This window comes from Myotis daubentonii, chromosome 12 (assembly GCF_963259705.1).
Source record: "Myotis daubentonii chromosome 12, mMyoDau2.1, whole genome shotgun sequence".
NCBI classification, from domain to species: Eukaryota; Metazoa; Chordata; class Mammalia; order Chiroptera; family Vespertilionidae; genus Myotis; species Myotis daubentonii.
Window position 1 is genome coordinate 7,282,166 of NC_081851.1, and position 288,358 is coordinate 7,570,523.

General features: G+C 49.0%; 1 protein-coding gene and 1 pseudogene across 50 annotated transcripts; one reads left to right on the forward strand and one right to left on the reverse strand.

The window, feature by feature from the left end:
- Positions 1 to 14,241: 14,241 nt before the first annotated feature.
- MAP4K4 (mitogen-activated protein kinase kinase kinase kinase 4) lies at positions 14,242 to 212,650 on the reverse strand. Of its 50 annotated transcripts, XM_059658920.1 has the most exons (33): positions 212,379 to 212,650; positions 212,066 to 212,131; positions 122,010 to 122,066; positions 83,107 to 83,232; positions 81,766 to 81,876; positions 76,848 to 76,938; positions 75,293 to 75,423; positions 73,054 to 73,108; positions 71,635 to 71,713; positions 68,058 to 68,233; positions 66,764 to 66,836; positions 65,226 to 65,436; positions 52,795 to 52,956; positions 49,874 to 49,960; positions 49,103 to 49,213; positions 48,058 to 48,219; positions 45,412 to 45,645; positions 44,444 to 44,550; positions 43,184 to 43,332; positions 42,437 to 42,534; positions 41,917 to 41,925; positions 38,869 to 39,044; positions 38,306 to 38,426; positions 37,205 to 37,396; positions 35,161 to 35,278; positions 34,725 to 34,895; positions 29,369 to 29,512; positions 25,565 to 25,699; positions 23,501 to 23,601; positions 20,046 to 20,195; positions 18,940 to 19,099; positions 18,094 to 18,233; positions 14,242 to 16,479 (listed from the first exon to the last, which is right to left on the reverse strand). In XM_059658920.1, exons 1-33 carry the CDS (start codon positions 212,433 to 212,435, stop codon positions 16,396 to 16,398), a joined length of 4,044 nt encoding a protein of 1,347 aa, XP_059514903.1. In that variant the 5' UTR covers positions 212,436 to 212,650; the 3' UTR covers positions 14,242 to 16,395. The 50 variants fall into 50 exon arrangements, with proteins under 50 accessions (XP_059514903.1, XP_059514863.1, XP_059514862.1 ...); XM_059658880.1 differs by lacking the exon at positions 41,917 to 41,925 and having other exon boundaries at positions 38,306 to 38,429; XM_059658879.1 differs by lacking the exon at positions 41,917 to 41,925 and having other exon boundaries at positions 43,184 to 43,335.
- A 26,882-nt stretch (positions 212,651 to 239,532) lies between these two features.
- LOC132213741 (Krueppel-like factor 17) lies at positions 239,533 to 240,668 on the forward strand (annotated as a pseudogene).
- The last annotated feature ends 47,690 nt before the right edge of the window (positions 240,669 to 288,358 follow it).

Genomic DNA, 288,358 nt, shown 5'->3' on the forward strand with positions numbered 1-288,358 from the left:
AAACATCAATTCAGCTGACTCCTGCACACTCCCTACTGGGGATGTGCCTGCAACCAAGGTACATGCCCTTGACCAGAATCGAACCTGGGACCCTTCAGTCCTCAGACCAACACTCTATCCACTGAGCCAAACTGGTTAGGGCTACCATATGCCTTTTGATTGGTGCATTTAGTCCATTTACATTTAGGGTTATTACTGATAGGTACTTATTTATTGCCATTACATTTCTGTATGGCTAGGTTTCTCTCTCTGTTTCTTCTTCTCATTACAGCAATCCCTTTAGCATTTCTTGTAATGCTGGCTTGATGTCTTCCTTTAGCCTTTTTTTTTTTTCCTTTTTGTCTGTGAAGTTCTTTATTTGACTGTCTATTTTGTTTTTTGTGGTTTTTTTTAAAATATATTTTATTGATTTTCCACAGAGAAGAAGGGAGAGGGATAGAGAGTTAGAAACATCGATGAAAGAGATCGATCAGCTGCCTCCTGCACGCCCCCCACTGGGGATGTGCCCGCAACCAGGGTACATGCCCTTGACCGGAATCGAACCCGGGACCCTTGAGTCCGCAGGCCGACGCTCTATCCACTGAGCCAAACCGGTTTGGCTTGACCATCTATTTTGAATGATAGCCTTGCTGGATATAGTAATCTTGGTCTCAGATCCTTGTTTTCCATTACCTTGAGAACTTCATGCCAATGCCTTCTGGCCTGTAGCATTTCTGATGAGAAATCAGGTGTCAGCCTTATGGGAACTCCTTTGTAGGTAACAGTTTGCTTTTCTCTTGCTGCATTTAAGATTCTCTCTTTGTCTTTAATTTTTGGCATTTTAATTATGATGTGCTGGGTTTGGGCCTGTTTGGGTTCTTCTTGTTTGGGTTTCTCTGTGCCTCCTGAACTTGTGTGACTTTTTCCTTTACCAGGTTAGGGAAGTTTTCTGTCATTATTTCTTCAAAAACCTTCTCTATTCCTTTCTCCCTTTCTGCCTCTTCTGGTACACCTGCTATTCTAATATTGTTGCTATTCTAATATTGTTACATTTCACATTGTCCCACTACTCCCTTAAGCTGTCCTCCTGTTTTTGTTTTTTTATTGTTTTTCTTTTTGATTTTCTGATTGAGTGATATTTTCAACTCTGTCTTCTAATTCACTGATTCAATCCTCAGCTTCCCCTAATCTGCTCTGCATTCCATCCAATGTGTTCTTTATTTGTGCTATGTCATTCTTTATCTCAGACTGTTCTTTTTTCATAGTTCCTATATCTTTTTTCATGCTGTTGAGCATCTTTACCATCAATACTCTGAACTCTGTTTCAGATAAATGTCTTATCTCTGCTTCATTTATCTCTTCTTCTGGATAATTCTCTAGTTGTCCATGTTGGGGTTGTTTCTTTGTTTCCTCATTTTGGTTGTTTGGGTTTGTGACTTTGTTCTAGGTAGATCCTCTACACCTCTCAATCTCTAGTGCAGGACAGTGTTAAAGGCTGTTTCTAATTAGATCAGGTAAAGACTCAAAGCCTCCAGATACTGTCTCTGCCTACAGACTGATAGGATTCCAACTTGAATTGCCCCCAGGCAATTGTCCTCAGGTGTGGTGAGAATTTTTTTCAACAGAGTGGGGAATTTGCTACTGCCTGGAAACTAATTGTTATTTTTAGTCTCTTAAGTGGCCTCAGGGCAAGGTGTTTTCCAATAGGGTGTGTCGACTGTCTTCCCCCCAGGCAAGGCAGATGGGTATGTGGGAAAGATGTCCTCTGCTGCATGAGGGAATGACTCAGGCCCAGAAGCAGGGTGTCTGCCTTCTGAGCTCTATCCCCCGAGTCCCCATTCCTGGCTTCTGCCCACACAGCTCCAGTCTATTTCACCCTCCCTCTGCTGAAGCACAAGGTGGATGGCTCCACAGGGAATTTTGTACCTTGGCCCTTTAAGAGGGTGCATGAATTTTCAGCTGTTACTCTCTGGCAGACAGCACCCCACTGCTTTTCACAGACAAATGTTATGTGGGTACCCTCCTCAGTTTTGGCCCAGCTTGGGGATTTGATCCCAGAGTTCTCAGTGGAAACCCCCCACAGCTGACATATCTCTCTGGGACTCAGTTGCTGTCTGTGGGCGCCTGGTCAGCCCTTTCCCACCTCCATCCCTCCTAACAGGCTCTATGCAGTTTCCACTTTCAGTCCTCAGATGTCAGGGTTGTCTCCTGCGAGTTTTCTGTTGATTATTCAGGACGTTCTTCTGTATTTTAGTTGTGATACCAGTTTGTTTCTGGGAGCATGTCCATATAGCATCCACTTACACTGCGGCCATTTTTAATCTCTCTAGAAATTTAGAATGTTTTCGAATGTCTTATTTGTATTGTTTCTTCCTAATATATAGAAATACAATTAATTTTTGCATTTTTTCTTATATTCTTCTGCTTTGCTGAATTTGATTAGCTGTAATACTTTTTGGGGGATCCTTTAGGATTTTCTACATATAAGATTATATCAGAGATAATTTTATGTCTTTCCAATTTTCATTCCCTTTATTTCTATTTCTTGCTTAATTGCTCTGGCTAGAACTTCCAGTACAATGTTGAATAGACCAATAATACAATTATACTTCTTATGAGACTAATAAAGGCAAAAAAAATCACAGCAAAAGTATGCGTGAATAGAATGAGAAAGTCAGATTATCACAGATACAGGGACAGGTAAAACTGGTGGAAAAAAACTACTACTTACAATCCCATAGCAACATACATGGAAACAGATGTGTTTCTTGCAAAATATAAAATTACCAAGATTAAACCAAGAAATGGAAACCTTGAGTAAGTCAATGGCCATTGATGATTCTGAAGAGGCAACTAAAAACATACAACTGACAGGGTCCCTGGGACCAAATGGCTTTACCTGCGCCCCAGTTCTCAGTTATTTTTAATGTCATTTAATCTACTCAAAACCATAGAATGTGGCGATATTCTCAAATTTATTTTACAAAGCTAGTGTCACTTCTATTTAAATTTCATGACAATAATAACAATGATAAAAAGGAAAGGGTAGACCAACGATTGTTATAAATATAAATGGAAATATTTTTATATTAATATTTAAGTATTTCCAAATTATTGGTAAAGGCAGGTGCTAGCACAACTGCCTATTACCTGGGGGAAAAGAAAGCTGACTCCCTACCTCGCATAGATACAAAAATAAACTCCTAAAGTATTATAACTTAAATATAAAAAATAAAACGACACAAATGCAAAAGATTATCAAAGAAATTTTATTTACATCCTCGGGCCTTAAGAGACCTCGCTAAGCAAGAACACCTTCGAGCTAAGTTGGCAGCTGCAGCCTAATGAAATATGACAGACTAAGACCCTGCAATCCAGCCAGGCGCCCACTGACCCCTGCTTGTGGCTGCGCTCCAGGGTCAGCAGCATTCTGCGCCTGTGGCAGGGGTTGTCTTCTCTCTCCTCCACCTGGACTCGCTGGAAGGGCATGGGCTCGCCCACAGCCTCACTGGGTTCATTGCCTCCACAGTGAGGGGGCTGTCTTTCCGGGACCCTTTCCTACGCTAGTTTGGGGGCTGCCTCTAAATCAAGAGATCACATTTATTTCTCAAACACCAGATGGCACAAATCAATAGCTAACTTTGTGAGTGACAGTTCAGAAGTAGGACATTTTTTATAAGGATAATGGGCATAAACTAGCAAGATGGAATTTACCAAGTCCTGTATTTAAGATAAACAGGCAAACGCCCAAAAACTCACTTTTGTACCCATGTTGAGAGTTACAAAGTGTCAATGCATTAACCCAAGAGTCTCTATGACATTTATCAAATGCAAATTGAAAACAAGAAATAAAGTGCATTCATGCAAATAAGTTGCATATGGATAATCCAAAAATAGGGCCATGCCGTCAGGCATTCGAAGGACAAGTCTTTTCTCCACTGTGTGTGCAGGATGGGAAGGCAAGCCTGGAGGCCGCTGGGGCCTGGGGTGTGGGCTGGCCAGCTGCAGACAGGCGCGTCCTTCCCCAGAGGCAGGGCAGGGCTGACGACCGGCCACACACTGTTCAGACGGAAGGAAGAGACTCGGGCCATCTGCTTCCTCGCCTCACATCAGCGAGCTTGGGGCTCCTGGGCTGGCAGGCCGGAGGGGAGCCGTGTGCAGCGCCAGCAGCAGCACAGATTTCACAGGAGCCTGTGTCTGTCGGAGCATGAAGGAGGCAGAAATCCCGCTTGGCATTGGCTGGAACGTGAGGACAGGTGCTGGGTCTGTCACGTTTCCTGCCACCCCCATGCTGCTCCCGGGCCTCTCCCCTGCTACTGGGGTCTCTCCCTGCTCTCCAGGCCTCTCCCCTGCTGCCTGGCCTCTCCCCTGCTCTCCAGGCCTCTCCCCTGCTGCTCCCGGGCCTCTCCCCTGCTGCCTGGCTTCTCCCTGCTCTCAAGGCCTCTCCCCTGCTCTGGGCCTCTCCCTGCTGCCTGGGCCTCGGGGGAACAGAGCAGTTGCCTCCTCTTGTAGCTCTTGCTCAAAAGTGAAGACATTTTTCTCAGAAAGTTCCAGCAAACCCGCCCAGAAGTCTTCTTGTCAGAGTCAGCCACACACCCATCCCGATTGCCTACCTGCAGGTGGCGGGCACCCTCACCCTGTCAAGCCGGGGCAGAAGTGGTGGGTGGTATGGGGGCATGGACCTGAGCCCTACCAGCTCTGCTCAGAAGGACAAAGGGCCTCGGACCCTTTCCACCGGGGCATTTTAAAGGTGCTTCCTTCACGTTAAAAGACAGAAATATAAATCTGCACACTTACAAAAAACCACCGGTTATTTACGTTTCTTTTGGATTTATTTAGTTCTTTATAATTCAGAGTGACAAATTTTAACTATTTTTTAGTGTGTCTGACCAAATGGTGGCAAATGTTGATTAAAACAAAAAGCAAAAAATATTGAGTATTCCAAATTCATAAGTGCTTAAAACGGCAGTAAGAGTATTGTTAAATATTTTTGTGTAATTCAGCTGTATTGGTTTTGTAGTATTTCACCATAAATCACTTAACTAATATCCTAGTCTAGTTCCCCCCAACCTCCATTCCCCACGATTTAATGTCCTGGGAGAAGTGGTTTAAATATCCTATCTAATAAAAGAGAAACATGATAATTGGCGTACGACCGCTACCCTTCCCATTGGCTAATCAGCAAGATATGCAAATTAACTGCCAGCCAAGATGGCGGCCAGCAGCCAGGCAGCTTGAAACTAACATGAGGCTTGCTTGCTTCAGTGACGGAGGACTCCAACGTTCCCCGCCTGCCTTGCCGGCCTCTGAGCCTGCAGTTTAAGAAACATTGTAACAAATATTGCCAAAACCGGTTTGGCTCAGTGGATGGAGCGTCGGCCTGCGGACTGAAAGGTCCCAGGTTCGATTCCGGTCAAGGGCATGTACCTGGGTTGAGGGCACATTTGGGGATGTGCAGGAAGCAGCTGATCGATGTTTCTCTTTCATCGATGTTTCTAACTCTCTATCTCTCTCCCTTTCTCTCTGTAAAAAATCAATAAAATATATATTTTTTTTATAAAAAAGAAACATTGTAACAAATATAGAAGCTAAACAAACCCCAGAAACCAGCTTTCAGCGAGCTGGGATCTCAGAGCTGGAGTTGATACAGAGTTTCGATTATAGAAATGAAACAAACCAGATACCTGCTTTCAGGAGCAGAAGCCTAAGAGCTGGAGCCTCAGAGCTGGAGCCTCAGAGCTAAAGCTGGCCCAGAATTTTAAAAAAAAGAAAAAAAGGAGTGGTTGGGAGCTTCCATCACCCGCCAGCCTGAAAACAGCCCTCAGTCCCTCCCCCAGACTGGCCAAGCACCCCAGTGGGGACCTCCACCCTGAAGGGTGTGTGACCAGCTGCAAACAGCCGTCATCCCCTCACCCAGGCTGGCCAGGCACCCCAGTGGGGACCCCCACCCTGATCCAGGACACCCTTCAGGGCAAACCAGCCAGCCCCCACCCATGCACCAGGCCTCTATCCTATATAGTAAAAGGGTAATATGCCTCCCAGCACCAGGATCAGCGCCCAAACCCCCTGATCGCCCTGCGGCTCTGTGTGTGACAGGGGGTGGGGCCACAACCTCCCTATGGGCCCTGCTCTGTTTGTGACAGGGGAAGGCGCCCCAGCCCCCTGATCAGCCCTGCTCTGTGCCTGATAGGGGGGAGCTCCCCAACCCCCTGATCGCCCTGTGGCTCTGTGACAGGCTTCGGTGCCCCAACTCCCTGATTGGCCCTGCTCTGTGTGTGACAGGGGGCGGTGCCCCAACTCCCCTGATCGACCCTGCTCTGTGCATGACAGGGTACAGAGCCCCAACCCCCCTGATGGTCCCTGCTCTGTGCATGACAGGGGGTAGCGCCACAACCTCCCCATCGACCCTGCCTTGAGTGTGACAGGGGGCGGTGCCCCAACCCCCCAATCAGCCCTACCCTGAGCGTGACTAAGGGTGGTATCGCAACCTCCCAATCCGCCCTGCTCTGTGCATGACAGGGCCGGCGCCCCAACTCCCCAATCGGCCCTGCTCTAAGCCTGACCAGGGGCTGCACCTAGGGACTAGGCCTGCCCTCTGCCACCCGGGAGCAGGCCTAAGCCAGCAGGTCGTTATCTCCCGAGGGGTCCCAGACTGCGAGAGGGCACAGGCCGGGCTGAGGGACACCCCCCCCCCCGCCCCCCGAGTGCACAAATTTTTGTGCACCGGGCCTCTAGTTGTTTAATAACATGCTATCTAGCCTCTAGGTGTTTCAATGTTCTGGGTGTTTTTACTGAAATTGATTTCTAATATCATTCCACTGTGATCTGAGAAGATGTTTGATATGATTTCAATCTTCTTGAACTTGTAGAGACTTGTTTTGTATCCTAACATGTGGTCTATCTTTGAGAATGACCCATGTGCACTTGAGAAGAATGTATATTCTGTAGCTTTGGGGTGAAATGTGCTATAAATATCAATGAAATCCTCCTGATCCAGTGTGTCCTTTAGAGCCACTGTTTCCTTGTTAAGTTTTTGTCTGGAAGATCTATCCAGTGAAGTCAGCAGGGTGTTAAAGTCCCCTACTATGACTGTATTATTGTCGATCTCTCCCTTAAAGTCCTCTAGAAATTTTTTAAAATATATTTAGGTGCTCCTATATTGGATACATATATGTTTACCAGGCTTATATCCTCTTGTTGGATCGATCCCTTTAGTATTACATAGTGACCTTTGTTGTCTCTTGTGATGGTCTTCATTTTGAAGTCTATTTTGTCAAATATGAGTAATGCTACTCTAGCTTTTTTTTTCTTTTTCTTCTTTTCCATCCCTTTACCTTCATCCTGTGTGTGTCCTTTGTTCTGAGGTGGGTCTCTTGTAGACAGCATATAGTTGGGTCATGTTTCTGTATCCATTCAGCTACTGTATGCCTTTTTATTGTAGCATTTAATCCATTTATATTTAAGGTTATTATTGATAGGTATTTATTGGCATTTTAATTCTGTATGGCTAGGATTCTCTATTTCTTCTTCTCATTACAGCAGTCCCTTTAGCATTTCTTGTAATGCTGGCTTGGTGGTGACAAACTCCTTTAGCCTTTTTTTTTCCCTGGGAAGCTCTTTATTTCACCATCTATTTTGAATGATGGCCTTGCTGGTTATAGTAATCTTGGTCTCAGATCCTTGCTTTCCAGTACCTTGAGACTTCATACCATTCCCTCTGGCCTGTAGAGTTTCTAATGAGAAATCAGGTGTCAGCCTTATGGGAACTCTTTTGTAGGTAACAGTTTGCTTTTCTCTTGCTGCTTTTAAAATCCTCTTTAATTTTGGCATTTTAATTATGATGTGTGGGCATGGCCTATTTGGATTCTTCTTGCTTGGGGTTCTCTGTGCCTCCTGAACTTGTGTGACTTTTTCCTTTACCAGGTTAGGGAAGTTTTCTGCAATTATTTCTTCAAACATGCTCTCTATTCCTTTCTGCCTCTTCTGGCTCACCTGCTATTTGAATGTTTTTACATTTCACATTGTTCCACAGCTCCCTTAACCTGCCCTCCTGTTTTTTGTCTTGTTTTTCTTGGTTCTCTGATTGATTTTTTTCAACTCTGTCTTCTAATTCACTGATTTGATCCTCAGCTTCCCCTAATCTGCTGTGTATTCCTTCCAATGTGTTATTTGTGCTATCTCATTCTTTGTTTTCATAGTTACTATATCTTTTCTCATGCTGTTGAGCATCTGTACCATCATTATTCTGAACTCTGTATCAGATAAATTTCTTATCTCCATTTCAATGATCTCTTCTAGAGAATTCTCTTGTTCTTTCATTTGTGGGTTGTTTCTTTGTCTCCTCGTTTTGAATGCCTGTTTGGGTTTGTGACTATGTATTAGGTAGATCTGCTATGTCTCTCAATCTCTAGTGCAGGACAGTGTCAAACACTGTGTTTGACTAGATCAGGCAAAGATTTAAAGCCTCCAGAGACCTCCTTTGTCTATGCAGTGGTTCTCAACCTTGGCTGCACATTAGAATCACCTGGGAATCTCTTTAAAATCCTGACAAGGCCCAGAAATCAGGATTTTAAAAAGATTCCCAGGTGATTCTAATGTGCAGCCAAGGTTGAGAACCACTGGTCTATAGACTCATAGAATTTTGTCTTGAATTGCCCTCAGGCAAACACCCTCAGGTGTTGCAAGAGTTTTTTTTTCAACAGGGTGGGGCAATTGCTTCTGCCTGGAGGCTAATTGTTATTCTCAGTCTCTTAATGGGCCTGAGCAACTTCTCACGGTGGGGCAAGGTGCTTTCCCCCCAGGCAAGGTTGCCTGTATAGCAAATGTCTGTGTGAGAAACATGACCTCTGCAGAGTGATGGAATGACTCAGCACAGGAAACCTGCGTGTCTTACTTCTGAGCTTTAACCCCAGAGCCCTCAACCCTGGCTTCTGCTCCCACAGCTTTCGTCCACTCTGCCCACCCTCTGCCGGAGCCCAAGGTGAGTGGCTGCACAGGGAATTTTGTGCATTGGCCCTTTAAGAGGGTGCCTGCAGTTCCAGCCCTGTCTCCCTGGCAGACAGCAGCCCTGCTGCTTTTCACAGCCAGGTGTTATGTGGGCACCTTCTCAGGTCTATAGTTCTCTGCTGGGGCCCGGCTTGTGGATAGAGCCCAGAGTTCTCAGTGGCAACCCCCCACAGCTGAGATATCCCTCCCAAACTTCAGCTGCTGTCTGTCAGAGCCTGGCCAGCCCTTTCTCACCTCTGCTCCTCCTGCCAGTCTCTACTTAGTCTCCCCTTTTGGTTCTTGGGTATCAGGGTTCTCTCCAGCATGTCTTCAGTTGATTATTCAGGTAGTTTTCCTGAATTTTGGTTGTAATTCCAGTTTGGTCTTGGGAGCATGTCCGTGCAGCATCCACTTACTCTGCTGCCATTTCTAATCTCCACATAAAACTATTGAACACTTTTTTTGAAGTAGACACTTCATGTTCACTTTCATGTAGATTTAAAAAAACTCTGCTCTGATAGCTGAACTTGATTATGTGCCGTTGGGGGAATGTCTAGGACAGTGGTTCTCAACCTATGGGTCGCGACCCCTTTGGCGGTCGAACGACCCTTTCACAGGGGTCGCTTAAGACCATCCTGCATATCAGATATTTACATTACGATTCATAACAGTAGCAACATTACAGTTATGAAGTAGCAACAAAAATAATTTTATGGTTGGGTCACAACATGAGGAACTTATTTAAAGGGCCAGAAGGTTGAGAACCACTGGTAGGAGTTTGGTCCTGAGTGGTAAGCCCAGGATGAAGCCTCTCCAGTTACACCCAGTTTCACCAAACTGATGGCTTCAACGTGAACAGCATGGCAGACAGCGCACGTTCTCCAGAGGCGCAGAGCACGCCGGGCACAGATCCACACGGGGCTGCAATTCTGCATGGGCGAAGGCCTGGCTCAGACACCTTGCTCCTCTGCACCCGTGACCATGTGGAGGGTGTCCCGAGGCCCGGACGACAGTGCCGTGAGAGCAGCAGGCAGCACTGCCGTGTCGTCTCTCGGTTTCTTCCTCACGGGCCCTTCTTTTTATCCTCACCCAAGTGTGTTGATTGACTTTAGAATGAGAGGGAGAAACATCTGTGTGAGAGAAACACCGATAGGCTTGCCTCCTGGGTACGCTCCAACTGGGGCTCGAACCCGCACACTAGGTATGTGCCGACTGGGAACTGAACCTTCCACCTTTTTGGGAAAGTGGGGTGGGGGCTGCACAGGACAACCCTCCAACCAGCTGTGCCGCTGGCCAGGGCTGGGCCCATTTTTATGGCTCACATATGGCAGGACCCATGTCCGGACATGAAGGTGGAATGGGTTTTCTTGACAACCGCGAGACATCTGACTTCTCAGCAGGCCAGGCTCTTGTTGCTCCTGCACGGGACCCGCCGTGTCCTGACTGGACCCTGTTCCTCGGCAGTGGACGGGCGTCCATCTAACCCTGACCTCCCTCAAGAGCAGCTGCTGCAAAGCCTCCGTGTGGCTTCTGGGGCCCGACGGGCCTGGGCAGTGACCCCTTCCTCGTGGCCTGGAGAGGAAGGAAACCAGGGCAGGAGACGTGCAGTGTGAAGCCCTAAACCCACACCAACACCTTTTCCCTGCTTTCCATACTGGCACCCCCTGCTCACAGCTGGAAACTGGGGTGCAGGGGCTGGGAATGTGCACTCCGCTCCTTCCTCCGACCGAGAGCCACCTCGCCTGGTCTGAGCAGCAAGCCTTGCCCTTCCTGGGGGGGTGGGGGGGATCTGCAGGTCCTGAACTAGGGCTGGGGAGTCCACCGGGAAGCCAGTCTCGCTCCCAGGGAAGGGGAAGCAAGTCCCCATCTCTGCCACTCCCCGCCCTGGCTGCCACGGAGTCAATTGCTGCCTAAAGACCTATTTGCTCAAAAACCAGTCCCGTTTAGATTCCAAAGCCATTTTGTACATGGGCTCAACAATGTTCACCAGCCTTGCACACAGGGTATCCCCCAAGTGTGTATACACCTTAACAGCTGATGACTCACTTTATTTTCACTCCTTTTCACGTTTAACTGATCTGAAATAATGGGTGAAGCCAGACTAAATTTTGAACAAAGAAAATGTGTCCTAAGGTGCCACTGGACTTTTTTTATGGGGATTCATGAAAGATAAAGTTTACGGTACTAAACCAGCAACAGTAGATGAATTGACGGCACACAAATACCCACCAAACAATTCTTGATGTTTGTGTTTCCATTGCTTCACGTTAGGAGCAGTGCCTGAACCAGAACAGTCATCAGTTTGCAAACAGGCTCCGACAAAAAAATCATTCATTTCTGCAGATTATTTTAAAATTTGAAAATGAACTGTGTCATTAAGCATTGACTCGATCATCTTTCAAGTTGTGCGCAGTGCGGGCACCTGCGTGTCCAGTCGCAGCGCCTCAGAGCCGGACCGGCCCCACTGGGCTGCCCACACCACCTCCTGCTGTGGCGACCCAGCCTTCATTCCGGAGACACTGCCCCTGCAGGCGCCCGCTGTCCCCGGGGACCATCTGGCACCTTGCCCAGCAGCCCCTCCTTCACTTGATCTCCCCCCAAATACACTGACGGGGACAAGTGCGAACAGCGTCTTCCCTCCCACAGACGGAGGCGTGTGTAACAGCCTGACCAGTGCTGTGCACGCAAACACAAGGTAGCTGCTATCTTCATCGTGTTGAAAACCCCAGACTAGGTCAATTCGTTGAACCCTTAGTTTACATAATTCTAATTCTTTTGTTACCTTTTCTTTGAACCAGTCTTTATGGGAATTCGTTTGAGGTCTTCCCAGGTGGGTCCCCACCTGTGCTGAGCTGCAGTGGGTCTAGACCAGGGGTCCTCAAACTGTTTTAAACAGGGGCCAGTTCACTGTCCCTCAGACCGTTGGAGGGCCGGACTATAGTTTAAAGAAAAAAACTTTGAACAAATTCCTATGGACACTGCACATATCTTATTTTGAAGTAAAAAAACAAAACGGGAACAAGTACAATATTTGTCTTTGCATGTGGCCCGCGGGCCGTAGTTTGAGGACCCCTGCTCTAGACCCTGGGGGCCCAGCCGAGCATAGTCCTGCAGGCAGCCCCGCTGCGCCCTCGCCTGCCTGCTCCCAAGAGCTCCCTGGCAGCCACCTGTGGCTTCAGCTCAGAGGCGCGATCTGTCCCCCGCACGTGCAGAGCTCTGCCCTGAAATCTAGGAGGCCCTGAGCACTTTCAAGGCCCCCCCACCCCCGCCAGGTGGCTCCCAGCATCTCCTCAGAGGATCCAGCACCTCAGGACCCCTCAGTACTGTGGGCGCTCAACTTGGTATATGGACCGAAAAGAAACCATGTTCCCAGAAGTGCACCGGCACCCACACTTGCTCAACCAGGCTCCCTCCCAGAGGTGAGACGCCAGGTGGCCTTCCAGGAGGCAGCGCTGAGGAAACACCCTCGATGCAGGTACCATCCACAGGTGCCCACAGGACCAGTCTTCCGAAACGTGGCCGCGGCAAGCACTGACTTGCCCAGGATAAAACAACCTGGCTCAGCAGGCCCTGCTCTCATGGGGTGAGCGCACTTCAGTGAGAGGGACCCAGGCCTCCAACGGCAGGGAGAACGCTCAGTCCCCAACTTCCTGGGCACCAGAGGCTTGCTCTCGCTGGGCACGGGAGCTTCCGGAACAGTCCCCAGTTCAAAACTGGACCCCCACCCCTGACCTGGAATGAGCCTGTGTTTAGCATCCACCTCTGGGAAAAAGGGGAACCACTGAGTTGCTAAGCTCAGATTGGAACACCTCTCAGCAGGACGCTGGCTCTGGGACTGCTCATTCTCCAAAGGTCAACTCCGTGGCTTTCATTTGAGGCTGGGACCTGGCTGCCAGCGCGTGGCTGGTCCCGAGGCTGAAGGAGGGTGGCAGGGACCGAGGCTAGGACCAAGGATGGCCACACACAGCACCGGCGAACCGTCACAAACCACACGCCAGTCACCAAGGACGCAGGGAGACTCCATTCACAGGAGATGCCAGAGGCAGGCCCCTTCTGCGAGATGAGTGGCTGCTTATATACTAGGACGGGAAGTGGGGGAGGCGGGGGTAAAGGCCAGTGGGATGACTTCTTGGGATAATAAACAACGACTCAGGGCCACTAAACTACTTTAAACGGACGAATTGTATGGTCTGCAAATTAGATCTCAATAGAGCTGTTAAAAGAATTTAGTATCATTTATCGCAAAAACAGTTGTTGAATATTGGTTTCTGAGGTTTGTAGTTATGTCCGACTTCCAGGCAAGTTTAAAGAGTGGAGGTGCTTGTCCAAACTTGACGCAGGTCCCTCCAGAGCTTCTATCGGGCACGCTCAGCATTTTATGACTTAGACCAAACCAGGAGTGAGGATTTTATAAGCTGGACCAGCACATTCAAATTTCCTGTACTGAGCAACCAGGAGGCAGACTTGGAATCAAGGGCCTTCACGAAAGGGCGCAGTGACGGGCCCCGGTCTGTGGGGACAGTGGCCTGAGGCAGCAGAGACAGCAATGTCGCCCCGCGCGCTGGGGTAGGTCCTGGGTCGCCTTTGTCCGCCACTTCCTGCAGGCAGCTCTCAGCCAACACAGGAGGGGGCACAGCAGAAACGGTGCCCCACAACCAGCATGCACCGGGGTTATCCCCAACCACCACTGGCTGCAACACACACAGCAGAAAAAGAAAACCCATACTCATGCGGCCTGGTTACAGTTTTATTTTCAGCTCAGAGAAATAACATTTCTGGGATGAAGTGCAAAGGAGCTGGTTTATTAACATTAATTGGTAACAGCGCGCCACCTCTCTAACCCCAAGGCTTGGGCAGAATGCGGAAGGCAAGGGCAGGGCCCAGACCCGTCCGGGGTCACTGCTGCTGACCCAGGGCACCGCCGGCACCGCCGCGACCTGACGCCCAGGAGCGTGTTAGACCCATCGCTATGGCTGCGCCACCTGAGGAAGGGCTGCTGTCACTGCCCTCGCTGGTGCAGACAACATGCTCTTCTACTTCCTGGCCCCACGCAGACTTGCAAAACAGACGGCTTTCCCGAAGGACCAGCCTCCCTCCTTTTTGTCTCCAAAAACATGGTGCTTGAGAGCTCACGACCAATTTTCTTCCGGATCTTGAACAAATGTTTGCGACTTTCCCAGCCCATGCTGGGGACCCTGGGCAGCCCGCTGTGCAAGGGGCGGTGCGGGAAGGAAACATTCTGAAAGAACAGAATACATCTGAAACTCATGCCACAAATAGGTGTCATTTTTACTTTATTTAATAGAAAAAATGGGGGGAACAACAGTAATTTTCATAATTCACAGAAGTTAGCACGGAAGAGAAGGCTGCGCCTGGCCCCACCGTGCAGCTGTGCGGCTGGCGAATCCGCTGTGGTCAGTCAGGCGCGTTACCGTTTAGCACACTGATAACTGGCAAAATTAGGGATTATGAATCACCAAAAGTGAACTACAACTAGGGCAGAAACCTAAATAACTCATTAAAAAAGTCAATTAAAAATAATCGATAAATATGTGATGCACGTTAGTGTAGCAAACCCCTTTTTGTAAACATTCTCTCCAACACAACACGTGCCCGAGAACGAAGGGGACACTGCCGCACACGGGACGCTGACCTCGCAGGCTGACCGCCGGCACCACCCTCCGGTCCCGCACTTCACGGGAGCATCATAATACTGCTTTCTTTTGTCATTTTGCCACCTTGGCACTTCTGTGAATAACCCTTTAAAGGAACAAAATCATCCCTTCTCTAGAAGAATGCAATTTTAACAGCTCACAATCTTTTATGGAGAAACCCAATTGGGCACCTGCTTCAAGCTGTAGCAACAGTCTGGCTGACAAGGCCCAGGCAGTGACAGTCGGCCCCGGAGGGCACACACCAACCCACCTGCAGGGACAAGTGGCCAGCTGAGTTCGGTACCTGAAGCCCAGCAAGGAATTCAATTCTGTTCAACTCAAACCCGAGAGTGCCGGTGGGTTAGCTCCGCAGCCTACGAAATGCCTGCGGTGCGGGCGGCCCCAGGCGGCCCCACGGCAGCACCACGGGGGCAGGACTACGGCTGAGCGTGGCTCTTCTCCGATGACATCCTCAGAGGAACAGTGACAGGGAGCCAGGAACAAAAGATTAACCAAGACATTATCACAAATGCCACGAACATGTTCATGAAGTAAAGTTGGTTTAAAAGACAGAGAACAACAGGATGAGAGAACAGGAGGAGCCAGGACCTGCCATTACGCCCGGAACCCAGGACTGTACGTCTCATGCACAAGCAGGATTACTACGTTCTTGAACCAGTGTCAGCACATTGCGTTTCAGAAAGGCTAACCCCCACCTGGAGGCTCCTGCAGCACCGGAGTCGGTGTGCCTGTCGCAGACGACGCCTGTCTGCCACCCGCCCGCCTGCACGGGGTGGGGGCGCTGGTCTTGGGACAGCCGCGGCGCCGCTGATACCTGTGCCCACATACAGTCAGACTTTACCCTGATAGTTCTGGTATTAAGATTAAATTAAGCATTCATGTTTTCCTCCAAAAACACAGAAACTAAACCACCTCTTAATGCATTAAAAACAATGAGGTAGGAAAAAAAAATAAACATGTGGTTGAAAACATTTTTTTCCTCTGCAAGTGCAGGCTGTGGTAAAACCTGTCGCACATCTAGGTTTAAACAGAAATTAGCCCTCGAGCGGAGGCAGTGCTGATACTGTCACACAGCGAAGTTCTGGCCACGACACGATGCACACATTTCCTTTTTCTTTTTAAGAACCATCTGCACATGATTTAGGCAAAACCTGGCACACAGAAAAATGACTGAGCTCTCGGTGAAACAAACAAAATATGCAAAGAAACAAAATGGGACCCCTTCACCCCCTACCCGCCTCCCAGACCCCCCACAAAAGTTATCTAGTAACTGTCTTTCACATTTTATAAATATTAACTTCTTAAACCTGCCCTTCTTCGTCCACATATTGTCACATTACAAAAAGAAAGGTCAATTAAATACACTGTTAATGTTACTCTAGCAAATCTGCTCTCGCTTCTGCAGCTGCTCACTGAGACCCCACTGGCCACCCGGCCCGCCTGGCGCCGCCGCCCGCAGACCCGCAGTCACTCCAAGGGATTCTGGCCGGAGGAAAGGTGTTTGCTTGCCGGTCTGATGCTCGACCCCAAACACTATAGCACCTGATGGTAGAGTCTGAACAGCACCAGCTGCATTGCAGCCTGATTTATTTTTTAAAGAAAAAAAATTTAAAAAAGATTGGGGACAAACTGGTAGGGAGAGCAGGAAGGAGGAGGAGAGCCGGGGGTCTGCGCACGTCCTGCTGCTGGGCACGCGGCGCTCCGGCTGAGCTTCCAAGCCCTCGGGTCTGAAGGCGGCGGCGGTCGGGCCACGGCTCTACCAGCTCAGGAGGGAGGTCCTGCCCAGCGTCATGAAGTACACCTGGCTGCTGCCGCCCGACCGCACAGAAGCAAAGAACACCTGTGGGAGAGAGGGGTGGTCAGCAGCAGACCCCGTGGGGCTCCAGGCCGCAGGGCACCGCCCGCCGCCCGCCCACGTGAGGGGCGGACCCCAGGGCTCCTGCTACAGGAAGCCGGAAGGACGCCAATGCTTCATTTACCAGGAGTGGCCATCTGCAGCCAATGTGTATTAAACTAGGAAGGGGGTCAGGCAAACAACTCCTTGTACGCAGACATACTGTGAGAACGTTGAAGGAAAAAAGGGTGTTCCTGAAACTGGGCTCTTTCGTCCACCTCCACTGCGCACGCGTCTAAGCACACCTGTGCTTGGAAAGCGCCATGACGTCACCCATTTCTGAGTTGCCAGGAAACAGCACAGGGTGCGGCTCCCACGGAGAACACTAGCCCGGGTGGGATTCATGGGTCGTGGGCGTCTCAAGGCCCCAGGGAGAGCTCCCTGTGTGGCTGGAGTCCCTCAGTGAGGAGGAGAAGCACATGCTAACCTGGCTGAGAGCCGTGGGCCCGGACACGGAAGGAAACCTAGGAACGCAGGCAGTCCATCTCCTTTCGGAGACCTGCCTGTTGTCACGGAAGATAACGGCCTTGTTGCCGAAACACCCTGGTCCCGGAAGCGCCTGCCTTTCTTGACCCCCAGCTGCCTGGCCTGTAACCACTATACCCTGCCCACTGCCCATGCCTGTAACACCTGCTTTCCCATGTGACCTCTGTCCTTCCACCCGATATAAGTGGCTGCTATGGGAAGGAGTAGAGCAGATTTTCCTGGATGCCCCGGTGCTGGCATTATTGGAATAAACGCTCACATTTGATTGAAAAAAGAGAAAGCTCAATGGACAATGTGGGAGGACTCCTCAGCAACCTGTTTTTCTCTTTTAAAAAATTAAGCTAAAATGTACTAGTTATTTCATGACTCTATAGTTACTTACTTTTGTACCTTTTATAAACTTTGAGGATATGCCATCATGAGTGATAAAACTGTTTAACGGAAGTTCAAAGAAGCTCAAACTTACAGCCACATTAAACACACGCGGGAAATACAAGCACAAAGCTGCAGATCCCGGGAGGGCCTGAGGCAGTGTGGGTTCTCCAGGTAAACATTTGGGAGATGGCCTTTCAGGTTGCAGGCAAAGGGGGGAAGGGGGGTGCGAGGGCCGCTGAGGGCCGACAGCTTCTGTCCCATCCAAACTCCCCCTTCCCTGAGGAGCCAGCCACAGGCTGTCGCTGGGACGCCCTTCGCCCATCAGTGTGAAGACGCACTCCTCAGGCTGAGGACTGGCTGCCGCGGGTGCCGGGTGCTTTCCGGAGGGAACAGCAGAGAAGGCTGGGCCTGGGGAGATCCGCCCGCCTTGCTGTCCTTCCCAAGGCAGGCCGGTGGGCCCACGCCCTGGCCATGTCTGCCCGTTCCAAAGCTGGTCAGGGGAGAAAGCAGGATGTGGCCCGCCGTGGAAAGGAAGGCTCGGTGCCCTGGGGCTCGTGGGGGAGAGGCTTGTAAACGTGGCTGCACATCCACTCCGGAAAAGCTGCTGCATGCAGTGGGAATCTATCAGAACCCTAGGGAAAGCTGCGAACCCCACAAGACAACAGCCACTGCGGCAGGACACAGCGAGAACGCGGGTACCTTGTCGTTGCGCTCACACAGGAATTTCAGTCTCTGGGCCCTTTTGTGCATGAACACGCCGTCCAGGTGGCCCGTCTCCACAGACCGGATCTCTATGGCCTTCTCGCCCCAGCCCATCGTCTGATTGGATCGGATATAAGCTTTGGGGCGGCAGACACATATTGTTCAAGATAAGAAACAGCCTTTAAAAGGTGCTGCTTATGTAATAAATGCACACGCACACGCACGCACACGCACACACACGCGCGCACACACACACACACACACACACACGCCCTAAATGACTAGCATTTAAGAGCTTTGCTTTCAGGACCTCTGCCTTTGCCAGCTTCCGGCCTATCCTGAGAGCCTGTCACTTGAATCAGTGGTTGAATCTATTTGTTCCCATGTCTTGAGGCTTGAGGACCACTGAGGTGTTGGCCTAAGGCTGCATTTCCATGCACCCGCCCGAGGGAGGCAGGACGAAGGCCTCCACTGCAGCAAAGCCCAGCAGCCTGAGGCTGAAAGCCAGGAGAACGCCAGCCCCTGCCCCTGCCTGGGCGTGAACGTTCCAGAACAGAGGCTGTGCTCCTGGCGCGACTGGGCCACGGGCGACAAGTCCCACTTCCCCTGAATGGCCTAGGATTAAATGAAGGACTGTCAACAACAAGAGTTTAAAATGTGTTAAATAATTATTTAGATTTTGTTCTATAATAGTCCCCTGGTCTACAGTCTAACTCCCCACTGTGCACACCAACCACTCTGCTGACAAACACATGCAATTTCCAAGAAAAGCTCTCCTCCCATGGCCGGTCACTGCCTCCCCGAGCACCACCCCCCAGCGCCACGCCCCCCAGCGCCACGCACCGACGGAGGTGGGCATCTCGCCCCACTGCAGCACCACGTCCTTGGTGATGCGGCCGTACGTGTTGACGTAGACGCCCTCGTCCTCGTAGCACACCAGCAGCTCCATGCCGTCCGTGTTGGGCAGGATGATGATGGCGTGGGGCTTGATGCTGCACTGGATCTGCGGGGACACGGGCAGAGGCTCTGGCCGCGGCCGTCCCGGCGGAAGGGCTGGAGGCTGTCTCCGAGGAGCACGGGCGCACCCTCCCGGCGGCAAACCCGCCCCTGGGTCACACGTGGGACCCTGCCACCTCCAGCCCAGTCCACCTTTCTCAGGCCCTGTGCGCCAGGGCCGGGGTCCTCAAACAACAGCGGCCAGTTCGCCGTCCCTCAGACCGCTGGAGGGCCCGACCATAGTTTAAAAAAACTGAACAAATCCCTATGCACACTGCACATATCTTATTTTGAAATAAAAAAAAACACACAAAAAAACGGGAACAAATACAATATTTGTATTTGCATGTGGCCGTAGTTTGAGGACCCCTGCCCTAGAGTTCCGGGACACATGAGGACTGTGGGCGCCATTTAAGAAAGGATCCCCACAGCACTTCCCCCCAGGGGTCTTCTGACCACCAGCGACTGCCCGCCCCCGCCCGCTGCTCGTCCCAGCCGGGCTGAGGGTCCCCGCAGGGCCGAGGGTCCCCGCAGGGCTGAGGGTCCCCGCAGGGCCGAGGGTCCCCGCAGGGCCGAGGGTCACAGCAGGGCCGAGGGTCCCCGCAGGGCCGAGGGTCCCCGCAGGGCTGAGGGTCCCCGCAGGGCCGAGGGTCCCCGCAGGGCCGAGGGTCCCCGCAGGGCCGAGGGTCCCCGCAGGGCCGAGGGTCACAGCAGGGCCGAGGGTCCCCGCAGGGCCGAGGGTCGCAGCAGGGCCGAGGGTCCCCGCAGGGCCGGGGGTCCCAGCAGGGCTGCAGAGCCGGGCAGGGCCCGCGTGCCCCGAGCGCCCGCTGTGGCCCGCACGCCACCTAAATACTCACCCCCCGCCAGGGAAGGAGTCCCTGCCGCGAGCGCCCTAAGCAGAGTAGAGTCAGGGTGGAGCCAAGCAGCCACCCCCAGAGGGGGCTCTTCCTTACGTGTGTCGGCAGGTAAATGTCATAGACGGATCCCGAATCCACGTCCACGGCATGGAAGCCGGCGCACGACCCGTAGATCACCTTCAGCCTCTGGCCCTCCTCCACCGTGAGGTCCACCAGCAGCGGCCGGTGCGCCAGGTCCGCGAACGACTGCAGCACAAACAGGCGGGGGGAGCCGTGAGGCCCGGCGGGCCGCCAGCACGCCCTGCGGTGCCGGGCCGCCTGCCAGGCCACAGCCACACACGCTTCCACAAAGCCTGTCATTCAGCACGCAAACCTAGAAAACACATCTTCCGGAAGCCACGCCCCAACTTCTCCCTCCCCAGGCCCAGAGTTCTCACTCCCTGTCCCTGTCCGTCCGCAGGCTCTGCAGCCCCTCCTGCTCCAGCGGGGCAGGGCAGAGAGCCCTGCGGGCACCGCGGCTTTGCCAGGACTGCGACTTTCCCCTCTAACCAACACATGGGCCCGGAGGCCTAGCTCTGCAATGAGAGCAGCACCTACAGCTCCCAAGACAGGTTTAAATAAGATACTCAAAGCAACTAGTACAGTGCCTGTAACACAGAGAATGTATTAAGAACCGATCTCAGATCATTGTAATTTCATAACCAATTACTTTCATTCAATAATATGTATATTTATTTATTTATTTATTTATTAAATATATTTTTATAAATTTCAGAGAGGGAGGGAGAGAGACAGAGAGAGAGAAAGAAAGAGAGAGAAATATCAATGATGAAAGAGAATCATTGATCTGCTGCCTCCCGCATGCCCCCTACTGGGGAGTGAGCCCACAACCTGGGCATGTGCCCTTAACAGGAATCAAACCTGGGACCTTTCAGTCTGCAGGCCGACGCTCTATCCACTGAGCCAAACCAGTTAGGGCTGTAGATTTATTTTTTAAGCAATATGATAACCCCATTTAGCCAGCTCTCCTGGGAATCAAGCAATAAGTAATCTAAATATGTCAATTTCCCTAGTAATTAAAGGTGATTTACCCTGAATAAAATCTATCAAAACTATTTTTTTTAAATAAATAGAGTCATTTTGGATGAAAAATTCTTAAATTCTCACCCTACACTAAACAGCCACAGAGGCTATGCTTAAGGTTTTGTGTCTAATATTAGAAATAATATTATTAACACATTGTGTACCAGTAGTTTTATTGCTAGCTTCACCCAGTGGCCAGATAAGTTTCTATTGAAGGAGTACAAAAAACGTTTTACATAAATGTTAAAGGCACGCTTTAAAATTAAATACCCATTGCATTTTGAAGTTATTTATTATAAGTCCTTACAAGGTAATATCTTTTTAAAGTATACTTCATAAAACACTGTATAATGTGAAGCGAGAATTCTCGTGATCCGTCCGCAATGTGTTAAGTTAGGTATTTACAATATCTAATGTCACAGACAGTACTATTATTTTAATTAAAAATTTCATAAACTTATATCTAGTGCAAACTCTAAAGTTATTTTTAAAATATCAAAAATACCCATATAAAATAAAAATACTTTTCTACAATTTTTTCATTAAACAAAAATGGTATATTACACATTTAAGCTACTTTTCTATTTAGGGTGTAATACTATACTATTCATTCCTGGTGTCATTAAGAATTTCTGTAACTTAATTTTATTTTTTAAATTCTTGTTAATACTCACACAAGCATATTTTTCCCATTGATTTTTTTAGAGAGAGTGGAAGGGAGGGGAGAGAGACACACAGAGAGAAATACATGGATTGGCTGCCTCCCACACACACCACCATTGGGGCTGGGGATCAAGCCTACAACTGAGGTATGTGCCCTTGACCAGAAATGAACCTGGGACCCTTCAATTCTTGGGCTGATGCTCTAACCACTGAGGCCCCAGCTAGGGCTGTAACAATTTTTAAGCAGTACGCTGTTGAATAAATACACCTTACAGCTGCTATTGTTGGGTACTGTCCTGTTATCTACATGAGACACATCCCTGAGGACAGTGGAAGGTCAGTGGAGGCGGTGTCCCTCTGCCGCCTCCTGCTGCCACACTGGCACGCGACCAGGTCTGCACGGCGCCCGCTCTCCACCCCACACTGGGGCCTGGAGAGCAGAGCGAGGCTTGACGTTAGAGACGGCCGCTCTCGTGGGAAGTTAGACACTATCAGTGACAGCTTTTACACCATCGGTGACAGCTTTTACACCATCGGTGACAGCTTTCACACCATCGGTGACAGCTTTCACACCATCAGTGACAGCTTTTACACCATCAGTGACAGCTTTTACACCATCAGTGATAGCTTTTATACCATCAGTGACAGCTTTTATACTATCAGTGACAGCTTTACACCATTAGTGACAGCTTTACACCATTAGTGACAGCTTTTATACTATCAGTGACAGCTTTTACACCATCAGTGACAGCTTTACACCATTAGTGACAGCTTTTATACTATCAGTGACAGCTTTTACACCATCAGTGACAGCTTTTATACTATCAGTGACAGCTTTTACACCATCAGTGACAGCTTTTACACCATTAGTGACAGCTTTTATACCATCAGTGACAGCTTTTACACCATCAGTGACAGCTTTTACACCATCAGTGACAGCTTTTACACCATCAGTGACAGCTTTTATACTATCAGTGACAGTTTTACACCATTAGTAACAGCTTTACACCATTAGTGACAGCTTTTATACTATCAGTGACAGCTTTTACACCATCAGTGACAGCTTTTATACTATCAGTGACAGCTTTACACCATTAGTGACAGCTTTACACCATTAGTGACAGCTTTTATACTATCAGTGACAGCTTTTACACCATCAGTGACAGCTTTACACCATTAGTGACAGCTTTTATACTATCAGTGACAGCTTTTACACCATCAGTGACAGCTTTTATACTATCAGTGACAGCTTTTACACCATCAGTGACAGCTTTTACACCATTAGTGACAGCTTTTATACCATCAGTGACAGCTTTTACACCATCAGTGACAGCTTTTACACCATCAGTGACAGCTTTTACACCATTAGTGACAGCTTTTATACTATCAGTGACAGTTTTACACCATTAGTGACAGCTTTACACCATTAGTGACAGCTTTTATACTATCAGTGACAGCTTTTACACTATTAGTGACAGCTTTTATACTATCAGTGACAGCTTTTACACCATCAGTGACAGCTTTTACACCATTAGTGACAGCTTTTATACTATCAGTAACAGCTTTTACACTATCAGTAACAGCTTTACACCATTAGTGACAGCTTTTACACTATTAGTGACAGCTTTCACACCATCAGTGACAGCTTTTACACCATCAGTGACAGCTTTTACACCATCAGTGACAGCTTTTACACTATTAGTGACAGCTTTTACACCATCAGTGTTAACTGTTCCCGGTTTTTAAACTTGTTGGTTGCAGCGTGCATGACTAATGTTACTTTTAAGTGCACTCGATGTTGTTACCTTAAAGGCCATAAACTTGTGGTATGGCTTGGGTGCCCATGCATACACTTCCACTGAACTCTTCAAAGCAATTACGAGAAATTTGATTCTTTCATATTTTACTGAAAAAAAAACAAATGAGAACACAAGTCAGTATCAACATGGAACTCTAAATTCTTTGGGCTGTCTTCTGCAAACTTTATAACGATGACTTCTTTTGGGTCATCCAAACCGACAGGAGGAAAATGCTGAGTGAGATCAAGCCTCAGTTTCCTTTACAAGTTCTTTTGTGCGTGATTCAGGCTGTTCAATTCGCTGGTTACTACCACTGAGTACCCTCACTTGCTCCTAATCTTATATTGCAAGTATTTAATTATCCGGGGCAATGCCAGGCGTACCCCCCGAAGTCAAGGGCTCAGTAGCACTTGGAAAGGACAGTGATGAGACTAATCCATCAAGAATCCCTCAATCACAGCACGAGGCCGAGGCACAGGAGTCTGTACCAAAACACCCCCTGGCGGAGGCTGGATTCTCTGTTTGTGTATGAAACCAAGTACCATTCCCAACCACGCCAGCCCTAGAGAGGCATTGATTGCTAGGATCCCACCTAAAGTTCTGTACATAAGAGCGGTAGTAAAGACAACGTCTCTTCAATGATCTACACACAGAAACAGAGGTACGTGTACACACACACATATCGAATGCCCCCGTAACCGCTGTTTTGACCTTGCAGGGGTGACTCTGCTGAAACAAACCCCCGAGAGCCCTGAGCACAGGCATGCACTGGTCTGGGCAGACCCCAGTCCCTTTGTCAATGGTCTCTTCCTTTGCACATGAGAGTCAGGCTTGCCAACCTGATGCCTCTCCCTGTTCAATGCCATCTTGCCACCATTCAAATAAGTGACGCCTCACGCAACCTTACCTCCAGAAAACGCTTGCGATACCGTGGGAATAAGCCACAAGAGGGCTCTGCTTGTTCTGATGAAAACCCATTCCCTCCACACGGCCGCCTCTAGTGCCCCCTGCAGGATAGTCTATCATAAACAGTTCAGCTCTTGGGAGCTGTTTCATTAAGTTTAGACTTGGATGAGTTTAGTTACACCTCAACAAACAAAAATGTTTCACATAAACACAACCCAGAAAATCCCAATCCCAAGGTCTATGCCCAGAGACACCAGCACTGTCTGGTATCACTCAGAATCGTTCGAATGCTGGCGAGTGCTGTGACCATCACTGGCCAGGAACTGCGACTGCGGACAGCTCACGTAAGCAAGAAGACAATGCCAGCCACGGTGGCATCCTGGCAGCAGAGAACGGCCAGTAGCACGCGCTTCATAAACACGGAACCAAAGGAAGCACACAAGCAGAAGCCAATGCTTGCAGGCCCCTTATGCTGACAATAAGGCTGACAGACACTGGATCTTCTCAAGCTCCCCTTTCGAATGAGGTATGATAGTAGATCCTCTCTCCCATAAAACTTCAATTTGACTCAGCACCATGATTTCCCCTCTATTTCCAACATCCATACTGGTATTTTGATTTTTTTATACACAAAGAAAACGGTTTTTTTGTTTTGTTTTTGTGAGGTGTTACTGCATAGAACCACAGCATGCATGCCAAAAAGAAAAAACCGAGTTGCCAGGAGACACCGACTGGCCAGATTCATTTCCTAGTTAAGAGCGCAGGAGCTTGCACAGTGGACTTAATTCAAAATGCCAAGCACGGCCGTTGTCAAACTCGAGCAGGTCCCACCAGATGCCCAGGACCCGGAGTCCTTGGCCCTCAGTCCTCCAAGTCGACTGACTTCCCTGGAGTTCATGTGAACACATCTCACAGGGCAGAGTGTGGCCTGTCAAAGAGGAAGGGCGAGCCCCTCCCTCGGACGTGCTGCGTCGCAGGGGGCAGTGTGCCTGCTCAGAGGTGCCCCTGCGTCCGCCGAGTCTCCAGGAGGGAAGGTGCCTTACCGTCACAGTAATGAGCTGCGTCTCAAGAACAAGTTACAACGAGGGCTTTATGAACACGTGGGCTCTAAGTGAAGCGCCAATGAAACGCTGGAAAACAAGCCCACGGCCCGCTGGGACTCACCCACTTTATAGTGCACACAGCCTTCCAAATCGCCCACGGTGGTCCATCCCTGCTTCTTCTCCACTTCTGGATCATTGTGAAGGATTTTATTCCTCAACCAGGACAAATAGTAGACACGCAACTTGTCCTTTTTGCCTAGCGAAACAAATAAAAAAGTAGATATCTTCAGCAATAACAACAGTAACCAAAAGAAACTTCCATAAACAATAAATACTGTCTCCCTAAAGGAGTCATGTTGCAGTAGTTTTACTAGAAATTCAATTCAGGGTCTTCAGGGGGACTCTGCAACCCAAGAATTATCACCAGGTATCGCCTGAGTTAAAAGGAAGATTTTAAAAAGAACTCATACTTATGTAGACGAACAGTGTCAATAAACCACAAAGTAGTACAAACACTTTCACAACAAATAATCAACAGAGCTAGTAAGATGCTTTCATGTATATCATGTTATCTGATTCTCAAAACCCTCCAGCATAGCTATTACTTCCCATTAGGCAGCACAGGGTTCAATAAATCACCAACGGGGACTTCATCCACAGAAGGCTACCTACAAATTGGAGATGTGTGCCACAGCATCCAGAATTTGTAAAGAACTCTTGTAAATCAACTGGAAGACATAACCCAATGGAAAGACTGGGCAGGGCAGAAGTCATCTAATAGATACATACAGAGGTACTGCTCTCAAAAGTCAATAGTGAATGCACATTAGACATAACGAGGCACAAAGGCATACACCTATCCGTGTCTAGAACTAAAACGAGCAATAATACTGAAAGCAGGAGATATGTGGAAAACTAAAAACTTCAGTAACTAGTGTAGAAATTTGTTAGAACCACTTTGATAAGCTCGGCGTTATCTATGAAAGTAGGATAAACATTGCTATGATCCAGTCATTTCTCTCCTCATATACATGTGTGTATATGAGCTCCCACATACATGAACACTGTTTGTAACAGCCCCACAGAGGAAGCAACTCAAGTGTCTATCAACAGCAGAATGAGTGTGACATGGTCACCCACAGGAACAGAGAGGAACAAACACCGCTATAAACCACACACACACAGAAGCATTTGACAAAACCCAGCACCATCTCATGATAAAAATCCAGGCAAGCCCTGGCCGGGTGGCTCAGCTGGTTGGAATGTCGCCCATGGACCGAGAGGTCACTGGCTGGATTCCCTGTCAGGGCAGATGCCTGGGTTGCGGGCTCAATCCCAGGTGGGGGTGTGCAGGAGGCAACTGATTGCTGTTTCTCTCTCTCCCCCTCACTCTCCAAAATCAATAAAAAATGTGTTTTTTTAAAGTCAACTTCTTTCCTATATATTTGCAAAAGCTGTTGGAAATTTGAAACTAAACAGTCTGAAAGGCTACATGCTGTGATTCCAACTGTCACCTTCTGAAAAAGGCAAGGGCGAGACAGTAAGAAAGATCAGCTGTTGCAGGGGCGTGGGCAGAGGGGCGAGCAGGTGGAGCCAGGAGCTTTTCAGGGCAGTGAGAATAGTCTGTATGACACTGTTATGGTGGGTAATTATGCACTGTCGGAACCCAGAATGCACAACACAAGAGTGCACCCCAATATAAACTATGGACTTAAAGTGGCCAGACACAGAATACTACTTATGGCTTTACCATTAATATGACTTCAGTTCAATGAAGGCAACATCAATCGAAGGTGTTAAAATCAGGAGCATGTTTCCGTCTGTGACTGACAGGCTGCACGAGGGAGGGTCTGGGTGTGGCTGCTCTCTCGCCAGCGCGGGCTGTGTGGGTTCTAACTGACATCACTGAGCTGTAGGCTCAGCATCTGTGCACTTTCTGTCCTATGTCTTATACTTTTTAAATTTTGAAGAATTTGGGAGAATATTGAATATGATGAAACAAAGACCACATAGTTTTATGTAAAGTGTTTTATCCCCATATTGTGAGATATATTTATAGAAAAGAGAAGAAAATACAAAATGTTAACAACAGTTATGCCAAAGACAGGAGTAACATCTATGCTTTCTAAGTGTTCCTGTTTTTGAAGCTTCTACAGTTGACATGTATTACTTTTATGATTGTGAAAACCATTAAAAGCTGCTAATAAAGAATATGGAAAATTAGACCAAAAAATTATCATTGGCACCAGCTGATCATCGCCCTCCATGAACCGTCTGGCACAGAGCAGAGTGAAGTCTCAGCCTCTTCTACGCGCAGATTTGCGTACCTCCCGTTTCAGAACCCACTCCCCACCAGCACTCAAGTTCTTAATGACTGTTTTCTCACTTAAGTGGGATGGTGACATTTCTGCATTTCAACAAACACCTTTACTTACAACCAAAAGCCTATTTGAAAACTAAAATAACTGCAAGAAATCTGTTACATATAAACAAACACAACAAGATTGAGTTAGCAGATAACTAAATCAAAACTAAGACCTATTGAAAGTCATAATTTTGCCCTAGCTGGTTTGGCTCAGTGGATAGAGCATCGGCCTGCAGACTGAAGGGTCCCAGCTTCAATTCTGGTCAAGGGCACGTGCCAGGTTTGCAGGCTCGATCCCCAGTGGGGGGTGTGCAGGAGGCAGCCGATCAATGGTTCTCTCTCATCATTAATATTGAAATCAATAAAAATATATTTAAAAAAAAGAAAGTCATAATTTTGCATCCTCTTTGATCCCTGCACCAATACAAGTTATTAGGAAATTACAATCTATGAAACATGAGTATGCATGCTCACAGATAAGCTACAAAGACATTTGTGAAACACGCATACATGAGGGGAAAAGGGTGGACGGAAAGACGTACAACAGAAGGCGAGTGAATGTTAGCACAGCTACGCAGAGAAGCACTGGGTCTGTAAGGCCCGGGATCATGGAGAACGTTCAATGATGGGAAGAGCAGGCTACAAGGTTTGGACACAGGAATGGAGGGCACACAAGACAGTGGTTCCCGTGGGAGGCGGGAGGCAGAGGGCATGCTAATTGCATGGACAAGAGTGTGTTTTAACTTCTACTAAAACCAGCTAGTCAGGATATGGGTATCCTATTTTCTTATTTTTATCCTCTGGATGTTTTGAAACATTGCATAACCATTTTTACATAGATTTCCCCCCGTAAGTTATATTTTGAGTGTGTCTATGCTGAAAAGACTGGAAGTTAAAAACCGAAAGGTTAATACACCTTATCTTTGGATGATTTTAGGTTTTACTTCTACTTGCTTTTCTGCAGTAGTTTGTCACTTTCAGTAATGAACATTTACTACATAATTTATACTAAAAAAGGTGCTCTTTCTGAAAAGAAACTTATGGTGTTAACTGATGGAAGAAAAACACGTTGCTTTTACTATTGTGGCAGGAGCAGTGCCTCTGCATGAAGAGTAGCCCGGGTGGAAGCGGCACAGACCTACGCCAAGGAGCCGCAGGGCAGTGTGGGTTGTGGGGGCGTCCATGCCCGGGGATGCCGTGCTTCCCAATGCTGCTCCTCAGAGGAATGGGGGTAGGGTGCACCCGGGGGTAGGGTGCACCTGGGGTTAGAGTGCACCAGGGTTAGGATGCACCAGGTGTTAGAGTGCACCTGGGGTTAGGGAGCACCCAAGGTTAGGGTGCACCCGGGGTTAGAGTGCACCCGGTGTTAGGGTGCACCCGGGGTTAGGGTGCACCCGGGGTTAGGGTGCACCTGGGGTGAGGGTGTGCGAGTCACACCTGATCTGGCTGTATCTCATTTCATGCAGCCGTTACTTCAGAAGATGAGGTAGCTAAAGGTCAGTGCTAGGAGGTGCTGTTTGAAACAGTGCTACAACCCTGCTTTCCTGAGCAAGTACTTACCAGATATTGTCACCAAAACATTTAAGCCTTCGAGGACATCCATTTGCTGAAATCGTCTCCGGTTGATCAGAGGGTATACCTTCCCTTGGCCACTTCTGTCCAGCAGCATCAGGCCACTTTCTGTTCCCACTAACAAATTCACTCCTGTTTCAAGGACACAGATAGGCCTGGGTTACACTGTGCTGGCAGGCAGGCTGGGGGCACGGAGAGGGCGCCACCCGGCTGGCAGAGTGGTTTCCTCACTCACCCACAGAAAGGAATGCTTGGCAGTCACAGGTGAGGAGTCAGTGATGGGGAGTATTTACTCAGATAGAGAAAAGGCTGTGAGGGGAAAGTGAGCGAGCCGCACCGGCTCTCCTCCACATCCGCCAGCTCTCCTCGCCCAGCTCCCCAGACTGCCTGCGCTCACTTCTCCTTGGTATTAGAGGCACTCGCCACACTCAGACACTGAGCCAGCCTTCGCCTCACTTCCTGAGCGCACATTTCCTTCTCTATTTCCATTGAGAGGGCCGCACGCACACAGCCCTTCAGTCGTCTGGCTTCGGTCATCAGGCTGAGGTTCTCTTCCACAGCGGTCACCAACCGGTGGTCCGTGAGGTCCGAAAGGCTGGCGACCGCTGCTCTCACTGACACTCCCCATCATCACCAAGAAAGAAAGAAGCTGCACTTGCCCTCCGCCCCTGCTTCTCAGCCCCCACCCCCACCTGCTGTAGCCAGTCCCCCTCATTTCCACACACCCCTTGTTGTGTGGCCGCTGGAGCAGCACCCGTGAACCACTAACTCCTAACTCCATCTCCTCCTTCCCTGTTTTCCCCAAGACGATGCCTGGGGGTGCAGCACCCTGCCCTTCCCCGTGACTGTGCACCCAACTCCTCCCTCCCAAGTCCTCTTCGAGCCAGACTGTACTTCAACGGCCTCCACCACAGCCTCGGCGAGCAGTCACACCTGCCCCTGAGCCACTGCCTCCCCAAGTGCACTTTCTTCCTGGGTCTGAACGAACTTTGAACACGGAGCAGAGGTCACCGATAGTCCCAGGAGCCTGGGCACACACGTCTGCACTAATTCCCTAAACTGGGAAATACAATCACTGAGACCTGAAATCAGGTATCTGCGCCTTCAGGAAGTCTTTGCTCAGGAAGTATTTCCAGGTGGATGAAATGATACAGAGCAAAGTATGTATTTCTTGAACCCCATGGTTCACATTTTGTTACACACACACATAGGCTCCCGACTCCCAGAAATCTTCACATGAGCAATACTCCCTCCCGGCTCCCTGCCTGCTCACCCTCCCAGCAGGCTCCCGGCTCCCTGTCTGCTCATCCTCCCAGCAGGCTCCCGGCTCCCTGTCTGCTCACCCTCCCGGCAGGCTCCCGGCTCCCTGTCTGCTCACCCTCCCGGCAGGCTCCCGGCTCCCTGTCTGCTCACTCTCCCGGCAGGCTCCCGGCTCCCTGTCTGCTCACTCTCCCGGCAGGCTCCCGGCTCCCTGTCTGCTCATCCTCCCGGCAGGCTCCCGGCTCCCTGTCTGCTCACCCTCCCGGCAGGCTCCCGGCTCCCTGTCTGCTCACCCTCCCGGCAGGCTCCCGGCTCCCTGTCTGCTCACTCTCCCGGCAGGCTCCCGGCTCCCTGTCTGCTCACTCTCCCGGCAGGCTCCCGGCTCCCTGTCTGCTCACCCTCCCGGCAGGCTCCCGGCTCCCTGTCTGCTCATCCTCCCGGCAGGCTCCCGGCTCCCTGTCTGCTCACTCTCCCGGCAGGCTCCCGGCTCCCTGTCTGCTCACCCTCCCGGCAGGCTCCCGGCTCCCTGTCTGCTCACCCTCCCGGCAGGCTCCCGGCTCCCTGTCTGCTCACCCTCCCGGCAGGCTCCCGGCTCCCTGTCTGCTCACTCTCCCGGCAGGCTCCCGGCTCCCTGTCTGCTCACCCTCCCGGCAGGCTCCCGGCTCTCTGTCTGCTCACCCTCCCGGCAGGCTCCCGGCTCCCTGTCTGCTCACCCTCCCGGCAGGCTCCCGGCTCCCTGTCTGCTCACCCTCCCGGCAGGCTCCCGGCTCCCTGTCTGCTCACCCTCCCGGCAGGCTCCCGGCTCCCTGTCTGCTCACCCTCCCGGCAGGCTCCCGGCTCCCTGCTCACCCTCCCGACAGGCTCCCGGCTCTCTGTCTGCTCACCCTCCCAGCAGGCTCCCAGCGACTCAGTGCTGGAAGAACTGCTGTCCACCTAGCACAGGTTACCACAGGAGACTGGACGGCCTGCTCCGCTCCCCGGAGCCTGCTTTGCCGAGAATCAAAGTGAAGCTCATTTGGACGTTGTTCTCAGTGTTTCCCTTCCCACCTAAATGAGGTGATTCTAAGCAGCTTTAAAAATATTTGCAGCAGAAAAAACAAAACATTAACCGACAGAACTGCCGTCGGACAGGTCCGTTCCAAAGGTTTCACTTCATTTCACAATATTCCAGCATTTTCCTGGTCAACCTTCAATATCAAGTACCTAAAAGCATCTACATCAGCGGTTCTCAACCTGTGGGTCGTGACCCCTTTGGCGGTCGAACGACCCTTTCACAGGGGTCGCCTAAAACCATCCTGCATATCAGATATTTACATGACGATTCATAACAGTAGCAACATGACAGTTATGAAGTAGCAACGAAAATAATTTTATGGTTGAGTCACAACATGAGGAACTGTATTTAAAGGGCCAGAAGGTTGAGAACCACTGATCTACGTCCAAGATCTGGTAATAACCACCCAAAACATGAGCCTTGTGAAAGCTATCATTTGTGGTTTCCAAAAATAGTGTTCAAATAGCAATCACAATTTTACAGTAAGAAAAAATAATGAAATAAAAGATAACGCTGAAACATCTTTTCACACACACAGAACTGCAGCTGGGTTGGCCCTCGCACCCCACCTTCCAGGTCACCAGCACACACTTCCCAGCACTGCGCCAAGTGTCGAGAGCCAGCGCCAAAGGGACACGCCAGTCACTGGGAGACCACCCCTGGGAGACGAGGGGCCTAGGAGACAGTGAGCTCACATGCTGCAATGATTTCCCATAAATACAGTTTAAACCTCTGGCTGCTGGGTGAAATTAAACGTTTGCTAACTGTTCAGAGGCGCGCGGTGCTAGGAACTGTGAGCGCAGTCAGAGGAACCTGGCGTAGGCTACTGGGAGAGTGGCTAAGAGCTGCACAACACGTGATTTAAATTCCTTTAAATTCCATGGTAAGTGCAATAACATACAGTTAGCTGCAGATAATCTATATACAGAAAAGGCTAATATGCAAAGTGTCTTCTTAGGAGTTGGACTGGGAGATCAGGAGTTCGACTGCTCGCTATGACATGTGCTGACCACCAGGAGGTGGCAGAGAACGAAGGAAGGCCCAGGCTGGAAGCCTGCAGCCAGGGAAGAGAGGCCCCAGCTGGCAGCCGGAAGGCCCCAATTGGCCCTGATCACCAGCCAGGCCTAGGGACCCTACCTGTGTGCAAATTTCATGCATTGGGCCTCTAGTTCATTCTGAATGTAAGGATGGAAACAATCATGTTAAAAAAATGTGTTAAAATAATCTTGACTGTGAAGGGGAAGACTGCCTTATAAAAAAACATAATAAATATGCGGCAATTTATCCTCCAGCCCTTTCCCTGAAGGTACAAAAAAGCAAAGGCATCCAACAATGGTCAGCAGGACAGAAATGCTGTGATTTCTGCTGCAGAGAAACATTCCGAGTCCACCTCTCACAGGTGCTTGGGCTCTTCGGCCCGCGTCTCTACGAGGCCGACTTGAACTTCACAGTCACAGGAGCCATCACTGCAGGTTAAGGAAGCCCTCCCTGCTGACCCAGCCACTGAGCAACTCGAACACACCGGCTCGCAGGCCCGTTTCCACTCTAAGGCACGGCCCAGTCTTTTCTTTTCACTCAGCGATAAAGGAAAGTCCCACTTCACTTTTAAAAACATTGGCTCAAGTCACTCCTATTTTTCTCAGAGGTATCGAAGAAGTTAGTTAGGAAAAATAAGGATTTCAGTTAAAAAAAAAAATAAGTTAACGGCACACAGAATGGGGCCCAGCACTTGGCAGGACATTAGAGGAATATAAAGTCAGTGTAGAAGCATTATAGATAAAAACAATGTCAATTTCTAAAAATTAACATATTTAACACTTTTGCACTGGAAGTAACATAATCCTTTTTGATGACGTGAACGCCCCGATGGCCTGTGCTAGGAGCAGAGGTGATGGCCCAGCCCCGGAGTGGCCTCGGCTCAGGGCCGTGGGTGCCGACGCCCTCGGCTGCAGTCACCTGAGCCCCATTACCCCGAGTGGCTTGTTTCCTTTACCTGGCAGCTACTAAAGAAACGTTCTTATGATCATTAGGGGCTTTAAAACACTCAGTAGTGACAAGGACCAAAGTCCAGAGAAAGCAGGTGTGTCTGCAACAGGCGGAGGATAAGCCCTCCAGACCCCGGAGGAGGCTGAGCAGCGTGTGAGGGAGGAGCCGGGTGGGAGGAAGGTTATCAAATGCAGGGCCCTCTTCACAGACGGGACGAGGGGCTCCTTGCGGGTCAGAAGTGAATGTGGGGGCTTCATGGCAGCCTTAATTGCTAGGGGCAGGGTGAGGAGAGCGGACCAGCCCCTGTGGAGAGCGCAGACGACACGCCAGGAACCCGCACGAGGAGAATGTGCTGGACCCCACCATGAGTGAACCGTGTCCCAGGGACGTACTCGCAGTGTCCAGGGAGTAAGAAACTTTCCCGAGTAGAAGCAGGGTCCCTGTCACAGACAGCAGAGCTGACGTTCAAGGGAGGAGAACACACACAGAGGAGCTGGGAGCAGAGCAGTGAGGAAGGGCAGAGCGACGGCAGAGAGGGCGGTACAGAGTGTGGGGGAGAGTCTGTGCACGGCCCCTCCCCAAGGCCGGTCTGCATGCGGTCACCTACACTGCAGGGGTCAGGGAAGGCGGCCCCACAGCCAGCGGCCCTGCCAGTGGCACCTACTTCTAAAGCGTCAGGTCCACAGCACAGACAGCAAGGAAAACAAGCTTAAGTGAAACACCTAAAGAAAAGAATTCGACAAATTTCTCCATTTTCCCCACAAATATGAACCAAACCCAGCATCTTCCTGTCTTTCACTTTGCTTCTTTCCATGAAGAAATGGAGATGAGCCGTTCTTCCCAATATCTGGTGGCTGGACAGCCGGCCTCGAGCCCAGCACCGCCCGCTGCCCGGAAGCCGCAGGGATGGGACCACAGGCACCTGCCGTCTCGTCCTGAGCAGCTCTTCAAAAAATCCCCAAACGACACCACTGCCCTTCCCTAAAAGACCAGGCTCCATTCAGAACCACAATGCAAGGGCCAGCATGGCAGGAGGCTACCTACCCCACAAGGCAGCACACAGGATCTCAGAGTTAAACCTCTTCTTGTATTTGCGGATCTCTGGGGTGTCGCTCTGTGGCCTAGTGTTGGTGGGATTCACATTGACCACTGAGCCCTTCCGGGTAGGATCTTGCCTTATGGCTTCCGGCCTCATTCCATCACAGGAAAATCCCACTGCAACACAGTACACTGGGAATTATTTTCTGCACATGCCAATGCTGTGCCTGCCCCCGCCCCCTCGCCGAGGAAACATTCGTGGCCATAACTGAGCCTTTGTCCGGGAACAGAAGTTTGTCGGAAATGAATAGGGAAAAAGGAAATCAACTACGCAGCTCACTGCAAATAAGGCAATGCAAGCGGAGGGGTGTGCCCGCGGCACCCGAGCAACGCAAAGGGCCACGTCCTGTGTCAGGTGCTTGCTTGCTGCTACTTTACTCACCCACAGAAGTCACTGTTGTCCCACTAGATGGAGAGATCTGCAGTAATCGGGGGTCTATAAAAGGTGTAAAGGAGGAGGAGGATTTGTGTTTCTGGAGTGTGCTACTAGCGGACTGAGTCTGCAATGCAAATTTCAATTTTATTAATACAATGAAAAAGGCAAACATTAAAACATTAAAACATTCCAACCCACTCCGAAGCTGCACTGTTCCCACAGCCAGGCCTGCTCCTCCTGCATCACCCTCCGCAGTCGCCTGAGGGGCCTGGGTGCACGCACACACTGCAGAGCACGTGTGGGCCCTCCCAGGAGCACTGCTCACAGGCCAGGAACGCTGCACGCTGCGCATCACATCTACACTTCAAGCTCCTAGTAGTTTAAAACAAATAATAACGAAACCTCCTAAAGGAGGTTTGAAATGTCTTGATCTCAATTCAATTTCTGAATTTACTTTCCTGTCCAAAAAAGTCCAATTAATCTATGTTGGAATCCTGGCAAATCTTAACTTTATGTTACTTATTGTAAAGTGAGCCTCTTGCCAGAAAGCAAGGGGAGCGCCGGCGGCCCCATCAGAGGGTCACCATCAGACCGGCACACGGCTCCGAGGGAGCGCGCCACGGCGGGGAAGCCGCCTCCCTCGCTCTTTCAGGAGCACTAGTGTTTTGGTTAATAATGTAACTTCAGAGAAAAAACACAAGGAAAGTGAAACAAATTGTTAAGTGAAAATGTAATGACAATTAAAAACAAAACAAACAGAAATATAAACTTGCCAGTTTAGTGGGTTAAGGGGTGTAGTAAATACTGTGCAGCAGAGCAAAACGGAGCAAACTGAAATGAGTATAAGGAGGACGTGTGCAGGCGGAGGAGACAGAACCGTCTGCTCCAGGGCTGGCGTCCGTCCCACCTCCCTCCACGGGCAGCTCATCGCCTGTCCAGAAGCCAACCCCCCTCGGCTCTCAGCTGGCACAGCTGCCCCCGCGGGCTGCCTGCTCTTGTCCCACGACCAGCGGCGAACCCAGCCGATGCCCAGTCTGGGGCCGAGCCTGCTTTGGAAGCAGTCGACTTGCCCCTGCTCCCCTGGAGGGGGGCGGGGGGGAGGGGGGGAGTCATTCTGATTCTCTCTAACAAGGGAACCAAAACAGAAGCAGGTAGGCGGGCCAGCAGTTACAGGTTCACAGCGACAAGACTGGCAGAAGCGACCTGCCACCTCTGACCTCCTTCAAGTCTTAGACAAATGCATTTAAATCAAACCTCCCAAGAAATCAAATCAGGTTTAGCTCAGTAACAGGTGCTCGCGGTGCACTCCATCACGGCAGGGGGAGGGGCGCGGCCTGTCCCGAAGAGCGAAGCTCACCCAGCACCCGACTGAGCGCCACAGCCAAGCCCCGAGGCCCACTCCAGGCTTCCCATGAAAAGCACACTCAGACCTTCCTGCTTAAAACCCTACATGTTTAGGTTTCCCCAAAAAACACTTGACCTCTTCTTAAACTCTGAGTGATGGTAATGTCAAAGGGAAGAAATCCTTTAACAGGGCTGGTGGAAACACATAAACGATGCCACCCCACAGGAAGCCAGCCAGCCTGTCTGCAGGACAGGGGGGTTAAGGGGTGTAGCGTCTGGACCCCTCAGGTGGCAAGCTTGCCCAGGTGAGGCCAAGTCTGCTTTCCCAGCTGCTTCTGCTTTATTTATTGGATAAAAATAAAGAAGATCCCACAAATGACTAAGAGTTTCATGTCAAATACATAATGGATCGGAGAACACAGCAATCACTTTATTTAGACTTTTGGAAAGTAAACTGAACACAGAAAGCCATGCAACTACACTGACCTTGAGACCAGGGAAGTGAGCTGCAGGTGTGGGGGAGACTGATCCAGTTATGGGATTTGTATGCAGATCTGAACCATGTTACTTGGGGGTGGGAGGAGAGGAGGTGACAGAAGAAAGCGGGTGGGGAAGGCAGGGGAGGGACGCGGGAGTTCTGCGCTGCACACTCCCTACCAGGCAGCAGGTCTAACCTAGGAGAGCAGCCAGCGTGGGCAAGACCTACCTCATTAGCAGTGAGCTTGTCCTGGGGTGTCTGTGGGGACATGGTGGGTGTCGGCTGGCTGGAAGATGGGGAGGAGGAGGTGGAGGAAGTGGAGGAGGAATGGCTTTGCTGTAAGAGATCTGGCAAGAGGTGAATGCGCCCGGCAAAGCCATTGCTCTCATGATGGCTGGCTCGCTTTTGGTCAACTGTACTCTGTAGAAAAAACAGGCACACTTGTCTCGCTCAGGCGCCGCTGGAGCTGCCTACGCCCCTGACAACTGCCTCCGCTCAGGTCTGTGTGACTCCTGACGGCTCCTCTCCACGGAGGCGGGGGGCGGCTGCTGGCGCCCACGCAGGGCCAGCAGCACGGAGGCACCCGCGCGGGCGGCACCGAGCGGCGCCCATCTGCTCTGCCTGCCGCTCTCGCTGCCGTCACCGAAACCACAAGCAGCGGTTTTACTTTTTAAACTTTCTGTCTAAAGCTCTAGAAAGTGCCTGTCGCTTCTCTGAATCCTGGTCTTTTCCACGTTCTTCTCCCTTTCCACCCGAATGCACTGCCACAGCATGAGACACACTCAGGGAAAAGTCAATGTGTTGGGCGGGCGCCTGTTCTATTTACAGGAGAAGCAGACACCTGTCCTCGCAGCTCAGCTAAGCAATGGACACACAGCTGTAGGGGGGTCACCCAACTGAGCGCGTCTGGGCAGGAACATTAATGGTCGGCGGGAAGGAAGCGAGCATTTTGGGACACACAAGAGCGACCTCTGCCCGCCGCTGCACGGGCCCTCCTGCCTGGCTCGGCTCACAGCTCTCTGCAGGGCCCCTGCGCAGCCCTGGCTTGCAGCCTCCTGAAGGCCGCCTGTGGCTTTCCTTCTCTAGACAGACAGGCTCCGCCTGGCGCTGAGGCTGCTGGGGGCGTGCAGAGGCAGCGATGCAGGGGTGCCACCAGCCCCGCTCCTGGCGTGCAGCTCACACCTGCCGCCCTGGCCCAGACACTCCGCCCTCAGGTCTTGTTAACATGAGAACAGATGATGATGTAGAAACAGCATGAGGAGTGGATGAGCAAGTGGGTTAATGACTCAGGAGAAGCTCAGCCTGACAAGTGTGTGGAGACATGGGTACCTGGCGGACAATCAGCGTGCCCTCCTTGGACGGGGTCATGGCTGGCTCGCTCTCCACATCGTCATGGACAATCATGGTTCTCACGGATTCTGTTTCCCCATTGCTCAAATTCAGAGACGACCTACTGAGAAACATCCAGAGGTGAAGGACCATGAATTACCATCAGTTGAGGATATTCTGTCTACACTTCTCACCTCCTCAAGGTCATTAGAAGATCAGGCTACACATAGACCATTTCCTTAAGGAAAACAAATACTTAGCACTTTCCCTTCAACAAACAAATTCATGCTGGCACAGTTTGTTTTTGAGCAAAAAGATCAGAATGAATGCTTATGGTTAAAGTAGTTAAAGCAATCAGAAATTTCCCTTTTATCGGACTTTCAAATTAAAAAGAAAAAAAGGAACTACACAGGGGGAACTGGGGAGAGGCACTGGCACGCACGCACACTGGCGGCCGACCGCGCTATACGCTCGCGGTCTCAAGACAGGTCAGGGAACCACCTGTCCCCAGGGCAGACAGACTCGGTGGGGGCTCTGCCGTCTACAATACACCCAGGACTGACGCTGCTCTGGTGTCCTCTGGTCCGGACATGGGTTCCCCGGGCCCTTCTTGCTCTGGATCATCGTCTTCCTCATCCGTCGTCCCCGACTCCTCACTGGACGAGGAGTAGTCTGTCACCTTGTGCGGTGGCCGCACGTCCTCCACTGCTCGCAGCTCTTTGGCCAGTGCAGTCAAGTCCTAATGCGGGGACAGAAAAGAGTGAGCCAGGCGCGGCGAGAGGAGAGAGCAGCAAGGAATGAGACATTCTTCACTTTCTCCATTAGTAAAAGCCACAACCTCAGTTTTGGAAAACTGTGTGGTCGAGCATTTACCAGTATATGAAGGTGAGGTCTCTGACAAAAAAGACCCAACAGTCAAACAGTCCAAATCTCACACCAAAAAACCCACAAGAACCTGCTTATGATAAGCTGATGGCATTTTTTTCACTATACAATAAAATTCTAGAATCTAGATAAAAAATGTATGTAGACAGATCCTTGGAACTTGTTATAAAGATACCTGCCTATGTAACAGAGTCTTCTTTAAAAAATATTATTTTTATTGCCGAAGCCGGTTTGGCTCAGTGGATGGAGCGTCGGCCCGCAGACTGAAAGGTCCCGGGTTCAATTCCGGTCAAGGGCATGTGCCTGGGTTGCAGGCACATCCCCAGTGGGAGATGTGCAGGAGGCAGCTGATCGATGTTTCTGGCTCTCTGTCTCTCTCCCTTCCTCTCTAAAAAATCAATAAAACATATTTAAAAATATATATATATATTTTTAGTGATTTCAGAGTGGAAGGGAAGAGGGAGAGAGAGAAACATCAATGACAAGAATTATTGATCAGTTGCCTCCTGCATGCCCCACACTGGGGATCGAGCCCACAACCCAGGCATATGCCCTGACCAGGAATCGAACCAGGACCTCCTGGATCACAGTGGAAGCTCAATTACTGAGCCATGCCGACCAGGCACAAAGTCTTCTTTCATGGAGACTATCCATCTGTCCCTACCTTACCCCAAATCTTCAAATTATCACCTTGCAATGGTGCCAGCGAATATGAACATCAGAGAAAAGAAATCACAGGAAAGTTTCCCTCTTCTACTCTACACTGAGATATTTAAGACTCAATCAATTATCTATCTATCTATCTATCTATCTATCTATCTATCTATCTATCCTATCTAATGACAGAGAAACATGGTAATTAACTGTAACTTCGCTACCCTTCCCATTGGCTAATCAGGGCGATATGCAAATTAGCTGCCAACCAAGATGGCGGCCAGCAGCCAGGCCGCTGAAGCGAACAGGAAGCTTGCTTGCTCCAGTGAAGGAGGAAGCCAACGTTCCCCGCCTGCTGCTGCTGGGCTCTGAGTTTGCACTCTAAGCAACTATGTTGCAATTATAGAAGCTAAACAAACTTCAGAAACCTGCTTTCAGCCGTCAGAGCAGGAGCTGCAACAGAGTTTCAATTATAGAAGCCAAACAACGCCAGATACCTGCTTTCAGCAGCCAAGGTCTGAGCTGGAGCCGAGCCTCATAGCTAAAGCCGGCTCTCGGCTCCAGTGACAGCCATAGAAGGTAAATAAATCCCAGAATAAAGAAAACAAGGAGAGGCTGGGAGCTTCAGTCACCCACCAGCCTGAAAATGGCCCTCAGCCCCTCACCCAGACTGGCCAGGCACCCCAGTGGGGACCCCTACCCTGAAGGGGGTGTGACCAGCTGCAAACAGCCATCATCCTCTCATCCAGGCTGGCCAGGCACCCAAGTGGGACCCCCACCCTGATCCGGGACACCCTTCAGGGCAAACCAGCCAGCCCCCACCCATGCACCAGGCCTCTATTCTATATAGTAAAAGGGTAATATGCAAACTGACCCTAACAGCAGAAGGACTGGGAATGACTGGTCACTATGACACACACTGACCACCAGGGGGCAGACTCTCAATGCAGGAGCTGCCCTCTGGTGGTCAGTGCGCTCTCACATGGGAGGAGCTCTGCTCAGCCACAAGCCAGGCTGATGGCTCCCAGTACAGCGGTGGTGGTGGGAGCCTCACCTGCCTCCTCAGCAGCGGTAAGGATGTCCGACTGCAGCTTAGGCCTGCTCCCCGCTGGCAAGTGAACATCCCCCGAGGGCTGCCGGGCTGCCAGAGGGATGTCTCATTGCCACCTTAGGCCCAATCCCCTGGGGAGCGGGCCTAAGCCAGCAGGTGGTCATCCCCTGAGGGGTCCCAGACTGCGAGAGGGCACAGGCTGGGCTGAGTGACCCCCTCCCACCCCCCCCCCGGAGTGCACAAATTTTTGTGCACCGGGCCTCTAGTCTATCTATAAAAGCCTAAGCGACCTGCCAACCGGTAGCTCTGATACGCACTGACCACCAGGGGGCCGGTGCTCAGCACAGGAGCTGCCGAGCTGTAGTGACTTGGCAGCTGCAGTTCTTGGGTGATGCACTTGGAACCAGAGAGGAAGGAGCCTGATTCCGTGGTATGTCACCCGAGAACCGCCCTCTCGCAACCTGGGACCCCTTGGGGGATGTCAGAGAGCAGGTTTCGGCTGAGGGACCCCACCTGTGCACGAATCCGTGCACTGGGCCTCTAGTCCAAATATAATTCCCAAGTGTGACTATTATTCTTAGTCCACTTGTCATACAGAAGTCTAAAGTTTATCTTTCTACTTGGGAATTTTACTTTAAAACAATGACATTTTACAAAGCAGGCCTTGCAGCCTTCCCCCCAGCAGTTCCACCAGAGTTTTCTTCTCCCCAGTGAGGAGGAGGTTTCCTTTCTTTGAGCCTGAGCCTCTGAAATCACAGTGACCAAGTATGAACCTTGAGCCTTGCTAACCATTGCATGAATACAGTTGTGGCTTTTTAAAAAGTTTTTTTTAAGCTATACTTAATAACAAAAAATGCATGCAGCAAATTTTGTGTGTTAAAAAGATGAAGCAAAAGATTAGGGCTTTATCAATCTAGAAAAGAACAAAAGACAAACTGAGGAAGGAAAAGCAATGCAGATGGAGGACAAGCTGCACGTGAAAGGCAGTTAGAATGGCTCCGGCATTTCCAGAGTTGCTTACCACTTCACTCTGCGTCCGGCAGCATGCCGTCGGCGGGGCAGGAGCACAGCACCGGGAGCACGGAGAGAGGAAGACGGAGCACAGACTCATCAAGCAGGAAATCACAGTTCCAACAGATGCACAAGTCCGCAAAGTGTGCAGAGACAGGGTCGGTTAGTGCGGCAGGGGTTACAGGAGGAGCATGGGAAAGTCACAGCTGCTACTCTAGGTACCAAAAGGCGAAACTTAAATAGCAGGTGATGTTAAATGGTGATGGGAAAGATTCTAAAGCCAGTATTACAACACCCAGCTCATCTAGAATGCATAGAGGCTAATGCAAAGCAAAGAGATAAAGGCTTGCTTTCTTCTGCATTTTCCTTAGTGACTAAGTTGGGAGGGGCATAAACGTGTCTGCAGGCTGTGGCCTTCATTCTGATCCCTCACTTCTGTGAGGGGCACAGAAAGGCGTGCCCCCAAAGACATGCTCGCAGCAGGAAGATCTCCCCACGCCCGGAGGAGCACGGGGCTGCGCACGCCTTACCGCAGGTTTCAGAGGTCTGAACACTTCTCTTTTGTCTTCAGGTTTTTTCGCTGCATTTTCAAGGCGCTGAGACGGAGAGCCTTCAGATTTGGATGATGCTGTGAAATTCAAAAGAGACAAGAAAGGCCGATACATATAAGCATCTAGATGGTGCTACAAGGCAGACTGGGGCATTAGCCTTTGCTTCTCCCCCTCACCCCTGCCCACTGCTCTCAGCCTCTGTGCAGGGTCTCCGCACGCCGGTCTGCACTCCTGGGCTTCTGACTCCTACCCAGACTCCATCGTCACCACACTCTACTTAACACGTCCTCACAGAACCTTGCCATGTCAATAACATAACCTATTGTTATGAGTAGGTTTAAATAGCCAATGTTAATGCCGATACTGATGGAGTCTGTAGTAAAAGAAGTAGGTTCAAATCTCAGCTCAGACATTTAGCTAATCAATCTCACTGAGCTGGTTACTGTAGTCTGTAAAGTGGAGACACAGTAAGTGTATCTCATGAGGTTATGATGAAGATGAAATGAGACAACACAGGTGAAGTGCTCACCATGCGAGGCACGTGTAAGCTCTCGGAAGTCAGCTCTCTTATTAAGATTATGGTGACTACCAGTGCCATTACAGCCTACGCTGTGACGTGCACTGTGCAAACACCAGGCAGCTCCCGTGGCTGGGAGGCCTTCAGTGCACTGCTCAGAGCCCAGTGTCACTAACGGGGGGCGGAGGAGACACAGAAAGGCAGCCTACATCTCACTCGGAAGCGCTCCCCAGAGCCGCTCTGAGAGCCAGGGTGCGAGCCGGGCTGGGATCCCGAGTTGCTGGATCCCGAAGAGCTTCCGCTGCCGGGCCTGGGTGCCAGCTTCTCCACTCTCTCCCACAGCAGCCGGGGCTCGATGCTGCTGTCGGAAAAGAAGGGGAGAGAACAGCTCATGCATCACCCGAGATGCAGCACTGAGCTGTCTGCACACGCATGAAACACAGGTACGATGAGAAAGCCTGCACACAGGAAGCTTGAACACTGCTCATGGTTTTATCTTAGGTGCCCCAACACACCAAATAGGTAAATGATACCCTACCATTAGCAGACCCCGAATCTCCATTAGGCAACGCTAATGCTACTGTTGGGTCTAGAAGTGTCACCATTTCTGTCATAGCAACATTATAAAAAATCCACTTATACAAATTGTGCACAAAATTATACTGTTTCCAGGCGGCTGCTCCCAGCCGACCACACTGGTCTCAAGAGCTGACACTACCTAGCGTCCTCCTCTGTGTGGCTGTGACTGGGAGGGCAGGCGGACGTGACCGGCCGGGCCTGGCAGAGGCAGGGGCTACCGGGCCCGGAGGACACTCGGTCCCAGGAGAGCCCGGCCACCTGCTCACCAAGGACCAGGCGGCTCTGCGGCTCCTGGAGAACCCCACCTCCAGCACAGAGGACCTTGAGGCTCGGTAAGGGGCAAGGACAAACACCCAGCAGCGTGGCCTCTTCCTGCTCCAGCCCAGAGGTGGTGGGGACCCCACAGCTGAGCTGTGGCTACTGGACACTTGACACACAGCCAGTGTTACCAAGAAAATCAAGTTTTACTCTTCTTTAATTTTAATGAAGTTACGCTCGAATTTAGTTGTATAATCTAGCAGCCACTAGCCTCATGCGGCTAAGAGCTGTTCACAGGACAGAGAGCTTTACACTGACAATAGTATTTGGTTAGCTCGCTGGTTTACTGTGACTGTAAGCCAACCAGGACGGTCTTTAGTGCTGCTTGTCATGTGCGTATTCCCGCGGCCCAGGAGACCCCCAGGCCCATGCTCTCACGGCCTCCCCCACTGCTCTGCACTCACCCTCACAGACAGGCGGTTAATACAGTTTATGCAGTTTTTCTTTCATAAACTGATAATCTCCTCTTTGCCACAGAACTTCCCTGTTTATGGGCATTTTAATGAAAAAAGATGACAAAAGACTGAAGGCGACTGTGCGAAAGCCTGCTCTTAAGCTCCGCCCTCTTTTACCTGGTGGAGTTTCTTTGCCCAGCCTGGCTATTCTGCTGCCCACTGCCCTGCAGCGGGGAGTCCCGACGGGACAGCACAGGGGACCGAGACGTTGTTCTCACAGGAACCTTTGGGTAGAAGACACAGCAATCAAGTTCTTGAAAATATGAGAGAAAACGTTTTCTACAGCAGTCCTACTTCTGGTAGCCTCACTGTCACTGCCCCGCCCCCACCCTGCCCGCTCGGCCTCCACTGACAACGGAAGAGAAAACGAGTCCAGGCAGCGAAGGCGCGGGACCACAGCCGGTGCCTCTGCAGCCGTCTGCTGGCGGGGACATACAAAGCATTTTGCTAAGAAAATGTGAGAATCAGGAAAATAAGCTCAAAGAAACCAAACAATGTCCACAAATGGATCAGTAGGAAACAAAAGACTGGTAGGAAGCAAGAAAATATTCAGAGGAAGCAAATTCTAAATGGAGGAAAAATTAAATGTGCCTTTATGTTTAATTTCACCATTAAGTAATTATCAAAAAAATTAAAAATTAAAAAAAGTTGAAAGCAAAACAAAGCCAAAAAATTCCTCAATTTAAAAAGAAAAATGTCTCCTTTTTGAAATTTTTGTTAATGATTTTTCTTTACAAGGCCTTTTCTGAAAATTTGGATAATGGCTAATGTCGAAAAATACTCTGTAACTTCTGTATAAACTTAAGACAGCTGCTAAAATAGAATCCATTCTACCTGTTCTAGAAGCATCTCTGAGGTTGCTTTGTCACCCAGTGTCTAGACAGAGTTAGCAACAACAATGAACAGCTAGCACTGGCTGGACGTAACTGCCCAACTGTGGAGCTTTCTCCCCACCGTAAAAAGTTCCTTTGAAATTTCATGGCCCCTTAATGCTGGTGAAGTCACCATACCCTTAATGGAAATAAGTAATTTTTAAAAAATAACAAAAAGGAAAAGCAGCACACATCTGTCTGTCTGCTTCTTACCCTTGGAGGCACCTCGTCACTGTCTGATCTAGACCAAGCCTTTTGGGCGGGGTCAGGCGCCTCCGACTTAGAGTCAGAACTCTGACTGAGCGCCTCACTGCGGGAAGGTGGACATGGGTCCTGAGAGCGAAGATGGTGGTGTGCAAATTTGGGAGGAGAAGGGTCACTGAAGGAATGGGATCGCGAGACAGGGGAAACATTGTTCTTGAGAGATGCCAGGTGGGACCACTGTACCTTACAAGAAAACAAAACACAAGACATTCAATGCGTTCTGCATAAAAGGCTTTCTGGTCAATTCCAAATTCAAAGCAGGAACTGGGGAAAGCAGCCGGTGCTCTGGGGTTAGGTGAGCCTGGCAGCCAGCCGCTCAGGCTGACGTGAACAGGGACCTGGGACACAGTGTGGACAGGAAACCAAATGTACACTTAGGAGGACAACTCTTTCAGTGTCCAGATACACATTACAAGAGCAGCAAATGTGAAGACTTAAAATTTAAAAAAGGCTTATGGCCTCCTGGCCTGTTGGGGGGCACGCGCTCCTGCATGTCCATGTCCGAGCAGGGCCTGGAGGCAGCGGGCGGCGCGGAGGCGCGCTGCGTGCACACCTGCCTGCCCGCCGCTCCCTGCAGGGCCCGCCCTCTGACCAGCAGCAGTGAAACAGCACACTGAGTGAGCAAACACAAAGCCCGCAGGTTCTGACAACTTATAATATAGTAACTTATAAACAGCCAACTTTCCAACTACACCAACATTATCCTTCTTTCTTCTTCCAAGTCTTAAAACACTCAAACCCTAGATCTCCATACATCTTCACACTGGTTAGGAAAAAAGAACTTTAATTTCTTTAGAAATATTCATTACTATGGTTCCCTAAATTGACCTTCTACTTGACAATACTTGTTAACGGGGTTTTTATCTGGTTGCTTTTAAATTGGACAAACAATCTCTGAAATAATCTGTATTTTCTTTAATTTATTTTGTTTTAAAATGTTTAATATTGCAATTTACATAACTCCAGCTATACATCTATTACATCAATGCATTTCATGAAAACTGGAAATGCCAAATCACAACTGATTCAACCTTCCCAAAAGCAAGATTCAAAATTAGTTCCAGGTCTGTGAGTTCTAGTTGCGAGTCACAGAGCTAGTTATTGGTATAATCTCAGATGCCTAGAATGTGTAAACTGTTCAGAGTCTGGAAAAGCATGGATCTGAAAGTGTTATCTATAACTACAACGTTCAACACATGGCTTTAGCATAGGGCCCTCCTTGGAAACTCCCCAGAGAGGACGTGTTCACAGGTGCCTGCTGCAGCCAGAGCAGCCTTCCCAGGAGGAGCAGCCAGGGGCCCCGCCAGGCACCACAGGAAGGAGCCATCAGCACGGAAGGCAGCCTGCGGAACTCAGGAACGCCTAGTTCCTAAACTGTCAGTGGCCAAATAGGTGAAGGTTTTCTATTCATGGCAGGGCTAGTTTTCAGATTAAAAACTAATCCTGGCCTCTCCACAGGAACGTCGTCAAACTGATTCTACTAGTCCCTCCTCCCAACCCCTTCTCCTTTTCCCCATTCACCCTGTCCTGCTCTCTGTTTCCTTTGTCTTTCCATCCCTTACTCGGAGTTGGGATCGGCTGGTGGGCCAGCTCTCCCGTGAAGCACGAGCTGCTGATCCCATGGGACACCTCCCAGACCCCCGAGGGCCAGAGCCTGGCTCTGTGCTCCTTAACCTCCTCACACAGGGCTTCGTTACTGTGAAGCACATTCAAATCCTCGTTCGAAGCACCACAGCTACTTCTCTCTCAAGAACGTGGATTCTGCCCCCAACACATGCAAACCTCAGTGAACCTAGGCCTCATAACTTGCTTCCAATATTCTGCGTTGCACAGCTGCAGAGCAAAATGACTACAAGTCTGCTGTTTCAGCGAGAACGTGGCCGCAGCGGGAACCTAAGACCTCTGCGTGGTGCCCTCTGCCGTCCACGTTCTCCCAGACAGCGGCGGCTCTCTGGCCCACAGCACTCAGCTCAGGCTCTCCCACACCAGCCCCGTGGCAACCCGTGAGCGCTTGTGACCTTGACCCCACGTGCTTCAGGGAAAGCCACACCTCACCTATTGGATTGTAACTTTTTTAGGATCTTGAACCTTTTGAGAATCTGATAAAAGGCTCGTTTCCCAGAAAAAAACAAAACAAAACAAAAAAGCATGCACATTTGGACAGACCCAAAACCTGTACTGCAATTTCAGGGCCGTGCTGGCTCTCTGACGCCCCCTCCTGGGCAGCCAGGTGCCAAGGTCTGGCTAAGAAAAGGTCTGGTTCGCCCCTTATGTACTTGTAACACTAACTTTCTAAAAACTAAACTGAAAAAATCCTTTATGTTAGAATAAGAAAGCACTTATTCATGAACATCTGACAGAACGCTAGACTAAGAGAAAAAAATCACCGAATCTGGATACGCTTAGTAAGTACAACAAAAATCTTAAAACTTCCTACTTCTCCCTATCAAAAGAGGTCTGTCCTCTTCAGGCTAGTCTGAACTCACTCCTGCTCTTCTCTTCTCTCTCAATGTGGGAACACACCAAAATGCGGTTACTACTAGCAGGCCCGCGCTCTGAGCCCCACGTGCCCGACCCGCAGCCTGGCTGCCGCACCTGAGGCTCAGCTGGTGTCTGCAGGGCGGGGTGCACAGGCTCGGCGCTGCCACTGGAAAAGGACTCTGATCTGCAAGGCACTGGCGGCTCCAGCACTCTGCCTGTCTGCTTAGCCTGGGCTTCAGGGGAGCTGTGGTTAGTTTTCCTAAATCTATCTTCCACCTGCAGCGGAGAATTAGAAGACATAACACAGTGTTAGTGGGGAAAGCAGGTACCAGAGAAAGCCTGGCAGTGGGCGGACTGTGAAGAGAAATTTTCTGTTTACTTCAACTACACGGAAAGAAAGGGAGAGCTTAAAAGGGAGGAGGCAAATAGAGCAGGTCCAGGGTTGGACTTCAGACAAAGAAATACTTAAGAGAACCAGTTAGAAGAGGCGCCTGGAGACCTCCTCCTGGCAGGAGTTCTAGGGTTGTACATGAGGATGATAAACCAGAAAAACATTAAATGTGTCACAACCAACTAAACCAACAGATGAAAAGATTGCCACCAGGGATCCAAAACACATTTCATTCAAATGCCCTGCAAAAAGGGCATTCCAGCACATGTGCTCCCCGGGCTCTCGGGGGCCAGGGGCACGGGAGGCTGACAGGCTCCCTTGTCCCAGGAGCCCAGGCCACCTGTGCCACACGCACCGGGAGGCTCTCCCAGAGGCAGCAATTTGGTACCAAGTCGGGATCACTGAACAGTCAGGAAGTCGGCTGTGGACACACTTCTCATCTCCGTTTTGGAGAACAGTTAAGCGGCCACCACTCCCTCGTTTGCATCTTAAAGAATGATTCTGCCAGATAGCCTCCCCCCTTGTGTTTAGTTCAGTGCTCCGTTCATCGGAGAATCGGTACCAAAGGCCCCCTGACCTCCATGGAGAGCACGCTGAACTGGGTCAGAAGCCCTGCGGGTCAGCCCCTCATTCTCAGGACCTGTTTCTCCGCTGGAGACCGAGGGGCGGGCCATCAGCTGAGGGCACGTCGAGCACGAATGCCTTACAGGAACCCACATGGACTCCTGTCTGCAGGGAGGACGCAGGGGAGGACGAGGGGAGCGGTACCTCTCGCGCTCTGTCGGCCGGCTCGTAGTGGGGCCTGGGCTCCGGGGCGTGGTAGCTGGGCTTGCTCCTTTCCTGCGGCGGCGGCTGCGGGTGCGGCCTCCGGTGGTCGTGCTGTAGAGACAGGAGATATGCTTGTTCTTGTTGCAACTGCCTCTGGAGCCTCTCTGCCTGCCGGTGCTGCTCCAGCTCCCGCCAGCGGCACTCCTTGGGGAGGGAGAGGAGAACACTGAATCTAGGGGACACTGGAGGGCCCGCCTCTTCTCCAATTCATTCTCAACTCTCCAATGACCATGCTACCCCCCCCCCCATGCTTTGTAACAAAGTAAAATGCTGGGGTTTTAAACAGCATATTACCTGTGGAAAATCTGACAGCTTGTTGCTAACAATATCACTGGACAGAGTAAGAGAGAATTCAATTAAATGTCAGTAGCAGTGGTTTCAAAAGGAACCCAGAGTAAACTAGGTGAAGTCCTACGCAAGCGCTTCCAACCATCAGCCTGAGGTTCTTGTTTCTCACTGACTGCCAACTTCCGTTCAAAGCCTCGTCTATCTACCAAACAAGAGTAGTTCTCAGTGGGAAGTGAGTAGGTAAATAAAAGCCACCTGGAGATGTGTCTCAAGCAGCAGGACCACGGAGGTGTCTCCACTGGAGCCTGCCAGCCCCCAGCACTACCCAGAACGGGCTGGTGGGGGTCTGGTGGCGCACAGCTGCGCCCGCTCGGGGAGGACAGACGCACCCTGGCACTACAGACAGACAGACGCGGGCGTTACCAGTAACAGGGCCTGCTCCTGGAGCAGCTGCTGCTGAAGCATTTCCAGGTGCCGCTGCTCCTCTTCGAGCTGCCGCCTGATATACTCCTGTCACACAGAAATTACCCAGCAATCAATGGACCCACGCCGAGATCAGGACCCTGACGGGAGCGCACCCACCATCGGCCTGTCGTCCTGGGGGGTAGTTTACTTAGTCATGAGTCTCAACAAAATCCATTGCTCAGAATTTTCCCAAGAACTTCAAAAACTGGCCACCAAGACCTTCGGAGTTTAATAGATGGCGGCATGCACTCCACCAGTCTACACGAGGTGCCTGGAAATGCGTCTGTCATACGGCCCATAAATGCAGGCTTTAAAGGGCTGCGAGGTTCCTTTGGGATGGCAGACTCTGAAGTCGGCAGTTTAATTTTAGGAAACCAAAGTGTTCTCATTAATAAAAGTTTGCTTCTTAGTCATTATTTAGACCAAGCATGGGTTGCCAATTTTTAAAACCCCAAACCAAAGCCTGTTTAATATTAAAATACAACAAGCAGGATTTGTGTTTTCGCTGGTGACAGATACATAAGGCACCTAGAATAACTACATTCTGAAAGTCTGGACACGTCAGACTCGGGCGACTTTCCACCAACGAACAGGCCCAGGTTCTTCACAGGGAGGGGCCCTGCGTGTCCCTGAGAGAGAAAGGACAGGGGAGTGGCTTTTCCAATGGGAAGAGAAGGATGAAGAATGAAAATGGGCAAACACATCCAACATATGTATATACAGAGGAAAACGCCAGCCTGGAGTCTCCACGCATATTTAACAGCTGGGGAACCAGAGGCCCTCGCTGTGGATCAAGCAAGCCCTCCCAGCCGTGCAGGCTCCACATCTGAGAAATGACTTCAGAGCCTTCTCTCCCACTCTCAGGATGGCTCTGGGAGGCTCAAACATGAGTTACAGATAACCTCAGAAAGAGCAAAGTGTGTACAAAAAACAGGTGTCCTTCCTTTTCAATGGGGAAGCAAGCTAACTACTCGAAAGGGGAGTAGGCTAAGGGGACCCTGAGGGCAGCCTTCACTCTGAAATTCAGATACTTCTTTACCGAGTCCACTGCTGACAACCCACTTATCCCAAGCTGCACCCCTGAGGTACCTGAAGTGAAGTTGTGGCTAACCAATAAATCTAATTGCGAGAAGGCTGGGTAACAGAAATCACGACATGTGAATTTCCTGAGAAATGTTCATCTTACAAAGAAAATTTAGCCAAAAAAAGAATTAAAAAAGCCAGTCTGGCAGAAAGCATACCCACAGACCAGTGGCTAACACACCCTGACTCCAACCCAGGCTCCACGGAGGAAGGGCCGAGCACACACGCCTCCCAGAGTGACCCAGGAAGGACCCCGCGCCCCCCCCCCCCCCGCCCTTCTTCTCTGGACGAGACAGAATTAAGCCATAAGCTAAAGCAGGGGTCCTCAAACTACGGCCCGCGGGCCACATGCAAATACAAATATTGTATTTGTTCCCATTTTGTTTTTTTACTTCAAAATAAGATATGTGCAGTGTGCATAGGAATTTGTTCACAGTTTTTTTTTAAACTATAGTTCGGCCCTCCAACGGTCTGAGGGACAGTGAACTGGCCCCCTGTTTAAAAAGTTTGAGGACCCCTGAGCTAAAGGATCAAGTAGTCCACTCATTTGTTTTCTGCCTTCAAAACACAGGGGCACCTGGAAAATGCACATCTCTCCAAGTCACAGGGCCTAGCCTATGAACATAGGGCAGTCACACGGGCACACACACAGGCACACTTATGCAGAAGGGGTGTTCCCTCAGCACTGTTCCCATGGGAATTCTGCAACAGAATGAGGAAAGCGAATAAAACTGACTTTTGATGTTATTTAGTTGGTTTTGATGTTACTTTTTTAAAGAGGTGAACAATGCTTGCTATACACAATAGCTAATGCCTGTCACTAGAACAATAAAGGCTAAGTATCAGTTTCATATCATCTTATCACAACTGAATTGTGAGGATTAAATTGTGATTTAATTTTTAAAAGCATGTAGCGCATGTTATGTCTTCTTTGCAGTCCCCAAGTATAAATTGGAATGTGAGAAAAACAAAGCAAAACACACCAGTTAATTGGCCCACCATGTCAGGAAGGTAACATAAAAAATGTCGCTCGAATTCCTAGGAACACTGGCAACGAGCAGGCAGACCGAGTCTCAGAAAACCCGAGGCGTATGACGCGCACTGACCACCAGGGAGCAGACGCTCAACGCACAGGCATGGAAACATGGAACAGACTGATGAATCTCAGAGGGAAGGGGAAGGGGGGAGGGGTGACACGGAAAGAGATTAACCAAAGATCTTATACGCATAGTAGAGGCACGGTGCATGGATTTGTGCACCCGTGGGGTCCCTCGGCTTGGCCTGTGCCCTCTCGCAATCCAGGACCCCTCGGGGGATGTTGGACTGCTGGTTTCGGCCTGATCCTCACAGGCCAGGCTGAGGGGACCCCCCTCCCCGACCAGTGCACAAATCTGTGCACTGGGCATCTAGTATTAAATATTCGGTTAGCCAGTGGTTACTTCAAATATTGCTCATAAGAAATTTCTTACAATTGACTTTTAATATCATTTTTAAAGTGTTAGGTCTGAACCATTTAAGCTGAACCTGAGAAGATATATTCAGAAATCTTTCAGCCATCGTACTATCGGTAGACCACTTTTCTGGTTTCAAGCTTCCTAAAGTATAATAATGTATAAGTCTTTTAAAAAAGACAATAGGCTCAGTTTACTGGTTACTTCTAATTTGTTTCAGCATCCTGACCCTCTAATGTCCTGGACATGTGCACCCACACGTGTGTGTACGTTCTGCCCTAAATACCCCACTCTACAAAGTGACACGCCTCCCGAGCTCAGGTGGGAACGTCCCTGTGAACTAACCTGCTCTCTCTCGACTCTCCTCTTCTCCTCCTCGGCCCGCCGCCGCTCCTCGTCCTCCTTCCGCCGTCTCTCCAGTTCCTCTAGCCGCCTCTTCTCTTCTTGTTCTCTCCTTCGCTGCTCACGTTCTTGCTGCCTTCTAGCCTCACGCTCTCTCCTTTGTTGCTACATAAGGAAAGATAGAATCAGCAGGGATCTTCTGGCCATGGCTCTCGTGACAGTTTGTGTAACAGTTACAACAAATGAGGGGGGTTCATGGACCCCATTTCTACTGGCCAATTATTCCACATGGCCCTGGGCCCATATACCCATACCAGCTTCCTCGGAAATACTGGTTGACAGTGCTGTGTTTCTGTGAATCCTTACAGGGTTCGGTTTCATTTTTATATCTATTATTCCCCATTCTTCACTGTATCATAGCAATTAGGGGACAGGGAATTCTTAATCCTTAAATATCACTAACAGTAACCCAAGGCCCTAAGCTCCCCCCCACCCCCCCCCCCAAAAAAGACAAAAGACAATTAAACAAAAGAAAGTAGATATAGGGCAAATAAAGGAGAAAAATAATTAAAGAGGTTTCAGCACTCATCAAGAAGAGAACTAATATCCACTAGAATAATAAATGTCATTATTATTAATATGAATACAAACAACTGCTATCAAGCACATGCTTACTACACATCCCACACTCAATAGTTGATATTCTTTTTTTTTTTTTTTTAAAAATGATGTTAGAGAGGGACAGAGAAACATCGATTTGTTGTTCATTTATTTATGCATTAATTGGTTTATTTTTAAAAAATATTTTATAGTATGTTTTTATTGATTCCAGGGAGAGGGAGAGAGAGAGAGACAGAAACACCGATGATGAGAGATAATCACTGATCGGCTGCCTCCTGCACGTCCCCCACTGGGGATCGAGCCCACAACCCGGGCCTGTGCCCTGACTGGGAATCAAATTGTGACCTCCTGGTTCATGGGTCGATTCTTTATGTATCCTGACGGGAATGGAGCCTGCAACCTTGGCTTATCGAGACAATGCTCTAAGCCACTGAGCGACCCAGCCAGGAAGTATTTGATATTCCTTATTCCAGACACTTTACCTAATATGATTCTCATAACAAACCTAGGAAGTAGGTATTTCATTCCAATTCTACAGAGGAGAAAACGGGTCAGAAAAGTTAAGGGGACTTGCGCAGTGTTGCCAGCTCATAAGCCCCAGCTAGAAGGACACGCTGTCTCTAAAGCCGATGCTATTAACATTAACATCACTCCGCATCCACCGACAGGTGCAAAAGGCGCCTGACTCACCAGCCTGGCTCTGACAGCCGCCCCGAATCCAGATGCTCTAGTGACCCACAGTGGGGACATAGGCACAGGCACTCATCTGGCTGTTTGTCCCTCTAGCCCAGACGTCCGACAGTACGCACGTCCGCAGTGCAGAGAACAACAGCACCAGTTCTCCCCACGGAGGGAAAGATGCTAGCCGGCGACCTCGGAAGGCAAAACACCTCTCAGCATGCTCCACACAGCACCTGCAGCCACATGTTAGTGGCTTTTGTCAGGGAAGATACCGGCCTAGGCCATGACTACCCACCATAGACCACTTTTTAATTTAAAAGTTTTAATTTCAGACCATCCTTTGTGGTCACTTTAGGTCTCTGAGTTTGCAAGGCCACTGTGCAGGCCTTGCTGAGCTCGTCATCCACACATCCCCCTTTTGGTCATGTTACTGAGCACTTGAAATGTGACCGGTCTGATTGAGAAACTGAGTTTTTAATTTTATGTCATTAAAGTTAATTTAAATAATCATGTGGTTAGTGGCTACTATACTGTATTGCATTGCTCTAGAGAATAAACAGCTATCAAATTTCTCAAGACACAGGAAGCCGATATTACTACCACAAACTTTAATGTGACATTGCGATTAAATATTAAAAAAACAAGACAGCTTGGCTGATGTGGCTCAGTGGTTGAACGTCAACCTATGAACCAGGAGGTCATGGTTCGATTCCCAGTCAGGGCACATGTCTGATTTGTGGGCTGGATCCCCTATAGGGGGCATGTAGGAGGCGGCCGATCAATGATTCTCTTTCATCACTGATGTCTCTATCTCTCTCTCCCTCTCCCCTCTGCTCTCTGAAATCAATAAAAACATATTTAAAAAAAAGGCAGTCTGAAGTGAAGCACTGGGGTATTAGCCACAGACGTTTATAATGGGTATTTGTTGTAGTCTAAGCGTTCCTTCTGGATTCCCCGGACCCTTGACTAGCATCCAGTCTGAAGCAGACGCTCACAGATGATTTCCTGCGACTGTCCAGTGCCGTGCCCGCGGGATAACTGGGTAGAAAGGATCACTTGGTATCTGGTCTCTCGGCTGAGGACTAACCACGTCATCATTATCGTCAGTGGAGCTTGGGTGGGCTTTTGACCCCACAGCCTCCTATTTGCTGCCTTCCATGTTTTGTGGCTTTGTTCTCCACTGACTGCTCTTAGAACTCAGTGCACAGAACTCACCAGCTTCCCATGGGTGAGGGCAGCGTCCTGGAAAGACCTGAGCTCCTCTCCTGTTTTAGGAACCACCACTTCCAATGGCTGAGGCATCTCCATTGAATGTGAAGACCAACACTGCCTGGTACACCCGCTTACTGCCTGCCACCTGCTAGCTTACTGGCTTTTCACTGCTTCAGTCTTAGAAAAGAGGAAAAAAGGACACTAGAGTTTGTTCAAAACAAAGGCCTCAAAAGCAGGCTTTCCGCACGGAGGCCATTTCCATGTGTGGCTCCGACTCAGGGGCAGGGCGGCACACGGCCCGGGCTCCTTGCCTGCACCCCGCCCTGCACCCCTTTTCTTTTACAAACTAGCCCCCAGGACACAGGACAGACAGCGACGCGCCCCTCACAGGACAAACGGCACGCGGAAGCGCGAGGTCAGAGACCCGCGGCTCCGCCACGCAGCGGTGCGGGCTCCTCCTCCAAAGTAACGCGAGCGCAGACCCTCACTCACACCCGGTGCATCTTCTACGCAGAAACACGAAAAGCTGGTTTTCGCCAGTACACCACTCCAATATATAGTTGCTGAGAACACAACCATTTTTCCAACACTGGCAATAAAAATCATAATTTTCCAATTGGAAAACAGATTTTTTTAGCTTTAAATAGAAATTAACTCTTATAGATATCCCTGGCTAGCCAAAAATTTCAGAGGAAAACATCTTCTTTCTTGTTGAGTAAAAACACATTAAAAATAAAACCTGAAGCTGAAATGCAAAGAATGTCTCTCATTTAATCAGTTTTAGAGTTTCAACCTTGTTCTCTTTGAAGAGGTAAAAACAGAAGTGTTCTGGAAGCTTCCGCTCTGCCGGGCAAGTGTGGCTGCAGCAGCCCACTGTCCTCCCCAGGCCCACAGTGGAGGCTCAAGGGCAAGACTGTGGCAGTGTTGAGTGGCTAGAATACACAGGGGGTAGCAAATACCAGGGAGGCTGTTAAGAAGTCCTACCTCCCAGTGAAAGAGAGAGCCCACAGCCACACAAAGGCAAGCAGCTTCCCACAAGGGCATGTCAACAACCCACCTCCTCCAGTCAGACAAAAGCAAACAAAAGAAAAGGAAAACAAAAGAAGAAAGGCCACCACGGCTACACCCTTAAAATTGCCCTTAGCGTCAGAGAATTCTAGTTCCCAGCCAATCAGAATGTGAACAGGTCAAGGAGGCAAAGGATCTTCTACACTGAATTTTACAACTTCCAGGCAGTAGCCAAGGAGGGCCACAGGGTTCTCAGGAGGCTTGGGTCTGCGCTGTGGAACTCTAGAGAGAGCCAAAGGCCGCAGGGGCGGTGCTGGTCCTGACTGGCTGCCCTGGCACCAGCCGCTCCCCTGCCATGAGCCCGATTCCTGCCTTGTCAACGTGTGTGGGGGAGCAGGTACCAGCAGGGCCTAGAGTTTGCAAGGGATAGTTTTTTGGAAGAAGTCAATAGTTGATGTGTGAAGTAAGAACAATTTTTAAAAGGTCTCACAAACAGTGAGGATCATTGCTCCAGGCCAGATGTGGGCTCTCCCCTCCCTTGTCCCAGCCTGGAAGTGTGCCCAGATGTGGTGAGATGGCAGGACCAACAGGAGGAGGGCGGAAAGGCCAAGCGGCTTGCCTCCACATCAGCTCTCCACAGTGAGCTGAAGGCAGGAAAAGCAACTCACCTAGAGCTTCTACTTCACCCTTTCAGGACAATGGCTTCTGCCTGCTACGCACGTAAGTGCATACGTATCAGATACAAGCGCTGGTTTCCGTGGAGGCTGCAGGGGCCCGACACGCAGACACCTGGGAGGTGCTTGCTGCTGTGCTGACACACCACGCAGCCACTACAGTTCTGATTTCTAGGAAGGATGGTGAATTAAGGGGCCATTTAGCTCGACCTTATCACACTACCAGAAAGAAAAGCCATGGGCCGCACTTGCTTTTTCCTCCCATTTAAAAATTTTTTCATTTTGAAAGCAACTCCTGTCCCCATTTCTGCTGACGCCTGGCCTGTCCTCAGAAAGAACCAGACGAGAAAACATTTCACTGGAGTCTGTTGCTACACCGCGGTCCGCACGCAGCCCAGCACCCAGCTCAAACCAGGCAGGGAAGAGAAGGGGAGCAGCGGAGGAAAGCCGAGGAGTGGACCTCTCCGGCATCACTTGTGGCAGGTCTCAGCCCAGCCCAGTCCCGAGACTGACTTCCGGCTCTCCCCTCCTGCTCTCTCCCTGTGCTGTCGTCAGCTGGGGTCTCAGGAGACGGAGGACCTGGGTGCACATCCTCTGGCTTTGGCTCCGGGTGAAAGCACGCATATTAGGCTGTAAGCTCCAGAGTGCTGAAATGTGTGGAATCCAATGTCTTGGTTATTTCCAATTGCACTGAGGGCAGGGATCCCAGCCTGCTGGGAAATTTGACTAAGAGGCAAATTTAAAATGCTTTTAAAAGTAGCTTTTTTCATTTTATTCATGTTTTAAATTTTTAAATCAAAGTACAAAATACGTTTAAAACTTAAAAAGAATATCAGGCTTGTGTAAAAAGCAAGCCACCCCACTTCTCACTCCCAATTCTTACTGCCAAAGTACTGTCAATGCTTTCAGTTTTTGCCATAGTATTTATATCTTTGTGCTTGCAGAGTGAATTTTTTCCCACTTCAGACACCATCTATGGCCTCCCAAAGAACATCCATCACCGTCCATGGTGTGCATCCCATGCTCCAATCTAGTCCTGGGACAATTTCTGGGCAAGTGAAAAGCCACATTCAAGGCTGAGTCATGTACAAGTAACTTTTCATGTAGTTTTTTGAGGTGTTATTAATTGCCTTTTGTTTGTTTGACTTTCTACAGACCCATCATATCACAAAATCATCTGTAAAGTCTCTTGCACTACCATAAAGTTCCTCTTTTTAATAAATGTTTTTATTGATTTTGAGAGACAGAGGAAGGGAGAGAGAGAGAGAGAGAAACATTGTTCGGCTGCCTCCTTCCTACGGGGATTAAGCCTGTAAACGGGCATGTCAAACTGGTGACCTCTCCGTGCATGAGGCAAAGCTCAACTGAGTCACACCAGCCAGGGCAAAACTCCTTCAATAAGGTCAAACAAATCAGGTATTTTTCTTTATTCTTAGAGATTAACCCTCTCACAGCCCTCTCTTCCATGCCACTCTGGACTGATTGTGCTCCGGCATCCTGTACTTATCCAGCAATTTCCCAGAAACCCCCTGGACTCTCCCATGTGTGATCCCATTTCCTGGAGCCCTTTTCAGCCTCTTTATTTGCTGGAACATGTTTTCCCATAACTTCTCGAGGAATAAGACTTTAGGGACTTTGCATGTCGCAATGAAACATTTACTCTGGAATCTTTCCTGTTCAAGACTTTTCTCGGGGCCTGCAATCTGGCTGTCCACTCACACCTCGGACAGTGAGAAGCAAACAGGGAGGGCTGCAGACAGCACCGGCCACCTCAGCATCAGAGTGGCTAACTGCGAGCAGCTCGGTCATCTCGCTGGGGCCTGGTGTCCCTTGGGCTGGCCAGCATCTCCGGAGAGCAGTCTGCACGATTCTGAAAATGCTCCACTGTCTTGGGGCGAGAGAGGTGCAGGAGAGGAGGTGGCGGCCAGAACCGCACGTGAGGTGCGCACCCCGCGGCCACACAGCCTGTTCAGACCTCGCTCGCTCGCTCTCAGCCCCCCCTCCACAGCTGTGCCGGTCCCTGTTCCCAGTGCCCAGTCCCCGTAGCCCACTCTTCTGGGCGAACACACCTGCTCCTGCAGAGGGGGCGTAGCGGCCGGGCTGCAGGCCTGGGGCGTGTAACTGGCCCACGTGTCAGCTCCCACTCTTTACTCTCCCAGGATCTGCAGTGTTAGCGTCTGGTCTTCACCAACTGACACAATCGGATGTCCTCTCCTGGTCTCGTTGTCTTTATTGTTTATACCATTTTTGCTTTTCCAGTCAGCAAGCTTCAAGCTGTTTGTGTTCCACTTTCCCAAAGTCAATAATTAGATTATGTAATTAATTAAAGTAATTAAAAATTATTCTAGAGAAGGCACATCATAAAACAGCAGTGACCAAACATCTCACAGATGGGGACACGCTAACTGGTGATCCACTGTGAAATGAAAGCCCCGAAGGCTGTCCTCTTGGTTCCTTGGAGAACTGTCCGCTGGGTCCCTGCAGAAGCACACGCCGCAAGGCAACGAGCACCCGCAGGCAGCGCGAGCAGGTTCTACCCTGCAGTGAGTATCACAGTCAGTACTTTTCTGACTTGTAAGTCTCACCCTCACATGCGGCACCTGACATCCAAGGTGAAAATTGTTGTCTGTATCTCTAACATTTAGCACTTCAGTAAGCAAAGACTAAAGAATCCATTCATATCTCTAGGTCCTACAAATCCAACCAAACCTGAAGTTACCTTTTCAAGATCACCTGGTGGGTACACAGAGGCTTGGACAATGACCGTCACGCCTGCAGAGTGCCTCCCGGTGTATACAGCACCCCCTTATGCCCGGGACAGTCTATCGGGTACCTTAAAGGGCTTTAAAGTGGCTCTGAACTCCAATGAGAAACCCCTGGACCTAAGGCCCATTTAAGGATGCGCAAAGATTTCATGAGCAAGCCCTTTCTTTCCAGAGATGCACCTAGGACTCCACATGGTTCGCCCCTTTGGGAAATAGCTATTAAGTACTATGGGTACACAAAGCTGAGTCAGGCACAGCCCCACTCCACCGAGGCTTGCAGGTAAGATAAGTAATGTACTTTTTAAAAACCCACAGGACAACGTGCAAAGTGCTAAGTTTCCCAGGACCAGCCCACTAAGCAGGGCCTGGCTGGGCGGCTGCGGCAAAGGCCGTGCACAGCGGTCCCGACACCTCTCCCACATCACGTTCTAGTGCTGGAAGCCGTAAAAATCACCAGTCAGAATAGGCCCTCAACTGGGGAGGGGGTAATTAAAAGTTAAAGAAAAGCTTTAGTAAGTACGTACCTCCTTATACATGATTAACGTGAGAGCTGTCCTCTTGCAAGAAAATAACCAAAAATAAAACATCCACTAAGCAACAGCCTCCCATCCCAGATAACCTTCTGCTGAGATTTCAAGTAGCAAAACCCAGGGGAATCTAAGAAACATGCCTTTTCAGGTCCACCTGCTAAGAATAATAAACGACATGATGCTTCGAAGCAAACTGCGGTCATTATTGTTTTCTTAAGTAATTCTTTAGAAACAAATCGAACAAACTGAGAAACTGCATGATGCTGTGAAACTGCATAATTAAATCTCTAAAATTATGAAGAGATTTCCTTACTACTTAAATTTTTCCAAGCGTGCCTGAGTCAATATGCTTTGATGATCGTAAATTCCCTTTCTTGTTTGGTATTTAAAAAGCAATGCTTTGACCTCACATTTTCAAGACTTTTCTAACTACGTGCACTGGTCACAGTGAGACCCACTTAAATACACAGCACTGGGCTCCCGGCCGCAGCAGAACCAGCCTCTCTCTGCTCCGGAGTCCACCACTTCCAAGACCTCCGCGGTCACGGGGCCGGCACAGGTGCACCAGACCTGCGCTTTTCCACGGGGGCCTCTGACAAAGCCACTCTTCCCATCTTTAGGCAACAAGTAGCGTTGCCATGGGAAACTAACTCTTACAGAATGTAACTGTCAACATGGCCGAACACTAGACTTAGGAACTCACAGGCTGTGCAGGTGGTCACGCGGCCACCGCCGCGAGCAACGCCTTCAAGCAGAGGGGAGGAATGGCTGCCTCACCAGCACGCACAGGAACACTGTTGGGGCGACGTGCACCCGCCCTCCAAGATCTCAGAGCCAAGACACACGGCAAACACATCATAGTTTGTTAACTGTTTTCTTAGAAACTTACGTTTTCCTGTGTTTCCTTTTAGCTTTAGTACTAATCCCATGTCACATACAGCTTCCTCTTGTCTTCCTTTGTTTTTCATTTCTTCCATTTCCACCCCCTCTCTAAGACGTTAGTTACTTTGGAATTTGTGGAATGACAGAGGCGAAGTGTCCCTGGACGGAAGGAAAGGCACAGCACAGACACCCTGCTCCCCAGGGGCAAGCAGCTCCCAAGTCACAGAGTGGCGATGGCACCTCTGCGCTGGGCGCTGGAAAGGGAAGGTCGCAGAGACAGGAGGCGTTTTTAAACACCTGCAGAAACGCTCTGAGGCAGGCAAGTCCTGGACATCCCACCAGCGGTGTTTGCTCAAGGACAGAAAGGGCGCCCTAGGGGTGGCTCAGTGGTAGAGCTTCGGCTCGCTCACCGAATGGTCGAGGGTTTGATTCCTGGTCAAGGGCGTGTTGTAGGTTCCCTGCCCTGATGGGATTTGTGCGGGAGGCAACCAATGGCTCTCACATCCATGTTTCTTCTCTTTCCCCCTCCCTCCCTTTCACTCTAAAAATCAACAGGGAAAATATCTTCAGGTTAGGAGAGAGAGAAGAAAGGAAGGGAGGTGGGGACGAAGGGAGGGAAAGACAGAACAGAAAGGGGGCACGCAGCCGGGAAAGGCTGCGCTGCTCAGCGTGGTCCTGACCGGATGCAACAGCGACCCCTGAGGTCTAGGAGCACACGCCGGGACAGGGCAGGGCTGGAAGACAGGGAATTGAGCTTTTCCCACATTTCTGGTTTATTTTTTAAGAAAAGGATAAGTTCTTACATCAGAGGAAAAGTGTGATTTTGACTCGGTCATTTATACTCAGTAAGGAGCAGCATGTGGCCCTGTGGCACGGCACCGTGGGCTCCTTTCTAGAAGGAAAGAGGCAGCACAGCAAACCAGACACACTGTCTTGCTTTCACTAGTGACGCACAGCTCGCCGGAGGTCAGAATGAAGAAGGAGAGACTAGGAGACAGGCGCCCTATCCAAGTACACCGATTAAGGCAGTGACTTTGACCTGGACTACCGACAGGCTTTTCTTAAAGACAAACTTCTGTCTAAAATTCTGTATTAAACTTAGACAAAGAATGAGAAAATAGCCCGGTTCATGTGGCTCGGTGGTTGAGCATTGCTCTGTGCACAAGAGGTCATGGTTCAATTCCCGGTCAGGGCACATGCCTGGGTTGCAGGCTCTATCCCAAGTGGGGGGCATGCAGGAGGCAGCTGATCAATGTTTCTATTGCTCCCTTCCTCCCTCTCTGTAAAAAAATCAATAATAATAATTAAAAAAGAACATTAAAAACAAAAGAGAAAACATACTTATCAAATACCCGGATGTCATGGGAATAAGGAGGAAGAATTTAGGTATCAAATCAATAAAAACAAGACCACAAACCATTAGGGTAAAATGACAATCCTATGAAATAGTCTTCATTTTTGCTCTAAAAACAAGTGAGAATAGAACGGGAGAAAAATCTAGCCTACGAACCATTTTTATGGGGAAAAAAGCTAGACACCAAGTTCTGCCTGAGCCCAGGCTGGGAGGATGCACGTCGCTGTGAGAGGTAAGGTGTGGCAGGGAAATTGTGCAGAGGAGATCTGCAGCCCACGGCTTTGACCCTGACACACGCAGTGAGCTGAGCAGCCCTGTGCCAGGAGGGAGCCGGCCGGGCGCGGAGGCACCAGTGGGAACCATGGGGAAACCCACACTCATGTGCTCATGCCCTCAGCTCCCATCCTCCTGGGACAGCCAAAAGCAACAGAGAAAATGGAAAACATAAACAAAAATCACACTTTCAGCAACACTGAAAGACGGGAACGGATCTTTAAGGACTTCTCAGATCCTCAGTTCACAAAGGCGCCAGGGAGAGGAGCCGGGACCTCGGAGGGGAAGAGGGCGGCAGCAGCACTTTCCCGAGCCCCGGAGCGGGAGGGAGTGTGTGTGGGCAGAGCAGGAATGCTCACCTGCAGGGGGTCAGGAACAGGGGGGCTGGCAGAAGCCCTCACCCCCACCCCCATCATGGGCCTGACCTTGTGGCCATTTCAAAGAAAGGACAGCTGCCCTGCTCCCATAATCTCAGCTTTGGGGCCTTTTCACTCTCCGGCACTCACAGGTAGAAAGTTATTCCCTTCAGTTTTAATTGTCACTTGTCTTATGAGTGAGCCGATCACCTTTATCTACTTTGTCTGTTAACAACAAAAGACATCCCTAGTCCGCAAACAGTTCTGATTGAACCTTGAATGCCAATTCAGGGCGACAAACCACTGTGGCTCAAACATTCCCAATGGCTTCACTCCCCAGGCCGACACAAGAGCCCGCGCCAGGAGCCCACACTCGCCCCTGTCCCTACGCAGTTCCCTCTTTCCCGACTCTGAGTGTGAACGTTTACTGCGGAGCCAACACTACAGGCGCCATGACCTTAGCAGTGAGCGCCAAGTTCTCCTTGAGCAGAAGTCACTGCGCAGGCCCTGCTCCTTGCGGAGGCTGCAGGAAGCGGGACCCAGCACCGCTCGGCCGGCCGCAGCTCCCGGGCCTGTGCCAGAAACCAGCTCTGGCTGAGCTGCCTTCGCACTTAAGTTATAAACCACCCAACCCACCTGTTTCTTGTGCTAAAGGGAAGGACAGCCCGCGGTCAGAAAGGACAGCGAGCAGCTGCAGGTTCCAGGTCAACAACCAGAAAGAGCCTCAGAGCCCAAGCATCCCCCCAGTCCTGTGCTCAACACGCGCCTCGCAGCCTCGGATCCACTGCATCCTTTCAAAGAGCATCGAGGGCAGCTTTACAGACACCCCGGAGAGCAACACACCGCCCAGAGCGCCCGCGAACAGAGTCCCTCCTACAGAGGGAGCTGTCTGAGGCTCTCTTCCACGCACTCTGGGTGGACTGCCCAGTCTCTCGGGCAGACAGCGCCCAGAGCGCCCGCGGACAGAGTCCCTCCTACAGAGGGAGCTGTCTGAGGCTCTCTTCCACACACTCTGGGTGAACTGCCCAGTCTCTCCAACAGACAGCGCCCAGAGCGCCCGCGGACAGAGTCCCTCCTACAGAGGGAGCTGTCTGAGGCTCTCTTCCGCACACTCTGGGTGGACTGCCCAGTCTCTCGGGCAGAGTCCCTCCTGCAGAGGGAGCTGTCTGAGGCTCTCTTCCACACACTCTGGGTGGACTGCCCAGTCTCTCGGGCAGACAGGCACGGGTTTTCTAAGGCTGGGGTGAATTTAAAGTCTGCAGAATGCAGATTAAAAACACAGAAAATGAAACAAAGTCTTCCCCTACAAAATGTATTCTGAAGTAATTTGGGTAACAGCATGTGTTGTTATTGTATTTATAGAGCAAAGCCCAGTATTGATATTATATCTATATATGTTTTGCATTCTTTTTCTGGAGTGAAAGATAGAGGTAAAACAGTAAGTATGTAAATGAAGTGGACAGAAATATTATGAATGAGAAACCTGGAGCTGTGAAATATAAAATAAAACCAGTTAGGAAAAGAAAATCAAAACCCACTTTTGAACCCCAAGTGAAATATAGGAAAACAATGTTTCTGTGAATTAAAAATGAAATAGCTGTAACCACATTACCAGCGTTCCCAGTGTCCCTGAGGTAAATGAGCAGGTGGTACAAAATGTATTCCCAGCACAGGACACGCCAAGCGCACGCGTGCAGCCAGGTTACAGAACAGCGCCTGCACGGCACACAGCAGGACTCTCTCCTTCATTCCTTACCTTCAATGTCCCTGAAGCTAAGGCATTTGCAGAAAAGCTTTCATATGAAAAACTCAGAGGTTTCAGAAAAAATATGTACATGCAAACTTGAACCCAGAGGCCAAGAGCGAGAAGAAATCAGGTGGAGCGAGAGCCGAACCCCAGGGAGCGGCTTCTCAGGCAGTGCGAGCCGTCGCACGCCCGGCCAGCCCCGTGTGAGCGGCAGCAGGGCCGGCTCCTGGCCAGGCTGCAGCCTCGGGAGCTGCAGACAATGCCCTGTGAGTGTCTAGCGACCAACGTGAAGAAAGAAAGAGAAACCAACTTGGACATGTCCTTTCTCTACCTCTTCCAGCCGCCGCCGCTGTTCCTTCTGCTGCTCAATCCGTTTCTGCCTCTCGGCCAGCAGCTGCCTTTTATACTCCTCCTGCTCCCGCAGCTGCTGCTCCTGAAGCAGCTGCTGTCTCCGAAGAGCCTCGGAGCGCTCCTTGTTCTCCTGCTGCAGCCGCAGGAAATCGCGACGCAGAGTGGACTCCCCAGGCACGTTCACAATGGAGCTGCGGGAGGAAGGGGCGCTCAGGTGGCCGCTGCCTCTGAGGAGCGGCTCCAGCTCCCGTCGCCCGAACCCGCCTGCCAACAGGTCCACGGCAGTAACCACACGTACAGCTCAGTAGTACTTACCTGCTTTCATGCATCTCATAAACATCTTAAAACTCTGGCCTGGGTACATCTCCCTTAGGACTCTCACATAACTCAACTCTAAAATTGAAAGCTGGGAGCATCCCTGTCTGACCACCTTACTTCCCATCAGTGACAGTCACGTCATGCTCTGGTCTGCTGGGCAAGAAATACCACGTAACCTTCAGCACCTTCATTTGCATCATCTGCACACGAGTCTCACCGGGTGTTCCCTCGCACCCCCCGTGGGTCCAGGGTCAGCTGCGGAGCCCCAGGGAGTTCCAGACGTTAAGCACTGACCGAGCAGCACCCCTCCTAGCTGGTCTTCCACCCTCCACTCCCGAACACTGGAGTAGCATGGCAAAGGAATCTGCTTCCACAGCCTCTTTCATTAGATGCTGCTCCTACCCCAAAGCAACTGCATTGCTCATGGCATCAATTCAAATTACTCTAAAAGTTTTAGTCTCAAATGGATTCAAGTCTCTGCATGAAGAAAAGGACATGACGAAGTTTTTTCAACAAATTCTCTTATTTTCTGCTATGCTCACGTGAAGCTGCCAGCTGTACACACGGGTGCCCACAGGCCCTTCACCCTCCTACCCGCCTGTGTTCTGTTGGTTAGTTAGTATGTGTAGCTACAGCATGAGCCAGGCAAGACCAGTACTACAATTTTAAACTCCTCTATCCTTTGACTAATTAGTTTCCTCGAGGTCCATACAACCAACTCTTCATCCTTCTGCTTCCCTGTACATTGGGAGGCAGAGAGGACCATGGGCTACGAAGTGGGTCAGGACAGAGTACACCTAATAAAGGAAACGGAATGCTGCTCACCTCACTTGTGGGAGCAAAACAAAACAACATTCTGGGTAAAAGTGCAGTTTCTCCATGGCGGCCCTCCCGGCCTAGCAGACTGTGTGCGTGCAGGACATCTTGCCTGGGTGCCAGCGGCAGGCTCCCTTCCTCAGGACCTCACATAGCCCACACATTCCCTAAGGACTGGGGCAGGGTGTGGGGAGGAGCAATGCAATCTTGGTAAAGGATCAGTGGGAAAGAGCTAGAGGGGGACATGCTTATAGAAATGTTTCAAAAAATAGAGAAGAATGGAGGCTACTAAGGCCCTTCCAGAGTCAGGTGAGACCCTGCCCGCAATGGAGAAGGGCGTCCTCTGAGAGCCCGCGTCGCTCTGTGGACCAGCGGCTGGCGTACCTCGGCTCTCCTTCCTGCTCGGGCACCTCCTCCTCTTCCTCCTCACTGCCGCTGTACTCGTATTCCGTTTCATCTGTTCAGAAAAGACAAACGGGACTGTTCACAAATCATGACACGTGCACACACAGGCAAGCCTCCAGGAGCGTGTGAACAACATGTTCTTGGTGAAACAGCGATGTGTACAGAGCGTGGGGGAAGAGGCGCGTGACCGCACCTTCCACAGGGAGGGCTGCTCCCTGGCCGTACTCCCCCCGCGAGAGCAGATCTGTGCATCCAAGACACCCCCACAGGATGTCCGCCGAGGGAGCAGGGCCAGGACAGGCCCAGAGCCCTGGACACACAAGAAAAATGGCCCAAGAGTGTCAGCAAATTCAGAAAATCCACGCTGATGCTGAATTTCAAAAGAAGGAGATTTCACTGCCCAAACTAAGGCAGGGGCAGGGGTGAATGTGGGGAGAAAGGGGACATGTGTGATACTTCCCACAATAAAGATTTAAGGTGTGTGTGTGTGTGTGTGTGCACATGTATATGTACATAATAAAATGTTTATTGTTAGTGCTCGGGATCCCCCTAAAGTGCAGCAGTCTGCCGGGGGCAGGAAGGGAAGCAGGAAGTAGATGCTAATGGCAGAAAAAACAGAATCAATGTTCCCACAGTTACAAAGGTGCAATCATGGAGAAACTGATGAAACGATACAGCAGAGGGAGACAAAACTGACTCTCCTCAGACCAGACTAAGTTTCAACACGAATAACTTATTTTCACTTCCACAGGTTCTATGCCACTTCCCCAAAAGCAACAGTCTATTTGGTTGGGCCCTGACCTGAATGTCAGTACCTGGCTTTCAGCGAGCAATTTCCCTCGATGGAGCAATCCAAACCAGGAAGGTTGAAGAGATTTATAAACAAAGTCTCTTCACAAAAAATACATTTCTAACTTTTTTCCAGAGACATACATTTAAAACCAGTTTCCTGGTAAGAAAAATGCAGACTGAGAACTGAAATGGGTTCCGCCTATGTCACATGCAGCTGCAGGTCCGTCTGCATACACATCCACAAGGTCACCCGGACACACACACACACACACACACACACACACACACACACACACACGGCACTGCCTCTCGGAGGCTGGGCGAGCCGAACGCCGGCATGGCGAGGCCCTGGGCCCTGGGCCCACCGCAGCTGCTGGACCTGGCCCGCCGTGGGCCTGCGGGCAGAGCCCAGCGGGCAGGAGCAACCTATCTAGTTGGCAAAATATATATGTTTAAGATGAAATAAAAACAGGTCTAATACCTTTCTCTCCTCTCTTCTTCCTGGTCCGGTCTATGTGGTCCTTCAGCTGGATTCTAACTTGCCTCTCATTGGGCTGGTCCCTTATGAAAGGATGTTTCAAGAGCTGCTCTGTGGAGGGCCGCTGCATGTAGTTCTTCACCAGGCACCCTTCTATGAAACTAAAAAATTTCTTTGACCTGTAAGAGAAAGTAAAAAAGATCACCAAATGTCTGTCACAAAGAGCAAAACTCCTCAAGATCAGTGACGTATCAGCTGAAAGCAGAGACGAGCCCCAGGACAGCACGGCGCCCCGGGAGCGCACAGGCATGGTGTGGGGGGACACACGGGCTCAGGGCCGGGGCCAGGAGCAGCCGCCCACCATCCAGGGGCTGGACCAGACCACTGGCAATAAGCACAGACCTCCTCATGCAGAGCTGATCTAAAGTAACTGGGTTTGAAGCTCATGTTGCTCATTATTAACCACTTAGTTGTGTGTGTGTGGGGGGGGGGGGGGGCGGGGGGTGGTGTTTGCTAAAACGAAGGTAGGTGGAGGATGGATGTCTGGAACCTGGAAGACAAGGACAATACAGAAACAAAAGAGAAGGAGCCGAGTAAGTGACCAGAGGCTGGGGCCCTTGAACCTGTTAACGCAGTGGTTCTCAACCTTCTGGCCCTTTAAATAAGTTCCTCATGTTGTGACCCAACCATAAAATTATTTTCGTTGCTACTTCATAACTGTATATTGCTACTGTGATGAATCGTCATGTAAGTATCTGATACGCAGGATGGTCTTAGGCGACCCCTGTGAAAGGGTCGTTTGACCGCCAAAGGGGTCGAGACTCACAGGTTGAGAACCGCTGTGTTAACGTGACATTCCAATCCCAGTCTCCAACGGATCGTCATTCGCTCTTTATGCTAATGTACAGCTTTGGAAACAATGGTTTGAAGGGGTGAGGAACTCTGTCACCAACATTTCTCAGACCAGCCACTTGGGTTTTTGCTGAGAGAGGCCTAGCTCATGCTGACCCCCAGCCTGAGTCATGGCCCAGACCCTCGGCCTTCACACCTTCTGAGACTTGGCCCGGCATCACCTCCTGGGTCAGCCTCCCCTGCAGCCCCCCACGTGCCCAGCAGGGAGCCCTTCTTCGGGGCACGTGCACTGAAGGAACTGCGCCATGGCCCTGCTCCCCGCCGGGGGAAAGGCACGGCGCTGACACGGGCTCCGAGTCTCCATCTGTCAGCATGCCCAGCACCGAGGACGGCAGGCCACAATAGGTACACAATAAATTTTTGTTGAATGAATGAGTTATTCAGTTTAAAAAATGTAAATTAGAAAACTAGTTCAATTCTTTCCCATGACTTCACTGCTTTTAAGAATCACTTCTATTGTCCCATATTTCCATTCAAACTTACTAGTTTTTTTTTTCAATTCAACAAATATTTATGGATCGACAACTGACACTTGCTTTTGCTCGGCTCTATGAGAAGTGCGCACAGGAAATACAGTGGAGGTGTGTATGCACGTGTCATCACAGGGAAGAGGGGTGGGTGCGCAGTGGGTCGGACAGCATAGAGCAGGACCTCTGGCATCCAAGATACGTGAGAAAAGCCATCATTCCAGAGAGAAGGGAATGGCGTGAACCCAGGTAGGGCACCGTGACGAATGATGAATCCTTTCCTAGTGCTGGTATGAAACATGGAAAAGAACAGAAAAATAGGCTGGGGTCCGCTCAGAGAGGGATGAGCAGCAGCTTCATCCTGTGGGGCGCGAGGAGCAGGGAGGGTCCTAGCCGCTGGGGAGGAGCGCCCTGACACCGTGACTCGAAAACCCCACGCCCACAGGTCACCTGGGGGCTTCATTAAAATACACAAACCGGGTCACTCCTCAGACCTAACGAACCAGGGATTCTGAGGTTGGAGCCCTCAGCTAAAAGAGGCCAAAGATTCCAAAGTCATACCATGTCTACGTATAAACATGTGGGAATCGATGGTCTATAGTCAATCCTTTAAAATCGACTAGTACATTCTGCTGGCAGAGTTCGTGATCACCTTTTGGGAGCCACCTCTCCCCACACAGAAGAACTTACACGTGGTGGAAAGACAGCAACCCTGAAGGAAGGAGCCTTCTGTCTGTCGCCATCTTGTTGCTTTGGAAAATGTGGGGAAATTGGAGCAGTGGCTGAACAGGCACCTAATCAAGTTTCGGGGGACGTTGCGGCAAGAACTCTCAGGGAGAATTTGTCAACATCCACATCTGTCCCTTTGCATCTCTGTGTTATGCACATAGTCGTGGTTGACCCCAAACTGAGGAATGACAAGCCCTGTGAACTGTGAGGCCCCCTGCAGACGGAGCTACGCTCTCCTGAATAAAATCTGACAGAGAAAAGGAAAGGGCGAAGTGACCGCGCCTCGCGCAGCACAAGCCAGATGTGTGAGCCGGCCCCTTCCTCCCTGACCTCCACGAGAGGCACTGGTCCCCCTCAGCTGGCCACCCACGGAGGTCTGTTTTCACATCTGAGTACAGGGGACCATTGGGGCTAGAGTCTTCACAAGTATACGGCCTTAAACACCTTTCTACAAACTAGCGCCCCGGTTTTCTGGAGTTGAATGTGGTTCAAGACAGTATATAAAGAATAGAAAAATACTGCCTGCAAACAAAAGGTGGGGCAGGGGTGGTGAAATGTGCTGGGGGAAGGGACAGTGAGGGGCAGGAAAGAAACAGGAGTGAAAACACGTGTGTGTGGACACAGCCAGACAGGAAACGGAAGCCACAGAACATCAGATGAGCAACCAAGAAGAAAAGAGCAGACAGGAACAGCGAAAGACCAAATCCAGAATAAAAGACTTAACCCTGAGGTCTTCTGCGTATTTCAGAATTAGAGTCAAGAACCTAAGAGGACAACACTAATTGGGAAATAGTTCCAGAAAGGAACAAACCAATTAGCCGAGCACAGTGGGATGGACAGCGCAGAGGGGACTGAGCGAGAGGGCTCACACTTCAGGCGGGAGCGGGCGGGCAACGTGCTCAGACAAGCGTGCACTCCCTGGCGACATTAACGTGGCACCACACCAGCAGCCCACTCCCGGGCGCACAGCTCTCAGAAAGGGCATGCCGCTCTCCAAGAATACACAGTTTCTTCAGCAAATAAATGAGCTGCAGGGAGAGACAGGCAGCAGAGCTCTGGGATGAAGAAAGACGCCTGACGTCCATGTTTTGCAACGATAACAGTAAATGGCACCGTTAATGCTAACATCCCATTTCACCTGAGGAACTGTAAGTCCATTCAGCTTTGCTTTTTACTGCAAAAATGTTCAGAAATATATCAAACTTAGAAGTGTGTTGAAATATTAAAATGGGACGTTTTTCTTAACCATGTTACAGTGTTTCATATGGCCACTTGTCACTATGTCGTAACACAAAGAGAATCTATCGAGGAAAATAAACAGAACAAAAAGATCCGTGTAACTGGTGTCTGGGGCACTGGCGCTGGCTCTCTGGGGATTAGAATGGCCAGAACTTTGCCTTGGAGTAAAACTAAAAAGGAACAATTTTTCTTAAAAGAAAAGAACAACAACAACAAAACCGTTTGTAGCTTACCATTTTTTGGACTTCAGCCGGGGAGGAGGGTTTCTGGGAATGAGAAACAGTGCTCTCATTGGATGCATGTCACAGAGAGCTGGGGAGAGGAGACGGTCTGTCAGTATGGCACTTCTGTTACTCGTCCTTGATCCCTAGGGCTCACTCAAACACCAGACGCTCGGGCACGTCCTCTGATATGCTTTCTTGTGTCAAGCAGGCCGCACTTGTAGCTATGAGCCCTCGGGCAAACCCTGAATTCCCCATTTAAACATAGCAAAATATAAGGAGGACCAGCACAAGAAGAACATACAATTTCAAAAAGACACTGAAAAGTTTTCATGAATCAACGATAAATATTGATTCAAAGTGTTCAAAGACTCAATAGCTTAAGTTCCTAAATCATCTACAAGCTGACAATGGAAATAAGTTTAATTCTTTGGATTGCCGTGGGAGTATCAGACGCTGCTCGTGAAGGCTCCCAGGCCAGCCCTCCAGAGAGGCCGCCCGCTCAGGGACACGCTGGTGCTCCATGACCCGCACGCCTGTTAGGGAATTGTTTCCATCTGTGAAGTCACTGTTTGCACTCCTACCACTCGCCCAATGAAGGCACGTTAGGTGCACAATTCCACGCACAACGGCCGTGGGCACTTTCGTGTGCTATTTACCTTCATGAGACTCTTACAAGGCAGCTGGGAAAGGGGGCCAAAAACAGACAACCCCATCCCCACTGAGAAAGGAGCTGAGGCAGGCCAGGCAATGCCAGTCACTCAGGAGGAAACATGAGGGACACGTGGTGTTCACAACAGATACCCATTTCTGTGCTGCAAACTAATCCTTAGTTGTTGGCAATTTTTTCATTCATTCAACAAAAATTTACTCAGCAACAACCAGTTACCAGACAGTTATACGTTCTTTGTGTATACTTTTTTATTAGGGGAACCAGCAGAAAATGCTATTTTTTCCTATTCTCTGCAATTCTACCACATCCCTGATCAAAAATCAGTTAAATGAAATTGTCACTGATTTAATCCAAAGCAGGAGTTCATAGGCAATACAAAATGCTACTCTACAGATAAAAAGTCTTGCCTCTAGTTGTAAAGTCAACTCACACACAATACTTAAGCTCCCTGTGTTAGGACGAGTTTCACTGAATACAGAAAAATCACTGCCTGTCACCTGAGGCCACTCACCGGAGTCTCAGGCCCATATCTGAGCTCACCTTCAGTAAAGGACAGAGGAGCCTACGGAGCTCACCCACATCTCCAAAAGGAATAGTGGGTCCCGCTGGCCCCTCTCAACCTAAAGCCTCACTGTGCTCAGGGTCCTTCATCGAGGGCCCCACCAGGAATGGCTCTATCCACGAAGCTGCTCTTTGTGAGACTCAGAGCGAGGCGTACGTTACGGGTTAACAACTGGGCTACAGAGAACGCTACTTACGGGGAGCACCTTCTGCCATCTCGATGGCGGTGATGCCACAGGACCAAAGGTCGCTCTGCAAAACAGAACAGCACGTCATGGGCAGCAGAGCAGACACGAGGCCCCCAGCTAACACGGCTGTTTACACACACAAATGGGACAAATGCATCCTCTGGTGTATAAACGGGAAAACGCTCAGGAAGTTAAAAGCACACACACAATTGTGAGCATACCGTTCAAATGAGTAAGATAAAGATGAAAGTGATTTGTTCATTAGAATCACTCGTGTCTATGAGGGAGTGGAGGTGGTGCCTGGGCAAGCACCCCCCCGGCCCGCGGCCTGCTCTTCTGTCCAGTGTTTCATTTCTCTATGAGCATTAGATCGTTTAGATCCCTGGCCCTAATATATGCTTCCTTTTACGTTTACCTCTCAAACGTCATGAGGGTGCTGAACAGTGAACGGCCGGAGGGCCCTTGGTGTGAGGCCCGAGCCCTGCGGAGGAAACACTGGCCACTGCGAGAGTCACCCCACTAGGCCCCTCCCGCCCTGCCTACTCCTGAGGAGGGAGCACTAAGGTCAAGGGCTTTCTGTGCATGGAATCTTTTCTTAGTGTTAGAAGCTGAATTTTAACTTTGTTCTCCACGAGGACAAGCATTTTCATCTGTTTCATTCACCTCTGTGTCCCTGGAATTGTGACTGGCATGTGGTAGGCACTCCATAAACAATGGACGATGAATGAATAAAGATTCATCAGCCAATTTCTCAAAATCCAAATAAGGCTTTTACAGTAATTAATGAAGGATTGCTGTCATTAGCATTCTTTTGTTTATATGCTCTCATAACATGGGAATCACTAAAGTTGTTCAGTTCCATGGTTTTACTGTAATTACTTCAAGTGCAAACACGTATGTTTGATCACAGGACTGAGGAGAGGCCCACACAGCTCTCCTTGGTTCCATGGAGGTTTCCATACTACAGGGAGCAAGGGAGGGTGCAGCGCCTGGACCTGGGACCACCTCTGCAGCAGGCCCTGCCCAGTGCGGCGGAGCCAACCACCTCTCCTCCGAGCCAACCTTGCTAATCCAGGTGATCAGCTGGGTCTAACTACGGGTTTTGTCTTTGAAAATTATTTTTAATTTACTTATGTATGAAAATACTGGAAAATGTTTGCAAATTTTGCAGGTTCAGAATGATGTATTAAAGAGTGAAAAGTCATAGAATCTATAATCTATTTGAAATAACTTCAGAAAATAAAAAAATAAAATGCATATTCCTCTATACCATAAGCTTAAATTAAATTTCATTAATTGGGTATTTATAATAAACTAGAGGCCCGGTGCACGAATTCATGCACAGGCAGGGTCCCTCGGCCTGGCCAGCGATTGGGACTGATTGGAGCCAGCTGGGGGGAGTGACCGTGGGAGGTTGGCTGCAGGAGCGCACTGACCACCAAGGGGCAGCTCCTGTGTTGAGCATCTGGCCCCTGGTGGTCAGTGTGGTTCATAGCAACCGGTCGACTGGTCATTCGTAATGGTTGCATAGGCCTTTTGATATATAGATACTGTGGAAATGGACAGTGTTATGATGTGAACTCAATTCTGAATGTTATTAAAGAGGTACATTAACCACTCCCACTTGCTAGATAAGGCCAGGGGACTTTTTAAAAACTTGTTTGGGTTAATATATTCAACCCAAGTCCGAGGGTCAAATGTGGTTCTCCGTCAGGATCAGGACGTGCACGGCCGAGCCACGTGCCTGGAGGCACTGCAGTCATGCAGACACACTGTGACCTGATAAAAGGCGGAGCTCTGTCGCAGGATCCGCCCAGTGGCCCAGGCTGCCCTGGAGGCAGTTTGTTCCTCCTTAGTAAGAAGACCGGTGATGGTGCAGAATAGACACGAGAAGGCAGCATCTCCAGTGGTTCTCAACCTTCCTGATGCCGTGACCCTTTAATACAGTTCCTCATGTTGTGGTGACCCCCAAACATAAAATTATTTTCGTTGCTACTTCATAACTGTAATTTTGCTACTGTTATGAATCGTGATGTAAATATCTGACATGCTATATGTGTTTTCCGATGGTCGCGACCCACAGGTTGAGAACCGCTGAAACGCTGTGCTGACAGTGCTACCCCCGCACAGGGGCCCAGGCTCCCTTCCCGAGGGAGCAGGCAGGATGAGGGTGGGCGGTGCATTAGCAGGGCCTGTCCCTCAAGGAACGGCAGGAACCCAGTGAGCCAAGCGAGCAGGTGCCTCTTACTCTGTAGTCATAGGTGGCATCTGGGTTCTCGTCGCAGGCGATGACCTCAGGCGCCATCCAGTAGGGGGTGCCTATGAAGGTGTTTCTCCTCCCCACAGTCCTGTCCAACTGAGCACTCACTCCGAAATCAACTGGAAGAGGAGAAAAAAAGGAAATGTGAAACACAACTAACAAGTCAAACACAAGACCACGCGAATTCGGAGGCGGAGTCTGCAGAGCAAACTGAGCAGGAACACGTCACTGACACGCAGCCTCCTCCGGTCACCGCACGACGAGCAGCCTTTCCAGAGGGAGCCAGCAGCCCTCTTCCTGCCCGGAAGCTGCCAGGCCTGGTCGCCTCCGAGTCGAGATCACTCCCAGGGCCCAGGTTCCACTCCTGCCTTCAGATCAGCCTGAGGAGCCACCTGGCCAGCTCTTGGCGTGCACATTCCTCTGAGACAGGCTCGCCGGCCAGGGGACGGTCAGCAAGTGACCACTGAGGGATGCGCAGGCCCCCCCGCGGGTGCACAGGGAACACATGGCTTGTGTCATCGGGAGGGAGCCGTGCCAGTGCCTCCATCTGAGCTGGGAGGGATCCCAATTAGGCAGACTATTCCTCCACAGGTGGCCAGTCATTGCAGGCACTACGCAAGAGCAATGACGAGATCTCACTTTTTAGTACTAGCTGCTGCACCTACAACTTTGTAAAGGTGGGCTAGATTCTTATAAGCATAGTTTTCATGATGACTTAGTGGAAGAAAACAAGGTTAAACCTGTTTAAATCTGACAGGACTATTATATGAAAGTGGGTGCGAGCGAGTTGAGATCCAGGCAAGGGAAACTGGAAACCCAGAGAGCCACCGGAACAGAGAACCATCACAAACCATGTCCAGGAAGACACCATGGGCTCCACCCCCATTACGCACATGTGACCGAGCACCCACCACATTCAAGGCACCGTGCCAGGTGCTGCGTAAGAACATTCCGGCAAATAAATCAATCCTGGTCGCTGTACCCCCAGAACTTATATTCTCATAAAGGAGTCAGGATTATAAGTAAACAATAGCTTAATAATTATGAATTGTGATCATTATTTTGGAGGAAACAAGGCAGCGGGACCCGACACAGATCAGAGGGTCAGCGAAGGCCAATGAGGATGAAGAAAACACTGCGGCTTCGACCCAGGGGACAGTCTGTGCGAAGGCCCTGAGGCAAGTCCCAAGGAAATCAGTTAGTCACCGAGGAAGAAGAGTGAGGTCCTCACAGAAGGCGGCTAGCAGCAGCAGGGCCATGGCTGTTTATGAGCCATGACAGGAAATGTGGCTTTTATACAAAGTAAAATAGAAAGTTATTAGTGATCTTGAACAGGAAAACGATATGATCTGACTTAGGCTCTAGTCTGTCTGCTACACAGGGAACGGGGGTGGGGGGTGGTGGTGGGGAGACACGATGGAAGGGTGGAGCCAGGCTAAGCAATGACCTGTCACAGAGCGCAGACACAGACAGTGCGGGCACAGGCTGCAGGCTGGCTAATGCCCACGGCAGGGGTGCTGCCGGCTGCACCTCCGTCACCTACCGAGCTTCACCTCTGCATTCTCCGTCAGCAGCACGTTCTGGCCCTTGATGTCCCGGTGAATCACATGATGGATGTGAAGATGCGCCAGCCCCTGAGTAGGAAGACAGACTGAACTTTAGTCGCTATCTCTGTAAGTCAGTCACCAAGGCACAGCCTTCCTGAGAAGGGCGTGTGCGGGCCACAGCTAGAGCATCCGATTCGCTCCGGCGCTTCCCGGGAGACGCTGCTCACAGCACCCCACAGGCAGAGCACAGGCCCACCCTCCGCTCCGGTGGGCTAGGTCCCTGTGGTAGCGCCACCACGCTCCAGCTGCCCTGAGACACGCTGTGGATGACTGTGTGCTCGCGCGGCTAGTCTGTGCTATTTGTGCACCGGGGGTGCCTTTCCCACACTGTGCACCCATCTTTCAGGGGGTGACCCCGAGATACGTTTGAACTAGACACATCCCAGGGGAAAGCAAAGGTGAGCTGAGTCCCCCAGCACACAGCCCATCATCCCACCTCTATCCCAAATGCAAAATAGTTCAGCCATCAAAAGAGCTTTGTGTTCAGCGGTTCTCAACCTGTGGGTCGCGACCCCTTTGGCGGTCGAATGACCCTTTCACAGGGGTCGCCTAAGACCATCCTGCATATCAGATATTTACATGACGATTCATAACAGTAGCAACATAACAGTTATGAAGTAGCAACGGAAATAATTTTATGGTTGGGTCACAACATGAGGAACTTATTGAAAGGGCCAGAAGGTTGAGAGCCACTGTGTGAGAGTATGTGTTTCCCAGAGAGAGAAACCTCCTGGCATATAGTGCTTTTTGATGACCTTGTATCTGGAAGGAAGCCCGAGAGCAGTCTCTTCTGAGGGGGAGCAAGAACACAACTACATTTTGCTTCCAAATATGGTCTAAAAGATAAAATGCCCCATTCTCTCACTCCTTTACTTGCCCCATCTTTAGCTCGAGAAGCGAAATTGAGAGCCCACCTCCTTCCCATACAAGCAGCCGACTCACTGGGAAAGGGCTAGTTCCGAGGGGTGGACTGAAGAGAAGGGTTTGGCTTTCCTGTTCCATTGCTTGTGGGTTTTATTGTTATCATGACTTTGAAGGCTGTGAAGTAAATGAGACAGCTGCTCTAGAACACTTGTTTCTCAAGCACAGGGCTGCCCACGGCCTCCACCAGCCACGTGTGAAGCCGTGTGTGTGTGTCGGGGGGGAGGGGTGCAGGGTTAGCCACGGGCACTGGCGGGGGGAGAGGCACTAACACATGAGCCACCACAGGGCCAGTTAGGAAGAAAGCCCTCCTCTCAGTGTGAAACAACTGTGAGCAGCAAAGGAAGAGGCAAAGAACACGTAGCTTCCCTAATTCTTTCCTACCTCCTACTGGTACTACTCCCGTTCATCATTTATTCTATAATTTGCACAAACCCGCTTCTTACACCTTTATAGCATCATCTTAGCAACAAACACAAGTACCCGTGTCCTCAGACAAACGTCGCCTGGGTATTCTTATTCCTAACGAGCAACACACATAGGCGTGTCTCCTGTGCTGTGTACGGCCAAGGGTGGCCATTGGGCACCGACGCTGCGGAGGCGTGGCCAACAGCTGGTCACCAGTGCCACCCCGAGCCAGGACGGCTCTGAACAGTGAACACATTTTTCCTGTATGGCGTGCCTGGGAGGACGGCACGTGTGTTTCGCTGCTCCCATATCAAAAACCAAGCTGCAACGATTCTTTCTTAGCAGAGACAGACGACAGATCCCAATACACACAAGTAAACATTCCAGACAATGAATCGGTTTCAAGGCTGGGGAGCAGTCTCAGCAACTATCTCACTGCTGGACAGGGAACAAGGAGCGGTCGGAGGCCGGCCTTCAGCACTGGCTGCGAAAGGCTCTAAGTGCCCCTTAGTAAAAACGCCCGTTTCCACCTAGATCAGTGGTCGGCAAACTGCGGCTCGCGAGCCACATGCGGCTCTTTGGCCCCTTGAGTGTGGCCACGAAGTTTCAATCGCACTGTACATGCGCGCCCGCACGTGGTATTTTGTGGAAGAGCCGCACTCAAGGGGCCGCCGTTTGCCGACCACTGGCCTAGATGCACGTGACTGCCGTGTAGACTTAACGCAAAGTGCTGGGATGTCGGTAAACCTTCTGGTCTCAAGAGGTCCAGTGGGCCGCCAGGAGCTTCCTACACACTCCAGACACCTTCTGAGGGACCTCACCGCAGCAGCGTCCGAACCAACCCCCACTGAGGAGCGAGAGCAGGTCCCGCCCTCCGCACGTTCTCCAGGGCCCCCACGCCTCTGCGGGGGCGCAGCCTTCCTTTCCCAAGAGGGCTCACCTCCCCGTCTACGGCCTCTCCTTACCAGAACGACTCCTAGCAATTCCTTCACGATAAATACACACCTGCTTCGGTGTCTGCTTCTGGATCCCAGAGGCTGGTGTGTTAAGTTCATTCAGACTTTTGTCACAGGAAAGACAAGTCACGCACTCACCGGGGAACACGCTTCTGCATCTCAACATGATGTCTATCAACCTCAAACACCCAGGCTAGCAGTACATGCTCAGTGCACACACCGGTAAACAACGTATGCCTGTGCACATAAAAGCATGGAACTGCCCTCGCTGGTTTGGCTCAGTGGATAAAGCATCGGCCTGTGGACTGAAGGGTCCTGGGTTCGATTCCGGTCAAGGGCACATGCCCGGGTTGTGGGCTCAATCCCTAGTAAGGAGCATGCAGGAGGCAGCCAATCAATGATTCTCTCTCATCATTGATGTTTCTCTCTCCTTCTCCCTTCCTCTCTGAAATCAATTTTAAAAAAATTGTTCCAGCTTTGGCCTTGCAAGCTCTTTGAGAAAAAAAGCAAAAAAAAAAAAAAAAAGCATGAAACTGCCTGTGATGAAATGTGTTTAAAATACATTTATTTGATGGCTCAGACATTTACAATGAAACCTAGTTCTCTGCTTGAGAAATCCTACACTGGAGTTACATGTAGGAAAGATGTGTGTGTCTGCTTCTAACAGAGTAAGGACAACTAATATTAAATGAGCATTAGCTGTGTATGCACGTGTCATATTAAATGACTCCGATACACTGACATTAATTCTCCTGATGAAGGCACTCCCTTTACAGGCTTGGTACCTGTATCTCACAGGTGAGAAAGGCAGTCCTGAAAGCTGAGTGACGCTGCCAAGGGGGCACATCAGGTAAGCAGCAGGGCAGGGCTCACAGCCAGGTCTGATGGACTCCAGCAGCCACCGCCTTAGCCAGGGCCCTCCTGTCCACCAGGCTGTTTCCTTACAGCTGACCGCACACACGTGCGCCCTGCGCTCCATCTCAGCGGGCAGGCACACGCCTTCCCCACCTCACACCCTGCTCCCCGTGGTAGCCTCAGACAAGAACCCTGATGCTTTAATAATAAGATTTGAATGTGACTATAAATAGATGGTTCTCCCACTTCATCCACACAACTAGTTTTCTTAAGGGAATTTCCTGTTGTCAAGGGCTGTGCAAAATCCACACAGGTCCTCGGGTTACGTCAGACTCAACGTACGTTGTTTTGTGGTTACGTCGCCATCTCCCATTTATAAAAAATAAAGTTCCGTCATTTCAACGTATGTACATATGTGCTTTATGTTGTTTATTATTTATTGACCACAAGTAAAGGTCAGGAATTGTTATCTTTCTTTTAATCTTTTTTTACTGTTTCACTTCATTACTGCTGTGCATGTGCTCCATGTGAGTGCCGTAGGTGCTTATGTAGGTGGGTTCCGACTTGGTGACGCTGCGCTGTAGGATCGGATCTCCGACGTAACCCGAGGACCTCCCACATAAAAGCCTAAGCGACCGGCCGGTAGCTATGACGTGCACCGGCCACCAGGGAGCAGACGCTCAATGCAGGATCGGAATCCATAGGCATGGAAACATGGAACAGCCTAATGAATCTCAGAGGGAAGGAGGGATTTGTGCGCCGGTGGGGTCCCTCGGCCTGGCCTGTGGGGATCGGGCCGAAGCTGGCTCTCCAACATCCCTCAAGGGGTCCCGGATTGCGAGAGGGCGCAGGCCAGGCTGAGGGACCCCACTGGAGCACGAATCCGTGCACTGGGCTTTTAAATATCTAAATAAAAAGAAATTAAAACCTATCTCTATGAATTCCACTTGGCATTTTTTAAACCTGTAGTCCTCTATGAAACTTCAATATAAAAATGGGGATAAATTCACCTACAAATAAAGTAACAATTTTTTGTATTAGTGAGAGAAGCCTAACAATTAGATTCCAGTTTAACTCAGTAGAACATGGGGTAAATGAAATCAAACCAAGTCATTCATGTGTGTAACCCAGGGGCAAGCACAGGGGAAGCTAAGCTCGCCGACCGGCCAGAGGCTCCCTGGCTGTGGTCAGGGCGGCTCTGCCACCAGGAGGGATCTTCAGAAGCTGCTGTAATAGTAGTGCAGAAACTTCCTCTAAGATCATGAGACAAGCCTCCAGCGCTGTAAGCAGCAGAGACACTGGAACTTTCCCTCATGCATACTGCAGCAGACCAGCAGCGAGCGCCCGGCCCCCGACCAGGTGCCAGTGCTCGGCACCACCGCTGGCCCACAGGCTCAGACACGGGCTCTCAGAGAAAAGCAGGACGCTCTCTCTCCCCTCCACTCTGACTTCTCAACACCTGGAGGTGAATTCAGGGAGATACAGAAAAAACTGTTTCCTCTTTCCATCTACTTTCTTAGATACTTGCCAGAATACGTTGGATCTTTAGATCCAAACCATGATGAAGCTTAAACGATCAAAGCCAGCTAGCGAGACAGAGCCCTTGGCTGTCAAGACAAGAACGATCAGTGCAGTTATAACTCGAGGAACACCCTGGGCGAGGGCCGTGAAGGGGAAGTGCCAGATCCCGGGCACCAGAGCCGCCGGTCCTTACCCTCAGGATCTCCCGGGAGATGTACGCTATCCAGTCCTCCTTGAGCGTGTTCCCCTTGGTGTTCTTCACCAGGTCCGTGATGGACCCCGCCCCGCAGAACTCCATCACCAGCTGCGGGCGGAAACACACAGCGTCTCACACGCTGGGCAGGCACAACATGGGCACCCACACACCCAGGAGCCGGACCCCCATTTGCCCTCCTGAAGATCCAGGCACACGTCTGTTTTGGAGGCATTCAAATTACTGAGAGCATGTCGCCGTCCAAGCAGTAACTGCGCATTTGGAGCAGGCGACAGGCTGCTGACCCGCCAGCCCCAGCCCGGGTGCTGACGGGGCCTTTCCCTCCCTCGCACGTGGGACTGGAGGACCATTTTGTTCTTAATCAACGCCCATTATCAGAAACCTGGTACAATATTCCCTAACAGTGTTTCTCATGTGCCAAAATCAGACTATTACGATTCTCAAACTATTTTACATTGACTGGGTTTAGAACAAAAGAGAAATGCTATTTTTTAAGTAACACATAGTTTTAAAAACTATATTCTATACTGTATCTAAATGTTTGAACAACATGAACGTAAGTATATTTTTTAAGTACCTGAAAAATCAAACGAATTGAACTAAAATTTTAACTATGATGACATTTGGGCAATTGAAATGAAAGTAACTATTTCCCTTGCATTTTCTTAATTTTGCAAATGTTCTACAATGGCTTTTTTGAAACATAGGAAAAGGACTGATCTCTATTACTGCTCTCTACATCCAGAGCCTTTGGCGTAACTAATGTGATGACCATATTTCTGACAATATCTGTTTCATCATCTTGAATATATATGTTTAAGAAGAGAGAATTTTGAATGTGTCAAGTCCAGAAATTTCCCTGGAATTTATTGTTTTTAATTAACTATTATTAACAATACTTTTAAAAATTACTGATATGTTTGTTTTCTTGTGATCTGTCTCTCACTTCCAGGTAATAAAGAAAGATTCATTCAGTATAGCTTCCATGTTAACCCTTTGTATGCCATAAGCGTCTATAGACGCAGGGATGGTTTCGTTTTGGACACGTAGCAGTTAACTGGTTAATTTTCATAATTAAAGTTTTTATTTTTTTATTTTCAAGATCCTAATTTCCTTGCTCTTTAATTACATTGTTTTTAAAACATGCCATTTTATTCCTGAAACAGGCAAAGTGAAAACATCAAAATAAACATCAGTATAATGTCCACCAAGAAAGATCCCAGACACCAGCCCCTTTCCTCTGCTGTCTCCCCCTCTGGAAGGTCCCTGCTGCCTTCCACTCGGCCCACGAGGAAACCCCCAGACGGACACAGTGCCTACCCAGAGCTGGTCGTCATGTCCAGGGGGGCTCTTTTTAATGAAAGCACCGTAATATGTGGCAATATTTCTGTGATGAGAATATTTCTTCAGCATATTTATCTCCAGTTTGATTTCTTCCTCTTCATCCTTAAGAAAAAATAAAAACAGAATGTGTGGCTTCTGATAATGTGCACGACTTTACTTCCCTCCCCACAGGCAGTGACAGAAGTTTCCAGTCCATTCTCGCTATCCTTGCGTCAAGAATCGGCGACTTGCCCTGACTGGAATCGAATCCGAGATCCTTCAATCTGCAGGCCGACACTCTAGCCACTGAGCTAGACCAGAGAGGGAAAGAAACCATCTTTTAAAGAGAAACTTCCAGTTGTACACCACTGCACTGGAAACCAAACACATAACAAACATGAATCATCTTAGAAAAGCAATTCTCAAATGGTGGCTTCCGTCTGCCCCAGCATGAGCATATTACAGATACTCTATAGCAGTGGTTCTCAACCTGGCGGACGAACGACCCTTTCACAGGGGTTGCCTAAGACCATCCTGCATATCAGATATTTACATGACGATTCATAACAGTAGCAACATTACAGTTATGAAGTAGCAACGAAAATAATTTTATGGTTGGGGGTCACCACAACATGACGAGCTGTATTAAAGGGTCACGGCATTAGGAAGGTGGAGAACCATGGGTCTATAGGCATAGCTGCTGCCATGTGCCTCACGAGGTCACGACTGCAAATGAGAGCAAAGCCCTGTGGCAAGTACAGTCACTGACAGCCTGTGCAGTGATCCTTATGTGATTTTTGCCTCTGTTTGTGATGCATCCCATTTATTGATTTGCGGACACTGTACCATGCTTCGAGCCCTGTACACAGAAAAATCACACCAAATGCGCATCATTTCATCTGTGATTTCAACAGGGCCATGTTGAGCAACAGTAAAAAATGCGACGCTGAATAACTAGGATGCTACCTTAATGCTAAACAGAACGAGTGTTCAGCCTGGCTAGGGCGACAGAACAGACTCTCTTCAAAGGAACTTCATACTAAAACATCAGCTGGCGGCACAGGGGCAGGCCCGAGTGGAACTAGACGCCCAATCCATCCACAGCGCAGTCCTCGGTTCTGTCCGCCACTCCCTCACGCAGGGGACAGTGAGCTGCCACCACGGCATGGGCACAGGGCGCACGGAGCTGCTCTCCTCTGCGCCAGCACGTGGCCCCGTGCCTGTGGGCTCCTGAGCAGCCCAGGTGTCCCTAAGGAGGCTAACTGAGAGGAAGGATTCCTAACAGCAGTCGGCACATGACCACGGCCCTAAACATGCTCCTGTTGGGAGGCATGCGTTCCTCAGAGACAGGCCACAGTGAAACACATCGGCCGGAAAAGCCAACCTCCACGTTCCTTACCCGGGGCTAGGTCATTAGAAAGCGAACTGGGGGTGTGTTTTTCTCTTTATACTCATCAATGAACCTACAAGGACCTGGGGTGTAAAGGCTGTAGGAAAACGAAAAGAGCAATGCTGAGTCAGGGCAGGACAAATGGAAACGCTGACCAGAATTTCATTTGTGGTAAGAGCAGGCAATCGCTTCGTAAGTTCTGAGCAGCTGCGTGCGCTGTGCAGACTCAGTTCTCCTCCAGTGCTGAGCCCCACCCCCACCCACAGCAGCAGGTACCCCAGGGCCTCCAGGGCCCAGGACGCACTGCCAGCAGGCTTCCCCCAGGACAGACAGCAAGCGCTGCTTCTCTGCTCCCTGGCGGTGCGCCTGAGCAACCGCAGGATCATGAGGACTCCGGGGATGGGTTCCAACCGAGTTAGAATTCTTACCCATTTACACTCCTCTGCAGGCAGTCCACTGGTGTGAAACACAGGTGCACACGGGCACCGGGCAGCCTGCGTCCCGGAAGCTAAGGTGCGGGCAGACACATGTAATGAAACCATGACCTAGGCCAGTGATGGCGAACCTTTTGAGCTCGGCGTGTCGGCATTTTGAAAAACCCTAACTTAACTCTGGTGCCGTGTCACATATAGAAATTTTTTGATCTTTGCAACCATAGTAAAACAAAGGTTTATATTTTTGATATTTATTTTATATATTTAAATGCCATTTAACAAGGAAAAATCAACCAAAAAAATGAGTGTCATAGGTTCGCCATCACTAACCTAGGGGCATCCCTCTCTCACTGCTATGATTACAGAACAGTGACTAGCACACATCTTACCAGACAAAAGGGAGGTCAGTGCTCACTGTCACCTGTAACGAGCGCCCACCGTGGTGGAGAGAGAGTGTCTGAGAGGCAGGACCTGCCATCGACTCTGAGCGACTGCAGCTGGAGCCGTAGGTAGGACTGACGCCTGACTGACTGACACAGGCTTATGTTGTCTTTAGATAAAGTAATAATGAACCAACTGAGTGCACGCCTCCTGTAACCATTCGTTAAGAACACGTTTGGTGGTCTCAACCCAACATTTAAATACACACCCCCCACCACCACCTGCCTCAGAAGACACAACAGAAAACAGACGAGAACTGGAATTTTAAACAAACCCCACATGAAAGGAGAGAGGAACTGGCAGACGGACAAGACAAGTGTACGCACCCCTGTGGGGAGGCTAGTCCAAATGCCTGCTCCTCATCCCCCCCCCCCCCCCGGGAGGCCACAACCACACACACACGCAGGAAGAAGCGCTGGAGTTTAGGGAAACTGAGAGGCGAGAGGACATTCTGGAAAGAAAGGTCAGGCCCCTGCTGGATGTCTCCAGAGCCCGGCAGCTGCTGGCCCCACCAATGATTCAATGCAGCGGACGCCAATTAGCATTTGGACTCCAATCAGCGGAAGTAAAGCTCCTAGAAAAGGTCTTTGTCCCAGGCTGGGCAGTTCTCTGTTGCCTCCCTTGGCTGCCAGAGATGGGGGAGGGGAGACCAGAGAACAGTGGTAATTTTCAAAAGCAACCATGGGTTTGTGCATGAGTCACGTGACAAGGCCGCCCACCCCGTCATCTGAGCACACGGGGGTGCACATTAGTAATTTTTTTCAAACGACTCCTTAAAATGTTGTTTTAAACTGCTGTCACCCACATGCTCTCTCCTTCCACTGACGGCAGGAACTACATGAAGAGGGACAGGCGGGCTGGTGGCGCGCTAAGGAGGGGAAGCCGGAGGACCGGCACTGTTCTGGGCTGGTCTTCCTCCCGCAGGCCTCTCCAGAACTCGCTCCTCGTCAGCAGGTGAACAAAAGAGGAGGCCGCACTGCACCCCGGCCAGCGGGGTGATGAACGAGATGTGCAAATATCCCTGCAGATTCCACCACCAAATGTGTAAGTGCACATATATTTAGAATGAAAATAATCAGTTTTTAAAAACCAGTTTGTAAGTTTGTGTGACTGCGACCAGGGAGACAAATGAGACCACCTCTTCCTTGGCAATCGCAGCTCGAGCTGAGGTTCTTATCATTCCACCACACTGAATTCACCAAGATTAAGTTTTTGACCCAGACACATGTTATACCACTTAAATTCCCTGACAATTCAACCAAAGGTGAACAGAACTATGCAGAAAAGATTTTAGAACAAAGTTCAGGTCACCTGGTCAGAGGAGGGGACGGCATGATCTTTAAAATTAATCAGCCCAGTCTCCTAAGATCCTCAGTCTCAGAATAAAAACCAAAGAGGAAAATTACAAAATCAACATAACTGAAGTGAAAATCAGTATGACATCTTACTCAAGAAAAAACACTTGTGAGAGGAGGGCAGGCAGTAGCAAGAGGAGGGCGGGCACTAGCGAGAGGAGGGCGGGCACTAGCGAGAGGAGGGCGGGCACTAGCGAGAGGAGGGCGGGCACTAGCGAGAGGAGGGCGGGCAGTAGCGAGAGGAGGGCGGGCACTAGCGAGAGGAGGGCGGGCAGTAGCGAGAGGAGGGCGGGCACTGTGAGAGGAGGGCGGGCACTGTGAGAGGAGGGCGGGCACTAGCGAGAGGAGGGCGGGCACTGTGAGAGGAGGGCGGGCAGTAGCGAGAGGAGGGCGGGCACTGTGAGAGGAGGGCGGGCACTAGCGAGAGGAGGGCGGGCACTGTGAGAGGAGGGCGGGCAGTAGCGAGAGGAGGGCGGGCACTGTGAGAGGAGGGCGGGCAGTAGCGAGAGGAGGGCGGGCACTGTGAGAGGAGGGCGGGCAGTAGCGAGAGGAGGGCGGGCACTGTGAGAGGAGGGCAGGCAGTAGCGAGAGGAGGGCGGGCACTTGTGAGAGGAGGTCGGGCAGTAGTGAGAGGAGGGCGGGCAGTAGTGAGAGGAGGGCGGGCACTTGTGAGAGGAGGGGGCAGTCCTGCGGGAAGCTCACTGCTGCCCTCTTGTCCGGCGTTACCGCAGCCGCTCCGCCTCCAGCAGCCCCGCCCGCCAGCCACGGCCTCAGCATGGGGCGACCCCTCCACCAGCTAAAAGATGGCCATGTGCTACCTTGCAGGGGTGGGGAACCTCCTGTCTGCCCAGGGCCATGTGGATATTGACACCATCAATCGAGGCCACACAGAGTTACCGACTGAAACCTTAGCCGCTGGAACTGGTCAGACATTTAACGCACCCCAATGCCTTGCAAGGCCAGACCACATGACTCCGCAGGCCTATAGCGCCCGAGGGGCGGACGGTCCCTACCCCTGTGCTCACGGCTCAGATGGTGGTTACCATTTTTAACAATAAAGTGTTTATGTATTTACATTCTTAAAATTATATTTCCTGGGTGACACTGGTTCATGAGGTCACACAGGTGCGCATTTCTATGCACCATGATCTGTATATTGCACCGTGTGCTCACCACCCAATGTAGCAATAAAGTATCTTTAAATTAAGGTATATACTTTGGTTTTTAAATTTTTTAAATATGTTTCATTGATTTTTTTAGAGAGAGAGGAAGGGAGAGGGAGAGAGAAAAATTGATCACCTGCCTCCTGCACACCCCCTCCTAGGGATCAAGCCCACAACCTGGGCCTGTGCCCTGACCAGAAATCCCAGCCATGACCTCCCAGTGCTTGGTGAGATGCTCAGCCACCTGAGCCACACCCGGCCAGCACGACACACTTGGGGTTGTAGACACAATGCTCTTGCACACTAACAGAGGACAGTGCAATGTGAACATAACTTTTATACGCAACAGGAAGCCAAAAAGTGCCTGTGACGTGCTGTACTGTGAAAGTCACTTCACGGTGGTGATCGGGAACCCACAATACCTCCGAGATATGTCTGAACCTGCTACTGGGGACCCTAAGGTGTGGTAACCAAGAGTAGGACCTGAAACCTAGACCCTGGCTGAATTGGGAAACAAATCCTGCAGGTAAACCCCAGTGTGACCAAAATTAAATCCTCCACTAAGACACTTGATGATTAACCCTTTGAGTGCCAACCGGTATCCTAGGAACTATGCTAAAATTGCCAAGGCATTTTGAGTTAAGGTTTTCAAATTTTTTTCCCACATAAAGAGTGAACTACTAGCATCTAATAGTGACACTGCAGGAGGAGTGTGATCGCGCTCCCAGGCACTCTAGGGGTTAAAGGAAACCAGAATATGTCAACCCAAAACATGCTTCTCTGACATAGGATATTTTTAACTAAAAGTGCCTGAAAAAGAGCAGGTACAGGCACTCTGACCTCCCTTTGACAGCAAGAGATAAAACTCCCTCTTTAAAGATGTCCTCCCTTTACCAATTGAAAAAAAGTTATCACCAGAGACAGGGAGTTGAGGTCAAGAGAATCTGAACAGCACACCTTGTAAAAATAACTCTTATCTCGCACAGCCGACGTGGCTCAGTGGCTGAAAGTCGACCTATGAACCAGGAGGTCACGGTTCAATTCCCGATCAGGGCACATGCCTGGGTTGCAAGCTCAATCCCCAGTGTGGGGTGTGCAGGAGGCAGCCGAACAATGATTCTCTCTCATCATTGATGTTTCTATCTCTCCTCCCTTCCTCTCTGAAATCAATCCTACATAATAAAGAGGTAATATGCAAATTAACCCGCACACCCTCACAAGATGGCTTACGACCGGGCCGGCAGGGGGGTTAGAGAGGGACAACCAAATGACTGAACAGCAGGCTGCATGGGGCAACCAGGCCAGCGGGGGGACCATGAGGGGCGACCAGGCCAGCAGAGGGGGGCAGTTCGGGGTGACCATGCCGGCAGAGGGGGGCAGTGAGGGGCGACTAGGCTGGCGGGGGGATGAGGGCAGTTGAGGGTGACCAAGCCGGCAGGGGCAGGCAGTAAGAGGCGACCAGGCCGGCGGGGGGCTGGGGGCAGTTAGGAGCGACCAGGCCGGCAGGGAGGAGGCAGTTGGGGGTTACCTGGTTGGCAGCGGGGGGCAGTTAGGGGTGACCAGGCCGGGAGGGGGGGCAGTTAGGGGTGACCAGACAGGCAGGCAGGCAGGCGAGCAATTAGGAGTCAGCAGTCCAGGATTGTGAGAGGGATGATGGGTTTAGGCCCAATCCTCGGCAGTCGGACATCCCCCAAGGGGTCCTGGACTGGAGAGGGTGCAGGCTGGCCTGAGGGGACCCCCCGCCCCATGCTCACATTCCATGCACTGGGCCTCAGTAAAATATAAGAAATAAGTGACTCTAACCCTCCTGAGCCTCCCCGTGCACTTTACTCCCCACACTACCTCTCTGTCCAACCAAGTATAGAAGCGTCTGGGCTGTTCCACTTCTCTGAGTTGTCATTTTTCTTGTGAGGTTCCCACGCATATAGGAGATACACATGCCTATCTGCTCTTTGTTACAGGGACCCGGGTGGAAGGAAAACTATTTTCCTCCCTACATGATCAAACTTGTAATTATATTATGAGACCAAAAAGCGAGCAGTAAATCAAAATGCTCAGATTATAAGACAGTATGTTCCTGACATCAACATTTTGCCATTCCCAACACCAGTGTGCAAGTATGTCTGGATACTACATGTTTTAATGAGTCTACAGGAAGAAGAAAAGAAATGTTACCAAAGATTATCTCTGGATTATACTTTCTTCTTCAATCTACCTAAACTGACATTTTATTTTCCTAATTTGGGGGTGTGGGGGGAATAAGAGAAGAGTTTAAGGTTGAGGAGTTAGCTCCATAAAAAAGTTTGAGATGAGTTTATTTCTGACGACATGTGACCCACTCTGTCCTCAGCCCATTCACTCGTCCTAGTCACTGTCAATCCCACTCAGGCTGCTTCCTCCAGCAGGCACTTCCTTTGCAGGAGGCTGGCGGGGCCTTGAAGAACCCAACCTTACTGGCTGATCGGCCTTCTGCTGGTCGTGGCAACGGGAGCACTGACCTTGGTTTCATCGTCATTTCTTCCTGTTTGCTATGATGGTACCACTCCAGACCCATAACTTCTTGAGTTGGAAACTTACACACTTAAATCTTTCCTGGAGCAAAGCAGATGGTAAATGGGGCCCAGGATGGCCTGCCATGCTGTCTTATCTTCCGGACCGGCCAGAGGATACCTTAAAGAGACTCGAACAACGCCCAGACGGTGTGGCTCAGTGGTTGAGTGTCGACCTGTGAACCAGGAGGTCACGGTTTGATTCCTGGTCAGGGCACTTGCCCGGGTTGCGGGCTCGATCCCCAGTAGGGGGCGTGCAGGAGGTAGCTGATCAATGATTCTCTCTCATCATTGATGTTTCTATCTCTCTCCCCCTCTCCCTTCCTCTCTGAAATCAATAAAAACATTTTTTTTTTTTAAAAAAAGAGAGACTGGAACAACTAAAATTAGACAAAACATATAAAAGAGTCTAAGACAAGGACCATCAGGCATTGAAGGACAGTGACCCCTGAGAGACAGGAAATGTGAGGAAAGACCTACAGCTGCCTGGCTCGCTGCCCTGGGAGGCCTCCAGATTGCAGCACAGGGACGGGGACCCACCAGAGCCCAGAGGATCTGAGCTGAGGAGCAGAGTTCACGAGACAGGACCTGGAGGAGACAGCTGCCCGGAGCTGCGGGAGCTCGGGGATGCCCCGGAGTGCCGCAGAGCCCTGCTCACACATCCTCATGAGGATGCGACCTGAGGTCAGGGAGGGAGCCTCAAGGGACTGGGGGCGGGGGTGTGCCCAGGGCTCCCAAGGACAGGCACCCGGGAAGCCGGACTCGGCACCCAGGAGATCACTCCCACGTTGCTCACGCTGCGTGACCTGTGATGCCAGCCATGCGGTGCCAAGGAAAGCTAGACTTGCCTTCTGCTTTCTAAACTGAGCATTTGGGGCAATTCTAAACACAAAGCTTTCCTGACACAGCTGTGAGCTCAGACCTGGTGAACTCGGCGACATACCTCACCTCTGGCTCACCACCCCCCCGCAGCGGTAGGTGGACAGGTGATCCCCCGCACACACTGAGGCTTCCAGACTCACTGCTGGGACGGAATAGGGCCAAGCAAGGCGCCCAGTGCTCAGTTAAACCAACAGCCAGCCACAAAAACGGTCCACACCAGCGCCACCTGCCTGCCTGCTGTCACCAGGTACTTGTCTAGTGCGGGAGAGATGAGCAGTGAGCTGAGCTGCGCTGCCTTCTCTGCATTGGACACGGTGACACGCCGCAGGGCCCCTCATGAGGAAAATGTGAAAAGATGCCCAAAACCCAGACACCAAAAGACTGGAAGGAACCGACGAAAGGTTCAGCCAGAAGCGCGCTGGCTCACTGTGGAGACTGGCAATCACCTTCTGAATTCCCAAGCTGTGGGGGGCGGGACCCCATCAGGACACACATCAACGCTGCTGCGCGACACTGCAGCATTTCCATCCTGAGACGTGGTCTGAACACAATACCTACAACTGCCGATGCTAAGTGATACCTGTAGGTCATCAGAAAATGATCTTTCTGATCAATGTGATTTTCAAATGTGAATTGCATGCAGGAACAAAAAGTGTTTTACAGAAAATAAATCTTTAATTTTAGAGCGTAAGGCAATAACAGGATTGATGTCATACAATTTAAACAAGAAACAAGAGTAAGGTTTCCACAAATTCTGAAGATGTAAGTCCACACCCACTCCAACCAGCAGCACGGGAGCTCTGCAGCGGCAACTGAACGCAAAGGGTCGCCTTCTCTTTCATTCAGATCATCAGAAAGACAAGAGCTTAGCAAACTTTTTGTTAGTAATCACTTTATATGAACTTTAGGGTTGCCTCCTACCGTTTCACAAAACTGTCGTAAGTCATTTTGGCCTAAAAAAGCTGCAGACGGCCACACTGTGTGTGAGCACTGGGAGGGAGAGCTGCACGCGGCCACACTGTGTGTATGCATTGGGAGGGAGAGCTGCACGCGGCCACACTGTGTGTATGCATTGGGAGGGAGAGCTGCACGCGGCCACACCATGTGTGTGCACTGGGAGGGAGAGCTGCACGCGGCCACACTGTGTGTATGCGCTGGGAGGGAGAGCTGCACGCGGCCACACCGTGTCACTGGGAGGGAGAGCTGCACGCGGCCACACTGTGTGTATGCACTGGGAGGGAGAGCTGCAGATGGCCACACCGTGTGTGTGCACTGGGAGGGAGAGCTGCACGCGGCCACACTGTGTGTATGCACTGGGAGGGAGAGCTGCAGATGGCCACACCGTGTGTGTGCACTGGGAGGGAGAGCTGCACGCGGCCACACTGTGTGTGTGCACTGGGAGGGAGAGCTGCACGCGGCCACACTGTGTGTATGCACTGGGAGGGAGAGCTGCACGCGGCCACACTGTGTGTATGCACTGGGAGGGAGAGCTGCAGATGGCCACACCGTGTGTATTCACTGGGAGGGAGAGCTGCACGCGGCCACACCGTGTGTGTGCACTGGGAGGGAGAGCTGCACGCGGCCACACTGTGTGTATGCACTGGGAGGGAGAGCTGCACGCGGCCACACTGTGTGTATGCACTGGGAGGGAGAGCTGCACGCGGCCACACTGTGTGTGAGCACTGGGAGGGAGAACTGCAGATGGCCACACCGTGTGTGTGCACTGGGAGGGAGAGCTGCACGCGGCCACACTGTGTGTATGCACTGGGAGGGAGAGCTGCACGCGGCCACACTGTGTGTATGCACTGGGAGGGAGAGCTGCACGCGGCCACACTGTGTGTGAGCACAGGGAGGGAGAACTGCACGCGGCCACACTGTGTGTATGCACTGGGAGGGAGAGCTGCACGCGGCCACACTGTGTGTGAGCACTGGGAGGGAGAACTGCAGATGGCCGCACCGTGTGTGTGCACTGGGAGGGAGAGCTGCACGCGGCCACACTGTGTGTATGCGCTGGGAGGGAGAGCTGCACGCGGCCACACTGTGTGTATGCACTGGGAGGGAGAGCTGCACGCGGCCACACTGTGTGTGAGCGCTGGGAGGGAGAGCTGCACGCGGCCACACTGTGTGTATGCACTGGGAGGGACAGCTGCACGCGGCCACACTGTGTGTATGCACTGGGAGGGAGAGCTGCACGCGGCCACACCGTGTGTGTGCACTGGGAGGGAGAGCTGCAGATGGCCACACCGTGTGTGTGCACTGGGAGGGACAGCTGCACGCGGCCACACTGTGTGCGCGCTGGGAGGGAGAGCTGCACGCGGCCACACCGTGTGTGTGCACTGGGAGGGAGAACTGCAGATGGCCACACCGTGTGTGTGCACTGGGAGGGACAGCTGCACGCGGCCACACTGTGTGCGCGCTGGGAGGGTGAGCTGCAGGCGGCCTCACTGGAGAGATCTGGCAGGCAGCCTTGGACTGGACACACGCGTTCTGTAGGGCAACACACAGGACACTCCCTGAAGAACACGGCCCCCTGCATCGGAAGGACTATAAAGCAAACACAGGGTGAGTTTGCGGGGTGCCTCCTGAGTCAGGCTGGCCACCACAAAGTACCACAGGCTACCCTCGAGGTACGAGGGGCTGATTTCTCCCTGGAGAGGAACGAAAAAAGGAACAAAGAAAAGTAAATCACCACCATGAACACCATGCAGGGCCAACCCCTCCAATGGAGTCTCCGCTCCACGAGGAAACAGACGCACAGACACTACATGCGAACCAGTCAGTCACATGTTCAAGGAAAGCACTTCTCCGGTGAAGAGCCTGAAAGGCCACTCACCACCTACACCCACCAGCACGAAGGGCATCCCCATGCTGGAGACTGCCGATCCCTCCACGCCCACAGCAGAACCACCAACTGCACCATCGGCTGTGACCCAACAAGGAAGGTACGGCGGCGGAGCCATCACCTTTCTGGCCTTTTAAGAAGAGCCACGCCCTTGCATATGCCTATCCACTGGTACAAACCGCCAATCTGCCCACTTCTTAACAGGCTCAGCATGTGGGCACTGGGAAGAGCGAGCAGGGACAGGGTGCGAGCAGCGACAGGGCGTGGGCAGGGCTGGCTAGTGACAGTCAGGAAAGGACACCAGCTGGTTCCAGGGGGCCGGGACAGCAGCCTCAGGGAGATCCAGACCGGAGTAGTCGCCCCACGCAGCCTGAAGCAGGCTGCTCCAGGCCAGCAAATCTCCCTGCGTGTTCTGAGCCCAGGCTAAGAAAGGTGTCAAGAGAACAAAACAAATCTGTGAGAGAAATCCAAAAAACCCCCTTTCCTGCCAGGCTCAGTGTAAACAGGGACCCTCCCGCCTGACTCCATCAATGGTGCCCAATCACAGAGCAGGGTCTGCACACCCTGCACATTCATTCAGTAGCTGGTCTCCCCCCTGCCCTGAGGCAGGGCTGAAGTGGGCACAGGAGCTCCTGTCTGCAGGGTTACACAGGTAGCTGGACGGCTTCTCTGACTAAGCTAAGGCACAGAATGGGGGAAACTGAGTTTAAAATGTAAGGTTCCTAAGGCTTACAATCCTTACAAGGAAAGCCGCAAAAGAAAGGAAGAGAAATGCCTATGGAGCTGAGGGTCCAGAGTAAATAAACGGTTAATTTGGTACTTGCTATTAAGAGCAAAGATCCCCTCAATGGTTAATTTTAACAGAGGACAATGACATCCTTAATTACTTGGGGGAAAAGTCATAAAATCTTAGCTATAATAAATAAATTCTGGAGACCTTGGTGTTTTAAGTGGTATTTGAACCTTTTCCATCAGAGAGCACTTCCGCACCAGTGCCAGCGCCGAGGGGGGGAAGGCCTGCAGACTGCAGTTACAGCATGTAGAGTTCATACCCTCTGACATAAACATAACTCAGCCAGTGCACACACAGTGACTAGCCACATAATGGAAACCCCCAGTGCTACCATGAAATCTTCCCTCTAAAAACGTACAGGAACTGCTAAGAAATGCATCTGCTGAGATGTGATCACACTAACTCACTCGGATTGTCTGGCCCCAGTCTGCAGCGCTGGTTCTGCTACCGGGTAAACCAAATGGCTACTTGATGACTCAGGATGAAGAAATGAGCACATCTCCACGGGCCTGGACTAAGTGGTTTACAGGTACTTTAACTCACTGAGATCTTCAGGTCTGCACAGAAAACACCCTGGCTCTTTGAATCGCTGTGTCTTCTCTATCGAGGAAGTATACTTGGCAGGATTTCATTACAAACAAAATCGTTTTCATCATTACAGGGGGAAAGGAAAGAACGGCATTCTCAGACCAGACGATTTTGGGGCCGGTGCAGCCCCGCCCAGCTGTGTCCGCCCATCAGACGTGATGTCACAGTGCAGCTCAGAGAGCAGCTGGCAGCCTACCTCCCTCCCACAGCAATGCCGCCATGGATGCTGGAGATGACAGATAAGCAAATACTAGGACTGAACCACCGCAATTATCAACTGATGGAAGACTGAAGTCAAGTATCAGTAGAAATACAGAATCTATCAAAGAGGTTTCACATAGGACATACATTTCAAGGTCATCAGGCTTTGTGTAAGCACATTCTGCTTCCCTAACTTCAGTGTTCTTTATTAAAGTCATAAAGATAATGGCCAACACCTTGTCATTTAAGGAGCACCTGTCCAGGAAGACTACTGATGAAGGAACCAAGGCGCCCACTGGTGAGGAGTGCCCACCTTTCAAGATCCTGTGGCCAACTGGAACACCAGACACAAGACACAACTGGAACAGAAAAGGCTTCGAGTCAGTCCCACAGCGCTACGAACTCACTCAACGGCCTGCTCGGCAGCCAACGCGAGCCCAAGGCCACATGTGCAAACAGAGATGGCGACAAGGAGCGCCGGGGCACCACCAAGGAGCTCAGAGGCTGCGAGGTGTCAGACTAGACAAGGCGGGAAAATCCGTCTTCCTAGAATAAATACAAACGTATTTTTAAACTAAATGTAGTACATAATCAACAGCAATAACAAATAGCTTTAATCCACAAAGGACGAACACACACCAAAAAGTCAACTACCGTTACTGGGGGGTGAGGTGAGAGTGGGGTAGGGGGTGGGGCATTGCAAAAACATTTTTTCCATGTCCAATTTTCTAGAGGAGTACATTACCTTTAATGTTAGAGAAAAGGCTGCCCTGTCACTTTCAAAGTAATTTCACACGTATATGCATATACAGATTTCTAATATGAAACCACAAAAACCTACATTAACATGTTAACAGTAATTAAGCCAAGATGACATTATGAAAAGCTTTTATCCATATTTTTATTTCTCTATATTTTCTACCTAAAACATCTCCCTTTTATAAACAGAAAAAAAACAACACTCTAGAAGTCATTTAAACTTCTTTTTTCAACTGCTTTATTAAACTACCAGAGGCTCAGTGCACAAATTCACGCACCAGTGGGGTCCCTCGACCTGACCTGCAGGATCAGGCCGAAACCGGCTCTCTGACATCCCCCGAGGGGTCCTGGATTGTGAGAGGGTGCAGGCCAGGCCGAGAGACCCCACCAGTGCATGATCAGGGCCGGGGAGGGACATGGGAGGTTGGCCAGCAGGGGAGGGACGGTGGGAGGGCTCCAGGGAGTGTTTGGCGTGTCTTGCTCAGTCCCGATTGGCCAGACCCCAGCAGTAAGCTAACCTACAGGTCAGAGCGTCTCTCCCCTGGTGGTCAGTGCATGCCATAGCAACTGGAAAACCAGTTGAATGTCTGCCCCCTGGTGGTCAGTGCACGTCATAGTGGTTGAGTAGCCTCAGCATATCATTAGCTTATTACGCTTTGATTGGTTGAACGAACAACTGGACACTTAACATATTAGGCTTTTATTATATAGGATAATTTTTATACCATAAAATTCACCACTGTAAGTGCACTAAAGCTTTCTTGGGGGAAGAAGAGAACAAATTTTCATTTTGCTTACCACCCAGATAAGCAGAGCTAACCAGTGAAATCCAAAGGCCTGAAAGACCTGGACTTCCAAGTGAGATGAGGCGAGCGGTTAAGGGACCCTGCCTCGCTGTGGGTACGCTCTGCTTTGCTGCAACGAGTCGGTGAGGACCTCCCAGAACCCAGAGGGCTGGGTCCATAGCACCTCGGGAAGCCAGAACCCCTCACTCACCCCAGCTCCCAGGCCACAACCCCGGAAAGGCCCACCCCGCACAGTACCCAGCCCCTCTCCCAAAGTCAGCAGAAATGGGCACCTGCTCCCCACTCTCCTACTGGGGAAAAGAAACCCAGGAAAACGCTGAACTGGTGTCACTAGCAAGGCAGGGACTCGTCCTGAAGAAAATAACGATGCACTTGGTTGGACTTCCTGTGAAGCAGCATCTTGGACCCCAAATGTCACACACCCTCTGGTCCCTTCTCCCCTCCCCGCCCTCTCCCCCATGCCCTGTGAGCCATGGTGTCATTCATGATAACACTCACACAGACACAGCAAGACAGGGCACTAGTCTACTCCACTCTCACAAGGAAGGCCCTGCAGGCAAGCGGAGGGGAGGGAGGCGGTGAGAAGGCGCACACACCACACAGGGGTGGACGGGTCCAGCAGGCGGCCAGGCAGAGGCGCTCACTCTGCAGGTCCAGGTTCGTCTCTCTATCTCAAGTCTCATCCTCTCCCTCCTGAACAAACAGCTGCAGTGACGCCACAGGTAAACTGTGCTCTTCTTTCTAAACCGCTGAAGGAGAACAAATCACCAGGGACGCTCGGGGCCAGCCTCAGGGGAACTCAGCACCTTCAGGCGCCTGGGAAGGCGCCTCATCCTCAGGAAATGCCTAAGTTACCAGCTACTGCTGTTCTCTCAGTTATGGCAAAATGCCACTCCAAAGACTTTGTTCTTTTACAAACACCCTTGTCTTCTAAAGGAGATGCACAGACCCGGAGGGAGTTCCCACCTGAAGATGTGAGAGGGTTGAGGGGGCCCAGGACACAAGCTTGCTTGGAATTTCATTTGTTTGGCTCCATCTCCCTATCTTTTTTTTTAAAAAATATATTTCATTGATTTTTTACAGAGAGGAAGGGAGAGGGATAGAGAGTTAGAAACATCGATGAGAGAGAAACATCGACCAGCTGCCTCCCGCACACGCCCTACTGGGGATGTGCCCGCAACCAAGGTACATGCCCTTGACCGGAATCGAACCTGGGACCCTTCAGTCTGCAGGCCGACGCTCTATCCACCTAGCCAAACCAGTCAGGGCTCCATCTCCCTATCTTTATTTCACCCCACACTCCCAGCGGTCGCCAACTGGTGGTCCGTGAGGTCCGAAAGGTTGGGCAGGATGGGGGTGGATGGGGGAGGGATGGATGGGAGGGCACGTGCTGTAAGAACCGCAGGGTCAGTAGAAAAGTTAACCAGCCTCACAAAAGGAGGACAACCCAACAGAGTGGACACCACTGCCCAGGCAGCCGGCAGTTCCAAGAGAAGTCCCTGCGTGACCCTTCACTTCGAGTCACCGAGAGTCAGCAACCTGCCCTCCTCTTTCTCGTGACTCTTGCAGCTGAGCACATAAACGCAAATCAGAAAGGCAGTGAATCTAAACTTGAGAAATAAAGAGGTGGCAGTTTTCCCTAGCGCACATCTCAGCATCTTGTATTCATTAGAGGCAGAGTTCCTACACCAGGTCAACAACAGTTCAATCCCGCACCTTCTGCGCGGAGAAGGTCTGTGTCCGGCTGCTCTGCACCCCGCGGGAGAGAGGCGGACGTTCTCTCAGAGGCCGCGGGACCGCGCACTGACAGCAACGAGAGGAAACAAAGGACTCCCATGAGCCGCAACGAGAACGAGCTTCACGAACAAGGTGAAGTGAAAGAAGCCAGACAGCAGCCCCCGGGGTTCCCCTCCAACACTCACTCCAGGTACAAACACGCAACCAGCAGCTCTGGGGCGGGAACCAGGACCGAGGGGCGGGGTGGGCCAGTGGCCGGGAGAGGCACCAGGGCTTCTTGATCGAACTGCTGGTTCATAAGTGGAGTGTGTTCACTCTGAAATTTACCAAACTTACCATGTATGCACTTTCGCACGCATGTTTTACTTTCTGCACAAAGGCCAGCACACACCACCCTGAGAGCTTCTCCGGGGACTGCCAGCTCCCCGCCCAGCCAGGGGATGTGCAGGAAGAACTGCCCGCCCGAGGGTGTGTGCACATTACAGAAGACAGGGCAGCGGAGGCCTGGCCCAGGCCGCAGGCCGGGAAAAGGCCCTGGGCCTGGCGACAACCGGCAGGGCCCAGGCCGCAGGGCCGCCCGGCAGGCAGGTGCCCATCCAGCCAGACTGCGCCGGCAGAGCTGAGACCCAGGAGAGCAGGCGACCCAGGGACCCACTCCCTTCACCTCACCGCAGTTTTAAATAAAACTTCAACACAAATGATTCTGGAGTTCATTTCAAACCTCAAACACATACTAAACCACCAGTTGGCGACCGCTGTACTAAACAACATATAATGCCCAAGGTTCAAAGGGACAAGGTGAACCTGTAAAGTGAATGATTAAACAAACAGGAGCTTTGGGGCAGAATACGGGGGTCATGACCTGGGCTTTATCTTGCTGTGTTAGCACGTAGAGTTAAAATCTGGGGCAGTGATTTTCCACCGTTCTCGTTTCACGGCACATAAACTAATTACTAAAATTCTGTGGCACACCAAAAAATATATTTTTTGCTGATCTGACAAAAAATAGGTATAATTTTGATTCATTGACTCCAACAGCTATTGTTGTTAGCTGTTGTCATTTTTTTACTTGACAATCTAAGGGAAATGATCAGTGCCCCTACTAAACAGTCAGGAAGGGCACGTTCTAAACCTTCTCTGGGCACACGGTTGAACTCGCTGTAGGGGACAGAGTCAGTCTGTGCCCGGCCGAGATGTAGGGCACAGCGGGGCCGGGAAGAGGGCTACCCCCTCAGCCCGTGCTCTGGCCAGAGGCTGGGCTTTGGCCCTGCGGGAGCCGAGCCTCCCGCTGCCGCAGCGTCACGCGCCCACATACTGCACATGTGGGAGCTAGAAACCTCGCCCTCGCCTAGCTAGCTGTTTCTCTCACTTTGTGTTAGGTCGAGCCCACTTCACGCAGCCCTCTGTTCCACAGGTCACTACACAGGCAGCACAGTGCGTAGGCAGGGATTCTGCCCCACATGTCCCTCACTTCCTTCTCAGGGTGTGTGCGCATGGGTGGGGGCGCTGAGGTTCTCCCATTAAAGAATTAAAGCTTTTATTCTAAAAGCTCTTTCGCTGGCATGTAAACTTAAGGCATTGTGTATGTTCTTACCATAGATTTTCACTGGACATTGAGCAACTAATCAAAGAAGCAATTTCAAGAGGTTTATGACATGGGCAGTTTAGTTTGGCTATGAATCTATACTCGGGTCCTATATAACGATAATTTAAAGTAGAAAGCAGTCACTGGAGTAACATTTAGAAAACATGGTTTGGGTGCTAAGGTCCTTGTAAAGGCTTCACCATTTTAAAGGTGCAGTGTCAGTGGAATGGGCACAGGACATCTGAGGCCTGTCCTTCCAGCTGCTCGATTCACCACTTTATCACATCTCATCAGACACAACTAAAAGATTAAAACTTTACTTTTCTGCCCGGCCGGTGTGGCTCAGTGGTTGAGCGTCAACCAATGAACCAAGAGGTCACTAGTTTGATTTCCAGTCAGGGCACATGCCCAGTTTGTGGGTTCAATGCCCAGTGTGGGGTGTGCAGGAGGCAGCTGATGAATGATGTTCCTCTCATTGATGTTTCTATCTCTCTATCCCCTCTCCTTTCCTCTCCATTAAAAAAAATCAATAAAAACATGTAATTTTTTTAAGTCTAATTTTCAGATAGTTTCATGAACAAAAGTACATGCACATGGAACACCATCCATCAGCCACATTTACGCTGCCTGTGCTTCGGGCCTTCGCATGAAGACAAAGGAAGAAGGGGCATCGCATTTGTCTCCCCGGGTGGCGCTGGCCGCTCAGCGTCCGGGAGATGCTGCTGCCCCAGGCCCTGGTGCTTGGCTGAGATGCGGCCTCGCGGCAAAGAACAAAGATCCCCGTCACAGGGAGTGTATGCGCTGGGGGCAAGGGGATGAGTGGAGCCATGGGAGAGGCAGGGGAGACACACTGTTCCGTAGCACAGTCCAGAAGTGGAAAATGGTAAACCTAAGGGCAGATAAGGGCATCGGGAGCAGGAGGCTGCAATTCACTGTGTCAGGGCATGAAGGCGAGGGAGCAGGCAGAGCCATCATGAGGGACTCGCATTCCTGGGAGATACAAGCAGCAAGGGACAGGCCCTCAGGAGGGAGCGCCCCGGAGCTGTAGGACAGGGAGGCCCTGTGGGTGGGTGGGGAGAGGGCAGCAGGAGAGGAGGGCTGAGGGAGCCTAAGGGAGAGGCCAATCAAGTGGGGCGCGCAGGCCATGGTAAGAACCTAGCTCAGACTCGGAGCTAAGTAAGGACAGTGGAAGATTCCGATAGGGCTTTGTTTCAAAAAGAATCACGAGGCTGCTGTCCAGAGAAGACACTGGTGACCATGCTTGGAGGAAGGGGTGCCTGGAGCGACTGCGGAATCCAGGCAAGACACGAGATATGGGGGTGGGAGAGGCTGTGGCAAAAAGGGGTCGATTCATGTGTGTGACATTTTCTTACAAACTCACAGGCTGTTCTAATTTGTTATGAATTTCAAATACACAGAAGCAGACAAAACAGTGTATCCAACCCTCTCGTACCTAAGTCTAGATTTTAACAGTTACCAACTTGTGGCCTACTCCCTCCCACCATCCACCACAGGCCAAGTTATTTTGACACAAACTGGGTATTGTTCAAAAATAGCACCAACAGGATTTCCTAACAGGCAAGATGTGTGGTATGCGACAGAGGGTGGTCCTGGAGGACTCCAGGCCTTGTGGCCTGAGCAAACAGAGCCTAGAGTGGCCACCGAGGAGGGCAAACCTGCGGATGAAACAGGTGTGTGAGGGAAGACAGGAACTCGCGGGAGACATGCTGACTGTGGGCTCGCAGACATCCGGTTGGAGATGCTGAGCAGCAAGGCTAACTGGCCAGTCCAAGAGCCGGTCCCAAGGCCAGAGACGCTCTCCCCAGAGAGGCCTGCCCGCTAGCTGAACCTGAGCTCACACCAGGACCCAGGTGTCAAGAGGGCTCCCTCCACTCTCCGAACAATGAGGTTTACGCTGAACACCTACTTTCCTCCTGGGAGTCTGAACTGTGGGGTACATGCCAGGCAGAGGGTGCTTCTGTGACCAGCTCCGAACAAAACCTGGCGCTGGGTCTCCGAGGAGCCTCCTACTGACTGCGGAGGAAGGGAGCCTGGAGCGGGGCCTCCCTGCACCCTGCACCCTCCCCTTGCTGACTTGTTGTGTGACCCTCCCTTGGACTAAGTCACTGCTGAGTCCGGTGGGCGCTCCAGTGACCAGGGACCTGAGGGTGCCCCTGAACCTCCGACACGCGTCCCTTTCAATAAACTTGGGAATGAGAGCAAGCAAAGTGTCAAGAGGAAAACACATCTGTGCACTTAGAGCCCCCAAATTTTTAAAAAATAAAGTTGGGGAGGAAGGAGAATGGAACTATTAAAGAACAGTGTCCCTATTTTTAAAGATACCAAGTTGGTTATACAAAATGCTGGATGGTTTCTTTTAAGTCAACTATTTATGTACCAGAAAAACGCCTTTCATTCATAAAGTGATGAAGTGAAACTAAGAAGCGTGGGTGATCCGCCTGCCTGGAGAAGCCACCAACAGTGGCAGAGGACGGTGCTGAGAGGCAGTTCCGCGGAGAGGAGAGAAAGCCCTCCACCCACGAACCCCTCTCCCCCCGGGCCTGGCAATCATGGGGATTACGCAGACTCAGTGTCCAGTAACTGTTTAATGAGTGAATTAGTGCAACTTCATGAACAGCATTACAAACAACAGCAGAAACCTGCGCCCCCGGCTGACACCTGCCATTCCCAGGGCCGATGAACCCAAACTGCCTCTGACCAAAGCGGCTCGTCCTGGGTCATGTTTTCAATAAGACTGAATAATATTGTTCCCTGATCCTTTTTAATATTTAAAACTATTGCACCAATCAATAGAGAAAATGTATGATTATAAAGTAATATAATAAAAATATTCTATCACATACACATTAAAATAAGGGCTGTCTCTAATTTATAAAAATGATGTGATGTATATTTTTTTTGCCAATGCTCAAAGATTTGAATAACTGCAAGCTTACAGAGCATGACAACGTGTTAGCTGCCACACTAAACTCCAGCGGCAGAGCCCCGCTGCTGCGCTCCCCAAGGGGACTGAGAGCGAGCTGCACGATGAAGGGAAGACCAGGTGCTCTTCTGTGACAACTATGAAACTCTGAGCAGGGCATCCCTCTGAACATCGGCCACTGGGTCAGTGGTGGGCAGTTACACGGACATGAGCAGGGCAAGGCCGACCGGCCAGGTACAGGTCACCAGGTGGACAGCCCCGGGTGCCTAGTGAAGGACACTGTGGGGTGGGACCTCATCCACTGGGTGACCTTCCGCCCCGAGCATATTACTTTAGAGCAGGGGTCCTCAAACTTTTAAACAGGGGGCCAGTTCACTGTCCCTCAGACCGTTGGAGGGTCGGACTATAGTGTAAAAAAAAAAACTATGAACAAATTCCTATGCACACAGCGGCAGAAAAAACACCTGGCGGGCCAGATAAATGTTTTCCGCGGGCCGCATGTGGCCCTTGGGCCGTAGTTTGAGGACCCCTGCTTTACACCCCTGACCTTTCCTCCCCAGAGGTAACATCTAGGCCTCAGTTGTAGTTCAGCTCCAGGCCCAGAAGAGCAGCAAAACCAGACAAGTGTCCCCACAGCTGACACCAGGCCCAGCTGCACTGGGTAATGACCCCCTGGCACTGACCAATCATGGAGACCATGACCCTGAAAGGACACGCATGGGAAGCTACTGACTGTTCTACTGAGATCTTTCTTTCCTGGGACCTCCCCTAAGGTCTCCACCCTAAAGCCCTAAGACGGAGGACCCAGCGTACTCCCACCCAGAGCACACTGGCACCTTTCCCTTCTCCCTCCCCCTCCTTTCAGGTGGTCACCTTGACCTCCCTCACTCCAAGCTCCAAGGGCCCTTCTTTGCCTCTGTAACTTGTTTCCTCAGCCCATTTCTTCTATCACTCATTTCTTCCACTTCTGTGATTTTCTGAATAAATGTTCCTACAGTTGGAAACTTGGCTCTGATTTCTCTCCTAGCCAGAACCCAAGTACCGAGACTGCTGAGCCCAGGTCCGGTCTGACCCTGCCTGTCAGACACCTGGTGCCCTTCCCACCACTGCCAACATGATGGTGACGTGACTCAGACTGTCTGGTCATGGCATGGTCGGCAGGATTCTAGAGAAGTCCACCCAGGAGCACCTTGCAGACCAAGGCCAGTGCTGGGTACTAGCTGGGCCCCCTGTGCCCCACCAGCTCCTCGCTTTGCATGGATGGACCTGGGTAAGTTTTCCTTGGAATTCCAGATCTCCTTGTTTGAAGGTAAGAGGCTGACTTTCTTTGAGCTGTATTTTTTTAAATCCTCGAGGTGGAGCTAAAGGTTAAGTATTGAGAGACCCTAGGCTGTAGATAAGAAGTGAGATGACTAAGGAGAGGAGAGAAAACCCTCCCTGCTAGGCCTCTTAAAGATCAGGGCTGCTAGGAACATGGAAGGCAGGTCACTAGCCCAACTCCTAAAGATGAGAGTTGTGGGACCAGTTTTCTAGGCACCCCTTGTATGGACAGGCATGATGGAGGGGAAGCTAGCTAAGGATGGAGGCCAACAAGCAGGGGTGCCTGGCTTGGGACAGGCTTCGTGTAGGGTGGAGTCCACCTGTCTGAGCGGAGTGAGAACATCGTTACAGTGCCCAGCCATCACTGTGACCGTTGGTAACTGTCCCCAGGGCACAGGGTAGCACTCTACACCCAGATAGCAGGGCATTCCTGTGGAGTGCAGTCTACCTGTCTGAGCAGAGTAAGTCCATCTCCCCATGACTAGCCATCATAAAAACCATTGGTAAGCCTACCTCAGGGCACGGGGGATGCATTCCACACCCAAGATAGCTCCCGGGCAAGAGGGAACCTGCTGTGGTTCTCAGCACAGGGCAGCCCAGAGACTACAGGGGCACCTCTACTCGTGGCTTGGAATACACCTGTCTCTCCACAGCTGGGGAACAGTCCACAGTGCCTCGAGACACCAGATTTGACCCTGAATCCCTCAAGCTTCTTTTGCAACATAGCCTGGCCCCACTATAAAGTGGGCAATAGAGAGGTTTGGCCAGTTAATGGCACCGCTAAGTTTAATACTACCAAGACCTGTTTTGCCGGTCCCAGGAAAACGGACTGAGGTTTCAGATACCCAAGCCTTTATAGCTCTCAGGGACGACCTCAGCTGTATGCTACCTGTAATGTAAACTCGATCTCTCTGTAACTGCAGCAGACCCAGGAAGAAAAACATACCCCGCTGGAAAAGAACTAAAACTGGGGGAATGCATTTGTCAGTCCTTTGAGCCCAATTCTTGAGGGATTACAAAGAAAGTCTCTACAGGGCCAGAGGTGTGGCTCCAGAATCAACTCAAATCCCACCAAATCTTAACTAAGCCATCTTTTTAAATGCAAGTTTCTGGGAGGTAATCCTCATTAAAAGGAAAAAACCTTAGCCATCTTAGCAGATGAAATTAACTTATTTCAGCTGTTAAACACTGATTGCTAGATAAGTCTTAAATTCACCTACTTTTGGCTTCTTTTCTTTTTTTACAGAAAACCTAGAAAATATACTTGAAGCTGTAAGTGAATGTCATACTTTATTAGAAGTACTAGAGGCCTGGTGCACAAAATTCATGCACTCAGGGAGTCCGTCAGCCCAGCCTGCGCCCTCTCACTGTCCAGGAGCCCTGTGATCAATTGCCCCACAGAGGGAGGCCCCATCCACTCGCCGCAGCGCCGCTGGCCAGGTAGCCTGGGCCTCCCTCTCCAGTGCTATTGTGGGGTGATGGCACAGCACCTCGACCAATCGCATCGCACCCGCCTTGGCTGGTCTGGCACCAGTGCATGTCAGCCAGTGCGTGTCATAGCGTGGTCATCCAGACAGTCATTCTGCTGTTCAGCCGTTTGGCCAATTTGCATATTACGCTTTTATTATTATAGATGAGAGGCCCGGTGCACAAAAATTTGTGCACTCGGGGGAAGGGGGGGGTCCCTCAGCCCGGCCTGTGTCCTCTCGCAGTCTGGGACCCCTCGGGAGATAACGACCTGCTGGCTTAGGCCTGTTCCCGGGTGGCAGAGGGCAGGCCCAATCCCTAGGTGCAGCCCCTGGTCGGGCTCAGAGCAGGGCCAATTGGGGAGTTGGGGCGCCGCCCCGTCATGCACAGAGCAGGGCAGATTGGGAGGTTGCGATGCCACCCTCAGTCACGCTCAGGGTAGGGCCGATTAGGGGGTTGGGGTGCCGCCCCCGTCACACTCAAGGCAGGGTCGATGGGGAGGTTGCGGCGCCACCCCCTGTCACGCACAGAGCAGGGTCAATCAGGGGGTTAGGGTGCTGCCCCCGTCACGCACAGAGCAGGGCACATCAGGGGGGTTGGGGCTCCGTACCCTGTCATGCACAGAGCTGGGCCCATCAGGGGGTTGGGGAGCTCCCCCCTGTCACGCACAGAGCAGGGCCCATCAGCGGGTTGAGGATCTCCCCCCTGTCACTCACAGAGTAGGACCGATAGGGGAGTTGGGGCACCGCCCTGTCACACAAAGAGCAGGGAGGATCAGGGGGTTGGGGCACCGCCCTCTATCACCCACAGGGCAGGGCCAATCAGGGGGTTGGGGCGCCGCCACTGTCACACTCAGGGCAGGGCCAATGGGGAGGTTATGGCTCTACCCCGTCACACACAGAGCAGGGCCTGTGGGGGGGCGGGAGGGGGGTTGGGGCGCCGCCCTCTATCACCCACAGAGCAGGGCCGATCAGTGGGTTGGGGCGCCGCCCTCTATCACCCACAGAGCAGGGCCGATCAGTGGGTTGGGGCGCCGCCACTCTCACACTCAGAGCAGGGCCGATAGGGAGGTTATGGCTCTACCCCGTCACACACAGAGCAGGGCCGATCAGGGGGTTTGGGCACTGCCCCCTGTCACGCTGATCCCAGTGCTGGGAGGCCTCGCGGGTCCGCTGATCCCGGTGCTGGGAGGCCTCGCGGCTCCGCTGATCCCGGTGCTGGGAGGCATATTACCCTTTTACTATATAGCATAGAGGCCTGGTGCACGGGTGGGGGCCGGCTCGTTGCCCTGAAGGATGTCCTGGATCAGGGTGGGGGTCCCCACTGTGGTGCCTGGCCAGTCTGGGTGAGGGGCTATGGGCTGTTTTCAGGCTGTCAGGTGACTGAAGCTCCCAACCGCTCCTTTCTTTCTTTCTTTCTTTCTTTCTTTCTTTCTTTCTTCCTTCCTTCCTTCCTTCCTTCCTTCCTTCCTTCCTTCCTTCCTTCCTTCCTTCTTTCTTTCTTTCTTTCTTTCTTTCTTTCTTTCTTTTTTTTTTTTCTTATTCTGGACCAGCTTTAGCTCTGGCTCCAGCTCTGAGGCCTCTGCTGCTGAAAGCAGGTACCTGGTTTGTTTGTGTTCTATAATCGAAACTCTGTATCAACTCCAGCTCTGAGATCCCAGCTCCCTGAAAGCAGGTTTCTGGGGTTTTGTTTAGCTTCTATATTTGTTACAATGTTTCAAACTGCAAGCTCAGAGGCCGGCAAGGCAGGCGGGGAACGTTGGAGTCCGCCGTCACTGCACCAAGCAAGCCTCATTCATGTTCGCTTTAAGCTGCCTGGCTGCCTTGCCGGCCGCCATCTTGGCTGGCAGTTAATTTGCATATCTCGCTGATTAGCCAATGGGAAGGGTAGCGGTTGTACGCCAATTACCATGTTTCTCTTTTATTAGATAGGGTGTCTCTTAAAAGTGTGAGTGTTTGCCAATGGAGGAGCCTATGTTTCTAGAAGTTATAAAATGTACTCAACAATCTAAAGAATGCTAATAGCTTAGTTTTTAGTTGCCACTAAAAAATAAAAACCAAGATTTCTAAAAGTTAAGAATTCTAATTAAGTTGGAAAGAAATTATAAGTTTTGGTAATAGAAATATTTTTTGAAGGAAAAGGAAAAAAGTAAGTTGTTATAAACTTACTTTCTGGTTATTTCTGAATGGGTAAAAAATTTTGTGTAAGTTATAGATGATTAGTGAAGAGAAATCTTGAGAAGAAATTATATCAATAAGCGAAATAATAAATTTAATTAAACAAATGAATTTAAAGATAAAAAAAGTAAGCTAATACAGAGTTAGAGTTTGGTTCTTTGACACTCTTTAAAGCAAATTGGTACGTTATATATTTTTCTCCCTACATGATCCTTCCAGATTTGGTTAATTCTATAGATGCAAGCGGTGGACCTTTTTAAATTAAATTCAAAATATAATGGCAGCTAACTAGTCAATGAGTGAGTCATGGCAATACATTTCTTTGCATGAATTCAGTAAGACCAGTTTCCAATTGTGGTTTCATTAAACAAGAGTGTCATGTTTGAGAGACAGACCTGGACTCTGGATGTCACCAGAAACCTTAATGAACTGAGGCTGACTTTCGAAGCTCATAAAAGCCACTTGGAGAAACTCAGAGGGTTGACTTGAAACGCAGGCAGATAGGGCAGGGGTCCAGTGGAGAACATAGGCAGGGGCAGACACCAACCAAGCAGAAATAATAAAATGTTTCTGGACTCAAAGCGGGAGGCATGGGAAACGGAGGAAGTGCCTACAGCAACAAGGTGTACAAACGCATAGAAACAGAAAGTTCAGCATAGGAACAAAGAAAGGACACATAGAAACGGAAAATTCAGGTCCGTTGCTGGGCAAAAACAATTGAGGGAATCAATCAGGTGACAACACAGATAAACATAGAGCAGGCTTGTAGCAGATATATACCCCTGGACAACAGGGCTTTAAGGGGCAGCCCGTTACCGGGTCCCTCCCCTTGTGGGGAGGCACAACCCCAGGAAAACACCTTGGCTCACTGTTCCGGGTATCAAAATGACCTGGGGCTTCGCTTATTCATATGGCTCATGCAGGTCTTCCAGGTAAGAAGAGAAGGTTGCTTTCCTGGGGGATGGCAAAGGAGGAACCTCATGACATCTGTGGGGACCTCAAGAAGTTGAGGAATTCACCCAAGCCTATAGGTATTGCAGACAAACCTAGTTGCAGGCAACTAGGAGGCTCCCTTTTTTTTGCCCTGAGGGGCTAACTAAAGCTTAATCATGGGATTCCAGAAAAGCAGATTTAAAAGAGCCTAGACCAGTGGGCGGCAAACCGCGGCTCTCGAGCCACATGCGACTCTTTGGCCCCTTGAGTGTGGCTCTTCCACAAAATACCATGTGCGGGCCCACACGTACAGTGCGATTGAAAATTCGTGGCCCATGCGCAGAAGTCGGTTTTCGGGCTGGGCGAGTCTATTTTGAAGAAGTGGCGTTAGAAGAAGTGGGGGGTGTCGGTCGGTCGGTCGGGCGACAGGCGACGTGGCGCAGGCGGGCCGCGGGATATGCAGTGCGGGGGAGGCGCACACCATTCATGCACGATTTGAGTGAGCCAGTCAGCCAGCAGTCTCATTGTGCAGTGGTTAGTGCTAGTCGCGTCCGCAAGTCACGCGCAGGTGACAAAAGTACCTACTTAAAGCATAAAGTTACCTGTATTTTTCCAACCACCTGCAAATACTATAGGTATTTTTGTCGTCAATTTAAGAATTGTAATTATTTTGTGATGGTGGCTTTATTATTATAAAATGAAACATTTTTTTAGGTATGTTGAGATGGTTTGGACATATAGAGAGGACGAACGAAAGGAGATAGATGAAAGAAGTATACAAGACGAGTGTGGATGGGAGAGTTGGAAGGGGTCGACCTCAGTGAACATACCTCAATCAGATTGAGGACGTTTTTAGCAAAGGCCAGCTTAGGAGTACCCTAATTAAGTTAATAACAATGTACCTACCTATATAGTTTAAGTTTAAAAAATTTGGCTCTCAAAAGAAATTTCAATCGTTGTCCTGTTGATATTTGGTTCTGTTGACTAATGAGTTTGCTGACCACTGGCCTAGACAATCAATTGCTATTCTCATTGTGTTTATGCAAATAACCAGGCCAAATTGAAACTGGACTTAATGCAGTAAATAAATTGGTCTTAATTTGGCTCTCTAATAAAAATGAGGGTGATTTTAGGGGAAAATTATGTTTCAAAGGAATCTATAATGTAGATATGAAGATTAGAGTCCAGTTCAATTCACTGTCTTCAAAATTTTATTCTTCACCTATAAATTAAACTGGACCCTGAATTTTTCTAGTTTTCTTAAATTTTGGCTACAACCTCCAAACTAATGTTTCATTTTTCTTCCATCATTTGACCTGGAATTATTAGGACTAAAATGCTTGTCTTTCACTGCACCATTCTTCATAATTCTTGTTGTTCTACCTTTTGCCCCAATAATATTAAAATTTATAACAGTTTGTTTCCACCAGGTATCAAACTCTACTTGCACTCAGGGAATACCACCCTAGACATCACTGCCACCTCCTGCCATGCCCAGGCTAGTCATCCCCCAGACAGAGAGCAAGGATCTCTTGGATCCGAAAGAAAACATCATCCCTCTTCAGTAGGAAGCAGCTACCAAGGACACCCTGTACCCCTTTTCTTTGAAAGAATTCAGAGCCAAGATCCTTGAAGGGGGATGTGGTAGGCATTAGACAGACATGAGCAGGGCAAGGCCGACGGGCCAGGTACAGAAGGTCACCAGGTGGACAGCCCCGGGTGCCCAGCGAAGGACACTGTGGGGTGGGTGGGACCTCATCCCCTGGGTGACCTTCCGTCCCGAGCATATTACTTTACACCCCTGACCTTCCCTCCCCAGAGGTAACATCTAGGCCTCAGTTGTAGTTCAGCTCCAGGCCCAGAAGAGCAGCAAAACCAGACAAGTGTCCCCACGGCTGACACCAGGCCCAGCTGCACTGGGTAATGACCCCCTGGCACTGACCAATCATGGAGACCATGACCCTGAAAGGACACGCCTGGAAAGCTACTGACTGTTCTACTGAGATCTTTCTTTCCTGGGACCTCCCCTAAGGTCTCCACCCTACAGCCCTAAGACGGAGGACCCAGTGTACTCCCACCCAGAGCACACTGGCACCTTCCCCTTCTCCCTCCCCCTCCTTTCAGGTGGGTCACCTTGACCTCCCTCACTCCAAGCTCCAAGGGCCCTTCTTTGCCTCTGTAACTTGTTTCCTCAGCCCATTTCTTCTATCACTCATTTCTTCCACTTCTGTGACTTTCTGAATAAATGTTACAGCTTAAGTCTTGGCTCTTATAGCTTTAGTCTTGGCTCTGAATTGTCTCTTAGCCAGACTCAAGTACTGAGGTTGCTGAGTCTGACCCCACCTGTGTAACACTTGGTGCCATTCCCACTGCCCCCATCGTATCCATAATAATAAACGCGTAATATGCTAATTAGACCAGATGTCCAGAAGGATGAAGCTGGGGCTGCAAGGGAAGCCCAGGTCCCAGGTGCCAGGTGCCAGAGGGAAGCCAGTGCCAGCAGCCGGGGGAAGGAAGGCCTACTCTTGCACGAATTTCATGCATTGGGCCTCTAGTCCATAAATAAAATGAAGACTTTCCAACGTGAAAAACACAAATGCCTGAGGAATACACTAACCTACTCTGAACCTTCCTCTCTTTGTTTACTTAAAAGACAAGGAGAGAATAGGAGAATTTTTATATTTTGTAAGCTTCTGGTTACATTCTTAAATTAGAATAAATTATTCCAAAATAGAAATACATTCTACCCCTGCCAAAACCAAAAGAACTAATCCTTTAAAAAAAATTCACTATCACGTCATCACTAGCATAGCTGTTTTTAAAATACTTTATCAGGTACCTGTTTGTTGAGCAATTATATTACTTTGGGGGGAAGATGAATAAAAGGATTCAGAAAAAGAGAGAGAGGAGTGATACCTCTGGAAAGGCTTGGATCCTGGGACCCGCCTTTGTTCTTGGAGGATGTGATGTTATCTGCCCCCGAGGTTGCTGCATGAATTCGAGCAGGTGCCTTTGTGATGCAGGAACTAGTCCTTAAAACACTCTGATTCACTCCATCCACTCTACACTTTATAGCCAGTAAGTCTTTACCACTTAAAATTACTTCCATTTTTAAAATTTTTTAAAGTTGATTTGACAGAGAGAGAGGAAGAGGGAGAAGAAGGGGGAAGGGGAGAGAGGGAGGGAGGGAAGGAGAGGGAGAGGGAGAGAGATATTTGCTGTTCCACTTACTTATGCATTCATTGGTTGCTGCTCCTTATATGTGTCCTGACTGGGGATCAAACCAGGACCTTGGTGTATGGGGACAATGCTCTAACCAACTGAGTCACCCAGCCAGGGTGAGATTAATTCTAATATCTAGTGAATTGTTTTAAAAAGAAAATATTAGGAACAGTACAAAGCTTACTCTGGCTCATTAGTAAAAGGCTGTATGTTTACCCTCGTCTATACCGGGTGTCCTCAATGCGGGGGCAGTCACACTAGGGGCACAGGATGGTTCTTGGAGGTGGAGGGAAAGCCTACTGCTTACATGTATAAAGCGTAAAGAAATGCCTGCCGGCTCAGCATTCGAGCAGCGACCTATAATCTAATAAGTCGAGGTTTGAGTCCTGATCGGGGCACATGCCCAATTGCGGGCCTGATCCCCAGTGTGGGGCGTGCAGGAGGCAGCTGATCGATGATTCTCTCATCATTGATGTTTCTATCTCTCTCCCTTCCTTTCTGAAATCAATAAAAAACTTATACACATACAATACATGAACAGATATACTAGAGAGAGTCTAGAATTTTCATGGGGTGACTAGGAAAAAATATCTTAAAAGGATTCTTCTTAGGGAGGTGATAATGAAAATAAGGTTAAGAAACACTGCGGTATTCTATGAGAGTACACTGAAACTGTTAGTTCTCAACATTATTTCATACTTTCCAATTAAAATAAATCAAAAGTCAACCCGTTTCTAACTTGTTTTAAGGACTTTTCCCCAAGGACTTGTACCAACATTAAAAATAAAGATGTACAACTTGGGACCTTTACTCCACCCACAGAAAGACGGGGTAAAGAAGACAATGCAAATCAGTAAGTTGAAATTAAAGAGCAAGATCATTTAAATTTAGAAGTTACCTCAAATAAGGAAATTCAGCATTCCACTATCTTGGCACATCAGTTTCCTTCCCAGTAGACATGAAAGAGAAGGTAGTTTGTTAAGACAGGGAGAAAGCAGAGAAAGATGGAAAGAAGGAACAGCTGGGGAAGGAGACACCCCCTGTGGTTCTCACTGGTGCAATGAGGGCCCCCCCCCCACAACCATGAGTGGGCCTGTGGCAAGCTGCCAGGTCCAAGCAAGGGCAAGAGAAAGAGCCGCCAGTTGCCTGCAATGGAAGAAGCCAGTACCAAGCGATGAGCCTGCAACATGTAACTGGTCTTAGGAACAATAGGTCCCAAGGCCCAGCGATCTCTCCCTCCCTTCCTTTTGTTCTTCAGTCTAGACAAGAAGGCTCATTCATGACACTGTGCTCCTCCCACTGAAGGTGGCGAAACTGCTAAGCCTCCCAGGCCTCCCTTTGTACACTGGAGTCAGCTTGTTTCCCTCCGGCTAGCCACAGCACGAAACACCCGAGAGCAAGAAAGGTGTCCCGCTCCTCTGTGGGCCCAGCTGGGTCCGCACCAAAGGGATCCGCCAGCGGTGATGTGCACTGCTTGGCATGAGGCCGCTGCTGCTGTGGCTCTTGCCTCACTAATGTGAGGACAGGCTGCAGGGTGCAACAGCAGAGCACACTTGCTGGCCACCCTTGACAACCCAAAGTGGAGTCACTGTCAGCCAAGACAGTATGTCAATTGTATGTCAAGAATGAGGTGTAACAGGAACGCCCTTAGGAGGGGACCAGAACCCAAACACAAGGCTGGACACTGGGATAAGGACGCCACTGACCTCCACCCTTGGTGGGCATAGAACTCAGAGCTCCCACCACCTGGCCTCAAGCTTGGCTGTGCACGGGTCACACCGAGAGCCCCGCTGGACTTCCACTCCACGGGCGCGGGTCCCGCTGGGGCTGCCTCTGACGGCGGACACCGCCAGTGACCAGGACTTTGTGCCGGAAGCTCCCCTCTCTGTGTGTACCCTGCGTGTGACTACTGCTTACGGGAGGTCTCCCCTAATAAACGTGGCCCTGCAGAAGGACACAGCGGTGGTGCGACTCCTTTCGGGGATGCTCCCTGCTCAGGACACAGGCAGAGGCTGGGCTCTTACTGGCTGTTCTAGGCAAGGCCGGATTTTTATGCAGCTTTTATACCCATACCTCTAGGAGCACAATGCAAGAAAGATGAAAGGTAGCCAGTAAAATCTGCTGGCTGGTTCCCTGCACCCCAACAGGCTTCAGGCCCCGCACCCCCTGTCCTCCAAGGTATATCTCACAATTACCAATCACACACATTTTGTTCACGAAACTAAGAGAAAGTCAAGGTCCATCCATCCTTTACGGTCCAGATAAAACCAGCTCTTTCAACATACCTACTTAGACCCCAATGTTTGAAATTGTTGATAGTTTCAAAGAGTCAGTAGATTGAGAAGCAAAGATTTGGGTTCTAATCCCTGACCTCTAATTAGCAGTATCCTCCTGAACAGAGGTGGTGGGCCTCTGAGCCAGAATTCCTCACTCCTAGACAGGAGGCGGCCTATGATCTAAGGTACCACTGAAGTCAGGGTTTTCAAATGTGAGGGAGCATTCAACCCCTAGAGAGCTTGTTACAGCCCAGATTGCTGGGCCCCAACCCACAATTTCTACTATAGCATCAGGGTGAAATCTGAGACCTGCATTTCTAACAAGTTCCCAGGTTGAGAATCTAAAACTTTAACCCCTTCCTATGCCCAAAGGCCTAATGGAAGGAAGACCCCAAAGCAGCCAGAACACTGGCTTCATGCAGCGCTCCCACCCAGGTGAGAGCTTGGGTGAAACACCCCAGACAGCACCACTCCCAGTCAGCCTCTGCTCTCTCTGCAACACCCCAGAAATGAGTGGCCCCAATAGCAAGCCCACGAAAGGGCATCACAGCTGCATGCAGCACTTGGGCAGGAGAGGGTCTGTCAGCAGGACAATCCAGCCTAAACTTCTCTCAGTTGTTCATCAAAATGCACACCTGTTTATGTAGTTTTGATTTGTGAACCATCTAAAGTACTTACACACTCAGAAATTAAACTAAGTCAGGAGAAAAAGCAAACCCTACAAATGCACAATACAAAAACTCAATCTAGCTACACATCAAACTGCTAAATCTCACAGAGAAAAGAATTACTTCATGTAGCTTCTGAACACAGCACTGAGTAACATACATTGCACAGACAGAAAGAACTTCAGGGAAATCTTAAGCTTCATGTCTGCTGATAAGTAGTACCACTGTTATTCAAATTCTTGAAAGGACTTTAAAATAAAGCAAATAAGTAAATGCATTACTTTATTATGAACCAGTTTTGTATATAAAGTATACAAGACTTTAAAAACTAAGGAAAAACTGATTTTTGAAAAGTATATTTTCACACTGTCTACTGAAAAGACCTAGCAGCATAACACCTCAGCAGCAATGAGCACACATAGCATTCAAACGCTGGTTGCTAGCCTGGCCAGTGTGGCTCAGTGGCTCAGCATCGACCTATGAACCAGGAGGTCACGGTTCGATTCCCATTCAGGGCACATGCCTGGGTTGCAGGCTCAATCCTCCATAGGGGGTGTGCAGAAGGTAGCCGACCAGTGATTCTCTCTTGTCACTGATGTTTCCACCTCTCTCTCTCTCTTCTTTTCTGAAATCAACAAAAATGTATTTTTTTAAACCCACACCACACAAACATATGCACTCTGAAGCTGAGGAAACCTGTGGATGGTGCCATGCCTGTTCCGGCCTGCCTGCGGAAGGCACGAGTAACCACAGAGTAACATGCAGCCTTGTTTGTTACAAACTCACAGTGGAATCCAAGTCAAATGCTTATCTTATAAACTCACTCACTTGTCTTGCCTTGTTTTGTTCATGGACTTTAATTATAATATTGTACTACTAGAGGCCCAGTGCATGAAATTCGTGCATGAATGGGGTCCCTAGGCCTGGCCGGTGATCAGGGCCGATCGGGGCCACCTCACCCAGTCCCGATCGGGGCGGGCTGATCAGGGTCAGGCCAATCACGTGCGTGTTATTGCCACCTCCCTGCATTCCGGGGGTGGGCGGAGCCTGCGGTGACAACAGAAGGGACAGAACGAAGGGGCTGTCGTTGGTGGGCACTCCCAGGATTCGGGGCCTGCCAGCTGGGGGAAGGGACTAGGGGAGGTTGGCTGGCCATGGAAGGTTGGCTGGCCGCAGGAGGTTGGCTGTGGGAGCACACTGACCACCAGAGGGCAGCTCCTGTGTTGAGCGTCTGCTCCTTGGTGATCAGTGTGTGTCATAGTGACTGGTTGACTGGTTGTTTGGTCACGAAGGTCACTTAGATTTTTAAATATTATAGATATATATATAGACTAGAGGCCTGGTGCACAAAATTCATGAGGGAGGGGGTGGAGGAGGGGTTCCTTAGCCTGGCCTGAACTCTCTCCAATCCAGGACCCCTCGGGGGTTGTCCCACAGGGATCAGGCCTAAACCGGGAGTCAGACATCCCTCTTGCAATCCGGGACTGCTGGCTCCTAACTGCTCGCTTACCTGCCTGCCTGATCACCCTTAACCACTCTACCTGTCTGCCTGCCTGACTGCCCCTAACTGCCTCTGCTTGCTGGCCTGATCGCCCCCTAACTGCACCCCCTGCTGGCCTGGTCACACCCTAACTGCCACCCTGCCAGCCTGGCCACCCCCTAACTGCTCCCCTGCCAGCTTGGTCACCCCATAACTGCTCCCCTGCCGGCCGGCCTGATCACACCTAACTGCCTCTGCTTGCCAGCCTGGTTGCCCCCTAACTGCCCCCCTGCCGGCCTGGTCACCCCCTAACTGCCCCCCCGCTGGCCTGGTCGCCTCCTAACTGTCTGGAAGGAAGTCGAACATATGGAATATGTCTGGTCGACCCGGTCTGATTAGCATATTACCCTTTTATTAGTATAGAAGATAGTTATACCACTGGGGGGAAACTGGGTGCAGGGTGCATAGGACCTCCTTATATACTTTTGTGCAAATTCATGTGACTCTATAATTATTTCAAAAACAAAACAACACATTCTAGATCTCATGTTCTGGTCTTGCCCAGCTTGAACACAACCTTAACCTGCTCCTGAAACCCTTCCCACAATCAGTCATATAAATGACATGCTTTCTTCAAAATCCTAAAGATAATCAATTCTTAAAAATGTTAAAAACTGAGAAGCAATATAAAGAGACTAGAGGCTCGATGCAGGAAATTCATGCACGGGTAGGGTCCTTAGGCCTGGCTGGCAATCAGGAACGATTGGGACCTTCCTTCCCCTGGCTGCTGGCTGCCGGGTGGGGCCATCCTTCCCTGGCTGCTGGCTGCCAGCCAGGGCCTTCCTTCATTCTGCGCCACCCCCTGGTGGTCAGCGCATGTCATAGCGAGCAGTTGAACTCCTGGTCAGTGGAACTCCCGAGGGGAAAATTTGCATATTAGCCATTTATTATATAGGATCTTTACATCTCTTGTAAATAAATGCCTCTCTTCCAGATCTCTTGGTTTCCTATCGTTCCTAACACCTAGCCCCGGGGCGAGATATGAATGCTCTGCTGGCTTTGTGTTCTGGGTCCAGGTCCATAATCAAAGCAGGTGAAGTGCGGCCACCTGGGAGCAAATCCACTCGGGACTGTTGAAGCCAAGCTGGGCGGAGAGCGGCCCCACACCCACCCCCCCACACCCACCTCCCCACACCCACCCCCCCACACCGCTGCTTCTCTGGGCTTCAGAGCCGAAGGAAGAAGAGGAGCCTGGTAACTGCCTCTCAATCTCACTTAAGGAACTGACTCAAGAATCGGTGATTTTTCCCAAAAATAAGCATTCACAAAGTTTTGTGACAAAATTGAGAAGTCTAAAACCATGCTGAATCCGCTCTCCTCCTGATGGAGCTGAAACCAGAAACATTTCAGTAGTCAGGAATTTGCTCCCAGGTCTGACCCAAGTCCATGCCTACAACTTCGCAGGACTGCCAAGAGGCCCCCGATGGGGGTCAGGCAAGGGCAGGTTTCCTGGGGTGGCAGCTGCACGATGTCCTCTACCCACACTGTGCCCCAAGCGATAGCACAGAGGTCACTGCGTGGACACAGGACGGAGAGGTCAGGACAGTCAACACTTGATTGAGTTTCCATTTGTTCTCAGGACTCACCATTTGGTGTCCATTTCTCCCAGCACATGGGTTGCGCATAATTATTTTTAAAGGAGTCCTGAAAATGCATTTTCCAACATTGCCTGATTTTTTGTATACGACTCAGCAGCAGTGGACAAAGGCGTCTACTGCACACAGCTGTGCGGTTTGGAGCTGTGATCACAGACAGATGATAGGAAGCCAGCAGAGCACCACAGTGGTTATGTGAGGGGGGGAAGAGGGGGAAGTGTAAGAATTTAACTCTCCTTGATATGTTCTTATGTTTTACACGTTTTTTAAACAGTGACCACGTCCTGCACACGTATAACCAGAGCCAGGCCTCGTGAGGAGGACACAGGGAAGACCCGCCTCACTGAGAGGGGAAGGAGCTGGCCAGGCAGCCACAGCCGCCAACAGCCAGGCAGCACCGGGGAAGTGAGGAAAATACCAGCTCTCAGGACTTCCAGATGCTTCAAAAACTCTGAATGGTGACAGTTACGGTGGCACCCATCAGTCTGCCAGGACACAAGTCTGCCAAGATGTGTGTTAACAAATGTCACGGAGCGTGGGCTCTGGCCACATGGCCTCCCAGGGCGGTGCCAGCGCCAGGCACCGAAGGCGGTGAGGAGATGGGCATTCTAGTCACAGTGAGCCCCGCACAAGATAACTCGACTTTTGTACTTAAATTACAGTCAGAATTTGCCACTCTTTAACATAATCTTAAAAGTCATATCTAATTGGAAAGCATCCATTTCCCATGAGCTGGACACCAGGAAGGACCCTGCACACAGCAGACCCACATCCCCATGAGCTGGACACCAGGAAGGACCCTGCACACAGCACACCCACATCCCCATGTGCTACCAGGACCCTGCACACAGCACAGACCCACATCCCCATGAGCTACCAGGACCCTGCACACAGCAGAGCCACATCCCCATGAGCTACCAGGACCCTGCACACAGCAGACCCACATCCCCATGAGCTACCAGGACCCTGCACACAGCAGACCCACATCCCCATGTGCTACCAGGACCCTGCACACAGCACACCCACATCCCCATGAGCTACCAGGACCCTGCACACAGCAGACCCACATCCCCATGAGCTACCAGGGCCCTGCACACAGCAGACCCACATCCCCATGAGCTACCAGGACCCTGCACACAGCACACCCACATCCCCATGAGCTACCAGGGCCCTGCACACAGCAGACCCACATCCCCATGAGCTACCAGGGCCCTGCACACAGCAGACCCACATCCCCATGAGCTACCAGGACCCTGCACACAGCACACCCACATCCCCATGAGCTACCAGGGCCCTGCACACAGCAGACCCACATCCCCATGAGCTACCAGGACCCTGCACACAGCAGACCCACATCCCCATGAGCTACCAGGGCCCTGCACACAGCAGAGCCACATCCCCATGAGCTACCAGGACCCTGCACACAGCAGAGCCACAGCCCCATGTGCTACCAGGACCCTGCACACAGCAGACCCACATCCCCATGAGCTACCAGGGCCCTGCACACAGCAGACCCACATCCCCATGAGCTACCAGGACCCTGCACACAGCAGAGCCACATCCCCATGAGCTACCAGGACCCTGCACACAGCAGACCCACATCCCCATGAGCTACCAGGACCCTGCACACAGCAGACCCACATCCCCATGAGCTACCAGGACCCTGCACACAGCAGAGCCACAGCCCCATGTGCTACCAGGACCCTGCACACAGCAGACCCACATCCCCATGAGCTACCAGGGCCCTGCACACAGCACAGACCCACATCCCCATGAGCTACCAGGGCCCTGCACACAGCACAGACCCACATCCCCATGAGCTACCAGGGCCCTGCACAGCAATCAGTGCTACAAGGGCCTCTAGCCAGTCGACCACACAATGGCACTTTTCCATTGCAAAGTCCCCTTATCCTCTTTGGCAGAGAAAAGAGAGCAGCCACCTCACAGAGCGCCACACCTCACACTGTGGAAGCTCTGTCCCTGTCGGCAGCTGAGACCACGGTGCTCTCCGCCTCTCCCGAGATCACGCCTGTACCAGTACACCTGAGACCAAGTCAGCCACGTCTTCCTCGTAGACCCGATTAGGGCAGATCAGGGCTTGATTTAAAAATGCCCCAAGTCCCCAAGGCTGCTGGTTAACTCTCTCTAGAATATGTGATGGTAAACCTTATTCAGAATTAAACAAGTTATAAGAAATCATGAAAATGTGAAGTAAAATTTCTGGTGAAAATACAGCTGACCCTTGAACAACATGGGGGGCTATAGGTTAGGGGTGATGACCATTGAAAATTGCTTATAACTTTTGACTCCCCAAAAACTTAACTGCTAATCGCCTACTGTTGACCAGAAGCCTTAATTAACACATACTCTGTGTACTGTGTGTGCTACATACTGTATTCTTACAACTAAGTAAGCTAGAGAAAAGAAGATACTACGAAAATCATAAGAAAACACATTTAACGTATTTATTGAAAAAAATCTGCATATAAGTGAAACCGCACAGTCCAAACCCATGTTGTTCAAGGGTCAATAGTAACTTAAGACAGAACAGATTTAGTCACTATGACCCATGGCTATTTAAGCAGGAACTATGACTCAGCACATGTATGCACACAGGCACACGCGGAGGGAGGCCCTCCCTTTCTGTGGAGTTGGCTTATCCTTCCACCTACAGCTACACAGCAAACCCCACGTGACCATTTCAAGAACTATTTTTTGCTACTAAATTTTGCCAACAATCTGCTCAGCGTTCTAGCAGATGTTTCTGTTTTCAATCCTCTGGGAACTGGCTGGACCTGTTTTCTTCCCCGTGTTAAAAATAAAAGAAATGGCCCAAATGTGGCCCTGTACCCCAGAGAAGCTCCCCTCCCCCACAGCCTGACTCTCTCCCATTTATGTGACTTTCCCATCCCCTCTCAAATCTCGTCTTTTCCACTAGAAGATGTTTCCAATTATGGTCCATTATGTTGCCAAGGATGACATCACTCAGAGGTGTGTTTTTGTGTGTGTTTTTAAGAAAATGCTACTGATTGTTAGTTACTTGGGATCATCTGCAACAATTTAGCCCGCTGTTATGCTGGGTATTATGGCCCCACAATGTCGTGGCAATGTCACAGGAGGGCAATTTGTTCAAGATCGATTCTCCAAACAGAACAATGCTCTTCCACTGGGAGGGCGGGGTCCCTGACTGCTCCCTCCCGGTTTAGGTAAGTATGTGTGTGACCCCATCTTACCTCAGTAACATCCATAACTTTGATGGCCGCCAGCTGACCTGTTTTAACATGTCGACCCTGAAAAACAGAGGAAAGAAAGATAATTGGCACCACTGTTTTGCACAATCACTAGAACAGAATGGTTGGTGCTTCAACAAATCAGTTCTTCTATATTTTTTTCCAAAAAAATACTGATGAAATAGACCATGCTTTCCAATAGAACAATATCGTTGCTAATACCAATGAACCACACGTGATAAACAGAACAATGGAAACAAACGAGTTTTGATAAGTTTCCCTTTTTTCCCCAGGGTTTAATTTCTGTATTGTTACCTCTCAATCCAAGCAACTTAAATGTTCTTCTATACATCAGGTTGAGCACTCAAAAAAGAAATGACAAAAAACCAAACAAAATACACCTCCCTGTGTGGACTGCTGAAATGAACAGTCCTTTTCCCCAGTGGAGCTCCCAACACCACTACTTCACTTCAAGGAGTTAATCCGAGAGCCTTCCTTGAAGGTTCGCACACCCCAGTGCAGAAAGGCTGGGAGTGCAGGGGCGGGGCGGGAGGGCGCATGCTGAGGCCTTTGCACAGCTCTGCGGTAATTCCGGACCTAGAACCTAAAAATGTGTCATCCACATATATCACTAGGCATTTCTATTTTTCTAATCGGCATTGTTGAAAGTATTACATATGTCCCTTTTCCCCCATTGTCAGTAGGTATTTCAAATTCGGTCATTCTCCCCTCACCAGGGCAAGGCTACTGGATCAATTCCTGTGCGTCTCCCTCCTCTCTGCACCCTCTGCCCTGGTCGGTCATTTCCCAGCTGAGCAGCAAAGAGCCCGCGGTACCCTGACCACCAGCGACTTGAGAGCTTGGTGAGGAACGGTCCCCAGCCTGCCATGGGGAAGGCACGGTGAGAGCCCCGTGTCCCAGGGCCCTCTCTGTGGCCCTGGATGGAGCACTGGGATACTTGAGCTTGAGCCTGAGGAAAGCTCTCCCTTTATTCTGGAAAGTTTACATAGGAACTCAAGTTCTTACTCGGTCAAAACACCAACCTGTGAAAATGAGCCATGGTCATGGGGAGCCCCGCGATGGCCCATTGCCCTGTAGTTCACAGCAGGGCAGGTGCCCGGATAGGGGCGACCCTCGTACATACAGGCAACCAGGGCCCACCTGCCCTCAGGCCAGGCCCAGAGCTCCCCAGCACGCACTCCTGCAGGCACTGCGACCTGGCCTTCCCCACGCCTGCCCTCCTGGCTCCTGCAGTGTTGTCCTGTGAATGGGGCCCATCCGCAGTTCAGGCGATCTGCAGTTCTGCTTGAGGCGCAGGGAGATCCAGAGTCGGGCACAGGGAACCCTGCCTTCTCGCCCTGCAGGCCTGCTGTACCGCCTGCCCAGCCTCAACAGACCTGACCCGATACCTCACTGCGGCCGCAGGACACCCGTCATCGCATGCTCATCGTGCCCACGGAGCCCGGAGAACAGTCTGGCCCTGGCCCTGCATTGACAGTGGGCCACCCAGGATCCTAACACGAAATGCTGTCCTGCCTACATGTGCAATAAAACGATGAGGCTCCATCTCAGAGATGTGCAGAAGGCCCAGCTCCGGGCCAGGAAGGCAGTGCTGAATGAAGGTTGCATGGGCTCCCATATTTCTGATACGTACAGCTGTTTCTACTACCTGTCTGTCCAAGATTCAGCATCTTTTGATAGCACCCTTCTCTGAATTGCTCATTTAAGATTTCTACCTGTGTGTGCTGAAAGCGCTGTAGCCTCGGCCTCTTCCTTGTGTGACCACAGCACCGTTCTATGCAGCAGTACACAGAAGCAGCAGGACACAGAAGACCGAGCTCTCGCCCTGGGCATGGAGGAGCCTGCAGCGGCAGCTCAGGCCCAGAGCCCGGGCCGGGCAGGACTGCACCGCACTGCGCCTTCTCCCCAGGCTCAGCATGACACTGGTGCCTCCAGCTCCCATCTGTCATCAGGGGTAAACTTGGGCCCACTTCACAGGTTTACTGTTAAGAAAAACTGAGCAAAGAACCTGAGGGCATGGCACATGCAAGCACAGCCCTGATACTGAATGATGCCTGAACCTGTTTCTCTCAACAAGGAGAGAAATGCACTTTTTAGCACAGTATCAAGCAACTGCCACGAGTACCCATCACATGAAACCCAATCATGACTTCCTTGAATCCAAGACAAAAGGGTAGAACTTAAGAGGACAGGGTGCTGCTATCACCCAGTCCCTTCCATGTAAGAGACGCAGGACCATCTCCTTAGCACCCAGTCAGCCCTCAAATCTGCAAACACATGCCTACTCTGTGTGTGCAGTGGAATTCCTTCCAAATGACTAAAGCAAATTTCTGACTGACAGAATCCGAGAAAACAGCACAAGGCTTGCCCCAGCTTTCTCTCTTTTCAAGAGGTGCACACAGCAGCACTGTGCTGGGCCACTGCCAGGTGAGATGTAGGGAGTGATGTGGTCACACTTAGATCCTTACAGATCAAGAAATCCCCGTCTGTGAAAAACACCTCTCCAGGGGTTGGTTACCAAGTAGCAGTCCCTGCCTTGTTCCCGCTCTACCTGAACTGGACTGCGAGTGCATTAACCCCTAGAGTGCCGGGAACGCGATCGCGCTCCTCCTGTCTTTCGCCAAAAGTGCTGCCGGGGGCACTATCAAAGCTTCGAAATGGCGTCCAGTTCTATATCTGCTTTTATTAGTGATGATGATATTGCTAAATATGTCAATGTAGTAAAGGTTTCCTTCAGTTTTTGAACATGAAACTTCATTTACTTGTGATTCATACTTTGTTTCCTAAACTGCTGTAAAATCAGCAAAAATGCCTTGGCAACTTTAGGATAGTTCCTAGGATATTGGCTGGCACTCGAAGGGTTAAGACTCAGGACAGTGGTTCAGAAGCTGAGCTGCCGGTTCACACAGTATTTGCTTTATACAGAATATCAGTTTTCCTTAGTGAGCGATTACAGAATCATGACCTAACAACTCATCAACTATTTTTATCTCAAATATAACAGACCAAGTAAAGGCTTTAGTCTTGATTATCACATACCAGTTCTTCCAAAATTAGGTTCCACTATAAACTGAAATATGACTCAGGAAACTGACTCCCTCCTTCCTGAGAAACAAGACAATGCCCTGGAAGAAACGAATCTCGGTTCGGCAGCCGCGGGCTCTCATCCCGCCGCCACTCAGCACTGCGTAACTTCTCCGAGCTCTCCGGTCACTGAGGCTCCAGCGAAGGCCATCCTAAGGCCCTGGCCCTCGCACCTGGGACCCTCAGGGGAGAGTCTTCACTCCCTCCAGAGCCATGCTGGCTCCTGACCCTGCCTCAGGCTCAGACCCCATCAATGCAGGCCCATTTCTCATCTTCCGAGGGCAAGGCCGATACGCGGGGAGGCAGTGGGGTGCCACAGCGACCTACTTCCCTCTCCCCTCTCTCTCATATCCCACCTGCTGGATGGGCCACATTATGTAAAGGAACCAAAATGGGCAGCAGAGTGCCCTGAGGAGGCTGAATGTACTGAATGTACGTATGCATGCAGCTGTGGGCTGAGGAGGCTACATGAGGGTAGTTTGAAATGATAACAATGTGTGTGGTTTACTCAACACCACGGAGAGGAGAGGATCTAGGATGGCCCCTCGCGGGTGGTCCCCCGGCTTGGCTCTGGCCGGAACAAAGGGCCTCCTTCGTGCTGCCTCAGTAGCATGTGAAGAGAACACACACACTCAGAAGCACCTGATCAGCCCGGGCCTCGAGGACACAGGAACGGGCTCTTCCCGGAAGTCCAGGCGGTAATGCTGTGCCCTCCAGTCCGTCTCCGAAGGACGCGACCACTTCCCTGACCTGACTCTGAAACTCCCGGCCTGTGCATGGAGGGATCAGAAACTTCCTATTGATAGGACCTTCCTTTCCATTGCACCACCCAGTCCGAACATACACGGGGAAATGACCTGGTTGGTATTAAATATGCATAGCTCACAGCCATGCGGGACTGACTCTTCTGTCCTACTGTCTCCAATTCCTGGGCACTCAGTGTCCCATTCGGGCTGTAAAATGCCACAGGGAGGGCAGTAACGGCCATCGCTTGCTGTCCCGATGAGGCACCATGTAAAGCATTAATGCACATCTGGTGGTGAAAAGCCTCTTAATATCATTCTCAGTTATTTTCCCAACAGACCCTGAAAAACCCTGTAAGAGCAGTGAAGCAGACCACTATGCTACTCTGCGAATGAAGAACTGTGAATTTTATTACTAAGTTACCTACCCAAGGTACAGTGGCAGCGAAATCCCCTTTGCAACCATTATATAAAATTCGAAAAATGGATTCCTACTATTTCTACTAACTTGTCAAGTTCCTGCTATTCAAGTTTTTTGTTTTTTTAAAAAATCTTTAATTATTTTCGCTCAATGCTCTCAACGAGTTGGCATATTGCAAGATTTAGAGTTAAGATTGCTACTGTGATCGACACCCCTTCACAGTCAGACTGGCTCCCTTCAGCAGAGCCACCTGCAAGCAGCTGATCCATTTTTTTGTCTTTAAGTGAGGAAAATGCACGTTTCTTTCTTTTTAAAGGAAAAAACTATTCTTGGCAGACATCCTAGCTAAGAAAAATGCCCTAATTTTCAACTCTCCTTCATGATTCTAACAGAGTCAAAACTGACAACTTGCATTGGCAAATATGCATTACATTTATGACACCTGTTCCCACACACACACAAAATTACAGCACATGGTTCTAAACGCAGGGCACTGCAGCAGCCTGTCTGCCTGCCTCGAAGGAAGTCTGTCACCAGCCTACCGAGAGGCGCCCAGAGAAGAGCAGTCAAGGGAAGCTTTTAAGTCCAAGAGGGAAAGACAGCAATGCTCCTCGGCTCACTGAAAGGGAAATTCAGGTTGTCTCATTCACAGGAGAAAGCTTAGAGGGGCCCTGGCCAGGTGGCTCAGTTCTTTGAAGCATCACCCTGTGCGCCAAAGGCTGCAGGTTGGATTCCTGGTTGATGTCTGGTCGGAGCATGCATACGGGAGACAAGCAATCAATGCTTCTCACATCAATGTGTCTGTCTGTCTGTCTCTCTCTCCCCTATTCCCTCCCTCTCTCCCTCTCTAAAATCAATAAAAAATATCCTCAGGTGAGGATTAAAAAGCACACACAAAACTTAGAGGGGATGTGAGTGAATGAGGTAAATGTAAGACAGGACCCTTAACTAGGACTCCAATCCCAGTGGTCATGACACTGCTTGACACCGACTCTCGGATCACAGGGTTGACCGGCCTCCTCCAGCCTTCCTTCCAGGCCCTAGTGATTACGACCGCGGCACCACCCGCCCCTGAACAACGAGTGCACTGCAACTCCCTTCCTCCTCCTGGTGCTTTCCACCCACAGCTCACCTTCCTTCACGGAACCAGAAAGCTTCTGTACTCCTCCCGCCAGAGAGAGTGGGCAGAAGAGGAGAGGAAGAAAGTCCATTACATTTATGGCACTATGCAAGGTAAGTAAACACAATTTAGGTTTAACAAGTATCTTATTCCCCCACAAGCCTTAGGGAGCATGCACTCTTACAGCCTGAACTCTAGGGACATGTAGTGAACAAGGCACTTGGCATTTATTCCTCACATGGCCAAACGTATGTGTCACTGTGCCCATTTTATAGATGGAGACACTGAAGCTTTGGAGAGAGTTAAGTGAACTAGTTCAAGATGCACACCCAGACGTCTTCCCTACTCCAGGCTGTGGATCTTAACTACAAATGGCCACGAATGTCCTAGTCAACCAACTGCCAGAGCAACTGCCAAGTGTGCGCCTCTACAACATCAATATTTTAAGAGATCGTAATCAAACAAGTCAGTACAGTAACCAATAATAAAAACTTAGCTTCACTCCCTGGACTTTCCTTTCCTTTCACAAATCAGAAAAAGTCAAGCTAAGAACATACCAAAGGAGTTCTTTACGGAACCTGACGGCACGTGTGAACACACTCGGAGCCCCCATCCTGGGCTTCCCAACATTGACAGCGGGGTTTTGTTTGTTCCTTCAACTTCCCACGAGAGGCCCGGTGCACAAATTCATGCACATGTGGGGTGCCTCGGTGTGGCCTGCAGGAATTGGGCCGAAACCGGCAGTCCAAGGTCACCTGCCACTCCCACTCATCCCGGCCCCACTGCGCCTGCTGCGGGCTCGCCCAATCAGTCCTGATTGGGAGAGGTTCATGCCCCCGTAGTGGCGCTCACCAGCTGTGAGCCCGACATCTGGCACCCATCCTGAGGGGGAGGCGCGCATGCGGGATGTGATCGGCCCTCAGGGCTGGCGGTGGGATGCCCTTGCTGGCCCGGGATCCAGATCCGTCCTGCTGACATTTGTGCCTGGCAGCCACTTTTACATGGTTTCTTCCTTGCAGAGCATCTAGGGAGGGGAAGTGGCCATGGTGCCCAAGGTCAACTTCCAGGAGGCAGGCGGCGCCGGTCCATCGGTGCCTGGCCCGTTCTCTGGAGATTGGACCTGCAGTACTGAGGGAGTGAGTGGCTGCCGCTGGGCTGGTGGGCCCCTGGGACAGGTCAGTCAGCTGAGCGGCACTCCTGCTGTAGGAGTGCACTGACAACAGGGGGCAGCTCTTGCGTTGAGCATCTGCTCCTGGTGGTCAGTGTGCGTCATAGCAACCGGTCGACCGAACATTCGGTTGCTTAGGCATATATATACATATACACACATACACATACACACACACTAGGGGCCCGGTGCACGAAATTCGTGCACTGGGTGTGTGTGGGGGGGAGTGTCCCTCAGCCCAGCCTGCCCCCTCTCACATACTGGGAGCCCTCAGGCGTTGACCCCCATCACCCTCCAATCGCAGGATCGGCCCCTTGCCCAGGCCTGACGCCTCTGGCCTAGGCGTCCGGCCCGGGCAGCGGGGACCCACAGCTGCAGCGGCCCCACGATCCTGGGCTTCGCTTTAGGCCCAGGCAAGGGGCCCCTAGCTCCCGGGACTGCCAGCTTCGACCGTGCCCAGCTCCCATCGCTGGCTCCACCCCTACTTCCTGCTATCACTGGCCAGGGCGGAAAAGGCACCTGATTCTCCGATCATGTATGGGGGGCAGGGCAAAGGCGGCCCCAGGGCCGCCTTTGCCCTGCCCCCCAGCTCTTAGCTCCCCCCTGGGTTTCCGATCACTGTCAGTGGCAGGGGGCTTCTTCCTGCTTTCCCTTTCGCCTCCCTGCATTGTGCCTACATATGCAAATTAACCGCCATCTTGTTGACAGTTAACTGCCAATCTTAGTTGGCAGTTAATTTGCATATAGTCCTGATTAGCCAATGAAAAGGGTATCATCGTACGCCAATTACCATTTTTCTCTTTTATTAGTGTTGATATAGATAAATTTTCTTCCAACAAATACTGGAGATCAGAATACTTTTTTCTTTCTGCTTAGTTTAACCTAAAACAGATTCAGAGGCATGGAAAACCCACGAGGAGGAGCATGGCATGTGACAGAGAACACTCAGGACACATGAGACCATCGCTCTGTGACAGGAAGCAAACACCACAATGGGGCTAGCGGCAGAGAGGAGGCTGCCCGTCAGGGCGTGGATCCCTTCAGATCTAAGTTGCAAACAATCCTTGCCAAATGCTAGAGGGACAGGTGTGCAGTCCCCCACGGGCCAGGGCGAGAAGCTGTCAGAGAACTGCACCACCTCTCTCCAGACACGGTCCTCCACTGCCCGGGCCCCCAGTGACCGGACTGGTCGCTCCTCGTTCCATCCAAAATGGAAGTTTTGTTCCTTGGTCTTAATTATATCATAGTGGTGTATGTTTCTTTAGAGACGGAACATTTTGGATAAAAGAGGCTGACTGTGGAGAGAGGTGTCAAGTTTTTCTCTTCTATGAAGGAAGGCAAGCTCAGTTTCTCCCTTTCACCTGTGAGGAGCAGACCTCACACCCACAGAAGACCCAAACGTGAGACTTCTGTAAGTGGGTACAGGAATCCATGACTTTCCTATCCAGCCTCTAGTGATGCCTATGCATGCTGAAGTTTTCCATGCTTACACAAAAAAGACCAAATTTAAGTTTTCTCATCCTATTTTGGACTATATAGTATTTATTACAATAATATTTGCACTTGTTTTAGCTGGGGTTTTGGTGCATAAAGGTTAAATTCGTAACAAGTAAATCCTAACAAAAGTTAATTACTATGTTTATCATAAAGTCATATAACTTACATTCTAAAATGTTCCTGAGTTCAAAGGACAGGCGAGCCTAATTCAACAAAATAGTTGATTTTACAAACAAGAAAGTAGCCCAAAGAGCTAACAGGACACAGGTCTAGTGGCTCAGCCAGCCCTGGTGCCAGTTCTCTCTCCAGGATGCCTCGCTCACCATCATTCATAATTTACCTTAAAAATTCCACCAGGCACCCAAAACCTATTTAACTTTATTAACCAATGTTACCGCAATAAATTCAATACATTTTTTTTTTTTTAATTCCAACTAGGCCCTACTAGAGTGGCTCAGTGGTTGAGCCTCAATCTATGAACCAGGAGGTCACAGTTCAATTCCCGGCCAGGGCACATGCCTGTGTTGTGGGCTCAATCCCCAGTAGGGGGTGTGCAGGAGGCAGCTGATCAATGATTCTCTTCCATCATTGATGTTTCTATCTCTATTTCTCTCTCCCTCTTCCTTCCTGAAATCAATAAAAGTATATTGGAGGGGGCGGGGGGTGAGGGGGAATCCAACTGGGAGAGGGGGACAAATAGGCAGAGCACGGAGGAGGATTTTTAGGGCAGTGAAGCTACTCTGTATGACACTGTAAGGATGGATACTTGACTTTATAAATCTGCCCCAATGCACAGAAGGTGCACAATATCAAGAGTGAACCCTAATGCAAACTACAGACTTTGAATGATGATGATGTATCAATACAGGTTCATCAATTTCAACATGTACCACTCTGGTGGGGGATATTGAAAATGGGAAGGTTATGCATGTGTATATGGGAAATCTCTGTACCTTCTCAATTGCTGTGAAAACTAAAACTGCTCTAAAAACTAAAGTCTTTAAAAACTTTTAAAATTCCAATCCACTGCCCCTTAAATTTTCTATTTTTAAGAGCAAATATAGTCCCTGTATGACCCTGTGGTGGGTGGCGTGAGCTCAGCACTCCATCCACTGACCACTCTTCCTAAGATCCTACACTTATGCACCCCAAAACAAAGACCAGCGTAACAGGTTCTGCACTGTAAACCCCCAAACCACAGGCTCTTTATCTTTGGGCTCTTTCCCAGAAGGAAGTGTCTGCAAAAGACCCAAAATTTTACTAACGGGAGGCATGGTACCAGACACCACTCCCGTCTCAGAGGAGGAACGGCCCAGGTCCTGGGAGAGAAGACGGGAGCAGGCAGGTGGCGCTGCCCCTCACCTTGCTCCTGCAGCCCCAAGCCAAGTGTGAGGGGAGCAGGCTCGTACTTGTGCCATTTTACCCGTAACTACTATTTCTTGTTATAATAACATCTGTTTATTGGCTCTCCCTCCCTTCCGTGACCAGGGCTGTGGATGAGCAGGCCGACAGAGGAATCTTGGCTGTTATGAGATCAGCCAAGACTTGCAATTTAATGAGAAGACAGTGCTTGTATTCCCTGAAGTTTAAAATTAAAGGCTGCAACATAGAATTGGGCCTTTCTTAGTCAGAGGTACCTTATCTGGGACACTCCATTTAAGGAAAATCATGTCTGTCTCAATAGCAGAGAATGTGAGATTGAACGTCTACCAAGAGTGAGACGGTCGCAAGAGCATGGTGAGACCCGAGCCCCTGGTGCCCACTCCCACCACTGGGCCCTTCTGCCCGGGGCTTAGCAGGCAGCTCACAGGGAAGTCCCCATGCACCACGCTGTTCCTCTCTGAGACCGACCGGGATAGGAATCTTTCTCAGCCCTGACATCGTGAGCCCACGGTAGAGGCTTTTCCTAATGGCAAAGGGCAGTCTCGTGAACATCAATGACTATCCTGCCCTTGCAATTAAGTGACAGCTTCGAGGAACTTCGCATCAGACTCCCACAAAGAAAGGCCAGTCACCTGGGCCCTGCACGCTGGTTCTGTTGTACTCAGCTGTGCTCTAGAGCAAATGGGAGTCAGTGGGGGCCTGGCAGACAGCAAGCTGAGTTCCAGAAGGTGAGCGAGCACTGGAGCCAAAATCACCTTCAGGCTGAGAAGCACAGACAACACAGATGAAGAGAGAAATCCCGCCGTGAGGATTCGTGAGCAATTCCTTCCGGGGGCAGTGGTCACGTGGGAGGGACAGACAGCTGCCCTTCACAGACACCTGGCAACGCTGCCTGGACCACAGCATCCAGTGTGAGGAGTTATGTTTTAAGAGAGGGGCAAAATAAAGAGCACCAATAGGCCCCGGCCAGTGTGGCTCAGTGGTTGGAGCACGGCCCAAGCACCAAGGGGTCTTGGGTTTGATTCCTAGTCAAGGGCATGTACTTGAGTTGCAGGTTTGACCCCTGGCCCAGGATGGAGCACATGTGGGAGGCAACCAATTGATGTGTCTCTCTCACATGGATGTTTCTCTCCCTCCCTCCCACTCTCACTAAAAAAAGTAAAAAATAAAAAAATCAATGGAAAGAATATCCCTGTAAGATATCTTTTCTTACTCACTTAAAATAAGTCATATAACACATGTTTTATTTTAATTATTACAAGGTAATGACCCATGTTTATCTTCAATATAACTCTCAATCTGAACTCCTCCCTGGCATTGCCTTAGAAGCATGTAGGGCAGCCGTGGGCAAACTACGGCCCGCGGGCCAGATCCGGCCCGTTTGAAATGAATAAAACTATTGAAAAAAAAGACCGTACCCTTTTATGTAATGATGTTTACTTTGAATTTATATTAGTTCACACAAACACTCCATCCATGCTTTTGTTCCGGCCCTCCGGTCCAGTTTAAGAACCCATTGTGGCCCTCGAGTCAAAAAGTTTGCCCACCCCTGATGTAGGGTGACCATGGGTCACTACCAGGTGTACCGGCTAATAATGCAGATTTTGTAATCAAAGAAAACACGGTAATTTCAAGAGAAACATCAAAAGTGCTTTATTCAAAGTAATGTCCATCACTAGCCACACATTTCCCCCATCTTTCAGGTAATTTGTGGATACCATCCCAATAGAACTTTTCTTGTTTTGAAGCAAACCATTCAGAGACCCAACTTTCCATTTCTTCGTACGTTTTGAAGTGCTGCTCAGAAAATGCTTGTGCCATCGATCGGAACAAGTGGTCATCTGAAGGAGCAAGGTCTGGTGAATACAGCAGGTGGGTTAATACTTCCCAGGCAAGACCTTTTAATGTGTCTTTAACTGGTTTTGAAGTGTGTGACGGTGCGTTATGAAGCAAAATTACTTTGCCGTGTCTTCTGGCACATTCTGGTCGTTTTACTATCAAAGCGTGGTTCAAATTGATTATTTGTTGTCAGTAGCGATCAGTATTAACAGTTTCACCTGGTTTTAGAAGCTCATAATCCACCACACCTTCGTGATTCACCAAACACAGAGCATTGTCTTCTTTCTGAAGCGATTTGGCCTTGCAGTCGATGTTGATGGTTGACCTGGATCAACCCATGATTTTGTGCATTTGGGATTCTCAAAATAAATCCACTTTTCATCGCCAGTCACAATTCGATGCAAAAAGGACTTCCTTTTGTACCACTGAAGCAACATTTTACTGATGACTTTTCGGTTTTCCATGTGTCTTTCGTTCAGGTGATGTGGCACCCATTTTCCTTCCTTTAAAATCTTTCCCATTGCTGGTAAACGATCGGAAATTGTTTGCTGAGCAATGTTTAATCTATCTGCAAGTTGTTTTTGAGTTTGACACGCATCTTCATCCAATAACGCTTGTAATTGTTGGTCTTCAAACTTTTTCAGTTGACCTGGACGTTCTTTGTCTTTCACATTGAAATCACTTTTAAAGCGTTTAAACCAGTGTTCACAAGTATCTTGAGATGGAGCATGTTCACCATAAGCTTCCCAAAGTATTCAGCAGCACCTTTCTTCAAAATAAAGTAATGAACTAAAACTTCCCGCTAATGCTCTCCTTTTTATGGCACGAAATTCGACATTTTTAAGCGTAAAAATATCTATGAACACCTTCAGAAAATTTGACATATGAAGTTTTGAAGCTTGCTGTCACTACAACAAAATAGCATACATGTCAAATCGTATATATATCAACATATGTGTAACTCCATCTACTGGAAAAATCCACATTACTAACCAGTACACCTCATACTCCAAAGCAAGGAATCCTGTCTTTTTTAAATATACAGGGTGGGGCAAAAGGTTTACAGTTGTTTATACAGAAAATAATACACAAACTCTGTTTCACATACTCACAACTATAGACCTAATTTTGCCCCAACCTGTAAATGCAGTTTTAACTTTTGAGTTTCTCAAATGAGGAGGCAAGAGAGAATCAGGGAAGGGAGCTGGGCCTCATGACTGCCCACGGGGGACTGTGTTACAGCACAACACAGCCCACAGAGCTGCACTGCACTGCGCAGGGGCTGCCCTCGGCGTCCTGTACAACACGATGAACTTCAATAAAAAGCTTGACTAACCACGTATCCAAAACAAGAGAAGGAACACACAATTCTGTGGGTCCCCTTTTTCCTTCTCATCACTAATCCCGTCGCTCCCAAGAAGTTTTCCTACACATTTCCCTTGTGACTTCACAGTACACTCAATTTTTAGAGTTATACCCATGGTGTAATTGCAATATTAAAAAATCACTTCAAGCATCACTGAAGCACTCAAACTGAACTCTTCTCATTGCCTTAGAGCAAGCATGTCAGACTCAAAGGCTAACACGGGCCAAATAAACAAGGCTGAAGTTTATGTGGGCCGCAAAAAAAAACAACGCTTAAATTTTCATAGAAGTGCACCTTTATTTCGAGAGACATGCTGACTACAAAGGGCTGAAATAAACAAGTCACTGTTAACATAAAATAATAGAACATTTTAATAAAAATTAATATTTTTTCTTGAACATTAACTTACCAGACACTGAATAACTGCACAAATAAGAGTAATGCAAATAGGGAGAAACTAAGATGGCGGCATAGATAAACACCGGGAAATGGCTGCCTCCCACAACAACTTCAAAAAAACAACATAAAGACAAAACGGACATCATCCAGAACTACAGGAAGGCTGGCTGAGTGGAAATTCTACAACTAGAAGGAAAGAAAAGCACACTGAGACTCAGAGGAGCTGCGGAAGTAAAGTGCAGAGGTACGGAGGCTCGAGCGCGCGCGCAGAAAGGGGCTGGTACCTGAGGACCCGGCTGTCTTTTTGAATCGGGAGGGAGTCACAGGCTCCCGACTGCTCTGAACTCCGGTTTCGGGAAGTCTCTGGGTACCCAGGACTCATATGGGGATAAACTGGACTGTCTGGCAGTGGGCAGAACTCAGAACTCGAGGGCGGCTTTCCCTCAGAGGTGCTTGCAGCAATTACCTGGACACTGAGACGCGTGGCCCCTTAGGGCAGGGCTGAGAATCTGCCATAGCTGCTTGCTCCGCCCTTTGATTCCCTGAGACCCCGCCCCACCCAGGCTTCGGCAGAGGCTTTTGCATATGAATGCCCCGGCCCTTTGCAACCTGAAAATTACCTAAAAAATTGCAGCTGGGCCAGACAGACCCAGAACCTCCAAGAGAAGGCCCAAGGCCCCACAGCGGCTTGCATTGCTTCACAGCTGGGCCTCATCAGGGCACCTCCAAACTCCAAAAATGGAAGGGGAATCTGCAGTTCTCTTTGTAGCTCCTGCTGTGTAACCTCAGGCAGAGGCTAAATTAGCACCTCCTTAGATCCAAGAGCCAGTGTACCCAGTTGTCAGAGGGGGACCATCCAGATTACAACTCCTCAGATCCATAAGGGACACACTCAGGGCGCAGACTCAGTGAGCACCAAAACCCCACTGAAGCAAGTCTTGCCCCAGAAGGGTGTCTTCAGCACAGAAGTTCTCCCACTGCAGACACAGCTGATTCTCACTGCCAATTGGCCTGGAGGTCAATTCCTCCCAGTGATCCTACAACAATCAAGGCTTAACTACAACAAGACTGTGCACAAAGCCCACAAGAGGGTGCACCAAGAGTGTCCACCTCAGGTAACTGGGGAGGCTGAGCCACTGGGCCCTACAGGACACCTAGCACACAAAACCACTCTACCAACACAGGGAAGCATAAAAAATGCGGAGACAAAGAAACAGGTCACAAATGACAGAAATGGAGGAAAGCAAACGACTGGATATAGAGTTCAAGGCCACGTTTATAAGGTTTTTCAAGAATATTATGGAAACCGCCGATAAATTTAGTGAGATCCTCGATAAATCTAGTGAGACTCTCGAGGATATGAAAAAGGACCAACTAGAAATTAAGCATACACTGACTGAAATAAAGAATAATATACAGAGATCCAACAGCAGACAAGAGGATCCCAAGAATCAAGTCAAAGATTTGAAATACGAAGAAACAAAAAACACCCAACCGGAAAAGCAAAATGAAAGAAGAATCTGAAAATACGAAGATAGTGTAAGGAGCCTCTGGGACAGCTTCAAGCGTACCAACATCAGAATAACAGTGGTACCAGAAGAAGAGAGAGGGCAAGATATTGAAAACCTATTTGAAGAAATAATGACAGAAAACTTCCCCTACCTGGTCAAAGAAATAGACTTAGAAGTCCAGGAAGCGCAGAGAACCCCAAACAAAAGGAATCCAAAGAGGACCACACCAAGACACATCATAATCAAAATGCCAAGAGCAAAAGACAAAGAGAGAATCTTAAAAGCAGCAAGAGAAAGACAGTCAGTTACCTACAAGGGAGTACCCATACGACTGTCAGCTGATTTCTCAACAGAAACCATGCAGGCCAGAAGAGAGTGGCAAGAAATATTCAAAGTGATGAATGCCAAGAACCTACAACCAAGATTACTTTATCCAGCAAAGCTATCATTCAGAATTGAAGGTCAGATAAAGAGCTTCACAGATAAGAAAAAGCTTATCACCACCAAACCAGCATTATATGAAATGCTGAAAGGTATTCTGTAAGAAGAGGAAGAAGAAAAAGGAACTCTTACCATTTGCCACAGCACGGATTGAACTGGAGAGCAGATAAATACCACATAATCTCACTCATTTGTGGAATATAATGAACAACATAAACTGATGAACAAGGACTGATCCAGAGACGGAGAGGCATTGATTGGACTGTCGGGCCTTGGAGGGAAGGTAGGGGAGGGTGGGGGTAAGGGGGAAAGATCAACCAAAGGACTTATATGCAAGCATATAGTCCTAACCAGTGGACACGGACAACGGGGGGGGGGGGTGAGGGCATGGGGGGGGGTAGAGCGTAACGTGGGGATAAGGACACATATGTGATATCTTAATCAATAAAAAATTTATTTTAAAAAAAGAGTAATGCAAATAAACCTATTTTTCTTGTTCTCCAAAAGTGAAATATTTCCTGTTGCACACACCAAACAAGTAGGTCCGAGACTAATGACATGGGGCAATCGGCTGCTAAAATGTTCGCTGCTACCAGTAATATTAGTGGAGAGAAATGGTGCGCCTGCTCGTAAGGCACGTAAGAAAATGAATGCAACACGATTATAGTAATCAGTCATTAGCAAACACTGTGGTTCATTATTAATAATCTATATTATAAAAGGCCAATGGCCGTAACACCAGAATGACCAAAAGACCGGTCACCAGGAGGTGCATGGATCACCTCTCAGTTCCTCCCCCGGCCCGCCAGCAGCGGCTCTTGCGGCAGCTCTTGCGGCGTGCGGGGCGCAAGCTAAGAGCAGAGCAGCGGAGGGCTACCAGTGGCGATGGGCGATGGACGGGACTGCCAGCCGAGGCAGGCGGAAGTGAGCTACTCGCACAAGATTTCGTGCGCGCTGGGCCTCTAGTTGTGTATAACAGGATATTGTAAAAATTAAGTTATGAAACTTTTACTAAAACATTTCTTACATCTCTTACGTTGGCTGGGCCACATGCGGCCGGCAGGCCATGAGTTTGACATGTTTGCCTCAGAGGAAAAGTTGAAAGTTTCAGATTAAGTGATGCAAGGAGTCCCGAGACCTTCCCACCGTTGTCTTCCACTCATCACCAACCCAACCTTCAATTAAGGCTTTCAAATTGCTCCTTACTTTTTCTCAGAATTTCAGGAAGTTGACTCTAAAATAAAACTGCCCTTGAACATGGATATATTTACAGTATTTATATAAAGTCACACTGTAAGCAGCTTTGTGTCTCCCTGACCGGTCCCTAAACACAAGTGTCGTCTGATTTCAGCACCCAACAGTGCTGAGTCTTGGCGATGGCACCGTCAGAGGCGAGATGCTGACCCAGAATGTGATCTCTGAGGGTGAGACAGCAAGTTCTCAAGTTAACACAACAGATAATGTCTGTGACTTTAAGCCAAACAACGTATAACACAAGTTTACCATAGGCTGACAGACATAAATGCGAGTAAGTTCCCAGGGCTCCTCATCAATGTTATAACAAAACAACCCTGTTCCCTGCAGCTTTCAGCCTGCGTGCGTGCTGCACGTGGGATGCTCACAAGCTAGGTCACGCATTACTCAGAGCTCCCACTCCTCCTCAGAGACGTTCCCCGCAGAGAATCCTGTCCTCTCCCAGGCGAGCAGCCACACCACCAACCCAAGTTTTCAGAGTCAAAGCTCCTGGGCAAACTCACACCAAGTTCACCAAAATCTAACTTGTCAAATGAAAACAAATCATGGGTGGCTTAAGAGCTATTTCCACAGAAAGTAGGAAGAGCTCTTGCCTCAATATTTGGAAACAAGAATTCTCAAAGCATCTTTTGTTGAAAATCATGACATATTTACAAAGGCCGTATCGTAAGCACAGATGTGTTTTCCTCCGTGTTATAGATCGTTTCCTCTGGAGCTGTACATGCCCGTTCTAGCTCTCTAAGAAGAATCATAGTGAAAGACTGAATAAGTAAATACAGTAAGAGAACAGCTTTGTGACTTTACCAAGGCTTCCATAAGCCTCGCGGGTCACAGCCAGTGTTCCGACCACTCCCGATGCACAGGCCATGCGTGACCGCACTGCGCAAGGAGGTGAGCGCGCCCCGCAAGGAGGTGAGCGCACCGCGCAAGGAGGTGACCGGGCAGTGGACGGGGAGGGGCGGGGGGGGGGACTGTGCTTCCCTCTGTCTGCCCCCTCCTTCCTACCAACATACTCCTTTTCACTTAGCAAAGCAAAGGATGACTGCCGCACCCTGCACGTTCATCCTTCAGCATGCAGCAGCACAGAAGCCCTCGCACCACCTCACAGGGAAAAGCCACACCTATTTGACAGAAAGGTGGGGAAGTTCCCTGAGTTTAGGAAGCCAGCCGAGGCCAGAGGCCACTCAGCTCGGAAGCAGGAGATGGGATCTCCCTGGGAGCAGCACGTGCCCTCAAGGCCATGGGGGGAAGAGAAGGTCTGCATCCCAGAATTGGCTCACCTCACACTCACGAGTAACTGGCAGTGGGTGAGCATCAGGCGGGACCAGCCGGTGAGGAAGAGCACAGGTCAGTGGGGTGGTTGTGTCCCTTCCTACAAGTGCACCTGCTTCCCGGGTGGCCTCCAGGCAGAGGGCCCTCCCAGGGGCTGCTGTAGGAAAGCCCTCTCCACGCCACTCCTCCCAGCCCTACCTCTGCTCCAGGGAACCGGCTGGGCCACAGCCTCAGGTGCTGCAACAGGCACCTTGAGAAAACAGATGACCCGATGTGCTGCTGCCACCACAGACACTCCTGTCCGGGGCCCACCTGAGAAGCTCACTGGAGTTCGGCAAAGCCGGGGCCATCAGATGAAAGGGCAAGACTCAGAAGATGAGGACGGGAGGGAGAACCGAGACTGCACAGCTGCCTGGGGATCAGAGGCCGATCTGGGCAAGGAACTTACCAGCGCTCACAAGCCTGTGCCGTTGCCTCATGCGCCCTGGCGTGCAAGAACCTTACCTGGGAATGGCAGGAGACATGCCCGGTGCCTCTTTCTCCCCAGGACACAAAACTCTGCTGTGCGGCTCAGCCCCCAAGCTCACCTGCTCCCTCCCATCGACACCCTCTTCAAAGGGCCTGCTGCTCCAGGGAAGCACTCCCCTCACCAGCTTCAGCTGACCTGAAACCCTTCAAGGCACAAATACCCCAAAATTTGCTTTCTTACGATAAATTCAGGTATTAAACGTGAAAGGAAACTTCGATCCTCTGAACCAACTGCTCCCCGTCCCCACTAAGCAGCATCATGATTGTCAGTAGGTCCCGCCACTTCTGGCTAGGCAAGGTGCATGGCTCTGGTCTGCTCCCCGCCAGCTCTTCACTCACCAGGGGACACCAGTGACAAAGTGGGGTGACGTCACGTCACATCTGTGCGCTCATTCCGAGAGGGGAACACCAGCAATACACAGTGGTCGCATGTGCTGCCGTGGTGAATGCTCGGCTTTTACGCTCCAGGGGAAGCCTGGCAGGAGGGGGTGCCGGGAGGGAGAGGCTGCTGTCTCACACTGCGCCCTGTCATCTGGGCAGAGCTGCCGGCGGTGATGCATGACTCGCCCAGCAGGACCTGGGGAGCCTGAATTAACCTCACAGAAAACTCACGCAGGCTGCAGACTGGCCCACCGCCTTGGCCAGGGCGGGTCGCTGTGGCCTGCAGGCGGCGGAGCTTCTGTGAAAGCGTCAGCGCTGGTGGCCTCCTCCCCGCCCTCCGGTCAACAGCCAACAAGGGCGCCAGTCCTGCACTGGCCGCGCCCGGGGCAAGCCCAAGCTGGGTCCCAGCGAGAGGGCTGCCAGAAGCCAAGCCAGAGGCTCTGCCAAAAACGCCTCCAACCTCCTTTACCACCGGGCTGCCCAGCTTCTCTTCAGCAAGACTCACCCTCCAGCGGAGCCCGAGGCCTCCAGGGCTGAGCCTCCTGGGATTTCCTCACCACACACTGAAGGCAACCATCCTTTCTCCATAAGGACAACAGTCAGAGGGAAAACAAATGGTTTCAACTAAAAAGTAAATCCCTACATTTCTGGTGCATATAACTGCAGATTATTTTTGGTATGTGGCTACTTGGCCTGTGAAGTTATAAATGTAAATACTGAAAGGTAACGGAAGCCTCGTCACAGAGCCATATTACAGTGGCCTCTGTGCTGTCTTGTTACAGCTGCACCTCTTCCAGTCCAGTCACCCCGGCATCGCACAAGGCAATTCTTGAGGTCTATGGCCAGAAACCACTCCCTCAATGCTGATAAGGACCAGGCTCTTCTCCCCAGTAATTCACTGACTAAACTGTGTGTGTGTGTGTACGGGGGGGGGGGGGGGGGGGGTGTCTTTTTTTTTTAATTGAACATTACAAAAAGTAAGAGGGCACAAAATTTCTAAAACCTAATTTTTTAATTTCTCTTGAAAAATAGATTTGTTAAAGCTGGGTCCTACCGGAGGAGGAGTGTGCAGACTGGCCTGAGCAGAGGCTGCGGGGCCAGCAGTGTTCTCACCACCCTGAGCCTCACCGCTCCACGCGCTCCGAGGCGCATCCCGGCAGGGCAGGGGGCCTCGATTAGAGGGGTCACCAGGGCTTCACCAGCAGAGATTTGTGGTTTCGGGTGTGTTTTGTTTTGTTGGTAATTATATGTGCTTGGGTCTCACTCAGATCTACTGGATCAAAATCTCTAGGAGTGTGGCCTGAGCGTGCATATTTTATCATCTTCCCTAAATAATTCAGAATAACTGCAACTATGGCCCCATGAGGGATGTCAGGAAGACTCTAGTATGTACCTCCAAACCCATGTTCCCAATAAAAAATGAAAAGTCCATCCCCCTAAAACTATCACCCTAGAGTTATACTGAGTTAAGGCCCACACTGTAGCTAACGGACGCATCATTGTTATCTCCCAGACACGTGAAACAAGCAGGTGTGGCCCGCCAGTGTGGGAGAAGCCCACAGAGCAGAGGCCACACAACCTGCAACAAAACACCCACTCATAAATGGCCATATTACCTTATCGTCCACACAGGACACGGAGAATGCCCCAGGCACCAGTAGGAAGTACGCCAGGGCAGCAGGGGTACACCAGGGCTGCCAGGGGTGAGTGGAAGGGATGGCACCCACCCTTCACCAAGCTTCAATGTTTGTTTTAGGGAGAAAACAAAGTAAGTCACCCAGATGGTAAGTCACTAATTATCAGCGTCTAAGGCAGAGGCAGAAGTCGCACCCAGCACCTGCCAGGGCCTGCGCACCACAGGCCTCAGTAAACGGTTTCCCGTGAGCGATCAGGAGACCAATGAGGACCAAGACATGAGTGGTAGGTGCTCCAGTGATGGGTCAATTTAGTGATCTGTATTCAGTGGACGGGCCATATGCTAAACTGACTAGTTCAGGGAAGGCCTGATGGCGGTTGTGCAAACTCAAAGACCTAAAATAACCACAAAGGATGGTCTGAAAATTAAAAATTTGACTACGAACAGGTTATAGACCAGTGGTTCTCAACCTTCCTAATGCCGTGACCTTTTAATACAGTTCCTCATGTTGTGGTGACCCCCAATTTCATTGTTACAAATTTAACATAATTAAAGCATAGTGATTAATCACAAAAACAATATGTAATTATATATGTGTTTTCCGATGGTCTTAGGCGACCCCTGTGAAAGGGTCGTTCGACCCCCAAAGGGGTTGCGACCCACAGGTTGAGAACCGCTGTTATAGAGGGTAGTCATGTCCTAGGCCAGTATTTTCCCTGACAAAGATGAACTTAGATCTTTACTGAGCCTATTGTCTTTTTGCATCTAAGATAACATACCTGTGAAATGTCTGGGTAACTTGTAGCTTCCCTTTTTTTTTCCAGACCCCTCAGGGTACAACAAATGGTACTAGGACATTCCCTCATTGTTATAGTTATCATGTTAATTGTCAACTGTTAACTACATTAACTATCCTGTATCCATCTATGTAAAAGAAGCATATGTCCATCATTTCACTTTTTATCCTATCCCAGAAGTCCCCCTCCCTTTGCTTTCTTCACTTCCTTAATCACCAATGAATTTCCTGTAATCCACTTATGTATTTTCCTTTTGATGGTAATTTATAAAAACAAGGTATGAACTCCCCATTCTCCAGAGCATTATCTTAATTCCTTGAGGTTCTACTTCCCGGCATATGTCGACAGTTTGGCTCAAATAAACTCACAACAATTCTTTACAGATTTCAATTTTTTTTTTTACGTTAACAGCTTCAAGAGCATCTGGGAATAAACCCGGGAGCTACGAATCCTTCATGGAAAACAACCAAATGGAGGAGACCCAAGACGACCCAGGAGCTGACTCCCTTCGGAAGTGCAGGGCTCCCCCTCACCTGCCACTGGGGCAAACAGGGCTACCCTCCTAAACAGTCCTGACGGCAGCCCTGGAAGCCACTCAGCAGCAACATACAGCAAGCTTGAAGGTTAAGGCAATGGGGGTGGGGGGCTGAAAATCAACCACAAAACCCACAATTATCTACAAAGTGGTTCTGCTGTGAACTAACTGCTGTCTGACTGCACACCTGCCTGAGGCAGGGCGCCTCCCACTGGCCGAGAGGTCGGTAAGCGCAAGAGGTGCCAAGGTTCTGCTCCGTGAGTCCCTGTGGTTACTGCTCCCTACAGGTCCTACAACTAGTACGTGGTCGGGTGGGTTTGGCACTCCCCTCCCACCCACAGCTCTGGCCCTAAGACACTTCACAGGCTGCCACAGGGGCCCATACCTACCAACTGTAGATCAGATGTCGTGTTTAGACAAATGACAGCCACTCAAATTCTGCGTAACACCAGCCCACAGCAGCCCACACCAGCTACTGGGGGCTAGCAGAAAGCAGACTACTGCTCTCCCTAGTCGTTTCTTCTCCCAATTCCAATCCGCCCACAGCCGCTGCTACCCCGAGGCACAGGAAAGCTCTGTGCAGCTCAGGCTGGGCCCCTCACAGCAGAGGGGAGGCCTCCGGCCAGGCCTGTCAGCTCCCGTTCAGGTGCCATGCCCTTAGGCATCTTCCCGGGGCCACTGCTGCGGTGTCACCTCCACCCGCTGGTACATGCCCTGACCAGGAATCAACCTTCGACCTTTGCTGCGTGGGACTCTGCTCCAACCACCGGGGCACCAGCCAGGGCTCCACCACTTCATTTTGAAGGAGAGCACTTCATGTGCTTTGTATGCAGATGTCTCCGCATGTCTGAGAGCCAGCTGGAGAACACAGATAGTATGAAAACCCAGAAATATTTTAAAGGCTTAAGTGAAATAGAGTCTAAATCTTTTTAAAGAAATTAAAGAAAACTCAGCTAGTTTCCACTTTATTACAGCAGCACCCCTTCCCAAACAAACTTTTCCTCTTGGCTGGAGCATTCAGAGCAGCAATCTCAAGAGGAAATGCCAAGGAAATGGTGTCATGCAGGACTCCTTAATAAAAAGGAAAATAGATAAGGCCTCCTTCTAGGAGAAAAATGCCCAAGGAAACCCAAGGAAGCAAGCTTTGTTCAAACAGAGAGAAGTCCAACCTAATTTAAGGAGCCTTTGCAGCCTGATAAGAGCTAAAAATAAGAAAATACCTAAAGCAGAGTGGCCGTCCTCCCCACCGCCCGAGCCCGAGCCCGAGCCCGGGTGTGCGCCTTCCCAGCGCCGCGTTCCTGGCCTCTGCCAGAGCCCAGTGCTTTCTTCCCTTTGTTCAGACCCGAGGTTTTCTCCCAAGAGAATGGGCATCTACAGCGGAGTCATGGGATCCGTCAGGGTTACGGTTATCAAGGGAAAGAGGCTGGAAAACCTAAGTCCTGGGAGAATTGTAGTAAATAATGAACTTCACTGCCCTTGATCACTGACCTAATCTGAGCGGAGTAGCATAGCATGTCCCTGAAAATGTGCAATGTGTCCTCAAATCTGGTAAATGACAGATATAAAGTGACTGGTTACCACAATCTTGACACACAGATCTTCCACGTTTCCAGGACTCTATTCGTTACTATAAAAACTATTTTGGGTTTTGTTTTTCCATGGAGTCTATATTACATGACTACTAATAAATGTCTGATTTACTGGGAAAAAAATGTTGTCCTGAGTTCAAGTCTTATTTTTACCATTTGCAAGGTTTAGGTTACTTTTCTATGCATCCAATATTTTCACTTACTATTTATAGTTGTGCTTATTATTTACCAGGAAGATGTTCTCAAATTTTACAGAAAGAGAGATAAAGACATAAAAACAGACTTATATATAGTATTTTTTTAAAACCTGTACAAAGCATTCTGAGGTTAATAATAGAGAATGAGCTAAAAAATAAGTGAATATATCATTACGAGGGGCCCGGTGCACGAAATTCGTGCACTGGGGGGGGGGGGGGAGCCCTCAGCCCAGCCTGCCCCCTCTCACATACTGGGAGCCCTCAGGGGATGTCCTACTGATGGCTTAGGCCCGCTCCCTGCTCCCGAGCAGGACGCAGGCCTAAGCCGCAGTCCTGCCTCCCTTTGTGGGAGGCGACCGGGCTGGGTGGGGAAGGTACCAGCCCCATCACCCCGCTGCTGCAGCCATTGCCAGTCACTGCAGGCACCAAGGTGTTTTCATCAACACGGACTCCAGTCCCTTCACCATGAAAAAATGACAACTTTCTTTCGGCATTTTCAAGATGTGTCTTTCATAGGATATGGCATTTCTTTCTTTCTTTTTTTATCCTCACCTGAGGATATGTTTACATTGATTTTTAGAGAAGGTGAAAGAGAAAGAGAAGACAGAGAGAAACATCAAAGTGAGAGGAACACTTTGATTGGTTGCCTCCTGCATGAGCCCTGACCTGGGCCCCGGCCAGGGAGGAGCCTGTAACCTAGGTACATGCCCTGGGTCAGATTTGAGCCCAGACCCTGCGGTCGGCAGACCGAGGCATTATCCACTGAGCCAAACTGGCTAGGGCAGGATATGACATTTCTTAGCCCCTCCAGCAGCGGACCTTCGTTTTTTTCTCCAGGAGTGGGGTGAAAAACCCTACATCACCTTCTTGGACTCTTATTACCCAAGTTACTAAGAATATTACCAGTGGCATACAGGGAGCATAGCCAATGAGCAGTCAGAAAAGGTGTTTCCTCTGTAGTTCACTCCGATCGCCAGCTCCACCCCTGCCCCCTGCAGCCTCTGGCCAAGGCTGCAGGCCTGGGCAGGGGACCCCCAGGCCCCTGCGACCACCGGCTCCGCCCCTTCCCCCTCCGCCCCCTCCGATCGCCAGCTCCGCCCCTGCCCCCTCAAATCGCCTGCTCTGCCCCTCGGCCCACCCTCTGCCTCCCCCGCCACCTGCCTGGCCAACAGGCCTGGACACCTCAGCGGCGGGGCTGAGGGGACTGGGCGCCGCCATCTTTGTGACAGAGTGACAGAGTGATGACTAATTGCATATTACTCTTTTATTAGATAGGATTTCAAAAAGCACTTGTCAAACTCATTATTTCAGTGAGTTTCTGATAGCGCTGTAACTGTGTAAAACAAAGGCCCAAGGATCTTTATGACCTAAACTCCTGCTCACACCTAACCCCTGGGACACTCAGATGCCTGTGAAGAGATCTCTGAGTTGAATGAGCTCTCCACGGCCCTCAGCTTTGCATGGAATCCCTGGACAAACAGCCAGCTGTATGGCTCAGCATCTGATCCAAACACAACCCGCCACGTGACACTGCTGAGTGCGGAGCAGGGAGCTTATCTGTACGTGAAGAGGCCATTCAATAATAAAGCACACCTGTGGTAACAGTGACCTGGGCCCAGCAAGTTAGATTCCAGTCCTGTCGCTAACCAGCTCTTTGCCTCTGACTGCCAACAATAGTTCAACCGTATCCTTCACCTGCTGAGGCCGGAGCTGCTATCCCAGCTGCAACACAGTGAACGGGGCGGATACACGTGTTCCCAGAGTCCCCCTGAGCTCCATGAGACCTTTCTGAGGCTCCCACTGAAGTCTGCAGAATCCCCATCGGGCATGCGGATTTCACTGAGACCCTGTGCCTTCAATGACCTCCTGAAACACAGCTGAGCCGCAAACAGGTGGAGGTGAGTACCTCATTCTGCTTGCAACTTGGGCTGAAAGTGAGCATACCTTTCTACTCAAAATCATTCACTTTAGTGGCCTAATCTCTTCAGCATAATGAACTCCTCATCCATCCCAACAAAAACAAAACTAAACAAAATCTCCAAGCAAAGCCCAGGAAATGAATGTTATGTACCCAGAAAGCCTAGGCACAGCTCAGCAGCGTACAACGAAGGCCAAGCCCCACCCGCCCACCCACTACCGGGTGCATTTCCAGCACTGAGACCAAGAAGGGGTGCAGACTCCCTCCCAGTGAAGTGAGGAGAGCGCCACAGAGCCGCTGTGGCTACCTCAGCCCCTGGAGCGAAGGAGAAGGCCCAAGAACTGCCACTTCGGGCACGGGCTTGTGGCTCAGAGCTCCAAAGTGTTTGTAAGGGCACATAGTTTTCCTTCCAACACACACAGCGAACTGTACTGTAATACCTATTTCCTACTGGGAGAAAAGGGCCCAAGTTAAAAGCTGCAATCACATCCTGAGATGAATGCCGAAGCTCAGACATTTCCTCTTTGCTCTAAGGTACACACTGAAGTGTTAGAGATCCTTGAATAGCGTTCTCAGAACACATTTAAAGAATCCCCCTCAAAAACAATGCAAACTGATCTACAAAGTCTGAAGAACATGCACCTGGGAAATTCACACACTGACATCCCGTGCTGGAGCGACAGGCTTGGCTAACATACTTGGATAAAGTGGCCAGAAACTAACCCAGGCCTGTAACATCAGAACCTCGCGCTCGGAAGAAAGCTTCCCTGCAATGCACAGGAAGAGGGTGAACGCCACTGCCGACGGGCGTGCCCTCACTGCGCCGCTGGGAGACAGCAGGCAGGGCACACGGCGTGCATGGTCGGTCTGCGGCGGGAAGCTGCGGAGACGGAGGGCCGACTGCACTCGTGCACAGACTTTCAGCTGCACAGGGCCAGGCCCCTAACCCTGTGTGGTTCAAGGGTTAGCTGTACTTGTCTGTACCAACTGCCCTGTCCTGCAACCCGACACAGCCTGGGTCAGCTCTCGACTTCAAGGACCGTATGCCACTCGGAAGTCTCTCATGGCTGCCAGTGTTCCCCTCAACAGCCAGCTCTGCTCAGTGAGCAAATGTAAGCGGCAGAAGAGACGGAAGCCGGGGAAGAGGGATTAATGCAAGAAAGGGCAGGAGGAGAGACAGACGGACCAAAACTTTTCATCTGTGCGGACACAGAGATGACAGGGTCGTTTTCTGCAGCATCTGTTCCTTTGATGGTGGTCTCGGGCCACGAGGAGGAAAGCTCTCCTTGGAGAGGAGCTTCACTCGGGGTCAGCATCACTGCGGACAGGGCAGCCCTTCCTGCGGCTGCCTAAGCAGTCCTCCTCCCCACACTGGTCGTGGGAATTCGTCTGCGCTCACCAAGGGCCTTGACTAGGCAGCCCACAAGAAAACCTTAAAGAGTTTTAGCCTTGCCCAACAGGCGTGGCTCAGTGATGAGCACAGGCCTATGAGCCAGGCGGTCACGGTTCAACTCCCGATCAGGGCACATGCCCAGGTTGTGGGCTCGATCCCCAGTGGGGGGCATGCAGGAGGCAGCCGATCAATGATTCTCTCTCTCCTCATTGATGTTTCTCTGTTTCTTTCTTTCTCTCTCTCTCTCTCTCTCGCTCTCTCTCTCTCTCTCCCCTCCCCCTCCCTTCCTCTCTGAAATCAATAAAAGTGTATTTTTTAAAAAGAATTTTAGCCTAGAATACAAGAACTTTTCACTCTGCTTTTAAAAAAATAAGACATCAAATTAAATGTTTAAAAGGCATCTGGCAAGTCTTTTGTCACTTACTCATTAGTGATCCCAAAATCTAGCAAATGCGGCCAGTTCCTCATTGAGTTTTCTTAGGGGCCCATCCGAATTTGAGAAGGCGGTTAAGCTTAGCAAGAAAATCAAACCGCAGCTCTGCCACGGACTAGCTGTACACAATCTCAGGCAAACTGCAAAAACATCTCTAACCCTCAGGTTTACTGACGCCAAACTGAAAGCAATCACAGCGCTGGCCTCATGGTAATAATCTGAAGGACTAAATGAGACCGTGTGCGCACAAGTGTCCACACAATCAGCGCTGGCTACCGTTCTTCTTTTATAATTTTGTTAAAATATGTTTTTATTGATTTTAGACAGAGAAGAAGGGAGAGGGACAGGAAGATGGAAACATCGATGAGAGAGAAACATTGATCAGCTGCCTCCTACACAGCTTCTACTGGGGATCGAGCCTGCAACCCGGGCATGTGCCCTGACCAGGAATCCAACCATGACCTCCTGGTTCAGAGGTCGATGATCAACCACACTGAGCCTCACCCGGGAGCAGCGCTGGTGATTGTTATTCCCATCATGCCCTCTGCAGCAGACACAGAACTGGCACTGTTCCGCGTCGGCTGCTGCCCTGCAGTGCGTGGCTCCTGCAGCTGGAGCCTGGCACCAGCAGAACGAGGAGGGCTGGGTCCCTGAGACTGAATGGTTTCCCACGTGGACGTGGGACGGTGGCTGCAGCAGCAACAAGCTGGACATGGCGAGGAAAACACTGGGTGTGGTTTCAGTGGGACAAGCTGGAATTCTGCCTCAGCACCTTCAAAAGCTCTATGACCACAGACAGGTAACTTAACTTTGCTCAGCCTCATTTTCTCTGTGGTAAAATGGGCATGTCACACTGATCCTTGCACACCATCCTTGCCTTCCCTCCTCCTCATCCTGTAACTTTCTAAGGATAAGTGCCTGCTGGTATAGGCGCGAGCTTGTCAACTGTGATAACCAGAAAACAGCACGGGTGTTTTATGAGAAAATGTAGGTTGGTACAGGAAGTGGCTTCTCTCCTGAATCAAGAGTGAACCAATGAGCAGTTGGATAATGAGATAATGCCACCTTTCAGATAAGAAGTGAATCTGAGAAACTGCAATAAAAGACAAGCTGCTGCACGGTGCACAGCCTAAGAAATGCAAACCTGAGTGGCTATGTGATTCCTATGCTAGTTTATTGTCATTGACTTTCAAGTAATCTTTCATTCAAACCAGGTTTCCAATACCCTGGGGTAATTTCATTTATCCTTCAGCATGTCATAAAAATTTCAATTTCAATATAAAATTAATTTCCATCTAATTTACGACCCTGGAAAAAAGGGAGGTTCGAAAGAAAAGGATAACAAAAAACAAATAAGGAACTGATCACCATGAAGTTCAGAAAGTGCCGTTTTCCGGGGAACAGCCACGTCTCGCCCTTCGGACGAGGCCAGCGCCAAGGGGTGTGAGCAGGCCCTGGACGCCGGTGGGCCCTCCCCCTGCGCTGGCTCCTCTCAGACCGAATGAGGCCGGCTGCAGGGTGAGCAGAAGGCAGCCACGTGATAAGTGAATGTGGCACCGGCCAGGCCAGCGTCAGGCTCACAGCTGAGGGTATCAGAGGTTCAAGTAACTCGGTGTATAAGGAACAATTTAAAAGGTGTTTTTGAATCCATTAAATGTGCCCACCCCCACCACTCCTTTCCTCTCTACCTACCCCCTCATTGCCCAAATTTTGCCCAATGCCCTCCTAACCCATTCTGGGGAAGCTAGGTAAGAAAGAACATTAAAAAAAGAAAACAGATGCTGGGAAAAAGATGACTTGCCTATTCTACTGACCATTTCCTCCCATTCTAAGGAATGCGCTCGGGGAGATGCCCCTCACAGGAGTCCCCGGCTCAGGGGCTGGTGCTCACTCAGAGGGGCCAGGAGCCAGAAGAACTCATGCTTTGGGTGATGTCCTGACCACAGGCCACTCAAGCCTGCAGGCAGCATCCTCCCCACACCCCCACCAAACCACGGGCTACTCCTCAGCAGAAGCTGTGAACCTTGCTGTAGAAAGACAAACACGATTACACATGAACACAGCCCAGACCCCAGAGCCTCAGGGTGCCATGTGCTCTGTGCGGCGAGGAGACTGCTAGACCCCAGGACGGACGCCCGGCTGCACACACCAGGCTGCTCAGAGAGCCCCTCCCGCCCCCTCCCTCCAGCCCTGGCCATCCTGAGAAGACACAGGCCAAATGTTTGAACCTTCACTGTGTCCACTGGAGAAACAAACATAAGAGGTCATCACTGACCCAAGACTCCTGCAATGGGAACCCGGCCTGCATTGCCCAGCCAGGCCCCTCAGCTGGTGGGGCCTCCCAGGCCATCAGTGTAGCCCGTCATCCATGCACACACCTCACAGATAACTGTCTGAAGACTTCAGGCAAGAAAACCCTTTTACCCATGTGGATCTATAGCCTATAGATGGTTAACTTTTCATTCCAAAGCAAATTCAACACAAGTGCCTCCACTTTCCCGACAATTCTCTTTGGCTAAAATTACCCTTGAAGCAATGACCATTTTCCCCAGGCTATGTGTACATCAGGCCTCAAATCAAACAAAAAATAATGTCTACAAAACTGGCCTGCCACTCAGGAAAAGAGGACCCTTCGCAAGTGACCTGGACAGAAGCAGCAGATGGATGAGGACTGGCCAAGTCGATGAACCACACCAACACCTGCATCAGGACAGCAGCTTACACAGAAGCTTGCGGTGTGTGCCAAACCTGGGCACCCAGCCAGGACGGCACACGCACGGTCAGGGGCACCGATGGCCATCACAGCTTCCAGACTCCACTCCCAGGCAGCTCCGTCTGCAGCTGCTGGCGGGGCCCTAAGTGAGACAAGTTCCCTGTCTCTAAACAGCTGTCTTGGTTTCATTTCAGCACCTTCCTAACAGTCCTTCAACCTGCATGTCCCACAATCACGGAACCAGGAGTTGCCCGTTTCCTGCCCACTTTCTGCCACACTACCTGCACTGTCGGTTCCCTCAGAGACAACACGGTGCCTCACGCTCAGTAGGTACCCAGTAACTACCTGCTAAGTGACTCAAGGGACCCTGAGGACTCCCCACTCTGCAGAGGAGACATGGCACTGCAGGCTGTCTGTTTCCATGGTCACCAAGCTGGAACTAGGAAGCGGCACTGGGAAGCCCCTGAGAATCGATCTCTCATTCGAGTGAGTATTCTGCCTCTCGGCTTACAAACATGAACTGGGAAGGGAAAGCGCATTTCTACAAAGTTAGTATCCTTTTCAATATATTCTACTGAAAGTTTAACCAATTTCTGAGATCTGTTTTCTTCTTTCCTTTCTCAGGTGACTTCATGCTCCTTAATCTGATAAGAAAGTGTGTGCGTACACCTGTGGAATACCGGATTCCTCACAGAAGTGCTAATTCATGACTGAAGAGCTGTTATTAAAGTCAGATTTTTCAACACACCAAGAGGGAGGTGGGAACGGCACATAAACCAAACAAGAAGGGTGCAGGCCTCCCAGCCCCAGGGACCAGTGCAGCCCTGAGCATCCCAGGCTGGGAGGTGGAGAAAGTGAAGGGCAAAGATAAAGGGCAGAGGGGCCCAGCCGGTATTGCTCAGTGGTTGCACGTCAACCTATGAACCAGTAGTTCCCAGTTCGATTCCCAGTCAGGGCACATGCCCAGGCTGCGGGCTCGATCCCCAGTGTGGGGCGTGCAGGAGAAAGCCAATCAATGATTCTCTCTCATCACTGATGTTTCTAACTCTCTTTCGCTCTCCCTTCCTCTCTGAAGTCAATAAAAACATATTTTAAAAAAAAAAAAAGAAAGAAAAGAAAGGGCAGAGGGTTCCCAGCAAAAGAGATTATCTGGATCCCGTCCTCTTTGTGATGAGAGAGAATGAGGGTGTCTGACCTGCCTGCATTCCTTATTTCTAAACCTGACTCATATATTCCAAGTTCAGAGTCAAAAAATGGTAAATAAAAATAACACGGACGTATGAAACCTCTTCAGTAAGTTTACCTGATGGTAACTGGCTGGTTTCAGTCCCAAAGTGGAACAGTGGGGACGTTTTGGCTGTTATGCTTGATGGTTTTTAAACGGCAAATGCCCAGAGTGTTTATTCCACAATTTCTTCAAGGTGAGCAAATGGACCTCTGTTTCAGGAACCTCCCTGCTTTGAACAGCTCCACTCACAGCCGTCGAGACCAGTGGGCACCAGCCTTTCAGACCTCAGGGACCACTGGTTGGCCACTGCTGCTCTAGACTCTCCTTCAGGAGTGAAAAAGTAAGGCTTACTCTTCACATAAGTACCCACCAACTTTCTCTGGAAAACCCCATAAATGACTCAGAAGCTCTGTTTTACAACAGGTTGTGGCTGTTCCTTTGAACTATACGATCTGAAGCCACTCGTGCTAAACACACGGGAAAGAAACAGTCAGACCCTGGGCTTCTCCACAGAAAACGCCTCTGCCCGCACTCGACAGTGCGCAGGCTGGGCCGCGGGCAAGCAGCTCACCTCCGAGGGCTCCACTGCTCCAAAGGCTGCTGCGCCTGGGGTTAAAAATGGCGGCGGAGTAAGTGGATGCTGCACGGACAAGCTTCCAGGACCAGACTGGAATTACAACCAAAATACAGGAAACCTTCATGAATAATCAACAGAAGACTCGCTGGAGACAACCCTGACAACCGAGGACAGGAAGTGAAGGCCACACTGAGACTGACATCTCAGCTGTGGGGGTGCCACTGAGAACTCTGGGCTCTATCCACAAGCTGGGCCCCAGCAGAGAACTATAGACCTGAGAAGGTGCCCACATAACACCTGGCTGTGAAAAGCAGCAGGGCTGCTGTCTGCCAGGGAGACAGGGCTGGAACTGCAGGCACCCTCTTAAAGGGCCAATGCACAACATTCCCTGTGCAGCCACTCACCTTGGGCTCCGGCAGAGGGTGGGCAGAGTGGACGAAAGCTGTGGGAGCAGAAGCCAGAGTTGAGGGCTCTGGGGTTAAAGCTCAGAAGGAAGACACGCAGGTTTCCTGTGCTGAGTCATTCCATCACTCTGCAGAGGTCATGTTTCTCACACAGACATTTGCTATACAGGCAACCTTGCCTGGGGGGGAAGACAGATGACCCACCCTATTGGAAAGCACCTTGCCCCACCGTGAGAAGTTGCTCAGGCCCATTAAGAGACTGAGAATAACAATTAGCCTCCAGGCAGAAAAAATAACTCCATCCTGTTGAAAGAAACTCTTGGCACACCTGTGGACGATTGCTTGAGGGCAATTCAAGACAAAATCCTATCAGTCTGTAGACAGAGGCCCTCTGAAGACTTTGAGTCTTTGCTGGATATAATTAGTCAGAAATACCTAATTAGTTAGAAATACCGTTTGACACTATCCTGCAATACAGATTGAGAGGTGTAGCAGATCAACCTAATACAGTGGTTCTCAAACTGTGGGTCACGACCCCTTTGGCGGTCGAACGACCCTTTCACAGGGGTCGCCTAAGACCATCCTGCATATCAGATATTTACATTACGATTCATAACAATAGCAACATTACAGTTATGAAATAGCAACAAAAATAATTTTATGGCTGGGTCACAACATGAGGAACTGTATTTAAAGGGCCAGAAGGTTGAGAACCACTGACCTAATACATAGTTACAAACCCAAACGGACACCCAAAATGAGGAGACAAAAAAAATAAACCCAAATGAAAGAACAAGAGAATACTCCAGAAGAAGACATAAATGAAACAGAGATAAGAAATTTATCTGATATAGAGTTCAAAATAATGATGGCAAAGATGCTCAACAGCATGAGAAAAAATACAGTAACTATGAAACAAATAAAGAATGACATAGCACAAATAAAGAACACATTGGAAGTAATACACAGCAGATTAGGAGAGGCTGAGGATCGGATTGAATTAGAAGACAGGGTTGAAAAAAATCACTCACTCAGAGAACCAAAAAGAAAAAACAATTATTAAAAAACAGGAGGACAGCTTAAGGGAGCTGTGGAACAATGTGAAACGTCACAATATTAGAATAGTAGGTGAGCCAGAAGAGGCAGAAAGGGAGAAAGGGATAGAGTAGGTGTTTGGAGAAATAATGGTAGAAAACTTCCCTAACCTGGTAAAGGAAAAAGTCACACAAGTTCAGGAGGCACAGAGAGGCCCCAGCAAGAAGAACCCAAATAGGCCACACCCACACATCATAATTAAAATGCCAAAAATTAAAGACAAAAAGAGAAGCTTAAAGGCAGCAGGAGAAAAGCAAACTGTTACCTACAAAGGAGCTCCCATAAGGCTGACACCTGATTTCTCATCAGAAACTCTATAGACCAGAACTTCATGAAGTTCTCAAGGTACTGGACAGCAATGATCTGAAACCAAGATTACTCTATCCAGCAAGGCTATCATTCAAAATAGACAGTAAAATAAAGAGCTTCCTAGACTAAAAGAAAAAAAAGGCTAAAGGAGTTTGTCACAACCAAGCCAGCATTACAAGAAATGCTAAAGGGACTGCTGTAATGAGAAGAAGAAAGAGAGAAACATAGGCATATAGAATTGAAATGGCAATAAATACCTATCAATCACAACCTTAAATGTAAGTGGATTAAATGCTTCAATCAAGAAGGCATGTGTTAGCTGAATGGATACAAAAACATGACCCAACTATATGCTGTCTACAAGAGACCCACCTCAGAATAAAAGACTCACACAGGATGAGAGTGAAGGGATGGAAAAAAATTTTCTATGCAAATGGAAAAGAAAAAAAAACTGGGGTAGCAATACTCATATTCAACAAAATAGACTTCAAAATAAAGGCCATCACAAGAGACAACAAAGGTCACTACATAGTACTAAAGGGATCAATCCAACAAGAGGATATAAGCCTGGTAAACATGTGCATTCAATATAGGAGCACCTAAATATACAAAAAAAACTTCAAGAGGACTTTAAGGGAGTGATCGACAATAATACAATCATAGTAGGGGACTTTCAACACCCTGCTACCTTCACTTCTTCCAGACAAAAAAATTGACAAGGAAACAGTGACTCTAAAGGACACAGTGGATCAGATGGATTTAACTGACATTTATGGGACATTTCACCCCAATATACATTCTTCAGAATATACATTCTTCTCAAGTGCAGATGGGTCATTCATAGACATAGACCACATGTTAGGACACAAAACAAGTCTCTACAAAGTTCAAGAAGATTGAAATCATATCAAACATCTTCTCAGATCACAATGGAATAAAATTAGAAATCAACTACAGTAAAAACACTCAACAACATTCAAACACATGGAGACTAAATTGCATGTTATTAAACAATGAATGGGTTACCAATGAGATAAAAAAAAATAATTAAAAACCTCCTGGAAACAAATGAACGTACTAGTACAACTAAAAATCTCTGGGACACAGCAAAAGTAGTCCTGAGAGGGAGGTTCATAGCACTTCAGGCCTACCTAAAAAAAATAAAAAATAAATAAAATAAATTAATAATTAAGTTAACCCTACAACTTAACCTTTTGTGGTCCAATTTTATTTTTGGAAATCAAACAGTCTGGTCCAAATTAATTGACGGGATTTAATGTTGAACCGGTTTGTGGTGTCTCAGCCTCGACGTTGGACCTGCTCCTAGCGCCTGGTCTGTTGAGTCAGCCTCCACGTTGGACCGAAAAGGGTTAAAGAACTAGAAAGAGAACAAGAAAAGCCCATAGGAAGGAAATAATAAAGCTCAGAGCAGAAATAAATGACATAGGAACCCCCTGCCCCCCCAGAAAAACAACAACAATACAAAAGATCAATAAAACCAAGAGCTGGTTCTTTGAAAGGATAAACAAGATTGATGAGCCTCTTGCCAAACTCACCAAACAAACAAACAAACAAACAAAAAAAAAAACAAAGAGAGAGAACCCAAATAAATACAATCAGAAACAAAAGTGAAGAAGTAACCACCAACCCACAGAAATATAAAGGTTTGTAAGAAAATATTATGAACAACTAACTACATGCCAACAAGCTGGACAATGTGGTTGAAATGGACAAATTCCTAGAAAAACACAATCTCCCAAAACTGAACCAGGAAGAATTAGAAAACCTGAATAGGCCAATAACAACTGAGGAAATAGAAGCAGTAATCAAAAAACTCCCAGCAAACAAAAGCCCAGGTCCGGATGGCTTCACAGGGGAGTTTACCAAACATTCAAAGAAGAGCTAACACCTATCCTCATACTATTCCAAAAAATCCAAAAGGAAGGAACACTTCCAAGCTCTTTTTATAAGGCCAGCATTATCCTAATTCCAAAACCAGGTAAGACACTACAAAGAAAGGCCAACATCCCTGATGAACATCCCTGAGGATGTTTTTGTTTGTTCATTGCCTCAGAAAACTTTCCTAATACCTTATCAAAGGCTTAGAAAGAATAAAACATTCCTTGGAAGAAAAGCTGGCGGGATAAGGCTGTTGGAACACGCATCTGATCTTGTATCCTAACTGCGCTGTTCTAATTTGTGGTCACTTGCAGTGCAGACCTTCTCTAAAGAGAAGGTGGAAGTGTCTGTTCCTTTCCTTATTCCACTATGAAATTCCACTACGGACCGGACTCATCGCTCTGCCCTACCCAAACCCGGTGGAAACACACACCAACCTTTACCAAGCATATGTGCACAAAAGCAGCCCAGTACAAGCCTTGAGATTTCTTTCTCTCCTGGTCTCACCCTAAACTCTCCTAGTGAACTTTACTTCGGATGCCAACCTAAAATGTGTTTGAGGGTAAAAGGGTGGGGACATAAGGACATAATATTTTTCTTTACCTAACGTACTTGCTAATAACCCATAACCCTGGGTTCCTCAATACTGCCTATGTTTTAGCAACAATACACCCCCTACACTAGAAATCTCCAGTTTCTATTAAAAACAACAACGGGGAAAGAAAAAAAAAATGAAATGGGTCTAAAAATCAAACCACCTAAGTCAAAAAAGGGGGGCGCTGCAGAGGGAGAGACGAGACTTAAGGAAACAGGTCCACATTTTGGCCTAAACCTTTTCCCCCCAAATATCTGTACTGTTCGCAGAAGTGAAATGTAATTTAGTTTTAATATGAGTTTAAATTTCCTTAAATGAACATTTATAAAGGCACAGTCCAAAATGCACAAGATCCCCCAAACAGCATTTTTATAGCAAGCTCTCATCCTGAAGTTAAAAAAGTAATCCCACAAAATTAAAATTCCAGAAGACAGGATATAGAAATCAGCTCCCTGCCTTGATTCAGCCTGAGAAGCACTCAGCTATCCAGAATATATAATGTACATTTCTGTGAGAGATCAACCATCAAGCCACTTCAATTTTTTGAAAATATGTTTTCACTGATTTTAGAAAGAGGAAGGAAGAAGAAGAAAGAGATTGAAACATGAATGATGAAAGAGAATCACTGATCAGCTACCTCCTGCATGCCCCACACTGGAGATTGAGCCGGCAACCTTGGCATTTGCCCTGACCAGGAATCAAACCTTGACCTCCAGGTTCATAGGTCGATGCTTGACCACTGAACCACACCAGCCGGGCAAGCCACTTCTTAAACTTAGAAAATATGAAATCAGTTTCTCACAAGTGCCCTAAAATAATGAAAACCATATTCACTCATCAGTAAAAGTATCAGCATACACTTTTATTCAAAAAGAATAAATAAATCAAAGGATGTGTCAAAATGGGATTTCAAGTAATTTGGTGTAAGAGTAGCTGACTGGCAGCAACCACAGCAGAGACACCAGGTGGGGTCAATACAAGGAAGATGAGCCTACTAAAAGGGGGACTGGGAGGCAGGGGTGTGTCAGTAACAAGAGTGGGCAGAGGGGAGAAACCAAGATGGCGGCATAGGTAAACACTGGAAATTGCTGCCTCCCACAACAACTTCAAAAATACAACTAAAAGACAAAACGGACATCATCCAGAACCACAGGAAGACTGGCTGAGTGGAAACTCTACAACTAGAAGGAAAGAGAAAAGCACACTGAGACTCAGAGGAGGTGCGGAAGTGCAGAGGTACGGAGGAGCACGCGGAAACTGCTGGCAACTGAGCGACTGTCTTTTTGAATCGGGAGGGAGTCACAAGCCCCCGAATGCTCTGAACTCCAGTCCCGGGAAGTCTCTGGGGACCAAGACTCATATGGGGAGAAACTGGACTGTGTGGCAGCAGACAGAACTTGGACCTCGAGGGCGGCTTTCCCTCAGAGGTGCTTGCAGTGATTACCGGGACACTGAGACACGGGGACCCTTAGGGCAGGGCTGAGGATCAGCCATAGCTGCTTGCTTAGCCCTGTTATTCCCTGAGACCCCACCCCACCCAAGCTGTGCACAGAGGCTTTTGCATATGAATGCCCCGGCCCTTTGCAATCTAAAAATTACCTAACAAACTGCAGCTGGGCCAGACAGACCCAGAACTTCCAAGAGAAGGCCCCACAGCAGCTTGCACTGCTTCATAGCTGGGCCTCATCTGGGCACCTCCAAACCCCAAACAAGGAAGGGGAATATGCAGATTTCTCCATAGCTCCTGCTGGGTAGTCTCAGGCAGAGGCTAAATTAGCACCTCCTTAGATCCAAGAGCCAGTGTACCCAGTGGTCAGAGGGGGACCATCCAGATTACAACTCCTCAGGTCCATAAGAGACACACTCAGGGGGCAGACTCAGTGAGCACCAAAGTCCACTGAAGCAAGTCTTGCCCCAGAAGGGTGTCTTCAGCACAGAAGTTCTCCCACCGTAGACACAGCTGATTCTCACAGCCAACTGGCCTGGAGGTCAATTCCTCCCAGTGATACCTACAACAATCAAGGCTTAACAACAAGACTGCACAAAGCCCACAAAGGGGTGCACCAAGAGTGTCCACCTCAGGTAACTGGGGAGGCTGAGCCATTGGGCCCTATAGGACACCTAGCACTAAAAGCCACTCTACCAACACAGGGAAGCATAAAAAATGTGGAGACAAAGAAACAGGTCACAAATGACAGAAATGGAGGAAAGCAAACTACTGGATATAGAGTTCAAAACCACAGTTATAAGGTTTTTCAAGAATTTTCTAGAAACCGCTGATAAATTTAGTGAGACCCTGGAGGATATGAAAAACGACCAACTAGAAATTAAGCATACATTGACTGAAATAAAGAATAATATACAGAGATCCAACAGCAGACAAGAGGATCCCAAGAATCAAGTCAAAGATTTGAAATATGAAGAAGCAAAAAATACCCAACCAGAAAAGCAAAAAGAAAAAAGAATCCAAAAATATGAAGATAGTGTAAGGAGCCTCTGGGACAACTTCAAGCGTACCAACATCCAAATTATAGGGGTGCCAGAAGAAGAGACATTGAAAACCTATTTGAAGAAATAATGGCAGAAAACTTCCCCTACCTGGTGAAAGAAATAGACTTACAAGTCCAGAAAGCACAGAGAACCCCAAACAAAAGGAATCCAAAGAGGACCACACCAAGACACATCATAATTAAAATGCCAAGAGCAAAAGACAAAGAGAGAATCTTAAAAGCAGCAAGAGGAAAACAGTCAGTTACCTACAAGGGAGTACCCATACGACTGTCAGCTGATTTCTCAACAGAAACTATGCAGGCCAGAAGGGAGTGGCAAGAAATATTCAAAGTGATGAATACCAAGAACCTACAACCAAGATTACTTTATCCAGCAAAGCTATCATTCAGAATTGAAGGTCAGATAAAGAGCTTCACAGATAAGAAAAAGCTAAAGGAGTTCATCACCACCAAACCAGCATTATATGAAATGTTGAAAGGTATCCTTTAAGAAGAGGAAGAAGAAAAAGGCAAAGATAAAAATTATGAACATCAAATAACATATCTATTACAAGTGAATCTAAAAATCAAGTGAATAAAAAATCTGATGAACAGAGTAAACTGGTGAATATAATAGAATCAGGTGCATCGAAAGGGAGTGGACTGAGAATTCTTGGGGGGAAAGGGGTGTGGGGGTACAGGAAGAGACTGGACAAAAATCATACACCTATGGATGAGGTCAGTGGGAGGGGTAAGGGCAGAGGGTGGGGTGGGAACTGGGTGGAGGAGAGCTATGGAGGGAAAAAAGAGGAACAACTGTAATAATCTGAACAATAAAGATTTAACTAAATTAAAAGAGTGGGCAGCGGATGTTCTATAGTCTCCAGGGTGTTTCCCAAGAAAGGCATAGCTCCAGAAATCAAGTTAGCAGCTCACACCCAGAAAGGACGTTTCCACCACACTTGGCCACATGGTGTTCAATTGGGTCCTTAATGACTGTGGTGAGTAGGTGCTGAGTGTGCACACATTCTGTGCTCACAGTGAGAATGAGCTTCAGACCCCATGCTCTGAAAAGCCCCAGGAGTAAGTGTGAGTGTGTGCGCGCAGCACGAATCTGTCTGGCATTTCGAATTTAGACACAACAGAATCACACATACAATGAGTAAAGTGTCAGAACTCAAGGCCAAAGACAGCTAGCTCTGTAATAGAGTACAAATTCAGGATTCACGGTCACAAGCTGTGGTTCAACCGACTCTCTTTTTTGTTACCTGGGGGGTAAATGAAACTATGCTTAGCATTATGTGTGAGCAACTGCCACAAAGCAACACTCGACTGCATTAGTGTTATTTGGGAGAAGAGGATGCGAGTAGTGTAGTTGTGGGGCAGACAGGATATTTCCACTTTTTCTTTTTAGTATTTCTCTGATTCAACTTACTTTATACTATAATCTTACTAGTCTAAGGCACGGCTATAGGGTTAAGCCTCAGACTGACCTATTGGCAAAGTCACAAACAAGTCCCACCTTAGAGGGCACAGTCCTCTTAGCATAATTAGGATTGACCTTATGATGCTCCTTAGATCTTATCTGGGAAGCTAATGGGCTGAGGGAGGTGCAGCAAATGCTGCCAAAACAAGTGAAACTCACAAGAACAGTGTAACTATGGTAACCACTACCTAGTTTACACCTGGCTGTAAAATAAAGGGCTCAGCTTGCCTCTAGATCTCTCTCTGTGGCCTCAGCCAAGCACAGGAAGATCCACCTAGAATAAAGAGAGAAACTGGCTATGCTGATCATCTGAATCCATGTCCTTCATTCTTCGCTGACTCCGTCCACACTTTGGGAACCTCTGGACCGCTGGGGCTGGACCCCGGCATACTAGTGACCCGGTGCACAGATTCATGCACACTGAAAGGAACATAATTAGAAGGTGGCCAGTGGGGCGGGGCAGGGCGGGGCTGGGCGAGATGGGCTGGACACACCCTGGAGCCAACCTCCCACAGTCCCTCCCGGCATCTGTGGAGTGAGCGGGGTCCCTCCGGCAGGTGGGGTCCCTCGGCCTGGCCTGCGGAGATTGGGCCGAAGCCGACTCTCTGACAACTCCCAAGGGGTCCCAGAGTGAGAGAGGGCACTCTGCAAAGTTGCAGTCATATAGGGTGTGGAACGCAAACCCAGTGTGCAGTTAACCAGGTTCAGGGCCAATAGTGCCCCAACAACATAACCCATGGCCGAAGGTGGAATCACGTGGCCCCACAAGGAATCGGGCTCCCTCCTCTCTGGTTTCAGGGTGTGTCACCTGAGAACCACGGCTGCCAAGTCACTGCAGCTCGGCAGCTCCTGCGCTGGGCGTCGGCCCCCTGGTGGTCAGTGCCTATCATAGCAACTGTTCAGACGGTAGGAGGGCCACTTAGCATATTAGCCTTTTATATTTATACTAGAGGTCCAGTGCACAAAAATTTGTGCACTCGGGGGGAAGGAGGGGGTCCCTCAGCCCGGCCTGTGCCCTCTCGCAGTCTGGGACCCCTCGGGAGATAACGACCTGCTGGCTTAGGCCTGCTCCTGGGCGGCAGAGGGCAGGCCCAATCCCTAGGTACAGCCCCTGGTCGGGCTCAAAGCAGGGCCGATTGGGGAGTTGGGGCGCCACCCCCTGTCATGCACAGAGCAGGGCCAATCAGAAGGTTGGGGCGCTGCCCCGTCACGCACAGAGCAGGGCCCATCAGGGGTGTTGGGGCTCCGTACCCTGTCACGCACAGAGCAGGGCCCATCAGGGGGTTGGGGAGCTCACCCCTGTCATGCACAGAGCAGGGTGGATCAGGGGGTTGGGGCGCCGCCCTCTATCACCCACAGAGTAGGGCCGATCAGGGGGTTGGGGTGCCGCCACTGTCACACTCAGGGCAGGGCCGATGGGGAGGTTATGGCTCTACCCCATCACACACAGAGCAGGGCCCGTGGAGAGGGGGTTGGGGCGCCGCCCTCTATCACTCACAGAGCAGGGCCGATCAGGGGGTTGGGGCGCCGCCACTCTCACACTCAGGGCAGGGCCGATGGGGAGGTTATGGCTCTACCCCGTCACACACAGAGCAGGGCCCGTGGGGGGTCGGGGGTGCCGCACCCTGTCACACACAGAGCCGCAGGGCGATCAGGGGGTTGGGGAGCTCCACCCTATCAGGCACAGAACAGGGCTGATCAGGGGGTTGGGGCGCCTTCCCCTGTCACGAACAGAGCAGGGCGGATAGGGAGGTTGTGACCCCGCCCCCTGTCACACACAGAGCCATAGGGCAATTAGGGGGTTTGGACGCTGCCCCCTGTCACACTGATCCCGGTGCCAGGAGACCTCTCAGCTCCGCTGATCCCGGTGCTGGGAGGCCTCGTGGCTCCGCTGATCCTGGTGCTGGGAGGCATATTACCCTTTTACTATATAGGATAGAGGCCTGGTGCACGGGTGGGGGCCAGCTGGTTTGCCCTGAAGGGTGTCCTGGATCAGGGTGGGGGTCCCTACTGGGGTGCCTGGCCAGCCTGGGTGAGGGGATGATGGCTGTTTGCAGCTGGTCACACACCCTTCAGTGTGGGGGTCCCCACTGGGGTGCCTGGCCAGTCTGGGTGAGGGGCTGAGGGCTGTTTTCAGGCTGGCGGGTGACTGAAGCTCCCAACCGCTCCTTTTTTTCTTATTCTGGGCCAGCTTTAGTTCTGGCTCCAGCTCTGAGTCCTCTGCTGCTGAAAGCAGGTATCTGGTTTGTTTGGGTTCTATAATCGAAACACTGTATCAACTCCAGCTCTGAGATCCCGGCCGGCTGAAAGCAGGTTTCTGGGGTTTTGTTTAGCTTCTATATTTGTAACAATGTTTCAAACTGCAAGCTCAGAGGCCAGCAAGGCAGGCGGGGAACGTTGGAATCCTCCGTCACTGAAGCAAGCAAGTCTCATGTTAGCTTCAAGCTGCTTGGCTGCCGGCTGCCATCTTGGCTGGCAGTTAATTTGCATATCTTGTTGATTAGCCAATGGGAAGAATAGCGAACGTACGCTAATTACCATGTTTCTCTTTTATTAGATAGGACTAGAGGCCTGTTGCACAAAAAGATTCGTGCAATAGGCCTTCCCTTCCCCTGGCTGCCGGCACTGGTTTTCCTCTGGCACCCAGGACCCAGGCTTTCGCTCTGGCCGGAGCCGCCTTCAAGCCTTCGCTGCTCTGGCCAGAGCCGCCTTCAGTCTTCGCTTTGCCCATACGTATGCAAATTAACTGCCATATTTGTTGGCGGTTAATTTGCATATCTCGCTGATTAGCCCATGGGAGGTGTAGCAAAGGTACGGTCAATTAGCATGTTTGTCTATTATTAGATCGGATACCAGAATCCCAGCATGCAAAATCACATGGCCCTGCCCACCCGCGCCAGTCTTTGGTCGTTACAGCGTTAGGGCCACAGGCCTTTTATAATATGTAGACAGACTGTAGTTAAAATCTTGGGATAATTAAACTAGAACTACAAACCTTTTCAGGCTGCATCTGCTATGGTTCACCTTTGAAATTTATGCAAATAAACCAAAGGAACCGCTACCAAACACTTTTCAACAGAGCAGGTGCTGATCTCTATCACACCCCACTCAGCTCCTAGTGCATTCGCCTGCGGGACTTGCCACTCATCGCTAAACAGGAGAAGACTGACAACGTACGTAGTGCTGCCTAGCAATAAAACGGAATTGAAATTTTCTGCCAGGTTTCTGATGACAAAAGTACCTAGAACCCTTCCCACCATAAAAGTTACTAAATACACTTCTGATGCTTAAAGAGTTGCTCTCTGGGACACTGACTATTCAGAATAACTCATTTCCTGCCTTTTTCAAGTAATTAGGATTTAGAGGTTCAGAACCATATGCTCACTGAGTAGAAGTTTTAAGCTACCCAACTTGGTTCTCAGGAAGGAGTAATCTGCAGACAGTGAAGGCCAGAAAATGCGCTGCACCCCAGGTCTTCAAGTGAGGCAGGCGGCTGGGAGGGCTCTGCCAAGGGTGCACTGGCCCCCATGCCTCGTGCACCCCAAGCCTGAGGACAAGCCGCACACCAGCTCCAGTCTCCTCACCTCCCACAGCAAGCAGGCCCAGCAGAACACTTTGGTGCTGGTCAAAGGGTAGACTCTGCAAAGAGAATGTCTAAACAAAATTTCATTAATAAAGGCCAAACTCCCTAAATCTGCTCTGTCCATTTCAGAAGCCACTTCAAGACGTCTACACTCTCTTGTTTTACATGCTGAGACAAATTCCACTGGCAGAGTCACACTTCCCAGCCAGGCTTCTCCCAGTTCCAGCAGAGCAGTAAGAAAAACAGTGCTAGAAACACCTTAAGAAACCAGTCCTTCACCCTCACAGTTTTATTCCTTCAGTGTTGTTTGGAGTGGTGGAGGAAATGGGGGGGAGGTTTATCCCTGGAAGAAAGCAGTGACTAGGTCTGGGTGGGAAGGTGGAGCAGAATGAAGGGTAAGATCCCCAGAGCTCGAGGGGCAGCCCGCCACACGGGCAGGGAACAGACACCACATTGACTGAAAGGCCTGCTGCTGTGGAGAGTTGGGGGCTCAATAAACACTGGATCCCCTGGAAGAAATGGGCCTGGTGATCCATCTCCCGCACGGTCGGCTTCTGATGGAACTTCCCCGGGGCAGCAGAATGTGGGGAGCAGGAAGAGGAGGTAGGACAAAGAGCTGGCCCCTGGGCCAGCATCCTGGTGGAAACCCCCCAGGCATCTGCCTCCGCTAGACAGGGGAGGTGGAGGCAGCTAGAAAGGCTCAGCCCAGTTTTTGTAATGGCCCCGTGGGTGAAGCAAGACCCAGGCAACGTATGAGGAAACAGGGGACCCCACAGTGCCAGCCCGTGAGGACCCGGAGCGGGGGCTGGACAACTAGGCTGTGTGCGCTGCCCTAGGTGTGCCTGGACAATGGACGCCCTCTCTCAGGAGTGTGCCGAAGTCTCATTTTCACCATGCTTCTGTCTCCCCAGAGCCCGTCATTTGAATTCGGACAAGTGAACTATTTCTCACATCCACAGATGGCCCACCCCATGCTCCTGCGAGAGCTGTTCATGTCACCCTGTTAGGAACACTGCTGACCCGTGCAGCCTCTCAGAGCAGCACACACGTGTTAGAAGCATGTGACCTTACAACCCTAAAAAGAAAGGCCCCCTCCCTTTACAACTGTCCCCAATACACCCCACACTGCGGGACACAGAGCCTCGCACGCATGCCTGAGGCACCTGTGAGCCTGAAGTCTGCCTCGCTCTAGTCTCACCAGCCCTTCAGGCAGAAAACTTGAGGCCAAGAATTGCATACAAACAAATTTCTATTTTTAAGAATCTTAAATTATAAAAGGGAGGGTGTGTGCTGAGCTGAATGAAAGCCTCTTCTTGGTTCCCCTGAGATTTAAAATCTAGAGAGGGAAATGGGTCTGTTATTCGGGCTTCTCACTCCCCCACTAGTGGTGGGAGCTGCTGCTCACCACCCCATTCGCGGAGATGGTGGTAATTCACGTTCTTTCAGCCATTTCAGAAAACACACGAGAATAATGTCTGTTGTCCTGAGCAGTCTATCCGCGCCCCCTTTCACCTGCCTCACCGTGCATGTCCCACCATTAGTCAAACCTTCACGAGGAAACCCTTGCAGGAAGAATGAGCAAGGCCTCTGAGCAGAACCAGCTGACAAAAAAACGGGGGGCCAGAAGAGGTGGGGAAGGAGGTTGCATGGCCCTAGTTCCCACTCAGTATATTCAGCCAAAGTTAGTACAGACTCACACATCCTCAACACCCCAAAGGGAGTGAGAAGATGGACAGAGAGAGAGAGAAGAAAGCAAAGGGAGGGGAGGCAGGCAGCACGGTGGGAGCAGAGACTCAGGACAGCCTTCCGGAGAACAGTACCAGCCCAGAGATCCCTGAAGAGAACTGTCGGCGTCAGTCCACAGTCCACCGCCTGGGGCTGCAGCCTCCACACTCTACCCCACTGGGCAAGGTCAGAAGCTGTCGGCACCTGCCTGGGAGGCCTCCCAACGAAATCCCAGCTGCCCGGAAGTTAGGGCTCAGATTCACTGGGAGGGCACTTTCCCTCCGAGTCAGGCTGAACCCAACCCAAGAGCGCAGGACTTGGACGGTCCTTTACAATCGATGGCAAGACTCACGGGGCCCACTGCGCGCATTAGGGACATTATGAGTGTCTAACCCAGGGCAAACACTGGGCATGCGCTACTTTGTTTAAGCCTCACAACTCTATTAGTTACTACTATTGGCCCCATTTTTCAACTAAGGATGTTGAGATACAGAAAAATCACTTTCCCTGTGGCCCATGGCTAATAAATGCTAGAAGAGGCAGCTGGCCCCAGGGCCTGCACTTTCAGCCACTATGCTTGCAATTCTCAAAACCTTTGGCCTCAGGGTCTCTTTATACTCATAAAAATTAAAAACTCCAAACAGTTTTTGTTCAGGTGGGTTGTATCAATATTTACCACATGAGAAATTAAAACTGAGTTCTTAAAGGGGGAGAAGAGGGAGAGGAACAGTAAAACTCCTTTGATCTAACTTAGAGAATGGGCAAGGAATCCCTCATTAACAAAGTCTGTGACATGCTCACAGGAAAAAGGTCATTCCCTTCACTTCCCCATGTAAAATGAAGGGGAGCCAAAACTGCAGAGGTCTTAATAAAACAGTGTGGGGAGTCCCCCAGCACAAAGCTGTGCTGGAGTCCCAGAGCCTTCATTTTACCTCTCTCTGGCCTTCGGTGAGATGAGTAACCTCTACAGGCCGCAGTCTCGCGCCTGCAGCTTTCGGAACAACTAATGGGGTATGTGCAGGGTGAAGACTCAGCAGGCTGTCTGGCACATCAGCACCCAAATGCTGCCGGAACGCCCTGCTCCGGGGCTGGCCACACAGCAGGAGAGCAGACTGCGGAGAGCGCTGTCTGCGTCCACAGGCTCAGCCAAGCTCCGGCACAGGCCCGCTTCCTTCCCTTCCTCTAAAAATAAGGCTCTTCTCGGAGTGAGGAAGGGCAGGGCTGTGCCTGTGCTGACAGTGCAAGCAAGACCTGTCTTCACATGTTTATTTCCCATGTCAATGTCTAATTCCTCTCTGTCTTCACAGCGAGCCTGACAAGAGATCAGAAAGCACCATCAAGTCTTCCCTCGGCTGGAGACAGCAAGTGATTTTGGTGCTACAATTTACACAGTGAACTAGGCCAGTGACGGCGAACCTTTTGAGCTCGGCGTGTCAGCATTTTGAAAAACCCTAACTTAACTCTGCTGCCGTGTCACATATAGAAATTTTTTGATCTTTGCAACCATAGTAAAACAAAGGTTTATATTTTTGATATTTATTTTATATATTTAAATGCCATTTAACAAAGAAAAATCAACCAAAAAAATGAGTTCGCGTGTCACCTCTGACACACGTGTCACCTCTGACACGCATGTCATAGGTTCGCCATCACTGAACTAGTCACAAGACAATCAAGTAAGCTTCAGATTATGATGGCTGGGGGAATCAATCCACGGAAGTACCACAGTCTTATCCACTGTCCTAGGACACGCAAGTTCTGCCTCCAGGGGTCTCGGTCCACATACCCACAAGTTTCAACAACAGCTCCTCCACCTCTTGCCCTGGGTGTAAAATAATGAGTGGCCTCCCCTGTAGCATAGGAAGGGCCAGAGTCTCAGACATGAGGGGGAGGGGAGGGGAGGGGAGGGGAGGGGAGGGGAGGGAAGGGGAGGGGAGGGGAGGGGAGGGGAGGGGAGGGGAGGGGAGGGGAGGGGAGGGGAGGGGAGGAGGGTGACTACCCTGCTGACATTTATACATTAAGACAGAGGCCGCCCTGGCCGGTTTGGCTCAGTGGTCAGAGTGTCAGCGGCCCGTGGACACAAGGGTCTCGGGTTTGATTCCCAGTCAAGGGCACATACTCAGTTGCAGGTTCCCCAGCCCCAGTTGGGGTGAGTGTAGGAGGCAACCTCTCACATTGATGTTTCTCTCTCTCTCCCTCCTCCCTCCCTTCCACTCCCTTGAAATCAATGGAAAAAATATCCTAAGACGAGGATTAAAAAAAAAAAAGAGGTAGAAGCCACCCTGGGAGTCCCAGGGCTGGTCCCCCAACTCGGTTCCCCGATACAGCGCTGCCGCAGCTGATGGCTCCAGTAGGTGGCCCCACAAGAGCCGGTTACCAACTCAAGACCATCTGAGTTCAGTGCTGGCGTTACTTACCTGCCATTATGTAAAGAAACAAGTTTTCAGCATCAGGTTTATTTATTTTAACCTTTTTTCAGTCCACAAAGTTTTAAGCAAAGTAAATCTATATAATAAGCCTTAGCTCGATTCGGCACAGAGAACGCAGACTGAGAAAGCAGCTGGCACCTCCAGGGAACTTAAGTCACAACCACTGAGAAGCCGGAGCACAGCGTACCAGCTCCTGCAGAACTGCCCTCTGCTTTTGTAGTTTTTAAGTGGCACTGAATTATTATAAAAGTAATACAGCCAAGAAACCTTTACAATCAAATGAGATTTAAGGGAGAAAACACTGTAGGACTCCTAGCCATGAAGAAGAAACTGTTTTCATTTACATCCTACATAAAATGTCCTCAACGCTTTTCTCCTGCAGGTCATCCAAGCGGTAACGGAAGGCACGGAACCCGCCTTCCCCCACAACAGAGCTGAGCACTGCGGGTCCCAGACAGCGGAGGGGACGCCCACAGAGATGTCCATCCCTCACTGGACTTTTTAGATGTTTAGAAAGCCCTGCCAGCCCATGTGATGTGCGTTTATTTACTGAACATCAACTGTGTGGAGGAAGGCAAGTGCCTGTGCTGGTGTCAGCTTTATTTTAGCAGCCAGTCAACTGCAGAGCCCCGGGGCCTGTCACAGGGCTGTCAGGAAGCCTCACCTCTCACCCTGCCCCCAGGCCCCGCACCACCTAGACCCAGACTCTGCCCCAGCCCCGCACCACCCAGGCCCAGACTCTGCCCCAGCCCCACACCACCCAGGCCCAGACTCTGCCCCAGCCCCACACCACCCAGGCCCAGACTCTGCCCCAGCCCCACACCACCCAGGCCCAGACTCTGCCCCAGCCCCGCACCACCCAGGCCCAGACTCTGCCCCAGCCCCGCACCACCCAGGCCCAGACTCTGCCCCAGCCCCACACCACCCAGGTCAGGGGTGGGCAAACTTTTTGACTCGAGGGCCACAATGGGTTCTTAAACTGGACCGGAGGGCCGGAACAAAAGCATGGATGGAGTGTTTGTGTGAACTAATATAAATTCAAAGTAAACATCATTACATAAAAGGGTATGGTCTTTTTTTTTTTTTTTTTTTTTTTTTTTTAGTTTTATTCATTTCAAACGGGCCGGATCCGGCCCGCGGGCCGTAGTCTGCCCACGGCTGACCTAGGCCCAGACTCTGCCCGCAGCCCCGCACCACCATAGGCCCAGATTCTGCCCGCAGGCCAGGCCCTGCACCACTGTAAGGCACAGATTCTGCCCCCCAGGAACTAGGGTAGAACAGGAGACAACCATGATAAAGAAGCAAAATGCCCTATCAGAGGGGCCAGGAAACATGACAGCCAGCAGCCACCACACTGACACGTGTCACCCTAGGACCAAGACCTTATTTAACCTCACAAAGATTCTCTCTTGACCAAACTCTAGCCAGGCTCCTCTGAGCCCTCTCCTCAACTGGGCCTTAACCTCAAACGAGGTTAAAGACTTGAGCAAATACACATACAGCTTCCATGCGGCTCGAGGCCGCATCCTAGGATGACCCTAGCCCCCATTCAAGCACCCACCTCAGAAAACTCCAGCTGGCAAAAGAACTGATCACCCCAGCCAATGCCTGAAGACAGGCCTGTCTTCCAGGCTCAGTGGCAGGCCAGGAGCCCAACCCCAGCAGTGCTGGCCGGCACACCCAGCTGGTCTCACATGGCCCCATCGCCGGCCCAGCTACAGAGCCCCTCCTCCCACTCCTCATGCCCCCTGTCACCTCTACAAGCTGAGGCTGAGTCCAGTTTATGCTGGGCTCTTCCCTATTACAGCAGCCATTACAGATTAACGTCTGTCCTTACCACGTTAGTGTCCCGCTGTGTTTGTCTGAGAACCCTCACCATCGCCCCAAGGACAAGCCCTACTGCAACGAGCCCCCGCCTGCAGCTGAAAAAATGGGTTCATAGGGTCACCACCTACTTGATGGCAGCCCAGGCAGACTGATCTGTCCACCCCTAAATGCTTCCTTTAAACTACATGGGCCTTGGGGAACCCAGACACCAAGGCAGAGTGACCGGCAGAGCGGGAAGGGAGGTCATGAGCCTAGTCCCAAGGGCACGCCCAAAGCAACGAGAACGGGTCGGGGATGGACAGGTTCAAGGTGTCCAGGAAAAATCACTGAACCCAACAGCCGTCTGCAGATCATTATCCTATTTCTTCCACACCACAAACCTCCAGCACCAAATCACCTCCCAGAGGCAACAACTATCAATCCTGTTCAACCGAAACTGGCTTCCATTGCCTTGAATAAAAGGCACCGACTACTTCTCGTAGCCTGCATGTCAGTCACCCAGGACTGCGGAGGCATGTCTTTTCCAAAGCCCTGCACCTAATGTGCTGGCCTCCCTCCGGTTGCCCCTGGTGTTCAGTAAAAGTCTGCTTCTTCTCATTTCTGTCATTCAGTGGATTGAGAGAATCCGGGTCTATGTAGATACAGTGGGGCCTTGACTTACGAGTTTAATTCGTTCCGTGACCGAGCTCATAACTCAAATTACTCGTATGTCAAATCAATTTTCACCATTACAATGACACGTGATGCTGGGCTGATGTGGCGTTCACTGTGACGTTCACTGTGCCAACTAGCGGTGGGGTATCTGAAGCTGGCTCGTAACCCGAATTTTAGCTCGCAACTCAAAGCAAAAAATCCGCCAAGAGACGGCTCGTATCTCGAAAAACTCGTTAGTCGGGACACTCGTAAGTCAAGGCCCCACTGTACTCCTTAGTGTTTGAAGTTTCCCAGTCTTTACCTAGAAATGTATTTTAGTGACTTCCGAGAAGAAAAAGTAAAAAGGCTCTTCCTCCATTGGGGGGTCACTTTCCAGCCGACCGTGCCTGGTGGTGAGCGGGCAGCAGCAGGAGCGCTGCACCTCCCAGCTGTGTGACGCTGCCAGGGGGGCCACCTCTCTGCATTTCCTGTCTCCAGAGCTGACAACAATGTTAACTCAGGACACTCCTTTCCATTATAATTTGTTAGTGGCAAGCGTCGAAGTGCAGAGAAGGTTAAAGGAGATGGAAATCTAAATGAAGGAGCAAGGAAGGAGGGGAGAGTGGAGAGGAAAGGTGTAATATGGGCCTGAATGACAGTGAGTAATCAGAAAAGGACAGCTTTTTCCTTTGCAAACTTTATTTCATCTGAGTCACCTGTTCCAGACACAAGCTCTGGGCCATGAGCAATTGAAAAGGAGTGGAGAGAAGAAAGGAAAGGAAACGCCCGTCATCTGGGAGGCATGCGTCCTGCTGAATGAAGCACTGAGCAGCTCGCCTCCAGACCACGCCCGCCGGGCCTGTCTGCACCCGTTACCCTGCTGAGCGTTTCCCAACCTCACTCTCCAATCCAGAGACCACAATCAGTAACAGGGGACACATTACCTAAGGCCTCAGTGGCTTAAGTAATTGAAGCAATGATGTACATTCCTAAATTCTTTGGGACCCTGAAGCTAATTTAATTTGATCCAAGAATTAGAAAGAGGGCGCAGCCTTCATTACTCAAATAAGGGGGCAGCTTATTATTCTACAGTGAGCCTACAGCCCTGGCCCCACCTTCGCATCTCCCAGAAACCGCCCCATTCACAATCTGACCAGCACCCCCCCCGCCCCCCCCCCACCGCCCAGAAAACGCTCTGAAGGTCAGAATAGCAGGTCTTCCAGGTGACACATAATTTCACAAGATCCCACTTTATTGGGGTTTATCGTCTGTGCTTCACGGATTTGTCATAATGACTAACCTTTCATAATCAAATTCCACATTGCACAACAGCCCCTTTCCCTGTGTGTGGACAGCAAGCACGGAACATCTGCCAGAGTGTAAAAATGAGCTGTCAAAGGAGGAAAAGGAAGGAAATGTGGAAGTGGGGGAGGGGGGAAAGGAGAGAGAGAAAGAGAGGGATTAACTTTTCTGATAGCAGAGCTTCCTCTGCTGGTTTGGATGGAAACCTTTCTAAGCATTGAGCCTTCCTTAAGCCCACACCCACCAGGTGCCCCTGACGTCCCAGCTGGCACCCATGCAGAGTTCAGAAGCACTAGCCCTGCTGCCCTCACAGAGCTCCCGTCCGGCCCGGTCAACAGCCACTACAGCAAAATGGAGAGTGGGATGAAATTAGAATGGGGTACTAGGGGACACCCTGCAAAGGACGATCAGAAAAAATACTCAATATAACTTTTCTTAATACTTGAGGGTCAGCAACAGAATGAGTTACTATAACGCACTAGATAGAGCTGAATTCAAAAGACACACGGACGGATCACTTCTCAGCCTTCCGGCTGAGATTAAGTACAAGTACCTAAGGACCGGTGATGTGTCAGGTGTAATGACAAGCAAGGGGACACCCAGTGGTGATCCCTCTCCAACACTAACCAGTCCGAGATGATACACGCTGTGAAATGCAGCTGAGCCACGTGCTCTGACAGTGAGACCGTGCTCAGAGTCCTGGGCTGGTGACCAGGAGCCAGCGGGGACGCCAGGGAGACCAGCAGAAGTCTCGGGTGGCTGGCAGGCAGGAACAGGAGCAGAGGCAGGGGCTGACAGGTGGCCAGTGAGTGGCAGCATGAAGATGAAGGGGGACGATGGTACCTGGCCGGGGGCTGGGCCAGCCTGGCCTGGTGTCCTAGGAGCAGCAGTCACTGAAGGGGCATGGTCAAGGTGTTCTGGACAGACCCCAACAGCTGAGCTGTAGGGACAGACTGGACTTGGAGGCCAGCCAGGATGCAGGCGTGGCAGGACGAGAAACGAGTGGGAAGGAATTCTGACAGCAGCAGCAGCTCTAGAATTTTTAGCTTTGAAAGTATTTACACCAACTTGTTTTGGGTGGAATACACCTGGAAAGTGTAAGGACATTGGTACAGAAGGTGGGGAACGTGGATTTCTTCTGTGCAGCAAAAGGGCCACTCATCCCCAGAGCGTCTCAGCAGCCAGTGCAAGTGGCCCCAAGACGCCCCCGTCACTGTCATAGTAGGACCTGCCACCAGAGCTCACCCGTCGTCCTCACGCTACTCTCACACTGACGCACTTCCACCTACAGCGTTCCCCCCTGGCCCAAGAGGACATGTCCCAAGACTCCCAGTGGAAGCCTGAAACCAAGGATAGTGCCAAGCCCTCTATAGTCTATGTTTTATCCTATACGTACGTACCTATGAGAAAGTTTAATTTGTAAATTAAGCACAGTAAGAGAGTACAATAACATTCAGGTGACCCCTGCACAACACGGTTTGAAACCCATGGGTCCACTTATACATGGGTGTCTTCCGATCAATACGCAGTTGGCCCTCCGTATCCCCGGGTTTCCCATCACAGATTCCACCAACAGCAGACTGAAAACTGCTTCAGCCCATGTTTGGGACCCCGTGGATGCAGAGGGCTGACTCATGCAGTGCTGCACACGCCACTCGGATTTGGGCATCCCAGGATTTGGGATGCCGCTCAGGGCCGCGCGCCTGGGACTGATCCCCAGTGCCTACCGAGGGATGACTGTAGTTAAGTTTGGGGGTTGTCAAAAGTTTAGAGATTTTTGACATGTGGAGTGGGGAGGGTCACTCGTCACAGGGGATCCCTTAAGTCTTCATCAAGGCTCGATGCTTCCTGGCGCAACACGTTTTCTGCTCCCACAAATGTGACGCCTTTGTCATCTCTTACACGCACTTCTGTACACACTGGGGCTGTAACTTTTGCAGTTTGAGGTGTGACAACGAACCTAGCACGAATTTCTTTTTCCTTCTTCACAACTTCAGGGATAAAAGATTGGCTCTTACATAGATCTTAGGAACCTCGGCATGGGATTTTTTCCCTTTCCTTATGAAGTTGAGAACTTTCACTTCAAGGAAGCTCTACACAGCTTCTCTTTGGCATGTCCACCTTGCCTGCATTACTCCTCTTGAAGTCGGGGCCACTATTTAGTAAATAAGAGTTACCGGAACACATCACTGAGACACCTCGACAGCCAACCTGCTGAGGAAGGTAGGGAATGCACACAGTGTCAACATGCTGGACAGAGATGACTCTTTGTCCTGGTGGGACGGGGCAGAGGGCATGGGCCTTATCACACTACTCAGAATCATGCAAAAATTAAAACTCATGAACTGTTTGCTTCTGGAATTTTCCATTAAATATTTTTAGACCACAGTTGACCGCAGGTAAGGGGGACCTGTACCTCCATTTCTACACTCCTTTTCTGACTCCTACTCCAACAGCATCCAAACTGGTCTCCCTGCCTTTGGTCGGACTCTGCCCCATGGCACCTCCCCACTGCGGCTGGGGAGGTCTCCCAGTGCAAACCTGTCTCTTTCTCCTGCTTCAAACCCCCCATCTTGCTGCTTCAGGACAAAGCACTGATCCCTTGGCCTAGAGCAGTGATGGCGAACCTATGACACACGTGTCAGAGGTGACACGCGAACTCATTTTTTTTGGTTGATTTTTCTTTGTTAAATGGCATTTAAATATATAAAATAAACATCAAAAATATAAGTCTTTGTTTTACTATGGTTGCAAATATCAAAAAATTTCTATATGTGACATGGCACCAGAGTTAAGTTAGGGTTTTTCAAAATGCTGATACACCGAGCTCAAAAGGTTCGCCATCACTGGCCTAGAGCACAGCGTCTCTTGTGGGCCAGCTGCCCTGCTTGCCTTTTTGTGTTGGCCTTGCCCTACCCCAACAAATGACTGAGAGGTGATCTAGGGTATTCTGGGAAGTGTGTACTCCAAGCCTACAGACTTTCCATTTGACCTCAGCAGAAAACTTAGGACAAAGCTAAAGCAGGTGGTGCCCAGCTGGTGCCTGGCCAGGCCGTTCAGGAAGTCTCTCACCAATGCCCACCTTTGCCCCTGCCAATGCCCACTGCCTGGTAAAGAAGTGAAGATAAACAAGGCTAGACCACAGAGGCGGACTCGCTCACCTACAGCACTCCGTGCTGAGAGGCTGTATCTGCGGAACTCAGGCCATGCTCTCGAGAGCCTTCTCCTCCTCAGCCACCAGGCCTCAGTTCCAGCTCCAGCCAGACCACTGTGGGGGGAGCACGCTGGCCCTGGGAACCACACCGGGAGGCACAAAAGAAAGATGCATCAGCCACAGAAGGTAGGCCAGCTCTCAGAGCGGCACCAGGGCCTGGAGCTCACCAGTGTGCGCCTGGGGGAGTGGGTGGCAACTGTGCACTGTCCACCTCGCAAACCCATGAGGGTTGACCTGGTATAGTTACAGGTATAAAAACATGGAAATGGAAAAAAGATATATAAGTAAATTTGGCTTGCTATCTATACTAATAAAAGGGTAATATGCTAATTAGACTGGGAGACCTTCCAGACGTCCTTCTGGACAAAGCCATGGTGGTGGGGCCAAGGCAGAGGTGGTTAGGGATGATCAGGCTGGCAGGGGAGGGCAGTTGGAGGTGATCAGGCTGGCAGGGGGTGGTGGGGCACTTGGGGACAATCAGTCTGGCAGAGGAAGGCAGTCAGGGGTGATCAGGCGGAAAGGGGGGGAAGTTGGGGTTGATCAGGCTAGCAGGCAGAGTGGTTAGGGGCAACCAGGCAGGCAGGCAGGTGAGCAATTAGGAGCCAGCAGTCCCGGATTGCAAGAGGGATGTCCCAGATAGGAGAGCGTGCAGACCAGGCTGAGGGACAGGGCCCCCTGCATGAATTTCATGCACCGGGCCACCAGTCTACACTAATAAAAGAGAAACATGCAAATTGACCATCCCTCTGCTATGCCCACCAGCCAATCGGAGCAATATGCAAATTAACCCAACAATGATGGTGGTTAATTTGCATACACAGGCACGGAGCGACTGAAGACAGCGTAGGAGGAAGCCAAACACTGCAGAGGGAGCGAAGCGGCAGAGATGGGAACAGAGTCGAGGCAGCGAGATGGGAGCAGAGATGAGGCAGCAGAGATGGGAGGGAGCGAGGCGGCGGACACGGGAGGAAGCGAAGCGGTAGACACAGGAGGAAGGGAGGCGGCGGAGACGGGAGGGAGCCGAGGCGGCAGAGACAGGAGGACAGGAGGAAGTGAGGTGGCAAAGCCTCGGCAGCATCACTCCCTTCTCTGCTTTGCTCCAGCCTCAGAAAGCCCTATTCTTGCAGGAATCTTCCTACAACGGGCCCCTAGTATCCTATCTAATAATAGAGAAACATGGTAATTAACCGTCACTTCACTACCCTTCCCATTTGCTAATCAGCAAGATATGCAAATTAACTGCCAACCAAGATGGCGGCCGGCAGCCAGGAAGCTGAAGCGAACATGAGGCTTGCTTGCTCCAGTGAAGGAGGAAGCCAACGTTACCCGCCTGCCGCAGCCTAGCTCTGAGCTCCGGATGCAACAATGCTGCAATTATAGAACCTAAACAAACTCCAGGTACCTGCTTTCAGCCAGCGCAGCCTCAGAGCTTAGAGCAGCCAGTGATGGCAACAGAGTTTCAATTATAGAATCTAAACAAACCCAGATACCTGCTTTCAGCCAGCAACAGCCTCGGAGCTGGAGTCGGCTCTCAGCTCCAGTGACAGCTATAGAAGGTAAATAAATCCCAGAAAAAAAAGTAGAGGCTGGGAGCTTCAGTCGCCCACCAGCCTGAAAACAGCCCTCAGCCCCTCACCCAGACTGGCCAGGCACCCCAGTGGGGACCCCCAACCTGAAGGGGATGTGACCAGCTGCAAACAGCCATCAGCCTGTCATCCAGGCTAGCCAGGCACCCCAGTGGGGACCCCCATCCTGAAGGAGGTATGATCAGCTGCAAACAGCCATCATCCCAGGCTGGCCAGGCACCCCAGTGGGGACCCCCACCCTGAAGAGGGTGTGACCAGCTGCAAACAGACATCATCCCCTCATCCAGGCTGGCCAGGTACCCAAGCGGGACCCCGACCCTGATCCAGGACACCCTTCAGGGCAAACCAGCCAGCCCCCACACGTGCCATCAGGCCTCTATCCTATATAGTAACAGGGTAATATGCAAACTGACCCTAACAGCAGAAGGACTGGGAATGACTGGTCACTATGACACACACTGACCACCATGGGGCAGACGCTCAATGCAGGAGCTGCCCTCTGGTGGTCAGTGCGCTCTCACATGGGAGGAGCTCTGCTCAGCCACAAGCCAGGCTGATGACTGCCAGTACAGCGGTGGTGGTGGGAGCCTCTCCTGCCTACTCAGCAGCGCTAAGGATATCCGACTGCAGTTTAGGCCTGCTCCCTGCTGGCAAGTGGGCATCCCCTGAGGGCTGCCGGGCTGCCAGAGGGATGTCTGATTGCCATCTTAGGCCCAATCCCCTGGGGAGCGGGCCTAAGCCAGCAGGTGGTCATCCCCTGAGGGGTCCCAGACTGCGAGAGGGCACAGGCCAGGCTGAGGGACCCCCCCCCAGGGCACAAATTTTTGTGCACCAGTCCTCTAGTATATATACAAAAGCCAAGCGACCGAACGGTGGAACAACCAGAACGACCAGTAGCTATGACACGCACTGTGGTGGCCAAATGGCTCGACTGGGGGTGGGGCCAGCCATCCAACCGCCCACGGCCCCTCCCCCCTGCTGGCCCTGCCCCCGATCACCTCCCCCACCCCGACCACTGACGTGTGACCTTCAGTGATTCTAAGTAAGTAAATGCTCTCCAGCCTTCATAGACCAGGAACTGACGGAGGAGTGATCTGGAGGAAAACTGCTCATGGTGTGGACTGTCAGTCAGGTGTCCAGGAGAGGTGCCCAGCACAACCCCCATCTTCCCCGCTCCCTGATCAACCCCCCACCCCAATCGGGGGCACGGCCACCCGGCCAACCACCCGTGACACCTCCCCCCAGTTAGCCCGGCCCTGATCGGCCCCTCCCACCTGGACTGGGACCCCACACATGCACAAATTCGTGCACTGGGCCTCTAGTAATTTATAAGCGCGCTCTCTCTCTCTCTCTCTCTCTCTCTCTCTCTCTCTCTCTATATATATATATATATATACATATATATACATATATATATATGTATATATATATATATATGTGTGTATATATATATATATATATATATATGTATATATATATATGCCTAAGCGACCATCGCAACCGAACGGACGACTGAACAGGCTGCGTGGGGCAACTAGGCTGGCAGGGGGGTTACTGAGGAACGACCAAATGACCGAGCAGCAGGCTGCATGGGGCGACCAGGCCCGCAGGAGGGTTAATGAGGGACAATCAAATGACATAACAGCTGGCTGTGTGGGGTGACCAGGCCCACAGGGGGGGCAGTTGGGAGAAACCAGGCCAGGATGGGGGGCAGTAAGGGACAACGAGAGCGACGGGAGGGTGGGGGGGGATTAGGGGCAACCAGGCCGGCGGGCGGGGGGCAGTTGGGGGTGACCAGGCTGGCGGGGTGGGGGGCAATAAGGGGCAACCAGGCCAGCGGGGAGGGTGTGGGCAGTTGGGGGTGACCAGGCCAACAGGGGGGCAGTTGGGGCGATCAGGCAGGCAGGCAGGTGAGCAGTTAAGGAGCCAGTGGTCCTGGATTGTGAGAGGGATGTCCAACTGCCTGTTTAGGCCTGATCCCCAGGCAGTTAGAGATCTCCCAAGAGGTCCCAGATTGGAGAGGGTGCAGGCTGGGCTGAGGAGGAACCCCCCCCTTGCCCAAATTTCATGCACCAGGCCGCTAGTTAGAATCCTATCTAATAAAAGACAAAGATGCTAATTGACCGTACCTTCGCTATGCCCATCAGCCAATCAGAGTGATATGGTGGCTAATTTGCATACTGCAGGCAGGGCCGCCTAATCCCAGCCCCCAGCCGGGACCCCCGTGTGCCACCTAAGCCCCGTGCCGCCTAAGCCCCACCCCCAGCCGGGACCCCCATGTGCCGCCTAAGGCCCACTGCCAGCCCAGACCCCATGGCAATCCGAGAGCAGGAAAGTATGGCCCGCAGGCAGCACCCAGCAGGGCCTTCTCCCCAGTCGCCATGGCAATCTGCGAGCAGGAAAGTGCCGCCCACAGGCAGCACCCAGCAAGGCCTGCTCCTGGGTCGCCATGGCGATCCCAGAGCAGGAAAGTGTGGCCTGCAGGCAGTACCCAGGTGGGCCTGCTCCTGGGTCACCATGGCGATCCCAGAGCAGGAAAGTTCCGCGCAGGCAGCATCCAGGAGGGCCTGCCCCAGGGTCTCCGCGGCGATCTGTGAGCAGGAAAGCACGGCCTGCAGGCAGCACCCCAACCTGGCCACAGCTCAAGGGAGAGAACAACATGCAGTGGAGGCCAGGAGCCTGAGAGATCAACACAGAGGGGCTCCTGCTCCAAGCCTCCATGGTGTGTCTGGGGGCAGGTCCCCAGCAGACACACACACACACACACACACACACACACAGAGCAACTGCTCTGAGCCTCCTACGCAGCTGGGGGCAGGCCCCCAGAGGGGACACACACACACACAGGACGCCTGCTCTGAGCCTCTGCTGCCAGACTGTGGCTGTCAGTAAGACATCCACTGAGGGCTCCCAGACTGTGAGAGGGGCAGGCTGGGCTGAGGGAACCCTACCCCCCAGTGCACAAATTTTGTGCACCAGGCCTCTAGTCCTATATAATAAAAGGCTAGTATGCAAATTTCCCCCTTGGGAGTTCCACCAGGAGTTCGATTGCTCACTATGACGTGTGCTGACCACCAGGGGGCAGCACAGAACATGGTGGGCGACCAGCAGGTGTGGCGGAACGCTGAGGGATCAAGGAAAGGAGGAGGCAGAGAGGCTGGGAGCAGGGGGGAATCACGTGGTGGCAGCATGTGGTTGGTGAGGGAAGAAGGAAGAAGAGGGGTAGGCGGGGAACTTGACTGGCCCTGATCACCAGCCAGGACTGGGGACCCTATCCGTGCACGAAATTTGTGCACCGGGCCTCTAGTATAATTATAGTAAGGTTAACTACAATCTCTTAGGTAAACTACCTGATATTAGTGCTTAATTACCAATCAGCATAACAGCATCACAGAGGTACGGAACAATGTGCCACAGATTTATCCTGTCAGTTTTTTGTGTTTTTAAATATATCAGTAAACTTGGTACCTGCAACAATCAGGCGCCACAATAGAAAAGAAAAACAAGGGGTGGGGTGGACACCACATGTCACCAGGTCATTGTTTCCTTATATTTTCCATAATATTTTATCTTGTACAGATTATCAGACAAAGGTAACTTCAAAATTTTAATCTTCTCTATAAAAGAAATGATGGTATGATTCCCTGTGTAATGGATAATGGATCAACTAACTTGTGGGATCTCTTTTCAATCAATAGTCTCAATAATAATGGAAGAAAAAATGATAAAGAAATTCCTGCCACATACTCCAGGGGGACAAGCCCAGCTAAATTCATGAAATGCCATCCTGTGCCATCCTGTCCTGCAGCCCTCCCGCCCTGAGGTCGGGGCCACAACGCTCTGTGCAGTCCAGGGAACAAAGGTTCCTGGAGGTGAGGTGATGTGACGTGACCTTTTCAAGGTCATGCAGCTATTATGTGCAAGAATCGGAACTGACTCAGAAACATCAGACTGTAAATCCGCACTGTTTTATAGCAGAGCCCGTCACTAGCCCACACGCAGGGCTGTCCATGGGCGGGGAACCCACAAAGGAGACGTGTGCTGGTCGCCACAAGGGGCTGGAAGGGCTGGCGCTGTGCAAGGCCGCCTGCACACAGGGCATTTCATCTGCAAAAGAAAGCTGGACGGGATGGTTTACAGGAAGAAAAAGAAACTTCAAGGAGAATATACGTAAGTTGTCCAAAGTTTCCAAGGTAGGAAGTGGCAGGAAGGATAGTTAAATCCCAGTCTTAGTGGCTCCAAAACTCCTGTTCTGTGCTTCCCACTGCCCCATGCACTCTCTGGCCTGTTAAGGTGAGAGGCACAGGGGTCTGACGGGCCAATCACCTGCTCTTCCTCCTGGGTTCTTCTCTTCTACCTCAAGGTGACAGTACCTGCTGCTCCCACATCAACGGCCACACCTGATGCCACTGCTCTTCTCCCCTCGCAGATGTCAGAGACCCAGCTTAGTTTTAGACTTGACACCACCTGTTGGGTGAAACCTTGTAAATGAAGTTTAACCTCTTTGGGTCCATGAGGATAGTGGACCAGATGGATACGCCTATGCACAGTGGTTTCTTGACACCCCTTTCACCATCACTTCCCCATCGCAGGTCAGGGACCACCTCCAGGTCTGGGTGGGGCTGTTTGGGCCCCAGGCCAGGCCAGGTGTCCTCAAAGCCTGGGAGCAGAGCTGCTCTTAGACCTATGCCACTGAGGAGGCATGGCACAGGACACCGCCCGTCAGTGCCAGTCCATAGTGCCCAACATCACCCAAACGCTTCTCTGGGATGCTCTTTATAATTTTAAAACACATACTATTCCATTCAAATCAATGTAGTAAATATATTCTCTGACGTATTTCTGAGTTGGACTGATAGGAATTAAACTTTAAGAAGTTACGACGTCCTCAAGGAAAAGAGAGTGCCCCCAACCACAATAAAACCATTTCCATCTGTTCCCAATATACCTGGAGCAAGCCCTGCAGACACGCCCAGTGCTCTGGGCACTCGCCCAGCATCCTAAAGGCATGGCCCTGGTCTCTGACCCGACACCGTGACCTCCAGGGCGACCTTACACAGGCTTCCCTGAGCTGACCTGCGGCTCTCCTCTGCTATAGCCAACACAGTCTGAGAAACTGGCCCCTGCCACCCAAAGCAGACTTTTCAGTCAGGAAGAGACGGCCTGTCAGTCACGTTTACTCAACCCTCAACCTGGCCAGTGTTGCTCAGTAGTTAGAGTATTGGCCTGTGCACGGAAGGGTCCAGGGTTCAACCCCACTCAAGGGCACATACCTGGAGGCAACCAATCAATGTGTCTCTCTCACATCAGTGTTTCTCTCCCTTCCACTCTCTCTAATAATCAGTGGAGAAAATATCCTCAGATGAGGATTAACAAAACAAAAAAATTTTACACACCCCTCTACCCTAGTCTAAAAATCATATCATCACAAAATCTTTCACAACCAAAGGGAAACAGAAAAAGTAAACTATGAATATAATCCCGAAATAAGCCACCTACCAAACTGTTCTCTAACATCTCAATAGCAGAAATCCACAAAATGCCACACAAGACATTTCAAATGATAAGGAAGATGCATAAGAAACACGAAAAAAAAGGTTTTGGATACAAAGTATATGAAGAAAGCAGAAACCAGACCAAACAAGCCTTTCCTTTTCCCGATCCTGGTCCAGAGACAGACTTTACAGGGTAGGGTCCTGTCCCACTCCGGCTCCGGCTCCGGCTCCACAGGGAAGACCCTCGTCCCTGCGGGGGAGGAGCAGCGACCAGGCCACCCTCGTCAGCTGTCTCCTGCAGCCAATCAGGCGGGGCTGCGGCAGGAAATGCACACTGGTCCAGACAACCCTCAAGCCAGGAAACATCTTGAGACCCAAGAGGAAGGCGTCAGGAGACAGGGGATGAACAGGACTTCATGGCAGGAAGGACCTCTGATTTGAGCAGCAGGACACACTGCTGGAGGGGGTGGTGCTAAGCCTGAGGGGGGGAGGGGGGGCGGGGGCGGAGGAGGGGCAGGCGGCCAAACAAAGTGGGTGGGAGCAGTACAGAGCAGAGCACCACTTGGACCACAGTGCAGACAGCAGTGGGCATCATGGCTGGGTTTTCAGTTTAAAAGAAATGTCTATACAATTAAATGTTTACTTTTTTAATATTTCCTCACTTTTGCTAAAAAGAACCTAGCACGTACCTCCCATTTCATTAGCTTTCAACCCATCTTGACTGCAACCTATAATTAAAAATGAATTTAAATCCACCACCCAATACACACATAATACACATTTTAATCAAAATAAGGGTTTCTAAAACTTTCACAACCCCCCCCCCCCCAAGTACATGGGATACACTCTACTTTCTATTCAATAAAGGAAGATGGCCATGGTGACCGATTCAGCTGGTGTACACCCCTAAGGGGCGGGCTCACCCACACCAAGAGAAGCACAGTCTGACTTTGTCGTTTTATGAAAAGAAGGCAAAAAACTGAGGACGAGATTGTAAACTCAAATCCTAAACAAAACACATACTTTCTGAATACTAAGGTGACGGTTAGCATGCTTTAGCAATGAAGCATCTTCTAACTAAGGTATGCCATTGTTTTTAGACAGTGCGCTAGCACGCCTCCCAGACTAGAGTGCAAGTACAGCTTTTCCGAGCCCTGGGAACAATGATACCTGGGACTCGCGTCTGTGGTGCTCTGGAACCGAGCCCACATTACCTCTGAGGGATGAACGCACTGGATGGTTCCAACTATGACACTTTATAAAAGTCAAAACTTTACAAAAAGTGAAAAAATCAGCAGTTGTCAGGGGAGGGAGAAGTATGGAGGGATGAATGGTAGAGCAGGGGGCAGTGAAAATTCTCTGTATGATACCCTAATGGTGGAAACATTTGCCCAAACCCACACAATGCACAACACCAAGAGTGAGCCCTAATGTAAACTATGGACTCTGGGTGACAAGGACGTGTCACCATAGTTTTTCATCAATGGTAACAATGGACCATTCTGGTGGAGGATGTTGATAATAAGGGAGGCTATGTGGGAAGAGGAAGGCGGAAGGTATAGGGGAAATCCCAGTACCTTATTTTAATCTATCTGCAATCCTAAACTGCTCTAAATAAAATAGGATGGACTGATAGATGGATATATGTATACTTATGTGAGAAAGCAAATACAATAAAATGTTATAAAATCCAGGAGGTGGCTGTATATACCTCTAACTTTCCTGTAGGCTTAAAATTTTTATAATGACACTAGAGGCCCAGTGCACAAATTCGTGCACAGGTGGGGTCCAGCCAGCCCGCCCCAATCAGGGTGGGGGCGATTGGGGGCAGGGCCAGCAAGGGGGAGGGGCCATGGGCTGTTGGCCAGCGACCCTGCCCCATGGTCGAAAACTCCCGGTTGAGGGGACAATTTGCATGTTAGCCTTTTATTATATAGGATGATGGGAGGAAAGCTCCCCATGCGATTATAATACAAAGCTATTACCTCAAAGTGTGGTCCCAGCACAGGTGCTTCCACGGCACCCAGGAACCTGTCAGCAACGAGGTTCAGGCCCAGCCCCACTGGACGAGGCTCTAACTGGGGAGAAGCATGAAGGGAGGCCGCATGACCACATGTTAGAAATGTGCCCGCAGTCTGCACTTGTGGATCCAAATCCCAGTGCCAGTCCACCCCAGGGAATCAGGAGCCAGCTGCCCTCTCGGGTACCAGCTCGGAGTTCCTCAGTTACGTCCTGAGGGCAGCACATTGGATCATCTCCCGGCTCTCTGCTCCATAGAGTCCTAAATGTGCCTCTCACTTGGTCTCCACGCTGCTTTTCTGTTTCATAAGTTTTAGTGTAAAAGCTAACAGTCAAATCAATAAACAAGTGTCTCTCTTATTTCTCTTTCATTTCATATATATCTGTATTTACAGAAAAAAATGAGTCTACAACAGCAGTCGCAAACAGGTATCCGCAGACCACCGGCAGTCCATGAGGTCCGAAAGGTTGGTGACCCTGGTCTAGCACACAGGCCATTTATTGTGGAAGGTACTTCTGACAAAGGCAGTTTTTATCTCAGATGGAACGCGCTTTGTCTTGAAGGAGTTCCGCCTGCACACAAGCTCACTCACACGGGCTCGGAATGCGGCGGGCCTTTTGAGATAACACTGTTTGTTGAAGTAATGTTTTTTATTGATGGAAGTAAACCCTTCTCTTTGTGAAAATGGTAGCTACAGGAATAATCTGCCTGTTCTAACTGTTTCTACCGATTACCTCTAGACAACGTTACAGCATGAGAACGCTGGAGAGGGTGGAACTGAATTCCTCCTCCTCCTCCTCCTCCTCCTACAATCATGCAAACAACACCAAGACCACTATGTTCTTTCCTATGTAGTTTAAAGCACCTGTTCTATAATCCTGTCCACTAAGGCCTTTAACTCCAAAATAGGCCTATTTATGTTTTAAGTAAAACCTGAAGCCTTGGTGGCGACATATAAGAGGTCACCCAGACCAATGCACAGTAGAAAACCGAACAAAAGGCTTTCTACTATCGACTACTAAAGGTTCACCATTAACTCCACGATGATTAGCTAATATTCGCTGATTTGTTGTTGTTAATCCTCACTAGAGGATTTTTTTCCATTGATTTTTAAAGAGAGTGGAAAGGAGGGGGAATTGAGCTACATGTGGGAATTGAGCCTGCCCTTGACTGGAATCGAACACAAGTCCCTTCAGTCCGTGGGCCAACGCTTCAACCACTGAGTCAAACCAGTTTGGACATTAGCTAATACTTAACTAAAACTAAACTACTAAAGAGAAATGGCTCAGAAATTAGCTAATTACTGGTATTTCTCTTTGGCAGAACATCCATATCTACCTACCTAATCCACATCAGACCCTACAACTTGTGACAGAAAGTGATGGTTACATCGGGTTTTAAACCCCACACAAATTCAAAAGCAGTTTTTCTCATAATTCCTTGAGTCACCACAAATGTACACAAAGACCCTTTATAGTCCTAAATCCTCACTCAAAAGATAATAAAGCAGTTTCAAAACTCTTAAATTTGCAAATCTTTAACATATAAACCAATCTGATTGGCTTATCTTTATAGTTAAACTGTAAGAAAGAGATGAAATGGCCAAAGGAGTTATCCCAACTCAGAGTCCAAGTTAATCCCAACAGCTACACCCAAAAGTGAGAAGTTATGAAGCTAAAACATGACAGGCCAACTTTCAACAGACTCATGAAGACACTCAGCTTTCAGCCAGACTTCTACCAACAGAGCAGGAGAAACAGGCTCTCAGCTGGAAGAAAGGAAATCCACACATGAACCAGCAAGTCTTGCAGAATGCTGAATGCCACGCGTGAACCAGGGCACAGGTGTCCTCCCCGCACCAGAGCTTTCCTTTCACGCCCTCGGTGCTGAGATGCTGGTCTGGCACAGGAGCACTGGGCGGAGAGCGTCTCTTTTCACGTGACCGTGCAGACGTGAAGCTCAAGTGGTGCTGAGCAGCGTCCCGTCATCACTGCCCAGCGGCACACCCGCAGCTGGTGCGGCTGCAGAGGCACGGGTGCAGGGAGCTGGTGCCCCACGTGAGTCTCAGGTGAGATGAGCAGGGAGGGAGGGATGAGCGGGGTGCTTATCTTACCCTTACCTTTTGTGTCTAGACCAGGGGTCGGCAAACTGCGGCTCGCAAGCCACATGCGGCTCTTTGGCCCCTTGAGTGTGGCTCTTCTACAAAATACCGACTTCTGCGCATGGGCCACGAAGTTTCAATCACACTGTACGTGCGTGCCTGCACGTGGTATTTTGTGGAAGAGCCACACTCAAGGGGCCAAAGAGCCGCATGTGGCTCGCGAGCCGCAGTTTGCTGACCACTGGTCTAGACTAAACTCAACAGGCAAAAGGAAATGGATTCAAAAAGTAAAACATTTTCAACCAGCCGGCATGGCTCAGTGGTTGAGCATCAGCCTAGGAACCAGGAGGTCCTGGTTCGATTCCCAGTCAGGGCACATGCCTGGGTTGTGGGCTCGATCCCCAGTGTGGGGCGTGCAGGAGACAGCTGATCAATGGTTCTCTCTCATCATTGATGTTTCTAGCTCTCTCTCCCTCTCCCTTCCTCTCCAAAATCAATAAAAATAAATTTTTTTAAAAAGTAAAACATTTTCTTTGCTTGTCTTTCCAGTCTGGAAAACTAAACCACAAATGCAGGCCTGTGTACCCATCCTCACCAGCTTTAACACATGGCAGTCCTGTCCTCTCTGCTTCTACCTCCCTCCCTCCTTGCACCGGGCTCCTCTGAAGTAAATTCTAGACTCACATCATTTCATGTGCAAATACTTCACTATTTATAAGAAGCAAACGTTTTTGAAACTAGAATTTCCCAAAACTGGCTGTGAGGAGTCACTTGTAGAGCTTTAATAGAGTATATACCAACTGAATTGACAATAAATAAATAAAATAAAATATTTTGCCATTCGCAACTACTTATTTGTATGGATTGAAATTTTCTCAATATTTGCAGTCAAAATAAAATTTAGGATAAAACCGGATTCTGAGGTTACAAAGACACAAATGAACACCCAGAACCTGATTTCAAGTATGTGTTTGTGAAAACTGACTCACTGTTTTAATTCATTTTATGATAAGGAATGTTTTGTGTTTTTCCTAATATAAATGTATTTTAATTAAAAAAAAATACCAATTTTTGGTCTGGGTAGGGTGCTGGGTCAGGTTGTTTTGTAGTCTCTCAGGATAAACCTCCCCAAGTTGGGAGAGAACTAGTCCTTAAATTCTAGACCCAAAGCCGACTTTTGTTTCATTTGCTCCAAAAAGAGAATCTTCTGAAGAATATGGGAAATGTGATAAAAATAGCAAACCAGAAACCAACTTAGACCTAACACTGTGAGTGGAACCCGGGCCCTACAACTTCAGTCACCTTCGAATGAATCTTGTACGAGACATCTCCAAAGGGCGCCTGTGGAAGCACTCAGAATGTGAGAGATAAACAGGCCCAGGAGAACTGGTCCCATCACCGCAGCAGGGAAGGGATCCGTCCAGACCCCGCAGCTGTCACTCATGGCTCTGCCTGCTTTCCTCCCAGAATCCAGCTCGCAGGGAGGGTAACTGCACTCTGGTTGGCCAGCACACTGGCTGAGTCCGTTCCTTCCCCCGCCCCCCATACACCCCCATTTTAAACAGGCCATAATATATACATTCACTCTCTGAAACACGTCTGTGTGGGACATGGAGTAAGAGTACCACAATCCGTTTCTTATTTTGACTTTTGTTGTCTCACTAGGTCACCAAATGGAGTGGGAGGGAGGTTGCACTTTGCTGCACTGCCTGCAGCCCAGCTAGAGGGACAGAGAGCACTGGTGGTGGCTCAGGGAGGGCAGGCCGCAGCGCCCACCAGTGCCGCCCAGAACCTAAGGGGCCGGCCGCACCATCTCCAACAGCCTTCGCCACATGAGTCCTGTAGTTCTCAGAGACCACCACCCCAACTGAAAGCTATAACCCCTCACAAAATCATCCACTTTGAACGGATGACACACAGTCTATTTACACCACACAGGTAAGACAGAATCCTCCCCCAAATAAGCCACCCCCACAGCTGCGCTCCAATGACATGTCTCAATCAGTGGCTACCCACCACCACTTCCTGCCCACCGCTTTGCTCAACCTAGAGGACTCAGTGTGAAGTTACTTGAGCCTCAGCTGGAATGACTGGAGACTGAATCCCAGGCCCTCTCAGACCTGAATCAGAGTCTGATCTTGAACAAGCCCCGAGCCAACACAAGCACATACTCAGGCTGAGAACCACCAAACTGGCCTGAAAAGGGGGAAGGAAAGCTTAAGGCTGGCAGCTTCTGTCCTTTTCTCTCAACCCACCAGCCCCTCTTCCCATTGTCATCCAGGGCCCATCCATCGCCCAAGCCCTCCCACCTTCTCTAGGCCTAGTCAGTCTTGCCTATCAGCTCAGCCTGTCCATACCCTGGAAGCATTCTGGCAAATGGTTAAGTACTAAAGTGAAAAGTCAAGACTGAAAGGCCTTAAAATCTGGTGTCTTCCCCCTACCCCTGCCATGAATTCGTGCACCGGTGGTGGTCCCTCAACCTGGCCTGTGGCTCTCCAACATCCCCCAAGGGGTCCCAGATTGCGAGAGGGTCCACCGGTGCAGGATCGGGACGGGGAGGGACCGCAGGAGGGCTCCAGGGCGTGTCCGACCTGTCCCATCCAGTCCCCATCGGCCGGACCCCAGCAGCAAGGTAACCTACCGGTTGGAGCACCTGCCCCCTGGTGGTCACTGCATGTCATAGCTACCAGTCGAACGGTCGCTTAGGCTTTTATATATACTAGAGGCCCAGGGCACGGATTCATGCACCGGTGGGGTAACTCAACCTGGCCTGTGCCCTCTTGCAATCCGGGACCCCTCAGGGAATGCTGGACTGCCGGTTTCAGCCTGATCCCTGCAGGCCAGGCCAAGGGACCCCACCAGGCCTCTAGTATGCATATAAGATCTTTGGTTAATCTCTTCCCGCCTTCCCCCCTCTCCCCTTCCCTCTGAGATTCATCAGTCTGTTCCATGTTTCCATGCCTGTGCGTTGTCTGTCTGTTCCCTGGTGGTCAGTGCATGTCATAGCTACTGGTCGAACAGTCACTTAGGCTTTTATATAGGTAGGTAGGTAAGTAGATGATAGATAGGCAGATAGATAGATAGGAAAGATAAGAGGATCTCATGGAGTCAGTACAAGATAGCTATTTTTTTTTTAACACATTGCCAAGGTGTCCCTTTCTCTTTACTAATTCAAATAAAGCATGTTGGTTCCAAAGCTCCCACACACCCAGCCAGCCTGCATTTTCTCTTCTGTCTTCAACTCTCCACCTCCATCCACTTATACATCACAAACAAGGGCTGATGAGTGCTCAATGGGCTGAGCACATCTTGACTCTCTTCTAAACCCACCAAAACCACCGTGAAATACCCTCAACTCAAACCAATGTCTGGTGCACTGCAGATAGCATACACCAGACCCCCGTGTGCCACCCACTGAACCTGAAATCACCCAGTAATGGAGCCCATGCCAACTTTCCCATTAATAAGAGGCCATGAATTTGTAAAATAGCTCATTAATTCAAGAGTCTGTTCTTTCCTACACATAAAGAAACTAAGAGTTTTCATATGAGAGCCTTAACGTCAAGTACTGACACCTCCAATCCCAGCACTGGCTTTAGTCTTCCTAAGAACTGAAATGCATCTTCAGACTTCATCTTCCAACACATACACAACAGATACAATCTGGTTAGTTTACCAGTAGACAGATTTCACTTCCCCCTCATAATCGACATTTCTGGGAAGGAAATAAACTTCACTTACTGTCCTCGACAACCAATGAGAAGCCTGCAAACGGAGAACGGGTGTGCAGGACTTCCTGGGCCAGGCCCCACACGCACTTCCTGTGGGGCTAAGAGCAGCAGGTCTGAGTTGCCATGCATGAGCTGAGGCAGTGAGCACCTAAAACCAAAGCAACTTCAGGCTTACTCATCACTGTGCCACTTCCACCCTACCCAGTAAGTGGATGGAAGAGCCTAACTCCTAGCTGCAAAACAGACATGTGGTAACACTGTAATTAATGATTAGACTTTTTTATAAGATGAAAATATTAAAAAGATCAGCATTACAGCTCCATCTCAATCCACCAAAATGGAATTTTCCACAATATCCAAAACCTTTTTAATATTCCTTAATGAAGAACGAAAGGAAGAGAAAACTAAGATAAGGCAAGGAAGGCAGCAGGTGCTTTAAAGCCTGCCGCCCTCCCCTGTGCAGCGTCCGTGAGCGAGGTGACCGCAGTGGCCGGGGCCCCGGAGAGACCAGCAGAATTACCTGCAGAGCCGGGCCCTCGCCCACACTGCCGACCCGCAGAGTCATGAGCAATGAAATGATGGCTGTTTTAAGCCAGGAAGCTTTGGGGGTGCCTGCTACACAGCAAAGGCCAAATGAAAGAGGCACTTATCACCTCCTGATCTATTTCTTTCCTGTGTTCTTAAGCCCCATGAAAACAAGGACTGTCTTTTTTGCCGATTCTGTATCTTGAACATCTAGAATAGTCTATGGTATTTCTGCATTGAATAAACATGCTATATATCTGAAGAGAAGACCATATGTACTTCTTAGTTTTTAAAAGTGAAATTCTTAATTTATGAGTGAATAAACATTAGCACTTTAGAGCACAAAGTTCTCTTCTGTGTCTTCACGGCTCTGCTAGGGACTGAAGTGTGCTGAACCTCCCTGCTTTATGGGGCAAAGGCCTGACCTCCCCATAGCTCAGAATGAGACTATGCGGAGAGAGGACCTTTAGAGGTATCGGGTCAAAGTGAGGTTGTAAGGGTTGGCCGGGCACAGAGACACCGGAGTGCCCCAAGGAAGGCCACGTGAGGGCACAGAGGCACGGCCGTCTGCAAGCCACAGAGAGGCCTCAGGAGAAACCAAATCCACCGACACACCTTGGACTGCGAGCTGCCAGAACTGCAAGAAAACTAATTCTGCTGTTTAAGCGTCCGTCTGTGGCATTTTGTATGGCAGCTCAAGCCAACTAAGGCGGGTAAGTTCACACACGTTTGTTCTTGTGGCCTCATACTGTTACCACATACTCTAAAAAATGAAAAATTATTGAAAGATTCATGGGAGAAATGTTGGGTGGTAGGTAATTTTTTGAATCGATTTTTTTTTTTTCAATCTTCACTGGAGGATTTTTTCCCCATTGCTTTTTACGGAGTGGAAAGGAGGGAGGGATGGGGGCGGGGGGGAGGGGGCGCATTAGAGAGACTTCGATGTGAGAAAGACACATCGATTGGTTGCTTCCCACACAACCCCGACTGACCGGGACTGGGATCTAACCCACAACCCAGGGACATGCCTGACAGGGAACTGAAGCCAAGCCCTTTAGCATGGGCTGACGCTCTAAAGGCTGAATTGATTTTAACTCGTAAGTGGGTTTTAATCCCATTTCTGTGACTGATGAGCTCTGTGATTTCACGGGGGTCTGTCACCTCTTCAGAACAAACCTTAGGTCCATTCTTTCACCAAAGTTTCAACCAGATAGTCTTCAAACCCCCACGCAGCCCTAACAATCAAGTGAGCAAACATGGAAATAATTACCAGAATGTGCAAATGAATTCTGCAAGTGATTTAAAAAGGAGTTTCATTTCCACTTTTACTCAGGGTTAGCTGATAACACTGTTGAACATCATAGGAAGGATGTTTTCCCATAGTTTGTTGGTGAAAGGAAGCACAGAAATTCTATGTTGAGCAATCAGATAGTTGTAGAATATATTTCTTATATTCTTTTTATATATTTATATCAATTTATATATTTATATTTAAGAGAGGAAGAGAGAGGGAGAGAAACATCAGTGATGAGAGAGAATCATTGATTGGCTGCCTTCTGCATACCCCCCACTGGGGATCGAGCCCGCAACCTAGGCATGTGCCCTTGACCAGAATCGAACCCAGGACCCTTCAGTCGCAGGCCAACGCTCTATCCACTGAGCCAAACCTGCTAGGGCTATATTTCTTATATTCTTTTGAGAAAAGAGAATTTCTCTTGCTGTTTTCTTCAAAGAGCTTCTTTTGTAAGACAACATATCTCTTAAGTAGAAATATGTAGCACGGTGAGAACATAATCCTCTCGAAGTTCATTTCTCAAAGGTTTCTTCACAAGCAGAGGAAATGCACTTTAGCAAAACCTTCCTGCCCTGTAATTAGTCCCCATAGGTTTGCTAGGATGAAATCTGTGTTCTGGGTAGTTCCTCTTTTGCTAGCACTTATAAACAATCTGTTGGAAATGAAAGCTATGTTTTCGGAGTGTAAAAATAATAAATGTTAAACCTGCAAGACTTGATAGTTTAATGATTACGTACCACCATCCCATTTCCAAAGCGCCTTAAAGTCACCATTGTTTTTGGTTTGTTTGCTTTTTTAATATATTTGTATTGATTTCAGAGAGAGGAAGGGAGAGGGAGAGAAACATCAATGATGAGAGAGAATCATTGATTGGCTGGCTCTTGCACGCCACACCTCCCCCCCTGTCCCGTCCCCCCCGCCCCCGCCCCCAACTGGGGATCGAGCCTGCAACCCGAGCATGTGCTCTAACCAGGAATCGAACTGGTGACCTCTTGGTTCAGGGATTGAACGTCAACCCCTGAGCCACAACAGCTGGGCACCACTGTTTCCTGAAGCTGCACTCTGGGTTGGATTGGGGATTTATCTGTACTGTAAGAGTGAGGTTCTCCAAAGGTATCAAACAACCTGCTCTTGTCAGCGGCCAGCTGAGCTTCCAGACAAACTGAAACGGAAAGCTCCTGCAGTGCTTGCTATTTTGGGTGGGACAGGGTGATGAGAGAATAGAAACTTTTTCATTGATAATTGTCAAACTGGAATATTGGGTTAGCAAAACACATTTTTCCTTAGATGAAATATTTTAAGCATAATGAAGATTTTGGTTTAATCAAAATTTTTATGAATAAACCCTTGAAGTCCAAGGCAAACTAATTCTCAGTGTGGTTCAGGGCCAGCATTTACTCTTATCTCACTACACTATTCTGATAATGACAGGTTTGTTATCTAGGTATGTAATTTGTACATATTCTGGAAGACTTTACAGTGAAATTCTTATAAGAAATATAAAACTAAGCCAGGTAGAGTTATTTTGGATCTAGATATCTTGGCTTCCAAATGGCACTATTTCCTTAGATCTTTTATTTTTTCCTCTTCTGTGCTATACAGTACTGAATTTATAGGGACACTAAGATCCTGAAAGAATCAGTGACATTATCAAATTATTCCTTCATGCATTTGATGATGAAAGAGGATTCAAAAATATCTCTAAATGCTCCCTAACAAACGTGTTCGGGGGCGGGAGGGGGGGGGGTGGTCTCTATGTGATAGGAACATACGTATGAATAGACATGAGCCGCAAAATAGTAAAGCTTTTAATTGAGAGAAAAAGTCCCAATTCACAAAATTTTTGCCAGTTATAAGAAAAAGTTTCTTGAAAGTATGTGCTAGAGTCAGTCATTAATAAAAAGATGAGGAAAAAAAATAGGTTCTTTTGAAAAACAAAGCTAGAGGACTCACACTTTCCAATTTTAAAACCTACTACAAAGTTATAGTAATCAAGACTGTGGTACTGGCACAGAATAAACAGAGATCAATGGCACAGAATGAAGAATCCAGAAATTTAAAAAAGAATAAAAAAAGTTTAGAAACCCTCACATTTAAGGTCAAGTGGTTTCCGATAATTGTACCAAAAAATTGAATGGGAAAAGAATAATCCTGTCAACAAATGGTGCTGGGACAACTAGATATCCATGCAAATGAGCCACATCACAAACAAAAAATCAAAATAAATCAGAAAACTAAATATAAGAGCTAAAAGTATAAAACATAGAAGAAAACATAGGAATAATTTTCATGACCTTGGCTTAGGCAGTGGTTTCCTAGATATGACGCCAAGAGCACAAGCAACAAAAGAAATGGATGAAGTTTAAGTTTCTGTGCTTCACAGTACATCATCAAAAAAGTAAAAAGTCAACCCAATGAATGGGAGAGAAACATTTTCAAGACATGCATCTGGTAAAGGACTTGTGTCTAGAACACCTAAAGAAATCTTACAACTCGATTTTTTTTAAAATAACACAATTTAAAAATGGGCAAAGGATCTGAATAACCGTTTCTCCAAAGAAGATATTCACATGGCCATCAAGCATGTGTAAAAATGCCCAACATCATTAGTCATCAGAGAAATGTACAACAAAAACACTAAAATAAGATTCCACTAGAATGGCTACAATAAAAAGACAGAGGATTATAAGTGTTGGCAAGGAGCGGAGAAACTAAAACCTTTCACACTGCTGCTGAGAATGTAAAATGGTCTAATTGCTTTGGAAAACAGTCTAGCAGTTCCTCAAAAGGTTAGACATACACTTACCACACAAGTGCACTCCTAGATACATATCCAGGAGAACTGAAAATATAGTCTACACAAAAACCTGTACATACATGTTCATAGCAACATTACTCCCAAAAGCCCAAAAGCAGAAAGACCCACATGCCCATCAACTGATTAAGAGATAAAATGTGACATACCTATACATTGGAAAATTGTTCTGCAATAAAAAGAAATGAAGTACCAATACAAACTTGATTCCATTTATATGAAACTAGAGGCCCAATGCACGAAATTCGTGCAAGAGTAGCCTTCCTTCCCCCAGCTGCTGGCACCGGCTTCCCTCTGGCGCCCAGGACCGGGGCTTCCCTCCAGCCACTAGCAGTCACCCAGGACCCAGGCTTCCCTTGCAGCCCCGGCTTCATCCGGAAGGTCACCCAGAAGGACATCTGGTCTAATTAGCATATTACGCTTTTATTAGTATAGATGTCCAGAATAGGTAAATCTATAGAGACAGGAAGTCAATTAGTTGTAGCCTAGGACTGAAGAAAGGAAAGGGGAGAGGTAGTAATAGGATGACTGGGGTATGGGGTTTCTTTTTAGAACTCAAGGCCCGGTGCACAAAACTTGTGCACCGGGGGAGGGGGGGGGTTTCCCCTCAGGGGATGTCCGACTACTGGTTTAGGCCCGGGATCGGGCCTAAACCAGCAGTCAGACATCCCTCTTGCAATCCAGGACCGCTGGCTCCTAACCCCTCGCCTGCCTGCCTGACTGATTGCCCCTAACCACTCTGCCTGCCTGCCTGCCTGCCTGATCACCCCTAACTGCCTCTGCCTACCTGATGCCCCTAACTGCTCCCCTGCCAGCATGATTGCCCTAACTGCACCCCTGCTGGCCTGATTGCCCCTAACCGCCTCTGCCTGCTTGATCTCACCCCTAACTGCTTGCTCCCCCGCCTGCCTGATCGCACCCCTCACTGCTTGCTCCCCCACACCAGCCTGATCGTGCCCCTCACTGCTTGCTCCCCCACACTGGACTGATCTTGCCCCTAACTGCTTGCTACTCCACACCGGCCTGATCATGCCCCTAACTGCTTGCTCCCGCGCACCAGCCTGATCTCACTCCTAATTGTTTGCTCTCCTACCGGCCTGATCGCCCCTAACTGCTTGCTCCCCGGTGCCAGCCTTCTCTCGCCCCTAACTGCTTGCTCCCCCACCGGCCTGATTGCCCCTAACTGCTTGCTCCCCCGTGCCAGCCTTCTCTCGCCCCTAACTGCTTGCTCCCCCACCGGCCTGATTGCCCCTAACTGCTTGCTCCCCGGTGCCAGCCTTCTCTCGCCCCTAACTGCTTGCTCCCCGGTGCCAGCCTTCTCTCGCCCCTAACTGCTTGCTCCCCTGCCGGCCTGATTGCCCCTAACTGCCTCTGCCTCAGCCCACACCACCGTGGCTTTGTCCAGAAGGACGTCGGACGTCCAGAAGACATCTGATCTATCCGGTCTAATTACCATATTACCCTTTTATTAGTATAGATGATAAGTGTGTTCTTAACTACAGCTATGACAGCACACTCTGTGAATATACTAAAAGCCATTGGATTATAACTTAAAACGGGTAAATAATGGGATAGCTGAATCACATTACAATAAACTCTTTTTAAAATTTTTTAATTTATTGATTTTAGAAAGAGGAAATAAGGGGGGGGGGAAGGAGGGAGGGAGAGAGAGAACAAGAGAGAGAGGGAGAGGGAAACAGACATCAACTTTGTTGTTCCGTTTATTCGTGTATTCTTTGGTTGTTTTATATGTGCCCTGACCAGGATCAAACCTGAAACCTTGGTGTATTGGGACAATGCTCTAACCAATTGAGCACTGGCCGAAATAAGCCATTTTTTAGTGAAGGTTAATCGCCTCCTACTCCCGACTAGTCCCATCAAAAAAGGGGGAGGGGCCCCAGCCAGTGTGGCTCAATTGGTTGTGCATCCTCCTGTGCACCAAAGGGTCGCAGGTTTGATTCCCAGTCAAGGGCGTGTACAGAACCTGGCTTGCAGGTTCGATCCCCCGTCCTGCCAGCTGGAGGTAACCAATCAATGTTTCTCACATTGATGTTCCTCTTTCTCTCTCCCCACCACTTCCACTCTCTCTAAAAACCAATGAAAAAGATATATCCTCTAGTGAGGATTAAAAAAAACAAAAAACACACACACACAATGTCTGAGATGAAAAATACACTACTTGGGATTAATGGCAGAGTCAACACTGAAGAAAAAAAGATACATTGACATGAGGCATAACAAAAGAAACTAGCCCAAAAAAGCCCAAAGTGGGGGTAAGGGAGAGCCATGAAACAACTTTAGGTGGCCTAATGAACATGTGATGGGCGTACCCAAACGTAAAAACAGGGGAGATGAGAAAAATCTGAAGAAATAGTGACTACAATTTTTCCAAATTGGAAACTTCTAACTAAACCCACAGATCCAAAAAGCTCACAAACCCCAAGCACAGGAAGCATGAAGAGAAATAAGCCCAGACGCATCACAATCAATTGCTCAGAACCAAGGATAAAGGGAAAATCTTAAAAGTGGTCAGAAAAAATATCACAAATGTATACAAAGAAACTAAATGAATAGCAGATTTCTCAGTAGGAATAATGCAAGTGACAAGCTAGCGGGAAAACACTGAAAGAAAAAACAACCTACCTGTTAAAACTAAAGCAGCAATAAAAAGTTTTCAGACCTACGGAGACAGGCCAGCAATCCAGGACAAGCAGAAGGAAACAGATGGTGCAACAGCAGTTTGCAGCCACCTAGAAAATCAGGATGCCAAGCAGCTGCAGCCACAGAACAAACCCCACCTTCCCTGAGCTGGGACACAGAAGAGTAAATGCTCTGCACTCCTCCACCAGAGGGTACCTTAAATCACCCGCTCAGCTCAGGGAGACAGACAGCAAAAATCCAATCAGTGCCATTTGCCAACCACACCCAAGGACAGGTGGAGTTAAGAGAATCCATCTCATTGTGGCACATCAGCATAAAGCTGATTAATATTGCACTGAAATCTTCCTTTACAACCGCTCCTCAACTCCCAGCCTTTAGAATCCCTCAAAACAAAGGTCCCAGCGCACACTGTCCCTCCCAGGAGCACTCGTGCCTCCCCCAGCCTGTCCTTCTCCCACAGGCAAGCATCTCTAAGGGACTCACTAGGCTTGCAACCCAGACAACAATGGGCAATGGCAGTTCATCCCAGGCAAACCCCCTGAGCTTGTCCCCAAGGCTCCTTTCCTCAGACTTCCTAGTGAGCCAAAGCAGACCAGCAGCGGCTCATTTCCCCAGCTCTTCCTTGTTTCATTAATAAACATCCTCTAAAGTTCACCTGGACCTGTGTTGTGAAATTCTTCCTGCATGAAGTCAAGAACCCACACACCACCAGCTGGCTCTAGGCAGACGCACTCAGAGCCAGGTCCCCTTTCCAGTAACAAGACAAAAGCTGAAAAAAATTTATCCCCAGCAGTCCTGTGTTACAAAAAATGATAAAGTCCTTCAGGCAGAAGAAAAATGATACCAGATAAAATGTGGATCTATACAAGAAATAAAGAGCACCAGAAACACAAACCACATGGTACTTACATTAGGGTTTGTCCCTTACTATGTATATCTTTTTAAAAGATAGTTAACTGTTTAAACAAAAATAACACCAGTATATTTTGAGATTTATGATATATAAAAGTAAAAGGTATAACAAAAACACTATAAGGCAAGGTAGGGAGAAATGAAAGTGATACTATTATAATGTTCTTATATTGTACATGAAATATATATCATTTGAAGGTAAACTGTGACAAGTTAAAAGTATATACTGTAAACCCTAAAGCAACCTACAAAAGAGCTAATAAGCCAGAAAATGGAATCATAAAACCACTCAATTAATCCAAAAGAAAGCAGATAAAAGGGGGAAAGACAAACCACAAATGAGAAGAAACTCCACAGCAGAAAGAGCCAGAAAGAAATGAAACAAAACACAGTTCAAGAAAACCCTCCAGGCCCTGGCCGGGAGTCTCGGCTGGTTGGAGCACACAGCAAAAAGGTTCTAGATTGCAGGTTCCAGCTCCAGTTGTATGGGAAGCAACTCATTGATGTTTCTTCGCTCTCTCTCTCTTTCATTCTTCTCTCTCATGAGTAAACATCCCCGAGTGAGGGGTTTTTAAAATCCTCTATTTAGTATTTTAAGTCACTTTTTTCATATAATAAGTGAAAAGGAGAACATACATTTTCAACTAATTGAGTAGCAAATTAATTCAATCTTGGTGCTGACTGACAGAGGCCTTATTTAAACAAAATAAGACAAAAACAATTCACACTTTGATAGCTAGCAAAGGCCATCTTGTCAGCATTATTAGAGAAAGGTTAGAAATATTTCACGTGATATTAAATTTTTTCCAAAAAGCCAACAAAACCCTTTCACTCAAGTAAGCTTAGAAAAATAAAATTACCTTTTGCCTATATTATAAAAAATAAATTTAGCGCCTAAAAAGAAATACAAAACTCCGCTTTTTAAATCGTTTCCGTGTGTATCTGAACTCCAGAAACTTATTAAAAACTGTCTGAGTATCCCCAACAGCACGGTTGCCATTTGACAGAAGTGCCTTCGAGCCCAAGGTCCAGGTGAGCAGCAGCTCAGCCAGGCAGCCTCCACTGTGCTCACTGAGGGGAGGGCCCAATATTCCAGGGACCAGTCCACATGCTGCTGAAGCCGCTCCTCCACATGCTTCTCTGGGGACGCTGCGGGTACTGAGTGGATGAACGGTCAGCTACTCGCTGATGCAGGATGAACACCACAGCCGCACACACTGGAGGGAAGGCCTCCCAAGGAGGGCTTCTGGCAAACTGAAAGGGCCACCATTACCATAAGCCAGGACACACCCTCCGATCTTTATTCCAAGTCTCTCAACCAAGAGGATGAGTCATCGGCTCAAGGCTTGTTTCAACTACAGGCTGACTGTCCTTGCTCCTTGCCCATCTGAGTGGCATCCACAGAACCTGAATTTAAATCACAAAGCTTCACCGTGCACACCTCACCTGCCTTATCAGATCCGACTTTGTGGCACACCCACCACCCAGCTCTTCTCCACCTACAGTATCATCCTCTTCAAATTGCTTGCTCCCTGCTCCACCAGGGCACGAGATGACTGCCCTTCCTCTTCGTCACCAGTGAGCAGGCCTGGCCTGGTGCCTTGCACAGGCCATGTACCAGTAAGTACCGGAGGAATGATTGACGGGAATCTTGTCTGGCAGAGCCGGCTCAAAATATCCAGACAGAGACTCACTCCCCAAATCACTAAAGAGTAAAAAGCTGAACATCCACAAGTTTTTTCTGGAAACTAAGGGAACAACAAGAATGGATACAAGAGCATACAGGGTGGGCAAAAGCAGGTTTAGAGCTGTGAATACACGAAACAGTTTATTCTTGTATTATTACGTATTAATTATCGTATTATTTTCCTTACAAACAACTGAAACTTACTCTTGCCCCACCCTGTGTAGACGACATACAGAGAGCAAACAGACACGCACTGGTGTGCCCACTTCCAACAAAAGGCCTGGAGTGAAGGCACCCCCTCGCAGGTGAATGAAGACTCTTGGTGGCCTGTGTGTCACGTTAATGCACATCCTCAACCTCACAAGACTCGGTGTCCAACGTGGGACCCCAATAAACTGTATGCCCCTTGGATACACTGCCCTAACTCAGGTCACAGCAGTCTTGACTTGAGATCTCAAACTGAACGGTCATAAAACTGCACAGCAAGGACATGAAGAGGGTCCCAGAGCACTGGCGGGCCAAGGGTTCTGGCCGCCAGCAGTGTTGTGTTATCATCAGAGCAGGTAGGAACGAAAGCTCCAAGTACAAGGATTTTCCAAAGGGCACTATTAGTAAATTTAATTAAATTTTGCCTGAATGCAGTTAAGTCCCTCATAAAAGACATCATAAAAGTACTTTAGAATAAACGATTTTAAAAATACTCTAAAGGTACACTGGAAGCGAATCAAATAAGTAATTGTATTCCCCCATATGTAATATAAGATATCATTTCTTTAACTTGGTATCCATCCTTCTGACCAAAGAGAATAGAATTTTTGTTTTTCTTCTAAATCCTGGTGAGGCCCAGTGTCTGCCTACGATGAAGGGAACCGTCTTCAGCACCACATGGCAAATGGTGGCTATTACACGTGAAATCCCCCAAAAACCCGCAAGAAGGAAAACTGTTTCAGCCTAGTTCCTGATACCTGACCTCACACACCTCACTGATCATAAACGGTGTGTCTTCACAGGATCAGAAACTGGATTCACGGTCAAAGAAACGACTGAAACTCCCAGTGATGCCAGCAGGGAAGGACAGACAGGCAGCGCAGGCAGGCAGGGCCACCGCGCCCGCGGCATCTGCTCTGCTGATGAGAATGGGAAGCCCCGCAGATACAGCCCCACTCTCTCTCCCTTCACCAAGCAGCTCCTCCGAGCAGGTCGGGATGCCAGGCCAGAGTGGAACGGCCAGACCAGATACAGCCGCCACCGGCTTCCCTGGGGAAACAGCCAGCTGCAGCGCCATACCTACACTCTGGAAACTCTCCAGCAATAAAAGGGGAAGAAGCTGCCACACTTAGTAGTGCAGTGGACCTCAAGAATATGATGCACAGTGAAAGAAAACAGACACCAGAGGACACATACGGCATGACTCCAATGATATGAAATGTTCAAAAAGGCCAATTTGTAGGGACAGGGTTAGTGGTTGTCTAGAGCTCTGGACTGGAACAGGGATAAACTGTAAATGAATATGAGGACCTTGATAAGGGGACAAGAGCGTTCTAACACTGATTTGGGGTGATGACTGTGCCACCCAGTAAATTTACTAAAAATCACTGAAATGTAAGCTTGCAATGAGTGAATTTCATGATACATCAACTATACCTCCAAGAAAGCTGTTTAAAACAACAAAAGCAAACCTGCTGAAGGAACTTCTAAACCTCTCAAAGGCTTATTCAGGTAGCAGCAAGCCCGGTAGGGCACTGCTCTGCATCCTGCCCGCTCCCATCTTCATCCTCACCGCCCTGGGCCTGCACCTCCCAAACTGAGGGTCAGCGCAGAGGTCAAGCACTAAGGCACTGCTTTACTTCTGGCTTTGTTTTCTGTTGTTGCTATGGTTGTTTCGTTAGTTTTTGTTCTGGATGAAAAATAGCAAACACCTGAGCAAAATCAAAGAAGTTTAAAGTCAAAGATAAGATTTCTAGTAAACCTCTAGGTTGGTGAACTGATCACAGGATTCAGTGGGGTTAATTCCAAAAAAAAAAAAAAAAAAAAATGATTATAAGATAAAAAGAAGAATCTATATATATATATATATATATATATATATATATATATATAGTGATCGTTCGACCGTTGGACTGTTCAACTGGTAGCTATGACATGCACTGACCACCAGGGAGCAGACACCCAACACACAGGCATGGAAACATGGAACAGACTGATGAATCTCAGAAGGAAGGGGGGAGGGGTGACACGGGAAGAGATTAACCAAAGATCTTATATGCATACTAGAGGCCCAGTGCACAGGTGGGGTCCCTCAGCCTGGCCTGCAGGGACCGGGCCGAAACCGGCAGTCTGACATCCCCCGAGGGGTCCTGGATTGGGAGAGGGCGCAGGCCAGGCCAAAGGACCCCACCAGTGCACGAATCCATGCACTGGGCCTCTAGTAAAGAAATAAAGGGGAAGAAGTGACAGCAGAGGTCATTTCTAACATGTTTTGACAATTTAAAAAATGGATGGAGTGGTAATCCATTCAGTAAAGAAGAAACCTTACAACCTAAGTGGCTGCTGAGGAGGATACCAAATGGAAGGCAACTTGCCCCACAGAACCCTGGGAAGATAGTCATGTGGAAGCACTAATCCCGGTGCAGTCCTCAGGACTGGTGCTCAGGGAGCAGGGCCCAGGTTCCATCCACCTAATGCAGGCTGCTCTCCTGGAGCCCAAGGTTAGTCCCTGCAGAAAGGAGGGAAACATGCTCTGTGAGAGGACACACGGCAAAGTCACGGACACAGAGCTGAGAAGTCAACATGCAGACCACATGCGCTCAGCTTCTTTCTCTGCCCTGAACCCCGGAACTACAATAAACAGATGGAGAGACCCTGAACAGGAAAAGCCTCTGAGTATTCCTCTTAGAGAAACTGACCCCCAAAAAAAGGCCTACAGATATTTCAGAGTGGGATTCCGAGTCTGTGATCATGTGCTGATCCCACCTGTCCTTCCGACACTGAAGCACCATCAGCAACACCCTCCCGCACCTGCACACTGCGCCTCGGACCCAGTTCTAGCGCTGGACTTCGAAGACGCGCAGTCGTGAACCTCCAGGCATTTAAGGAAAATCTTCAGCATTAAAGACAATGACCAAAATAGACAGAAAAAAAATGAAATCTGGGCGAAACAGGGAAAAATGCAGGAGCACAAGAAAACCAAACAAACAAACAAAATCTATACTCAATTTCCTCAGAAAGATAAGGACATATCCACGAAAGAACGGTACAGCTAAACAAAAAAGTGAGCATTGCTCTAATTTAAAAAATTCAGTAAAAAAACTGAAATGTAAAGTCAGAGACATCTCATAATAGCAAAGCAAAAAGACCAAAAGACATATTTAATAGTAGAAGAAAAGATAGGGAAAATCAAAGAGGTGACTAACACGACTTCCAAAAAGAGAAAGCAAAGAAGTTGGGAGGGAAAGACAAAGAAATTTCTCAGAAAAAAAGGACATCTCCAGATCTTTAAAAAATTAACCAAATACTTAGAACAGTAGATGACAACAAGACACACTCATAAAATCTAATACCAAGAATAAAGATAATACCCTAGAAGCTTCCCAGAAGTTTAAAAGGAGTCATGCGAAAACAACAGAGCAATGTTGTATTCAAGGTTCCAAGAAAAAAAGATATTCAACCAAGAATACTGTCGACCACACAGCTGACATGCAAATTCCATATAAAGAAATAGAAGAACATTCGGCCACCCAAGGACCTTTACAGCCACGCAGCTTTCTTACAAAGCTACTGGAGGAGGCGCTTCAGGAGGATGGGGCAGCAAACCAAACAAAGAAGACTGGCATCCAGGACAGAGATGTCCCGGCAGCAGCTAGGGACCAGGTCTAGGAGGCAACCACACCTGGCCAGCTGCGAGATACCTCTAGGGAAGAAATAAGTGGAGTCAACAGGTTATCTGAAACACGTAATCATCTGACTTACTTATGCATTTGGAAAAATTGGCATTTGTGTATCTTTTAGGGCAATGCAATGACAGGTACACAGAAAACTGGGCTAATGAAAAGTAAGGCAACATGAGGGGGAAAGAGTGCTTAAAAAAGGAAATGCAATCCTATTAGACTGCTTGGCTCAGAGATAAGTGGTATTTACATAGTCATGATAACATAAGCAATTATCATATTAACCCAAAATTATGATATACTTATTCATTTAAGGGAGATAAATATAAGAGCTAAATCTTCAACTACCATAGAACTACACTAGCAGTTCAACAACTGAACTGTCAAAAGTCAGTAAGTATATAAAACTGGTGAAGAAATAGCCAAATAAGCACGTAATTTAGCAATATGGCAGTAAATTTCAGATGCAGCACCTAAAAGCATTGAAAATAGATTCCTCTTGGGAATAGAATAACTACTCTGAGTTCTAATTTGAGAATTTTAGCATCACTAAGTTGTAACCATGTGCTTTAATGACTCTGATTAAGTTTTTTAAGGCCCTACTTATCATATCATGAAAATAAAGTTTTTAACTCATAACGTAAAAGTGACTTTTTCTTTTCATTATTTAAATTTGATAGAATAATTTGTCCAATATTTGGCCATACTTGAGGTAGTTACCGAGCCCCAGGATCAAAGGCAAATTAGGCATAAAGCTGTCAGCAGCATGTGCCTGGCTCCCTACTTCTCCAGGTGGGAGAACACCTGGGCGTGGACCGGGGCCCCCAATTCTCCAGCTGGTTAAGGCAGCCAACCCCCCAAGCGCCCTGGCACAACCTACTGCCAGGTCCTTCCAAGCGGTCTGGGACTGGGGAACACAAAGTCGTCTCAGAAACTGGGTAAAAACTTTTATAGCTATTTGACAGGGTATCCTGTATGTCTACTTCTTCCTTTCACTTTTCTAGTTCTTTGTATTAGAGCCCTGCTGAGGCTGACAGGCCCGCTGAGACTGAGTGCTGCACCAGCCTGTGCTGTGGGAATACAGTGTCTGTATGGGGCTTGGGGAAGCAGACATTCCGGGAGGCAGAGTGGATGTCCCATATTTGGCATTTTCCATCCAGTTCATCCTCCTGGTCCCAAATTAAATAGTAAATATATCTTAATATTTTAACACTGGTAATGCCAACTGGTATTATAAGAAACCTACTTGAATTCACAAAAAATCTGTAGTAAATATTGAAAGCAATTACTTGCAAGTACTTTATAGGATGACCTGTGATCATCTATGTATCTACTTGTGAAAGAAACAAAGTTTTTAAAAGGTAAGGTACTGCCCTGGCCAATGTGGCTCAGTTGGTTGGAGCATCGTCCCGTGCACTGAATGGTCACAGGTTCAATTCTCGGTCAGGGCACATACCCAAGTTGCTGGTTCGATCCCCAGTCGTGCAGGCAGCAACTGAACAATGTGTCTCTTTACTTACAAACGTCTCTTTCCCTTTCCTTTGCTCTCTCTCTAAAAAAAAAAAGAGAGAGAGGGAGAGAGGGAGAGAAAACAATCCTTGGGTGAGGATTAAAATATATATAATATAAAAAGTAAGATAGTAACCTAAAATTGTTTCAACCATTAAAATTGTCACAAATCCTAACTAGTGTGATTTTGAGAATTCCCTGTGAAGTCCTTGACTCTAACAGTCAACTGCCAGGCAGTCTGCGTTCTGCATGCTTCACCTCCATGTCCATGACAGACCTGCACATTAAAAGGGAGTGGGCCTTCCAGGGCCTGTCCCCGGTCAGCACAGCCTCGGGCCCACAGCTGTCAGGCCCAGACCACCCAGGGCTGAAAGCAGTGCACCTGTGCAACTATCTCAATCTTCTACTCTTTGCAAATTTCTTTTAAATGACTGAGATACAAAAAAATGAAAGCACTGATACTAATGATAAGAAGCACAGGCATCACAAACTTAATACAACTGAGAGATGGAAACCATCTAATGTTCTAAGACCAAGCAATTCCTTGGCTCAAAAAGCTGTTCACAACCAGTGACCAAGTATTTACTAACTAGAGGCCCAGTGCACGAAAATTCATGCACTGGGGGGCGGGATGGGGGGGTCCCCTCAGCCTGGCCTGAACTCTCTCACAATCTGAGACCCCTCAGGTATGGTCCCTAAAGGCAAAATACGAGTCCGCAGCTATGCAAACACATGTTTATCACAAAGTTTCAAGCAACAAGAATTAAAAACCCATCAGCAGCAGGGCTTTACCTGGTGTTAGATGTTCCTTATTTAGTTTAGTTCCTAAACAATTTTTGGAAGTTTGGGGTTGGTATTTCTTAAGAGGTGCACACCAACATGTGTCCAGCAGGGCTGGCTTCCTCCCACCTGACCCAAGTCCGGAATCCTCCCTACATTAAGGAACTCCGTCCAAACAAGTCTGTACAGGTCACCCAGCAGCAGGCCAATGTGCCTCCTAAGGAAACAACTACTTCTACAAAATTGGCTTTGCCCCCTGGGGAGAACATCTGGTTAAGAACAAAAGATGCGACACTCAGAAGATAACATTTAGAGAACTCCTCACAATAGTCCAAGTGCTTGCTTCAAAATGTCAATTTATATGGCACTTTTTTGGTGCACAATGGAAAGTGGTTTTGGCACTTTCACAAGTCCCAAGGCTCCTAATCCAGTGGGCAAGCAGTGCACCCATTTAAAGGGCCACACCGAAGCCTGTGGAGAATGAGCGAATTCACCACGTCCAATGGAGCCCAGTCCACCCCCTCCTCCTCTTGCTCTCGCTCTCTACCACCACTACTACCACCGCATCCCCTGCTCTCTCCTGGGCTGCTGTCCTAGGCAAGCCATCTTTCCTGTTCCTTTCCAAAACATCATCTGATCACATCTCCTGCTGCCAGGGACCTCAAGCCCAACACACTTCCAATGGCTCCTCAATGCTCCAAGAATCGTGCACAAACAACCTCTCCCCGAGACGCCCACTGCTCCCTGACCCTCCTGCACTCCAAAGGTCACCAGCAGCCTTCCTGCCACATGCCCCTCCCCATCTTCCTTCAGCAAATGGGGGTGACAGCAGGAGCGCAGTGCGAACAGTGGCAAAGTCAGTGTTGGTGCTGCTGGCCATCCTCCTCTACCGCCCCCGCCACGGTCAGACAGGCCCAAGGGGCTCGGTCCTTCCTGGGAGTAGCTCTGACTGCAGACACGTCACCCACTGAGCTCCACCCGCCCTCTCACTCCCTCCAGTACCTCTCCAGAGACAGGGTCTTCCTTCTCCGGGTCAAGACAATTTAAAATACCAGCCACTGTATCCTCACGTCATATACAATAGTAGCAGTCACCCCAAGAAAAAAACAACAGTCAAAATATTTAAAATAATAAAATCCAATGTAACATAAAAGGGATTTTGATTTATTTCTGGTTTTTATTTTTCAAGCTAGTACTTTCTCCCTTAGATGAAAATATTTAAAATTCACTATATTTACTCAACATGCACAAGATCATCCTATAGATACTTCTGTTACACATATGTGGTATTATGAATAAAACACTGCAAAGAGAAATTCACAAATTTTTTAAGTTTTAATTTATATGTGTGCCCTTCTCTGTGAGCCCTCAGAAACCTAAGGCAAAAATAAATTTCTCTCAGCAAAATGTATCCTGTGTTTCAAATCCTTTTTTAAAACACAGGTATACACTGCTCAAGTATACCCAGACTACGTATTATTTTTTTTAGAGACAGAGAAAATTATAAACTACTAGGGGCCCAGTGCACAAATTCATGCACCTTGAAAGGAACTGTGGGCCACGAAGCTGTGGTAGGCACAGGGGCGGGCGGGCCTCAGCCCATCCTCTGCGCCCCCGCCCGGCCCCTCCTGCGGTGTCCCGGTCCCGTCTGCCAGTAGCCCTGCTCCCACGTGCTGACAGCACCGGCTCCACTCACACACACTGATGGCATGCAATGGGGTCGGCGCCGGCAGCAGGTGCGAGGGCCAGGCAGGACCGCGGCGCGTGGGAGCAAAGAATTTTCAGTCACCACCAGAGGCCCGCCCCAATGACAGTGACCGGCACCCGCCTTGGTCTGGGGCCCTGCTAACCAGCTCCATCATCCTGCTGCAGCTGACGCCCAGACGCCCACCATGTTCAGTGCTCTGCCACCTATTGCCGACGCCATGTTCCGTGCACACCCCTTAGTACTCAGCGCACATCATAGCGACTGGTTGTTTGGTTGTTCCACCATTCGGTCTATTTGCGTATTAGGGTTTTATAGATATACCTATGCCAAAAAAGCCATTTTCACAGAACATATCAAAACTCAAAAAACTCTCTCACATATAATCTCAAAATAAACAACCACTGTCGCTATAACATAAAAAGTTCACAGAGGAGTGAAAAACAGAAAAACTTAACAATGAAATAAATTAGGACAATGGGTTGTTCAGCTGACAGGTGTTTTACCTGAAACTGCTTTAAGAAAAAAAAAATTCTTTATAAATAATTAGTCACAAATATTTCCCAAACTCTGATGCTATTCACATTGCAGGATGTTTAGCAGCAATGAACAAATGCTAAAGTGTTAATAACCAAATCCCAAAACCACCATATACAAATCATGCCAACAAATACCCTAAACAACTCCAATGCATAATAGTTCTAGAAACTACACATTTGAAGGGAGAAGAAAACGGAGATGTTACTGTTTCTGCTATCTCCACCACTAAGACTTAAACTTCCCAGTCCATAACTATTAAAGAACTTCTGTGATAGTAGAAAACACACGTGACACAATCAGGAAAATGTGTGAGAAGGCATTGTGATTATCTACAAAACCAAAAAGGTACATACTCAAGTGTTTATGGGTGAAATGGTTAAGATAAGGGGGGGAGGAAGACCACAGATACCAGATTAGTCATGTGCTGGTAACTGTTAAACTGAGTGAGTAATCTATTCTCTCTCCCTGTCTATGTTGAAATTTTCCAAAATAATAAAATAGAACTGCTGGTTAGCAAAATCTCAGGCACTATTTTGTTCATGATTGTATGCCTCTTTTGCAGATTTTTTAATTCCTTAGGTTTGCATAATTTGAGATTTTTCTCAAAGGTACAAACTCTGTAGTCAAAGAGCTGTGCTGCTGCCAGAATCCCCAACACTTCCCAAATGCAGTGCTCAGGGGCTGGAAGCAGAGAGGAAATGAGGAGCGGTAACAATCAGGAACCTGCCGCCGTGGCCACAAAGATCTCCCACCTCTTAGAGCCATTAACACACTTTCAGGTTCCAGTCTTTCCTTTTCCTTATGGTTTAAACCAGACTGCTGGCTTCTGGTTTACTCACCACCCTGCACATCCAAGCGGGCCCAGGAAGATACAGACAACCCACCCGTGTGACCAGGTCAGAGACAAGCGCTGGCTCGCTCACGTGTTAGAGTACACTCACCACTGAGATTTGGCCGGAAAAACCGGGTTAGAAAAAACCCACTCCTTCCTGAACAAGCACTGGGGCTGGGGAGTGCTACAGCCGTTACCAGGCCACTCCGTGAACCGCAACACAATCTTCTCCAAAATGTCCCAAAGGCGTCCAGTTCAGTCCAGCCCAGGAGGCTGACTTAACAGGGCTCCCTTTCAAATTCAAAAATCTGGCCTGGGCCCCAAGAGCTAAACAACAAAACGGAGGCTGCTCCACTTGCATCACTAAGAACAGCTCAAGGCCAGACCCCAGGCCCATCCACAGCCCAGGCCCGGGAAGCGGGCTGGGGGGAGGTTCCAGGGGCACAGGAACGCTCTCCCTCCGAAAGCCGCAGACAGACAATAGGCTCCACACTTCATGTGGCCGCAGAAAATGCCCAAGTCAGCTGCCAACCCCTCCTCCATTCCCAATGAGACAATGACAGTTCTTCATGGAGAACCACAAAGCCCTGTTTCAAGAGGTATTTCTTCTCTCAACCGTGCACCCTCTCTGCCAGGAAGCATGCCCCGTGCATATAACTTCCAGAAAACGTTCAGGAGAAGAAACGATCCCGACGCGGAGCACCTAGCGCGGTGCGCGGCGTGCTCCAGGCCTGCGCCTCCGCGCCGCACCACCTGCACTACCACCTGCACCCCCTCCGCTCGGCCGGCGGGCCTCCCGCACTCCCCTCCCGCACTCCCCTCCCGCACTCGCCCGAACGGGAGGACGCGCCAGGAGGGCGGAGGCCGCCAGGGGTCAGCTTCAGGGCCGCGGGCTCCCGGGTGCGTTGCACGCGCGGTGGGCGGTGGGTGTTGGAAAGGAAAGGCCCGGTGGGTGTGAGAGCTGGGCATCCTCTTTCCTCCTCGCCCTCCCTCATTTCTGTGTCAATTACACACCTGTCAAACAGGTTATTCCTGGAACTAGACTTTATAATCCGCGCACGGCAATCCTTCCGGCTCCTGCGGCCCAAACACACGCCCCTCCCTCCTGCCCCCAAAGGTGTTTCCGTCAATAGAAGGAGGTCTGATCGTTACAGAGTGCCACCACTCTGCACCTCGGGCCCCTGGCAAGCACTCACAGGAGGGAACATGAGGACAATTTTCAAGAGGGCCAGGCAGTGGTTTAGGATAATCACAGACAAGGCCTTCTATTCTGAATTTTAATTCGCACACGCTCAGAGGGCCAGATTTGGGAAAAACAACAAAATGAGGGCTGTCTTAGGAAAAATGTCTTCCCACTCCAGGGCAGAGCGTGCCGGCGAGCGCCGCTGCTTTCCTTATCGCACCGCCAGGAAATGAGGTCTTCGGAGGCCGGTGGGAGCCCGCCGTCTGCGCGGGCGGCCTGCAGGCAGCCCTCCACCGGCCGGCGGCCCCTCGGTCCCCGAGAAGTTTCCACGCGCGGGGAACAAAGAGGGCGCCCACACTGACCTTATAGACTTGCCCGTAGGTGCCATTTCCAACCACTTCCACCAGCTCGAAGATCCCCGCCGGGTCCTAGGCGAGAAGGGAGGGTTACCATCGCGAGCGGCGAACAATGAACCAACAGAGCGGGGCCGCCGCATAGACCGGGCGGCCTCGAGGAGCTGGGCACCGCCCGGCGCGCTCGCCGGAGCCGGGGGCCGGGGGCCGGGGCGCGACCCGCCGACGCCCCCGCCCGGCGCCCGGCCCGCGCCCGCCCCGCACCCCCGCAGGCAGACAAAGGGGCCCCGCGCCCGCGGCTCTCCCGGGCGCGGCCACTCACCCGCAGGGCGGAGAGGTCGATGTCCACCAGACTTTTCGCCGGGGAGTCGTTCGCCATTTTCCCGTTCGCCCGGAGCGGGCGTCGGGAGAGGGTCGGCGGTGTCCGCCTGCGAGGCCGGGGCGGGGGGCAGGGGGCGTGCGCGGGCGGCGCTCACACCATGGCGCTCGGGCCCCGCGCGGCGCCTGCAGACGGGCCGAGCTGGGCCGCGACGCCGGGAGAGCCGAGGGAGCGCGAGGCCGCGAGACAAAGCTGCCCGGGCGCGGGGCGGGGCGGGGCGGGGCGGGGCGGGGCTGGAGGGGCGGGGCGGGGGCGGGGCAGAGAGGGGCCGAGGCGGGGCGCGCGGGCGGGCGGCGAAGGGGGCGGAGCGGACGGGGAGGGGCTGGAGGGGCGGGCGGCGAGGGGGCGGGACGCGGCTTGGGGGCGGGGCTTCCGTGGCGGGCGGCGGGGGGGCGGAGCGGACGGGGCGGGGCCGCAGCGACAGGCGGACGCAGCTCCCTCCAGGCTCGGGCTGGAAAGTGGGCAGAAGCTCTCGCACCGCAGCCCGCCCCAGTTGCGGGGCGACGCCCGGGGGCGGGAAGGAGCCTCCGGCGGCGGGGAGGTGGGCCGAGCGACGGCCGGGCTGCGGGAGACGCTGGACCGTGCGAGCGCAGGAGGGTGCCGCTGCCGCGCACTGACGTCGAGCCGGGACCCAGTGCCAGAGGCTGCGGACCCTCGCTCCTCCCGGGAGAGGCTGCGGCCTCCTTTCCCAGGGGCGCGAAGGGTGTCCCTTTCCAGGGGCCGCCTCCTCACTCCCGCTCACCCATCGCCTTCCCGCCCCGCAGTCGCTACTCTCAGGGCCCTCGTTTCCGATCCCTGCGGGGTTTGCTTGTCCTTGCTCTTCTTTTCCAGGCCAACTCTGCGACCCGCCGTAGCCGGGGGACTCGCTGAGCGCCCCCTGCCGACCAGGTCCCCGCACTGCACAGCTTCTCTAACTGCCAGGTGCTGAGCTACTTGCTCAGGTGTCTGGGGTCATGGCCACTAACCCGAGTTCTGTGCCTGGAGATCATTAAGGATCAATAAACAGGCATCTTCCAGCAACTTCGGAAACTTGTCAGTAGTTAGACAATTCAATCCTATTAACCAAGAATTTTTTTTTTTGCCTTTTAACCAATTTTAATTAAATTAACCAAGAATGTTACTGGATGAAAACTTTCAATGGCTCCCATCACTTCACATAGGTTCTCAAACCTAGGTGAGGGAGTCACCAGGAGGGGTTGGAGAAGCCGGATTGCTGACCCCACCGCCAGAGCTTCTGATTCAGCAGGTCCCGGACAGGCCCAAGAGTCTGTATCTAACAAGTCCTCCAAGGCGCTAACATTGCTGTTACAGGGGGCGCACTTTGAGACCAGAGCCTCACAGGCTCACAGTTAGGCTTCCGAACATCCCCGAATCATCTCCAGATTCCTGCTTTGCACACAGTACCAGATTTAACCCCCCAATAGCCCAGGAGTGATGTTATCCTTACTAGTGACCCAAAATGTATGCACATTAAAAGGGAATTAATTAGAGGAAATATTTTAATATTGCTATTTGTCCTTTCTCTATAATAGAAGTGTCAGAGATGAAAGAAAATCAGTAAAATGTATATGAAAATCTCCCTCCTGTCAGAGTCTGGGGTGCGCCGCAGGACCCAGAGTCAATCCCCCACCCACCTGTGTGCGCCTCAAAATCACTCGAGAAACAGACCTGGCTGGCCTCACCCCTGTCAAGCCCCCCAGGGCGGAGGGGCACAGCCTCAGGTCCCCCAGCTGAGGGCGTGACGACCATTTGCATATTAGCTCTTTATTATATAGGACAAGAAGCCTGATGCACGAAATTTGTGCAAGAGTAGGCCCTCCCCTCTCTGCCAGCACTGGCTTCCCTCTGGTACCCAGGACCCAGGCTTCCCTCCGGCCACTGGCAGGCACCTGAGAACCAGGCTTCCCTCGCAGCCCCGTCCGGAAGGTCGTCTGGAAGGACGTCCAGTCTAATTGGCATATTACGCTTTTATTATTATAGATTTTAGAGATGGGGAAACCAAAGTACTGAAAGATAAGGGATGTCTCTTAATGCCCTAAAGTTATATCCTGGAGGTGGGGCAGGTCAACCTATTCCCAAAAATCGAAGTGTGTGATTCAGCCAAGTGAGTCTTATACCCCGAAGACATCTAGCACTCTCCTGCTTCCCAACAGTTTGGTTTCCAAGATTTTCAACTGTCCCTTGTGAGGCTAAAATACATCCAAGGACTCCTGGAATCCATTGGGAAAATCATAGTAAACAGAGTGTTCTTCTGAACTTCATAGTGCTTTTAACTGATTTTGCTTCATAATCTATTGGCAGCAATGGCATTATCTCTGAGTGTAAATTAAATAATTGACTTAGAGAGCTAGACTGGTGCACATGTGAACCTTCAGACCACATTACTAGTAATAGTATTTTAGTAGTGTTTATTATTCGTGATAGATAACATGTATTGGATCCAGACAGTGTGCTGAGTCCTTTACATCCATTCTTTTATTATTCACATTAACCCCAAATAGTAGGTACTCTTATTTTCCCCACTTTCCCCATTAGGAAACCAACGTCTAAAAACGTTAAGTGACTTGCTTGGTGTGCATAGCTGAAGCCATGCATAAGCACCAGACCTCCGCCCCCACAGGACCACAGACAGCTCAACTCTAAACTCATGACATAGAGGCCTGCCTCAGACCAGTCCCTTCTTCTTTGCCCAGACAAATTTTCTCTGTTACCTCAAGCTCAACTCAGAAACCATCTCTCCCTCCTCCTCCCAATCTTTCTCCAAGTCGCTCCTATGCTGCTATTTCCCCCATTTCACCTCTGCGATGCTGATTTCCCACTTCTAATTCAGTGCCTGTTGTTGGAGTACCTACCCAGTGCAAAGCACTGGCTTAGCCATTTTTCAAGATACAAGGAAGATTAAAACCCTCACAGCTTACAATCAACTAATGGGTGTAAGATTGTTTCATAAATAGCTATAGCTAATGGCAGAACATCATAAATTCTGGCTAAACAAAAAGTGGTCCAATGGAAAGTATGCTGGATTTAGGGCAAAAATGAACTCGATTTGAACCTAGTTCTAAAACCAGTTGTGCGCCCTTGCACATGTTGCCTAACTTCTGAGGCCTGTTTCCTTTTCAGTGTGCTAGATGAAGACTACGGGTGAGGAGGGCAGGGAAGAGGCAGTCTCAAGAGCACAGGCAGAATAACCAGGCCTGGAGACAGGGAGAGGAAAATTCTTGTGCCAGTAGACTCTCTGAAGACTTGGCTTCTGATGGGATGCCAGAGGCAGTGGGTGGGAGCCTTGTTCACATTTGGGAGGAGGCTGTCATGAACACAGAAAAGGATGGTAGCGTGTGCCCTGCCCAGGATACAGCTCTGCTCCAGCTTCAAGGACAGAGGCCAAGTTCTCAGTCAAGCAGGTGTTAGCTCAGGCTGCATACTAAATACCACAGGCTGGGTGGCTTAAGTAACAGAAATTATTTCCCCACAGTTCCGGAGGCTGGAAGTCCAAGGCCAAGGTTCCACATGATTGGGTTTCTGGTGAGAGCTCTCTTCCGGGTTTGCAGATCGCTGCCTTCTCGCTGTCTTCACATGGGCTCTCCTGGCTGTTAGCACACAGAGAGAAACCAGTTCTCCGGTGTCTTATCTAGTAAGGCCCAACCTTTTGACCTTATGAATTTAAACTTAATTATGTCCTCACAGGCCCCATCTCCAAACAGCCACACTGGAGCCCAGGGTGTCAGCATATAGGGACACAAATATTGAGTCCATAACTGGCATTCACAGCACGGGATGCCAAGGGGCAGGCTGCGGTCATGGCCCTGGTCCTCAAGGGTCTATTTTGAGAACCCAAAATAAACCCCCCTAAAAGATAATCAAGACAATAATTTGGAAAAACAAATACTAATTTTAGGCTGGAGGAAAAAACATTTGACCTCTCGCAAAGACAAAGAATGAGAGGCTGAAAGGACGAGGAAACTGGCCACCCTGGGCAGGAGGGCTCGGTTAGGAAAACCCAGGGAGACCAAGCTAGATGGTTTAGGTGAGACTAGAAGAAAAACGGAGGCATAGGCAACATGGGGTTTAGAAATGGAACCCAGATTATCAATCAAGTCGAGCTCCAGTGGCAGGTGAGAGCTCAGTGGACCAAGGGATTTAAGTGTGCCTCTTCCCAGGATAAATCAGCTTACACCCATTACAGAAATTCCAGGGGAGCTGAGCTATGCAAGAGGTCAAAATTGACAACCCCAAAATTGACAAAAAAATTACTTATTTCCTAGTTTTTTCTTTATTGTTAAAATAGTGATGGAAATTTATTTTCAACCTCAGAATGGGGCAGCAGAGCTGTGAAACAGCCTGAATATAAGTTAAGGGCTCAGGGTCATAGAAGAATTAGGTCAACTGGAAATAAATAATGGAAATCGTGGTGAGCAAGCAGAATTGGGTCAAACAAAGGAAACAATGGTGAGATGTGTGCAGGAAAAGCTCAGAAAGGGAAGACCATAGGCTTACGGGTCAGAGGTCAAGTTCTTAATCTCTATTGCACAAAGTATTGAGCAAACGCTCACCCTTTCTGCCCCTCTGTTTTCTAATATGTGATATTAAGAGTTTGGATGGACATGATTGGAAGGCCCCTTAGGGCCTTACAGACTGATTTGTGTAACCCCGGCCTCAACCCTCTAACTGCGCAGACTCCTCAGCCAGGGGGAGAATGGGGCTCATGAGCAGCGGAAGCTGAGGGAACACGTAGAACGCTGTAGGTTCGGCCACACAGCTCAGCCCTGTACGGGCACCTTTGAACACGGGTAAAAAGACAGAATCTTTCAACTTGATTAAAAGGAAGCAAGGACTCTAGTGCACTACAGGGTGGTAGAGTGGGACGCAGAAGCAGATCAAAGGGCAATGTTCCAATTATCTATGGGAACTTACGCACAGGTGACCCAAGCGCCTCATTTGGATATACCAATACAGACGTCAAAGGGTACTTACTATTAATTAATATGGCCGAGCTTAACCAAAAACTAAGAAGAGAGAAGACATAGGGAACAAACAAGGCAAGAAATCACACAGGTTTATTTACCAGAGAGCTGATGGGTCTCAGCCCTTGGCAGGCCACCCGGAGACACGCGGAGGTCGTCCAGTACACCGCGGCATGGAGCTCGGTCTCTTGACTGGAAGAGAGGCCTCTAACAGTCTGGGCTCAAAGGCAGAGCAGGGATGGCAGTTTGGCAGTTGGCAGTTTCCAGGGGGGAGGAGAACGTCTGGCTGTGGCGGTCAGACAGGCGTCTGAACCGCAGCAGATTTGCTCTCCTTAAATCCTTGAAGCTGGGCGTCTTCAGTGTCTCCTATCAGGTGCCATACACGGGTGCCGCCCTGTTATCTAGGTATACACTCAGGCGGGAAAGTTGTGTACATGTCCAAAGCTTATCAATCACACACACACATCTTATTTTTGGAGTTGTTTACAAGTTTTGGTCTAAGAATAAAATGGGGTCTACTTATGCTAACTAAACTTATTACTTATAACAGGCTTCTTCAGTGTCTCATGTCAGTGTGCTCCGGTGACCTTCTGGGCTTATCAGGATACACACGGAGAGGGTTACAAGGTACGTATCAGGAGTTAACATGCAGGGAGTTGTTGATCAGGAGTTACAAGTTATTTGTCAGGAGTTAACATGCAGGGCGTTACAAGTTACTTATCAGGGTCTCTCACACACACACACACAAATTAAGTTCCTCTTCTAAGTAAAGTTTAAAATTCACTCTAATAAGAAATGAAATTTGATTATGCTATCTTATACTAACTAAACTTATTACTATGACAGGCAACAAAAGAAGAAGTGGACCAGAGGCAAGACAGCCCCCTCCCCCTGCTGCCAGGGCTGCAGGCTGTCACTTCTGCGATGAGGAAGTTGTCCTAGCTCAGGTCTTGCAAAAGGAGATCCTGAGACAGGATTTGGTTCCGGGAGTTTATTTGGAAGATGATCCCCTGGCGCACAGTGAAGGGATGGGAAAGTAGAAATGATGAAGGAGTGGGAACCAGGACGCCTGGGCCCTGGAGTCAGTTCTCCCAGAGTCAGCACTCGCTCAGTGGTTAGGTCACTCAGCCCAGTGTCTTGGGACCAGGTACTTGCTAACTGCCAGTTCCTTCTTTACCAAATGCTTCTTCATTCTCATAGGTGTACCTGAGGATGAGCTGTGTCCTCGTTCCTGTCCATTGAAGTATGACCATGGTCTACTAGGGTCTACTTTGGACTAAATAACCTACTTCTTATTTCTCACACAGCGAATTTGGGACAGAACTGATGAGATAATAAAAACATTTTTAATTCCTCAGAGTCAGACACAAAAGACTGACCAAAATAATGAAAATAGTAGCATTATAAAATAGAGTTGACCAACAATAATCTGGGCAACATTGCTTATTTTGAAAATTCAAATGATGTTTACAAAAAGTCTGTAATAATATAGAAATACATGTTGTAATGTTAATTGAAAATATCACTATACAAAATAGGTGTGAGATTATAGTCATGGCTAAATAAAATATAAAAGCTGTTCATAGGAAAAATAGAAAAGAAATACATTATATTTTAGTACCTTTTGGTTGACAAAACTGTGAGTGCTTTTTCTCCCCTTCAAGACATATGCATCTACAAATAGTCCACAATTTAAATGGAACCACAAAAGATCCCAAATAGCCATAGCAGTCTTGAGAAAGAAGAACAAAGTTGGAGGTATCACGCTACCTGGTATCAAACTATACCGCAAGGCCATCGTCATCACAACAGCATGGCACTGCCCCAGCCAGGTGGCTCCATTGGTTGCAGCATTGTCCCCTATACCAACGACAGTTGCGGATTTGATCTCTCCCCCCCCCCCCCCCCGCACCTCCCCAGCCCCCATGTCCCCTTCCTCTCCCTCTAAAATCAATAAACATATCCTCGGGTAAGCGTTAAAAATCACAGCATGATACTGGCATGAAAGCAGACATATAGATCAATGGAACAGAATAGAGAGCCCAGAAAGAAACCCTCGCCTATATGGTCCATGAATATTTTTAGTTGATTTCGAGAGAGGAAGGGAGAGGGAGAGGGAGATAGAAACATCAATAATGAGAGAGAATCTTTGATCGGCTGCCTCCTGCACGCCCCCCACTGGGGATCAAGCCCGCAACCTGAGCATGTACCCAGACTGGGAATCAAACCATGACCTCCTGCCTGGTTCATGGGCCAGCACTCAGCCACTGAGCCACACCGGATGGGCTGGTCAATGCATATTTGACAAAGGAGGCAAGAACGTTCAAAGGGGTAAAGATAGTCTATTCACTAAGTGGTGCTGGGAAACTTGGACAGATACATGCAAAAGGATGGAACTAGACCACCAATTTATACCATACACAAGAATAAACTCAAAATGGGTTAAAGACTTAAATGTGCCCTAGCTGGTTTGGCTCAGTGGATAGAGCATCGGCCTGTGGACTGAACGGTCTTGGGTTCGATTCCAGTCAAGGGCACATGCCTGGGTTGCAGGCCCAATCCCCAGTGTGGGGTATGCAGGGACAGCCAATCAATGATGCTCTTTTATCACTGTTGTTTCTATCTCTCTCTCCCTCTCCCTTCCTCTCTGAAATCAATAAAAATATATTTTTAAAAAATAAATAAATAAAAAGAAAAAAAGGGGAAAAAACTATGTGGAGAGGACTTGGAATTTGTAAAAGAAGATTTTATTTAAAAATTAACTAACTAATTAATTAATTAAAAGCTAAGGGAATAAATGCACAGCTACGTCTGTACGATGCAACTTCAGCACTGACACGTCCGAAAACAACAATGCATTGTTGTCCCAGCAGCTGGTATTTGCTGCTCTGAACATTGTGTCAGAGCAGGTAAAGTGGCAGTTCTTCCTCACAGGGATGGTGGGAATCGGAGAATGTGACTTCTCCCACTCCTTGCAGGACTGTGGACAGGGCTGGCCCAGCCAGGGGAAAGAAGGTTCCCCCAGCACTGGGTCTCTGGGTTCTCAACCTCTCCCACTCCCAGCCCCTCTTCTCTAGGGGACGGCGGCCACATGCGGAGCTGACCGACGACCTGTCTGCTGTGCCTGACCTGGGTAGTTTCCAGGCTGTGGGATTCTCCGGCTCCACTGCCACTACTAAACCCCATCTACTGGGTGCTACCCATGTGCCAGGCCCTCCAGTCAAAGAGAAGGACTGGAACAGGATCTCCCGCAGAGCTCTGCACCGCCTGCCCAGCACCAGCCTGTGAGTGCAGGGCCGCTGGGAAGCAGGGGGCCTCCTGCTTCCTCGTGAGTCTGGACTGTGGAGAGGATGGACATTCACTAGCCCCCAAAGGTTTTCCTGCCCTGTTTCTTCTGATCCCTGTCCAGCCCTGGGATGGTGCAGCTGCATGACCGTCAGCGTTTTGCAGACAATGGTGGTCAGATTCAGGCAAGGTCAGTGGCACACACAATCACGCCAGTCTCCGCAGAGAAGCCGGACCGCGGCTGCGTCCAAGACTTGGCGGACAAGTGAGGATCCTTGACATTGTTTTCTGGAGCCCTTGAACTTGCTCCACAAGGAATCATTGTATTTTTCAACCTTACTGAGTTCCAGCCACATGATAGGTACCGTCCTGCACACAGGTGGCCCTGAGTTCTGGGCTTGCCACCTTGAGGAGCCAGCAAGCCTAGCGAAGGGGAGCAACGCAGGGAATGTACGGAGTTAAAAGGGGTCTGAAAAGGGGCACTCTGCATAGTGACATGTCTGGTTACACATTCTTTTTTTTAAGGATTTTGTTCTTTAATTTTTTAAATTTTTTTATTGATTTCAGAGAGAAAGGGAGAGGTAGAGAGAGATAGAAACACCAACGATGAAAGAGAATCATTAATCAGCTGCCTCCTGCATGCCCCCTACTGGGGATCGAGCCCACAACCCGGGCCTGTGCCCTTGATTGGAATCAAACCTGGGGTCCTCCAGTCTGCAGGCTGACACTCTATCCACCAGCCAAACCGGCCAGGGCTTGACAGCTATTTGGAGCTCTGACGACAGTGCAAAGATGCCCAGTTTGTTGGTTTCAACAAAGGCGAACAGGCTAAACACCAGGGCTGCCTCTCTGTGCCATTTTAAATGTTGAAACAAGAAAGCCAAGGGCCACTGTGTGTGTCGTGTGCACTTAAATGCACTGAAGACAAAGAAAAACAAGGCCTTAGAGCAGTGGTTCCCAAAGAGGGCAATTTGACTTTTAAGGGGAGCTATTCAAGAATGAGTTATAAACAGCACAGTTTTTGTATTTCTTATTATTTTAGAGGCCTCATATACAGTATGTAAATATATATTGTGACATAGTTATGCATTTCAGTTCTCTATTATGTTTTGAAACTGCTATTTTTTCATATCACTTCATATTATTATTTTTCTGACTTCTTAGTGATTTCTTCCTCTGTAGTTCACTGTCCTTTTGTTCTTTTATTTTTCTCTTTCATGGGTGCCGTGTTCTTTGGAAGGTTGTTTAGACCAAGTGAATGGCCTTTTAGGCTTCCTCCCCGTGAATAGGAGTCACTTTTTGAATAATAAGAATTCTATGTCCCAGGCGGGCATCGGGGATTTAGAGATGCTTAGGTGGGGCATGGCCAAGAAAAAGGTTGGAAACCACTGCCTTCAAGGGTGTTAGGTCACCGAAGGAGGAACGCACGAGGCCAGAATGGTGAGGGATTAGGAATTTATTCGCTCATCCGCACACCAGGTGGCTGAGCCTGGGTGGCTCCAGCACCCCAGTGACGGGAGCCGGCGGTTTTTAAAGGACTTTTGGCAGGCTGTTTCTGGGCGGAGAATTCTCTGTGCAGGTCCGGATTCTGGGCAGTCGGAGGGGAGAGACAATGGTCTTAGCAAGTGGACTGTGGTCTGGGCAAGTGCAATGTCCATTGTGAAGTGGCCTAAAAGCCAGTTCCCAGGGGAGGGGTATTGATTCAATAGTTTGATCAAACCTAACAGAGGGTGTTCCCAGATTGGCCTAATCATTTCAGATGTGTTTAATATATTACACACACACACACACACACAATTTACAACTTACCAAATACCTCCTTCTCTCATACAGTAGTAAGTGGGCAGGAATAGGACACATGAGGCAGTTTTGAGGGAGCTGTAGCTTTAGCTCTGCAGGCACTTAGCTGGCATGAGGGTGTGGGTTCCTCTGCTAGTCTTGGCACCCACAAGAGGAGACTAGCACGTTGAACCCGGAAACTGACTCTGACTGAGAATGAATCAAAAAGGCTAACTCGGGGCCTTTAATAGTTTATGTTTTGATTTGCATATAATAAAACCTTTAATTGACATGAAAATATTTTTGTAATGGTGTTCCTACATAAATGGCTCCAGAAAGAGTGTGCAAAGACAGTAATATTATAGTAAATCTGTTATCTTGACTTTTCTAATTCTAAACTGTGGTGGAATTCTGCAACTTTCGTATTATTATATCACTTGAGGCCCGGTGCACAAATTTGTGCACAGGTGGGGTCCCTCAGCCTGGCGAATGATCAGGGCTGATGGGGGGGGGGGGAGAAGAGAAACCGGCTGGGGAGAGGGACTGTGGGAGGTTGCAGGCCACGGAAAGCTGGCTATGGGAGTGCACTGACCACCAGCGGGCAGCTCCTGCTCTGAGCATCTGCCCCCTGGTGGTCAGTGCACATCATAGTAACGGGCTGACCAGTTGTTCGTTCCTTTGGTCTTTCAGTCATTCGGTCGTTCGGTCACTTAGGCTTTTATATATATACTAGGGGCCCGGTGCACGAAATTCGTGCACTGGGTGTGTGGTGGGGGGAGTGTCCCTCAGCCCAGCCTGTCCCCTCTCACATACTGGGAGCCCTCAGGCGTTGACCCCCATCACCCTCCAATCGCAGGATTGGCCCCTTGCCCAGGCCTGACGCCTCTGGCCTAGGCGTCCGGCCCGGGCAGCGGGGACCACAGCTGCAGCGGCTCCGCGATCGTGGGCTTCGCTTTAGGCCCAGGCAAGGGACCCCTAGCTCCCGGGACTGCCAGCTTCGACCGTGCCCAGCTCCCATCGCTGGCTCCACCCCTACTTCCTGCTATCACTGGCCAGGGCGGAAAAGGCACCTGATTCTCCGATCATGGCTGGGGGGCAGGGCAAAGGCAGCCCCAGGGCCGCCTTTGCCCTGCCCCCCAGCTCTTAGCTCCCCCCTGGGTTTCCGATCACTGTCAGTGGCAGGGGGCTTCTTCCTGCTTTCCCTTTCGCCTCCCTGCATTGTGCCTACATATGCAAATTAACCGCCATCTTGTTGGCAGTTAACTGCCAATCTTAGTTGGCAGTTAACTGCCAATCATAGTTGGCAGTTAATTTGCATATAGCCCTGATTAGCCAATGAAAAGGGTATCGTCGCACGCCAATTACCATTTTTCTCTTTTATTAGTGTTGACTAGAGGCCCGGTGCACAAAAATTTGTGCACTCCTGGGGAAGGGGGGTTCCCTCAGCCTGGCCTGTGCCCTCTCGCAGTCTGGGACCCCTCGGGAGATAATGACCTGCTGGCTTAGGCAGGCTCCCAGGTGGCAGAGGGCAGGCCCAATCCTTAGGTGCAGCCCCTGGTCAGGCTCAGAGCAGGGCCGATTGGGGAGTTGGGGTGCCGCCCCCTGTCATGCACAGAGCAGGGTGGATTGGGAGGTTGTGATGCCACCCTTAGTCACGCTCAGGGTAGGGCCGATTGGGGGGTTGGGGCACCGTCCCCTGTCACACTCAAGGCAGGGTCGATGGGGAGGTTGCGGCGCCACCCCCTGTCATGCACAGAGCAGGGCCAATCCGGGTGTTGGGGCGCTGCCCCCTGTCACACACAGAGCAGGGCCCATCAGGGGGGTTGGGGCTCCGTACCCTGTCATGCACAGAGCAGGGCCCATCAGGGGGTTGGGGAGCTCCCCCCTGTCACGCACAGAGCAGGGTCGATCAGGGGGTTGGGGAGCTCCCCCCTGTCACTCACAGAGTAGGGCCAACAGGGGAGTTGGGGCACCACCCCCTGTCACACACAGAGCAAGGCAAATCAGGGGGTTGGGGGCCGCCCTCTATCACCCACAGAGCAGGGCCGATCAGAGGGTTGGGGCGCGGCCACTGTCACACTCAGGGCAGGGCCGATGGGGAGATTATGGCTCTGCCCCATCACACACAGAGCAGGGCCCGTGGGGGGGGGGGTTGGGGCGCCACCCTCTATCACCCACAGAGCAGGGCTGATCAGGGGGTTGGGGCGCCGCCACTCTCACACTCAGGGCAGGGCTGTTGGGAGGTTATGGCTCTACCCTGTCACACACAGAGCAGGGCCTATGTGTGGGGTGGGGTTTGGGGCGCCGCACCCTGTCATACACAGAGCAGTGCCAATCAGGGGGTTGTGGCCCTGCCCCCTGTCACACACAGAGCCACAGGGCGATCAGGGGGTTTGGGCGCTGCCCCCTGTCACGCTGATCCCGGTGTCGGGAGGCCTCGCGCTCCGCTGATCCCGGTGCTGGGAGGCATATTACCCTTTTACTATATAGGATAGAGGCCTGGTGCATGGGTGGGGCTGGCTGGTTTTCCCTGAAGGGTGTCCTGGATCAGGGTGGGGGTCCCCACTGGGGTGCCTGGCCAGTCTGGGTGAGGGGCTGAGGGCTGAAGCTCCCAACCACTCCTTTTTTTCTTTTCTTTTTTTTTTATTCCGGGCCAGCTTTAGCTCTGAGGCTCCAGCTCTTAGGCCTCTGCTCCTGAAAGCAGGTATCTGGTTTGTTTCGGTTCTATAATTGAAACAATGTATAACTCCAGCTCTGAGATCCCGGCTCACTGAAAGCAGGTTTCTGGGGTTTTGTTTAACTTCTATATTTGTTACAATGTTTCTTAAACTGCAAGCTCAGAGGCCAGCAAGGCAGGCGGGGAACGTTGGAGTCCTCCGTCACTGAAGCAAGCAAGCCTCATGTTAGTTTCAAGCTGCCTGGCTGTCGGCGGCCATCTTGGCTGGCAGTTAATTTGCATATAGCCCTGATTAGCCAATGGGAAGGGTAGCAGTCGTATGCTAATTACCATGTTTCTCTTTTATTAGATAGGATAGACTAGAGGCCCAATGCACAAAATCTGTGCAAGGGGCTCAGCTCTTGCAGCCACGGCAGCTTGCCTCGGCCCTCACAGCCGCAGTTTTGTCCAGAAGGTCATTTGGCTGTCTGGTCTAATTAGTATATTACCCTTTTATAATTATAGATGTGACACTACAGTGGTATGTTACTTGTAATAACAATAAACTTAATAATAATAAAACTATTAGGTTAGTCATTCACAGCTACACTTGATCTGGCTTGTGGGGTGTATACAAATGTAAAAATCTATCATAGTGTTAATGTAAGAACATTGAAACCTGTAAAGAGTTTTTGTGAGTTTATTTGAGCCAAACTGTTGACAATTGCTGGGAAGCAGAATCTCAACGAGTTGGGATAATGCTTCAGAGAACGGCGGTTTTTCATCTATTTTTATACATTGCAGTCAAAGGAGGGGACGTAGGTGGGTGAAATGAAATCCATTGGTGATGGATTAGAGAGAAGGGAGAAAGCAAAGTGGGGGCGGGGAGGGGCCCCTGGGATTGGATAAAAAGTAAAATGATAGACACACACTTAGGTGGGAACAAGATAGTCAACAGTCAACAATTAACATGATAACAATAACAATGGAGGAATTTGTGGTATCTGTCCTGGCACACAGGCACATTAGGTTGTGCCCCAAGGAGTCCAGAAAAAGAGAAGTTATAAGTTACCCAGACATTTCAAGGATATGTTATCATAGATACAAGCAGACAGATAGGCTCAGTTAAGGTAAAGGTTGAACTTGTCAGTGACGATACTGGCCTAGGAGGTGACTACCCACCATCACTGCTTTTAGTTAAAGTTTAATTTCAGACCATCCTTTGTGGTTACTTTAAGTCTCTGAGTTTGCAAGATTGCCATGCAGGCCTCCTCTGAGCTTGTCAGGTCAGCATGTGGTCCCTTTCATCCACAACAGTGAAAACTTCAAGATTAGTGGGTATTACTGTGTGTTATGCCTCAATTAAAAATAAATATTTCTGTGTTTTGTTTGTGTTTAATTTTTTATTGATTTCAGAGAGGAAAGGAGGGGGAGAGAGAGATAGAAACATCAATGATGAGAGAGAAAAGGCTGCCCCCAAAATATTCAGGGGCTGACGCAGAATTTTTGCTCCTAAGCATTGCTATCTCTGACTATAAAGGACTAAGGAGAGAAAATGAGTGCCTGCCAGCAGCCAGGGCCAGAGCTTTGTTAACAGGCGAGGTGGCCATGGTCTGAAAACTTCACCGAAGACCTCTCGCCCTGAAAGAGAAAGCCCATCTTACCTGGGGCTGCTGTAACCAAACACCACGGGCTGGGCCCTTACAGACACAGGAATGTGTTTCTCACAGTTCTCGCACTGGAAGTCAGATCAAGACGCCAGCATGCCATGTTCTGAGGAGAGCCTTTTCTAGGCACAGGTGCTGGCTCCTCAGAGCACCCTCAAGAGCAGAGAGAGCGGAAGCCAGCTCTCTTGTGCCTTTTAATAAGGGCACTGATCCCATTCATGAGGACTCCCTAATTGCCTTTTTTTTAAAACTATATTTTTATTGATTTCAGAGAGGAAGGAAGAGGGAGAGAGCGATAGAAACATCAATGATGAGAGAGAATCATGGACCGGCTGACACCTGCTCATCCCACTGGGGATTGAGCCCGCAACTCGGGCACGTGCCCTGACTGGGGATCGAAATGTGACCTCCTGGTTTATAGGTCAATGCTCAACCACTGAGCCATGCTGGCTGGTCTCTAATTGCCTTCTAAAGGACCCACCTCCTAGGGTAAGCATTGCTTTTTTTTCATTCCTCATTCTCAAAGTACACATATTATTGATAGAGAAAATATACTGAATTACTAACATTTTTTAAAACAATCCTTATTGCTGAAAGTATTACATATGTCCCCCTTTTTCCTCACATTGATCCCACTAACCCGACCTCCCCCATTCCAAGCCTTCAACCACACTATGGTCTGTGTCCATATATATGCATATATGCATACGCTTCCCACTCACCCTCCATCCCCCGCCTGCTCTCTGGGATTCTGCTGTCTGTTCCATGCTTCTATGTCTCTGGATCTATTTTGTTCATCAGTTTATTTTGTTCATTAGATTCCACATATAAATGAGCATGTGATACTTGTCTTTCTCTGACTGGCTTATTTCACTTAGCATGATACTCTCCAGGTCCCTCCAAGCTGTCTCAAAGGGTAAGAGATCCTTCATTTTTACTGCTCTGTAGTATTCCATGGTGTAAATGTACCACAGCTTCTTTATCCACTCATCTACTGATGGGCACTTGGCTGTTTCCAGATCTTAGCTATTGTAAATTGTGCTGCTATGAAAATAGAGGTGCATACATTCTTTCTTATTCGTGTTTCAGTTTTCTTAGGATATATTCCTAGAAGTGGGATCACTGGGTCAAACAGCAATTCCATATTTAATTTTTTGAGGAAACTTCATACTGTTTTCCATATGGCTGCACCAGTCTACATTCCCACCAGCAGTGTACTAGGGTTCCCTTTTCTCCACAGCCTCGCCAGCACTAATCATTTGTTGATTTGCTGATGATAGCCATTCTGACAGGTGTCAGGTGTTACCTCATGGTTGTTTTAATTTGCATCTCTCTGATGATCAGTGCTTTGAGCATGTTTTCATGTGTCTCTTGGCCATCTGTATGTCCTCTTTGGAGAAGTGTCTATTTAGGTCCTTTGCCCATTTTTTAATTGGGTTGTTTGTCTTCCTTTTAAGTTGTCTGAGTTCCTTATATATTTTGAAATATTAACCCTTTATCAGATGTATCATTGCCAAATATGTTCTCCCAAACAGTGGACTCATCTTTCATTTTGTTGATGGTATCTTTTGCTGGGCAGAAGCTTTTTATTTTGATGTAGTCCCATTTGTTTATTTTCTCCTTAGTTTCCTTTGCCTAAGAGATGTGTCCATAAACATATTGTTATGAGAGATGTCTGAGATTTTGCTGCCTATGGTTTCTCCTAGTATTTTTATGGTTTCACGACTTACATTTAAATCTTTTATCCATTTTGAGTTTATTCTTGTGCATGGTGTAAGTTGGTACTCTAGTTTCAATTTTTTTTGCATGTATCTGTCCAATTTTTCCAATACCATTTATTGAAGAGACTGTCTTGACTCCATTCTATGTTCTTGCCTCCTTTGTCAAATATTAATTGAGTGTAATGGCTTGGGTCGATTTCTGGGGTCACTGTTCTGTACCATTGATCTACATACCTGTTCTTGTGCCAATACCAGGCTGTTTTGATTATGGTGGCTTTGTAGCATAACCTGATATCTGTTATTGTGATTCCTCCAGCTTTGTTCTACTTTCTCAAGATTGCTGCAGTCATTCAGGGTCTTTTTTGGTTCCAAATAAATTTGGAGTATTTGTTCTAGATCTGTGAAATATGCTATTGGTATTTTAATAGGGATTGCATTGAATCTGTAGATTGCCTTGGGTAGCATGGGCATTTTAATGATGTTGATTCTACCAAACCATGAACACGGTATATTCGTCCACTTGTTTATATCTTTTTCTATCTCTTTTTTCAATGTCCTGTAGTTTTCCAAATACAAGTTTTTTACCTCCTTGGTTAAGTTTATTCCTAAGTATCTTATTTTGTTGTTGTTGTTGCAATGGTAACTGGAATTGCTTTTTTAGTTTCTCTTTCTGAGAATTCATTATTGGTACATAAAAAAGCCATTGATTTTTGGGTGTTGATTTTGTATTCTGCTACATGCCAAATTCATTGATTAAATCTAGTAGTTTTTTGGTGAAGTCTTTAGGGTTTTCTTTTATTATTATTATTATTATTATTATTAGTTTTTAATTAAATTAAATCTTTATTGTTCAGATTATTACAGTTGTTCCTCTTCCCCCCCCCCATAGCTCCCCTCCACCAAGTTCCCCTCCTACCCTCTGCCCTCACCCCCCACCACTGTCCTCCTTCATAGGTGCATGATTTTTGTCCAGTCTCTTCCAGCATCCCCCACATCCCTTTCCCCCCCAAGAATAGTCAGTCAACTCCCTTTCAATGCCCCTGATTCTGTTATAATCACCAGTTTATTCTGTTCATCAGATTATTTGTTCACTTGATTTTTAGATTCGCTTGTTGATAGAGGTGTATTTGTTGTTCATAATTTGTATCTTTACCTTTTCCTGTTCCTCCTCTTCTTAAAGGATACCTTTCAGCATTTCATATAATACTGGTTTGGTGGTGATGAACCCCTTTAGCTTTTCCTTATCTGTGAAGCTCTTTATCAGACCTTCAATTCTGAATGATAGCTTTGCTGGATAAAGTAATCTTGGTTGTAGGTTCTTGGTATTCATCACTTTGAATATTTCTTGCCACTCCCTTCTGGCCTGCATGGCTTCTGTTGAGAAATCAGCTGACAGTCGTATGGGTACTCCCTTGTAAGTAACTGACTGTTTTTCTCTTGCTGCTTTTAAGATTCTCTCTTTGTCTTTTGCTCTTGGCATTTTAATTATGATGTGTCTAGGTGTGGTTCTCCTTGGATTCCTTTTGTTTGGGGTTCTCAGCGCTTCCTGGACTTGTAAGTCTATTTCTTTGACCAGGTAGGGGAAGTTTTCTGTCATTATTTCTTCAAATAGGTTTTCAATGTCTCTTCTCCTGGCACCCCTATAATTTGGATGTTGGTACGCTTGAAGTTGTCCCAGAGGCTCCTTACACTATCTTCATATTTTTGGATTCTTTTTTCTTTTTTCTTTCCCAGTTGGGTGTTTTTTGCTTCTTCATATTTCAAATCTTTGACTTGATTCTTGCGATCCTCTAGTCTGTTGTTGGAACTCTGTATAATATTCTTTATTTCAGTCAGTGTATGCTTAATTTCTAGTTGGTCCTTTATCACAACATTGAGGGTCTCACTAGAGTTCTTGAGGGTCTCATTAAGTTTATTGGCGATTTCTAGGAAATTCTTGAAAAACCTTAAAAGTGTGGTTTTGAACTCTATATCCAGTCGTTTGCTTTCCTCCATGTCTGTCATTTGTGACCTATTTCTTTGTCTCCGCATTTTTTATGCTTCCCTGTTTTGATAGAGTGGCTTTCTGTGCTAGGTGTCCTATAGGGCCCAGTGGCTCAGCCTCCCCAATTACCGGAGGTGGACACTCTTGGTGCACCCCTTTGTGGGCTTTGTGCACAGTCTTGTTGTAGTTAAGCCTTGATTGTTGTAGGTATCATTGGGAGGAATTGACCTCCAGGCCAATTGGCTGTGAGAATCAGCTGTGTTTACAGTGGGAGAACTTCTGTGCTGGAGACACCCTTCTGGGGCAAGACTTGCTTCAGTGGGGCTTTGGTGCTCACTGAGTCTGCCCCCTGAGTGTGTCCCTTATGGATCCGAGGAGCTGCAATCTGGATGGTCCCACTCTGACAACCGGGTACACTGGCTCTTGGATCTAAGGAGGTGCTAATTTAGCCTCTGCCTGAGGCTACCCAGCAGGAGTCCAGCTGTGAAGCAATGCCAGCTGCTGTGGGGCCTTGGGCCTTCTTTTGGATGTTCTGGGTTTCTCTGACCCAGCTGCAGTTTGTTAGGTAATTTTCAGATTGCAAAGGGCCAGGCCTTTCATATGCAAAAGCCTCTGTGCACAGCTTGGGTGGGGTGGGGTCTCAGGGGATCAACAGGGCAGAACAAGCAGCTACGGCTGCTCCTCAGTCTTGACCTAAGGGGCCGCATGTCTCAGTGTCCCGGTAATCACTGCAAGCACCTCTGCAAGCACCTCTGAGAGAAAGCCTCCCTCAAGTTCCGACCGATTCCAGACCTCCAATTTCTCCTGTATGAGTCTGGGTCCCCAAAGACTCGCCCGGAACTGGAGTTCAGAGCAGTCGGGAGCTTGAGACTCCCTCCCGATTGAAAAAGACAACCTCTTCCTCAGCTGCCAGCCCTTTTTACATGCGCTGCGTCCTCAGTTGCCGGCCCTTTCCGTGTGCGCTCAAGCCTCCGTACCTCTGCCCTTTACTTCCGCACCTCCTCTGAGTCTCAGTGGGCTTTTCTCTTTCCTTCTAGTTGTAGAATTTCCACTCAGCCAGCCTTCCTGTGGTTCTGGATGATGTCCGTTTTGTCTTTTAGTTGTATTTTTGAATTTGTTGTGGGAGGCGGCAATTTCTGGTGTTTACCTATGCCGCCATCTTGGTTTCTCCTGGGTCATGTTTTTTTATTCATTCAGCTACCTTAAGTCTTTTGATTAGTGCATTTAATCCATTTACATTTAAGGTTATGATTTTTAGGTACTTATTTATTACCATTTTAATTCTGTATGCCTAGATTTCTCTCTCTCTTTCTTCTTCTCATTACAGCAGTCCCATTAGCAGTCCTGTTAGCTGGTTTGGTGGTGATAAACCCCTGTTGTCTTTTTTACTGGGGAGCTCTTTATTTCATTATCTATTTTGAAAGATAGTCTTGCTGGATAGAGTAGGCTTGGTTTCAGATCCTGCTTTTCATTACTTTGAGTACTTCATGTCATTCCCTTCTGGCCTGTAGAGTTTCTGATGAGAAATCAGCTGACAGCCTTATGGGAGCTCCTTTGCAGGTAGCAAATTGCTTTTCTCTCACATCCTTTAAGATTGTCTCTTTATTTTTAATTTTTGGCATTTTAATTATGATGTGTCTTGGCATGGGTCTGTTTGAATCTTGCTTGGGACTCTCTGTGCCTTCTGTTCTTGTGTGACCTTCTGCTTCAGAAGGTTAGGGAAGTTTTTTGCCATTATTTTTTCAAACATATTCTCCATTACTTGCTTACTTTATTCTTCTCTGGGACTCCTATTATACAAATATTGTCATATTTTATGTTGTACCATAGCTCCCTTAAGCTCTCCTTGTGTTTTGTTTTGTTTTTTTTTTTTTTGGGGGGGGGGGTTTGTTCTCTGATTGTGTGATTTTTTTCTGCCTTACATTCTAATTCATTAATCTAATCCTCGGCTTCCCCTAATCTGTTGTGTATTCCTTCCATTGTGTTCTTTATTAGTCCTATGTCATTCTTCATAGTTACTATATCTATTCTCATGTTGTTGAGTATCTTTGCCGTCATTATTCTGAACTCTATGTCTGATAAATTTCTTATCTCATTTCATTTAGCTCTTCTTCTGGAGAATTCTCTTATACTTTCATTTTGGGGTTGGTTTTTGTCTTCCTATTTTGGCTGCTTATTTGGGTTCATGACTTATGTATTAGGCCGATCTGCTATGCCTCCCAACCTCAACTTAATACTTTACCCGATCTAATTAGTCATAAATAGTTATGCCTAATTAGATCAGATAAAGTGTCAAAGCCTTCAAAGACCTACCTCTGCCTGCAGACTAATTGGATTCAGTCTTGAGTAGCCTAAGCCACAGGTGGGGCAAGAGGTTTTCCCAACAGGATGGGACAATTTCTTCTGCCTGGAGGCTAATTGTTCTTCTCAATCTCTTAATGGGCCTCAGTAACTCCACAGAATGGGGCAAGGGGTTTTCCAATAGGGTGGGGTAACTCTCTTCTCTCAGGCAAAAACCACATGGATAGCAAAGGTCTGCCCAAGAAAGATGACCCCCACAGTGTAAAGGAATGATTCAGCACAGGAAACCAGGGTTTCTGCTCTCCAAGCTCTAACCTCAGAGCCCCCAATCATGACTTCTGCTCACACAGCTCCAATCCTCTCTGCCCTCCCTCTGCTGGAGCACAAGGTGAGTGGCTGCATGAAATATTGTGCATTGGCCCTTTAAGTGAGTGCCTGCATTTCCAGCCATCTCTCCTGGGCAGACAGCAACCCTGCTGCTTGTCACAGCTAGATGGTGTATGGGCACCTTTCTCAGTTCTGGTGCTCTCTGCTGGGGGCCCTGCTTGGGGTTTAGAGCCCAGAGTTTTTAGTGGCAACCCTCCACAGCTGAGACATCTCTCCAGAACTTCAGCTGCTGTCTGTGAGTGCCTGGACAGCCCTTTCACAACTCTTGCTCTTTCTACCAGTCTCTATGAGGTCTTCACGTTCCGTCCTTGGATATCATGGTTCTCTCCAGCTGGTCTTCAGTTGATTATTCAGGATGGTTTTGTTTGTTTGTTTGTATTTTAGTTGTAACCTAGTTTGATCCTGGGAGCATGTCTGTGCAGCATTGACTTACTCCACCACCATCACTCCCAAAGTGTTTTTTACAACTGGCTTGTTCAAACCCAGAATTCCTAACATTTTAATGTTAACTAGTGTCTTAGATAGTTTTCTTTATAGAAGAAAGTAGACTAGTACACAAATCTAACATTTAAGTTAAGTGAAGGATTTGGGGTTGGAGTGCAAGTGAAAGGTGAAATTAAAATAGAGAGTGCATCGAGAAATTAGAAAAGGTAGTGACCTGGTGTGGCCAAGCATTACAGTCTCCAGTGGATGTGGACTATGAGACTGGGGTAAAGTTCCCTCAGTTAAGCCTGTTGGGAGTGGCTATGAGGCATGAAGTGACACACAAATGCTCCTCTTCCCCTTTCCCTACCTACTTTGTTTTAGAGACAAGGAATATATTTTTGAAATGAAGTAGAGGGCACTGAATCAAGTGAACTAACTTAAGAACTGAAGATATTTTATCCCTCTCTCTATTAAGGATTAACTAAAGCATAACAACAATACAAAAAACGCAGGAAAGAAATTTCCTTGGTTCAAAATTTTAGAAACTTCTGGAAGACAAAGATTGAATAGGACTGCATTGGTGGGAAAACAGCAACATGAAAAGTCCTGTTTAAAATTCAGGACCACAAAAGCAATTCTAAAATTTCCCCACATTCAGCATAAATAACTGCAAAATATAGGCCTGGACTTTCAAGAAATTTTCAGAGCAATTAGTTAAATAACTATATGTGGAGTAATTCTTTCCTCCCTCTTTTTTTGCTGTCCATATCCAATGGTGACAGCAGCATGTGTTCCCAGGTTAAAACCTTACAACTACTTTCAAATAAGAAATATTCAATCTGTTGGGGTTAAAGAAAGATACAAGTTGACTCTAAAGTTCTTCCAGACCTTTATAGGGATATTAGAGGCCAGAAGAAAGAAGTGGAAAGAGCCGACTTAGTGTTCACTTTTAAAGTACACGAATACTTCTCCTAAGTCAGAAATTTGTCACAGAAGGTCCATAGAATAGCTAATGGGGCTCCAGGAGGGAGGGAGACCTAGAAGACAAGCTCCCCACATGAACCTAATCCCAAATCCTAATACTTCTCCATAATCTGAGTAAGCTGACTAATCAAAACATTCAATGACAGTTGAAGAAGAATGTCAAACACAACACAGAAAGCCAAGATTAGCCTAGTATGTATGGAAAAGAATACTGAGAAAAGGAAGGCATCAAAATAATCAAACTGAAACAAAAAACTTTTAAGCAAATAGTCTCAATAGAGAAAAGGAAAAAAATACTTTATAAACGATAACCTCAGAGAAATGTTAATAGTTTTCATGTCCTTAAACAAAATGATAAAAGTACATATCAATTATCCCAATAAATGTAGGTGGGTTAAAATTTCCTTATTAAAGGACAAAAATTCTAACTGGGTTAAAGAACAAGGTCTTTATATCTTTTACTAGCAGCATAGTAGCACAGACTCCAGATTTGAATCCTAACTTTAATACCTATTAATGATTTATGAAATAAAAACAAATAATTAGGTTAAATAGAAGACTAGAATCAGCTGAAAGTGTAAGGTCAACCCAAGAATTTTTTCATTATAACGCTAAAGAATAAGCTAATGGCAATGATTAGTCATGAAATAAACATTACAAGACATGAAATACAGAGAACTAAACATTTTTCCTACAGAAGTTCTAAAGGTATATATACTCTTTCTCAATATTGTGCTAAAGGATAAAACAATCCTATCTAATAAAAGAGAAAAATGGTAATTGGCGTACGACGATACCCTTTTCATTGGCTAATCAGGGCTATATGCAAATTAACTGCCAACTAAGATTGGCAGTTAACTGCCAACTAAGATTGGCAGTTAACTGCCAACAAGATGGCGGTTAATTTGCATATGTAGGCACAATGCAGGGAGGCGAAAGGGAAAGCAGGAAGAAGCCCCCTGCCACTGACAGTGATCGGAAACCCAGGGGGGAGCTAAGAGCTGGGGGGCAGGGCAAAGGCGGCCCTGGGGCCGCCTTTGCCCTGCCCCCTAGCCATGATCGGAGAATAAGGCGCCTTTGCCGCCCTGGCCAGTGATAGCAGGAAGTAGGGGTGGAGCCAGCGATGGGAGCTGGGCACGGTCAAAGCTGGCAGTCCCAGGAGCTAGGGGCCCCTTGCCTGGGCCTAAAGCAGAGCCCACGATCGCGGGGCCGCTGCAGCTGTGGGTCTCCGCTGCCTGGGCTGGATGCCTAGGCCAGAGGTATTAGGCCTGGGCAGGGGCGGAGCCTGCAACCGCGGGGAGCTGGGGGTCCCCTGCCCAGGCCTGACACCTCTGCCAGAGGCCTCAGGCCTGGTCAAGGGGCCGATCCGGTGATTGGTGATTGGAGGGTGATGAGGGTCAACTCCTCTGGCCAAGGCATCAGGCCTGGGTGGGGGGCTGAGCCGGGGATTGGGGGGATATGATGGTCCCCTTGCCCAGGCCTAAAGCCTGGGTCAGAGGCGTCAGGCTTGGGCGGGGGGTGGAGCAAGCGATCAGAGGGAGATGGGGGTCCCCTGCCCAGGCATGATTCCTGGGCCAGAGGCCTCAGGCCTGGGCGGGGGCCAGAGCCAGTGATCGGGGGGAGATGGGGGTCCCCTGTCCAAGCCTGACACCTCTGGCGGAGGCGTCAGGCCTGGGCAAGGGGCCGATCCTGCGATTGGAGGGTGATGGGGGTCAACGCCTGAGGGCTCCCAGTATGTGAGAGGGGGCAGGCTGGGCTGAGGGACATTCCCCGCCCCACACACACCCAGTGCACGAATTTCGTGCACCGGGCCCCTAGTATTATCTATAATAATAAAAGCATAATATGCTAATTAGACCAGACAGCCAAACGACCTTCTGGATGTCCTTCCAGATGAAGGTGGGGCTGCGAGGGCCTAGGCAAACCGTGGTGGCTGTGAGGGCTGAGCCCCTTGCATGAATTTCATGCATCGGGCCTCTAGTTTAACCATGAAAAAGAATGAAATCTTACCATTTGCAACAACATGAACATACCTCAAGGAAATTATGCTAAGTGAAATAAGTCAGACATAAAAAAAAAACTAATACCATATGGTCTTACTTATATGTAGAATCTAAAAAATAAAACATAAAAACAAGCTCATAGATATAGAAAACAGGTTGGGGATTGCCTGATGTGATGGGCGGCGGGGGGCGGGGGGGGAGGGTCTTAGGAGGAATTCAAAAGGTACAAACTTTTAGTCATGAAATAAAGAAGTCATGAGGGTGTAATGTACAGTATAGTATAGTGACTATAGTTAGTATCGATATTTCATATATGAAAGTTGCTAAGAGAATAAATCTTAAAAGAATCACAAGAAAAAAGTTTGTAACAATGTAAGGATTTTAACTAGACTTTTTGTGGTGATCAATTTTGCAATGTATACAGATCTACTTATATAAAAACCATGGATGGTGTTCATCACATCCAGAAGGACAGCTGCGACCAACCGGAAGGAAGTCAGTCCTACAGGGGTTGTCTTGGCATCAGCTGCGCCCTCCCCCAAGCTGTTTCCTGGAGTTGTTTCCGGCAAGGGCGGGGTTTGAGGCAGGAATCCGCTCTTGGATCACGGAGGCAGATCTTTCTAAAGTGTGCCGCACGCCAGCACGGCCAGGTGTGAACCTGAGTGGGGGCGGCTGAAAGGCTTAGAAAAGACAGACAAGAGAATGAAAGCTGGGTCTCAGTGGGACGCTGCTTCTCTGAGAGACAGCAACCACACCCACTGCCATGCCTTTATTTTATAGCAGATGCTACAAAGCAAAGTAAGAGCGTGACCAAGATATAACATTCTCCTGGGTTTCAATCCTACTCAACTACATGCACCTGAACTCTATCAAGCCTACATCACTCAGGCACGTGGGGCCACGTGTTCGGATCATAGGTTCAAGCTTACAACTACAGCTGTTGGCTATAATTGTGCTGGGAGGGCCCTGTCCTCCAAGCTGGGACTTGCATGTGGCAATGAGAGGACTGTGCCCTCTCATCAGTCCAAGGCTTGAACCTGTCCAAAACACTGTATAGGTTCCCCACAATAAAGCTTTAATTCTGTTTCTTTGTTACTAATGTTGTGGCCCCACCCCATAACAAAGAAACAATTTCCGGAGGATGAGGCCCAGGAATCGGGATTTTAAAAAGATTCCCAGGTGATTCTAATGTGCAGCCAAAGTTGAGAACCACTGCTATAGATAATATTAAACATATATCTAAACGTGCAATTCTTTGTCCAAAAAATGAGCATGTTCAAAAATTAAATGAAGAAAATTTGGATATATTCGATGGAGATTTTCACACATATTTGAGTGATGATTTCAATGATTCCACAGATAATGCTGAAAAGGAATATTTTCCCATCGAATTTCTTAGTAGTATTACTCCTTTGGGAATGCCGTGTCATAAATTAAAATTGAAAGTGGGTGAAATCATCATGCTATTGAGAAATCTCAATAGTAAATGGGGTCTTTGTAATGGTACCAGATTTATTATCAAAAGATTACGACCTAACATTATCAAAGCTGAAGTAATAACAGGATCTGCAGAGGGAGAGGCTGTTCTGATTCCAAGAATTAATTTTCCCCCATCTAACACTGGCCTCCCATTTAATCTTACCAGACTTGAGGCCCTGAACCCAACTGTCCCCTATACCTGGGCTCCTGAGCATTAAAGAGAAAAAGCCAACATGATATAGAAAAATGTTAGTTACATGCAAACAAGTGGTTAGAATAAGATGGAACTTGGAGACATTGTAGAAAATATGTCTACCTTTCATCTACCTTTCATCTAGTGCCAATATCCCACCTTTGTGTGGAAATTACAGAAAAATCGGTACAGCGGTCTGGTAGGGTTAAATTGATTCGACGACAGTTTCCTGTAATGCCAGCATTTGTAATGACTATTAATAAATCACAAGGACAAACTCTAGACAGAGTAGGCATATTTCTACCTGAACCCATTTTTGCATATGGTCAATTATATGTTGCTTTCTCTCGAGTTTGAAGAGCATGTGATATTACAGTTAAAGTTCTAAGTACTTCATCACAAGGGAAATTAGTCAAGCACTCTGAAAGTTTCATTGCTTGCATCACTGTTGTTTTTATATCATGTTTTTGTTGTTTCCATATCATGTTTTTGTCGTTTTTATATCATGCCTCTGTTGTTGTTATATCATTTTGTTACTGTTTATTTATTAATGAATTTATATATGACTTTCATATACATTTTACTAATTTCCTTTCATCTCTCACACTTCTATTATAGAGAAAGGGCAAATAGCAATATTAAAATATCTCTGCTAATTAATTCCCTTTTAAAAAATATATTTTATTGATTTTTTGCAGAGAGGAAGGGAGAGGGATAGAGAGTTTGAAACATCGATGAGAGAGAAACATCGATCAGCTGCCTCCTGCACACTCCCACTGAGGATGTGCCCGCAACCAAGGTACGTGCCCTTGACCAGAATCGAACCTGGGACCCTTGAGTCTGCAGGCCGATGCTCTATCCACTGAGCCAAACCGGTTAGGGCAATTAATTCCCTTTTAATGTGCATGAATATTGTGCACTGGGCTACTAGTATCAAATAATTATGTTGTATAACTTAAACTAATATAATGTTACATGTCAGTTATACCTCAATTTTTTTTATTTTTTTTTTATACCTCAATTTTTTAAAAGGTGAAAGAGATCACCATTGCAACCTTATGTATATAAGGTTAAAACATTTTTTAAAGCTCCAAGGATAAAGAGAAATTCCTAAAACTTCCAAAAGACTAAAACAGGAGAAATGGAGCACTGCGATTATGGCATGAAGGTGTGCGACAGGCGACCTGCGACGCCGAGCAGCGTGGCTCAGCTTGGCCCCGATGTGGTCCGGACTCGCACACAGCCCGGCGGTGCATGGATCCCAGGCGAAGATGGAGCGAGCGAACCCGTGGCCAGCAGCTCTGCACCAGGTGGCAGGGGATACTGAGAAGTCCATGTGCGTCTTGAACGTGGCTCCATCACCCAAAAGCAGTGGAGTGCAGCACCTCTTGGAACCGTGACTCATCAGGCATTCAACACCTCCTTCAGAGTCCACAGCTGGAGAGGATGCCCTTGGTTTCTGCTCAGGAGCCCAGGCAGAATGCAGATGAAATGGGGCCACAGTCCAGTGTGTTGCTGCCTGAGCGTAGTGTGAATTATTGCCTCCAAGTGACTCTCCCTCCTTCCTAAATGGTTTACTGTCAGAGAATGTCTCCCTCTCAACCAGGAATGATGATTTTCAACAGGTTCCAGATGATGTCCTTTGGAGAGCCCAGTATTCCAGGGATGGCCATGAACTTCAGTGGGAATCTGAGCATGCCCCGCAATGGGCCACCAGTCACAATGTCCCACATAAGAACACCAACAATGCATTATTCTGGCCACCCTACAGTACCTTCTAATAGATACTCCTTAACACCTGAAATGTTATCGCCTGCCACTGTGCCTTCTGCTGGGGGCCAGGCTGGGTTCCCCTCTTTGGCTCAGATGTTACCCCCTAGAGATCCCCACAACTGTGGAATGCCCCCAGATGGCTCCCCATCATTGCTGACTTTAGAATCCCAGGACTCTTTTGTTAGCCAGCCAGCCTCCCAGGAAGACCCCTTCCTACCCGAGCAGCCTATACCTGCGCCACAAAGAGGAGAGCAGAATTGCAGGGCCCCAGAAAGGGCTTACAGGAGCAGATCCCAGATTGCAAGGCCTTACTGCTGCAGTATGAGAACTGTGGGAAAGCTTACACCAAGCGCTCCCACCTCCTGAGTCACCAATGCAAACACAGAGGTGAGGCCCTATAAATGTGAATGGGAAGGTTGTATGTGGTCTTTCTTCCATTCTGATGAGCTTGGACAACATATGTGGATACACACCAGATACCGACCACATAGATGTGATCAGTGCGGCCGAGAGTTCATGAGATCTGACCATCTCAGGCAACACCAAAGGACTCATCTGTGGGTGCCAGGATCCTCCAATCCACAGGCCAGCGATGAAGAGAGAGCTGCGCCTCCTGCTCCTGGTCTTTAGGTCAACCTCCTCTTCACTTCATTTTGGCTTCTCCACTCAGATCCTGCTTGCCTCTGACCAGCTAGTCTCTTTAGTAGGTATAAGCTTATTTGCAGACCGAGAAAGATTGTGAGGCAGTGTTGAGTGAAGCCCATATGAGCTGGACCCCATCAGGGACTCTTCAAAAACTGTCTTGGATGCCCTTACCTCTTTGGGACCACCTACTGTTGCTGAGTTTAGCTACATGGAAAGATGAAGCAAAGTAGAGATTGGGAGCTTTACTAAAAAGCTCTTTATGTCACTCCCCAACTTAAAACTCTTCAGTGACTCTCCTTTGCCTGCTATAAAAAAATCCAAGATTCTTATCTTGGTCTTCCACAGTTTCCAGAGCCAGTCTATGTTCAAATCCTGAATATGCCGCTTACTAGCCATGAGACCTTGGCAAAGTTCTTCTAGTAAGTGAAAAAAATACTAGCGGACCATTTGGGACACATCTTATGTCTTGACTCAGATTCTGTCCAGAACTCACCAGACACATGCCCAGAGTTTGTCTCCTCCCACCACTTCCAGACTTGGATGGAATGCCTCACCACAGGGCATGGGATCTGGCATTTCAAGTAGCCACTAGCAACACAGAAGCCTGGGGGAGTTAATCCTCTTGGGTAACATTTGACTAATGGGAGTTGGGAGAGACCAAGGCAGATAAATTCCTTCTTCTTTCCTCCCTTCCCCAAATTGCTGCAAGACACTGTTTCTCTGAACAGTACAGCCAAGTGGGGAGATGTCCCAAGCAGCCAGTGAGCACACCCGCTGTGCTTCAAGGCTTTTCTTGAAGCAGGACCCACCTGCTAGCACCTTGCCTTGCCTCCCTTCTCCCCCGCCTTGCTTTTCTCCCTCTCAGTGCCTTGGGTTTACACCATCCAAATAAAGTATTAGTACTTCATTCTTGTTTTAGGGATGTCTGACTGCCAGCTTAGGCCCAATCCCCTGGGGAGCAGGTCTAAGTCGTCAGTCGGACATCCCCCGAGGGGTCCTGGACTGCGATAGGGTGCAGGCCTGGTGGAGGGACCCCCCAAGTGCACAAATTTTTGTGCACTAGGCCTCTAGTTACTACATAAAGAATTTATACAAGTCAACACCAAGAAAACAAATAATCCAATTAAAAAATGGGAAAGGACCTAAGTAGACACTTCTCCAAAGACGACATGTAGATGGCCAGGAGACATATGAAAAGATGCTCAATGTCACTAATCATCAGTGAGATGCAAATTTAAACCATAATGAGGTATCACCTCACACCTGTCAGAATGGCTATCATCAAGAAATCAACAAACAACAAGTCCTGGTGAGGATGTGGAGGAAAGGGAATGCAGACTGGTGCAGCCATTATGGAAAATGTATTCCTCAAAAAATTAAATACGGAACTCCCATTTGATTCAGTGATCCAACTTTTAGGAATATATCCTAAGAATCCCAAAACACCAATCACAAAGAATGTATGCATCCCTATGTTCATGGCAGTGCAATGTACAATAGCTAAGATTTAGAAACAGCCCAAGTGCCCATCAGTAGGTGAATGGATAAAAAAGCCGTGGTACATTTACACAATGGAATACAATGGAATACTATGCAGCAGTAAAAAAGACACTTACCATTTGTGACAGCATAGATGGTCCTGAAGAGTATTATGCTGAATGAAATAAGGCAGTCAGAGAAAGACAAATACCATATGATTTCACTTATATACGTGGAATCTAAAGAACAATATAAACAAACACACAAAACAACTGGCTCATAGATTCAGAGAACAGAGTAATGGTTGCCAGAGGGGTGAGAAGTTGGTGGTCTGAGAGAACAAGGTGAAGGGGTTAGCAGAAAAAAAAGGAAAGAAAGAAGAAAAACAGACAGAGACAACAGTCTGATGATTGCCAGAGGTAACGGGGGCGGGGAAGGTGGAAGAGGGCAAAGGGGGGATGCATGGTGGCAGAAAGTGACTTGACTGGTGGTGAGCACAAGATGCAGGTGCAGATGACGTGTTATAGAGTCGTCCAATTGACCCCTGTGTGGTTTTATTAACTAATGTCGCCTCAATAAAGTTTTTTAAAGAGATAGTTGAAAAAATTTTAAAAAAGTTTATTTGGCACATGGACAAAATCAATAAATGACAGCTATTGCTGTCATCATCATTTTTGTTATTTTCAATATATGGATATATTAGAAAAATAATAAAATAAATTATTCCTAACATTGAATATTTGGGATTATTTTTATTTAATTTTTAAAATGGATTTAGATAAATATACAGCTAATTTGGATAACTTGATTCGGTTAGTCATCCCATACAGTGCTTTTAAAAGTACATACTTTCTTATCGCCCTTATATTTAATTTGCTTGGACATTTTGTCTAATTTAGAAGGTAATTATAATGTATTGTACACTTAAAATTTATTAAGAGGATAGATCACATGTTAAGTATTCTTATCACAATACATTTTTCAAATTTAAATTCTTTATTGTTGAAAGTATTACATATGTTTCCTTTTTTTCCCCCATTGACCTCTCCCCGGCCCCTCCCGGCCCCCAGCACATGCCCTCGCCCCCTACTATCTGTGTCCATTCATTATGCTTATATGCATGCATACAAGTCCTTTAGTTGATCTCTTACACACCCCATCTGCATGCCCTCCTCCATCGCCTTCCCTCTGAGGTTTGGCAGTCTGTTCTATGCTTCTCTGTTTCTGGATTTATTTTTGTTCATTAGTTTATGTTGTTCATTATATTCCACAAACGAGTGAGATCATATTATATTTATCTTTCTCTGACTAGCTTATTTCGCTTAGCATGCTGCTCTCCAGTTCCATACATGCTGTTGCAAATGGTAAGAGTTCCTTCTTTTTTTACAGCAGCATAGTATTCCATTGTGTAGATGTACCATGGTTTTCTAATCCACTCATCTGCTGATGGGCACTTAGGCTGTTTCCAAATCTTATCTATTGTAAATTGTGCTGCTATGAACATAGGGGTGCATATGTCCTTTCTGATGGGTGTTTCTGATTTCTTGGGATATATTCCTAGAAGTGGGATTCCTGGGTCAAATGGGAGTTCCGTTTTTAACTTTTTTTTAATTATTATTATTAGTTAAGGTATTACAAATGTGTCCTCATCCCCCCCATTAACCCCCAACCTCCCCCCCACACACAAACTCATGCTCCCATCCCCCTGTTGTCCATGTCCATTGGTTTGGCTTATATACATGTATACAAGTCCTTCGGTTGATCTCTTCCCCTTACCCCCGCCCTCCCCTACTTTCCTTCTGGGGATTGATAGCCTGATCGCTGTTTCTCAGTCTTTGGGTCTGTCCCTTTTCATCAGTCTATGTTGTTCTCTATAATCCACAAATGAGTGAGATCATGTGGTATTTATCTTTCTTTGACTGGCTTATTTCACTTAGCATAATGCTCTCCAGTTCCATCCATGCTGTTGCAAAAGGCAAGAGTTCCTTTTTTTTTTTTTTTACCGCAGCATAGTATTCCATTGTGTATATGTACCACAGTTTTCTAATCCACTCATCTGCTGATGGGTACCTAGGCTGTTTCCAAATCTTAGCTATGGTGAATTGTGCTGCTATGAACATAGGGGTGCATATGTCCTTTCTGTTGGGTGTTTCTGATTTCTTGGGATATATTCCTAGAAGTGGGATTCCTGGGTCAAATGGGAGTTCCGTTTTTAACTTTTTGAGGAAACTCCATACTGTTTTCCATAGTGGCTGCACCAGTCTGCATTCCCACCAGCAGTGTTAACTAAGGAGGTAAAATGCCTGTATAGTGGTGCCTTGACTTAGGAGTTTAATTCATTTTGTGATGGAGCTCATAACTCAAATTACTCATATGTCAAATAAATTGTGAACGAGTGAGACACGTGATGCTGGGCTGATGTTGTGGCGTTCACTGTGACGTTTGCTGCGCCAACTAGCGGTGGGGTATCTGAAGCTGGCTCGTAACCTGAATTTTAGCTCACAACTCAAAGCAAAAAATCAGCCGAGAGATGGCTCGTATCTCGAAAAACTCGTTAGTCGGGACACTCGTAAGTCAAGGCCCCACTGTACTAAGAAAACTACAGGCTGTTGAAAAAAGAGAAAGTGGAAGAATATACTGTATTAATGGGTTGGTAGAATCAACGTCATTAAAATGTCCATACTACCCAAGATAATCTACAGATTCAATGCAATCCCCATTAAGATACCAATGGCATATTTCACAGACCTAGAACAAACTCTCCAAAAATTTATATGGAATAAAAAAAGACCCTGAATAGCTGCAGCAATCCTGAGAAAGAAGAACAAAGTTAGAAGGATCACAACAGGTTTTAAAAAAATAAACAAATAAAATGAAAGCCCCGTGCTCGGAGGCCAGGCAGCAGTCCTCAGGCCGCACCCAGAGCAGCGTGGGCTGCCTGCAGGGGTCTCTTGCTGCTTGCAGCTGCCCCTGCCGTCCCAATGTGAGGGCGTAGCCCTGACCACACTGAGCACTTAAAAGGCAGCCTTTATAACAAAGGAACTGAATGTTTTATTTTATTTAAATTAAATACATTTAACTATCAATAACCACATGAGACTAGTGATCATGTATTGGACAGTGCAGGTTTTAACCTCCATCAGTCTCAGCCTACGCCTGCTGGGACCTCACTGGGCCAGCGAAGGGAGGAGAGTGGGTCATAAGTGTCAAGACTACACAGGGAAGCTGAAAAGGCTGCATTACTTTCCTTCCAATGCCAGACAGATTGCCACAAACTCGGGCCTAAAGCAGCACACACTTACTGTCTCTGTCCTGGGGCCAACAGCCCAAGCCAGCCCCAGGCAGCAGTGAAGGTGTGGGCAGCACTGGCTCCTAGAGGCTGTCGGGAAAAATCCATGAAGCAGCCTCCATTCTTTGGTTCATGGTCCCTTCCCTCCAACATTAAAGCCAACAGCTTAGCATCTTCCACATTTCTGACCTCTGCTGCTGTCGTCACAGCCCCTTCTCTGCCTGACCTTTCGCCTCCCTCTGGTAGGGCACTTGTGACATTGGGGTCTGCTGGGTGATCCAGGAAAACCTCATCGCCAATTCCTTAATTTAACCCCTCCTGCAAATCCTCTTTTGCCACGTCAGGTAGCAGCCACAGGTTCTGGGAATTGGGACGCTGACGTCTTTGGAGGGCCGTCATTGAGCCTACCGGTGAGGGTTACCGCCATTTTCCAGGATGCTAAGAGCTGGGCTGATGGCATCACCCCAGTAAGCTGGCTGGAGGTGTGCTCAGCACCGGTTTGTGTGCGGCAATTCTCCCCTTCAGGCATGTGGGGTTCAGTTCCTGATAGAGGGAGCAGAGTCCAAGCTCCCTGGGTTCAGGCTACCAGGTCGGGCAGGGTATCAGGCCACTGCCCACACCACTGGGGGCGGAGACAGAGGCTCAGCTTGGGGCTGCAGCCTGGGGAGATGGGGGATTCACAGCGGGGAGTAGGGTGGGAAAGTGGGGGTATGGGTGGGTAGGAGCCTGCACATTATCTTCTGGACGTTGGAGAGGTATTGACTGTTTTTGAGCCAGGAAGTTATATAAACAGTTCAATGTTTAAAGAAGATTAAGCTGGCAGTTGTGAGCAAGCGGGCCAGGGTGAGGGGTGGGAAACTAGTGAATAAACACAGGCATGTGATGTAATGATTAGTTTCAGAGGGAGCAGTGGGAATGGGGAGAGAACAAAATATGTGCAAGAAACATCCTGTCAAACAGAAAATGCACTAAAAATACCACTGCTGAGCTAAATCAAAAATGGCAGCAGCATGGTAAATCATTTTGAAAAAATTATTTCTGTTTCTATGGGTTTATATGCTCAAATAACTTGTGTAGTTGTACAGTCTGTTCTTAAATGGTTTTATTAATGCCTACAGCTGTCACCATACAATGTATATTACCAAGTATACATTGAAACCTTACTATAGTCATTGAAGTTTTTGATAAACACAGTCAATCACTCAGGTATTTGAAAAAACAAAATATTGCCGCTATTTAAATGCACACACATAGGACGCACATCTCAGGAGTGCTCCCCAGGGGTGGCGACAGGTAGACACATTGTCGCTGTAGGAAGTTTTGACATTTACTACTTTTCAGTTTAAAACAATGAGCCCTGCTTTAGTTTACCAGATGGCTCTCTAAGGCTTGCCTGCCATCTGGAATTTGTTTTGATGAATCCAAACATTAGGGATATGTTATCTTCCCAGCTAAATTTAACATTTAGCTCATTCGCCTGGCAACCTATGCATTTCTTTCATGTGCTAAAAAAGATAGCACTGTGCCTACAGCTTGCAGTCTAGTCCCCGGGTGTATCTGCCAAAAAGAAATCAACCTGCTCTCAGTAACCTGCAGAGCAGCTTCACGGGAGGAGCCCCAGGCAGGCTGGTGTCCCCGAGCAGGCAGAGGCGCCCCTGGGGGGCGGAGTGGGGGGGCGGGGGGAGGGGGGGCTCTCTGGCCAGGGAGGAATTTTGAGAAGCATCAGATCTCCGATTGCTCAATGTGCTCATTCGTGTCTCTAGACACCTAACGATGTCTGGGAGCATTTCTTTTTCCTTTTCTTTAGAGGATAATGTTTGAAGTTAAAGGCATACATTGGAAAGTCAGATCATTTTAAGCCTGTAACAAAAGCAGCAGCCCTCCTGCCAGCCTCCAACCTGTTCCACTTCAAGAGGATCCCATTTCCAGTTAGTTTATTTTCACTTTTTTTTTTTGCTGCTATATTTTTTAAATTACTTGATTTTGCTGTTACTCCTTTATTTTTCTTCATTGATATTAACCTTTGCCTCCCTTCTAGGGGAGAAAATAATTAGGCCTCATACATTAGTTACACTCTCCCTCCCAAGAGAAAGATCTGCCGTATAGACAGCATCCATATTTACTTTTACTATGAAATATTACTCAAAGCTTAGCTACGTGCTGTACTATAATTAACTACATTTTCTTTCCTGTTTAACCTTTTATTCTTCTTTTCCTTTCTCAGGGAATAACAGCCTTAAGTTAATTTTTCTGCTTAGGTTTTGAGGTGCCAATCATTCATTTCTCTCAGTTCTTATAACTGTCCCAGGCCTGCGGCTGCATGGCCAGCGGGCGTTCCCCAACCACCAGCATGGGGACACCTTTCTCCCCCTCATCTGGGTTAAATGCCTATTCCTAGGTCCCTCATTTTGGTAGAGCACAGCATTCCCTAAATTAAAAAAAAGAAAAGAGCCCTGGCCAGTGTGGCCTACTTGGTGGGAGCGCCGTTCTGTACACCTAAAGGTGGCTGGTTCGATTCCGGTCAGGGCACTTACCTAGGTTGTGGGTTCGATCCCTGTCGGGGTGATGTGGGAGGCAATCAATCGATGGTTCTCTCTCCCATTTTCTCTTTCTCTCCCCCCCTCTCTAAAGTTAATTAAAAGAAAAGAAAAGAAAAAAAAGAAAAGAAAAGAAAAGAAAAGAAAAGAAAAGAAAAGAAAAGAAAAGAAAAGAGGAGAAAAAAGAAACATGGGAGGGCAAAAGGTACAATTAAGTTTTAGAAGTTTCATTCTGGCCTCAGCCTCTGCTGATGTGTGGTAGAAGTTTGGTTTTGGAAGACTTTCCCCTAGAATTTTAAAGGTGTACAGCCATTGTCTTCTGGTTTGGAGGTCACTTATGAGTAGCCTGATCTACTTTTAGAAGGATGTTAGAGACAAGTGAGGCAGCTTTAGGGAAGGGCCCATGGGAGAGGAATGCGCAATGGGCAGACAGCTCCAAGCTGCCAGATGATTTATAAGAATGGTACAAGATAAGAGAAAAAAGGGGGGGGGGCACCAGGTGAGCTTTGAAACTTTGAAACTGATACCATGCAGGGAAAAAGGGGAAAGTAGGCAATTGGGAAAGCACGGGGGACATAAAATAATGAAGGGTCCAATTAGAAAGTGGAATGAACAGACAAAGAAACTATGAGCATTTATAAACCCGCAGACAAAGAGACTCACTGGACTAGGTTTTTCCCATCTTAGAGGGAGAGAGAGCAGGTGTTTTCCAGTTGGGGACCCCTCCCAAGGGGGTTCCCCTTGGAAGACCCCTCCCCAGTGGGAGTTTGTGTATGCTTGCAATAAACTTCCACACTTTTGCTTAAAATCTTTTAGTTCATGAATTTTATTCTTCAAACTTCAGAGGACAAGAACCTGCAAAGAGAGTCCGAGCTTGCCATTCGGGGTATCACTGTGACTCCCTGTCTTTCCCTAAAGCTTTTTGTTCTTTCTCTCTTCCTCTTATTTTATTAATCACTAGAGGCCCAGTGCACGAATTTGTGCATGGGTGGGGTCCAGCTGGCCCTGCCCCTGATTGGGGTGGGAGGGGCCTATTCGAGGTAGGGCCTACTGGGGAGGGGTAGTGGGAGGTTGGGGGTGGGGGGGCGGTCGGGCCCCATTGGGCCAGTTGGCCACCACAGTGCACATCATAGCGACCAGTTGTTCCATCGTTCAGGTCACTTGGCTTTTATATATATAGAGGTCTTTAAGACATTCTATTTGTCCTCCTGTTTGTTCTTTTGCTCAGGGTACTTGGTGAACCCTCTCCCTCTACAGGAAATTGCTCCAGGTTTATGTCCTCTCCTTGCTTGAATTCCCTTCCAGATATTGGATCAATTTTTACTCCTCAATATTCAAAAACCATTTCCAATTCTTTTTTTTTCTTTCATAGTAATTATTTTATTAAAATCTCCAGTAAAAAGGCAAAAATGGAATAGATTAAAAAATACCCAACTATATGCTGTCTGCTCACTTTATTTTTTTTTATTGTTTATTTTTTAATATATTTTTTATTGATTAAGATATTACATATGTGTCCTTATCCCCACGTTACCCCCCCGCTCATGCCCTCACCACCCCCGTTGTCCGTGTCCATTGGTTAGGCCTATATGCTTGCATATAAGTCCTTTGATTGATCTTTCCCCTTTACCCCCACCCTCCCCTACCTTCCCTCCAAGGCCCGACAGTCCAATCAATGCCTCTCCGTCTCTGGATCAGTCCTTGTTCATCAGTTTATGTTGTTCATTATATTCCACAAATGAGTGAGATTATGTGGTATTTATCTGCTCTCCAGTTCAATCCATGCTGTGGCAAATGGTAAGAGTTCCTTTTTCTTCTTCCTCTTCTTACAGAATACCTTTCAGCATTTCATATAATACTGGTTTGGTGGTGATGAACTCCTTTAGATTTTTCTTATCTGTGAAGCTCTTTATCTGACCTTCAATTCTGAATGATAGCTTTGCTGGATAAAGTAATCTTGGTTGCAGGTTCTTGCTATTCATCACTTTGAATATTCCTTGCCACTCTCTTCTGGCCTGCATGGTTTCTGTTGAGAAATCAGCTGACAGTCGTATGGGTACTCCCTTGTAGGTACAGTTACCTGTCTTTCTCTTGCTGCTTTTAAGATTCTCTCTTTGTCTTTTGCCCTTGGCATTTTAATTATGATGTGTCTTGTGGTCCTCTTGGGTTCCTTTTGTTTGGGGTTCTCTGCACTTCCTGGACTTGCAAGTCTATTTCTTTGACCAGGTAGGGGAAGTTTTCTGTCCTTATTTCTTCAAATAGGTTTTCAATATCTTGCCCTCTCTCTTCTTCTGGTACCCCTATAATTCTGATGTTGGTACGCTTGAAGTTGTCCCAGAGGCTCCTTACACTATCTTCATATTTTGGGGATCTTTTTTCTTTTTTCTTTTTCAGTTGGGTATTTTTTGTTTCTTTGTATTTCAAATCTTTGACTTGATTCTTGGGATCCTCTTGTCTGCTGTAAGATCTCTGTATATTATTCTTTATTTCAGTCAGTGTATGCTTAATTTCTAGTTGGTCTTTTTTCATATCCTCCAGGGTCTCACTAAATTTATCGGTGGTTTCCATAAAATTCTTGAAAAACCTTAAAAGTGTGGTTTTGAACTCTATATCCAGTCATTTGCTTTCCTCCATTTCTGTCATTAGTTTCTGTACCTGTTTCTTTGTCTCCACATTTTTTATGCTTCCCTGTGTTGGTAGAGTGGTTTTGTGTGCTAGGTGTCCTGTAGGGCCCAGTGGCTCAGTCTCCCCAGTTACCTGAGGTGGACACTCTTGGTGCACCCCCTTGTGGGCTTTGTGCACAGTCTTGTTGTAGTTATGCCTTGATTGTTGTAGGATCACTGGGAGGAATTGACCTCCAGGCCAATTGGCAGTGAGAATCAGCTGTGTCTGCAGTGGGAGAACTTCTGTGCTGAAGACACCCTTCTGGGGCAAGACTTGCTTCAGTGGGGCTTTGGTGCTCACTGAGTCTGCCCCCTGAGTGTGTCCCTTATGGATCTGTGGAGTTGTAATCTGGATGGTCCCCCTCTGACCACTGGGTACACTGGCTCTTGGATCTAAGGAGGTGCTAATTTAGCCTCGGCCTGAGGTTACCCGGCAGGAGCTATGAAGAGAACTGCAGATTCCTCTTCTTTTTTTGGATATTGGAGGTGCCCTGATGAGGCCCAACTGTGAAGCAATGCAAGCTGCTGTGGGGCCTTGGGCCTTCTCTTGGAGGTTCTGGGTCTGTCTGGCCCAGCTGCAATTTTTTAGGTAATTTTCAGGTTGCAAAGGGCCGGGGCATTCATATGCAAAAGCCTCTGCCGAAGCCTGGGTGGGGCGGGGTCTCAGGGAATCATAGGGCGGAGCAAGCAGCTATGGGGGATCCTCAGCCCTGCCCTAAGGGGCCGCATGTCTCAGTGTCCAGGTAATTGCTGCAAGCACCTCTGAGGGAAAGCCGCCCTCAAGCTCTGAGTTCTTCCCGCTGCCAGACAGTCCAGTTTCTCCCCGTATGAGTCCTGGGTCCCCAGAGACTTCCCGGAACTGGAGTTCAGAGCAGTTGGGAGCTTGTGCCTCCCTCCCGATTCAAAAAGACAGCCGGGTCCTCAGGTGCCAGCCCCTTTCTGAGCGCGCGATTCTCCGTACCTCTGCACTTTACTTCCGCAGCTCCTCTGGCTCTCAGTGTGCTTTTCTTTCCTTCTAGTTGTAGAATTTCCACTCAGCCAGCCTTCCTGTAGTTCTCGATGATGTCTGTTTTGTCTTTTCGTTGTATTTTTGAAGTTGTTGTGGGAGGCAGCAATTTCCCGGTATTTACCTATGCCGCCATCTTAGTTTCTCCTCTCCAATTCTTTTTCTTTCTCTTTCTGTCCTATGCCAGGGATAGTTCTTGTCTTTCCAACCCTTTTATTGGATTCTACTTATCTGTTGTCATATCTTTAATTCCTAAGTACCCCCTTCTAAAAAATGTATTTTATAACCTCAAGTTCTTATCTCTTGGATGTAATGTTATTACTAATCTCTCTAGGCATGTTAATTATATCTGTTTTCTTTTCCTTTCTCTATTTCTTCCACATCTCACCCAGTCCCACGCTCCTTTGGTTTTAACACTTGTGGTCCAGGTTAGAAGTCTTTCTCAGATGTCTGGTGATCCACTTACAATGAAGAGTACAAATGCTGTGTGGGTAAGGTGGACTTCATTCTTTCGTGATGTGTTTTAGCTGTTTCACTGGGAAATCCCCAAATGTAAGTAGTTGGTGTCTTCTCCCAGGCAAGTTCTGCATGGTAGGCAGTCCCCATCCCTTCCTGGGCGACATCAGCAAGGCTGTCCACGGGCGTGGAGTCAGCTTGGTGAGGACTGAGATATGGCACTGTCCAAGTGTCCACATTCACACAATCCCCTCTTTTCAGTGTGGTTCCACCTTTCTCGCTGCCCCTGCTGCCCTGGAGGCCTGAGAGTGAACCTCTGCTTGGAGCCCAGCAGGATTGGGACTGCCTGGCTGCTCAGGGCAGAGAGGAAATGCACCCAGGAGTCTCCCCAAGAAGTTCTAGCTGTGAAGATGAACATCAGAACAGTGCTGGCCTGGAGGGCTGCAGTGTGGAGGTCAGCTGAGAGGGGTGGGGAGCAATTTCCGGGGAGAACAAAGATGTTCTGTATTTTGACTGGAGTGGTGATTACACAAGTGTAGACATTAGTCAAAAATCATTGAATTTATACTTGAGATCTGTGCATTTCACTGGATGTAAATCTTACCACAATACTTTTTTTTAACTAAAAAGGAGAAAATTAAATTAGGAAGATTTTCAAAACTTCTCCAAAATGCTCATGCTGCTTCTCCCTCAAACTTTAGAAGTACCAAGATTTAATTCTTGCTTTCTCTGGACCAGGGGACAGTCTTCCCTGTGGGATCCTGTGACCCGCCTCCACTGTTGTCTGATTTCTACTCCTTCCTCCAAGACCAGCGCCCTCTGCCCCGTGCCCTCTGCCCGGTGTAGGCTCCTGGCTGTCCCACCAGCCCCTCTCTCTCACATCAGTCATCTCTTTATGGCCTGTAATCATGAGTCATCTTCTGGCGTGAATGTCTGCTCTTCTGGAGGCGAGGCCCCTCTCTGCAGCCCTGGCTCCCTGGAAGCCCCTCTAGCGATGGGAGTGAAGGGTCAGGAAATGCTGGTTGGCCGAGAGGTGGAGGGAAGTGCTGCGTCCCAGCACTGGGAGCCAGGGGAGGACCCTCAGAGTGCGGTATGCCAACGCGGGCACGTGAACCCACTGAGTGTTAGTCTTCTCTCAAGTCCCAAAATCAGACATTCAATCCCACCGAACAAGGTCATTGGTGAGAATAATGATAGCATCTGTAGCCATAAATGTTGTTATTTTTATTGATGGATATTTTTAAGGGGGAAGTTTCTGAAATAAGGCCAGTGACCCCTAAGATTAGTACCACCCTTGCCTGAATGTGTCCAGCTTGGCTTACCTACCATCTCTCTTCCCAGTTTCCTGACATTGGAAAGGGATGACAGGAACAGAAAGGGGTGCAGGCGGCCACCCCATGGCCTCTGGTTCTCCCCAGAGTAGCAATGTGGAGAAGCTGCTCTGTCCTGGGCCACTGCACTCTTCATCTTACTTAGAACACTGACTCATGTCTCCAAACTGATCACTGAGTCCCCCTCTTTCTTTGCTGACCTTCTAGACCTCTACATGATGTATAACAATGGGGCGTTGTTTCATCATTTCTCTATCACAGCCCAGCGGATGCCATTACTGAGCCAGCTAGTGAAGGTTTTCTTTAAAAAGAGTCCCAAACACCTCATGAGCATCCGTCGGATGTAAAAATGGCCTCTTGCATGTCACCTCTAGGTCTCCTAAGGAAATCACTCCTTCCCGGGAGTGTGCACAGATTTAGGAAGTGCTGATCCTCAAAAAGGGCCTGTGGAATTGACCCAAGAAGTGAGGTCTTGAACTAAACAGAACAATAGTTAGGTGCAGCGCAGAGGTGATGATTTTGCTGACTTAAGTTTAGACTTTTGACTGGTTTGGTGATACTGAGACAGGGACTGCCCATAGTCTTGGGTCTTGCAGTTGCTTCTCTGCCATCACGGTGTCCTCGAGCACCGTGCGGTGGTGAAAGAACATTGGCTGGGCTTTGGGACAGGCATAACTGGGTTTACATCTTGGCTCTGCCGCTAACCAGCTGTGTGACCCCAGGCAAATTACCTAACTTTTCTGAGCCTCACTTTACTCACCTGCAATGTCAGCGTTAATGGGGCACTGTACAGCCTGGAGGTTATATAGGTTCTAGCACAGCATGGGACACAGGGAAGCAACTAGTGGCCATAATAATATGACAAAAGAATAAGTTCCACCATTTTAATTGGGATGACAACAAACCGACTGTTGGTGGCTCATTTGCACAAGCTTTGTCCAGGGAAGCCACATAGAGTACAAAGTCGTTCATGAGGAATCTACTTGTACTGTATAGAGGTGTGTAATGTAGAAACTTGCATTGTTATCATTGAACGCAGCTCCATACAGCTTAAGATTCATATCTGTGCCCTATTGGGTCCAGCCTGCTTCTCACACAAGAGGAAACTGCCTCTTAGCACTAAACTTAGAGGGTCACCTCCTTTCCCGGTTGGACCCTGCACAACCCCTGTAGGAAGAAGCAGGTGAGGTCTGCCCTCTGTGCAGCCCGGACTCCAGCTCCAGGTGGTGCTCAGGAACGCCCCTCGCTCTGATGGAGCCCCCAGGCCCCTGCAGTTGGCTCCTGTGACCTCAGGTCAGTCATCTTGCCTCCCCTGATCTGCTTCCTCCTCCTGAAACGCTCCGGTGGGGGCAGCCGGGTGATGCCAGGTGAGCAGCCTGAGAAGCACCGTGAACTCATGCACTCTGACCGGGCGCCTGGCGCCACAGGAGACGCAGTCACAGGAGGAAGAGCCTGCCAGCGGCTTTCTCTCTGGACTGCTGGCGTCCTCGGTGCTGTTGGCAAAAGCTCCCTCCCTTATTCTTGGCTGAAATCAAACCGCCCTTTCTTTCTCTGATGCTCATTTTGTCAGCAAGCTCTTCCCCCCGCTTTAAGGGCCCTGACCCATAATTGCCCAGCCTCACTCATCATTTTTGCCTGCTAGTCAGGAATTTAAAACTGGAAATGTTAGTCCTAATATACACTTGTCTAATTTCTGATCTTTCTGCAAACACTTTTGTATCCATCATTTGATCCTTGTAGCTACTGCCGGTGGTAAGATGCTTTTCTACAACTGACAGATATAGAAGCTGAGGTTTGGGTAGCTAATAGGTGATAGAACCTAGATTAAAACCTCTGTTCTCTGACACCTACTACTTTAAAAATCTTCAAAACCCACATTTTCATATTCTGCCAATATGCTTAGGGCTTAGGATATTTCTTTTTCATGTATAAAGTTTGACTATTGCAATAAGATAGCTCATCACAGTGGGGTGAGGAGTGAGAATTACCCTGGCTTCTCACAGTGCTGACTCCGGATCACGAATATTAGGAGCAGGGAGGGACTGTGGAGCCATCAGCCCCGCCTTGTACATTGATCAGGTGAGTACACAAGCCTCTATAAGAGTGTGCCTTGTATAGGGTTGCAGGTCAAGGCTGATCACTGCCAGCAGAACTCTGGGGAAGTGGGGAAGGAAAATGAACTTGTGGGACCGTGCACTTCAGCCAGCCCACGTGCCCACTCCCTCCCATGGGACACTAGCTCTGCAAGCACACCTGTCTGCTTGAGGACAGGTCACTCCCAGGACAGGGGATGAGCAAGGCTCCTCGCTGTCCTGAAGCTTCAAGACGGCTGCCTACAGAGGGGAGAGGAGCTGGACCGGAAAAGGCCGGCTCCAGCACCGCTGCTCCGAAGCGCAGCTGCTGGCAGCTCCCAGGTCACGGTGCCTCTCCGGCCAGGCTGCGTGGGCCGGGGGCTCTGCTCTGTAGAAGTCTGGCCAGGCCGCTGCCTCCTGCAGCCGTGCTTCACCGCGCACCCGCCTCTGTGCACTCAGGCCTCTCACTGGGCCCTGTGTGCACTGGGGACAGACCCACCGGCCTGTTCACCTCTGTGCTCCCTGCAGCCTCTGCTTCACCTGTGGGGAGAACTCACAAAACCTTAGCCTGGCCTGCGTGGCTCAGTGGTTGAGTACTGACCTATGAACCTGGAGGTCATGGTTCTATTCAGGTCAGCACATATGCCTTGGTGCCGGCTCCATCCCCAGCATGCAGCCGATCAATAATTCTCTCTCATCATTGATGTTTCTGTCTCTCTCTCCCTCTCTCTTCCTCTGTGACATCAATAAAAACATATTAAAAAAACAAACCTACCTGGCAGCATCGAGGAGGTGATTGAACTCACACTGCCATAGCACCTGACCCCAATCATGCAGCTAGAAATAGGATTTGCAAAAACGTGCCTCCACCAGACTGCAGACACCTAGAGGTTAAGGACCAGGTCATTCTTTTCTTTCTTTAATCCTCCCTGGGGGATATTTTTCCCCATTGATTTTTTTTTTTTTTAAGAGAGAGTGAAAGGAATGGGGGAGAGAAAGAGAGAGAAAAAGAGAGAGAAAGGGAGGGAGAGAGAGAGAAACACCATTGTGAATAGGACACATCGACTGGCTCTCTCCCACATGTGCCCTGACTTGGCCACTGATGGAACCTGCAACCAGCCAAGGTACATGCCCTTGACCGGGAATTGAACCAGGGCCCTTTGGTCTGAGGTCCAGCACTCTAACCAGTGAGCCAAACCTGCTAGGGCAGGTCATTCATTTTGGTGTCCCTGTGCCAGGGACAGTAACTGCTTAATGATAAACATCTGCAGGGCAGGAGGGAGAGAACTGCCCTGGCCATCCTCTGGTCCTGCCGCTCAGAGGCGGGCGCCTCCCAAACCAGGCCTGAGCATGCGCACTCAGGGGAGGCTGGGGGTGCCTTTGGGCCAGGACTCAGCACTGCCCCCAGAGCAAGGGGCCATCCTCCCCCGAGCTTCCTGCAACTGTGAGAACAAAGCAGAAAAGGAGGAATTAGCATCTTGGTTCGGGGGAGCGTTCTGCTCAGGGCCTGTCCTGGGCTCCACGCCAGGGCTGCCTGGGAGGCCGCAAGGTGGGGCACAGGCTGCACACAGTAGGGACTTTTGCCTCAGTTCAGAGATCAGGTGTGCTGAGAGGTTTCCAATGACCAGAAAACTCTATCCAAGGGCTGCTTTAAGGAGTGAGAGGCAGTAACTCTGAAGCAGCACCACCAAAACTCAGCAGGCCCACCTGGCCATGCCTCTGCCGGAGCGGGAGTGGCAGGCACAGTGCCAGGCCCCTGTGGTTAGACAAAATGAAGGGGGGCTGTGCGGCAGGGGGTAGGTTTACTCACTGGAAATGAGAACTGCACAGCAGCTTTAGCATCCGCTGTCGCTACTGACCAATTCTCAGTTTGTTCGTGACAGTTGCTTGTTAGCGGGGCCAGTGCCCTCGTTCACAGCCTCTCCGGCATCGCCCTGCTGCTCTGCCTGGCGTGCTTTCGGGCCCCGGAGTCCTAGCTCGTCTCCCAGGTGCTTAGCATCATTTTCTCCCGGGCGCTGCTGCTTCTCCAGACACAGCTCCTGTGTTTCCCGTCAGAAGGCACGCTCCCCGAGGACAGGGTAAGAAACCTCGTGGTTCTACCTGAGCACACAGTGCGGGTCCTTGGTGTGGGTGCATCGTAACTATTTCTTGGATGAACAAAGAAAAAGTGAAGTAAAACATAGCTTGAGACTTTAAGAGCTACAACAAGCTTTAACATAGTAAAAGGAAGGTCTCATATAATCACTTAAAAATAAAATGTACAGCCCTGGCCGGTGTGGCTCAGTTGGTGGGGGCGTTGACCTGTGCATTGAAAGGTTGTGGGTTTTATTCTCTGTCAGGGCACATACCTGGGTTGTGGATTTGATCCCTGGTCAGGGCACCTACCAATGTTCTCTTTCACATCTCTCTCTCTTTCCCTTTTTCTCTCTGAAACCAATAAATGATTAACAAAATCTAAACTAATAAAAGACAAAGATGCTAATTTACCATACCTTTGCTATGCCCCAAGCCATGCCCACCAGCCAATCAGGATGACTATATGCAAATTACCCCAACCAAGATGGCGGCCGACAGCCACGGAGCTGGAGCAAGCAGGAGGCTTGGTTGCCCGGGCGATGGAGGAAGCCAAGCTTCCCACCTGCCCTGAGCTGGCTGTGGCCTCCGCTCATGGCAACAAAGTTTCAATTATAGAAGACAAATAAATCCCAGATACCTGCTTCCAGCCAGCCTCCACTGGGAGTTTGGGTGGCTGGGGGCCCTAGCCAGCCTGCAAACAGCCCTCAGCCCCTCACCCAGGATGGCCACACCCTCATGGGGTGAGGGTCCCCGCTGGGGGGCTTAGCCAGCCTGAAAATGGCCCTCAGCCCCTCACCCTGGTTGGCCAGGCACTCCAGGGGGAACCCCTATCCTGAAGGGGGTGTGGCCAGCCTGCAAAGAGCCATCAGCCCCTCACCCAGACTGGCCAGGCACCCCAGGGGCACCCCCACCCTGAAGGGGCTGTGGCCAGCCTGCAAAGAGCCATCAGCCCCTCACCCAGGCTGGCCAGGCACCCCTATATAATAAAAGTGTAATATACAAATTGACGCTAACAGCAGAACGACTGTGAATGACTGGTCACTATGACACACACTGACCACCAGGGGGAAGATGCTCAATGCAAGAGCTGCCCCTTGGTGGTCAGTGCGCTCCCACAGGGGGAGGTCTGCTCAGCCACAAGCCAGGCTGATGGCTGCCAGGACAGTGGTGGTGGTGGGAGCCTCTCCCGCCTCCTCAGCAGCACTAAGGATGTCCGACTGCAGCTTAGGCCTGCTCCCTGCTGGCAAGTGGACATCCCCTGAGGACTCCCGGGCTGCCAGAGGGATATCTGACTGCCAGCTTAGGCCCAATCCCCCAGGGAGCGGGCCTAAGTCAGCAGGTGGTCATCCCCTGAGGGGTCCCAGACTGCAAGAGGGCACAGGCTGGGCTGAGGGACCCCCTGAGTGCACAAATTTTTGTGCACCGGGCCTCTAGTCTTTTTATATAAAAGGCTAATATGCAAAGTGTCCCCTCAGAAGTTCGACTGGGAGAGCAAGAGCTCAATCGTTCACTATGTTGTGCGCTGACCACCATGGGGCGGCGAGGAACATGTTGGGTTGGTGGCAGTGGGGCACAGAGGGAATGAGGGAAGAAGGAAGTGGGGAGGTGGGGAGGCGGGAAGGAGGGGAACCTGATTGGCCCTGATTGACAGCCAGGCCTAGGGACCCTACCCATGCATGAATTTCATGCACTAGGCCTCTAGTAATAAATAAGTGCATAAATACATAAAATTTACATAGTTCGGGAAAGACAAAGAGGATAAAGAAGGTCAAATATATGACAAAAGGGGACTAGCCTTTGGGTGGGGAGCACCCAATAGAGTATACAGATGTCAGATTAATAAGTTGTGTGCCTGAAATTCATATGATGTTATTAACCAATGTTTTATCAGTAAATTTAATTTAAAAATAAAATTTACAAAGTAATTTGGAAAACTGAGAATTATTTGAATGGCAAGTAAGTGCTCTTTTCTTTAAATACTAGGGGCCCAGAGCACAAATTTGTGCACCTTGAAAGGAACTGTGGACTGTGAGGCTGTGGTGTGCACAGGGATGGGTCTCGGCCCATCCTTGGTGCCCCGGCCTGGCCCCTCCCACTGAGGCCCTTGGTCTCCTGTCTGCTGGCAGCCCTGCTCCCACCACCGCTGCCACTCCCACATGCTGATGGCACTGGCCCTGCTTGCACCTGCTGATGGCATGGAGCAATTGGGGCTGGCACCATCAGTGGGCGTGAGCGGCAGCTGCTGCCCTGATTGCCCCTCAGGAGCAGGGGGAGGTAGAGAAGCCCTCAGAGCAATCAGGACTGGCGCCAGGTGCTGGCAGCAAGTGCAAGTGGTTGGCGGGACCATGGCATGCAGGAGCAAAGAATTTTCAGTAACCACCAGAGGCTTGCCCCGATGACAGCAACTGGCACCATGCCTTGGTCTGGCACCCCCACTCACCTGCTCCACCATCCCGCTGCAGCTGATGCCTGCCATGTTCCGTGCTCTTCCGGCTGCTGCCCACTCCTGCCATGTTCCATGTGTGCCCCCTTGTGGTCAGTGCACATCATAGCTACTGGTTGTTCGGTTGTTTCGCTTTTTGGTCTATTTGCATATTAGGGTTTTAGGCATATAGATGCCTGGCTAATCTGTGAATCCCTCAAGGAAATAAACCCAATTTTAAAGTCAGTTCAAATCCTCATTGCCTACCTCACTTCTGGCATATTTTTTCTCTTTTGTTTTGTTTTTAAGATAGAAACATCTTTACTACTTTTGTTTACCAAAAACTGACATATGCTCAATGTAAGTTTAAAAAATATTAAAACAAAAAGTGTATCATGACAGGCAGGGGGGTAGGCTAGTCACTGGACCTAGTATCTCCGTGGGTCCATGCCCAAGAGGCTCTTCCCTGGTATTTCCCGTCGCTCTAGCACACCTAATACTGAACTTATTCTACTTCCGCCTTCATCTGGGGTCAGTAAACCGGCACTAGGCATGGCCTTGTCTGCAGAGAGCCGGCAGGTCTCCGTGGCCCCAGCGCTGGGGCGTCTGGCGTCTCCTGGTTGGAGCTTCTGGCAGGATCCAACATTTGCTGCTGCAGGGAGGCCCGTCCCAGGTCTTCAAGGCGAGCTAGAGAACCCCAAACAAAAGGAACCCAAAGAGGACCACACCAACACACATCATAATTAAAATGCCAAGAGCAAAGGACAAAGAGAGAATCTTAAAAGCAGCAAGAGAAAGACAGTCAGTTACCTACAAGGGAGTACCCATACGACTGTCAGCTGATTTCTCAACAGAAACCATGCAGGCCAGAAGAGAGTGGCAAGAAATATTCAAAGTGATGAATAGCAAGAACCTGCAACCAAGATTACTTTATCCAGCAAAGCTATCATTCAGAATTGAAGGTCAGATAAAGAGCTTCACAGATAAGAAAAAGCTAAAGGAGCTCATCACCACCAAACCAGCATTATATGAAATGCTGAAAGGTATTCTGTAAGAAGAGGAAGAAGAAAAAGGAACTCTTACCATTTGCCACAGCATGGATGGAACTGGAGAGCGGATAAATACCACATGATCTCACTCATTTGTGGAATATAATGAACAACATAAACTGATGAACAAGGACTGATCCAGAGACGGAGAGGCATTGATTGGACTATCGGGCCTTGGAGGGAAGGTAGGGAAGGGTGGGGGTAAGGGGGGAAGATCAACCAAAGGACTTATATGCAAGCATATAGGCCTAACCAATGGACACGGACAACGGGGGGTGGGGGGGGTGAGGGCATGAGCGGGGGGGGGGGAAGTAGGGGGCAACGTGGGGATAACGACACATATGTAATATCTTAATCAATAAAAAATATATTTTCTAAAAAAATTGAACTTTTCAGGGGCTGCTGGGGGAAGGGGCGAATTGATAGTCCAACGCTACTTGCTTCTACTAGTAGCTGAAGCAGGAAAGTTGCTTTACATTGAGGTCAGATGGGAAGTTTTGTGTCCTAACATCGGCTAGCAGAGCCCTCGGCAGGCATCTTTGAAAGGGCAGGTCCTTGCTGCAGGGCATGTGGCCTAGACTGCATTGCCCAATACCGCGGCCTCCAGCCACCAGACTATTTATCCAGCACTTAAAAGGTGCCCAACATGCCTGAAGAACTAAATTTTAAACTTTATTTAATGTTAGAATTTATTTATTTATTTTTTTTTTAATTAAATCTTTATTGTTCAGATTATTACATTTGTTCCTCTTTTTTTTTTTCCCCCCATAACTCCCCTCCTCCCAGTTCCCGCCCCACCCTCCGCCCTCACTCCCCACCCACTGTCCTCATCCGTAGGTGCACGATTTTTGTCCAGTCTCTTCCCACATCTCCCACACCCCTTTCCCCCCCAAGAATAGTCAGTCCATTCCCTTTCTATGTCCCTGATTCTATTATAATCAACAGTTCATTCTGTTCATCAGATTATTTATTCACTTGATTCTTAGATTCACTTGTTGATAGATGCATATTTGTTGTTCATAATTTGTATCTTTACCTTTTTCTTCCTCTTCCTCTTCTTAAAGGATACCTTTTAGCATTTCATATAATCCTGGTTTGGTGGTGATGAACTCCTTTAGCTTTTCCTTATCTGTGAAGCTCTTTATCTGACCTTCCATTCTGAATGATAGCTTTGCTGGATAAAGTAATCTTGGTTGTAGGTTCTTGGTATTCATCACTTTGAATATTTCTTGCCACTCCCTTCTGGCCTGCATAGTTTCTGTTGAGAAATCAGCTGACAGTCGTATGGGTATTCCCTTGTAGGTAACTGAGTTTCTTTCTCTTGCTGTTTTTAAGATTCTTTCTTTATCTTTTGCTCTTGGCATTTTAATGATGATGTGTCTTGGTGTGGTCCTCTTTGGATTCCTTTTGTTTGGGGTTCTCCGCGCTTCTTGGACCTGTAAGTCCATTTCTTTCACCAGGTGGGGGAAGTTTTCTGTCATTATTTCTTCAAATAGGTTTTCAATATCTTGCTCTCTCTCATCTTCTGGCACCCCTATAATTCTGATGTTGGTACACTTGAAGCTGTCCCAGAGGCTCCTTACACTGTCCTCGCATTTTTGGATTCTTTTTTCATTTTGCTTTTCCGGTTGGATGTTTTTTGCTTCCTCGCATTTCAAATCATTGACTTGATTCTTGCGCTCCTCTGGTCTGCTGTCGGGAGTCTGTATAATATTCGTTATTTCAGTCCGTGTATGCTTAATTTCTAGTTGGTTCCCCAATATAAGATCGAGAGTCTTATTAGTTTTCGTGTAGATCTCATTAAGTTTATCGGCAGCTTCTAAACAGTTCTTGAGAGACCTTAAAAGTGTGGTTCTGAACTCTATATCTTCCTTTGACAATTTTGTCCTGTTTCTTTGTCTCCGCATTTTGTTATGCTTCCTTGGTGCACCCCCTAGTGGTCTTTGTTCGCAGTCTTATAGTTAAATCTTGATTGTTGTAGCTAATCCCAGGGAGGGTTTGACCTCCAGGCCAAGTGGCTATGAGAATCAGCTGTGTCAGCAGTGAGAGAACTTCTGTCCTCTAGGGAGGTGCTAATCTAGCCTTTGCCTGAGGCTATCCAGCAAATGCCTCTGTGCAGGGCTTGGGCGGGGCGGTCTGCAGGGCTTGGGCGGGGCGGGTCGCACAGGATCAACAGGGTGGGCCGGAGAGAGCAGTTATGGAGGCTCTCAGTCCTGTCCCCAGGGGCTCTGCCTCTCTGAGTCCCAGCACCCGCTGCAAAGCTGGGAGAGAAAGCTGCACTCGCTCCGACCGAAGCCAGACAGTCCCGCTTCTCCCGTTCGAGTCCGGGTCCCTAAAGACTCGCCCGGATCTGGTGCTCAGAGTCTGCGCCTCCCTCCCGATTGAAAACAACAACCGCGCCCTCCGCCGCCAGCCCGCTCCGCACACTCCGCACCTCAGAATTTGACCCCACCACTGCGCCTCCTCTGGGTGTCCGCGTGCATCCCTCTTTCCTCCTAGTTGTAGGACTTCCACTCAGCCAGCGTTCCCGTGGTTCTGGGTGATGTCCCTTCCGTTCCTCGGTTTCACTTTTGAAGCAGTTGTTCAAAGCAGCAAACTCCGGCGTTAACCTATGCCGCCATCTTGGTTTCCCGATGATTCTCTCTTAATGTTAGAATTTAAATTTAATAACTGACACCCAATCCAGTTATTGGAAAACCTTTAAGTAAGTTTTGAACAACTTGGGTATGTGAAAATTATTTTTATGGTAAATTTATGAAATCTAAAATCAAATCAAGTGTTTCTGATGAAAATTTAGCATCTGAATTGAGGTGTGCTTTATGTGTAAAATACTAGTTTTCTAAGGCTTAGTAGGAAAAAAAGAATGTGAAATCTCTCAATGATTTTTTATATTGATTATATGTTGAAGTGATGATATGCTGAATCTAGTGAATTCAGAAAAGTCTATTAAAATTATTTTACTTATTTTGTGTTTTCACATTTTTTTAATTTGGCTGCCAGAAAATAGAAAATTTCTTGAACATTCACTCATTTCTGTGTTCATCAAACATTTATTGACCACCTACTAGTACCAAGCACTGAGTAAGCAAAACAGTTACAGCAACAAGAAAGAACACCTTGTAAATTGCTGCACATTGGATAAAAAACATAAGCATATATATATATATATATATATATATATATATATATATATACACACACACACATCTGGATATGTGTACATAGATGTCATCCCACTGAAATGTAGCATTTATTTCTTAAGGCAAGTATTATACTCACTGTTGCTGTTTCTTAGCTCCATGAGTTTAGCCCCAGCTCATCCACTTACTGTCTGTTCCCTAATATATGTATTTAAGGCTAGGATTTTTCCTATAAGTATTTTTTAAGCTACATTCCAGAAGAGTTGATATGTTGCGTTTTCATAACTATTAATTTTTAATGTTTTATAATTTCCCTAAGTTATGAGCTGTTTAGAAGTGTGCCATTTAGTTGTAAGCTACAGTAAGTCCTCATTTAACACTGTCAATAGATTCTTGGAAACTGTGATTTTAAAAAATACATTTTTTTAAATTGATTTCAGAGAGGGAGAGAGATATAGGAACATCAGTGATGAGAGAGAGAATCACTGATCGGCTGCCTCCTGTATGCCCCCCACTGGGGATCAAGCCCCTACCCTGATGTGCCCTGATTAGGAATCGAACCATGACCTCCTGGTTCATAGGTCTACGCTCAACCACTGAGCAACATCAGCTGGGTGGAAACTGATTTTAATGACACATAATAAAACCAATTTTACCCTAAGCTAATTGATACAGACAAGAACTCAGTTCCTGCAGCTATTTCATGTCATCAACAACTTCTAAATAAAGACCATAAACACTTCTAATAGTACACAGTGAAATAAATGTGAGCTGGACACACATTTAAAATATATGAATAAAACAAGTGAGGGGACTCTTTTCTAATCATTGATTCCAGTTCAGGGTCTCAGCGGCTGGAGCCCATCCTATCAGCTCAGGGTGCCAGGCGGGACCCCACCCTGGGCAGGATGCCCTTCCATCTCAGGGCCACGTCCATACTCTCCCCCACTCACTCAGACTGGGACAATGCAGACACTCCATTTTCCTCATGTGCACAGCTTTGGGGTGCTGGGGGAACCCAGTGCAAACTCCACACTAATTCCCTCTGGGAACCAGTTTTTTTCTTTTGTCAACATTATTACAAAATTACGTTATTTGGAGGACCTGCTACAGATAAGGAAATGGTTTGGATACCTTTTTGCTGGTTTCTAATGGTCACCCATATTGCATTGCGCTCAGAGGATGTGATGGTCTTTATGATACCGATTCACTGAAATTTGTTAAAACCTCCTTTGTGGCCTAGTGTCATCAAGTTGTGAAAATGTTTCAGTTGTGCTTTTAAAAAAAGTGCATTATTTATTTGAAAGGGGCAGGAATCTATGTTGTCTACTGAAGTTAGCCTGTCTTAAAGGTTTTGTTAAGTTTCGAGGCCTCAGTTGTTTATAACTTTTGGTCTGCTTACTGTCAGTTTCTGAGAAGTATGCGTAAAATCTGTTGCGACTGCATATTTGTCACTTTCCCAGGTAAATCCACCAATTTTAGCTTTATATCTTTTAAGATTATATTGTTAAGCATTATTTCATGATTTTATATCTTCTTGGTGTATTGGTTTCCTCATTTACATTGAAACGTTCACCTTGAGTTGCACCATGTTTGATAGAACCGCTGGAAAGCCTCCTCGCTCAGTGTTCACATGGACATCTTCTCTACTTCTCCCACCTCTCACTCTCCTTATGCTGACATATGTCTTCTTTAAAGCACATTGTGGTCGTTTGTCTTTTTACTTTTTCAATCTGAGACTCTCTTTAATCTCTTTACATTCATTGTGATTACTAAACTATTTAGATTTATTTCTAGCATCTATTTTTTGTTGTTCTTATTTCTTATTAATTTCTCTTGACTTGATTTTCCCCTTTCCTATTCTACTGGATTTTTTCCATTTCCCTTTTATTTAAAAATTTTTTAAAAAATCTTTATTGTTGAGAGTATTACAGATGTCCCTCTTTCCCCTCTTCCTCCATTACTCCTCTCCACTCAGTTCATGCCTTGCCCCAGGCCTTCACCACCTACTGTCTGTGTCCATAGGTAAGGTCTTTGGTTAATTTCTTTTGGCCCCACACCCTCGCCCCCTTCCCTTTGAGATCGTCAGTCTGTTCCATACTTCCATGCCTCCGATTAAATTTTATTCACCAGTTTATTTTGTTCATTAGATTTTTTGTTTGTTTATTTGATTTTTAGATTCAATTGTTGATAGATATGTATTTCTTGCCATTTTATTGTTCATATTTTTTATCTTTTTCGTCTTCTGCTTCTTCTTCCTCTTCTTGAAGAATGGCCTTCAGTATTTCATGGAATACTGGTTTGGTGGTGATGAACTCCTTTAGCTTTTTCTTGTCTGTGAAGGTCTTTATCTGACCTTCAATTCTGAATGATAGCTTTGCTGAGTAGAGTAATCTTGGTTGTAGGACCTTGCTATTCATCACTTTGAATATTCCTTGCCACTCCCTTCTGGCCTGCATGGTTTCTGTTGAGAAATCAGCTGACCTGAAATGGTATGGGCACTCTTTTGTAGGTAACAGACTGCTTTTCTCTTGCTGCTTTTAAGAGTCTCTATTTGTTTTTTGCCCTTGGCATTTTAATTATGATGTGTCTTGGTGTGGGCCTCTTTGGGTTCCTGTTGTTTGGGACTTTCTGTGCTTCCTGGACTTGTAGGTCTATTTCTTTCACCAGGTAGAGGCAGTTTTCTGTCATTATTTCTTTAAATAGTGTTTCAATACCTTGCTCTCTCTCTACTTCTTCTGGCACCCCCATAATATAAATGTTGGTACACTTGAAATGGTCCCAGAGGCTCCTTACACTATCTTCCTATTTTTGGATTCTTTTCCTTTTTGCTCTTCTGGTTGGGTGTTTTTTGCTTCCTCATATTCCAAATCATTGATTTGATTCTCAGAATCCTCTACTCTACTGTTGAATCCCTGTAAAATATTCTTTATTTCAGTTAATGTATCCTTAATTTATGACTGGTCCTTTTTCACATCTTTGAAATTCTCATTAAGATTCTTGAAAGTCTCATGAATATCTTTGAGTAACCTTATTACCATGGTTTTGAACTCTGTATCCAGCAGTTTGCTTGCTTCCATTTCTTTTATTTGTGACATGTTTCTTTGTATACCCATTTTGGCTGCTCCCCTGTGTTTGTTTCTATGTATTAGGTAGAGCTGCTATGTCTCCTGGAATTGGTAGAGTGGCCTTGTGTAGTAGGTGTCTGGTAGGGCCCAGTGGCTCAGCTTTCCCAGTCACCTGAGCTGGGCACTCTAGGTGCACCCCTCTGTGGGCTGTGAACACAGTCTTTTTGTAGTTGAGCCTTAACTGCTATTGTCATCTCTGAGAGGACTTGACTTCCAGGCCAATTGGCTGTGAGGACCAGCTGCAACTACAATGGGAGAGCTGCTGTACAGGAGACACCCCTGTGGAGCAGGACTTGCTTCAATAGGGCTTTGGTGCTCACTGACTCTGCCCCTTGAGTGTGTCGCTTGTGTATGTGTAGGGTTGTAATATGCTATTGTCTGAAGCTGTCTACTGGGTGCACTGACTCTAGGGCCTCCAGGGAGGTGCAAAGTCAGCCACTGCTTGGGGCCACCTGGCAGGAGCTATTTGTATTGGGCTTGGAAGTGCCCAGGCAAGGCAGGCTGGCACGAATTCCAGGTCTTGGGCCTTTTATTGATAGGTTTGGGGCATGCTGATGCAAGCTGAAGCTTGTTTGAGAGATTTTAGCAAAGTCTGAAGCCTGCCCAAGGACAGGCCATTCATTTGGAAAAGCTGCTGCAAACAGGTTGGATGGAGATGAAAATTGGATGGAGCAGGACTTGCTTCAGTGGGGCTTCAGTGCTCACTGAATCTTCCCTTTGAGTGTGTCACCTGTGGATGTGTAGAGTTGTAATCTGCTATGGTCTGAAGCTGTACACAGCGTGCACTGGCTCTAGGGCCTCCAGGGCATGAACAGTGTGAACCAGGCTGATGGAGACTCAGATTTGTCTGTCAGTCAGCCTTGTGACAGTAAAGGTCCCAGCACAGGAACAATGACCCCCAAAAGCACCCCCAGTTTGGAAGAAAGGCACTCCTGAGTTCCTACCCAGATGCCAGACAATCTAGTTCCTCCCTGTATGTGTCTGGGTCCCCCAAATCCACCTGGTGCTAGGAGTCCAAATAAAGTGGGCTGGCTCTTTAAGAGGAACACCTGGGTCTCCAGCAGCCTTGGTGTCACTCAGCCACAATCCCTGCTGGTTTTACAATCGGAAGTTATGGGGACTTCTCTTCCAAGCTCTGAACCCGGACTGGGGGTCTGGTGTGGGGCTGGGACCCTTGTCCTCACAGGCAGCCTCCACAGAGATGATCTCCCTCCTGATTAAAAGCACACCACGCGTGGGTGTCGGACCAGCCCGTTCCGTGCCTCTGTCCCTCTTACTGGTCTCAGTGTGCTTTCCTCTTTACTTCTCTAGTTACAGAACTTCTATTCATCCAGCTCTCAGGTGGTTCTGCATGGTGATTGTTCTTTATTTTAATTGTAATTTTGATGTGGTTGTGGGAGGCAGGGAGTACCTGTGTTTACCTACACCAGCATCTTGGTTCTCTATCTCTCCATTTCCCTTTTAGATCCACTCTCTACCCTGCTCTGTGCCTAAGGGGCTAACCTCAAAGAACTGCCAGCATTTCCCCCAGATCTTTGGTGTTTGATTAGGTTGGGCCAATGGAAGCCCCAGCAGTATATTGGAAGACAGTGGACAGAAAGGTCGGGGTATTGGTCCCACCAGCTCCCTCTGAGCAGGTTGAATTACTCTAATGGACACCATAGCTCATGTCAGGAGGCCTTTCTCTGACAGGTCCAGCTCTTGCTGGTTACGAAGAACTCCTACTTCCTTTTGCTCCTTTGGATCTAGGATAGCAAAAGCTCCCCGTTGCTGTAACCTGGAGGATTTCACCATTTCTTTTTGTTCTCTCCCTTTGTAAGTGAAAAGCCTTTAACAAACTCTTTAAGTTACCCCAGTTGAGTGTGCCATCTTCTTCTGGCCACATCCCTGACCCATACAGTTACTTTCTATCGGACAGGTCAGATTTTCCTAAATCTCTTGTGGAAGAGACTACCAATTGCTCATATAAGTCCTATTCCATTAGGATTGGCTGGCATAGACTTTTTCTCAAACATGTGATTTTTGTCTGGGTATAGAAAAACTCATGGAACAAAAAAAAATTTACACTACTTTATAGATGGATTGTTACATAAAAATCAGCAATAGTTGCCCTACCCATGCTCAGTGGTTAGAGCATTGGCCTGTGCACCGAATGGTTGTGGGTTCAATTCCCGGTCAAGGGTACATACCTTGGTGGCAGGTTTGTTCCCTGGTCCTGATGGGCAAGTGTGAGAGTCAACCAATTGATGTGTCTGTCTCACGTCAATGTTTCTCTCTCTCCGTCTCATCCTCCCTCCCTTTTATTCTCTCTAAAACAAAAAAATCAATGGAAAAGATATCCTCAGGTGAGGATTAACAAAAAGTCAGCAATGGTTATCCCCAACTTCTTGTTCCTCTCAAGGTATACACCCAAACCCTTCCATAATACTTCCTAAGGACCAACTATCTAAGATATATAGATGTGATTCAGGGGGGAGTGGAGTATAACTCACAGTCTGTCAATTAATCAATCAGCAAACATTTACTGAACATCAACTACATGAAAGGCCCTCTTCTAGGTATTGTGAAGGATGACAAGATGTCAAATGTTGGGGAAATAACTGAATTTCCGAAACCCTTATATATTTATCACTCTAGCAGTCCTGTGAGGTAGAGATTATTGTTGCCTAATGACAGAAGAGATAAGCAAGCCTTAAGGGAGCTCAAGCTACTTACCTATGGTCTTATTACCACCAAGGGTGTGAGTCAGGTGTTGTGCCCGGGTCTCAGTCCCAAGATCAATGCATTTGGATGCATCCAAGAATATGGTCTCTGTTCTCAGAGTTATGTGTCTGGGAGAAGGGAAGATGAACAGGGAAATCATAATATAAGCGTGTCACAAGCAGCTTCCCTGGGTTGAAACGGGCTGGGGAGAATTTGTGAAGAGGGATGGCCTGAGGGAGTGGGTGGGAGCAGTCCCACCCGGATGAGCAATCACGAGTAATGACCAGACACGTCTCAGTTCTGATGGTGGGCCAGGGGCAAGCGGGACAGTATCCCACCTTGTCACTCTGGGCTTGTTTCATAGTGCTCATGCTTTTCTCACCTGTTCCTTTTATCTGCAGCTGGGGAATGTTGAAGTACGGGAGTGGATGTTCGAGTGCTACCCTCCTGTTCCCGTAGGCTGGATGTGACCTGGCTGAGAAGGGCTGGAGTGTTGAAGAGACCTCCGTCTCATGAGAGGTGGAATCAGAGGGCGGTGCGGAGAGTGTGAAGATCTGGGCACTTAGCCAGCACTTTTAGGATGTCCACAGTGTGCCAGCTTGTGCCGGGAAGATTGCAGTGGGCTGAGGAGAGGTCCGGAGCAGGGCAGGTGACAGGCAAGAGGGCCAGAGAGAGGGGCACTGGCTGGCAGGGTGGAAGGACCCCTGTGAACCATCGCCCCTGTCCCTACCTCATGCAGACCCAGGAGGGGACCACCGGTGAGCTCTGGGCTGACACCAGCCCCAGTGTGGCAAAAAGTAACAGAGGAACTGAGCTCTGTGGTAAAAACACAAGATGTTGAATCAGGAGAGCTCTGCTCAATTCCCTTTTCCTCTGGTTTGTAATACCGTCAGCCCTGGAATTCCTGCCCGAAGGGGAAGTGGTGACTCCTGGTGAGTTCTGCCTTTTGTAGCCCGTGGTCCCCCTCCTCCTCCCCGTAGCTCCAGGGTGGCCACCGGGTGAGGTGGGGACAGGGACACCAGAGGGCCAAGCCCAGTGTCACATGCAGATTTTCTCTAAGGTTCTGACTCAACACAAGGTTCTGACTCAACACGATCACAACCAAGGTAGTCCTTGACTGCAGATCTTAAAATGTTTCTTAAAAACGAAGACAATTTCACCCAAAATTTGCTACGCACACACAAGCACTGAAAACATTTTGGTGAATATATTGCAAAAGTATATCTTCTTTTTTTCAATACATATTTTCTCAAATATCTATGGGTAAAGTATAACACACACACATTTGTTTAAATAGGAAGGTGTGAGAGTGGGACCCTGTTACACACCCTGCTCTGTGGTTGCTTCCCCCTCAGTTAATAACACACGATGGGCACATCCACTGAGTATTTTTCATGGCATATTTGATGGTTGCACATTTTCTAACTTTTTCTTGACCATGTGCCACTCTCCACAACCTCCCTCAGTTTCCACTCCGAACCTGGCTCTTTGGCAGGAAAGGGACGGAGGAGGATTAGAGAGAACGTTTCCACTTGGGCCCAGGATGTCTGGAGGCGCTGGCTCCCCAGTGCTGGTGGGATGAGAGACTGGGTGGCAGAGATATCTGGTTTCTTCCTTTACCCTTTGATCGCCTCGCCTGGGGCAGGGGAGTGAGGTGGAGACGAGGCTAACACCAACCCAAAGGAAGGACAAGTGTGAGGGGCTGGGGGCCTCCCTCCAACCACAGGCTCCCTGGAAAGGACTGTGTACCCTGAGGGCCCCGAGTCTTCCAGTTCTCCCCAAGTGTGACTGACAGCTCGCTTCCACCTCCGCCTCCCACGCTCATTGCTTTTGAAAGGGGTCCTTGTTTCTTCAAAGAACCCTTAATTGGCTGAGCTATGCATTTGTCCCTGGGACTTCCTGGGTGACCCAGTGTTCAGGCTCCCTGCCCTCTTACATTCTGAGTGTGGGACACAACAAGTGCCCCGGAAAAGCGGAGAGGAAAAAGATCTGTTTCCCTTCAAGGGCTGTCTCGTGTGGGCCCGGGGGTCAGGGGGCTGTCTTGTGTGGGCTCGGGGGTCAGGGGGCTGTCTCGTGTGGGCTCGGGGGTCAGGGGGCTGTCTCGTGTGGGCCCAGCAGGAATGCACAGATGCCAGCTGCGCAGGCCCACAGACGGCATGACTGAGCCAGACTGTGGGTTTGAACCTGGGTTCACCACTTGCCAACGCAAATGAGCTCATGCAACCCAGCCAGCTCCTCCCAGCCCCCAGGGGACAGTGACAGAGCAGCCTGCAGTGGTGCCTGAGCATGTGGGGCCGATAGGCAGGTCAGAGGCCAGGAAACACTCCAAGGAAGAGGTTGTCCTGGACCTTGGGAAGGTCCCAATGACCCACATCCGGTGGGCAGGATTTCAGAGAGAAAGGCTGGAGGCCGCTGTGTGGAGAACAGCCAGGGGAAGTAACTAGAACATCCACCTCAAGCTTTGTGTCCGGCTGAGGTGCGAGTAGCAGTCAACTCAGGAAATCAGCGCCTGAAATGCTGACCTGAAGAGTCTGTGCCCAGCTGGGTAGGAAATGAGGAAACGGCCGCGGCTTCGAGCAGGTGCCGATGCCACTGAGTCAGCCTGGCCTGGCTGACGGTGGGTGGGAAGCAGTGAGCATGAGGGGCCCAGGCCTCTGCAGGGTGCGGTGGGGTGAGTGGGAGGGATGCCGGCAGGCTGGCTGGCTCCCAGGTCTTGGCCTCACACCCCGGGGGCATGCGTTGGAGGCCTGTTCTGGGTTCAATGCTCAGCTCTCACTCTCTTGAAATTCTTAATAGATTTTGAACAAATTTTGAGCTGGATCTTGCAAGTTCCGTAGGCAGTCTTGAGAAGGGGACATCTAGGGCTGACAGAATGTTTGGACCTGGAGTGCTCACCTGTCCGAATTCAAATAACGGACTCGAGACAGAAGTATGGCAAAAACGAGCCTTCAAAACTCCAGCACAGGTGTCCGCTGTCCAGGCACACCTAGGGCAGCGCACACAGCCTAGTTGTCCAGTCCCCGCCCCGGGTCCTCACTGGCTGGCACTGTGGGGTCCCCTGTTTCCTCATAGGTTGCCTGGGTCTTGCTTCACCCACGGGGCCATTACAAAAACTGGGCTGAGCCTTTCTAGCTGCCTCCACCTCCCCTGTCTCGCGGAGGCAGATGCCTGGGGGGTTTCCACCAGGATGCTGGCCCAGGAGCCAGCTCTTTGTCCTACCTCCTCTTCCTGCTCCCCACATTCTGCTGCCCCGGGGAAGTTCCATCAGAAGCCGACGGTGCGGGAGATGGATCACCAGGCCCATTTCCTACAAGTGGGGCCGAGGAGAGAAGTAACGGAAAGAGTTGTGAGACATTTAGGTGAACAGATGAGGAGTGAGATAGTGTTTGTGGAGAAAGCACACCAGCCGTCGGGGAGGTGCGTGCCAGCACTTCGGGAATTTGGTCTTAGAACTCAGTCGAGAACACTGAATGCGTAGAACTGCCTGTGGTGCCAGGTGGCACTGGGATGACCGTGTAACCTATATGAATGTCTACCTTCTGTGCTGTACACCTGAGACTAATACACAAAATGTATTGCATGCAAACTGTAATAAAAAAATGAAGTTAAAAGAATAAAATTAAGTCATCCAGGTGGAGTGCAAAAAATAAAATAAAACAACATTTTGTTAACGTTAAAAACATTCAAACCTTAACAAATTTTTGTGAGTTTATTTGAGCCAAACTGTCGACAATTGCTGGGAAGCAGAATCTCCAGGGATTGGGATAATGCTCCGGAGAATGGCGGTTTTCACCTATTTTTATACATTGCAATCAAAGGAGGGGACGTAGGTGGGTGACATGAAATCCAGTGGTGATGGATTAGGGAGGCGGGAGAAAGCAAAGTGTGGCGGGGGGGGGGGGGGGGGGGCCTCTGGGATTGGATAAAAAGTCAAATGCTAGACACATGCTTCTTTTACTTAGGTGGGTGCAGGATAGTTAACAGTCAACAATTAACATGATAACAATAACAATGAGGGAATTTGTGGTCTCGGTCCTGGCACCCAGCACATTAGGTTGTGCCCCAAGGGGTCCAGGTAAAAGGGAAGTTACAAGTTACCCTGACATTTCAAGGATATGTTATCATAGATACAAACAGACAGATAGGCTCAGTTAAGGTAAAGATTGAACTTGTCAGTGAAGATACTGGCCTAGGAGGTGACTACCCACCATAACTGCTTTTAGTTAAAGTTTAATTTCAGACCATCCTTTGTGGTTACTTTAGGTCTCTGAGTTTGCAAGACTGCTATGCAGGCCTCCCCTAAGCTTGTCCGGTTAGCATGTGGCCCCTTTCATCCACAATTTTTAAAAAAGAAAAAAAAAAGAACTTTGAGCTCTTAATATCCTCTTATTAATATTTCCTTCCAACAGTAAAGGATTGTCACATTTTATTTTAATGAGATGCATTACTTTTGTAATTTAAAAATGAAATTGATAAAATCATTTACTCAATAATACATGAGGCTTTAGAAATGGCTATAGGAAAGAAACATTAAAAGATCAAGAACAAGATCTGAAATGCCCTTGTTATGAGCTAAATTATGACCCCTTGAATATTTGCATGTTGAAATCCTACCCCAGGCCTCAGAGTGAGTCTGTATTTGGAGGGAGGGCCTTTACATAAGTGATTAAATTAAAATGGAGTTGAGCCTGACCCCACAGCACGGGCACTTCACGAGAAGAGGAGGTTAGGACACAGGTACACAGAGTGAAGACTCGGAGGAGATGGCTGGGCCCGCCTAGGAGAGAGGCCGAGGAAGAGGCTGCCCCCTGACATTTGGATCTCAGGCTTCAGGCCTAGACCGGGTCAGGGAGAAGGAGGGAGAAGCGGGCGGTGATCTGCAGAAGGGAGGCCTCTCTCAAGCATGAGGGGCGTGGCCGGTTGTCTGAGAGGCAGCAGCCCTGGATTTGACATCAGGAAGTCCTGGTGACCTTTGGGCGGAGGCAGGGGAACACCAGGTGCGTTAGGGGGATGGGAAGGACCTGATGGTTTCGGTTGGGGGAAGAGCCTGGTTTCCAAGAAGTTCCAGTTTGAAGGGCAGGCATGAGGTAGGACAGCAGCTGGGGGAAAACCAGAAGCAAGAGAAGCTTTGGGGGTGGGATTTAGGGGCCCAGGGCAAGCATGGCTGTAGGAAACTTAGGGCGGTGGTGGTGGTGGGGGGAGCGCGGGGGGGGGGGGGGGCAGACCAGCATGTTGTACTCAGTCTACGTTTGTTAAGTGAGCAAAAAGGAACAGAGACAGCACAAAGACCCAGAAGCCCACAGCTGACCCAGCACTGGCCGGGCATGATGTCAGCACCAGCCCAGGAGGGCGGCTGACCCAGCACTGGCCGGGCATGGTCTCTGGAGGAAGAAAGAAGGTCTCTTCGTGCTGCCCCTCGTCCTGGAGGCACTGGAGGCCCTCCCTGTGCACCTACCCCAGGTTCCGGTGAGAAGCCTGAGGCTGGGCTTCCTATCATCTCTGTCCTTTCAGAATTCCCCTCGCAGTCCTGGAGACGGGCCTGTCCCTGTCCCAGCAGCCAGCACACTGCCGGGCTCTGTTCCTCCCAGCAGCAGAGCAGGCCCCTCTGTGAGGTGGGCAGCGACAGGGACCTGCAGCCTCTGAGACCAGGGCACCCGGTGTGCAGAGGGACGCAGAGCCGCTTCCTGCACCTCCCTGGTCCTTCTGCCTCAAAAGAAGTCGAGGTGCTCTTCCCTCGCCCTCCCAGGCGGGGGGTGGGGGCAGTTTCCTGGTTCTTCGGGGAGCTGCTGGGGGGGCCGGGGGGGGGGGAGGTGGGGAAGAGGTGGGCTGTCTGGGCAGCCTCAGCCCCAGGACCCGCTTCCGAAGCAGCTTTCAAACTTTTAAAGAAGTAGCTAAGCCCATCTTTCAAATAACGCCTTAGAGAGAGCTATGAAGTGCCAAGGGCTCAAGTTCCATTGTATTCGTATACATTGCATTATAACGTCACGCTTATTTACTCACACATTGTAAAGTCAGCCAATGACAATTACAATCTGTTTTAATAAATGGAAAAAACAGACCTTGGGGTTATGGGAAACCATTGCCATTTGATACCAGCCTCAGGGTCTGGTTTATTTCTGCAGTTTGCTTTGGACATATTGTAATAAGAAACCCCCAATTCACAAAGATACATGGCTATAAACAGTAACAATTTAAAAACTAATGAACCTCATAACCTTGGGATATTCTTTGAGGAAGCAGCAAATGATTGAAGATTTATTCTTTACAAAAATGATTTCTTCTTGTAACAGCTGCTGACCTGCAATGTGTCATGTGTTTATAAATATGTCTTTGAATCTATTATAGTACAGAATGCAAAATAATTTAACAATCTTTTAAAAAGGAAATTTGAGCCAAATATCCCAGGAAACATACATGGAGCTCTCCCTGGACGCAGACAGAAGCCCAGTAGCCTGAGCGCCACCTTGAGCTCCAGCCCAGTCACCAGCCGACTGGCCCTCACGGGCACGCTTTGTGACAGACTCTGTCTTGGGCGGAGATACAAGAAACAGAGCGTGCGCCCCCACAAGGACTTTGGCCTGGAGGAGGAGGTGGAGAATTTCAGAGAGAAACTCCATCAAGTGTAGGGTATTCAGGGAGCTCCAGAGACAGGCAAATGGGAGCCCAAGGGAGCCAGCAGGGGTGGGGTGGGGTGGGGTGCAGGGCAAGGGTGCAGAGTAGGTTTCTAGACCCTGAGTTCTGTGCTGGGAATAATGAGGAAATGGGTGGAGATAAGTCCCTTCCAAGCAACGCCCAGAGGCAAGGTCTGAAAAGTGCACTGGGTGTGCACCCGTGTCCCTCTGTGTGAGGCTGGGGCAGCGGTGGGAGGGGACACGGGACTGGGAGGACATCCTGGCAGGGAGGGGCTTCAGGGTAGAAAAAGAGGCACCTGGGCTCCAACTTGCAGGTGATGGGCCACTGTTGAGGGTGTTGAGCGGGAGGGAGCTGTAGTGCGCTTACATTTTGCAGGAGCCCTTGCATGGGCTACCGCTAGCCCGTCTACCAGGCAGGAGACCATTCAGGTGACTGTCCTGAGGCCGAGGGTGATGGAGCTGAGCCAGGTGGGGAGAGGCAGCTGCAGCAGAGTGACACTGAAGAGGCAGAAATGACGGGCCTCGGTGAGGGATTGGCAGGTGGGTGGTACTGGAGAGGACCATTCTGGGAGCCCTAGGCGCAGCTGCTGGTGTCGCTGCTGACTGTGGAGCAAGAGTTTGAGCCTAGGTCTGCTTCCACACCGATCAGACTTGTGGTGGAGACCCTCCCTGTGAACATGAATCCCTGGCAGGACTGAGGCCAGCTGGGCCAGAAGTGCAGCTGTCCCTCATGGAAGTCATGCTGAGAATAAGGGGGAAGCACAATCCTGGCTGGATGATTGGGTATGAGACTAGTCAGCCCAACCAAAGGTCAGGTTTCTACCAGGCAAAACGGAGCTGCTTCCGTTTTAAACGACAAGCCCACGTGATAACCACATTAATGCAAAGGCAAACATATACCCCGTTGGGTCTGGCCCTGGGGAATAATGTATTACCCACAGAGACTCCGATGGCAGTGAGCCAAATGGACCTTAAAAGCCAGAAAGAAACAACAAAGCGACTGCCTCCATGTGACTGCCTTTCCCTGCATCCTTCTGAGCTGGGTGAGGCTTGATGCCAAGCACCAATTGCAGTGGGAAACTCAGAAGTCTGCTACTGTGATTGCTTATGTGTGGGAAGGGGAGTGGGTGGGGGAATTTATGTGGTTTTTAAAACAGGAAGTTTTACCCCAAAGTATGTCATTTCTGAAGTGAAGGAAGTTCTGTTAGACTATTAAAAGATGTTTTTAACACATTTATATTTTACTGGAGGCCCAGTGCATGAAATTAGTGCACTTGGGGCAGGGGGAGTGTCCCTCAGCCCAGATTGTGAGAGGGTGAAGGCCAGGCTGAGGGACCCCACTGGTGCACAATCAGCCAGCCTGGGAGGGATCGCGGGAGGGCTCCAGGGTGTGCCTGGCCCGTCTCACTCAGTCCTGATCGGCCAGACCCCAGCAGCAAGCTAACCTATCAGTCAGAGAACGTCATAGGGAGTGGTTGAGTGGCCTTAGCATATCATTAGCATATTACGCTTTGATTGGTTGAACAGATAACTGGACGACCAGACACTTAGCATATTAGGCTTTTATTATATAGGATGAGAGTAAACATAGGGCTTTTCACCAAATCAAAGTGTTGCTTGGATACAAAGTGGCTGAAATATACCTTCAGGTTGGCTGCCCTAGGATTTTACAAAGCCAAAGAGAAACTCTTATTTTTTGTTTTGTGAAAGATAAGATTGGTTGCATGTCAAGATCTTTTTTTAATTTCAAATGCAGGTTTTCAAACTGTTAAAGAGGCTCACTTGAAGTTGTGGGGGGAATAGCAATTAAAAAATGTTGGTTACCGACATTGTAGGACAAGTCTAAAGCCTGGCTTGAATGATGCTGAACACAGCGTACTAAGAAGAGGAACTTTCAAGGTCATACAAATCACTGAGCTACTCTCCAGCTGAGACCATCCTTTTACTCAGTTATAGCTGAAATGGGCCCCGCTCAGCTGATGTGGGGAGAGCCGGCCTGCCCAGGGTAGAGGGTGGTGAGGCTGGCCGAGCAGCGATTGCCGTGAATGGCTCCAGTGTCCTCTGGCCCTGGTGACCCTGCCACCACTCAGGAGGGAGGGGAAGGCTGAATGGCTCAATGTCTCTCCCTCTGCAGGGATCTTGACCTCAGAAGCTTCTTGGAGGGGGAACTGCCCTAGAGCTCGGGAACTCCCACAGAGAGTGACAAAGCAATTCTTTAGGGAGATAGAAGGGGGGAGAGTCAAGATTGCATCATCTTAAGCAAGTGCTTAAGAGGAGATTGGCTCATACCTTGTTTGCATTCAGGGTGAATGTTTTATTACTAACGCTGAAGTTTGGCCATTGAAAATGGTCTGATTTATCAGCATCACCAAAACAGGAGCCTGTGAGAAGTGGGGCGGGTGGTGATAAAGACCATGGATTCTGGGTTCTAATTCTGAGACCTCTACTTGTTTGCCGTGTGACTTGGGCAACTCTTTGGCTCCCCCCAGGGACTTTGGTTTCCCACCCTGAAGAGTGGGTCTTTGTGGAACTCGAGTGAGCCACCTCTTGTGACTACTATGGAATATGTCCCTGGGGAAGCCCGAGTGTCCAGTCCAGCACGCAGCTACAGACAGACACTGGCTGTCAGGGCTGGAGATGATCCTCCCAAGGAATCCAATTTGGGTGCCAAGCAAGTCCACCCATACAGCAACATCGTCCATCATTGGCCGCTAGGCTCTGCTCTTGTAAACCTCCTCTTGGGTTGCTCCAAGGCCCCCTCTTCTATACTCAAAGGCAAGCTCATCCACACCCGCTGTGTCTGTTGCGAGCTGCACATGGGTAACTCACAGAATGACATCTGTCTCAGAGCTCTGCTGAGCTCCAGACCCAGGAATCACCTGAGCGCTTGGCACGTCCTCCCGGATGCCTCAAAGGCACTGCACACCAGTAAGTGAATAGCCCACCTCTTGCCTTTCATATCCACACCCAGCCCTCCTCTGGGCCCCCTAGTGATTGCCACAGCCATCCATGAAGACCTAGAAGGTATCTCCATTTTCCTCTTCCCTACCAGGTTACCCACAATTTTTGTCAGCTCTACCTCTTAAATATCTCTTGAATACATCTGCTAATTTCTCCCCATCTTGTTTAAAAGCAAATTCAACCAAGTAAATTGGAAGATCTAATTGGCTTTATTAAGCAATTTATGGACTAGGCAGCATGTCATCTAGCAAGTAGAAGGGCATTCCGAGGAGTTGTACAAAATGGGTTTATGGGAAGAAGGGGGGGCAATGCAGCTGGTAACAAAAGAAAAGAAAGGAAAGGATGGGGGCGGGGCATCATTTTTTGGGGGGAAGGGAACAGGAAGGGTTTTTATCATGCAGGTTGCTTCTTCTTTTTTGGGGGGATGGAGAAGACCCATGTACTAGACTGCCTCATTAGGGTTGACCAGAAAATTCTAGAATGGTTGATTAATATTATGTTTCTGGGAGAGGTTGAAACTGGAATTAAATGTAGGTTTGGTATCATGGGCTTTAGCATGAGTGACACCATTGGAGCCTGTGGTTTTCTCTTTAACAATATCCATGGATGACCCTTGTCTAATTCTCTTGCTCAGCTATTGCCTTCTAACATCTAACATAAAATGTGGCCGGAAAGTGGTTAACAAACATTCTGACAAAGGAATTCAGTAGTTTCTCATAACGTTAAGTGCTATGAAGGAAAACACATTAGAGAACTTGGCTAAAGAGAGACCCAAGAGAGTGCTCAGGGAGGGCCTGTCGGAGGAGGTGATATCTGAGGGTCCTAAGGAAGAGATTCCCAGGGTCCCAGGGTTGGAAGTGACCACAGGCTAGAGATAAGAAGGAGGATGAGGAGATGAGGTGAGACTCTGCAGAGGCCAGCTCCCATGTGGATTTGGAGACCATGGGGAGGAGCTCAAATTTTACTCTAAATGCAGTGGGAAGCCATGGATGACATTCCACCAAATCCCTCAGCTCCCACACCAATCCCTGCTGCTCCACGTGATTCTGCCTTCAGTAGAGTGCTTGGCACATGTAGCAACGATGTCTGTCCATGAAATAAGCGAATGAGGACTCCTGCAATCAAGTTGGTTATCCTCTGTGATCAAGGCTGCCCTCCAGGGCTGGCTGGCCCAGCAATTATGCCGCCATCCATGCCGATCCAGACCAGAAACCATCGGACTGCCTTCTGCCCGGCGGTTTGTCCCCAACTCCTGTTCACTCTACCACCTAAACATCTCAAATCTGTTCACCTCATTCTTAGATATGAAGTCACAAGCTAATCTGCCACCAGTGGCACCAGAGTTGCCACCGTCTGTGACCCTTAAGTCCAGGGTCTGGCCATTCAGCTGCCTGTGTCAGAGACTCATGTCCATCCTTCTGGAAGACGTGGTCTGCTGTGAACACTCAGGAAACCTGGGCCAATGGCCTGTGGCTCTTCATACACCGACCAGTCATCTATGGTGTCTGGGTTTGCTTGAGCTTACTTGTCATGATATTCTCCTTATCACTTTCATGTTGAGGTGTGGCATCCATGGGTAAGGATGAGGTGTAGTAACCACAGAGCTGATTGCAACAGGCAGAGGGAGCTCAGCCCAGTGAGGTGGGAAGCCAGGCCACTCGTTCTGCTCACTGCGGCCTCCCAGGGCCTGGGCTGCCTGCGCAGCTGGGCTGCCGTCGAGGTGCGTCCGACACTGGGACCGGCTGCAGAGCATCAGTGTGTTGCCTTCATGTCACCGCCACTTGCAGTGGACAGGAAGGGTGTCTTGGAGCCACCAATGTGGGCCCACGCAGAGGGCTCTGGGAGGGGATCACCGGAAGCTGCCCTAAATCCTGAGACTCCAGGCCTCACGTTGGTAGCCTAGCCAAGTGAGTGAGGGCCTAAGAAGATGGGCTTGCCTGGACAAATGAGAATACTCTGAGATGCAAGTAGCTGTAGTCTTTTTTTGTTATTATTCCCAGAGTCTGATACACGCAGAGTGAGGCCACCTAGAATAAACGGGCAGAGTGCTGTGGGCACAGCCCTGGCCCTGCCTCTTAGCCATCACTCACCCTCTTCGGAGCACCCCGACCTCCCCACCACTCACCCTTCTGCTCTGGGCTGGCACCAATATGCTCTTCTCACTTATTTTCTCCCACATTTTCTAAACTATCATGGTCAACCTTCTGACTCTCCTCCAACTCCCTGCATTCTAGCCCATGGCAGCCAATGAGCTCTGGTTAAGGCCGGACCGAGAGGGAAGGTAGCATTTGACTAGCACCTGTTCCGGCCCAGCCCTTTCCTTACAGCGTCTCCCTGACCTGGCAGCCCTCCGGGGGCGCCTCCTATTTACCGACAGGACGCGGGCTGTGCCCACAGCCCAGGCAGTGTCCCCAGGTGCCCGTGGAGCTCCCTGCTTCCCAGGAAGAGTTAAGCTGGCGACTTTGCTTACACAGCATCTTGGCTCTTGCCCTTCTTTTAAGCTTGTAACCCTTTGAATGAGATGGTTCAGTGAAGCTTTCTCCGCAGTTTCACTCCCGCTCACTCTGCTTCTGCCCTGGGCCTGCCCTGGGCCTCGGGCAGGACTGTCAGGCTGTATCCTGCTACAACTGGAGAAGTTACCCCCATCTCCCATCACACTCCCTGTGCCCGCTGCTCACGTTTCCATGATAATGCAAACAATACTCACTTCTGTTCTCAGTTGCTAGTCTTTTAAGAAACTTTTTCATGCAAATGAGAGTCCATTTTTCCAGTTAGGCAGCTGTGGCTCCCCCACCCCCCGCTCCCCCCCCTCCACCCCAGGTCGAATTCTGCCAGTAGAGGACTGACCCTCGGCCAGGGGCTCTGCTCTCCAAGCAGACGGGCAGCGTTCACATAGACCAGGCCGGCACACTGTACCCACGGCAGCGGGCAGTGCTTGAGCAGCTGGCGCTTTGGGACGGCCCAGGTGGGAAGCTACCCTTGTCTGCCAGCTGCAGAAAGAGACATAAATTGTGGCGTGTTCCCACATGGGCCATTCAGCCACCAAGAGAAAGTAGATCTATAACCGCAGACAATATGTGTGAAAGGAGCCAGGCACGGCAGGGACCGTCCTGTGGGCTCCATTAATAGGAGGTGCGGAGCAAGGCCGAACTCATCCATGCTGTTAGACTTGGGGGCGGGGGGGCTTCTGGGTGCTGGCTATATTCTGTCTTTATTTTTAAAATGTATTTTAAATAATTTTTATTTTCCAATATAGCCAACATACAATATTCTATTAGTTTCAGATGTACAACATAGTGATTAGACATTTATATACCTCACGATTGATCACTCTAAGTCTAGTACCCACCTGGCACCATACATCATTATTCCAATACTAGAGGCCCGATGCACAAAATTCGTGTGTGGGGGGGGGGGGAAGGGGGAGGAGAGTGTGTCCCTCAGCCCATCCTGCACCCTCTCACAATCCAGGACTGCTGGTTCCCAACTGCTCGCCTGCCTGCCTGCCTGATTGCCCCTAACTGTTCTCCCCTGCCGGCCTGGTCCCCCCCAACTGCCCTCCCTTGTAGGCCTGGTCCCCTGCAACTGTCCTCCCCTGCAGGCCTGGTTGCCCCCAACTGCCCTCCCCTGCAGGCCCGGTCATCCCTAACTTCCCTCCCTTGCCAATCTGGTTGCCCCCAACTGTCCTCCCCTGCAGGCCTGGCCCCGCCCCTCCAACTGCCCTCCCCTGCTGGCCTGGTCCCCCCCAACTGCCCTCCTCTGCTGGTCTAGTCGCCCCCAACTGCCCTCCTCTGCTGGTCTGGTCGCCCCCAACTGCCCTCCTCTGCCGGCCATCTTGTGGTGGCCGTCTTGTGTCCACCTGGGGGTGGCCATCTTGTGTGTGGAGTGATGGTCAATTTGCATATTGCTCTTTTATTGGGTAGGATTACTGACTCTATTCCATACGCTGTACTTTGCATGCCTGTGACTAATTTTATAACTGGTAGTTGCTACTGCTTAATCCTTTCACCCTTTTCACCCATCTTCCCAAACTCCCTCCCACCTGGCAATCCACAATTTGTTCTCTGTATTGATGAGTTTGTTTCTGTTTTGCTTGTTTCTTTTGTGTTTTAGAGTCCACATATGTTGAAATTATTTGCAGCATCATTTACAAAGCCAAGACATATAAGCAACCTAAGTGTCCATTAATACACAAATGGATAAAGAAGAAGTGGTGCATGTATACAACGGAGTGTGACTCCGCCATAAAGCAGAATGAAATCCTGCATCTGCAGCCGCATGGGTGGACCTAGAGGGTGCTGTGCTGAGTGAAAGGAGTCTGTCCTATTTTTTAAACTGATTGCTGGTTAAACAGGTGTGTTCAGGGGTAAAAATTCATTCAGCTGGACAGGTAACATGGGCATCTCCCTGCATGTGTATTATCTTCAATACCTTTTTTAAAGTAATGACCAATGCACTGGCCTGGCCGCGGTGACAATGCAGAGCCACTTCCTAAAGAGAGATCCCGTGAGAAATCACAAGTAGAGACCTCTGCCTTATTTTGTCTTATTTGAAAAAATAACAAAACCCAGCTCTTTAAAATGTTACACTTGGCATCGCACTGTAATCTACCTGCTGAACCCGTGAACGTTACCTGACAGGGTTAGTCTACTTTTCTGAGTCAGCAAGGGAGGGTTGTCGTATCAGCCTTTCAGGTAATTGTCTCCCCATCTTTGAGAACACACCCACGACTTAACAAGGTTTCTTAAAGGTTAGTTGAAATCTGGAATTGAAATCACATCAATGAACTTTTCATGCTCTGTTCACTTACAATCTATAGTCTACCTTGTAAAATGGATTTTCTACCCATGTATCATTTTGTAATGTGTTGCATTGTTCATTTAGAAAATATTGGCTGACTGAGTTATATGGATTTCCCAGATGCTGCTACATTTAATTTTACTCCCACAGAAGTCACCGCCCATCTCATCAGCGAAATCTCAAAATACCGAGAGGCTGTCAAGCTTACAGTTAGATTTAAATTTTCAAAAATTCTAATTTTTGCTTGAGAGCTCTCAGCATTAATTGTTCAGAAAATGTCTGCCAAATCCCCAAGACTGAAACAATCAGTCACTCTTTCAAATGAAAACCCTGCTCCATTGAAAAGGTGGCTCATCCCGAAATCCCAGCAAGTGCAAGCGCGTGGCCCCGAGGCCAGACACAGAAGTGCTGCGCGCTTCCCATTTGAGACACAGAACAGTAAATAAAGGAGTCTGTGTGAGTTCACATTTAATAACATTAATATTCTTTCTTTGGTTAATAAAATTCTATAGGTTTCAGGTGCACAGTTCCTCAACGCATCCTCTGTACACTGTAGTGTGTTCACCTCCCCCAGTCATGTCTCCCTCCACCACCTATCTCCCTTTGCCCTCTCCCCCCACCCCCAGAAACCCCCACACTGTTGTCCATGTCCATAAGTTTTTTCCTTCATCACTCCACCCCCTTTAGTTTTTAATTGAGCCAATCTTAGAAACATAAAAGAGCATCCTATTTGCTTGCTGGGTTGCAGCACAGCAAGGCTAGCTCAGGCTCCTTTTTCTTGTGACTAGATTTGAATCCTAGAAATGCGTTTGCTTTTACTGGGGGAACGAGAGAAGGAACGATGGGACCCTGCAGTGACGCCTCCTTCAGATATTCATAGTAACTCTTGAGAAAACACGCCGGCTCCTTAGGAATGGAAGCGGGTCTTCAGTGTCCTCCAGGCGTCGCCTGTCAGCCGCAGCTTGGAGGAAAGACCAGCTGACCCTCGCGAACACCCGCGTGCCTCTAACCGACTCCAGCTGTCACGTCGGGCTCCGAAATGCGATTCCATTCCTTCCGGACCATCCTGTAGTACTTTTTAGGTGACTGGACGAAAAGTCAAACCCTCAATTTTGTGGCTTTAAAATAAAGTTTTACTGAAATGTAACCTTAATTTAAGGCATATAGGTTGAGTCAATGTAATGGTTACTATCAAGGAACTTGAATTTCACTTTAAATCTAGTATTGATGTCATTCAATTTAACTGCTGTATTCTAATGTGCCTGCATAATTTTCTTCAACACATTAAAAATCACAGAAATGAAACATTTCCTCCTCAGAACCCACCCTTTAATGCTGCAGGGCGTAGGTCATGCTCACAGGAGGGGACTTGTAAGAGCCAAACCCAGTTTACCTTTTGTTGAATTCAAGTCTCTGAGCTCATGGGCCCGGGCTAAGTCCTGCCTTCAACATAAACTGCAACTCGAGCATCTTTTTACATATCTGTTGCCTTTTGTATGTTCTCTTTGGAGAAGTGTCTATTAAGGGCCTTTGCCTATTTTTTGTAGGGTTTCTGGTGTGTTTTTGTTTGTTTGTTTTAAATATATTTTTATTGATTTCAGAGAGGAAGGGAGTGGGGAGAGAGATAGAAACATCAATGATGAGAGGGAATCATTGATAGGCTGCCTCCTGCATGCCCCCTACTGGGGATTGAGCCCACAAGCTGGGCATATGCCCTTGACCGGAATTGATCTCAGGACCTTTCAGTCTGTAGGCCGATGCTCTATCCACTGAGCCAAACCAGCTAGGGTATAGGGCAGGGGTGGGCAAACTTTTTGACTCGAGGGCCACAGTGGGTTCTTAAACTGGACCAGAGGGCCGGAACAAAAGCATGGATGGAGTGTTTGTGTGAACTAATATAAATTCAAAGTAAACATCATTACATAAAAGGGTACGGCCTTTTTTTTTTTTTTAGTTTTATTCATTTCAAACCGGCCAGATCCAGCCCGCGGGCGGTAGTTTGCCCACGGCTGGTGTAGGGTATCTGGTGTTGAGTTGTATAAGTTCTTTACATATTTTGGAGAATAATCCTTTATCTAATTAATCATTGGTAAATATGTTCTTGCTCAAAGTCACTGGTCATCAGAGACATGCAAATAAAAACAACAATGAGGTACCATCTCACACCTGTCAGAATGGCTAGCATCAACAAATCAACAAACAACAAATGCTGGTGAGGATGCAGAGAAAAGGGAGCCTTAGTTCACTGCTGGTGGGAATGCAGACTGGTGCGGCCACTGTGGAAGACAGTATGGGGTTTCCTTAAAAAGTTAAAAATGGAACTGCCATTTGACCCAGTGACCCCACTTCTAGGAATATATCCTAAGAAACCTGAAACACCAATCAGAAAGGATATATGCACCCCTATGTTCACAGCAGCACAAGTGCTCATCAGCAGATGATTAGATAAAAAAGCTGTGGTACATTTACACAATGGAATACGATGCAGCAGTAAAAAAGAAGGATCTCTTACCATTTGTGACAGCATAGAGCAGCGGTTCTCAACGTGTGGGTCACGACCCCTTCACAGGGGTTGCCTAAGACCATCGGAAAACACAATTATAATTACATATTGTTTTTGTGATGAATCACTATGCTTTAATTATGTTCAATTTGTAACAATGAAATTGGGGGTCACCACAACATGAGGAACTGTATTAAAGGGTCGCGGCATTAGGAAGGTTGAGAACCACTGGCATAGAGGGATCTAGAGAGCATTATGCTAAGTGAAATAAGCCAGTCAGAGAAAGACAAGTATCACATGATCTCACTCATATGTGGAATCTAATGAACAAAATAAACTGATGAACAAAATGGGACCAGAGGCGTGGACACATGGAACAGACTGATGAATCTCACAGAGAAGGCAGGTGGGGAGGAAGAGAAGAGATTAGCCAAAGAACATATATGAATATGTGCATAATCCATGGGCACTGACACTTGTGTGGTGAAAGGCGGAGGGGGCCAGGCTGGCTGGAGGGGGCAAACAGGAGGTAAGGGGGGGCATTTGCAATAGACTCGACAATTTAAAAAGTAAATAAATAAAATAAAATAAACGGTGTCTTTCTTTGGTGTCATGTTAAGCTCTCAAAACGAAGCCCTGTCAATGCCATCACACGCTTACCTTAAGAAGTCCATGTCCTTGGCCTTGTCCATCACAGGCTGTCTTTCGGAAGCATGTATCTGATAAGTGGCTGCCAAAGTGTCCGCTGTGAACCATGGGGCTTGCTGATGAAGAAAGAAAGGAAGATGGAAGTTGACAACTTAGGTCACCATGGTGACCAACCTGGAGATGTCATCATTGGCATGAGGCCCACGGGGAGAGAAACAGAAAATGTGCGCAAAACAAACAGCTGAGCCTCACACAGCAGCAGCCTGGGCATGGAGGCTTCTCCCAGAGACGTGGCCCCGCTCCCTTCAATCCTTTGTAATAAACAACCCTTGGGCTAGGACTCCTCTAGACACAGATTACCCTGTGTCTTATTTCAAGATTTGCCTTCTCTTACAAAGGGCAACATAAATTCCTAGGTAAGCCTCAGTGCCTTAGCAGAGTTTCCCACCAGTTTGAGAGGAAACGACCGTTGGCATCTGGAAAAAAGACTGAATGAGCCCTGGCTGGTGTTGATCAGTGGTTAGAGCATCAACCCAAGCACCGAAGGGTCTCAGGTTTGATTCCTGGTCAAAGGCACATACCTGGGTTGCAGGTTGGCTCATAGCCCTGATCAAGATGTGAGCCGGATGTGTGGGAGGCAATGAATGGATGTGTCTCTCTCACATCAATATTTCTCTCTCTCTCTCTCTCTCTCTCTCTCTCTCTCTCTCTCCCTCCCTCCCTCCCTCCCTCCCTTCCACTCTCTCTAAAAATCAGTGTGGGGAAAATATCCTCCGGTGAGGAT

Coding starts and splice junctions, on each gene's coding strand:
- MAP4K4 (XM_059658871.1), bottom strand. CDS start 212,435: ATGGCGAACGACTCCCCGGCGAAAAGTCTGGTGGACATCGACCTCTCC. Junction 71,714..73,053: donor GATGGCAGAAGGTGCTCCCC/GTAAGTAGCGTT, acceptor TCCTCTCCCCAG/CTCTCTGTGACATGCATCCA. Junction 65,437..66,763: donor GAGCAGGAAGGAGAGCCGAG/GTACGCCAGCCG, acceptor TTCCTCCCGCAG/CTCCATTGTGAACGTGCCTG.